The sequence below is a fragment of the Pan paniscus genome, chromosome 19 (assembly GCF_029289425.2).
Source record: "Pan paniscus chromosome 19, NHGRI_mPanPan1-v2.0_pri, whole genome shotgun sequence".
Classification (NCBI taxonomy): Eukaryota; Metazoa; Chordata; class Mammalia; order Primates; family Hominidae; genus Pan; species Pan paniscus.
This window is the reverse complement of record NC_073268.2, coordinates 91,618,250-91,823,803: the sequence shown is the minus strand read 5'-3', so window position 1 is coordinate 91,823,803 and position 205,554 is coordinate 91,618,250. Positions and strand designations below refer to the sequence as shown.

General features: G+C 53.7%; 8 protein-coding genes across 27 annotated transcripts in view; 3 read left to right on the top strand and 5 right to left on the bottom strand.

Annotated features, from left to right (window-relative positions):
- Window positions 1–2,246, top strand: part of LOC100988671 (histone H3.3A) — a 2,481-nt gene extending 235 nt beyond the window's left edge. The window contains exons 1-4 of the mRNA XM_003813276.5: window positions 1–46; window positions 519–656; window positions 740–893; window positions 980–2,246. The exon at window positions 1–46 is cut by the window's left edge and continues 235 nt beyond it. Coding sequence (XP_003813324.1) covers window positions 529–656; window positions 740–893; window positions 980–1,108 — 411 coding nt within the window. The 5' untranslated portion in view covers window positions 1–46; window positions 519–528 and the 3' untranslated portion in view covers window positions 1,109–2,246. The remainder of the gene's footprint in view (window positions 47–518; window positions 657–739; window positions 894–979) is intronic.
- Window positions 2,247–14,446: 12,200 nt separating this feature from the next.
- GALK1 (galactokinase 1) lies at window positions 14,447–21,763 on the top strand. Its single transcript, XM_003813271.5, has 8 exons — window positions 14,447–14,728; window positions 15,617–15,806; window positions 16,264–16,383; window positions 16,554–16,689; window positions 16,817–16,998; window positions 21,103–21,253; window positions 21,331–21,493; window positions 21,576–21,763. Exons 1-8 carry the CDS (start codon window positions 14,474–14,476, stop codon window positions 21,645–21,647), a joined length of 1,269 nt encoding a protein of 422 aa, XP_003813319.4. The 5' UTR covers window positions 14,447–14,473; the 3' UTR covers window positions 21,648–21,763.
- A 121-nt stretch (window positions 21,764–21,884) lies between these two features.
- ITGB4 (integrin subunit beta 4) lies at window positions 21,885–59,316 on the bottom strand. Of its 6 annotated transcripts, none has more exons than XM_034942898.3 (41): window positions 58,051–59,315; window positions 54,866–54,954; window positions 52,372–52,454; window positions 52,144–52,245; window positions 51,794–51,998; window positions 51,175–51,271; window positions 50,221–50,392; window positions 49,153–49,416; window positions 48,701–48,790; window positions 48,297–48,419; window positions 47,692–47,853; window positions 47,426–47,502; window positions 45,974–46,176; window positions 43,512–43,615; window positions 43,280–43,378; window positions 42,972–43,101; window positions 42,222–42,344; window positions 42,022–42,128; window positions 39,973–40,006; window positions 39,607–39,798; window positions 39,217–39,320; window positions 38,827–38,885; window positions 38,673–38,696; window positions 37,188–37,336; window positions 36,916–37,095; window positions 35,816–35,964; window positions 30,628–30,832; window positions 29,408–29,565; window positions 28,806–28,986; window positions 28,555–28,692; window positions 27,313–27,495; window positions 27,092–27,223; window positions 25,695–25,904; window positions 24,854–25,093; window positions 24,490–24,648; window positions 23,853–24,002; window positions 23,086–23,274; window positions 22,844–22,999; window positions 22,596–22,760; window positions 22,393–22,503; window positions 21,885–22,287 (listed from the first exon to the last, which is right to left on the bottom strand). In XM_034942898.3, the coding sequence occupies exons 1-41, from the start codon at window positions 58,671–58,673 to the stop codon at window positions 22,148–22,150; spliced, it is 6,261 nt and encodes a 2,086-aa protein (XP_034798789.3). In that variant the 5' UTR covers window positions 58,674–59,315; the 3' UTR covers window positions 21,885–22,147. The 6 variants fall into 6 exon arrangements, with proteins under 6 accessions (XP_034798789.3, XP_034798793.3, XP_034798792.3 ...); XM_034942902.3 differs by having other exon boundaries at window positions 59,009–59,315; XM_034942901.3 differs by having other exon boundaries at window positions 58,100–58,228.
- A 12,399-nt stretch (window positions 59,317–71,715) lies between these two features.
- On the bottom strand, window positions 71,716–112,190 carry SAP30BP (SAP30 binding protein). Of its 10 annotated transcripts, XM_055101531.2 has the most exons (14): window positions 111,901–112,058; window positions 110,755–110,864; window positions 109,695–109,787; window positions 107,505–107,552; window positions 88,796–88,897; window positions 86,086–86,128; window positions 79,861–79,949; window positions 77,156–77,247; window positions 76,356–76,416; window positions 75,868–75,919; window positions 74,913–74,971; window positions 74,036–74,116; window positions 73,635–73,719; window positions 71,716–73,387 (listed from the first exon to the last, which is right to left on the bottom strand). In XM_055101531.2, the coding sequence occupies exons 1-14, from the start codon at window positions 112,004–112,006 to the stop codon at window positions 73,206–73,208; spliced, it is 1,203 nt and encodes a 400-aa protein (XP_054957506.1). In that variant the 5' UTR covers window positions 112,007–112,058; the 3' UTR covers window positions 71,716–73,205. The 10 variants fall into 10 exon arrangements, with proteins under 10 accessions (XP_054957506.1, XP_034798783.1, XP_054957507.1 ...); XM_034942892.3 differs by lacking the exon at window positions 109,695–109,787 and having other exon boundaries at window positions 111,901–112,123; XM_055101532.2 differs by lacking the exon at window positions 74,036–74,116.
- Window positions 112,130–152,472, top strand: RECQL5 (RecQ like helicase 5). Of its 6 annotated transcripts, none has more exons than XM_003813279.6 (20): window positions 112,130–112,330; window positions 112,801–112,944; window positions 114,204–114,325; window positions 116,373–116,891; window positions 117,667–117,769; window positions 118,309–118,420; window positions 120,914–121,076; window positions 128,114–128,193; window positions 147,667–147,885; window positions 148,087–148,186; window positions 148,326–148,362; window positions 148,496–148,554; window positions 148,641–148,714; window positions 149,056–149,149; window positions 149,491–149,625; window positions 149,862–150,403; window positions 150,575–150,665; window positions 150,895–151,119; window positions 151,645–151,714; window positions 151,815–152,472. In XM_003813279.6, the coding sequence occupies exons 2-20, from the start codon at window positions 112,815–112,817 to the stop codon at window positions 151,913–151,915; spliced, it is 2,976 nt and encodes a 991-aa protein (XP_003813327.3). In that variant the 5' UTR covers window positions 112,130–112,330; window positions 112,801–112,814; the 3' UTR covers window positions 151,916–152,472. The 6 variants fall into 6 exon arrangements, with proteins under 6 accessions (XP_003813327.3, XP_008964091.3, XP_024782035.3 ...); XM_008965843.4 differs by having other exon boundaries at window positions 112,198–112,330; window positions 150,512–150,665; XM_024926267.4 differs by having other exon boundaries at window positions 112,198–112,944; window positions 151,815–151,896; window positions 152,133–152,472.
- SMIM6 (small integral membrane protein 6) lies at window positions 131,405–133,138 on the bottom strand. Its single transcript, XM_063599407.1, has 3 exons — window positions 133,001–133,138; window positions 132,586–132,717; window positions 131,405–132,001 (listed from the first exon to the last, which is right to left on the bottom strand). The coding sequence occupies exon 3, from the start codon at window positions 131,993–131,995 to the stop codon at window positions 131,807–131,809; it is 189 nt and encodes a 62-aa protein (XP_063455477.1). The 5' UTR covers window positions 131,996–132,001; window positions 132,586–132,717; window positions 133,001–133,138; the 3' UTR covers window positions 131,405–131,806.
- On the bottom strand, window positions 137,915–145,523 carry SMIM5 (small integral membrane protein 5). The gene is made up of 4 exons (XM_063599406.1): window positions 145,401–145,523; window positions 145,137–145,305; window positions 138,993–139,155; window positions 137,915–138,530 (listed from the first exon to the last, which is right to left on the bottom strand). The coding sequence occupies exons 3-4, from the start codon at window positions 139,117–139,119 to the stop codon at window positions 138,424–138,426; spliced, it is 234 nt and encodes a 77-aa protein (XP_063455476.1). The 5' UTR covers window positions 139,120–139,155; window positions 145,137–145,305; window positions 145,401–145,523; the 3' UTR covers window positions 137,915–138,423.
- Window positions 152,473–152,476: 4 nt separating the features above from the next.
- On the bottom strand, window positions 152,477–192,121 carry MYO15B (myosin XVB). Its single transcript, XM_063599408.1, has 64 exons — window positions 189,503–192,121; window positions 189,057–189,120; window positions 188,730–188,839; window positions 188,500–188,574; window positions 188,034–188,145; window positions 187,666–187,769; window positions 187,445–187,508; window positions 187,205–187,318; window positions 186,903–187,064; window positions 185,158–185,271; window positions 184,987–185,045; window positions 184,774–184,906; window positions 183,191–183,286; window positions 182,847–182,978; window positions 177,850–177,975; window positions 176,821–176,895; window positions 176,468–176,586; window positions 176,336–176,381; window positions 176,101–176,225; window positions 173,783–173,900; window positions 173,383–173,540; window positions 169,068–169,161; window positions 168,377–168,436; window positions 167,678–167,735; window positions 167,320–167,450; window positions 166,446–166,541; window positions 166,130–166,365; window positions 165,868–166,046; window positions 165,564–165,636; window positions 164,980–165,141; window positions 164,657–164,757; window positions 164,491–164,567; window positions 164,298–164,379; window positions 164,002–164,100; window positions 163,740–163,837; window positions 163,456–163,647; window positions 163,193–163,271; window positions 162,903–163,028; window positions 162,564–162,825; window positions 162,388–162,475; window positions 162,045–162,264; window positions 161,427–161,539; window positions 161,164–161,223; window positions 160,127–160,202; window positions 159,869–159,987; window positions 159,523–159,641; window positions 159,302–159,443; window positions 158,965–159,076; window positions 158,686–158,855; window positions 158,146–158,291; window positions 157,914–157,977; window positions 157,752–157,821; window positions 157,242–157,318; window positions 155,465–155,538; window positions 155,258–155,373; window positions 155,053–155,147; window positions 154,876–154,953; window positions 154,684–154,780; window positions 154,407–154,552; window positions 154,085–154,200; window positions 153,663–153,796; window positions 153,346–153,479; window positions 153,095–153,235; window positions 152,477–152,916 (listed from the first exon to the last, which is right to left on the bottom strand). The coding sequence occupies exons 1-64, from the start codon at window positions 191,686–191,688 to the stop codon at window positions 152,839–152,841; spliced, it is 9,282 nt and encodes a 3,093-aa protein (XP_063455478.1). The 5' UTR covers window positions 191,689–192,121; the 3' UTR covers window positions 152,477–152,838.
- Between the last annotated feature and the right edge of the window lie 13,433 nt (window positions 192,122–205,554).

Below are 205,554 nucleotides of genomic sequence, written 5' to 3'. Positions count from 1 at the left end.
GAAGCGGCGCGGCAGTCGGAGAAGTGGCCTAAAACTTCGGCGTTGGGTAGGCGTTCGTGGGTTTACCCGCGGCTTCAGGTTCTGCCAACCGTTGGCGCCGCGCGCCGCGGCCGTTGGGAGCCGAGCGGCGGGGGCTGCTCGGGCCGCTGGCGTCGGGTCGGGTATGGGGCCGGGAGGTTTCCCCTCGGGGCTTTGTTCCGGAACCGTGTCCCCGCCTTTTCCCGGCGGTGATTCAGAGGTCCCGACGCCGGGTTCCGGGCAGTCGGGCCTCCGCCCGTCGAGGAAGGGAAGTGACTCCTCCCCGCGCTCCCCCTCCCGGGGGAGGCTGCCGCTCCTCGCAGCCTGAGTCATTAGGGGAGGGGGAGGAGGTTGGCGGCCCTCGGCCATCTGCTGCCGCGAGGTGGGGCGCGGGGAGGCGGGAGGCCCGGCGGTGGGGCCAGGGTCTGTTCCTCCCCCCGCAGCCCCGGGGGGCGGCCCGGGTGAGCGCGGCGGCCTTATCTTCGGGGCGTCTTTCTTAGGTGAAAGAAAATGGCCCGAACTAAGCAGACTGCTCGTAAATCCACCGGTGGGAAAGCCCCCCGCAAACAGCTGGCCACGAAAGCCGCCAGGAAAAGCGCTCCCTCTACCGGCGGGGTGAAGAAGCCTCATCGCTACAGGTAGGTCGGGCGGGGGAACAATGGCCCGGCGGTGGCCGGCTTTGTGCGGCAGCGTCCGCTCACCCCTCCCCTGCTCGCTGTAGGCCCGGGACCGTGGCGCTTCGAGAGATTCGTCGTTATCAGAAGTCGACCGAGCTGCTCATCCGGAAGCTGCCCTTCCAGAGATTGGTGAGGGAGATCGCGCAGGATTTCAAAACCGACCTGAGGTTTCAGAGCGCAGCCATCGGTGCGCTGCAGGTAAGACAAAGGCCTGGAGCTGGGGGAGGGCTGGGCGGTTTCCGCTCCCCGAGTGGGATTAATAGTGCGGCTCTTGTCCTCAACAGGAGGCTAGCGAAGCGTACCTGGTGGGTCTGTTCGAAGATACCAACCTGTGTGCCATCCACGCTAAGAGAGTCACCATCATGCCCAAAGACATCCAGTTGGCTCGCCGGATACGGGGGGAGAGAGCTTAAGTGAAGGCAGTTTTTATGGCGTTTTGTAGTAAATTCTGTAAAATACTTTGGTTTAATTTGTGACTTTTTTTTGTAAGAAATTGTTTATAATATGTTGCATTTGTACTTAAGTCATTCCATCTTTCACTCAGGATGAATGCGAAAAGTGACTGTTCACAGACCTCAGTGATGTGAGCACTGTTGCTCAGGAGTGACAAGTTGCTAATATGCAGAAGGGATGGGTGATATTTCTTGCTTCTCATGATGCATGTTTCTGTATGTTAATGACTTGTTGGGTAGCTATTAAGGTACTAGAGTTGATAAATGTGTACAGGGTCCTTTTGCAATAAAACTGGTTATGACTTGATCCAAGTGTTTAACAATTGGGGCTGTTAAGTCTGACCATACATCACTGTGATAGAATGTGGGCTTTTTCAAGGGTGAAGATACAAGTCTTAACCACAGTGTAACTTACAGTTTCCTTTTAAAAAAAAAAAAAGTAAACCTGGCAGCTATAGAATACACTATGTGCATTTATAATAGCTATTTTATATATTGTAGTGTCAACATTTTTAAATTAAATGTTTTACATTCACAAGTGGTGGGGAGTCTTGTCATTAAGGTGTGTGTAATTTAGAGTCCAGTTGGTTTTCTTCTGACTGCACTTGTTCTCATAGTAGTAAAAGGCTATGCGCATTTATACCTTGCATAAGTCCTCATTCTACCACATGTTAACCCTCTAGCTGATAATGCAAACACTAACTGGGGGATTTTATTTATAAGGGCTCTAGAAAAAACGAGTTATTCACACCAGCATCATCTTAACTAACATTCTGAACTAGTTAGTGCAGCTTTTCATTGTGTTGTGTGGTTGGTCTCATAACTAGGTTGAGTTTTTCTCCTCTGCTGAGGAAACGGTACCGAAGTTCTTTTTCTTGTGGCATTTGTATTATAAAAACTTGGTGTGGGGGAGGAGCACAAAACTCCAGCCCACTGAACCTCTGCCAATTAAGATGGTGTTGGGTTAGGTTACATCTGGTTACTGTCCTGGGAAAATCATTTTTATAGAGATGGCCTTCCAAGTGGTTTTAAAATTTACTGAAGTTTTTAGGTCAATTATGTATGTTGACTAAATTTACAAATAAACTTGTTTATCCAACTAAGTGTCCAAAACCTAAATTGAATGTACTAAGTTTTCACATGTTCCATTATCTAGGTCCTTGTATTGAACTTACGTTTTGAACTTAGATCATTTCAGGTGTTGCTTGGTGGACAAAGGAACCTTTTATTTATAAAGATACTGTAGAAAGCATGTGAACAGCTCTCTGCTTGATTAAGATGCCATAATACTGCTGTATTTGCAGTGTGGGCTAAGACAAAGTATATTAATAAGCTTTTCCCCCTACTCCCGTTCCGTAGTGTAGAAGTCCACAGATGTAGAACTCAGTCTTAAACTTCAGTATGAAACCAGTTTCCTTGTGCGATGATGGCCACTAAAGCGTAGTACGTGGATGTCAGACAGCATGAGAGCCAGCAGTCATCAAAGCATTCCACGTTTGAAGTTAGCAACTGCTTAAAGTTATGCCCCATTAAAATTGCTTTCTCAAAAGTTTGGGTTAGTTTCGAATGTGAGATTTTGGAGGGAAGGTAAAATAGGTATCTTTCAGGTCGTGATAATGAGCTCCTATGAAAGAATGCAATATAATGACCCGCTTTTCTAGAAAGTTCATAATCAGCTCTGGAACAAGCACACTTAATGATTCCTCACTGTGCTTCAGAATGAGATTAAGATCAGATGTTGGAATGTGCTATGCTCTAGCGTGTCTGGAAACAAGTACAGAAACCTGGCTACGGTGATGAGTTAGCTTCTGTTTACTACCTGTGACAACCCAAGTGAGTGACACTAGTGAACCTTCTCCAGTCTGCAGGCTGGCATAGAAGGCTCTTAGATTATATTGGGCAGCTTGCAATCTGCCGAAGCAGTGACTTGCATTTCCACACTTGGCTTGATCACTCATCCCAGAAGGCGAAGATAGCTTTTGGTTGTAGGCAGCTTCCTGTATGGGATATCCCTCGGTAAGGGTAAAGGAGCAGAGGCAAAGGAGAAAAGCAGAAGTTGCAGCTGATGCACGTATCCTATGCCCTTGATGGATGAGACTAAAATAAAATTTTTGAAGTTAAGATTTTCTCATTTCTCAATGGTTTTCATTCAAATGATAATGTCTTTCAAAAAGTTTGGGGCAATGTCCAAAAAGCACTGACTTCTGATTCATCTGGGGCTGGGACGTGCGCATTCAATAATAAGGACGCTCCCTATTGAGGTGATCTCAGTGACAGTTGGCCCAGGACAGTGCCAGTCTGTGCCTGTTGAAGTGGTGTATTTATTTATTTTGAGACGGAGTCTTGCTCTGTCACCAGGCTGGAGTACAGTGGCGCGATCTTGGCTCACTGCAACCCCGCCTCTCAGGTTCAAGTGATTCTCCTGCCTCAGCCTCCCGAGTTGCTGGGACTACAGGCAAACACCACCATGCCCAGCTAATTTTTGTATTTTTAGTAGAGACGGGGTTTCACCATGTTGGCCAGGATGGTCTCCATCTCTTGACCTCGTGATCTGCCCACCTCGGCCTCCCAAAGTGCTGGGATTACAGGTGTGAGCCACTGCGCCCAGCTGGTGTATTTACTTTTTAGAGACGGGGTCTCCCTATGTTGCCCAGGTTGGTCTCAAACTCGAGCTCCCAAAGTGCTAGGATTACAGGCGTGAAGTGTATTTAATAGTGCCTGTGTTTACTGTCCTCTGTCCCAATTTGGCAAATTATGCGGTCGTTCTACCTACCCATACCATGGTGATGTGAGGTGGGGACCCAGTGACTTATTTGTATAGGGACATGTCTCAGGAAAATAAGGTCAAATTGCTTACCCACCAATATTCTAATTATACCACCTTCAATCTGAAAACGGGACATAATTTGTCCCTTAAACTTCAATCATCTGATCCACATAGCAGTCAGTTTTGAGATGAAGCAGGGCTGTTTTACCCAGAACCAGGGGTCCACAGTGTAACTGCAGAATAGGGAAAAGGAGGGGTGAAGAGGAAGACGGGAGAAATGAAGGGCAACGGGTGTTCCCTCACTAAGAGTGGACCCAGCTCCTGACCTGCAACTTCATCATGAACAAGTGGTCTTCCAGCCACCTTCTTGAGGACACAGGCTAAGGGCTTTAGGACAAGTGGAGTGGCTTGGGTTTCAGAATTTCTGGGAGCCAGAGTCCTGTCAGGACCTTGGATACTTTTAGCACCTGGCCCACTGGTCCTGGCCTAGGGACCATCAGCCAAAGGGAAGGAGAAGAGGCCCTGAGCTGACTGCCTGGACTGGAAATTAACAGTTTCCAACTCATCGATTCACTGGATGATTCCCCAACAGTGGTATCTGCTGCTCAGCTCCCCCTGCCTGGCTCCTTGCAAGCACTGTCTGGTGTCAGGTGTCAGGGTGGGGTCTTGCAGCCCTGGGAAAGCAGTCCCTTTCTCCTGAATCACCTTCAGGTAGGTCAGTAGAGGGAGGAACACTGCGGAACACGGTCAGCTGTCTGCAATTCAATCAGCAGGAAACAAGGGCTTGCCCTATGGTTTCTGCAAGATGGCCCCAGCCTGTGTTCAGATTCAGAGACTGAGGCCTATGGCCAGTCTTGCCCACCATAGAGAAGTGCCAGGTGGGTAGTTTTCACCCCTTCTGCAGTTGTCTTACAGGGGGTGCTGTGGTCCACTGGGCACGAGTTCTTTGAGCCCCTATCCTGGACATTCTCTCCTCATCCCTTGGAGCAGGAGCATTTTAATCATCTTGCCAAAGGAATCGCAGTCCACTTCTCTCAGCCCCACCCCAGGCACTGATCAGTCCCATTGAGGCTAAGCTGGCTGCACCTTGCCCGGGCCCTCACAGCCTCTTCCTTCCCTCACCCCTATGGTGCTCCTGCCTGCCCCTGTGGGCATTTCTCAGGGAGATGCCCTGATCACAAGGATGTCACCAGCCTGGACCACTCTATCAAGCTGGGCCTGCTTCTGACCAGCAACTGCTGCATGAAAGCTGGCCTTCCAGCATCCTCCTCCAAGGTAAGGCTAGAAGAAGGGGAGAAGGGGTAGGCCCCTGTTGGGTTGCCAACCCAAATTCTACAGTACCCTCAGAAGACTAAGGATGCCCTCTTCTTGGGCCGGGTGGCTGGCCTTTTCCCTCCCTGATCCCTTTGTCAGCAGGTCTGGGGAATGAGGGAGGCTGCAGGCCGAGGTGGGTGCAGCTGAGACAGCCCTGTGTTTACGCACAGAGGAGTTTGCACAAGGCCTCTATTGCGAGGGGCTGTGGTGTGAGAAGGGGCTGGAGAATATTATCCTCCCCTTGGGGACTCCTACTCCCTGTGGTCCTGCTGACGGCCCAGCAATCCCTGGCTATCAGTGATCCCACCAGACACTGTCTCCCTCCAAGCAGAGTCACAGGATTTCTCTGGGATGCGCCCCAGCATGTTCTGGTGTCTTCACCTGAGCACTATGCCCGGTGGCCAGCAGGGGCCAATCTTGCAGGTCAAGCACACCTGGGAGCAGCGCTTCTTAGCCGTCTCCCGAGCAGAGGTCTCTCCACTCGAGCCCAGCCCACCTCCTACCTCATGACCCCTCCCCCATGGAGAAAGCTAAGAGGCCCTACAGTCACCCCCTACTGGGAAAGCAAGAAGTGGGGGCTTCAGTGAGGCTGTAGCTCCTGGAGGGGCGGTAAGGCCATCCATGATCTGGAAAAGGGTGCGGAGAGAGGGACGTGGTGAGGCAGCCAGGGTCTGGGGCCTTCTTGCTGGCAGCTGCTAGCTCTCATCAGGAAGCTGCAGTTCTGGGGATACACACAGTGGGATGGAGGGTGGGCAGAAAGGGAGAAGTTCATCTCAGACATCACCAGTACCAAGGACAAGAGGGCTCCAGGGAAGGAGAGGGAGATGGGCTGCAGGCTTAGGGCAGGTGGCCTTTGCTGAGGGGTGTGTGAGGGATTGTGCCTGTCCTCATGGAGGTGGAACCTGGGCTCTGTTAAATCCCTATTCACGTACCACCTCCTACGTTGGCCACATTTTTCCCCCATAAGCTCCTCTCTGCCAGGCACTGAGCCAGGGGGCCAAGCAGAGGGGTCAGGAGGGGCTTGGGTCCACAGCCCAGGCATCACGGCCCTCACAGGGCTCTCCCTCCCCAGCTCCGCACCTGCAGCTAGTCTCAATCCATCTGCCCACCACCAGCGGTCTGAGGCCTGGGCAGCTGCAGTGCCAGCAGCTTTCCAGCCAGTGTGAGGCGCAAGATGAGACAGCCTCGGCCCTGAGCTGTCAGCTGCATCTTGTAGGTCTGGACATGCTCCTTGGCCAGCAGCAGGGTGGTTGTCAACCTAGAGGGCAGGAACTTCAGGGACAGAGTAGGGGCAGCAAATAAAGTCAAGACTTGCAGCTGGGTTATCTGAGCAGGGGCATCTGAGACCGCAGGGAGATGAGAAGCTCCTGGCGCTCCGAAGGCAGGGAATGAGTGTGTCTGCCCCTGGAATCACACCTGACACATAGCAGAAGTTCCAGGAGTGACTGCTGACCAAACCAAATGGCCCCAGCAGCCCCCAAGCACAGCTGGCTGGATCTGCTCCCAGCATGGGTGGCAAAGAATCAGTCTGGTTCCCAAAAGCTTTGGTTACTGGCCTGGCTTCCAAACTGAGAGTGTTTCACATAGGAACTGAGTCTGAGAGAGCAGCTGCCCCTCCTGTCCATCACCAAGAGGCTGAGCTTTAACTCTTGACACTTTCGTAAGCAGAGGCCAGTAGAGCAGAAGCTGCAGCAGTCCAGGAAACAGTAGTGGCTGAGAAAATGGGCTCAGGGGCCAGGAGAGGTGGCGCATGCCTGTAATCCCAACATTTTGGGAGGCTGAGGCGGGTGGATCACTTGAGGCCAGGAGTTTGAGACCAGGCTGGCCAGCATGGCAAAACCCCATCTCTACTAAAAACACAAAAATTAGCCAGGTGTGGTGGTGCATGCCTGTTATCCCAGCTACTCGGGAGGCTGAGAGAGGAGAATCGCTTGAACCCGGGAGGCGGAGGTTGAAGTGAGCCGAGATCACGCCACTGCACTCCAGCCTGGGCAACAGAGTGAGACTCCATTTCAAAAAAAAAAAAAAAAAAAGACGCTGGTAGTAAACAAGCCGTGCTGCCCCGCAGGTGCATCTTGGTGAGATATCAGCCCTGAGGTCTGGGCTGACCATGGGCTCAATATTATTATCAATATTCCAGACACTGTTATCATGAATATTATAGAAGGGCAAAGGGAGCCCAGATCAGGAAATAGGTTAACCCTCTAGAAGAAACAATAAAAGGAATCTCCCAGAATGGGTAAGGTAGTGAGCCATCTGCTGGGAGCAAGATGTCAGTCTCTGAAAACACTGGGAGCCACGGACCTAAGTCCATCAGGGAATCAGGCTGTGACTGCAACACAGAAGCCAGGGCTGCGTCAAGTGTATCGTCCCGTGAAACATAAACAAAGGCCAAGTTGAGCAAGGAGGGCCCAAGGATTTGGCTTTTGTGTAGAAGACAGACACGGACTCCCGTGGAGAAGAGGCATTTTGGAGTGCCTGTCCTCAGTGGTAGGTCACGTCTTTCCGCGGCCTAGACAAACATTGTTAGAGCCAGGTGCAGTGGCTTTCCCGTGTAATCTCAGCAACTTGGGAGGCTGAGATGGGAGGATTGCTTCGGCTCAGGAGTTGAAGGCTTCAGTGGGTTGTGATGGTGACACTGCACGCCAGCCTGGGTGACACAGCAAGACCCTGACTGAAAAAAAACAAAAAACAAAAAAACCCACCTCTAAGCCTGTCTAGGTCACCAGACACCTGGCTGGCACGCATGGTATTCCCACCACTGGCTAGTATGTCCCAGTGGTGGATATAACCCAGAATTCTATCTAGACGCCTCAGCCCTACGTGATAATCAGCAAGATACAAGCAAGTTTCTCAGCCAGCATAGCAGAGGACAAAGCTCAGGGTGAAGTGTTTCCATTACCATGCCACCTCCTCGCTAATCCTGAGACATCTGGCCAGGAAATGGGGGGAGGGTCAAAGGTCAAAGGAGACTTCACTCTGAACAAATTTCAGTAACACACTAGATGGGATTCAAAAAAGACAGTAAACACATTTCCCAAATAAAATCAATGTTTCAGAGTCCATCTTGAACAAACGGACATGCTTCGCCTTATGCCAAATTTTTTTTTTTTTGAGACGAAGTTTCACTCTGCAGCCTAGGCTGGAGTGCAGTGGTGCCATCTCGGTTCACTGCAACCTCTGCCTCCCAGATTCAAGTGATTGTTCTGCCTCATTCTCCTGAGTAGCTGAGATTACAGGCGCACGCCACCATGCCTGGCCTATTTTTTGTATTTTTAGTAGAGATGGAGTTTCACCATGTTGGTCAGGCTGGTCTCGAACTCCTGACCTCAGGTGATCCACCTGCCTTGGCCTCCCAAAGTGCTGGCATTACAAGTGTGAGCCACTGCGCCCAGACTAATTTTGTATTTTTATTTATTTATTTATTTTGAGGTGGAGTCTCCCTGTTGCCCAGGTTGGAGTGCAGCGGCACAATCTCAGCTCACTGCAACCTCTGCCTCCTGGGTTCAAGCGATTCTCCTGCCTCAGCCTCCCGAGTAGCTGGGATTACAGGCGTGTGCCACCACACCAGGCTAATTTTGTACTTTTAGTAGAGATGGGGTTTCACCATGTTAACCAGGCTGGTCTCAATTTCCTGACCTCAGGTGATCTGCCCATCTCAGCCTCTGAAAGTGCTGGGATTACAGGCATGAGCCACCTCGCCCAGCCTAAATCGAGGTTCTCCAAGAAAAACTAAAACAGGCTGGGTGTGGTAGCTCACGCCTGTAAGCCCAGCACTTTGGGAGGCCGAGGTGGGCGGATCACTTGATGTCAGGAGTTTGAGACCTGCCTGGCCAACAGAGCAAAACCCGTCTCTACTAAAAATACAAAAAAAATTAGCTGGGCGTGGTGGCTCATACCTGTAGTCCTAGCTACTTGGGAGGCTGAGGCAGGAGATTCGCTTAAGCCCAGAAGGTGGAGGTTGCAGTGAGCTGAGATCACACCATTGCACTCCAGCCTGGGTGACTGAGAGAGACTCTGTCTCGCAAAAAAAAAAAAAGAAAAAAAAAGAAAAACTAAAAAAACACAAAGGATGAAGATGGGTCAAATGGTCATGTTGGCCAGCTGAGGTGGCTCACGCCTATAATCCTAGCACTTTGGGAGGCCAAGGCAGACGGATCACCTGAGGTCAGGAGTGTGAGACCAGCCTGGCCAACACGGCGAAACCCTGTCCCTACTAAAAATTCAAAAAATTAGCTGGGCATAGTGGCACGTGCCTGTAATCCCAGCTACTTGGGAGGCTGAAGCAGGAGAATTGCTTGAACCCGGTAGGCAGAGGTTGCAGTGAGCTGAGATTGTGCCACTACACTCCAGCCTGGTGACAGAGTGAAACTCCATCTCAAAAAAAAAAAAAAAAAAAAAAAGTCATGTTGTCAATTAAAATGAATCAATGGAAATAAAGATAAGGGTGTGGACTTCTAACCGGTCAGAATCCCTGCTCTCTCTTCTTCTATTCAGAAAGCTGTACTCAACATTTATCGCAGACAGAGGGGGTCAGATTTGTGACTGTCTGCCTCCCAATCAGACCGTGAGAGCCTGAGGCATTTATCTTTCTGGCCAATTGCATACAGGAGAGTACCATAATGCCTGTTGAATTAATGGACAACTGATAAGAATAGCAAACATTTATTCTGTGCGTACCAAGTGCCAGCTGCTGGGCTGGGCACTTTATGAAGATGATCTCATTCAGTTCCTTTTACAACAGCATGTCTGGGAGCAATCTCTAGCCCCATTTTACACATAAGAAACTGAGGCCCAGAAAGGTCACTTCATTTACCTGAGATCATATAATAGGAAGAGTGGAGATGAGGGCTCAGCACTGTTGGATGTCAGAGGTGAGGTGAGTAAAAGGCATGCAGAGAAGGGGCTGCTTCGCTCACCTCTGCCCTGATAGAATGGGCCCTTGTAGGGAGGTATGGTTTGTGAGTTTCATTCCATTTCAACCAGCCCAAGGGCCACTCATGGTATGATTTGTTTGGTGTTGGCTGTGCCAAAAAATGCTTTACTGAAGTGTGCTCAAAAGGAGCAGGTCATCCGATGACATCTGGAATTGCTTGGGCTGGAGTGCAGTGGCGTGATCTCGGCTCACTGCACCTTCAACCTCTGGGCTCAGGTGATCCTCCTGCCTCAGCCTCCCAAGTAGCCGGGACCACAGGCACACACCACCAAGCCTGACTAATTTTTGATTTTTTTTTTTTTTTTTTTGAGACGGAGTCTCAGTCTGTTGTCCAGGCTGGAATGCAGTGGTGTGATCTCGGCTCACCGCAACCTCCGCCCCCTGGGTTCAAGCGATTCTCCTGCCTCAGTCTCCTGAGTAGCTGGGATTACAGGCTTGTACCACCACACCGGGCTAATTTTTCTATTTTTTAGTAAAGATGGGGTTTCACTATGTTGGCAGGGCTGGTCTTAAACTCCTGACCTCAAGTGATCCACCCGCCTTGGCCTCCCAAAGTGCTGGGATTACATGCATGAGCCACCGTGCCCGGCTAATTTTTGATTTTTTTGGAGAGATGAGGTCTCCCTTTGTTGCCCAGGCTGGTCTTGAACTCCTGGGCTCAAGCGATTTGCCCACCTCAGCCTCCCAGTGTTGGGATTACAGGCGTGAGCCACCACACCTGGGCCCCATTGTTTTCTTAACAGCTTTATTGAGATATAATACATATACCATATAATTCACCCATTTAAAACATAAAATACAACAGTTTAGGATATTCACAGGCATGTGCAACCATCACCACAGTCCATTTTAGAACATTTTCCTTACCACAGAGAAACCTGCCATCCTTTGGCTCTGACCCTGCAATTCCCTCAGGCCTAAGCAACGGCTAATTAACTTTCCATCTGTAGAGATTTGCTGATTCTGGATATACAACAGGTGGTCTTGTGTGACCGGCTTCCTTCACTCACCATAATATTTTCAAAGTTCATTCTTTTTTTTTTTTTGAGACAGAGTTTTGCGCTGTCACCTGGGCTGGAGTGCAGTGGCACGATCTCTGCTCACTGCAAGCTCCGCCTCCCAGGTTCACGCCATTCTCCTGCCTCAGCCTCCCGAGTAGCTGGGACTACAGGTGCCCACCACCACGCCCAGCTAATTTTTTTCTTGAAGGCTTCATCCATGTTGTTACACGTATCAGTACTTCATTTCTTTTTATGGATTAATATTTCTATTGTATAGATACATCACTTGTTTTTTTTTCCCGAGACCAAGTCTCGCTCTGTCACCTAGGCTGGAGTGCAGTGACGAGATCTCGGTTCACTGCAAACTCCACCCCCCGGGTTCAAGTGATTCTTGTGTCTCAGCCTCCCGAGTAGCTGGCATTACACATGTGCGCCACCATGCCTGGCTGATTTTTGTGTTTTTAGTAGAGATGGGGTTTCACCATGTTGGCCAGGCTGGTCTGGTCTTGAACTCCTGCCCTCAAGTGATCCACCTACCTCGGTCTCCCAAAGTCTGGGATCACAGGCATGAACCACCACATCTGACCTTTGAGCATCTTTTCATGTGCTTATTGGCCATTTGTATTTATATTATTTGGAAAAATGTCTCTTGAAATCTTTTGCTTTTTTTTTTTCTTTGACACAGGGTCTCTCACCTTCTGAGTAGCTGGGACCACAGGTGTGTGCCACCCAACCTGGCTAATTTTTTTTTTTTTTGTAGCAGTGAGGTCTTCCCACGTTGCCCAAGTTGGTCTCAAACTCCAAGCCCCTGAGATATACATGATTTGCAAGTACTTTCTTCCATTCTGTGAGTTGTCTTTTCACTTTCTTGACAGTGTTCTTGTCAGGCCTCTGAGCCCAGGCTAAGCCATCATATCCCCTGTGACCTGCACGTATACATCCAGATGGCCTGAAGCAACTGAATATCCACAAAAGAAGTGAAAATAGCCTTAACTGATGACATTCCACCACTGTGATTTGTTCCTGCCCCAACCTAACTGATCAATGTACTTTGTAATCTCCCCCACCCTTAAGAAGGTTCTTTGTAATTCTCCCCACCCTTGAGAATGTACTTTGTGAGATCCACCCCTTGCCCGGAAAACATTGCTCCTAACTCCATCACCTATCCCAAAACCTATAAGAACTAATGATAATCCCACCACCCTTTGCTGACTCTTTTCAGACTCAGCCCGCCTGCACCCAGGTGAAATAAACAGCCTTGTTGCTCACACAAAGCCTGTTTGGTAGTCTCTTCACACGGACACATGTGACAGTTCTTTGTTGCAGAAAAATATTTCACTCTGATGAAGTACAGTTTATTTTTCTGTTGTCACTTGTGCTTTTGATGTCATATCTAAAAAACCATTGCCTGGCCGCATTGGCTCACACCTGTATCCCAGCACTTTGGGAGACTGAGGCAGGCAAATCACCTGAGGTCAGGAGTTCAAGAGCAGCCTGGCCAACATGGTGAAACCCTGCCTTTACAAAAATTATCCAGGCATGGTGGAGGGTGCCTGTAATCCCAGTTACTGGAGAGGCTGAGGCAGGAGAATCGCTTGAACCTGGGAGGCGGAGGTTGCAGTGAGCCAAGATCGCGCCACTGCACTCCAGCCTGGGCAACAGAGCAAGATCTGTCTAAAATAAATAAATACGTAAATAAATAAAAATAAAAAAACATGACTGGGTGTGGTGGCTAACGCCTGTAATCCCAGCACTTTGGGAGGCCAAGGTGGGTGGATCACCTGATGTCAGGAGTTTGAGACCAGCCTGGCTAACCTGGTGAAACCCCAGTCTCTACTAAAAATACAAAAAATTAGCCGGGCATGGTGGCACGTGCCTGTAATCCCAGCTACTCGGGAGGCTGAGGCAGGAGAATCGCTTGAACCCGGGAGGCAGAGGTTGCAGTAAGCTGAGATCGCGCCATTGCACTGCAGCTTGGACAACGAGAGCGAAACTCCGTCTCAAAAACAGAAACCAAACAAACAAAAACATTGCCTAACCAATGTCACAAAACTGTACCCCTATGTTTTCTTCTAAGAGTTTTCAGAATTGCCCTTGGAATGCAGTTCCCCACTCTTTGGGCACACCCCTGAGCAGGCCCCAAGCTACATCCCTGGCCATAACTCCCCACACAACTCCCACCCTAACCCCAAGCAAGCTGCTTACATTTCAGTCTTTCAGTTTCAAGGTTCCATGTAGGGTGGGCAGCTGTGGGCAGGTATCAAGGCAGCAGTTGGGGCCGGCCTGCAGGTTTAGGATGCAGGCTAGCAAGAGAAGAGTGCCTGACTGGGAACAAGGCCATGCCTCTGAGACAAGGGCTTCTGGGCTGAAGAAGTGCCTGCTGGGGCCAACAGCACAACCTACCTGGACAGCTGTGGCAGGTCCTTAAGGGAGGGGCTGGGCCCACTGCTGGCCACCGCCACCCTAGTCCAGTTCTCCATTGCTAGGAGCTGTTGCGTATTACCTAGAAAAGGAGCTTGTAAAATTGGCTCTCTGGTCACCACCAAACTTGTCTTTTTTTTTTGAGACAGAGTTTTGCTCTTGTTGCCCAGGCTGGAGTGCAATGGTGTGATCTCAGCTCACCGAAACCTCCGCCTCCCAGGTTCAAGTGATTCTCCTGCCTCAGCCTCCCGAGTAGCTGGGATTACAGGCATGAGCCACCATGCCCAGCTAATTTTTTATTTTTTAGTAGAGATGGGGTTTCTCCATGTTGGTCAGGCTGGTCTCCAACTCCCGACCTCAGGTGATCTGCACACCTCGGCCTCCCAAAGTGCTGGGATTACAGGCGTGAGCCACTGCGCCCGGCCCAAACTTGTCTGTCTTTATCTCTACTTACAGTGAGTGTCAGGTCACCCTCTTGGAGACTGGTGATCAGAGGCTGATGACCTCTCACAGCTGCTGGCCCTGGGGACCTAGGAGATCCCTTTGGGAATCCCAGGTCACCCGGGTGCCAGCTCCATTGCTCTGGCTGTGTGGGTGGTGGTGGGTGGTGAGGCACATAGAAAGTCACCAGCGCCAGGGAAGGGCAGCTCAGAAATCCTGGTCATGCCAAGTGCCACTCAGGGCTATTCTCACTCTAGTGAGTGGCCACTGGTTCTTCCCGAAGTCCAGAGGGAAGGACACCATCGGGGGCGCTGTATCCCACCCGGCACCATTAGCCCCTGCCACCCACCACCCAGCAGCTGGATTCCCACCGGAGTTGCGGGTGGGGGCGGAACCGGCTGAGGTCTGGGGGCGGGGCGTCCGGGCGCGGGGCGGGGCTGGCGGGAATGTGCGCACCCCCGCGCGGGGCCCCGCCCGAGCATCCCGCGCCGACGGGGCTGTGCCGGAGCGGCTGTGCAGAGCTGCAGGCGCGCGTCATGGCTGCTTTGAGACAGCCCCAGGTCGCGGAGCTGCTGGCCGAGGCCCGGCGAGCCTTCCGGGAGGAGTTCGGGGCCGAGCCCGAGCTGGCCGTGTCAGCGCCGGGCCGCGTCAACCTCATCGGGGAACACACGGACTACAACCAGGGCCTGGTGCTGCCTATGGTGAGGGGCTGCGCGGGGAGCCCCTAGCCCGCCGCCGCCTGTCCCGGCCGCCGAGGAGGGCGGGCCTCGGGGGCGCTGGGGGCGAGTTCTTCCCGCGGGAGATGTGGGGCGGGCAGCTGCGCCTGGAGCACCGGCGCACGGAAGAGTCCCCGGGACGGGCTGTTCCCCACGTTGGAAGGGAGGAAGCGAGGAAGTGGCCGGGAGAGGGTGCGCGGCCGCCTCTTGGCTCAAGCCCGCCCTCTGGGGGCTGGGGCTCCTCGCCTTCAACCTGGGAGCATGTTCCCCTTAAACTGTGAGGCCCTGTGTGCCACGCAGAAGGGGACACTCCGCGCCTCCGGCCACCGTGGGGCCCCAACCGCAGACCTGGGCGAACGTAGCCTTCTGGCCCAGCCCGTTCAATTTACAGAGGAGGAAACTGAGGCCTAGAGAGGCCCAGTGAACTGCTGGAGGTCACACAGCAGGTTCTTGGCGGGGCTGCGACTTGGGAGTGAGGACTCCCAGCTTTCAGCGGGGGGCGCTTTCCGCCCCATCTGCAGCTTGGGGAGTGCACAGGTACAGGATGTCCAGAGCCACCCCAAAATGTAAAGGCTTTGGAGCTCCGGTGATCTGTTTTCCCTTTGGGCTAGCTCTCCCCCTTGCCCCACAGCTCAGGGCAGAGTCCAGGTCTGTGCTCCAGCTGCAGCCGCCCCGCCCCTGAAGACCTAAAGGGGGAGGGCTCAAGCCCCCAAGGTCAGCTGGCCCTCAGGATCTTCCCTGCGACGCTGAACCTGGAGGTTCAGAACCTGATGACTGTGGAGGCATCAGAACCTCGGCTGGAGGCAGTGTCATTGGAGAGGCTTACTCCACCAGCTGGTGGAAGCCTCACGTACTGCTTGTCTCTCCTGCCAGGCTCTGGAGCTCATGACGGTGCTGGTGGGCAGCCCCCGCAAGGATGGGCTGGTGTCTCTCCTCACCACCTCTGAGGGTGCCGATGAGCCCCAGCGGCTGCAGTTTCCACTGCCCACAGCCCAGCGCTCGCTGGAGCCTGGGACTCCTCGGTGGGCCAACTATGTCAAGGGAGTGATTCAGTACTACCCAGGTATGGGGCCCAGGCCTGAGCCAAGTCCTCACTGATACTAGGAGTGCCACCTCACAGCCACAGGGCCCATTCATTTGTCTGATACACTGTGGGGAAGGCTTGCAGAGTGGAGCATCCCATTGTACAGATGAGGAAACTGATGCCCCCAGAAGGTCGGGAACTTGCCCTGGGTTTCCCGTGACCTGATTGGAGGAGCCAGGATTTGAACCCCAGCCTTTTTTCCCTCCAGAGCCCTAAACCAGGAGGACAATTAGAAGTGTCCCAGCAACCTCAGAGGGTGGGAAAATGGAGGGCAGTGGGTCCCTTGGCCCAGCAGGTTGGTGGCTTCTGACAATTGAGACACACACCCTAGAAACAGCTGCTAGGCCGTTGCTGCCCTTCCCGCCAGGACACGTGCCCTTCCTGTGCCATCCTCCCAGGCAGCCCCTCTTACCATCACCTGTTCTTTCCCCTGCAGCTGCCCCCCTCCCTGGCTTCAGTGCAGTGGTGGTCAGCTCAGTGCCCCTGGGGGGTGGCCTGTCCAGCTCAGCATCCTTGGAAGTGGCCACGTACACCTTCCTCCAGCAGCTCTGTCCAGGTACCAGCTAGGCCCCAGCCCTGACCCAGCCCTCCTTCCCTGAGGTCTCCAGGTGGTCCCAGCTTCTACTATGCCTTATGGAGGGGGTGGCAGGGAATCTCCCTGGAGTGTCATTGGAGCCACTGCTGCTCCCACCAGCCCTAGCCTCCCCACCTCACCCTGTACTGCAGACTCGGGCACAATAGCTGCCCGCGCCCAGGTGTGTCAGCAGGCCGAGCACAGCTTCGCAGGGATGCCCTGTGGCATCATGGACCAGTTCATCTCACTTATGGGACAGAAAGGCCACGCGCTGCTCATTGACTGCAGGTTGGGCTCGCTCCCCTCATCCCCTCCCGCCCTGCACTCAGCAGCTCCTGGGTGGAGTGTGCCCACTGCCTGGCGCAGCAAGCACACACTTGGCCTCGTCATCTCCCCCATTGTAACTCCACCCCAGGTCCTTGGAGACCAGCCTGGTGCCACTCTCGGACCCCAAGCTGGCCGTGCTCATCACCAACTCTAATGTCCGCCACTCCCTGGCCTCCAGCGAGTACCCTGTGCGGCGGCGCCAATGTGAAGAAGTGGCCCGGGCGCTGGGCAAGGAAAGCCTCCGGGAGGTACAACTGGAAGAGCTAGAGGGTGAGAACTGCCAGGGTGCTCTGTCCTGGAGGCGGCTGTGCTCCCTGCTGGCACCTCAGTGTGGCCTTGACCCTGCCTGGGACCCCAATCTCCAGGGCCTTCTGCCATGCTCTCCCCAGTCCCTTCAAACACTGCACACCCAGGGTTCCAATCTCAGCAGGGCTGCTTGAAATCCTAAAATGGTCTTATCTAATCAGAAAAATCATGTTTCCATTGTGGAAAATGTAGAAAAGTACAAAGTAGAAAATAATAAGCTATAAGGCCACTACCCAGAGATAGCCACTGCTGACATTTTCACGTTTCCTTTCAGTATTTTTCCACATCTGTCTTCAAAGCTGAGTATATGTAATATATCATCACTTTCCCCCCCACCCCCTTTTTTTTAAGAGGAAGGGTCTCATTCTGTTGCCCAAGCTGGAGTGTAGTGGTGTGATCATAGCTTACTGCAAACTTGAACTCTTGAGCTCAAGGGATCCTCCCAGCTCAGCCTTCCCAGTAGCTGAGATTACAGGTGTGCCACCATGCCCGGCTAATTTTTATCTTTGTAAAGACGGTCTTGCAGTGTTGCCCAGGCTGATCTTGAACTCTGGCCTCAAGTGGTCCTCCTGCCTTGGCCTCCCAAAGTGTTGGGATTATAGGCATGAGCCACTGCGCCCAGCCCATTTGCCGTGTTTTTTTTTTGGACACAGAGTTTCGGTCTTGTCACCCATGCTGGAGTGCAATGGCGCGATCTCAGCTCACTGTAACCTCTGCCTCCCGGGTTCAAGTGATTCTCCTGCCTCAGCCTCCCGAGTAGCTGGGACTACAGGCGCCCGCCACTACGCCTGGCACATTTTTTATAGTTCTAGTAGAGACTGGGGTTTCACCATGTTGGCCAGGCTGGTCTCAAACGCCTGACCTCAGGTGATCCTCCCGCCTCAGCCTTCCAAAGTGCTGGGATTACAGGCGTGAGCCATGGTGCCGGTCTTTTTTTTTTTTTTTTTTTTAAACTAAACATAATCTCAGAACCCAGAACCCTATCTTATCTTATGCCATGAAAGGCATATCTCGGTGTGGCTCTTTTTTTTTTTTTTTTTCTGGTGAGACGGAGGCTTGCCCTGTTGCCCAGGCTGGAGTGCAGTGGCACAATCTCGGCTCACTGCATCCTCCACCTCCTGGGTTCAAATGATTCTCCTGCCTTAGCTTCCTGAGTAGCTGGGATTACTGGCACCCACCACCACGCCCAGCCAATTTTTATATTTTTAGTAGAGACGGGGTTTCATGTTGGCCAGGCTGGTCTCGAACTCCTGACCTCGTGATCCGCCCGCCTCAGCCTCCCAACGTGCTGGGATTACATGTGTGAGCCACTGCACCTGGCCTCCGTGTGGCTCTTTAAAGCTCCACAATATTTTAGCATTCAGGTGCTCTGTCATTTACTTAACTATTTTCTGATACACCTCACACTGTGATTAACTTTTTTTATTTATCTTTTTTATTATTTATTTATTTATTTATTTATTTGAGACAGAGTCTTGCTCTGTCACCCAGGCTGGAGTGCAGTGGCACGATCTCGGCTCACTGCAACCTCTGCCTCCCAGGTTCAAGTGATTCTCCCGCCTCAGCCTCCTGAGTAGCTAGGATTAGAGGCATGTGCCACCACACCTGGCTAATTTTTGTATTTTTAGTAGAGATGAGGTTTTACCATGTTGGTCGGGCTGGTCGTGAACTCCTGACCTGGTGATCTGCCCACCTCAGCCTCCCAAAGTACTGGGATGACAGGCATGAACCACTGTGCCTGGCCATCTTTTTTATTTTTTAAAGAGATGGGTTCTGCTAAGTTGCCCAGGCTGGACCTGAACTCTTGGGCTCAAGTAATCTTCTCACCTAGTCTCCTGGGTAGCTGCAACCAAAGGCACCCGGTTTATCTGCATTCTCTTTTTTTTCTTTGAGACTGAGTCTTGCTCTGTAGCCCAGGCTGGAGCGCAGTGGCGTGATCTCGGCTCACTGCAACCTCCGTCTTCAAGGTTCAAGCAATTCTCCTGCCTCAGCCTCTGGAGTGGCTGGGACTACAGGCGTGTGCCACCACAGCGAGTTAATTTTTTTTTTTTTTTTTTTTGTATTTTTAGTGGACACTGGGTTTCACTATATTGGCCAGGCTGGTCTTGGACTCCTGACCTCAAGTGAGCCGCCTGCCTTGGCCTCCCAAAGTGCTGGGATTACAGGCACAGGCGTGAGCCACTACACCCGGCCTATCTGCATTCTCTTAATAGTTTCTTAGAAATGGATTCTTAGGAGTAGGATTACAGAGTCAAGAGACACAAGTATTGTAGGCTGGGTGCGGTGGCTCAGGTCTGTGCCTGTAATCCCAGCACTTTAGGAGGCCAAGGTGGGCAGATTCATTGAGCTCAGGAATTCGAGACCAGCCAGGGCAACATGGCAAAACCCCATCTCTAAAGAAATACAAAAATTAGCCAGGTGTGGTGGTGTGTACCTGTAGTCCTAGCTACTTAGGAGGCTGGGGTGGGAGGATCAATTGAGCCCAGGAGGTTGAGACTGCAGTGAGCTGTGATTGCACCACGGCACTCCAGCCTGGGCCTCAGAGTGAGATCCTGTCTCCAAAACAAAAAAGATACAAGTATCCTTAAGGCTCCTGCTACACATGGCCAGGAAGGTAGTCTATTGGACAGTTTTAAGGTCATTATCAATATTAGCTCATTTAATTCCCTCCAAAACTCTGTAAAGCACATTCTGCTACCACAGTTGTCATATTTTTGATGGGGGAAGCTACAGTGAGAGGCAGTGCTGGGATCTGAACCCCATCTGGACAGATTAGCTCCAGGGCCCATGCTCTTGACTGGCTGGCCGTGCTGCCCACACTGAGTTGTTCCTTCCTGGCAGTGCAAGTGTGCCTATCTCAGGGACACTAGACAGCTCCGAGGGACCTCCCTGTCCTTTTCCTTTGTGAACTGTGTCACGTTCTCCAGAGCAGTGCTCAGACCTGCCCTGCCTGCTCTGTGCAGATGTCCTTGGCCAAGGTTTTCACACTGGAACAAGTTGGTCCCTCCTCCCCACCCCAGCCTGTCCTTGCCCCTCCTCCAGGTCTCCTTCTGCATAGGAGCAGCTCACCCTGCCTCCTCCAGAGTCCTGCCCTAGAAGCCGCAATCCCTCTCCTTCCATACCCTGCCTGGCTGCCTGGCTCCTTCCCTCAGCCTCCAAGACATGCTCAGTTTTCTTCCCTCCTAAAACACCGCCCACTGTCTCATTTCCATTCATTTCTTTCTTTCTTTCTTTCTTTTTTTTTTTGAGAGGGAGCCTCACTCTGTCACCCAGGCTGAAGTGCAGTGGCATGATCTCCACTCACTGCAACCTCCGCCTCCCAGGTTCAAGCAATTCTCCTGCCTCAGCCTCCTGAGTAGCTGGGATTACAGGCGCCTGCCACGATGCCCGGCTAACTTTTGTATTTTTAGTAGAGACGGGGTTTTGCCATGTTGGCTAGGCTGGTCTCGAGCTCCTGACCTCAGGCAGTCTGCCTGCCTCAGCTTCCCAAAGTGCTGGAATTACAGGTGTGAGCCACCGCGCCCACCCATTCATTTCTCAGTCCTTTGAATCTACTTGCCCCTCCATCCCGCCATGCCACCTACCCTAACAACCTTCCCCCTTAAACCTGCGGGTTTGGCCGGGCTCAGTACACTGAGTCAGTACTGGTACTGACCCAGGTACTTCTCCAGCCTCAGCTCCAGTCAGATGGGACAGCCTGCTGGTCCCTAGCTGCTCCTGCCCCCTCTTCTGGAGCCCCAGCCCTGGAGGCTCCATGTGGCTCAACAGAACTTCTCCTGCTCTGTGGTGGCCTCTTGAGGGCAGCACTCACCTTGGAAAGCATGGAGTGTTTCAACCCTCACTGCTCCCTGAAGGACCAAGGTGTCCCATTTTACAGTCGGGGGAGGAGGCACTGTGATAAAGGGGCTCTTCAGACCCACGTCTGAGAGAGCCAGGCTGCCCCGCCCCCGCGGCCTTCCACCCTTCACCGTCCAGCCAGGGCCACTGCCATCACCGCCTGCTGGTCCTCACAGGCGTCGGGGCCCCAGGCAGTGAGAAGGCGGCTGCTGACTCCTCTTTCGTCCCCAGCTGCCAGGGACCTGGTGAGCAAAGAGGGCTTCCGGCGGGCCCGGCACGTGGTGGGGGAGATTCGGCGCACGGCCCAGGCAGCGGCCGCCCTGAGACGTGGCGACTACAGAGCCTTTGGCCGCCTCATGGTGGAGAGCCACCGCTCACTCAGGTGAGGCCCTCTGGGTGCCCCGCTCCTGCCGGGCACAGGCCGGCCCCAGGCCCACTCCTTCGATATCCTCTCTGCAGAGACGACTATGAGGTGAGCTGCCCGGAGCTGGACCAGCTGGTGGAGGCTGCGCTTGCTGTGCCTGGGGTTTATGGCAGCCGCATGACGGGCGGTGGCTTCGGTGGCTGCACGGTGACACTGCTGGAGGCCTCCGCTGCTCCCCACGCCATGCGGCACATCCAGGTGGGCGGGCACCAGGGCCTGGGTGGGCAGGAGCGGCAGCTTCCCGGGGCCCTGCCACTCACCCCTAGCCCGCCTCTTACAGGAGCACTACGGCGGGACTGCCACCTTCTACCTCTCTCAAGCAGCCGATGGAGCCAAGGTGCTGTGCTTGTGAGGTGCCCCCAGGACAGCACACGGTGAGGGTGCGGGGCCTGCAGGCCAGTCCCACGGCTCTGTGCCCGGTGCCATCTTCCATATCCGGGTGCTCAATAAACTTATGCCTCCAATGTGGTACCTGCCTCCTCTAGAGGTGGGTGTATGCTTGGGTGTCAGAGAATGGGGGATGTCAGAACCGCTCCTCTACCCTAGGGGAGCACCTCTCAGGCCCCAGAAGAACGGGCAAGGCAGGGCCTAGCAGTAGCAAAACCATTTATTAAGTGCAGAACAAAGGCTGGGTCCTTGTGCTGCTCCCAGCTCTTTGGTTACAAATAGGTTTGGACCCACAGAGGAGGGACCTTGCCCCCTTCATGCCTCCCAGGAGACACCTAGCCCCTGCTCTGTGCATGCGGGTGGGCTGGGCCCCCAGGGGTACAAGGATGGAGTAGCTGAGGAGGCTCCGGGAGAGGAGTCGGGAGGACGCCTAGTGGGACATGGCGGGGGTGGGGCAGAGTGCGGTCAGGTTTGGAAGAACTGTTGGTCCACCTGGGTGCTGAGGGTTCCGCTGGTGGTCAGTGTCCGGCTCACAAACTCCTGGGTCACATGCCGGGTGAGGGAGCCGCCTGCCTCCAGGTGCTGGGCCCCCAGGGTCAGCCCATCTGTGGAGGAGGAGGCATTAGATGACCTGGCTTGGGGTCTGCTCTTCTCCCTCTGCTAGCTCCCTGTCCCGGGAGAGCCGGGATCCCCTAGCCCTCAGTGCTCACCCACTAGGAAGGGCTCGGTGGCGCTGGTGTGGGTGGTGGTGATGCTGCTGTACTCGCTTTGCAGCGGGTGCTGGAAGAGCCCGGCATGGCTGCCCAGCTGCGGGAAGGGTCCTGGGGTGGGCAGATAGGCCAGTCAGAGGGTGGTGCCAGAAGAAGGCACGGCCCGAGGAGGGGTGGGGGTGAAGAAAAGGACAGGTGCCTACCTCCATCCTGGGACTCTATGGTGATGATGCCCTCGCGCTCTGGCCCGAAGCCCTCAGTGGTCCTGGCCTGCACCTTGAACTTGTAGGGCACGTTCTCGCTGAGGCCCGGCACGGTCAGCCGGCTCTCGGGGCTGTCTCCATCCACCCGGAATGTGGTGGCTGGCCCTGAGCAGGGAAGATGCCTTCAGCCTCTGCGGCCCCCTCTCTACCCCTCCCCTGGCCACTCCTGCCCCCGGGGTGGGCAGCACCTCCTCCTTGGGCCATCTCACAGGTCACCAGGTAGCCGACGATATCCCCATTGGGCCTCCGTGGCCGCTCCCAGCTCAGCTGCAGCGAGTCTGGGCTCAGGGCAGTGAACACCAGCGGGCCTGGGGCACTGGGAGTGCTCAAAGTGAAGGCGGAGCCTGGGGGCAGTAGAGGAAGAGCATCAGCGTGTGGGTGGGTGGTGGGCATGATGGGGGCAGCTGTGGGGCTGGGGGAGGCAACTCACCTGGCAGGGGACACAGTGGGCTCTGCGGGTGCACCTGGGATTCGATGGTGATGACACCCTCACGCTCTCGGCCCCAGCCTTCCTGGCTCTGGGCCCGCACGCGGAACACGTAGGAGTGGTTGGGCAGGAGGTCTTCCACCACCACCGAGGTCTGGGCAGGGTTGGGGATGTTGAGCCGATGCAGCTCGCCTGGGGGGGTCAGGTGGGGGCAGACAGTAGTGCAGTGTTACTCCCACCCCTGGCCTGATCCCCCTCGTCCCTAAGCTGCCATTGAGACCTGGTTATCACCCACCCAGGACTAGCTGTGGTTTGGGTACAGGTTGGGTACAGTATGGTATGGCTGGTTGTTCAGATTGTGTACTATACAAGAGTGGAGCCTGTAATCCCACTCATGTTTAGGCAACATCCTGCATCCTGGTCATGCTGCTTTGAATGTGCCTGCCCAGGGAAGTGCCACTTCCTTGTTTCCCCAAAGGCATCTCAGGCCAGCAGAGGCCCTAGGATCCCAGCCCAAAGGGGCCTTGTTAGGCAAAACCTAGCAGAGAATGACCAGCAGAGAGGCCCAGGGAGGTGGGTGAGACCTCAGAAGAGGGGAGGCAAAGAAGTGGGGTGGAGAATGGGGTGGGAGACCCTCTCAGGCTGGATGGGGGCTTTAGCGCTCAAGGGACTTGGGTGGGTTCCTGACACAGCTGAGGTACCCTATGTGTCACACTGGGGCCAGGCCTTGCAGGGCTGCACCCCGCAGCCTGGCAGCCACCATGCCTCACCGCCATTCAGCAGCTGGTACTCCACGCTGTAGCCCTGCAGCGGCCGCTCGCACCGCGGCTCCTGCCAGCTCACTCTGAGAGATGTGGGCCCCAGGGCAGAGAACACCAGGCGGGTGGGCGTGTCGGGCACACCAGCAGTCAGGCGAGAGTCTGGGGACAGGAGGCCGCAGTCAGCCAGAGATGCAGGGGCTAGGGTCTCAGTGGGAGTCACAGTGCTGCCCCCTGACCTCCCTCCCTCAGCTGGCATGTCTACACTGACCGCTGGCTGGACAACTCACTCACCCTGCAATACACTGTCCAGGCTGCCCAGCACCTACCGCATATCCTCCAGCAGGGTGTGGGCCCTGCTTGTGCCAAGAGAGGGTGAGCCCCATGAGTCTGCCAGCCCCACACCCTCAACTGCTCAGCTGGCCTGGCCCCTCTCCTGCCCCAGCCCCAGCCCCGCCCCCTGGAAGGGCAGAGGCAGAGTTAGGCGTCAGCACTGATGGTAGGGCAGGTGGTTAGCGCCTGTGGGCAGGCGGGGGTCCTGTGGATGGAATGGAGGGGAAGCAGTGGGCACAGCTGGCGGCTGCTATGGTGGCTGGATGACAGATGGAGCAGGACAGCTATGGAGACAGGATGGCCACCCCTGTACTACCTGGGCCCCAGGAGGGCGCTGCTGGCCTCCCAGCCAGGATTATAGAGTCTCGTGGGCCCCTGGAAGGGGGGAACCCTTTCATCTGAGCCCGACTCCGGGACCCCAGGGCCCAGGACAGCGGAAGCCTGCTCCTCCCGTGTTCCCAGATGGGAGGGAGGCCTAGGGCAGGACAAAACAAGAGTGAGAGGAGCAGGGAGTGTGCATGCATGTGTGTATGTGTGCATGCATGTGTGTGCACGTGTGTGCATGCATGTGTGTATGTTGGAGAATGGGCGGTGGGGACAGCAGACAGAAGCCCGAGGCTCCAGGAGCTGGAAGAGAGGAAGGGTTAGTGGGAGAGGCAGGGTTGGCTGAGGTCACTCACCGTGGGAGGAGATGGAGGTGAGGGTGGAGTAGTCCCTGGGCAGTGTGGTTGAGTGTGAGTGTTCCGAGCGGGTCAGTGAGTTGTAGTCCCGTGTGAGGGTGGAGGATGTGCTTAGCATGCGGTGGGGCACGTGTGGGCTCAGGTGGGTGCCATAGGCAGCAGCACTGGTCGTGGTCATCCTGTGCAGGGAGTTGGTGCTGCCCGGGAAGGCAAAGTCCATCCGGCCATTCACCAGGTGCTCTGCAGGGGGAGAGCAGGGTCCCTTGGTCAGGCCTGCCCCAGACCCGGGCCCCGTGGGGCAGGCTGGGCCCTGCACATTCCTGGTCACCCACCCTCTGGGTGGCTTTTGCTTAAATACAACCAGTTTCCCTCAAACCACTAGGGACAGAGGCCCTCTGTCCCTGCAGGAACCCAAGGGCCACCCAGGCTTCCACAGCCCATATCCTCTGGCCGGCCACTATATCGGTGTGAGCACTGCTGACCCTGGCAGTGGCGGGGGCTTGCTGCCCCTGCAGTCAGCCCTGCCCTGGGGAGATCCCCAAGCCTTCCCTCCTGTCCTTTGAGGCCCCTGAGGGGTCTACTTGGGTGCCAGGGTCCGCTTCCTGGGCACACTTCTGAATTTGCACCCCCTGGCCAGGCAGGCACCATAAGGGCCCAAGCGCCTGCCTCACGCGTCCCCTGGCACTGGGCCCTGCCTCTGAGCAGCTGTGCTCCCAGCCGCCAAGGCCCGGGCCTGGCTGAAACTGGGGCCCCCGAGGCAGCGCAGACGCCCACCCCAGGCCCCCAGGCGCGAGTGAGGCTGGGTGGGCGCGGATCGGGGGGCGGCGGGTGAGCCTGTCACCTCCGGGGGGCCCGGGTGTCGCACTGCGGGGCAGGCTGCCGCCCTTCCCGCCCGCGCCGCCGTCGTCCGGGGGCCCGTGGGGCGCCTCGGCGTCGGAGGAGCGCCCGCTGCTGGCCGACAGGCGCGGGATGAGCTCCGGGGGCAGCCGCCACGTGACGCGCCGCAGGTCCAGCTCCTCCCCCAGCAGGGGCTCGAACTTCCAGCCGCAGCCTTGGGAACAACGAAGGGCCGCGTTGGCACCGCCGGGGGGCGCCGGGCCGAGCAGGGCCAGGCGGGGGAAGGCCGTAGGCTCTGCGAGGGGAGCCCGTCTCCAGCTCCCGGGATCCCGGGGTGTGTGTTGGGGGCGGGGGTAGATGCGCACGGCCGGAGCGGGAAGGCCGCGGCAGGTGAAACCCTTGCGCGGCTGAAGCCTTTCCAGATGAGCGAGTGCAGCCTCGGCACAGCTGGGGAGGAGAGACCCCCGGACCCGCCAGGAGACCTGGGGGAAGTCTGGGCTCTGTCACCAGCTGTGAGGTCTCCCTTGCTTTACTTAACCTCTCCGAGACTCAGTTTCCCGTTTGTACAATGGAGAGAGGAATCTTGCCCCGCCTGCCTCCCAGGGACCGTTCCGCAAGCCACCGAGCGCTTCGCAGGTAGTGTTAGAAGCAGCTGAGCTGGGGTTCCAGAGTCACACCAGCTGCGCTCCACCTGAACCCCTCAAAATGGCTCCTTAAGCCCAAGCTGAGCCCCGTGGGGGCCAGTATGTGTTCACCGGGGGCAGCTTGAGGCATCGGCAGGGACAGAAGAAAATACAAATGATATACGTGCCCCAGAGGTTTTTCCACTCATGGTACTGTGTGATTGGTATCCCATTATACAGAGCAGAAAAGTGAGGCATGGAAAGGATGAGTGATTCATCTGATGTCCCACAGGTGGAGCCACAGCTGACAATGAGCACTCAGGAGGCCCAGCTAAGGGCTCCGCAGCACTTTGTGCTGGGAATCAAGGAGGAAGGACAGAGCTGTTGGGGGTGTTCTTGTCTCCTTGGCTCCCCTACCCCTGCCAGGTGGCCGCCTGGTGGCTGCCCAGGGCTCCTGGGCCAGGCCTGCCCCTGGGGGGTGGCCTGAGTGTCCTGTGTGCATGGCACAGCTGGTGAACCTTCAACTTGTGAAGCTGTGTTTCTTCGTGGTCCCGTGGGCATGAACTCATGTGCGCTTGCACAAGGCTGTGTGTGTCTGTCCCCCAGGCACTGGTTCCTGTGCCCCGTGCACAGATGTGCACTCCATTGCATTTGTCCAAGGCTGCCTTAACCTCCATGTCCTCTAGGTGCTGGCCCCTTTGCCCTCTCTGGACCCAGTGGACTCACTCTGTACCCAAGACCCCCACTGTCCTCTTGTGGGTCCCAGGTCTCCACTCACCAGTGTCATCGGAGACGCTGGGCCTCTGGCTGCCCGATGGAGAGCGTAGAACGTCATCGCTGTACATAAGGAAGCTGTCGTAGTCCTCCCCGCTCTGGGCGTCCACGATAGGGATGTCAGGGATGATGGGGACTGCAGGGCAGGGGAGTGAGCCAGGGCCCTGGCTGCTGCCCCCTGCCCCCCTGCCCGGTCTGCCCCTCACCTCCCTGCCCACCACTCACTGGACATGGGCCTCTTGGGCTGGGTGGCCAGGTTGATGATGGCCTCCCGCTCGGGCCCCCAGCCGGCCCCGTTGCGCGCCTTCACCGTGTAGCGGTAGGGCTGGGACTCCCGAAGGTTCTCAATAAGCAGCATCCGGTTCTTAGGGTTGTCAACCAGCACTTTCTTCATGGGCCCAATAGGTCCTGGGGCAGAGAGAGTGCTTCAGAGGGTCACCCAGGTCCCAGCCTGGTCCCAACACCACCCCTGACACAGCAGGACAGCCGTGCATCCCCTGGATGGCACCCAGGGGCTGGGGAAGCAAGGCAAAGCCAGCCACTGCTGAATTGCTACCTGTGGAGCCCTGAGCGTCAGCATGACTGGCGTGGACATGTGTCACCAGTCCTCCAAGGGACTCTGCTGAGTAAGTGGCAGAGCCAGGGCTGGACTCAAGTTGGCCTCGATGTCACCTCTACCCATATATCCATGGTGCCTCCACACAAGGCAAGGGCACGCATAGGGGTTGCCCACCCCGCCTCCCTTCCAGGACTGGAGAAATAACTGTTCTGCTAGGCACCTCTGATCTCGGGCTGCTAGATAAAATACTGTATAAAATCCTTTTTATTTATTTATTTTTAGACGGAGTCTGGCTCTGTCACCCAGTCTGGAGTGCGGTAACACGATCTTGGTTCACTGCAACCTGCGCCTTCTGGGTTCAAGTGATTCTCCTGCCTCAGCCTCCTGACTAGCTGGGACTACAGGCATGAGCCACCATGCCTGGCTAATTTTTAGTAGAAACGGTTTCACCATGTTAGCCAGGCTGGTCTTGAACTCCTGACCTCAAGCAGTCCACCTGCCTTGGCCTCTCAATGTACAAAATAATCTTTTAAAGTGCTATCTGAAATTCAGAACCTCCTGTATTTCTGTTTGCTAAATCCGGTAACTTTCCTCTCACCCTAAGAAAACCATGCACGTGTGAGCTCCCTGGTTACCTGCATGGGGAGGGGTACCCCTGGGCCTGTGACCTCACTCCAAATAGGTAACCACCTACCCTGCAACCTTCTGGGTTTGGTCTTAGAATGCAACCCAGCCCAAATCTGGCCAAAACCCTAAAGATGCCTCAGGCTTATCCGCTGACCAGGATGAAGGCCTCGAGTGCCCTGCACAGCAAGTCCAGGGAGTGACCAAGAGCTCCCTCCAGCTTTGTCCCCTCCCCTTCCATGGCTGTTCTCCCTGTGGGCAGGAAGGAAGGATCTGGTTCTTACGGTTGTCATCGTTGACCAGGCCATAGCAGACCTCGTAGGCTGTGATCTCACCGTTGGTCTCAGCCGGCTCAGCCCAGCTCAGCTGGGTCACCGTGGAGGAGACGACATTGAAGGCCAGACGCCCTGGCTCGCTGGGCACTAGGGAGCGGGGGATACAGGAAGAGTGCTGTCAGTGGCAGAGGGAGGGAGGTCTGGGCACGCTGGCATCAGGGCACCCAGGGAACAAATGGACAGACATGGCGAGGCCTCACCTTCCTGGTGGGTGCGGCAGGACACCAGGGAGCTGTAGGGTCCCTCGCCCTGAGCCCCGTAGGCGCACACCTTCATCTCATAGTCGCAATACGGGTACAGGTTGGTGAGCTCCACTGAGGGCACCTTGCTGTCGAGCAGGTGGGCTTCGGACTCAGAGTCACCCTGAATCCAGTACTTTACCTACCCCCAGGGACAGGGGTCCTGGTCAGTGGGGAGCAGCAGGCACCCAAGCTGCCTGTCCCTCCTCTGACCTCTGCCCTTACTGTCCTCTTTGCACAGATGACAGACACTGAGGCCCGAGGGAGGGGCTGAGAGATCTGCCATGTGCACACGTCAGGGCTAGGGCAGAGCAGGTGGGGGTATCTCCCATGCGGGGGTGGGAGGGGGCCCCATTCTAGGAAGGAGGGCAAATGTCTGATAAACTCAGGAATGGGTCTTCCCTCTTCCCCAGCACAGACCGGGTTTCCCTCTGACCACCTGTGCTAGGTTCCACTGTCTGCTCTCTCTCAGGGGGCCCTGGCCTCGGACGGCCCACCTCTTCTGTGAGTGCTGGTGCCAGACCGCCCATCCACCTGTCGTGGCCCTCAGCCCCCCGCCTTACCCTGTACCCCATTGGCTTGCCAGAAGGGGGCAGCCAGTTGAAATGGATCTTCCTGGACCCAGCGGCCTTAGCATTGGGGTTCTGCGGGGCGCCCAGGTCGCCGTGAGGGGGTGGCTGTGATGACAACATCTGACTCGTGAAGCTCCGGTCCAGTTCATCTAATGGGTCAGGTCGGGGCCGGGCAACCACTCAGATCCCCCTTCGCCACCAGGGGGCGCCAGAGACCCACTTCAACACCCAGGGTGCTCTACCCAGCGCATTCAACTCAGACCTGCCCACCCGCGTCTCTGGAGACCTGGTGGTGCCCCGTTGCTGCCACATAGAGCATCCTGCCAAGCTTGGCGGAGGACCCAGGAGGGTCTCTGGAGGAACAGAAGGGGGAGGGAGTTGGTCTGCCCCTTTCTCCTTTGGCAGCTCAGGGAACATTCCACATGAGAACATTTGCTCCCCGCCCCATCTCCACACTGTACCCTGAGTATCTCCCTCCTCTCCCATCTTCCTGGCAGGCCTTCTCCCAGTTGGGAGGCTGAGGGCTGATAGGAACTAACTGGCCCACTCCTTCCACAAGCACCTGCGTGTTAGTTGGAACTGAGGCTGAAGCCAAAGGGCCAGGGTCTGATGGGAGAATTCCTATTGTGTGGTGACAACAGCCTCTCTAGCTGTAGGGTTGCCAGATAAAATGCAGGATGCCTAGTTACATTTGAATTTCAGATAAACAACAAGATTATTTTTTGTTGGGGGACAGGATCTCATTCCATGGCCCAGGTGCTGTGCAGTTGTGCGATCACAGCTTGCTGCAGCCCAGATCCCCTGGGCTCAAGTGATCCTCCCACCTCAGTCTCCGGAATAGCTGGGACTGCAGGTGCACACCACTATGCCAAGCTAATTTGTTTATTTTTTGTAGAGATGAGGTCTCACTATGTTGCCCAGGCTGGTCTAGAACTCCTGGGCTCAAGTGATCCTCCCACCTTGGCCTCCCAAAATGCTGGGATTACAGGCGTGAGCCAGTATACCCAGCCCATTTTGCAAAAAAAAAGGATAAGTATGTTCCAAATATTGCATGGGACATACTTATCCTACCAACGTGTATGTTGTTTATCTGAAATTCAGATTTACCTGGGCGTCCTGTGTTCGGATTTGCTAAGTCTGGCAGACCTAGTTGAGAGACCCCCCAGTCTTCCCTCTCCTCCTGCTTAAGCCGACACCCAGGCTCTGCCTACCTGGGTCCCTGATGATGATGGTGGTGGAGTGGGGCTGGCCCAGGTGGGCCCCAAACTTAGGGTTGCTGAGCTGGACGTGGAAACGGCGGACCTGGCGGCCCCGCAGGAGGGAGTCAACCTCTTGCAGCTCCAGGAGCTTCACCTGCAGCTCTTTCCAGGCCTCCCCAGGCTGGAACAGCAGCTCGCCCTCCACGGGGATGTAGTCCTGGGAGTAGAGGGGGTCAGGGTCAGGGTCATGGCTGGGGGCTGAGGCAAGAGTCACGGCCACACGCTCCCTCCCAACCTCATGGACACTGCAGAGACCATCCCTGCTTGCTGGGTGGAGTACTTACACGAGGTTCAGGTTTTTGTGGGTTTTTATTTTTATTTTTTTTGAGGCGTAATCTCACTCTGTCGCTTAGGCTGGAGTGCAGTGGTGTGATCTCGGCTTACTGCAACCTCCACCTTCCAGGTTCAAATGATTCTCACGCCTCATCTTCCTGAGTAGCTGGGATTACAGGCACCTGCCACCACGCCTAGCTAATTTTTGTATTTTTAGTAGAGATGGGGTTTCACTATGTTGGCCAGGCTGGTCTCGAACTCCTGACTTCAAGTGATCCTCCCACCTTGGCCTCCCAAAGTGCTGGGATTACAGACATGAGCCACCATGCCAAGCCACGTTTCTGTTTGTTTGTTTGTTTTTGAGACAGGGTCTCACTCTGTCACCCAGGCTGGAGTGTAGGGGCACAATCACAGCTCACTGAAGCCTTGACCCCCTGGGCTCAGGCCATCCTTCCCCTCAGCCGCCTGAGTAGCTGGGACTACAGGCGTGCACCACACCTGGCTAATTTTTTTTTTTTTTTGTAGAGGCACGGTTACCCTATGTTGCCTAGGCTGGTCTTGAACTCCCGGCCTCAAGCGATCGGCCCACCTTGGCCTCCCAAAGTGCTGGGATTACAGGCGTGAGCCACCCATCTTCCTTTCAGTGCCGTAGAGCATGCCGGAGCTTTCCAGGATAAGAACTGGGAGGAAAAAGAAAATCCTTCACATAGAAGACCACTAGGTGGCACTTCAGGGCAAGATTTCAATTCCAGGCGCGGCAGCCAGGGCCATGGCTGGGGAGGCAACCTGATGCCACCCAACTCAGAAAGTGAGACCCATAGTTGTAAAACAAACAAACAAAAAACAAAACAACAACAAAAAACAAACCAGGGAGCTGCCTGCAAGCAACCTACATGGATACTTCAAAAACGTCAGTGTCATTAGCCCGGCATGGTGGCCAGTGCCTGTAATCCCAGCTACTCGGGAGGCTAAGGCAGGAGAATTGCTTGAACCCGGGAGGCAGAGGTTGCAGTGAGGCACTGTACTCCAGCCTGGGTGACAGAGCGAGACCTTGTCTTAGCAAAAGTCAGTGTCACGGAAGACAAAGCCAGGAAACTTTTCTAGATTAAAGGAGTCAAGACACTTGACAAAAGTCAATGCCAAATCCTTGATTAGTTGCTGCATTGGGAAAAACGCTATAAAGGACATTATTGGGACATCCGAACAAGGGGACATTGGAATATGGACCTATTTTATTTTATTTTATATATTTTTTGGGATGGAGTTTTGCTGTTTTGCCCAGACTGGAGTGAAGTGGCGTGATCTTGGCTCACTGCAACCTCCACCCACTGGGTTCAAATGATTCTCCTGCCTCAGCCTCCCTAGTAGCTGGGATTACAGGCATGTGCCACCATGCCTGGCTAATTTTTGTATTTTTAGTAGAGATGGGGTTTCTCCATGTTGGTCAGGCTGGTGTCAAACTCCTGACCTCAGGTGATCGACCTGCCTCGGCCTCCCAAAGTGCTGGGATTACAGGTGTGAGCCACCACGCCTGGCTGGAATATGGACTAATTTTAGGTACTAGTATAATCAATGTGAAGATACAGATGTCCACATCTCTATCTATATTTCTATGTTGCTATCTATATAGAAAGAAAGAGAAAGCAAATATTAGCAATCGGTGAATCTATGTAAAGGGTAAATGGGTGCTAGTTTTATTGTTCCTTCCATTTTTCTGTAAGTTGAAGTTTTTAAAAATAAAAAGGTGAGAAATTAAAATGTTTTAAAAAACAAATATCAAAGCTTTTTTTTTTTTTTTTTTTTGAGACAGGGGTTTCACTCTGTCACCCAGGCTGGAGTGCAGTGGCACTATCTCGGCTAAATGCAACCTCCATCTACTGGGCTCTACCTCAGCCTCCCGAGTAGCTGGGACCACAGGTGCACACCACAACACCCAGATAATTTTCTGTATTTTTGGTACAGACAGGGTTTCGCCATGTTGGCCAGGCTGGTCTTGAACTCCTGATCTCAAGCGATCCGCCCGCCCTGGCCACCCAAAGTGCTGGGATTACAGGCATGAGCCACTGCACCCAGCCTCAAAGCATCTTTATACAAGTGTAACAGGATAGCCAGAAGGCAAGGCAAAAGGATCATGTTATCCTAGGAGTTCGAGACCAGCCTGGGCAACATGGCGAAACCCTATCTCTACTAAAAATACAAAATGGCCGGGCGTGGTGGCTGACGCCTGTAATCCCAGCACTTTGGGAGGCTGAGGTGGGCGGATCACGAGGTCAGGAGTTCGAGACCAGCCTGACCAACATGGTGAAACCCCGTCTCTACTAAAAATACAAAATTTAGCTGGGTGTGGTGGTGCGCACCTGTAGTCCCAGTTACTTGGGAGGCTGAGGCAGGAGAATCGCTTGAACCCTGGAGGCGGAGGTTGCAGTAAGCTGAGATCGCGCCAGCCTGGGCAACAGAGTGAGACTCCGTCTCAAAGAAAAAAAAAATACAAAATTAGCCGTGCGGTGGTGGACATCTGTAGTCCCAGCTACTTGGGAGGTTGAGGTTGAAGGACTGCTTGAGCCCAGGAGTTCAAGATTGCAGAGAGCTAGGACTGTGCCACTGTACTCCACCCTGGACTAGAGGGAGACCTTGTCTCTTAAAAAAAAAAATTATTCTTTGGAATTTTTATGGGGGGACATTGGAAAAATAATGAGAACAGTTCCTGTCAATAAAAAGAAGTAAATAAAAATAGGATGTGGCCAGGCAGCCCGGGCCTGCTGACTACGCGCTCCCCTATGTTTGCTGAATGGGCCTGTGGGCCCAGGGAGGCGAGACTTTATTACTTTTGAGATAATTTTTTTTTCTTTTTTCGAGACGGAGTCTCACTCTGTCGCTTAAGCTGTAGTGCAGTGGCATGATCTCGGTTCACTGCAGCCTCCACCTCCTGGTTTCCAGCAATTCTCCTGCCTCGGCCTCCCAGGTAGCTGGGATTAGAGGCACGTGTCACCATGCCCAGCTAATTTTTGTATTTTTAGTAGAGACAGGGTTTCACCATGTTGGCCAGGCTGGTCTCGAACTCGTGACCTCAGGCGATCCGCCTGCCTTGGCCTCCCACAGTGCTAGGATTACAGGCATACGCCACCTCGCCTGGCCTTTATTATTATTATTATTATTTTAAAATAGAGACAGGGTCTCACTATGTTGCCCAAGCTGGCCTGCAACTCCTGGGCTCAAGTGATCCTCCCACTGTGCCCTCCCACAGTGTTGGGATTACATGCATGAGCTACTGCACTGAGCCAGGTTTTGTTTCTTTGTTTTTTTGTTTGATTTTTAAAAAATTAATTATTAGTATTTTTTTAGACAGGGTCTTACTCTGTTGCCCAGGCTGAAGTACAGTGGCATGAACATGGCTCACTGTAGCCTCAACCTCCTGGCCTCAAGTGATCTTCCTGCCTCAGCCTTCCAAGTAGCTGGGTCCACAAGTATGCACTACCATGCCCAGCTAATGTTTAAATTATATGTATAGACATGGTCTCGCCACGTTGCCTAAGCTGGTCTTGAACTCCTGAGTTCAAGTGATTCTCCCACCTTAGCCTCCCAAAGTGCTGGGATTACAGGTGTGAGCCACCATGCCCCGCCTTTGTTTTTAATTATGGATTTGTTGCCAACATTTAAAAACTAGAAAGGCCAGGTGCACTGGCTTACACCCGTAATCTCTGCACTTTGGGAAGCCGAGGTGGGCGGATCACTTGAGATCAGGAGTTTAAGACCAGCCTGGCCAACATGGCAAAACCCCGTCTCTACTAAAAATACAAAAACTAGGCCAGGCGTGGTGGCTCACTCCTGTAATCCCAGCACTTTGGGAGGCCGAGGTGGGTGGATCACTTGAGGTCAGGAGTTCAAGACCAGCCTGGGCAACATAGCAAGACCCTGTCTCCCCCAAAAATTACGAAGCAAAAAATCCCCACACAAAACAAAAGAAACAAAACTATGAAGCCTGTAAACCCAGTCCAGCCTGTGTGCCACCTGATTTGGCTGTACCCCAGCACTGGGGCTCAGCAGTGAAGGTGATGCTGGTCCAGCCATGGCACTCTCTGCCTTGAAGGGTTGCTCCTGCTGCTTGGCAAATTGTGACAGCCCTTGGGGAGTCTGGCCTGGGGACATGGGGTCTTCGATCCCAGCTCAAGAAGCCCAAAGCCCCCCGGACTGGGGCATATAGGGGGAGTTTATCTCCAAGAGGTTTGCCTACCCTGTGGATCCTGAGTTGTAGGAGGGGACAGGAATGGTCTGGGCAGGTCCCTGGCCCATGAAGGAAGAAAGAGCCCTCTTGGGCTGGGCGCGGTGGCTCACGCCTGTAATCCCAGCACTTTGGGAGGCCGAGGTGGGCAGATCACCTGAGGTCGGGAGTTCCAGACCAGCCTGACCAACATGGAGAAACCCCGTCTCTACTAAAAACACAAAATTAGCCATGCGTGGTGGCACATGCCTGTAATCCCAGCTACTAGGGAGGCTGAGGCAGCAGAATCGCTTGAACCCGGGAGATGGAGGTTGCGGTGAGCTGAGATAGTGCCATTGCACTCCAGCCTGGGCAACAAGAGCGAAACTCTGTCTCAAAAAAAAAAAAAAAAAAAAGAGCGAGCCCTCTTGGCCTGAGTAGCTGGCAGCAATGGAGCCTCACCCAGCGTGTCACTGGCACCTTGGGCAGGTGAGACTCCCCTGCCACAGGGTGGCAGGAGCAGGTGGACGTGTCCTTGGGAGGCCAGCCAGGGGCACGGCCAGCATCCAGGGACTCAAGCAGCTGCCATGTGCTGCTTTGTCTTGGGAACCCAATGTGGTGCCCATGCAGCCCCCGGGCTGCACCCTCGACCCTGTGGCGGAGCCTCACCCGGTTGCCCTGCGCGGTGCCATCCTGTGTGCGGTAGGAGACCTGGGACTTCCCGCCGTCCAGGACATGCCGGATGACAGGGATGCGGGCCACCTGGTCCCCGCGGCTGACCGAGAACTCAGGCTGCTCAAAGGACACCACGTCTCTGGCTGCAAGGAGCCCGGGCATTTGTCAGAGTGTGCTGGGCCCAGTCCCTTCCCACCTCCTGCTCTCCTGTGGCCCTGCCCAGCCCAGCCCAGAATCCAGGAGTCCGCTTGGTTCCCTCTATGCATTGCCCTCTGGGAAGGGCACAGGAGCAAAATGGAAAATCCTTCCAGAAAAAGGTGAGGGGCCGGGCGCAGTGGCTCGTGCCTGTAATCCCAGCACTTTGGGAGGCTGAGGCAGGTGGATCACCTGAGGTCAGGAGTTTGAGACCAGCCTGGCCAACATGGCGAAACCCCATCTCTACTAAAGATAGAAAAATTAGCTGGGCGTGGTGGCGAGTGCCTGTAATCCCAGCTACTCGGGAGGCTGAGGCAGGAGAATCACTTCAACCTGGGAGGCAGCGGTTACAGTGAGCCAAGATGGCGCCATTGCACTCCAGCCTGGGTGGCAGAGCAAGACTCCGTCCCAAGAAAAAAAAAAGTGGGTCTGGAACAAAGTGTCCAGCAGACATCCTGGAAGGGCCAGGCAGAGGAGGGAGGCCAGGCACGGGCAGGACCAGAGATGGAGCCCTCAGCCCCAGGGCTGGAGGAGAGCAGGAACAGGCCTGAGGCCTGTGGCTTCCGGCACAGGTGGGAGGAGGGGTCAGATGTCCACGGTGTGATGCCTTGGCCAACCCCTTTTCTAGATAGAGAGGACAAAGGGGCTGGCCCTTATGAGGATGCAACAGAAGCTTCCATTTACTGAGCGCTCACCACCAGGCAGGCACTGTGGCGAGGTGAACAGCCACGCATTCCGTAAAAGAGCCCTTACCCATTTTACAGATGGAGAAACCAAGGCTTGCAGAGGTTAAGTGACTAGCCCAGGCCACGTGGCCAGGTCGCAATTCCACTTAAGCAGGAGGAACCAGTGCCCCCGAGCCCCCGTCTGCCTTCCCCACTCTCCCCACCCAGACCCACCTTGCTCCTTGATGATGGTGATGTTTACCAGGCGGCGGCCGAGGGTGGCAGTGCCTGCGGGCACGTCGATGGCCTCCACCAGCAGCTGCTTCTCGTCGTCATCCTCAGGCCGGATAAAGAGGGGCACCCGTACGTCCACCAGCTCCACGCCCTCCTGGAACTCCACCATGCCCCGGGCGTCTGGGTGGGGGTTCGGAGGTGGTCAGAGGTGGGTCGCAGGGCCACACGGGCGGGAGGTGCGAGGCAGTGGCACAGCGGACCCACCCTCCTACCCTGGTCTGCAGTGAGGGTGTAGTAGCCAGGGGCCACCTTGAGGTCGTGGAAGGCCCTCTGTTCCACCTGCTTCTCTGTAAGCTTCAGCAGGGCCGGCTTGGCCGAGCGGGGCGCCATCAGCACTGTGTCCACAATGGTGTGGTCTTGCCTGGTTCGAGGGTGGAAGGTTCAGGCAGCGGAGGGGTCAGGCTGGCACCTGCTGCCCTGTCCCTCCTGCCTGTCCTCTCCCCTTCAGGGGCCAGGATGTAAGACAGCAAGAAGTGCAGGGTCTTCAGAGGCAGGCAGTGCTCCAGGCCTATGCCAGCCCCATACCCTTTACCCTGCAGCCTCAGCCCAGCCATGGCGCCTCCCTGTCCTCAGCGTCCTCCTCTGTGAAATGGGCTTCTCTGCCCACCTCATCAAGGGCTGGACAGCAAAGATGCTAAGGGTGTGAGTGCTCAAGCCAGGCTGCCGCGGCCCTAACCCTGGTTCTAGTTCTCGATAGCTGGGTAACCTTGGGCAAGTCACTTAACCCTTTTGAGCCTCAGCTTCCTCATCTGCAAAATGGGAACAGCAGTGATCTCTACCTCACAGGCTTGACGAGAGGGTTGGATAAGATGACCACACACGGAAAGCCCTTAGGACAATGCTTGGCCCGTAGCAGGATAAGAAATGCTGGTCAGCCATTCTTTTTTTTTTTTTTCCAAGACGGATTCTCACTCAGTCGCCCAGGCTGGAGTGCAGTGGCGCAATCTCGGCTCACTGCAACCTCTGCCTCCCAGGTTCAAGGGATTCTCCTGCCTCAGCCTCCCAAGTAGCTGGGATTACAGGTGCCCACCACCACACCTGGCTAATTTTTGTATTTTTAGTAGAGGTGGGGTTTCACCATGTTGGCCTGGCTAGTCTTAAACTCCTGACCTGAGGTGATCCACCCGCCTCAGCCTCCCAAAGTGCTGGGATTACAGGTGTGAGCCACCACGCACAGCCAACGGTTCTTACTGATGGTCATGTGCTGAGATTCTAGCTCTTCTGTCCCTGCATCAAGACCCCCTCCTCACTCCCTCTCTCTCCCCCTGAAGGGCCAGGACTCGATGTAGGACCTGGGAAAAAAGGTGTGTGACCTGCTGGCCCATCCTCTCGGTAACCTGCCTGTTCCCCAGAGGTGCACCCAAGATCAGGGTCTTGGACACTGGAGCGGATGGAGATGGGTACCTGCTATCGCTGGTACCGGGTTGGGGGCTGGACAGTCACCTATATGAGGGCAGGGACTGGGTTGATTTGCTTTTGCCTGCTCTAGTCCAGGGGCCACTTCATAGCAAGCACTTCACATTAGCATTTGTTGAAGAAATGGTCAAAGGAACGAATGAAGGTCCGAACCCGACGGACACATCCGACCCTCCCTTCCTATGGTATAGAGATGGAGTAGGGACGGACGAGGCAGTGGCTGGGCTGGGGACAGGCGGGCAGGAAGTGGGGGCCCTCTCACCCACGAGTCTTCTACTCACTTTTTCCCGGCATTGGGCTGCTGCCTGTGGGGACAAAGAGGGCGCTGTGAGCTAGATAGCCCTGAAGTGGAGGCCTGATCTGCCTGGGGGCTTCGGCTCCTGGAGTCCCGGTAGGAGCGGCTCCCCCACCCAACCCGGGCACCCTGGGACTCACCGGAACTTGGTCTGCTGGAGCTTGTGTACACCGGAGATCTGCCTGTAGACCTCGTTCAGCTGCCAGGCAAGGGAGGGGTGTGAGGCTGGGCCTAGGCCACCCCGTGGCAAGCCCTCAGGCTGGGGACCCAGGGAGCCAGGCAGCCTCTGTACCCAGAGATCCTCAGGGTTGGCTGGGGCATGCCCCGTGGGGCAGCATCCTGGGCCCAGGCTCTGGCCTTCTGCCCTCTGGAAACAGATCCCAGGATGCCCCCTGCCAGGCACAGGTCCAGAGAGGCCCCTCTCCCCTAGTTAATGAATCTCGGTGCCACGACCGCATTCGCTCTGCCCTGCCCACCTCACCCGCCCTCATACCCACATCTCCGGCCAGGCCTAGTTCCTGGGTCCTTACATTCTCCTCCACCTCCTGGCGCAGCTGGGCGCACTCCCGAGTGTCAGGCTTCAGCAGGTTCTCGGTGCAAAGGCGGGCCAGGCGCAAGGACAGCCCGTAGGGCACTAGGGAAAGGCGGTGGGAGGGGGTGAGATGGAGGTGGTCAGCCTCCTGCATGACAGGCACCACAGAGCATCCCTCCAGCAACCATGCTAGGATCAGGGGACGCCTGGCCAGCAGGCCACGCACACCGAGGCATGAGGTTCATAGCATCATCAGGACAGGGCAAAAGGTGGCTGAGCCCTGTGCCTGCACCCCACACCCAGAGAAGAGGCATGCCGTGATCCCAGATCTGGAACAGAGGGCCCGAAGGGTACTGCCCAGAGCTGTGGTGCCCAGCCCCGCCCTCACCCAGCTCTGTGGGGTTGATGCTGGCGGCATGAGTGGCAAAGCCAGGCCGCTGCATGTTGTTGGTGACCTTCCAGCGGACCACGTCACGGCCCTTGAGGTTCCCGCTGCGCAGCATGGGCGTGTCCAAGTGGTCAGAGGCCATCAGGTTCTCCCGCAGCATGTAGTGGTCTTCCTTAAAGCCCACCATGTGACCTGCAGGATGGGGTCCTCAGCACGGCACCCCTCCCTAGACCCGCACAGCCCAACCTCTTCAGGTGGGACCCCAGAGCCTCCAGCCTCTGCTGTTCCAGGTTCGGCTTCCCTCCACCCCAGCTCAGAGAAGGAGCAGTCAGAGCCCCTGCTGCCCCTGCGATGCCAGGCCCATACCTCGGTTGCAGCACGGGAGAAGTGCCAGGCAGGCCTAGGAGACAAGGTGGGTGAGGGTGAGGCCTGAGACAGCTGCCCTGGCCCAGGTAAGCCCTTCCAGCCACCCCGCCCCATGCCAATGGTCCAGAGGGGTGACAGTGCCTCCCCAGACACCAGAATATCCAGGTGGTGGCAGGGTGTAAGCATGGCACCCAAGGGCATAGAGGGGGATGGGGGCAGAGGGTTCCCAAAGTTTGCGCCGTGGAACTCTCATCCTGCCGGGTGCTCTGTAAAGGTTCTGTGGTCAGATTCACTTGGGAAGCACTGAATTCATTCCCCATGCCCCTCTTGCAGGTTAGGCACAGGACTTTATCAAAGCCTCTGAGAAGTCCTGCAGAGAAGAAACTTGTTTCTTTTCTTTTCTTTTTTTTTTTTTTGAGACAGGGTCTCGCTCTGTTGCCCAGGCTGGAATGCAGTGGCACGATCTCGGCTCACTGCAACATCTACCTCCCAGGTTCAAGCAATTCTCCTGCCTCAGCCCCCCTAGTAACTGGGATTATAGGCATCCACCTCCATGCCCAGCTAATTTTGTATTTCTAGTAGAGATGGGGTGTCACCATATTGGCCGGGCTTGTCTCGAACTCCTGACCTCAAGTGATCCACCCGCCTTGGCCTCCCAAAGTGCTGGGATTACAAGTGTGAGCCACTGTAACTTAAATTTAAGAAACTTGTTTCTTAAACCTTCTTTTTTTTTTTCTTTTTGAGTCTCACTCTGTCACCCAGGCTGGAGTGCAGTGGCATAATCATAGCTCACTGTAGCCTCAAACTCCCAGACTCATGATCCTCCTGCCTCAGCTTTCTGAGTAGCTGGGACTACAGGCACGCGCAGCCGTGCCTAGCTCAAACCTATTTGATCACATAACTCCTTGCCTATGTAATGCACATTAATATCCCACAACACTGGGGGTTACTACGGAGTGTGGTCTGCCACCTACAATCCCCACTCTGAGCCATGCCATCCTCCACGCTTTCTCTTGTCTGTTCTCCCCAGTGACCGCCAGCTGCGGGCGGGCAGGGCCCTTTCTTCCCTGTTGTGGCTCCCAGGCCTTTTGCACGTGGCTGACCCCAGAGCAGGTGCTCTCAGGGATCTGGCCACTGATGGCTGATGGAGTGGGGGTCCTGGGCGGGCACTACAGCTGGGGAAGATGTGGGCTCAGCTTTCCTCAGCCCCTTCTGAGGACTGTGCATTTATCACCTGCCTCTCAGCCCCAATTTCTCCATCTGTCATAGGGCATAGTGACCTTGCCCCACTGACCTCATGGGGTGATGGGGGGCGGGGAAATGGAGTCACGTGGACATGCTGTGGCGACAGCACAAAGAGGAACACTGAGCTAAGCAGAGAACGGATGCTGGCAAGGGCTGAGCTGGGGGCTGGGGCTCCAGGATGACTCGGGCTAAGAGCTCATGGGTGTCATCATCATTACTGTCACTCCGGAAGCTGGATGGGGTTGGTGTGGGTCTTGCCAAGGTGGGGGCGGGGGCGACGGTGCATGCTATGGGTCAGTCCCTTCTGAACTTCACTAATTTAAGCTTCAGCTCCACTTTCTGAGGTCAATTCTATGATCTTCATTTTACAGATGAGGGAACTGAGGCATGGAGAGATTAAGTAATTTGCCCAAGGTCACAGAGCTGGGACCAGAATCCAGACAGCTGGACTCTACGGGCTGAAGCCTCTGGCTAGAAAGCTGCGGGAGTGGGGATGGTGGGTGGGCTGCTGGGGAAACCATGGGGAGGCTGGGGACCCTGGTGGGGGTTGGGGACCCTGAGGAGGACCCTGATGGAGGGTGGAGACCCTGTCAGAGAGGGGACCCTGGTGAGGTGGGGACCCAGGAGGGGGTTGAGGACACTGGGGAGGTGGGGACCGTGGTGGAGGATGGGGGCCCTGTTGGGATGGGGACCCTGGGGAGATGAGAACCCAGGTGGGGACTGGGGACCCTGGTGGAGGGTGGGGGCCCTGTTGGGGTGGGGACCCTGGGATGTGGGGCCTTGAGAGGCACCCTGGGTGCTCACCTTGCAGCAGGCACAGTACTTCCAGCATAGCAGCAGTAGCAGGGCCAGGAGCGGCAGGAGGAGGAGGAGCAGGGGGATGAGCCACCAGAAGGAGCCCGGAGGGCAGTCTGGAGAGGAGGAGGCAGGGGGAGGTGGTGCCTGTCCTCCCCACTGAGCTCTGGCCACACGCCCCCTCCCTGCGCCCGGCCCCACCAGCTCACCCTTCTTCTTGTGCACCAGGACAGTGCTGTTGGGCCCAGGGGCGCCGTCACCTTCCATGGTGTAGCTGTAGGTGCAGTCGTCATCCTCGTCCCGGAAGGAGCAGCGCACCACCACCTCCTCGGCTGTACCCACAGCCAGTCAGCAGGGCACCCCAGCCACACCCCTCCGCCCCAGAGGACCCAGGGTCTGGTGAGGGGGCCCCTACTCTGGGATCTGCCTCACCCACGGCAGGGCCTCCTGGGGAAAAGTGGAAGTCCTTGCAAAGCCGTGCTCTCACCAGGCACAGGAACGGGTGTGGTGGGGGCTCCCCTGCTCAGGAGCATCAGAGCCTAGAAACCTACCTCCCCCACTTCCCTGACCTGGACATCACCCAGGAACTCAGGGTCCAGAAAACGTATCTGATCTCGAGGAGGGGAGGCTACGTGTCTCCGCAGCGTGACCATGTACCCCTGCTGTGTGCATGCCCCTGCCCAAGTCAGGTGCCTCCCACCAAGACTCTTGGTCCCTTCCTGGGCCAGACTGTGTCCCATCGCCTGGGCTCTGTGCCTCCTGCTCAGGCTTTTACCCTTTTCTGGGACTCGGTGTCCTCTATCTGGGTTCTGTGGTCACTCCCAGCTCTGGAGTTCCTGTCCGGACTGTGTGACCTTAGCCCAGACTGCAAGCCCCCGTCCAGGTGATGACACCCTTGCCCCGTTGGATGCCCGCTGCCTAGGCTCTCAGCAACCCCAACCCTCAGCCCCTGCCCCTACCTCTCTTAAGCTCGTCCACCATCTTGACCTTGAAGTTGCATTCCTCACACATGCGCCCCTTCTTCTCCCCAGTGCCCCACGCCTGGCACTGCACACAGGAGCGTAGGTCCTCGCAGAGGCCCGGGTGGATCTTGGCGGGGAAAGGCGGGGCAGACAGGCACTGTGTTGGGTGGGCCTCTGCCAGACCCCCACTCCCCAAACCTCTTGCCCTTGGCCAGCTCCTGTGGCATCAGGCTTAGCCCCTCCTGCCCACCCTGCCCTGTGCCTGCCCTGTTCCCACGCCCACACCTCGTAGGTCCTAGCCTCACCGCCGAGTAGTTGATCTCGCAGATGGTGTCCGTGTAGAGCGACTGCTGGTGGCAGTGGCAGCGGCCACACTCACAGTGGCCACGTCCATTACAGATGCCCTGGGGTAGGAGGGGGCACCAGTGAGCCAGCTGTGCCCCATCCCTGCCTGCTCCCTCTCCTCTCTCCATAGGGTTCTCTCTGGAGAGGGTGGGTGGTGCTGACAGACACTGTCTGTCTTATGCCCAGGCCTACCCCATTGCTGTCGATGCAGGTGGCATTGCTGAGGGGACAGTCACAGCTTGGGCCTGTCCAACCAGGCTCACACACACACTGGCCCATGGAGCAGCGTCCTCGGTCTGCAGAGAGGGACAAGGAAGGGAGATGAGAGCTACATCTGTGCCTGTAGTCCAGGCTGCCCACCTGGCAGGGAGGGCCTGTGGGAGCAGAGCTGTGGGAGCCAGGATGCCGCTAGCCTGGGGTAGAAGTCATCTCTTCCTCACTTTCCTGGAATCTCCTTCCCTCCATCTCTGCCTCCATCCTACCTACCTTCCACTCTGCAGCCTGAGTAATTATCTCAAAACAAATCCAATCATGTGGCTCCTGCTCCCCTGGCTAAGAACCTCTAATGGGTCCCGGCCAATGCAATAAGGTCAGAAAAAGAAATAAGATGTATAAGCATTAGAAGGTAAGAAATAAGTCCAGGCAAGGTGGCTCACGCCTGTAATCCCAGCACTTTGGGAGGCTGAGGCGGGCAGATCACAAGGTCAAGAGACCGAGACCATCCTGGCCAACATGGAGAAACCTCGTCTCTACTAAAAATATAAAAATTAGCTGGTCATGGTGGCGCATGCCTGTAGTCCCAGCTACTCAGGAGGCTGAGGCAGGAGAATCACTTGAACCTGGGAGGTAGAGGTTGCAGTGAGCCGAGATCACGCCACTGCACTCCAGCCTGGTGACAGAGCAAGACTCCGTCTCAAAGAAAAAGAAAAAAGAAATAAAACTGTCAGCCGGGCGTGGTGGCTCACACCTGTAATCCCAGCACTTTGGGAGGCCGAGGCGGGAGGATCACTTGAGCTCAGGAGTTCAAGACCAGCCTGGCCAACATGGTGAAACTCTATTTCCACTAAAAATACAAAAATTAGCTGGGCGTGGTGGCGGGCCCCTGTAATCCCAGCTTCTTGGGAGGCAGAGGCAGGAGAATTGCTTGAACCTGGGAGGCAGAGGTTGTAGTGAGCTGAGATCATGCCACTGCACTCTAGCCTGGGTGACAGAGCAAGACTCCATCTCAAAAATCAATCAATCAATCAATCAGTCAATCAATAAAATTGTCTTTATTTGCAAGTGTGAGGAACATGTCACAAAGTATCCAGAAGAATCTACAGATAAATTATTAGATTTTATAAGTGCGTTTAGCAAGGTGACTGGATACAAGGTTAATATGCAAATAGTTAGAAAATGAAAGTAAAACCTCCAGTGACCCCCTTTTGTCCAAAGGATGAAGTCCTGCTCTGGACTAGAACCAAAGCCCTTTGTACTCTGGCCCTGCCTCCTTCTCCAGAGGCACCTTCCTCCCTTCCTCTCTCATACCTCCCTCTGTGCCACTTGTCTGCCTTTCTCCAGTGGTGCCCAGTTCTCTCTTCTGTTTCTCTGAGCACACTCAGGGACAGACAGTCGAAGAGAAGAAATGGTGAACAAAAGCAAGAACAGAAGAAAGAGTAGAAAAGCAGGGGCTTGGAAAGTATACAGTGAGGGCTTCATAAGTATTTGATGAGTAGATTTTCATTCATCCTCCTCCATTCAACTACCAATCCTTCCCTATGTCCCCTTGTCTGAGTTCTGTGATCCTGCCCAGCTCTGATGTTCCTGGCCAGACTGTATGCCTATGGCCTGGACCCATGGGAATACAGAGGAAGCTCCAGGCCTTCCAGGTAGAAATTTAGCATCTTTGGGCCGGGCTCAGTGGCTCACACCTGTAATCCCAGGTGTGATTACAGATGTGTACTTTGGGAGGCTGAGGCGGGCAGATCACCTGAGGTCAGGAGTTCGAGACCAGCCTGGCCAACATGGTGAAATCCTGTCTCTACTAAAAATACAAAATTAGCTGGGCATGGTGGTGCATGCCTATAGTCCCACCTACTAGGGAGGCTGAGGCAGGAGAATCGCCTGAACCCAGGAGGCAGAGGTTGCAGTGAGCCAAGATTGTGCTATTGCACTCCAGCCTGGGCGATAAGAGTGAAACTCTGTCTCAAAAAAAAAAAAAAACAAAACAAAAACAGCAGCAACAACAACAACAACAAAAAACCCACAGAAATTTAGCATCTTTGGAGAGAGGAAAGATCATAATGCCATATACCTGCCAGCCATTGGAGGGCTGAGCTGGGTGGCACCCACTCTAATGAGATAAGGGTGTGGAGAAGGGGGGTGGGCATAGAACTGAACTTCCAGAGAGAACCTCAGGGGAGTTGGAATCTTAAAACCAGGGGAAAGTCCTGCCAACAGTGGCCTTGGGCATGGACGTTACAGATGAGGGAAGTCAGGCCCAGGTTGGGGCAGGACTCAGGGGCGGCCCTCAGGGCATCCAGAGTGGGCTGGGCCTGAACTTGGGGATTCTGATTCCAAGTCTGGCTCTCCCAAGCTGGGTCCTGACGGGAAAGTCATGCTTGCTGTCCACTCCCTACCCCGCCGTCAGCATTGGCCGCAGTTGTTGTGCTCACCATTGCAGAGGAACCCGGAAGTGCGGGGACACTGGAAGTTGTCATACTCGCAGAACTGACCCTCGTAGCGGCCTTCGCCGTAGCACACACAGTGCCCGCACTGGCACTCCCCACGGCCGGAGCACGGCTTGTCCTCGCCCTCCCGCAGGCAGGGCTGAATGTCACTCAGAGAGCCGGTGGAGCAGTTGCAGGTCTGGCCACTCCTGAAGGAGGAACTGGTCATTCCCCGAAACAGCCCAGGAGGAAAGCTGGGGCTTTTGCTGTCCCATTTAATTTAATTTAATTTAATTATTTCTTTTTTTTTTTGAGACGGAGTCTCGCCTTGTCGCCCAGGCTGGAGTGCAGTGGCGCGATCTTGGCTCACTGCAAGCTCTGCCTCTTGGGTTCACGCCATTCTCCTGCCTCAGCCTCCTGAGTAGCTGGGACTACAGGCACCCGCCACTACGCCCGGCTAATTTTTTGTATTTTTAGTAGACGGGGTTTCACCATGTTAGCCAGGATGGTCTCGATCTCCTGACCTTGTGATCCGCCCACCTCGGCCTCCCAAAGTGCTGAAATTACAGGCGTAAGCCACCGCGCCTGGCCTATTTTATTTTATTTTTTTTCAAGACAGAGTTTCGCTCTTCTTGCCCAGGCTGGAGTGCAGTGGCGCGATCTCAGCTCACGGCAACCTCCGCCTTCTAGGTACAAGCAATTCTGCCTCAGCCTCCCGAGTAGCTGGGATTACAGGCATGCACCACCACACCCAGCTAATTTTTTGTATTTTTAGTAGAGATGGGATTTCACCATGTTGGTCAGGCTGGTCTTGAACTCCTGACCTCAGGTGATCCACCCACCTCGGCCTCCCAAAGTGCTGGGATTACAGGTGTGAGCCACCTCGCCTGGCCTGCTGTCCCATTTTACAGATGAGGAAACTGAGGCTCTGAGAGGGCCGAGGCAGCTCCCAGTCATGTAGACAGAAGTGGCTGAGCTGAGACCTAAACCCCAGTGCCCTGTCATGTCACCCCTTACAGTGTCCTTTCCCCACTGCTCTGCCTCAAGTTGTGGCAAGCTCGCCCAGTGTCCTGAAGCTAAAGCCCTTACTGACGTGCATTTACGAGCTCTCTTCTGATCAGGCAATATGACACAGGACTCAGAATACCAAAGGCATGGAGCAAAAAGGAAGCCTCCTGTGCCTGTCCCCCAAGATCCAGACCCCAGCCCCAACAGCCAACCCCGTCTCAATCCTCACACCTCTTTCTAGAGACAGCCCATATATCTCTGTATTTCAAAGTGCTTTGACCTGGGTTTGACCAACAACTGGGTGTGCCCCGCCCTTAGCCGTTTCTTTGATTGCCGCCCCACCCCCAGCCAGGTGTACAAGGTGCACCCAGGGCCAGGCCCTTGCAGGAGCCCAGCTTTCCCATCAGGGGCCACTGGTGTCCTGGGTGCCCAACTCCCTTCCCCACTCACCAGCCCTCGCTGCACACACAGTGTCCGCACATGAAGTCTCCGTTGAAGCTGCAGCGAGCTGACCGCACCTCTTTTTGCTGGAATGAGAGAGACCATGGTGGGGTGCGTTGGGGGAGCAGGACCGGGGCCACTGGACACTTCCGCTCTCCTGTGTGCCTCGGGAAACCCCACAAGGGATATGGGGCACAGGAGTCCTGCTTCATTCCTCAGGGTCCCTGGGTGCTTGGCTCAGCTCTCCCCTCCCGCCCAGCGGGGCTGCGTTGTACCAGCTCGCAGGTGCACACATCACAGATGATGCCCGCGTCCATCTTGAGGCCGTCGGAGAAGGAAGGTTTCAGATGGATGTTGCCCTTCTGGTCCTCCGGCAGCTGGCACACGTGCGTCCCATCCACGTGCTCAAGGGCCCGCAGCTGCACCTGGTATATACCCTGCAGAGGCCCCGTGGTCAGCCAAGGCAGGCCCAGTCCCAAGGACCAGGGGGCCATCGATGCCTGAAGGCCCTCGGCCCCCAAGTTCCTAGGAGATGTCTGGATCCCTGAAACGAGCTCCTGCTCACCTCCCTCAGGGCTGGAAACTCCCTCCTTCCCAGCGCAGTCACAATCATAGCGACAATGACAGTGGCCAGGGCCTCTGGGCTTCGTGACACTAACCCATTTACTGCCCCAGCAAGCCTCCGGGCTGGACGCTTGCATGCCGAGGAAACCAACAAGCAGAGGAGCAACCTAGGCTCATCCGAGCGGCTAGGCCCAGGGATCTGCACCCAGGCCTGCCTGACTCCAGGGGCCACGCTCTTGACTGCTGTTTTAAACGATTCCACTCCGTGCGGGGCGCTGTGCCTGTCCCCCACCCCGCTGCCCCCACAGAGGCGTACCACTTCCCCCCGCCGGATGTGAAAGGACCCAGTCTTCGTCTTCTGGAACATCTTGGAGGTGACCTCTGTCCGAAGGCCTCGGGGGCTGTCTAGGGCCCGGATGTCCAGGTTGGAGCGGATTCGCTAAAGGAGGAAGGAGGTTGATCAGTGCTCTGTGGGGGGCCTCTGTGCTCCACCCCAACCTCCAAGTGTGGCTGGCATCATGCGGGGTATCACAGAGCCTGCAGGAGCCAGGGCCAGGCCCAGGTGGCCCCTCGGGGCCTCAGGGATAGCTAGAGACCCTTCCTCACTGGTCTGTCCCAGACCCATTTCTCCACCGTGATCCAAGACACCTCTTGCCCACCCTGCCCACTTCCTGCCCTGCCCCAGAAGGGCTCAGACTCTGGAGCCTGAGCTGCCCTCACATTGAAGGCCTCCTCCAGCAGCTCCACGATGTTGGACGAGTCCTCCTGCAGCACCCCCAGTGAGGAGACAGGGAAATAGGTGTGAAGCTTCTGCGGGAGAGAAGGCCAGGTCTCAGGCTAAGCATCTCCATGAATCTGAACAGCTCTAGGATTCTTCCCACTTTGAGGATGGGGAAACTGAGGCCTGGAACCTGCTGTGGTGTCGCAGAGCCTGCCCTCTTAGCCCCCACCTGCTTGGGAGTTGGGGTGGAAGATGGGCACATGACCTCCCCTTCCCACTAGGGCCCACATTTGGGGGTGTCTAAAGGCTTTGGGAAGGGAGGAAGGAAAGGGAGGAAAGGAGGGAGGGAGGAAGGGAGGAAGGGAGGGAGGGAGGGAGGGAGAGGTGTCTGAGAAGCTCCATGGACCCCCTACCTTGACCACCTCCCACCCGTGGGACCCGGGCCCCGCACCTCGTAGTAGCTATAGGAGTAGTTGGTGACAGCAAAGATGGGGATGATGTTGTGCTTGGCGAGCAGGCGCACCAGGGTGGGCACCGACGGGTAGTCCTGTGTCCTGTACTGGGTGTAGGTGCCCGTGGTGTCCAGGTGGCACCGTTCATCGTTGCGGCTCATGATGCCAGCCAGCACGTTGGCGCCATCAGCCTCATAGTGGAAGGCTGACTCGGTGGAGAAGACCAGCAGGTGGGTGCTGTCCGGGCGCCAGCCAATGTCCCTCTGGGGAAGGCAAGGCGGGGCGTGCCCACTGAGCAGGCTGCCTGCTGACACGCATCACGGCGTCGTGTAGGACGGGGAATGCGGGTCCCAACATGGGGCTGGGCTTAAGCCACTGGATTCACAGCAAGTGCCCTCATGAAAGATGCATCTGACGGCACATGACTGAGTGACAACGCTGAGAAACAGGAGCTGGAGATGCGGCCCCCGCAAGGAGCTGGGGCCACAGGCGTGCATCACACCCAGCTAATTTTTGTGTTTTCTGTAGAGACAGGGTCTTGCCATGTTTCCCAGGCTGGTCTCAAATCCTGAATTCAAGCAATCCCCCCGCCTCGGCCTCCCAAAGTGCTGGGATTACAGGTGTGAGCCACCACGCCTTGGCTCGCTCTTTGTTTTCTAACCTAGTAATATGGGTACGTCATTTTCAGAATGAACAAATGGATGTACATATCAAAGGAAATGGCTTATTTGGATGCCCAGAACAGGTGGAGTCTGGGCAGCTGGTGGGTTCAGGGTACTAAAGATTCCAGAACCCTAAAGCCCAGGTCTGCCTTGGTAGCTGATACGAAACCAGGCTGTGACTGCTCAGGCCAGGGGACCGTGGCTCCAGGCACATCTGAACTCAGATTGTAACTGAGACCTACTCACAGAGTCTGAGCTTGTCTCAGGGCGAAGGGGTTGCAGGCTCCCAGGCTTTCCCTCAGGGCCTGTGAGCCTGGCACCAGAGCAGGCCAGGGGGCAGCTCAGGCCCTTGCCCAGAAGTCCTCACCCCTGGCCTAGGCTGGCAGCACCCTTCCCAGTGCCCACCGTGCACACAGCTGTCTGCAGGATGGCATCGAAGCCGCCCTCAGGAGCATCCAGGTTGCCTGAGATCCGCTCTCCCTGCAGTTTATTCCGGAACTCATCCACATCTTCTGTCAGGCTGATGACGTTCTTGAAGGAGAAGGGGGGGTCACTGTTGGGCCAGGGCTCCTTCAGCCTGGGCAGAGGTGGGAGGGAGAGAGAGTGTCATGGGGGGAAGACACCGCAGACCCCAGTGCCCCCGGCTCGTTTCAACTAGAAGGAGAATTTTTTTTTTTTTTTGAGACCAAGTCTCGCTTTATCACCCAGGCTGGTGTGCAGTATGCACGATCTTGGCTCACTGCAACCTCTGCCTCCTGGGTTCAAGCGATTCTCCTGCCTCAGCCTCCCAAGTAGCTAGGATTACAGGCGCCCACCACCACACCTGGCTAATTTTTTTTTTTTTTTTTTGAGACAGAGTCTCATTCTGTCGCCCAGGCTGGAGTGCAGTGGCGCAATCCTGGCTCATTGCAAGCTCCGCCTCCCGAGTTCATGCCATTCTCCTGCCTCAGCCTCCCAAGTAGCTGGGACTACCGGTGCCCACCATCACGCCTGGCTAATCTTTTGTATTTTTAGTAGAGACGGGGTTTCACTATGTTAGCCAGGATGGTCTCGATCTCCTGACCTCGTGATCCACCCGCCTTGTCCTCCCAAAGTGCTAGGATTACAGGCGTGAACCACCGCACCCAGCCAATTTTTGTATTTTTTAGTAGAGATGGGGTTTTGCCATGTTGCCCAGGCTGGTCTTGAACTTCTGACCTCAGGTGATCTGCCCGCCCTGGTCTCCCAAAGTGCTGGGATTACAGGCATGAGCCACTGTGCCCGGCCGTAGAAGGAGAATTTTAAGTTGTGGGTGAAAGAGGAGTGGGGGTCACATGGCCTGGACCCTTGCCCACCTGCGGGACCCACACAGTCACTTACTTCTCAGGCCTCATGTCCGTCTGCGGGACGCTGACTTTGTCCACAAACTTGCCAAATCCAATAGTGTAGTCGCTGGTGAGCTGGCTCAGGACCCGAGCTGGATGTCAATAGGATAGAGAGGGGATGGCTGAGCCCTGATGCCTGGCATAAACACGGGCCCCCCTACCAAGGGCTGGCTCAGAAGGGAGGAAGAGGGAGGTTAACGCTTTGCATGCTGGACAAAGGTTCATGCTCACAACATTGTCTGTTCCTATTTATGGATGAGGGAAATGGGACTGGGGGTCTGGAGTTATGCGTACAGCAAGGGCAGGGTGGCTGGGAATGCAGCCCAGCTCTGAGGAGCAGAAGCTTCCCCACAGCCTCGTGGCAGGGGGTGCCCTCCTTGTCAGGGCCAGATGGCTCCACTGCCCGCATGCCCTGGGCCTTCTCAGAAGTCCCCAGTGGTGAGTAGGGTCTGACCGAGATTCTTCCCTTGAGAATGGAAGGGAAGGTTTTTGTGGGCTCAAATGTCCGGTGTTTCCTTCTGGGTGGGTGCAGCTGTCCTGAGTCCTGGCCTCCCAAGCAGACGCCCACCCATCCCCCTCCTGCCCTGCTGTCCTCCAGTCTGGCCCTGCCGTACCCAGGTTCTGCCCCATCTTCTTGAGGTTGTCCAGATCATCGGACATGGAGTTGGAGAAGTCCATGAGGATGTACAGGTCCACGGGGCTCTCCAGTGGCTCAAACACCTCCAGCTCAAAGTGCCGCTCCTCACCGGGCCGCAGACGGACCCGCAGGCCCTGGGGGGACATCTGGCTGCGCCGCAGGGTGGTGTCAATCTGGGTGTCCTGCAGCCAGTGGAAGGGGACAGCTGGCTAGAGGGTCACTCCGGAGGCCCGATGGGGGCCCAGCCCGGCCAAGGGGCACTATACACCCCCATAAATAGCCAGGCTGAGCATGGGGAGCCCCCACCCCAGTCCCCACACCAGGCACCTCTGTGATCTGGAAGCTGCTCTCCATGACCACGATGCTCTCCCGCTGGCAGCCCGCGGCCAGCAGCTCCGCCTGAGTGTTGCAGCGCCGGTCCCTGAATATCTGGCCAGAAGGACAGGGTGTCAGTGGGGGCAGCACCCATTCCCTGGCTGCCCCAACCCCAGATTCATTTCCACCAGCTATTCCCGACCCTTGCCTGTTCCACACCAACCCGGGCCAGGTCCTCACCTCGTCTGTGCAGTAGGCACAGTCCTTATCCACACGGACACACTCTGTGCAGCTCTTCACTGGGGCCTTCTTGCAGCGGTTTGCTGGGGGGACAGATGTGGGCACATGAATGGGGAGGCGCTCAGCAAAGGCAAGCACTTTCCCATCTGCACCTTCACCTGGAGAGATGGGGATTCCCTCCTTATGTTATTTATTTATTTATTTTGAGACGGAGTCTCGCTCTGTTGCCCAGGCTGGAGTGCAGTGGCGTGATCCTGGCTCACTGCAAGCTCCGCCACCCGGATTCACGCCATTCTCCCACCTCAGCCTCTGGAGTAGCTGAGACTACAGGCGCCTGCCACCACGCCCGGCTAATTTTTTGTATTTTTAGTAGAGACAGGGTTTCACCGTGTTAGCCAGGATGGTCTCGATCTCCTGACCTTGTGATCCACCCGCCTTGGCCTCCCAAAGTGCTGGGATTACAGGTGGGAGCCACCGGGCCTGGCCTTATGTATTTATTTTGGTTTGTTGTTGTTGTTGTATTTTTATTTTGTTTTACTTTATTTTTCAGACGAGTCTTGCTCTGTTGCCCAGGCTGGAGTGCAGTGGTGCGATCTCAGCTCACTTCAACCTCCGCCTCCCAGGTTCAAGTGATTCTCCTGCCTCAGCCTCCCGAGTAGCTGGGATAATAGGTGGGCACCACCATGCCTGGCTAATTTTTGTATTTTTAGTAGAGATGGGGTTTCACCATGTTGGCTAGGCTGGTCTCGAACTCCTGACCTCAAATGATCTGCCCGCCTCAGCCTCCCAAAGTGCTGGGATTACAGGCGTGAGCTACTGTGCCCAACCTGCATTTCAATTTTATTTAGTTTTGAGATACGGTCTTGCTGTGTCGCCCAGGCTGGAGTGCAGTGGCATGATCACAGCTCACTGCAGTCTCGACATCCTGGGCTTAGGCAATCCTCCCACCTCAGCCTCCCAAGTAGCCCAGCTAATTTTTTATTTTTTGTAGAGACAGGGGCTCCCTATGTTGCTCAGGATGGTCTCAAATTCCTGGGTTCAGGCGATCCTCCCACCTTGGCCTCCCAAAGTGCTGGGAATTATAGGCGTGAGCCACTGCACCCAGCCGTACCCTATTTTACAGAAGCCAGGGGTATGTGATCTGCCCCAGGTAGCACAGCTAGAAACAAGCTGTGGTTTCAAACCTGGGACTTCCCACTCAAGCCAGAAGGACAGAAGGTGGTGACTGAGACAGTGGCACTGGCACACTCGGTGCTGGCACACCCTGGCCACCCCCTGGCCTGCTGCCTCCTCAGGTCCAGCAGACAGTCCTCAGCCTTCCCCGTTACCTTTGATGAGCTGCACCTAGCACCCTTTTCAGGTACCTCCTCCATCACAGCTTGTGCCTCATGGCGAGACCACTGCCACATGGCCTGTCTGTCCTCTGAGCCCCCTCTAGGGTGAAGGGAATGGTGTCTTTTTTATCATGGTAGCCCTTGCACCCGGCACACCTGGCACACAGCGGGTCCTCGGTAACGAATGAAGTAAAACTCTAGATTTCCCTTTGGCTCTGCTCAGTTAAAAACCACAGTGAGGACCTACTGTGTGCACCTGGTGTACACAGTAAGAGGTCTCCTGGGCTTCAGGCAATGGTGTGCTGGTCAGTGTTTAACAATGGCTTTGGTGGCCAGTGCGATGGCTCACACCTGTAATCCCAGCACTTTGGGAGGCCGAGGTAGGAAGATTGCTTAAGCTCAGGAGTTTGAGACCAGCCTGGGTAACATAGTGAGACTGTCTCTACAAAAAAATTGTTTTTAATTAGCCAGACATGGTGGTGCATGCCTGTGGTCCTAGCTACACGGGAGGCTGAGGTGGGAGGATTGCTTGAGCCTGGGAAGTTGAGGCTGCAGTGAGCCACGATGGCATCACTGCATTTCACCGGGACGACAGAGTGAGAGCATGTTTCTACATATACATTGAATTAAATAAATAAATAACAACGGCTCTGGTCTCTGGTGCTTGACTTGTAGCGTTTGCCAATTTCTGTGGTGTAAACACTTCTGTCGTGGTCTATTTCAAGCCACCAGCAGGACCCCCTCTAACAGACAAAATTCAAGTGGTAGGAGCTGGCTCCAGTGATTTGTCCACTAGTGACACTCAGAGAGCAAGTGACACGTCAGCAGTGCCTCTCTTCTCCAAATTCCTATAACCCTCTTGACTACACCTCTGGGGCCTCAGTGCATCCTCTGGGTGCCTCAGTCCTGGGTGGGTGTCTCCTCTTTCCTCTAGACACAGCCTCCTTCGCTCCTATTCTCAGGCCCCGTGGTCAGGGCTCAAGATTCTCTAGGCTGAAGAGCTTGGAGCCTCAAGTTTTCCAGCCCTGAAGGTGGGCAGTGGTCAGTTGCTGAATGGCCAAGAGTGTTTAGGTGAGACCCCGTGAGATCCCCGTGCAAGGGCAATGCCTGCCCAAGGGATGACCCTGCCAGGAGGGGGCTGCAGGGCAACGTGGACTCACCCAAGGTCCCAGAGAGGCTGACGCTGATCAAGGCTGCCAGGAGCAGCCTGGCCCATGGGCTGGGGCGTGGCCCTGCCATCCTCTTCCTCCTGCAGAACAGCAACAATTGACACATGAGGCCTCCACAGCCATGGTTGGTGCTGTCAGCTTCCTCTCGCTGCACAGCTGTGGGAACTGAGGCTCTGAGCACCAGCAATGTGACCAAGGGCACCCAGCCGCCAGAGGCAGGGCCCTGGGCCTCGGACTCCTGCCTTTTCCGCTGCCCTGTTCCGTGCCATCCCTGCAGTGGCCTGTGCCCTGCCCCGGGAGGCCCCCTCCAGCCCTCAAGGACTCTGGTTTGCGAGTTTGTCCCAGTGCCAGGCCTCTCAGCACTGGGCTCCCTGAGGGCAGACGTGGGTTTATTCTTCTTTGCCTTTTAGCTCCCAGTGAGCCTGGGTCAGGCTTGGCCATGACATGGTCATCCAATGAGGGTGCCTCCCTGAGAGGGGGCCACGGCTCTGCCTCCTGCTCCTTCTGTCCTGGCCCACTTACCCTTTGGTGAGGGTGGCGCAGCCGGGAGGAGAGGGGCCCCTCCCAATATCTGGGGCCTGGGGCTGGGCCACAGCTGCACGCAGTGGCTTACTGCACCGGGTTGGGTTCTGCAGTGACTGCCCGGCCCATCAGGGTGGGGTCTGAATCATCTGCCCTCCCCTGTACCTCTGCCTGCCCCAGAGTTAAGTTTTCTGGGCCCCTGAGCTGTTCACCCTTTCACAAGTTAGCCCAGAGTGAGACATGCACACACACTGTGGCTCCCCTCAAGGCGTCCCCAGCGGCTGTGAGTTCAGTATTAAACCATCCTAAGTCCTCAGCGGCCTTCAGGGCAGGCCTGGACATCCCTGAGGCCCTCTAAGAGATGCTCAGCCTGAAGCCTGGACCAGAAAAGAGGCTGGCGGCAGAGCCATCCAGGCCTGCAGGGCCGGGGCAAAGGTGAGCACCGCGCCTCTTTCTCTAGGGCCAGGTCTCCCAGGGGCCCAAGCCTCTGCCCTGCCCACGGGCCCTCCCCATTGAATCCTTTCTCAGCCCGGCTTCTGGGGCAGCGGCCGCCCCAGGGTCTGGGGGCTGGGGTCCCCGAGGTGCTGGAAAAGCCCTTCTCAGGCCAAGGGCAGGAAGGCGTAGCCTGCTTCTAAGGCGTGCAGCCTGGAGGAGGCCACAGCAGCGCCAACACATGCAGGGCAGACCTGTTGTGGCACAGGGACTGGGAGGCAGCCCTGAGCCAGCAGGGAAAGGGTGGGGACAGCAGGGTTCCTAGAGGGAAATGACTTCCTTGCAGCCTCGGGGTGTAGCCGCCACACCCACATGCTACACAATACAGGCTGCAGGCTCAGGCCTCCCAGGCATCATTACACAGGCAGGTACAGGCCCGGAGAGCTGAGCCCAGCTCTTCCTCCCACTGTCCCTGGCCACAGCCCCTCAGGCAGTGCTGATTCCCACACTGTGACTGCCATATGAGCCCAGGGCTTCACGGAGGAGATTGCTCAGCACAGGAGCCCTGCGGGGAGATGATTGCATTCTGCCCGTTTCCCAGATGACAGACCAGGCACAGAAGGCTGTGGAGCTTCCCGATCCAGCGGCCAGCACTGGGAGGGCCAGGACAGGGCCCTGCTCTGCAGGCCCTGCCTTTAACCTCCATGGCAGCCTCCACGCAGAGGCTACAAAATGGCAGTTAGAGGGTTGGCGAGGCACCCGAGTGTTTGGCTTGACTTAACTTGTTTAGAAAGTTTTAAAAGTAGGAGCCAATGTTAGAAACAACGAGATTTCCCATAAAAGTTAGGAATTTGTGTTTATCATTAGATGTATCACGATGGGCTGGGCCCAGCGCTCAGGACACCCACTCTCCAGGTGGCCCGGACCCCACCAGGCTGCCCCGACTTTATGTACCAGCAGGTCCCTGGAGTGTGTGACTGCCACCCTGAATGCCATCACACTGCAGCACAGGCAGTTTCCCCCCCACAGGGACACACACACACACACACACACACACACACACACACACACACAGGCCATGCCCACCCACCCACAGGCTCAGAGCTCCCCTGGCCCCCATCCCAACCCCTGGGGACCCCTCTGGGCACACCTGCTCCTGTCCACTATCCTCTCCCACTGTCACATCTCCTCCCCTCAGGGACCCAGGCCCTTCCCTCGCCCCAGAGAGGCAGCTGGCCAGAAGTCTGGGGACCCCAGGCCCTTGGATGTTCTGTCTCCCTGAGAAATCAGGGTCGAGTAGACAGACATACCTCCCCTCCTGTCCCTCCCGCTGTCCTTCCCTCAGCCCCCAGGATGTAGACTCCAAGCCTTCACTGCCAGCTCTGTTGGGGGACAGCAACAACCATGCCACCTGTGCCTGGTCCTTGTCCTCAGGGTGTGGCAAGGCCATGGGGGCGGAGGAGAAGCCCTGTCCCTGCTCCTGGGAGTCACCAGGAGCCCCAGAGCCCCAGTCCCAGCCAGAGGGCCACCCCAGAGGCTGAGCCGTGGGAAAGAGGGCGGATGCTGCAGGAGGTGGCAGTGTTGGGCACAGCCCTGGGGCTGGTGGGTGAGGCCTGTAGAGCTTCCTGAAGGAAGGCGCCTGGGGCTGACTTTGGGAGGAAGGCAGGCCTGTGCTTGGCCAAGAGAAAAGGAAAATCAGGGACTCCCCAGCCCCAGATGGACTGTGGCACCACATAGAGCAAGCCCTGCCTGGAGCCGGGATGGCGTCTGCCTCTCAGGGTGGCTTTTAAAAGTAGGAGCCAATGTTAGAAACAACGAAATTTCACATAAAAGTCAGGAATGTCGGTTTATCATTAGATGCGCCATGATGTGCTGGGCCCAGCCCCCAGGCTGGTGTCTACTCCACCTTCTTTGCAAACCCTGGAGGGGCCCAGCCCCAGAGGGCTACCAGCCACTGGCCTCTGCCCACTTCTCCCGCAGGCGCACCCAAGGCGCTCCTCTGGCCTGGAGGTCTGATGGGCACCACCCTTCTCTAGCTGCCCTGCCCATTGGCTGCCAGCTGCCCCCGGCGCACCCCGGGGAGGCTGGGCACCTGTCCCGGGCAGCGTGGACAGAGGGACCGGGGGCCTGTCAGCCTTCAGGGAGGGGAAGGGGAGACAAAAGCCACCGGCCCTGCCCGACCAGCTCCCCTGCGCGGCTGCCCAGCTGGGGCGGGCACTCACCCTCTCCCGGCCAGCCTCGGCTGCTGCTGTGCGCCCGTCCTGGACCTACCTCGGGGCGGACTCGCTCCCTCCGCGCCTGGGCTGCCGCTAGGAGATGGGGCTGCAGCGCGCGGGCGAGCAGGGACTGTCCGAGGGCGGGCGCGGGGGTTGGGGGGGTGGGGACGAGGCGGGCAGCGCTTTATGGGGCGGGCGCGCAGGTAGGAAGGAGGCGCTGGTGAGTCAGACCGGCTGCATTCCTTCGCGCGGCGCGCACCTGTCGGGGCAGGAGCTGGGTGCCGCCGCCGGAGCCGGGTCCGCCCCCCGGAAAGGGCTGCGGCTCCCGCGGCGCCCGCCCAGCGCCCCGATCGGCTAGCGGCGGGGGCCGGGGGAGGAGCCACCGCTCTCCCTCTCCCTCCGGTCCGGCCCTGGGCGCGGGGCCTCCCCACCCCTCCAGGCTCCGGGCTCCAGGCTCGGGTGCGCGGACTGCCCCGGGCTGGAGGAGGCCTCTTAGCCCCCGTCCGCACGGGAACTCTCCCTGCCCCGACTCTGGGCCGCGAGCCAACGCCGGGCTGTGCTGCTGCTGCTGCCCCGACGGTAGTCAGCTGCGTACCCCTCTCCCTGCTCTCCGTGCCAGCGCGAGGCATGGGCCCAGGGAGTGCCCCCGGCCCGGTCGGGAGGCCTGACTCCCCGTCCCAGCTCTGCTCTGCAGTTCACGGGGTCCTCTCAGCCTCCTACCCCCTAACCTCACGTTGTATCCAGAGGGAGAGCCGAGGAAGGGTCGGGTCCTCGGTGCACCCTTCAACAAGCTACTTAAATCTCCTTACAGTGTGAACAGTGATACCCTGGAGAGGCCAGTGCCGACCTGGCATGGATTAGCACTCGATGCCTTGTTACAGTTGTTCTTGACAAGCTGGTTACAGAGCTGGCCCCTCCCTCCCGTCAGTCCTCTGAGAGCAGTCTCTCCATTGCCACTGCTTACCACGGGTGTTCAGGTCAGAGAAGGGCTTCATTTTTCTTTTTCTTTTTGTTTTCTCTCTCTCTCTCTCTCTCTCTCTTTTTTTTTAGACGGAGTCTCACTGTCGCCAAGGCTGGAGTGCAGTGGTGCAATCTTGGCTCACTGCAACCTCTGCCTCCCGGGTTCAAGCGCTTCTCCTGCCTGTTTCCCGAGTAGCTGGGATTACAGGTGCCCGCCACCACGCCCGGCTAATTTTTGTATTTTTAGTACATCATGTTGGCCAGGCTGGTCTCGAACTCCTGACCTCAGGTGATCCACCCGTCTTGGCCTCCCAAAGTGCTGGGATTACAGGCGTGAACCACCATGCCCAGCCAGGGCTCCATTTTTCTCTAGGCTCACTGGCCAGCAATGCCAAACAACACCAGACTGCTGGCAGAGCACTGTCCAAAACATGCGGTTTCAAGCCACCGTGCTTTTGCAACAGGCTGGTCCCTTCCCATGACATTGAGCCCAGTTTATCCTTCTTGTCCTTGAAGACGTTGCACCAACCACGTGCTAGAGAGCCTTCCTTGACCTCTCCACACCCCAAGTTGGTTTATGTGTCCCCATAACCCTTGGGCCATGGCTTTTTCATGGCATTTGCCACATTGGTTTGAAATGATGTTTAGGAATCTCGCCACACTGTTGGACTGTGACTCCAAGGGCAGCTACTCTCTAGCACCTAGCACCATGCCTGGTGCATAGCAGGTGCTCAATAAAAGGGTGGTTGAGCGAATGGGATCATCACACAGCCTCCCTGAGCCTCCATGCTGTCATCTGTAAACAGATTCCTCCACTGCTACCTCTCAGAGTGATTGTGGGGGTGCTGGTTGCAAATGTGTGAGTCGCCAGCTTTCCTGGTCATCTGAGAGCTGTTCCGCACAGAGAAAGTGCTCAGAGAGGCTTGCTCCTGGATTTGGGAACAATGTGGAAGGAGTCCCAGTTTGGTTGAAGCACTCAGATCTGTGTGTGTCAGGCCAGCACAAGTGCCCTGTGGACCTGAGCCACTCCAGCAGGTACCTATCCACCCCAAAAAACAGGAACATGGAGCAGGAGCTCAGAGAACGGCCAAAAACAGCCTGCCTGAGGGGCCTGGGTCTGCCAGCAGCACCCATTAGAGAACTAGGGGGTCATATACACCCCACTGTGGGTGGGGGCTGAGGCTCCTTCCTAGAGAAGACCCAGGTCCAGAGCTGGCGATGCCCCAGACCACTGGGCTCAGCAGCCCCTTCCTCTCTTCATTGCAAACCCTTCTGAAAATGACTAGGGGGCCTGGAGCCCTGTAGCAGCTGAGAGGTGAGATGTCCACCCAGGGAGGTCTCAGTAAGATAAGCCATGAGCTTCCTTGGCTTCTCGGAGTCCTGGGGTTCATTACCTGGAGCCTGCATGTGGACTTGGCAGTGGGGAGTCCCTGAACCATCTCAGATCTTGTGCAGACTTTGAGGAGTATCTGATTTCAGAATGTGGGTTTGCTGGGAGGGGAGCCTTAGCTTACACTGGATTCCCAAATAGGTTACTGGCCCCAGAAGGTTAAATATTGCATGTGATTTTTTTTGTTGTTGTCGTTGAGATGGAGTCTTACTCTATTGCCCAGGCTAGAGTGCAGTGGTGCGATCCTGGCTCACTGCAACCCCTGCCTCCTGGGTTCAAGCGATTCTCCTGCCTCAGCCTCCCGAGTAGCTGGGATCACAGGTGCACACCACCACGCCTAGCTAATTTTGTATTATTAGCAGAGTTGGGGTTTCCCCATGTTGGCCACGCTGGTCTCAAATTCTTGATGTCAGGTGATCCACCCACCTCAGCCTCCCAAAGTGCTGGGATTACAGGCGTGAGCCACTGCTCCCAGCCTGCATGTGAATTTTATAAAACGAAAATAAACCCCACTATCTCTGCAGCCTTAGGGCCAGAGTGAGGTTGGCTCATAGGGGGCTTCCTAGGCTCTGCAAGAGAGGTGAGGCCCCTGGAACAGGACCGAGCCCAAGGACCTTGGATTGTTGCTCCTCCACTCCCCTGCACTCCTCATGTGGCCTCCAGTAGGTCAGACTTGTTCATTCATTAGTTCAATTATTTATTCATTTTATGAGCAGTTAATGAGCTCCTATGCCAAATGCTGGGGATACGAAGATGAATGAGAACTACGGCCTGCTTCCTTCACTCCCAGTTCAAACCAGGGGTCTCCAAAGTAGGCTGCGTATTCTCGAGGTAGGTGCTAGCTGAGACCCTATTTTTTTTTTTTTCTTTTGAGATGGAGTCTCACTCTGTCGTCCAGGCTGGAGTGCAGTGGTGCAATCTCGGCTCACTGCAACTCTGCCTCCTGGGTTCAAGCGATTCTCCTGCCTCAGCCTCCTGAGTAGCTGGAATTACAGGCACGCACCACCATGCCCAGCTAATTTTTGTATTTTTAGTAGAGATGGGGTTTCACCATGTTGACCAGGCTGGTCTTGAACTCCTGACTTCAGGTGATCCGTCTGCCTTGTCCTCCCAAAGTGTTGGGATTACAGGCGTGAGTCATTGCGCTCAGCCCTGAGCCCCTATTCTTATACTTGAGAATGTACATTACTTATTGGTAGATTGGCACCTGTTTTATAAAAGAACAAGTTAAAGAATAAATAGACAGGGGATGTGTGGTGGAAAGAGTCCAGTGACCTGTCTGGAGAGCCCGCATCAACCACATGTTCAGACTGGGGGCAGAGGCCTCTCCGGTGCAGAATCCTGGGGTTTGTTTTCTCCTCAGAGCCAAGGGGTTGCTCAATAGGCCCCCTCTTTTTTGAGACAGGGTCTTACTCTGCTGCCCAGGCTGGAGGGCAGTGCCACGATCGAGGCTCCCTGCAGCCTCAACCTCCTGGGCTCCAGTGATCCTCCCACCTCAGCTTCCTGAGTAGCTGAGACTACAGGTGTGTACCACAAATCCTGGATAAGTTTTTAATTTTTATTTTGTAGAGACAGAGTTTCACCATGTTGCTCAGGTTGGTCTTGAACTCCTGGGCTCAAGCAATCCTCCCGTTTCAGCCTCCCAAAGTGCAAGGATTGCAGGCGTGAGCCACCATGCCCCAAAAAGTTGAAAGAATACAAAAATCACCCGTATTTTTACCAACTAGACTCAAGAATAATATTTTGCTGTATTTATTTATATATTTGTTAAACATTTGTATATTTTTAAATTTGAAGTTGCACTTATCCTGCCATTTCATCCTCAACACTCCAGCATGTATCTCTCAAGAACAGTACCCCACATAACCTCAATACCCCCCTTTATTTTTTTGAGACAGAATTTTGCTCTTGTTGCCCAGGCTGGAGTACAATGGTGCAATCTCGGCTCACTGCAGCCTCTGTCTTCTGGGTTCAAGCAATTCTACCTCAGCCTCCCGAGTAGCTGGGACTACAGGTGCATGCCACCACGCCCAGCTAAATTTTTGTATTTTTTGTAGAGACGGGGTTTCGCCGTGTTGGCCAGGCTGGTCTTGAACTCCTGACCTCTGGTGATCTGCCCGCCTTGGCCTCCCAAAATGCTGGGATTACAGGTGTGAGCCACTGAGCCCGGCCCCTTTTCACACCTAAGGAAATAATGTCTCCATTAAATGATGTGTGATTCAGTCCATATTCAAATTTTCTTAGTTGACTCCAAAATGTCTATTATAAAGATTTCCTTTTGAATTTGAGTCCAATCCATGCCACCTATTGCATTTGATTGTTTTGTCTGTCATTCTAAAATAGAATCCTCACCATCCCATCCCCTGCCCTACATTCCTTTTTTTTTTTTTTTTTTTTTTTTTTTTTTTTGAGACAGATTCTCGCTCTGTTGCCCAAGCTGTAGTGCAGTGGCGCGATCTCAGCTCACTGCAAGCTCCGCCTCCCAGGTTCACGCCATTCTCCTGCCTCAGCCTCCGGAGTAGCTGGGACTACAGGCAACCGCCACCACCCCTGGCTAATTTTTTTTTTTTTTTTTTGTATTTTTAGTAGAGATGGGGTTTCACCATGTTAGCCAGGATGGTCTCGATCTCCTGACCTCGTGATCCGCCCACCTCGTCCTCCCAAAGTGCTGGGATTACAGGCGTGAGCCACCACGCCCAGCCCACATTCACGTTTTTTTTTAGCCAGTCTCACTCTGTTACCCAGGCTGGAGCGCAGTGGCGAGATCTTGGCTCACTGCAACCTCTGCCTCCTGGGCTCAAGTGATTCTCCTGCCTCAGTCCCCCGAGTAGCTGGGACCACAGGTGTGTGCCACTGCACCCAGCTAATTTTTAGTATTTTCTTTTTGGTAGAGATGGGGGTTTCGCCATATTGGCCAGGTGGGTCTCGAACTCCTGGCCTCAAGTGATCCACCCACCTCGGCATCCCAAAGTGCTGGGATTAAAAGCATGAGCCACTGTGCCCGGCCCCCATGTTGACCTTTTAAGGAGTTGGGCCAGCTGTCCTGCAGAATGCTCCCCTTTCTTGACTTGTCTTCCTCATGGGAAGCTTCCTTCTGGAATGCCTCCTCATGGTGTCGCTGGGCCTTTCTTTCAGCCCCTTGTAAACTGAGGTATAGGGCTAAAGGTCAGATTAGAGTTAAGTTAAATATTTTTGGCAAGGATGGTCACAGGTGGTGCTGTGTGGTTTGCAGGTGGCAATTGATGCCAGGTGCCTAGTAGTGATGCTTAAGCCAATCACTTGGTTAAGGAAGTGACTGCCATCTCTCCCAATGTAAAAATACCAATTTTCACTTTGTGATTAAGAAGTAATCTACCTGTAGCCGGGTGCGGTGGCTTATGCCCGTAATCCTAGCACTTTGGGAGGCTGAGGTGGGCGGAACATGAGGTCAGGAGATCGAGACCATCCTGGCCAACATGGTGAAACCCCGTCTCTACTAAAAATACAAAAAATTAGCCGGGCGTGGTGGCGGGCGCCTGTAGTCCCAGCTACTCGGGAGGCTGAGGCAGGAGAATGGCGTGAACCTGGGAGGCGGAGCTTGCAGTGAGCCGAGATCGCGCCACTGCACACCAACATGGGCGACAGAGCGAGACACTGTCTCAAAAAAAAAAACAAAAAAAAGTAATCTACCTGTAATCCCAGCACTTTGGGAGGCCGAGGTGAGCAGATCACGAGGTCAGGAGATCAAGACCATCCTGGCTAACACAGTGAAACCCCGTCTCTACTAAAAATACAAAAAATAAGCCAGGTGTGGCGGCGGGCACCTGTAGTCCCAGCTACTCCGGAGGCTGAGGCAGGAGAATGGTGTGAACCTGGGAGGCGGGGCTTTCAGTGAGCCGAGATCGCGACACTGCACTCCAGCCTGGGCGACAGAGCGAGACTCCATCTCAAAAAAAAATAAAATAAAATAAAATAAGAAGTAATGTACCTGTAATCCAAGCACTTTGGGAAGCTGAGGCTAGAGGATCGCTTGAGGACAGCAGTGCAAAGCTAGTCTGGGCAGCACAGGGAGGCCCCGGCTCTGCAAAAAATAAAAATAAAATTGGCTGGGTGTGGTGCCGTGCACCTGTGAGGTAAGGCAAAAGGATCCCTTGAGCCCAGGAGTTTGAGGCTGCAGTGAGCTATCAAGCCACGGCACTCTAGCCTGGGAGACAGAGTGATATCTTGTCTCTCTAAAAGAAAAAAAAATTAAATTAAACAATAAGCCGGGCACAGTGGCTCACGTCTGTAATCCCAGCACTTTGGGAGGCCAAGACAGGTGGATCACTTGAAGCCAGGAGTTCAAGACCATCCTGGTCAACATGAGGAAATCTCGTCTCTACTAAAAAAAAAAAAAGTCTCGGCGTTGTGGCTCATGACTATAATCCCAGCACTTTGGGAGGCCAAGACGGGTGGATCATGAGGTCAGGAGTTTGAGACCAGCCTGGCCAATATAGTGAAACCCCATCTCTACTAAAAATACAAAAATTAGCCAGGCATGGCGGCATGTGCCTGTAGTCCCAGCTACTCGGGAGGCTGAGGCAGAAGAACTGCTTGAACCCGGCAGGTGGAGGTCGTGGTGAGCAGAGATCACACCACTACACTACAGCCCGGGCAACAGAGAAAGGCTCCATCTCAGAAAAAAAAAAAAAAAAGACCTGGGTGTGGTGGCGCGTACCTGTAATCCCAGTTACTTGGGAAGCTGAGGCATGAGAATTGCTTGAACCCAGGAGGCAGAGGTTGCAGTGAGCCAAGATCGCACCACTGCACTCCATCCTGGGCGACAGAGCAAGACTCTGTCTCAAAAAAAAATTAATTAAACAATAAAAAGAAAAAAAGGAGGTTATCTAGGGGAGGAGGATGATGCTTTGTCTCCCTGTCCGTTTCCCAACAAGCTTTCACTGAATCGTTTTAGCACTCATTGGTGACCCTGGCTTGAATCAATTAGACTGTCCCCAACCTAGATGGTTTGATTTAGAATTTTTTAACTTTAAGATGGGGTTTATTGGGATGTAACATTATCATAAGTTGAGCATTTGGACTTACAATGATTTGACTTAAGATTTTTTTTACTTTACTATGGATTTATCAGGGTATTAAATGCATCTTCCACTTACATTTTTGACTTACAATGGGTTTATCTGGACATAACCCTATTATAAGTCTAAGGGCACCTGTATCATTTTTGGGGCTGAAAAATTGCAATTTTCTGTTTCTACCTTCCTTTCTACATTTTAATTTTTTAAATATTTATTTATTTATTTATTTATTTATTTATTTATTTATTTATTTGAGATGGAGTCTTGTTCTGTCGCCCAGGCTGGAGTGCAGTGGCACGATCTCAGCTCATTGCAAGCTCTGCCTCCCGGGTTCATGCCATTCTCCTGCTTCAGCCTCCCGAGTAACTGGGACTACAGGCACGTGCCACCACGCCTGGCTAATTTTTTGTATTTTAGTAGAGACGGGGTTTCATCGTACTAACCAGGACGGTCTCGATCTCCTGACCTCGTGATCTGCCCACCTTGGCCTCCCAAAATGCTGCGATTACAGGCGTGAGCCACTGTGCCCAGCCCTATTTTTTTTAATTTTAAATTTTTTATTTTTTTATTTTTATTTTTTTTTGAGACAGAGTCTCGCTCTGTTGCCCAGGCTGGAGTGCAGTGGCGTGATCTCAGCTCATTGCAAACTCCACCTCTTGGGTTCAAGTGATTCTCCTGCCTCAGCCCCCCGAGTACCTGGGAGTACAGGTGCATGCCACCACACCTGGCTAAATTTTTTTTTTTTTTTTTTAGTAGAGTCGGTGTTTCGACATTTGGCCAGGCTGGTCTTGAGCTCCTGACCTCAGGTGATCTTCCCACCTCAGCCTCCCAAAGTGCTGGGATTACAGGTGTGAGCCATTGTGCCCAGCTCCTTTCTACATTTAATAAGTGTCTTTCTGATTAAAAAAAAAAAAGGAGCTTCCTTTAATCAACTAGGAATGAACTATGTTCCCCTAAAAATGCAGGGTAAATGCTTTTTTAAATAAAGTTTTGAGTTATAGAAACTTTAAAAAATTACTATTACACAGCAACCCAAAATATTTTTTTTAAAAAAGATGGGCCGGGTATGGTGGCTCATGCCTATAATCCCAGCACTTTGGGGGGCCGAGACAGGTGGATCACGAGATCAGGAGATGGAGATCATCCTGGCTAACACGGTGAAACCCCGTCTCTACAAAAAATACAAAAAAAATTAGCTAGGAGTGGTGGCAGGTGCCTGAAGTCCCAGTTACTCGGGAGGCTGAGGCAGGAGAATGGCGTGAACCCAGAAGGCTGAGCTTGCAGTGAGCGGAGATCGCGCCACTGCACTCCAGCCTAGGCGACAGAGCGAGACTCCATCTTAAAATAAATAAATAAATAAAATAAAATATAAAAAGATCCTGAAAACACGCTAAAGTTCACCATCTTTACCATTTTTTAAGTGTACAGTTCAATATATTTATTGTTGTGTAACAGATCACCAGAACTTTTCATTTGGCAAAACTAAAATCCTGTACCCATTAAGCAACTCTCCATTTCACCCTTCTGCATCCCCAGTTCCTAGCAACCACCATTCTACTTCCTGTCTGTTATGAATTTGTCTACACTGGATGTCTCATATAAATGGAATTATTCAGTATTTCTTATTGTGACTGGCTTATTGCACTTAGCATAACGTCCTTGAGGTTCATTCATGTGTTGAATGTGACAGGATTTCCTTCCTTTTTAAGGCTGAATATTTAAGTATGAGTGTATGTATATTGTATGTATATATCATTATTTGTTTATTCACTCATCTGTCAATGGACATTTGGGCACTTCCACCTCTTGGCTACTGTGAATGATGCTGCTATGAACATGAGTGTGTAACTATCTCTTTGAGACCCTGCCTTCAATTATTTTGGATATATATCCAGAAGTGGGACCACTGGGTCATATGATAGTTCTATTTTTAACTTTTGAAGGACTGGCTGGGCATGGTGGCTCATGCCTATAATCCCAGCACTTTGGGAGGCTGAGGGAGGTGGATCACCTGAGGTCAGGAGTTCGAGACCACTCTGGCCAACATAGTGAAACCCTGTCTCTACCAAAAAGACAACAGTTAGTTGGGTATGGTGCCACGTGCCGTAGTCCCAGCTACTTGGGAGGCTGAAGCAGGAGAATTGCTTGAACCCAGGAGACAGAGGTTGCAGTGAGCCAAGATCGCACCACTGCATTCCAGCCTGGGTGACAGAGTGAGACTGTCTCAAAAAACCAACCAACCAACCAAAAATTAGCCGAGCATGGTGGCTCATGCCTATAGTCCCGGATACTTTGGGGGCTGAGGCAGGAGGATTGCTTGAGCCTAGGAGTAGGTTGCAGTGAACCAAGATGGCACCCCTGCACTCCAGCCTGGGCAACAGAGTGAGACTGTCTTAAAAAAAAAAAGAAACTTTTGAAGAACTGCCATACTGTTTCCACAGCAGTTGCACTTCAAAATCCCATCAATGGTGCACAATGGTTAATTCTTCTCACCTAATTATCAATTTCAGAGTAAGGAGTAGATATATTCAAGTCTAATGGTGGCAAATACATTTTTTTTTCAAATTATCACTGTGAATGAAAGAATTTTTATTTGCTCAATAGTTTACAATTCATTGTAGGCCAGGTGCAGTGGCTCACGCCTGTAATCCCAGCACTTTGGAAAACCAAGGAGGGTGGATCACCTGAGGTCAGGAGTTTTGAGGCCAGCCTGGCCAACATGGTGACACCCCGTCTCTACTAAAAATACAAAAATTAGCTGGGCGTGGTGGTGGGCATCTGTAATCCCAGCTACTCGGGAGGCTGAGGCAGGAGAACCGCTTGAACTCAGGAGGCAGAAGTTGCAGTGAACCGAGACCGTGCCACTGCACTCCAGCCTGGGCAACAGAGTGAGACGCTGTCTCAAAAACAAAAAACAAAGAACACACAATTCATTGTAATCATTCTTCCTTCATGTTCAAATGTAACCAAATTTGGCCAGTAGCAGACCCCTTCACCCTAGCTTTTTTGACATTTTGATCTGACTTCCGTGTCTTCCCTGCTTTCTAGAACTGCCCCAGTCCTACTTAGATTTCAGGATCTGCTGTTTCTCCAAGGGGCCCCGGCTTGGTTCCTTTCAGTGGGGAATGGTATTAGAGACCACGATGTGAATACTGTGTGCTGGATGCTACCAGGGTGTCTGTCATTGCTTCCAGGTTTTTTTTTTTTTTTTTTTTTTAACTCACCATATACAAAGCAGGAGGTCCTAGCTCCTTGCAATGGACAGATAGGAAATGTATCTTTTTCTTAAATCCTGAGTTCATATTGATATCTTCATTCAAATCATTCAAATTTAATATTAGAGATTTTTCTTAATTTATTTGGTTTTATTTTTGTAGCTCCTTCTTCTATTATTTTTTTTTAGAGATGGAGTCTTGCTGTGGTTCAGGCTGGAATGCAGTGGCGAAATCTTGGCTCACAGCAGCCTCCAACTCCTGGGCTCAAGGGATCTTCCCATCTCAGCTACCTGAGCAGCTGGAACTACAGGTGCATGCCCCCACACCTGGCAATTATTATTATTATTATTATTTAAGATAAGAGTCTCGCCCTGTTGCCCAGGGTGGAGTGCAGTGGCATGATCTTGGCTCACTGTAACCTCTGCCTCCCAGGTTCAAGTGATTCTCTTGCCTCAACCTCCCAACTAGCTGGGACTACAGGTGCCCACCATCATTATCGGCTGATTTTTGTATTTTTAGTAGAGATGGGGTTTCACCACGTTGGCCAGGCTGGTCTCGAACTCCTGGCCTCAAGTGATCTGCCTGCCTCCTCCCAAAGTGTTGGGATTACAGACATGAGCCACCACGCCCAGCCAATTATTTTTTATTTGTATAGTATTTTCTCCCTTCTTATACAAGATAATTTATTACATGTACTGTTTGATACCTTTTTTCATTTAATCTCTCCTAAAGATCACTCCAAATAATCTATCCATGAAGATCTTTTTTTCAATTTTTTTTTTTTTTGAGACAGAGTCTCACTGTATTGCCCAGGCTGGAGTGCAGTGGCGCAATCTCGGCTCACTGCAATCTCTGCTGCCCGGCTTCAAGCAATTCTCCTGCCTCGGCCTCCTGAGTAGCTGGGATTATAAGCACCTGCCATCACACCAGGCTAATTTTTGTATTTTTAGTAGACATGGGGTTTCACCATGTTGGCCAGGCTGGTCTTGAATTCCTGTCCTTGTGATCTGCCCGCCTTGGCCTCCCAAAGTCCTGGGATTAAAAGGCATGAGCCACCGCGCCCGGCTCCCTTTTTTTTTTTTTTTTTTTGAGACGGAGTTTTTGCTCTTGTTGCCCAGGCTGAAGAGCATTGGCGCAATCTCAGCTCACTGCAACCTCTGCCTCCCGGGTTCAAGCTATTCTCCTGCCTCAGTCTCCCAACTAGCTGGGACTACAGGTATGCGCCACCACGACCAGCTAGTTTTTTTGTGTGTTTTTTTTTTTTTAGTAGAGACGGGGGTTCACTATGTTGGTCAGGCTGGTCTCGAACTCCTGGCCTCATGTGATCCAGTCCCTTGGCCTCCCAAAGTGCTGGGATTACAGACGTGAACCACTGCGCCCGGCCCCTTGTTCTTTTTTGTGTGGCTTAATAGCCTTCCAACCCCCTCCACCCCTGAGAGGGAGTTTTGCTCTTGTCGCTCAGGCTGGAGTGCAATGGCGCAATCTAGGCTCACTGCAACCTTCGCCTCCTGGGTTCAAGCGATTCTCCTGCCTCAGCCTCCCAAGTAGCTAGGATTACAGGCACCTGCCACCACGCCCGGCTTTTTTTTTTTTTTTTTTTTGAGACGGAGCCTTACTCTATCGCCCAGGCTGGAGTGCAGTGGGGCGATCTCGGTTCACTGCAAGCTCCGCCTCCTGGGTTCACGCCATTCTCCTGCCTCAGCCTCCTGAGTAGCTGGGACTACAGGCGCCCACCACCACACCCAGCTATTTTTTTTTGTATTTTTAGTAGAGACGGGGTTTCACTGTGTTAGCCAGGATGGTCTCAATCTCCTGACCTTGTGATCTGCCCGTCTTGGCCTCCCAAAGTGCTGGGATTACAGGCGTGAGCCACTGCACCAGGCTCAATAGCCCTTAAAAAAATCCCTTATTATAGAGATTTCCAAATAGATACAAAATTAAAGAGAATATTGAACACTCCTGTACCTATCACTGAACCTCAATAATTGTCAATGCATCACCAATCGACAGCAGCCCTTTGGAAATCGAGCCCCAGGCGGCTTGAGTGATGCTGTGAGCACAGGGCTTGGGGGCTGGAAACTTTCATTTCAGTGACCATAGGAGCAGAGACCACCCCTTTGGAAGATGAGCAAACTCACCTCTCCTTTCATCCCTCCATTCCGCCAATCACCTGTGTACTTATCTCATGCCAGGCACTGGAGCAGAGTGTTATTTATGCCTGCTTTGTTTCTGCTTACAAGAACTAGGAGACATGAGCTGTCTCATCCCGCTTGTGGGCAGAGGTTACAAGGCAGTTCAGTGTGATCCTAAAAGCAAGGGGGTGCTGTGAGTGTTGAGAAAGGAGCACCCACCTGTCCAGCAGAGTCAGGAGGGGATTATACAAACCTGAGACACATCCTGGGGTACTACATGTGCAAGGTGGGAAGCTAAATGAATCCCGATGCCCACCCAAGATCAGAGCCCTCGGGAGAGGTAGCAGGTGTGTGGGTGGGGGACAGTAGGAGCCGTGGACAGAGTTCAGTTTGGACACTGTTCTCTGGTGAGCACACACACTGGTTAGAAACAACTTTGGCCCCTAGTGCCTGGGCCATCCACCCACAACAGGAACTGTTCACACACCTCTGGGCCATCCTTGATGTGACTAAGGTGGGCAAGCACCATTTTATAGAAGAGTGAATGAAAGTCTAGAAGGATTAAAAACCTTGACCCAACTCACGAGGCTGGTAAGTGGGGCAGCAGTTTTGGCGTGGGGTTGCCCAACTTCTAAGCCTATGTTCATTCTCCAGGCCCCCTACCTCTGCGGCCCCACAGGAGACAGTCATTACTGCTTTAACTGGACAGATGAATGGCAGGGCCAGGGCTGCCCAGAGGAAAGCGGGGAGGGGAAAGACCTGCCAAACCCCACCCCGCCGACAGAGCACGAGACGGGGGACAGGCCAGGAGTTTGCTTCTCTCCTTGGTCTACAACAAAAAAAAATTGGATTTAGCCAACAAAAAACACTGGCAGGAACTTTACAGTTTATAAAGCTTTTGCATAAGTCACCTCTGGTTCCTCCCAACCATCTTACGACGCTTTATTACTGTGATTTCAGAGAAGAAACAGACTTACAGAGGTTAAGGGCTTGAGACCACTCAACTGGTTTTAAGCGGAATCCAGACCAGAGGTGCCGGCTCCACGTCTACTGCCCTTTCCACGGTGCCATGCTGCCTCCCACAAAACATAAACAGTGCCCTTGGCTAATGAGGGGCCGCCGCCGGAGGTCACAGGAAGCCTTTTCACAGTCCCTCTGGGGCATGAGTGGGGAGCAGCTCTTCTCCCCAGAGCTTTAAAGCCCCATCGAGGAAGGGGTGAGAACTGACCTCCTGAAGTGCCCGAGTGTGTGTGTACGGGGAGAGTGGACTCAATTTTTATTTTTGAAACCTCATGCACAGAGTTCCTTATATTCCCCAGGTCCCACAAGAGTACCAGGTGCAATTTCAGAACCACCTTTCTAAACCTCTGCCCACCCACTGAAAGCAACACGGCCCTTCACAGCCTGGCTTCCTTCTTTTGACACACAGCCCTTCCGCTCCAGTGGAGAATCGCCAAAGATCATGAAGGGTAAATAGTCTCCTCTGAACCCCTGGTCTGGGAAACCCGTTTCAACCCCGGGGGGAGCCCAGTGGCCACTGGTGCTGCCCAGGGGCTGCTGTGGGGCAGAGATAACACACAGAGGAAGGGTGGGGTGGCAGGAGCCCTCCCAGGAGCAGGGCTTGCCCGTAAACAATGAGCCGCCGCCTGGCCAAGGCAGGAGGTGATTCATCTCCCCCGCTGCTCAGCTCCTGCTGGCTGCGCTCACCGGGCACCAAAGGACTGGGGCAGCCCTGGCCAGGCGCTGACGCCTCCCCACTCTCTGCACAGGTCAGTATCTCCCCCCAGCCCTTCTGGAAACTGGCTTGACTTCAAAAGCCTTCCTGGGTGTGTCCAAAAAGTGATCTGGTCTGGGGAGTGCTCAAGTGCACTCAAGGGAGCACAGCTCCACCATCACCCGAGAACTGGCTGGGTTTTGGGATCAAGGCGGCAGATGGGGCATATGTGGGGCTCGGGGACTCCCGCCTGTCCATGCCCAGAGGCACACACGGATAACAACGGTGACTTCTTGGGTCACCCCTCTGAACAGCGTCCCAGGCCTCCATCACCCTGTTGTCAACCCTGAGGCAATAATCCCAACCAAGACTATTGAGTCTTGGGGGACATGTGAGCTGAAGCATTTGCCTGCAAACAGAATGCAGGAGAGGCCAGTGCATCTGAGATGCCAAGAGGTAAGAATACGGCACTTTTAATAGGCGGCAGACCCCAGGTGGTGCGTGGACAGACCCTGTCCACAGCGCCTGGCTCCCGTGCTGCCTGTCCTTCCATCTGGAATGCCAAACAGAAGCTCCTCTCAGGTGGCATCTGGGGAGCAGGTCCCAGTCCTGAAATATACAAAGTGGCGCCTCCCACTGGGCAGTGGTCACTGGGCTGCACGGTCCTTTCAAGTCCTAGGGTGGCCCCTGAGGTCACTGCTTGGCCTTCTTCACAATGGTGCCCACAGCAGAGATGACGGTGGTCTTGGAGCCGCTGGCGCTGGTGGTGACCGTGACAACAGCTGGCAGGGTGGCTGTGGTGGTGAGGATGGTGGGCTGGGCTATCGTTGTCACTGGGATAGCCGAGTCCCACTTGCTCTTTCTCTTCTGAGCATCTGGAGATAAAGCAGAAGTCAGGATCACGATCCACCAATGAGCGGTGCCCTCTTTCCCTTCCCCCTGCAGGCCAGCGGGAGCCTAGGGAGCAGACCCCGAAGCGGCCCACCCCAGACTCCAAAGGTGCTTCTCAAAGTAGCAAGGCTGAGCCCAGGCCCAGATCCACGTGCTGTCTGTCGCCCAAACAAGCCAGGGAGACCCTGGCTCCATGTGTGTGGCAGGAGGCAGGGCAGCTCTGCAATCTACCTGCAACAGCTGTGCTGGCAGTGGTAGTGGTGGTGGACGTGGCGTTGGTCGTGGTGCCTTTCTTGGTGCCCGTCACAAACTCAATCTGGAGAGGGAGAGGGAAGAGAATAAGACCAGGCAAAGCTGGGTGTCCACAGCTTTTTGCCATCCGTCAGCTCCTGGGGGACAGGAGCTTGGCACTACACAAAAGAGGCATTGGAAATGAACTCTGCTCTGCCCATCTGGGGGAGGGCGAGGTGTCTAAGAAGAACCCAAAGGGGCTTTTCACTCTTAAAAGAACTTTCCAAACAGTACTGTATCCCTCCCGGCATCACCAGGTCTCTGCACATGCCCGGCACCCCCCACCCACCGCCCCACCTCACATGCCCAGAACCGTTTGGCCAGGCCCCTCCTCCTCACACCCAGGAGGAGGCGGTGCCCGCCCGCACAGGGGAAGGACAGCTCCGGTCCCCAGGCGCTGCAGACACGTCCCTGCAACAAGCCTGGGGTTTGGAAGGGAGAGGGAAAGAGAGAGAAGGGAGATTCAATCAAGGGTTAAGAATGAGAAACCCCAACTATCCCCTTGCACCAGCTCCCACGTTCCTGGCCCAGCAGCCAGCACCTCCAGAGGGCCACCAGCATGCCCAGGCCCCACAGCCCCTCTGCTTGGGGTGAGGGAAGCGGTCTGGAGGCCGCAGCTGCTTGAGGATGGTCAGGCCGAGCCAGAAGTGGGAGGAGCTGGTGTCCTGATGCCCGGCTCTGAGACTGGTCACAAAGGGAACAAGGCCCAGAGATAACAGTTTGGTCTCCCAGCCAAACTGATGCTCCCTGAAGAACCCAGACCACACTGCCAGGGAACAAGTGGTGCTCAGGGCCCTAACGTGGGACCTAATAGGTAGCATCCAGGCGAGCCACTGAGGGCAGCTCTGGAGGCCAAGACACTCACCGAGCAGCGCAAGCTGGGCCTGGCACTCTCTTAGGGAACTATTTCCCTCCCTTCAGGCTACAAAGGGCCCCCATGACCCAAAACGGACAAAGCCCCCCAAGGCTCTGCAATTGGCGGGGAGGAAAGGGGGGCACAATGTAGCAAACAAGCCTCCGAGGGCAAAAGCAGCAGACGAGCGCCGTGAACCCAGCAGGTCTGCTCAGCGCACAGGCCCTGCTGAGAGGCTCAGAGCGTCGCCGGGTGATGACACGGGGCCAGGGTTGGGGGCAGGCTGGACACCTTCTGGGCTCAGCCAGCAGGACCCATGCACTCCACATGTGCCTTTTTCATCTAGGAGGTCTGCCATCACTTACTTTTGTTCGCTCCTTTTTGGCCTTTTCCAATTTGTCCATCTCAATTTTCTGGGCCTTGGCTATGAAGACAAGAGAAGCTGTTACAAAGGTGGCCCCCGAGCAGCTCTGGGCTGAGGGAGCCTACTCTGATCCCTGCGTTCTTTTCAGCGGGCTAAAGGCCTTCATGGGCTCAGTGTTCTTTGTGCTTGGCAAAATGAAGCCAGCCCTTGGTCGGCATAGGGCAGGGGCCTTCAGCTCCAGACTGGCGGGCTGCATGCCCTGTGTGTGTCTGGAAGGGTCAGCTACTCCTGAGCTCCTGTGGACTGCCACACACGGGAATACAGGCCCAATGGGGACTACCCTCCTACTGATGGAGAGAAGCTGGAATCAGAGATTATATAAAATGTTGGCAATGAATTCAAATTAAAAGATGACAAAATTCATGAAGGCCAAACAAAGCACCTCTACAGGCCAAGATCTGGGCCATGGGCTGCAGGCTTAAGACCTATGGTCTAGGGGTTTGGGCCCTTTGACATTGCTCCCAGTGCTCCCAAACTGGTATCTTAAGAAAAAGCCATCCTCTCACTGGCCTCAGAACATTCTGCCTACACCTGCCTGGCCCCTCTGCCTCTTCAAACCTCAGCTTGAACACAGTTTTGTCAGTGAGGCCTTCCCATCCCTTTGGCCAGATTAGATGACCCTGCTTGCCAAAGCTCCCCTGTACCCAGCAACTCCGTCATCACCAACACTCATCGATGCTGGCGTTACTGGCGTGACGTTCCATCTTCTTGGCTGTGGCATAAGCCTCTTAAGGCAGGGGTGGGTCTGTCTCATTCAGGCCTGTACTCAGCCCCCTTGAACATGGCCTGACATAGAGGAGACCCTGAAATATGTGTCACCTGGATAACCAACTGACTGGATAAAGGGACAGTCGGGTGGGCGGACGAGGTATATGGGAGGAGGGACGAAAGGCTACCTAATGCCTCATAGTAGGAGTCCTCAGACCAGCCATGGGGATCAAACATATCCTGCAAAGGAAAAGGCGAATGACTCAGATGACAAATGACTCAGAAACCCAAGTTCCTTGCCCGAGTCTTCCCATAGAGCTTCTTGGTCTGGGGTCCCCTTACCCGGGGCTCGGCTGTCATCTTTGGTCTTTAGCCAAGGGGCGGCTGGCAAGTGCTGAAGAACATGAGAGCATGAAGCCCCCATCCAGCGAACCCCAGGAGCAGCAGGTCCACACATGTCCCCACCAGTCAGGGGCCAGGCACCAGGCCGGCCACCGGAATCTCTTTATTGGACTATTTCAGAACAATAGGGACTCAAACAAAAGAGACGGGGACTGTGCTTTCAACGAGCCGTGCCACCACATGGACCTTTCTGTGGCTGCAGGTCAAATCCCATGGAACAAGCAAAGGACCCTGGGTGTCCCCATCACCCTCCAGCCCCGTGTGCCAGACGCACCTTTGGGTAGTTGGTGCCAAGCTCGTCAATGGCACAGAACTGGATCAGCTTCTCGTAGATGCTGAAAGAACAGCGCCGGCGCTGAGCAGGCACAAGTCCACGTCCCTGCATGGGACCTGAACCATCCAGCTCCTGGGGCTGACACAAAACCTTCACAACTTTTAAATCCAGCTCAGCTGCTCTAAGCAAGCTTCCTGATGGCCCTCCACCCTCCCAGGGAGATGGACCTGTTAGCTAGGGGCCGGGAGGAGCACAGGGTCAAGGTGATGGCTGAGTTTTGTCTCATTGACCTTCAGTCTGCATAGCTGGATTGGGCTTACCACACTCAGACCCACACAAGGGCCATGCTCTTTTCCCTGTATGTCACTAGCTTGAACATTCAATGGAGTAAGACCAGACATCGCTCTGGTCCTAAGACCTCTCACCTATATGCAAAAATCAGCTTTTTAGAGTTGGAAGATGAACCTACAGTAATTGTCTAGTCCAATTCCTTCCATGAGGACAGGGGCCTTGAGAGGTCATGTGCTTTAGGCTCAGAGCAGGGGCGAGAACTCAGCCAGGTCTCCCTCATCCCCGTCTAGGTCTCGGTATGAATTGCTTTGTGTTTTGTCTGGATCTTAAATGGCAAGCCTCTGGCTGGGTTAGCACAGTCTGCCATGTCCAGCAGGCACTCAGTGTAATGACAAGTCTGGGTGATGGTTTGGGCTCTGGGCTTTTCCTCACCACCTCCTTGGGGACGTCTTAGTCCTTAGTCCAACATTAATAACTCAATAAACTCTGCAGGTTCAAAGGAAACTTACCTAGGGTTCCGAAATTCTTTCTTCCTTTGGATAATGTAGTTCATATCCATTCCCTCCTTTATCTTTCGTTCATAAAGCTTCTGGATCTTGTCCTATGAAGAGGAGCAGAGGGGGTGGGGGTGGGGGTGTATGACAGAAGCCCACCCCTCCACCGTCCCAGCCCCTGGTCACCAGCTACATGTGCAGCATGAACATGAGGCTCCAGTCAGGCGAAGCCCAACTTAACCTCATGTTAAAATTTAACCTATTCTCAGCCAGGCACGGTGGCTCACGCCTGTAATCCCAGAACTTTGGGAGGCTGAGGCGGGTGGATCACGAGGTCCAAAGATTGAGACCATCCTGGCCCACATGTTGAAACCCCATCTCTACTAAAAATACAAACAAAATTAGCTGGGTGTGGTGGGGCAAGCCTGTAGTCCCAGCTACTTGGGAGGCTGAGGCAGAAGAATAGCTTGAACCTGGGAGGTGGAGGTTGCAGTGAGCTGAGATCATGCCACTGCACTCCAGCCTGGTGACGCAGTGAGACTGTCTCGACAAAACAAAACAAAAAAATTAATCTATTCTCTTTCTCCACCCTGCCTTTGCCCAGAACTGCACGCAAGTAAGATAAACCGAGACCAGGCTGCTTTCACTGCTGAGGTTTCCTGACGCTCTCTGGATGACAGTATAGTGAGCAGTGAAAAGATCACACAGCAGAGGAGCCATGGAGAAAATAATGAACAAAGCCCCAACTGGTTAATCAGTTCCAGAATCATCCGAAGTAGGGTTTAGGGGTTGGTGTTGATACGCAGGGACTAAATCCTGGTTTTCAATTTTAACATGAGATCAAGTCCTCAGCAGAACTGTGAGCCACAGGAGACTTCGGAAGGGCTATGTCCTTTCAACGGGAAGCAGGAATAGAGTTTTTTGGATTCGGTCTTGCAAACTTTTTAGAATGTGTCTTTTATGGGGAGGCTCACAGGTGGCTGGTCCGCGCTGGTTTATCGAGGGCATCAAGGGTTAACTGCTTATCTCTCACCCAAACTCCCCCACAGGTCACTGCCCTGGCTTTCGATGGGAGAGTGGAGAACCACCTCGGGGCATCCAGGCTTACCTACTGTGGCCAGTGCCACAGGCGTCCTCAGGAAGGGGGTCCTGCCCAGCCCATGGACATGATGTCCAAAGTAGACGGCATCAGCATGACCCAGTGCCAATGAAGAGGGCCAAGACACCAGAGTGTCATGGCAGAGCCACCTCTAGAAAGAGCAGTCTTAGCAAGGAAGGCGGGCACTGGCCCAGGGCAAGATCTACCTGCAGCCTCCCCCTGCAGTGGGGGTTAAATATAGATTCTCCAGAAGGGAAACATCTGAGGCACTGTGCCGGCAAAAGCAGGTGGGCAGGCCTGGAGGGCCCACGTGACAACATTTAGGACACGTCAGGAGGGGTGATCCACTCCCCTTGTTAGAGGCCAAATCTTTCTACCAAGACTGGCCAGAGCAGAGCTGAACTGCAGAGAGAGGTCTGTGACTTCAGCCGAGACTGAAGAACCTCTGTCCTCCAAGCTGTCTCCTCCAGGGTCATGGAGGGAGCCATATACAGAAGGCTTGGCAACTTGAGGAGAACCCATGTCATACAGATGACTTGGCTGTGTCTCCTGGGCCATAAGATCAGTTCTACTACCCAAGATGAACTAAAATGTTTGCTCAAATGTCATGGTTTCCACCATCAGGAGGGTCTAAAGAGGAGGCACAATTGGCACTGTATGCTGTGCGCCGTTTGTCTCTGCCTGGCGGGTTGCTGGAGTCGTCCTTACAGGCTGGAGCTTGTTGTCTGGTTGTCTGGCACGGAGGGTGACGTGATTCTGGAGGGCGGTGGTGGGGAGATGACCCAGCAATGGGAGGAGACTTCCGGGAAGGGAAGGGAATCTGTGCTGCACCCCCAGTCCTGCTCTGGCCCTCCCCTAGCTTGCTGCATTCCTTAGCCTCAGGTCCCATTAGTCATCCATCCGTTAGGGCGGTGTCACGGGCTTGCTGTGTAGCCAGAGGCACCCAGTGGGAGCTCCAGGATCGAAGGTGAAGCAGGTGGTCCAGGAGCCATGATTGTGCAGCCTTAGGTGCCTGTTCTATTGTTCATCACAAGGGAACCCACAGAGGGACAAGGAGAGCCACGGGCTTAACCCTAGCTGTCCCCCCAGGGTGTGTAACTGCACAAAAGCCTCGACTCCTTGGGATTTCAAAACCTCCAGTCAGGGCTGCACATTCTGTCAAGGAAGAAGCTACTGAATCAGCATTTTAGAAATAGATTAGGATAGAAAATGTATACATATAATGCCTGTGATTTTTTCATTTCTGTAATTTATTTTACATTCTGAGGGTTCCTCAGTTTCTTAGCAAAGCTCTTTCTGAGAAGCTCCCACTGCCCCAGTAGGGCTGCACAGAAAAGGTTACGTTCTTTTCTCTGTCTCTGCTTAGGACCTCACTGAGGGCAAGCCAGGGCCGCCCTGCTGGAGCAGCACCACGGGACATGGCGGTGGGTGTAGGAGCCAACTCCTGAGATGAGGCTAACAGGAGGTAAAGTGGACTGTGGGATCCTTCCCACCTGTCAGTTTCTTTTATAGAAGCCTCAGTCCCTTTCCCTGCCATGGTCTCTTAAGATTAAGACCAAACCAAACACGTAACCCAGGCTATCTAATCTATCCGACCTCAGTAGCCGAGTCTCATGCTTACTTGCAAGTGATTTGAACATCTGCCAGGGGGTTCTGGCGGGATCTTGATTTCATCAGGCGACATGTTCCGAACTCTTTCAGAAAAGGAGGCTGTTGAGAGAAGAAGGAAAAATTCTGTAGGTGGGGATTAGAACAAGGGACAGACATGGACAAAAAAACATAAGCACATAAAATGTTATCAGGTAGGGATAAACACTATGAAAACAGTACAACTGAGTGTTCGGATGTGGCCTCTCTGAGGTGTCATCTGAGCTGAGACTGAATGACCGGAAGGGGTGGGCCATGTGCCAGCTTGGGAGAAGAAAAGTTCAGGCAGAGGGAATAAATGTATACAGCAGTTAACTTTTCCGTTTTTTTTTTTTTTTAAAGAGACGGGGTCAGCTGGGTGCGGTGGCTCACGCCTATACTCCCAACATTTTGGGAAGCCAAGGTAGGCAGATCATTTGAGGTCAGGAGTTCTAGACCAGCTTGGCCAACATGGCGAAACCCCGTCTCTACTAAAAATACAAAAGCAACTGGCATGGTGACGCATGCCTGTAAACCCAGCTACTGAGGAACTAGAATTGCTTGAACCCGAAGGTGGTAGCTGCAGTGAGCCAAGATCGCGCCACTATACTCCAGCCTGGGTGACAAAGTAAGACTCCTGTCTCAAAAAGGAAAATAAAATACATAAAATGAAATAAAAAAATAAAATAAAGAGATGGGGGTTTTACTCTGTAACCCAGGCTAGAGCGTAGTGGTACAATCATAGCTCACTGCAACCTCGAACTCCTGTCTCAGCCTCCTGAGTAGCTAGGACTACAGGTGCATGCCACCATGCCTGACTAATCTTAAAAGTTTTTGTAAAGATGGGGTCTCGTTATGTTGCCCAGGCTGGTCTTGAACTGTTGGATCAAGCCATCCTCCAGCCTCGGCCTCCTAAAGTGCTGGGATTATGGGTATGAGCCACTGTGCCTGGCCCACAATGGTTAACTTTTAAGGAAAGAGTCAGCAGTGTGCTGGTAAATGTTTAATGACCAGCTGGGCGTGGGGATGGGGAAGGGGGGAGGCGCCATATCTGTGGCATTTGCCATTTCTTGTGGTGTAAATTCTCCTGCCATGGCCAATTTCAAGCGACCAAGGTGAAGTCACTGAACTCAAGGCTGGGAAGAGATGTACACAATAGGCTCACAACATGAGCCAGCTCCAGCCACCACTGCATATGTCTCTAAAATACTTGCAAGACTTTGGAAACTCAGAGGTGCTTGGGGCCACCCGTCTCGTCTAAGGCTGACCTGCCTAGGCTACAGGAGAAACAGAATTCAGGGTTCCCTAAGTTTTGGGTCCCAAAGTAAACAAAATGGCCTTGTGTATAAATGATACTTTTTACCATTATCAGCTGAGGATCTTTTAAAAATAAACCAATCAACTCTCTCTTAGCCCACCTCATTCCTGAGAACAAAAGGCCTGATTCTGATGGGAAGAACCACAACCCCCAGGGGACAATTTCCTTAGAGATCTGCCACCGTCCGGCAGGCCTTGCTCTCTCCAGCCTCTTCCCCGCAGCCTTGGGCCACCCCGGCACTGCAGTCCTGCTTTGGATGGCTGGGACAATGCGCTATTTGTTAAGATTCTGTCTGCGCTCTTCAAAACACTCTCTCATGAAAAGGATCATACAACGAGCAAAGAGCAGGCAGGGCAGGGTGGGGCAGGATGAAGAGAAAGAATGAACAAAACACCAGTAACACTCAGCAAGCACTTACTGAGCACCTACTGTGTGCAGGCCCCGGCTAACCCACTGCTGAGCTGCCTGGCTGGCTTCGCACAGCCAGCCCCTTCTCCTCTCCCCATGCTGGGTTAATGTTTGCTTAGTAGACAAGGTGCTTTGATCTCTGCCTGGAGTTTCAGTTACTGTAAAGAACACAGTGCCAAGGAGGGCTGGGGACAAGGCTCCCAGACTCTGCCAGTCCAGCTGCTGCAGGATAAGCCTATGCCCACTGCAAATACACTGAGACAGGAGTCGAGCCTGGGGCCATCCTAAAAACATGACTTCATGTGCTGATTTTCACTGTTGTCAGTGGATTCTCACTGGAAGCGCCCCAAGAACAGAGCACTAATCTGCCATTTTAGGTGACGGCAAGAGGACAGAGACTGGGTGATACATTGATCAGAGGTCCTGCTGTGGACCCCAGATGCCAGTGCAGCCCAAGAGCAGGAGACGAGGTGCTTCTCTTTGCCCAGCACCTTCCTTTGGTCTCCTGACTCCTCAAGCAAAGGTGAAACCCAGATATGGCTGGAATTCAAGTCTCCTCTAACTTCCTCCTTCTTCCTAGCCCTGGAATAGGTGAAAGTGCCAAGGCTGAGGTTGCAGAAGCTGGTGGAGAGTGGAATCAGCTGGGGGGAGCTGGTCCTATCTCACAAGCAGCAACAACAAAAGCAAGGAGGGCCTTGGCAGGTGCTAGGCACATAAACAAGCAGGGTTAACTTCTTCCCTGGGCTGGAGAGAACCTATCTGTGCTTGTGACAGAGAGACAAAGAGTGCCCTTTGGCATTTGCCAGGAAAGCCTTTTGGAAAAACAGGGTGTGACCCTGTTGCCACAGCAACCCAGCCACACTATGAGGCTCACATGGTGTACAGTGTAAGAGGAGGGGCCAGGCGCGGTGGCTCACACCTGTAATCCCAGCACTTTGGGAGGCCGAGGCGGGCGGATCACAAGGTCAGGAGATCGAGATCATCCTGGCTAAAACAGTGAAACCCCATCCCTACTAAAAATACAAAAATTTAGCCAAGCGTGGTGGTGGGCGCCTGTAGTCCCAGCTACTCGGGAGGCTGAGGCAGGAGAATGGTGTGAACCCAGGAGGCGGAGCTTACAGTGAGCCGAGATCGCACCACTGCACTCCAGCCCCTCCAGCCTGGGTGACAAAGCCAGACCCCGTCTCCAAAAAAAAAAAAAAAAAGAGGAGGGGAGCCCCTCCTTAGCCCGGGGCTTGAAACAAGATAATTCCTAGGAAGTAACTGGCAAATAAAGGAACACATTTGGGAAAACTAGATACAAGTGTACAACACAGAGTTTGGAAGCAATCTTTCAGTGGTCCTCTCCTTTCTGAGTCCTGGAATGAATCTAATGTGGAAGACTTGAACCCCACATTTCTGTTTCTTTTTTTTTTTTTTTTTTTTTTAATTGAGATGGAGTCTCGCTATCTCGCCCAGACTGGAGTGCAATGGTGTTATCTCGGCTCACTGCAACCTCCGTCTGCCGGGTTCAAGCAGTTCTCTTGCCTCAGCCTCCTGGGTAGCTTGGACTATAGGCACGTACCACCATGCCTGGCTAATTTTTTTTTTTTTTTTGTATTTTTAGTAGAAATGGGGTTTCACCACGCTGGCCAGGCTGCTTTTGAACTCCCAACCTCGTGATCTGCCCGCCTCAGCCTCCCAAAGTGCTGGGATGACAGGCATGAGCCACTGCGACCAGCTGAGCCCCACATTTCTTGTAAGCAGACAGAGCCTCAAGCCAGTAAAGCGATGTGTCCACAGTCTCTTGGAAGCAGCGCTGGGTCTGTGGCTGCTGCCTGGGTCTGATGGGTGTGTTCTCAGAGGCAGCCGCACTTAGGACTTGAGAAGCCAGCTGTCAGCGTGACTTGCCCTGGTGCGTGCCCAAGTCAGAAAACACCCAGAGTACCCACAGCTGCCAGGGAGGGATCTGTGCAGGAACAGCTAGTTGGACGGGCTTATGGGATGGCAGGGAGTGAGCGAGCTGGGGGGCCCCAGGGGACGGTGGAGTATCTCCAGCTCCTGAGTGACAGAGAGAACGCACGTGCACTGCCACACCAGCACCACTGCTCCAGGCTCAGCCGTGGGCATCTGCGAGGCCCTGGAGGGCACAGACAGGGTGTGCATGCTCGGCTCTGTCAAGGGGCTGCAGTGCTGCAGATGCCTGTGGTTTGGCTTCTCTGCTCTCCTGCTTGTTCTCTAAAAGCTGGGGCTGTCTACATGCATGGACACACTTCCCATACCTGGTAAGCAACCTGAGTCCTGACACCAGAGTGGACAAAAGCTTAGGTAGAGGGGCTGACAGGCACTGCATCATGAATGGAAGCCACTGTCCTTCAGCTAATTACGTCTTCAGTAAGAGGAACTAAACTAGCTACTCGTCAATGAGGAATGGTGAGTAATCAAAACGATGCCACTTAAAGATCCATTTGTATCCTCATGGGTGAATGAGTAAACAAACTGTGGTGTATCCCTACAGTGAAATATTACTTGGCTACAAAAAGAAACTCTGGACATGCCCAACTACATGGATGAGTCTCGCAAGCACCGTGCTGAGTGGAAGAAGCCAGACAAAAACACTAGTTCCCTTTCTATCCCTGGTTCTCAACTAGGGGTGATTCTGCCCCAAGGGGACATTTGGCAATGTCTGGAGACATTGATCACTGTCACATCTGGGGAAGGGAGAGTGCCTCTGGCACGTAGTGGGTAGAGACCAAGGACACTGCTAAACACCGTGCAAAGCACAGGACAGCCCCACAACAAAGACTCATCCAGCCCTAAGTGTCAGTAGGGCCAGGGTGGGGAGATCCTGATTTATAGGAAATTCTAAAAAAAGGCAAAGCTATAGTGAGGAGAGTGTAGATCACAGCTTGCCTGAGGCTGAGGGAGGGAATCACCTGTAACACGGTCGGGGCACAAGGGAACATTTCGGAGTGATGGGTGCGTTCTGTATCACAATTGTGGTGGGGCTAACACAACTATACACATTTGTCAAAATTCATAAAATGGCACACGTAAAATTGGCAAGTCTTACTCTATGTAAATTATACCTCAATAAAGCTATTTCCAAAAAGTGGCACAGGGAGAAAAAGTGACAAGTTGGCTCTGGAAGCGACTGGGGGCTGAGATGGCTGATGCCCACACACATTCCACTGCCTGCCCAGCACTACTAGCAAGAGCAAGGGCATCTCTGCATTGGCACGTGACAGGCTGCTCTCTGATCCCCAGCCGTGTAGTTTCTCACAGTAAACAGCAGGGTCGGCTCGGGTGATGGCGGGGATAAGAGGCCAAGGCTCCCGTCCACGCCCGACCCGTGGATCGCCCCCTTAGGGCAGGCCATCGGCTTCCCAGCAGATGCGCACTCTGCTTCCTCTGCCCTCAAAGCCAAATGTTGCACCCCTAAGGCGTCACTTTCTAAAGAACAAACTCTAGGTTTTAGGAAAATCCTGGGTTTTATAGGATTTGAAAGACTGAAACTCCATCAGAGAGGCCAGGGATTAAGGCCCTCCTGCTGAGGGTCTGGGCTGCTCAGCGTTACCGTGTTCCCACCCAATCCTTCTTCAAAAGACAAATAGAATGAACGATTCCTAGCTCCTTTAGTTCTGGAAAAGGAGAACAGGCTCTGTAGCAGAACTCCCAGCAGAAAGGCCCTACTGGGAGGAAGCCTGGGTGGGAAGGACTGACTACTGGGGCAGCGCTTTCAGGCGGTCCCTGGGCTCAGAACCCCCAGGGCTGGAGTCAGTGAGCCACCGAGGCAAGACCGCAGGAGGCAGGAGCCTGTTTGTGAAGATCAGCAGGACGGACAGGAGAGCCGGTAATGGCTGCCACAGAGAGGGAGGGCCAACCCCACCAAGAGCTCTGACTCAGATGCCGGGAACTGCCCCCCGGTCGGGCTTTGGGAGCCACGTGAAAGGAGCTGGGGGGCTTTCTAAAAGGATTAAAAGGCTGGGGCTAGCACAGGACTTGGATGATGTGTGCTGTTTTCCAGAAACATAGTGTCCCTGCTCCTCCCAAATCACAAAGAGCCCCAGACTCCAGGGCTGTGAGGCATGTTCCTGCCTGGGGACAGAGCAAAGTGCCAGCAGAGGCCACATGCTGACTCCCTGAGCAGCATGCATATGCCAGCGGAGAGGGGGAGGAGGGGTCGCAAAGACAGAGGACAAGCCCAGGGCACTAGGGGAAGCAGAGACCAAGACACGCTCCCAGCTGAGGGGCCCTGAATTCCCTCTTGACAGCACTGGCAACCGACCAAAGCCCATTAAAACACACCACAAATATGATTTCCAAAGAAGAACTGTTCCCTGGATGTCTCACCCGGGCATCCTAGGAAATGCCAAAGCCCTGAGAGGGAGCCAAAGGGACAACAGTGCTCACAGCAGACAGAAGCCCTGTGGGGCGGCAGGCCTGGCATGGCTGGAAGCCAGGCTGCTAGGAGCAAGGCTGAGAAACGCGCCCCCAGGATCCCCCAATACTCACCCACGAGTTCCTGGGGGTCTCGCTTTTCTGCTTCTGTATTATCCTGCAAAAGAGAAACAAATACGAGGAGGTAAGACTGGGGCTCCTGAACCAGCTACTCTCCACTGAGACCACTCAGGATTTTTAAGGAAGGAGAAAAAGTAAAAGCACTGCCAGGAACACTAAGGGTAAGCTGATGCTTCAGGGGCCTCTGGCACCCCCGAGCCTCCGAACCCTCTTCTTCCCGCATCGCAGCAGCCGGATGCTCCCGAGCCCCACGCCGGTCTCTGCTCCATGCCTTTTCAGTGACCAAACCCACCATCGCTGAGGAGAACACAAGCCAGCAAGCCTGCTGCAGCCAACTGGGCAACGTATACCCTGCCTGTTGCTCTCCCCTGGGTCTGAGGAAGCTTGCCTGAATGGAGTGCAGAGCTCAAGGGCCCGGCCAGCCCAGACATCACCACCTTTACCGCTGGTACCAAGGAAGCAAGAGGTGACTGCTTTGTAACAGCAGACTCCCGAGATGAAAATGCAGACTAGCTGCTCCCAAGATACTCTTCTTATTTTTAGTTCAAAGAAGGGAGGCTTCATCATGAGGATAAAGAGGCAGCTCATGGAACCTCAGAGCAAGCATGCAGCGAACCTTTAATAAGCGGCAGAATGGGGATCCCAGAGAGGCCCCAGGCTCAAGGAAGCCTCTCTCTGGCTCTCAGCTCCCTTTACACTGGCTTTATACTCCCTCCAAAGAAAAGCTTCCTCCAATCCCTAATGCAAACAGTGTCCCATGACAGCTACATCCACATGTCCTGCAGAAACCTGAGAGCAAAGGCTTCTTAGACGTTTTCTGGATTTCACTGTTCTGTAGTAAATGTTTCATCTAAACCAAAATCAACGCTGAGAAAGCCACGGTCCAAGCCCTCCGTCACAAGTCTTCCCTTGCCTCCATTGTCTCAAGTGTAAAATGGCAAGAACACACCTGTTTCCCCCATTTCTGGGTTGTTGACACCCAGCCCCTCAAAGCCAGTTAGATCAACAATCTCAAGGGCCACACGTGCTAATCATCAAAACAGCAGAGGCAGAGTTCACAGAAAGTTGTTGGACGCCATGTCTTTTCCTGCTGATGAGTGAGGGAGGAGATGAGACAGGAAGACCCTGCAACAAGACCTTTTCGAGGACAGGTGCAGAGCTCCGCAGGCTCCACTTACACAGACATGGCACACCACGCCACGGCTCCAAAAGGAAGGTGCCAGGAAGGCCACCCAGTTCCCCACACTGAACCTAGACTCAGTCTTAGCCCCCTTTCCAGAAAGTCCCTCCTGATGCTGGGACAGGCCAAATTCCCCATTCCTCAGAACACTGCAGCTATTCATTCAACCTGGCAGGGCACCACGTCCAGGCCAGGCTGCTTAGCAACCCATCTCTTCGAGCCACTGCCCCCTGCCAATCAGGTGGGCAAAGAGGAGGCTGGGAGCAGGCAGGGAGGCGCGCCTGGAGGACTGCCACACCAACTTCAGGTTGCAGTCATAAATCAGCGGCTCTATAGAAACTGCCGCAGTCATAAATCAGCAGCCCTATAGAGACTGCCAGTCTCTCAGGGGACCAACAATCCCTTTGTAGCAGTGACTCTCAGGAAACCAGTGTTCAAGAGTGTTAGTAACAATACATGGGACTGTAAAATGCCCTCACATTTTCCCTCTAGAGAACAGCTTTCTGGGTGCTGATTGTAGGAAAACATCAGCTCCTCCCTCACCCGCCAGCTGGCTGATCATACAGGGACTGACCATTCGTTAACTCTCCCTCCAGCCCCCACTCACCCTTCCCCAAGGCTCCGCACCATACCACACCCACCCCTTCTCATGGACTCAACTGCAGAGGCCCAATCCCCACACGAGGAGTCTACCATGTCTACCCCAAAGCCACAGGAAGTTAGTCACCAAACATGCAATGGCTCTTCAAAGGGAAACACACTTGCCACTTCAGGGGCTCCTTAGGTAAAGTAAGAGGCCAGGAGCCTCCCCGTGGCTTCTTGTGGCTTTTGTGACCCTGGAGATGGAAAGGAGTGTGGGGTGTGTGTGCTGCCAGGCTCAGCTGAGGTTGTTGAGTCACGTCTCTGGAAGAAAAGAGATGATGGGGCAAAATCACAGGAAGTATTTTATCCCTTTATTTTATTTTTTTCCTTTAGGTTGGCTCTTCAGTTCCCCCTAAATTATTCCTTCTACGCCTAAGAAATAAATAAACTGGGTAGTTGGGTTCCAATTTGCCAACTAGTCTGGTCTTTGCTTTTCTACCCTCTTAGTACAAAAAAAGGGCATGGCATGCCCAGAGTACACCCTCAACTCGCAACAAGAGGACTCTCATTCAGTCCTGAACCTGAGGCCCACAAACAAGGCCCACCCAACTTCCCAGCAGCAGAATCCAGCTCCATGGGCCTTCCCACCCTCAGTGCCTCTGAACAAAGTACTGACCGATGGACAACAGACCCAACTCCAAGTTCAAGAAGATTCTCCTGCCTTACGAGGACCCATTAAACCAAATGCATGAAGTAGCCTGGCCAGCTCAGAAGCCATATAAGCGTGCACGCTCAGGAGGAGGCCAGCGCTGCTGCACTAGGGTCTCCTAAGAAGACTGTGGAGTCTGTGTTGGTTCAGATTCCCATTGGTGTCACAGGCACCCTTGGGACCTACAAGGCTCTGGAGAATCAAGCTGGGAATCTGCCTCCTGCTGGCTATACCTTATCATGTTTAGAATGCGATTCTTCTGCCCTCTGAGTCCAACAAGCTGGGCCATGAGCTTGCTGAGCCCTGGGTGCCTCTGTCACTGTGCCGAGCTTCTCCTGAAGAAGAAAGACAACAACCTAAGTTCTCTGGATCCTAAAGTGCTCGCTTGGTCAGGCGCAGTGGCTCACGCCTGTAATCCTAGCACTTTGAGAAGCTGAGGTGGGCCTGACTGCTTGAGTCCAGGAGTTTGAGACCAGCCTGTAGTCCTAGCTACTTGGGAGGCTGAGGAGAGATCACCTGAGTCTGGGAGGTCAAAGCTGCAGTGAGCTATGATCATGCCACTGCACTCCAGCCTGGGTGACACAGGGAGACCCTGAAATACCCCAGAGCTGCTTTTTAGTACCATTTACACACAACCATCCACTGAATCAAGTTTCATCCAATAAAAGTGACCTCTATTCAAACAGTAATGATATGCCTCTATAACGACCTCCACCACAGGGAGGACAGGCCTAAAGAGATGCCCTCTTACCAGTCATGTCTCAGATAGGAGGTATTTAGTATGAAAAATGGACCAAGCACCCATGACAGTTATCATGGAAGCCAGCCATGTGTCAGAAAAAACATGTGATGAACGATTTATTTTATAATTTAAAAAAAAGTATTTTATTTTAGATTTGGTGGTATATGTGCAGGTCTGTTACATGGATATATTGTGTAATGATAAGTAAGGTTTGGGCTCCCAGTGTACCCATCACCCAGAAAGTGAACACTGTACCCAGTAGGTAATTTTTCATTCCTCACCTCCCTCCCATTGAAATCTTTTAATTGATAGAAGTCACCTCTCACCCACTGAAATATTTTAAATGACAGAATTAAGGAGACGGAAGAAAGGCTCGATTATTAAACTGCCAGTCGTTCAAGGCACTGGTGTTATACCACCTGCTCTGGGGGAGATTCTCACTATGCCCTTAAAGAGGCAGGAAGCGGAAAGAAGGGCTGTGAGGATACAAGCAAAAAGCAACAAGAAAGCACTGTTCATCTCTTCCCCGCCAGCAGCGTTTTGAAATGCACAGGAAACACCTGTCTTGACTCGTATGAATCCACCCACTGGCCTTCAGGTAGAAATTCTCAGTTGGTTAAAGTAATGAGCTCATCCTGGATGTCTAGTCACCAGGCATCTGTCTACATTAGCCAGAGGGCATGGAACCCACAGCCCAGAGACATGAGCAACAACACACAGCCAGAACAGGCTGAGGGCTTTTCACCCAGTTCCTAAGGAAGGTGAAAACAAAGCGCCTCACCTAGGAAAGGAAGGCTGCTCCTGGGAGAAAAGACTAGGCCCACCTCTTCAGCCCCCTCATTCAATTCCAATCAAGACACAAGGAAAAACAGGCTGGGCGCATTGGGAGGCTGAGGTGCGCAGATCACTTGAGGCCAGGAGTTTGGGACCAGCCTGGACAACATGGTAAAACCTCCTCTCCACTAAAAATACAAAAATTAGCTGGGCATGGTGGTGCATGCCTGTAATCCCAGCTACTTGAGAGGTGGAGGTTGCAGTGAGCCGAGATTGCGCCACTGCACTCCAGCCTGAGAGAGCAAGATTGTCTCCAAAAAAAAAAAAAAAAAAAAAAAGATACAAGGAAAAACGAAAAGACAAAAACAAAAGCCAAGTTAGAAAACAGAAAGGAGGAAAGAGGAAGTATGGTTTAAACGCTGAGCTGGTGGAGGACACCAATCTGAGCCGAGGTCTCCTCCTCTGCCTGCACCCCTCATCCACCCAGACCCCACCGGAGACTAAAGGCCCAACAACCAGAGCAGGAGGCGGCTGCGGCACACTGGGGGCTGTCCCTGGAGAAGAATAGTGATCTCAACCTGCCAATTTGGTTTCTTAACCAACTGTGACTGAGACTTGGAAGATGCAACTGTAGGTCAGTGGCAGGGGCCCGGTTCTCAAGAATTACAGAACCTGGAATATGGTTCCCCCTGCAGAGAATACAAAAGTCCAGCCATTGATGAAGCTGACTGGAGCGCAGGAAGGAAGTAACAACAATATAGACCCACGAAACTGGACAAGCTGCCATTTGAGCTGGGAGGATTTACTCAGCAAAGAAGTACCAAGTCCTGAGTAAGAGAATGGAGGTTTATTTACAGCCAACAATGCTTCCTCAATCCTTCCTGGAACCGGCCCCACAAAGCTCCAGTGTCAAACTTGAGTTCCACAAAGGCAGCCACCAGCATCTAGATCCCACCAAATCTAAACGTCATGTTTTCTTTCCAGCTTCGGGAGCAGCGGGCACAGAGAAAGCACTCTGAACAGGGGCACAGGGCAGCCAGCCCCGAGGCCACGGGCAAGAATGCTACAGACTGGGGGTTTCCTGTTGGGCAATGTAATCTTGCATCTTACAAGTACGTGGCAGCTAGGGAGGCAGATTAGTAAAATGACTCCTTTCAAACCTTTATTCTCTCAGACCTGGGACAGCCCATGGCCTGATGAGATCTCACTTCACGAGCACAATAGCTCCTTAAAAACAGATCCTCACTGTGACCCACGAGCCTTGAGGATTCCCTGCTGCCCATTTCAGCCTCTTCCTCCCCTTTCTGCACCCAGGATCTCTGCAATGCCTGCTCCCTGAAATCGCCTTCTCCCCACTCCTGCCTAGAAAGCCCCGTGTAGGCCTCAGCCCAGCCCAGGGAAGCCTTCCTCTACCCTCATGCTCACCTGGCCGATGAAGACAAACTACTCTACTCTGTGTACTCACAAAAATCACCACGTCTAATAGTCAGCCCGGTCCACAGAAGGTGCTCAAGCACTGACCTCTCTCTGTCACACACACACACACCAAACACTGTCAGTTTGTCTTCTGTCAAGTTTAGGTTCCACACCTACCTTCAGCTGTTATGTTTTAACTTCAGACTCCCAGCCTGGTCAACTCCACAGTGAGTTTCATGTGTAGATTCACTAGAAATGTCAGACGGACAGGCAGCAGAAGAGCAGCTAACAAAAGGGCTAGGCTTGCAATAAAAGTCTGCCAAGGGGCAGGAGAAGGTGGGGAGGGGACACCAACGCTGAATTACAAAAAAATTTCAAACCCAATTCTTTGTGCATCTTTCTGCATCATCTTTTTTTTTTTTTTTTTTTTTCCTGAGACGGGGTCTCACTCTGTCACACAGGCTGGAGTACACTGGCGCAATCATAGCTCATTGCAGCCTTGACCTCCTGGGCTCAAGCAATTCTCTTGCCTCAGCCTCCCAAGTAGCTGGGATTACAGGCATGCACCACCATGGCTGGCTAATTTTTAAATTTTTTGTAGAGATGGAGTCTCACTATGTTGCCCAGGCTGCTCTTGAACTCGTAGGCTCAAGCAATCCTCCTGCCACAGCCTCCCAAAATGCTGGGATTACAGGTGTGAGCCACCACATCTGGCCCTGCATCCTCTTTCTGAACACTGGGCCTAATGCTCCTAAATCCTAAGACAAAAAGAATTACTGTATAGTTAATTCATTTATTTTTTCCACAGATAATTTATTGAGCATGATTTATACACCAAGCAATGGGCCAAGCATTGAGGATAAAATATGAAAACTCAATCTAGGGGAATAAGTTTAGGTATTATGCTAAGCTCTTCAATTAAGAATCTCATTTTTCACAACAGTCCCACGAAACTGTGCTCTTAACCATCAGGCAATACGGCTGCTTCAGAACAACTGCTATGCCATCCTCCAGAAACCCTCTTGTGGGGGCATCAAAGTAATAGTCAAAACAAGGTTTTCTGAGATCAATGTGAGTCACTTCAGGTTGCCAAGAAAGCAACAATGCTGGATTACCTTTATAAAATACCTCCAAGTTCTAGAATAAAATGATGTTGGTTTGACAGAGACATGGTTGGGGGCTAGGAGTGAGAGCTGTCAACAGCTCAGCGAAGCCTCCAAACCCAATGCTGCATGGGAACATCCCACCCCAGAGGCCAGATGCCAGCCACCCCCACCGGAGAGCCCTGGAGAAAGCCCATTGCTAGCACATTTCCTTTAGTTGTATCCTGTCGGCCAGGACTGAGCCACTGCCGTGGGCACACTGCCTGCCTGGGAATGGAAACACTCAATTTATCAGAAAAATGGGCGGAAGTTGGTGGGGCTCTCTGGGGCACACTGGGGTTGCCTTTGCTTAGACCACTTGCTGACGGGAAGGCTCTGCTCCCAACCACAGAAGGTTTCTTTTTTTCTTTCTTTTTTTTTTTTTTTTTTCCTGAGATGGAGTCCCGCTCTGTCGCCCAGGCTGGAGTGCAGTGGTGCGATCTCGGCTCACTGCAAGCTCCGCCTCCAGGGTTCACGCCATTCTCCTTCCTCAACCTCCAGAGTAGCTGGGACTACAGGCGCCCGCCACCACGCCTGGCTAATTTTTGTATTTTTAGTAGAGACGGAGTTTCACCTTGTTAGCCAGGATGGTCTCGATCTCCTGATCTCGTGATCTGCCTGCCTCAGCCTCCCAAAGTGCTGAGATTACAGACGTGAGCCACTGCGCCCGGCCCCAACCACAGAAGGTTTCTACAGGAATGGGTGAAACAGGAGTTTGCCAAGACTTATTAAGCCGGCTATAGAACTGGCCTTGTAGACTGAAGACAAGGTAGGGAGGAGGAAGGGAAACAGTTTCTCTATTTGAAAAATCTGGCTACATTTACAAAGCCCACGTGGCTCAGCACGGCTCCTGATGTTGTTACATGGAACATGTTACAACCAACTAGACTTCAATGTAAATGCAGGGAGCTATTTCCAAGGGGGACTTTTGTTATCCGATTATTCCAAGTACAATCTACATTTGATTCAAGACACTTCAAGATTTTTGGTTTCTTGAAAGTTACAGAAGATGGTCAGAGAGGGCCATTCCCTTTTTGTCTTATCCCCAGAGTGTCAGGAACGGGTGTATCTAGGTCCAGAGTTTGCCTCACACCAAGGATCTGAGTCAAGCTCTTGGTGGTGAGGTCAGGACAGGCTTTTTCCCTTCAAGGCTTCCCACAAGAACAGTATCTCTGTGCTTTAGGTTGATATATTTGGGGGGTTGGGGGGAGCCTGGAGACAGACAAGGACAAAAGAGACAGCTTTGTGAGGTTGAGAATGCAAGTCTGGAAGGCACACAACTCTACATGGCTACCAAATTACAAAAGCATTCCATCTGAGAGGCTGGCCGACAAGCTGAGGAGTTAGTTACATCAACATCTCAGGCAAATATACTCACAGTCCCTGAAAGTCAGGGTGGCAGAAATGCAAACTGGTCATCATCGACACCGGTAGGAAGGGGACTGAGTTACTTAGAGGGCCAAAAAGAAGGCAAGCATCTTTAAAGCACAGCCCAGAAAATATTTACCTAACTCCAAAGTTAGGAATAGAAATGAGCAAAATCCTATCGAACCCAGAAATCACACAGCAGCATTTCAGGAGACATGGATGAAAATACAGAACGAAGGTCGGAAGTGCTGGATCCCTAAGGACAGGCAGTCCTCTGCATCATATAATTTCAAAAAAATGAGTCCCAGATGGGGAAGGAGGGGCCCAGCCACACCTCAGTTAGCAATCCATGGCATCTGGCCCGAAGGGAAGGAGGTATGTTGGGGCTTGCACGGCTGATGGGAGGGTGTACCAGACACGCGGTGGCTCCCTGTGGGCTGTGGAACCACAGGAGTGAGGTGGGGCTTCTGAGAGTCTCGGCTTCAGGTTACTTGGATCAACTGCCATCAAGAAGGCCCCTCTGGCAGTGCAATGGAGCCAAGGAGGGGTCAGAGGGAGAATAATGGTCATTGTTCCCCTTTGCATGAGATCACAACTTCCAACAACTACCAGCGCTTCTACCAGCAGTGTTCAGCTTATGATGTAGTGAGGCCTTCCTTGGAAGGTGGCAGGACAAAGCCAAAGCAGGCTTGGATTTCCTTCCCTTGCGACACTTGAAGAGTGACTTTCATGGCCTGCCTGCCTTTCTGACTCCTGCTCAGATCCGGTTACCACCCAGCAGGCCCCTAGAACCCCTAGAACCCTAGACCTCAGGCTGGGGTAGGTTCTCCCCAGCACAGCCACTCCACGAGCTTCTGGAAATTCCATGTCTCCCAGCTGTGCAAGGCAACCCTAGTGTTGTTGAGGAAAAGCCTAAAGAAGACCATCCATCGTGCTGAGCGCAGGGAAGTGCCAAATGCTACGTAGGCTTGGGCATTCTCAATAGTTCAAGGCCCACATTACAACTTCCAAGAGAAGGGTGGTGGATGGCTCACAAACCAGCAATGGTCAAGGGCCATTTCCTTCTCTGGTCCTGGGTGAGTCATACTGTAATTTTGTTCCCTTCTAATCAGCACTCAAAAGATTACAGGGTATGGGAGATAGAACACAGGGGCAGGTGGACTAATAAAACATGATGGAAGGATGAAGCATATACTCTCCCACTCACATAGCACCCCACATGACACCCTAAACATAGAACCCACTACAAGCTAACCTACACTATTCAAGTCTCACAATAACCCTATGAGGTAGACATTATTATTTCCATTTTGCACACGAGTAAACTGACGTAAAACATAATGAAGCAGCTCACCCAATAAATGGCAATGTTGAAATTCAAGGCCAAATCTGTTTGGCTCAAAAGCCCAGTTATCCAGTTATTCCCAACTTCCCACCTTCTCCCTCTAGACTAAGAGGCTGCAAAGGGTAGCGGTTTCTAGGAAGCTGTTGGTTCAACCACTGGGTAAGCCAACAGTGAAGACCAAGAAGGAAAAGCACCCCTCCAGGAATGATTCTCTAGCAGGTCAGAGTGAAGCAGGTATTAAAACCCTGGACTTAAGGGAAGACAGCCAGAATTATTATCTTTCAGCTATGACGATCAGGGGAAACAGCTCTAGAGTCCATGGGGCCCCAGTGAGTCACATCTGAGTTAACTTGTTTGAAAGGGTTGGTCCTGCAGGCTTAATCACACAAACCGTGGGTGCTACCTCCCTGTCCTTAGCCTAGAGATTTCCTGGGGACTCACAGAAAAAATGCTACCAAATCCTGAACTCTACCCAGCTCTTCTCCCTTCCTGGGGGAACAACCATGTGGACTTCCAATAAGAACACGAGCTTAAAGAACGAGTTATTCCTTCTGACCCAAGTAAAGCACATGGCCCATTTCCTGTTCACCAGAGAACTTCATTAGAGGGAAACTGCAGACATAGCATTCAATTATAAAAACCCATTCAGATTTTGCTAGTGTAACGTGCTTATTTCTGGATTTAACTTATATAGCTGAAGAAAATATGAGAATGAGGGAAATGATGTGAAAATCCGTGGGGCTAATGACTGGTGTCACTACTAGAACAAAAGTTGGTAGATCTCAATGGGTTTTTTAAAAAATCTCCATTTGGAATATTTTAAAAATTATTATTATTATTATTATTATTATTTTTTACCAAGCACCATGGTTCATGCTTGTAATCCCAGCACTTTGGGAGGCTGAGGCAGGCAGATCATTTGAGGTCAGGAGTCCGAGACCAGCTTGGCCAACATGGTGAAATCCCAGCTCTACTAAAAAAAATACAAAAATTGGCCAGGCGTGGTGGTGTGCACCTGTAGTCCCAGCTATTGGGGAGGCTGAGGCAGAAGAATTGCTTGAACCCCAGGAGGGAGGTTGCAGTGAGCTGAGATCGCACCACTGCACTCCAGCCTGGGTGACAGAGTGAGACTCTGTCTCAAAAAAAAAAAAAAAAAAAATTTTCTTACAGCAGCTTTATTGAGATATAACTCATATACCATACAATTCTTTTTTTTTTTTGAGACGAAGTCTCACTGTGTCACCAGGCTAGAGTGCAGTGGCGTGATCTCGGCTCACCGCAACCTCCGACTCCCTGGTTCAAGTGATTCTCCTGCCTCAGCCTCCTGAGTAGCTGGGATTACAGGCACGTGCCACCATGTCCGGCTAATTTTTGTATTTTTAGTAGAGATGGGGGTTTCACTATGTTGGCCAGGATGGTCTTGATCTCCTGACCTCGTGATTCGCCCGCCTTGGCCTCCCAAAGTGCTGGGATTACAGGCATGAGCCACTGCGCCCAGCCTCATATGCCATACAATTCTTCAGTGTTTGTTTTTAACTGTTCATTTGTGTCATATTGCTATTATAATTATACAGTACAGCAACATTGAAAATGTTTATATATAGATAGAAACAAAGCTGGATGCAAAACATATGTTATTATAGGCAAACATAAAAGAAGAATAAAAATGGCTGTATGAGGCCGGGTGCAGTGGCTTGCACCCGTAATCCCAGCTCACGCTTGTAATCCCAGCACTTTGGGAGGCCGAGGCAGGTGTATCACCAGAGGTCAGGAGTTCAAGACCAGCCTGACCAACATGGAGAAGCCCATAGAGATGGGCTCTACTGAAAAATACAAAATTAGCCAGGTGTGGTGGTGCACACCTGTAATCCCAGCTACTCGAGAGGCTGAGGCAGGAGAATCGCTTGAACCAAGGAGGTGGAGACTGCAGTGAGCTGAGATCATGCCACTGCACTCCAGCCTGGGCAACAAGAGTGAAACTCCGTCTCAAAAAAAAAAAAAAAATGGTCGTATGGTTAGCATCATGGGATTAGGTGATTTTTTTTCCTTTTGCAAAATACTCAATCTTGCTACAATAATTTGCCAAAAATAAACACAAAATAAAAACATTTCATATTTTTATAAAAAAATAACTCTGTCCATTAAAAAAAAAAAGTCCAAGCTTAAGCTCTGAGAGCTCAAGTTTGCTCTTTCGTTCTGCAGAGTAATTCTCAGTTGTCAGGGCTCGCCAGCAGCGCATCAACAAAGGCACACAAACAACCTGTTTGCAATGCTGCAAAAGGACTCGGGGCTCCTATCTCATACCACATCACATACCCTCCTAAATATCCTTCAATATCAGGAGGAATGCAACCCTTTGCTGCTTGTTTATGAAAAGCAACAGCATCTTCCTTTCAGATCCCAGAGTCTTGGAAGGGCAGCAAATATACCAGGAGCCCAGATGGGAAACACTTGTGCTCTGCAGCAATCCTGCAGAAGCTGCCCGTGTTCTGGGTCTGTGTTCAATAAAAAGAATATAAGATTTCAACCTGCAGTGCTGCCCGCATGCAATTGCTGGCAGGCTCCTCAAAGTTCTTCCTATAATCAGCAGTCAACAACAAATTCCTGGGAGATTAGCCCCTTAGGCAGTTTTCAGATATTTGATTCTGGTACTTCAAAAGATCAGGAGTAATGCAAGGACAGTGGGAAGGAGTTGAGAGGAGAGTGGGTGAGGGAATTACCGAGTCAGCTCTGCCCAATACAAATCCTCGTCTAGACTGTGAGTCAGTAACTCCCGTCAACTGGGAGACCCGGTCTTCTTCAGGATGGGTATGAATAGCCACTAAGGCAGAGAACTACTCACCTGGCTGGGCCTCCAGAGGAGGCTAAGTGAGGACTTGTCAAGGTCCCCACTCTGGAACTCTTAAGACAATCTACTGCCACAGTTCCCAGACTACTACCTGGGGTAACCCAGCAAACTCACAAAGGTGCCACAGGATATTTAACAAAACTGTTACAGGAAACACAGCCTTACTCCACATGTCACATACCACACACACACATATTATTTTTTTAAGCAGCTACTGAATTGTGAGGACAGTAATACTTAGTGTCTGAAGCTAATGACATAAGAAACAGAACCATTCGTTAGGCATTTTTTCTTCTTTTTTTCAGACAGGGTCTTGGTTTGCTGCCCAGGCTGGAGTGCAGTGGTACAGATCTCGGCTCACAGCAACCTCTGCCTCCCAGGATCAAATGATCCTCCCATCTCAGCCTCCCAAGTAGCTGAGACTACAGGCACACACTACCATGCCTGGCTAACTTTTGTAGTTTCTGTAGAGACAGGTTTCACCATGTTGCCCAGGCTGGTCTCAAACTCCTGTGCTCAAGCAATTCTCCTGCCTCGGGCATCCCCAAGTGCTGGGATTACAGGCGTGAGCTACCACACTCAGCCATTAGGCATTTCTTTTTGTTCCAGAGGTCTGTGAAAAACTATGGAGACATGAAGGGCAGTGAGCCGAGAAATCGTGGCGCCTTCTAACCTACAGGATAAGGGCGTATAATCAGACTTAATTACACTGAAAAGGCCAAGCACTGCTAACAAGTGCATTGTATACTGCGAAAAGCACCTTCACGTACATTCTCTCACGCAGCAGTCACAACCACCTTGCAAAGGGGGTCTCATGGCCCTGACTGCCCAAATGGAGCCAAGTGAAGCTTAAGTTACAGGCCTGTGGTTCCACAGCCAGAGGGAAGCCAGGCCAGGGCACAACCCAGGTCTTCGGACCACAAGTCCACCAGACCAGCTCTAAATTGTTTGTGAGCTCCACATTTTAGTACTACTTTAGGGATCTAAGAATTTTAAAAATGTCTTCTCTTAACTGGGGTTATACACGCCTTTTTAAAAAATGCCAGAACAATTCCCCCCAACCCCCACCTGATGCCACCTCCTTGACCCAGAAGACAGAATTTTGTTTTCACAGATGTACACTCCTGGGCTGGGAGGATTCTTTTCCTAGATCAGAGCGTGAGATCTAGATCTTTTCCTAGATCAGCACCTCAGGGAGGCCGGCGATCCCAGTCCCTCCCAGTTAGCTGGCAATAGGCTGCTCCATCTTTCTTGCTCCAGGCTCTCAACCCCCATGTTTGTTTTCAAAGGAAGGGTGTGTCAGGGACAGTGAGTGAATGGAAACAGCTTCATCCACAGGAACTGTAGGAGTGGAGAAAAAAATAAACAAGGGAAACCGTCCAGAGCAAACGAGGTAAAAATGGACAAAGGAGAGTGGCGAAAGGGATGCTCGGGTGCCAAAGGTAAACAGGGGGAGGAAGCACTTCAGCCACCAGGCACTCCTTTCCCGGAGTGAGGTGCTGGCCCCAGGACTGTCACGTCTGCTCTTTTTCCGGAACAGCAGTGCCACCTCCTGTTAATTTGCTGCTTACCGAAGAGACAAGATCAGAAACTTGAAGTTAGAGACAAAAAAATAATGGAACACAGGAAACAAAGCTTGTTTCCTATGCAACGCCCAGCCTCCTTCTCCAATCTCCTGTTCGCTAGTTTGGGGCAAACTCAGCACCCGCAGAGCCCAATCCCTGCTGCCCCAACCTAAAGGACAGGACCAAGGCTCTCTGCCCAGGTGGGCCAGAGTTAGTTCTTACTCACGCTCCCAAACATGGGACTCTGTGCTCACAGGTAACCCCAAACATCAGAGCAATAAAAACCAGGGCAATTCCAGTCTGTGCGTATTTTAAAGTCATCAGATAATAAAGTTAGAGAATACTCAACTTTGCTTATGTATAATGCCCAAGTCCTTTCCTAGGGGGTTCCCAGGGAACTCCTTGGAGTTTAATCCAACCTCTACCAACAGATTTTATGATGTTGATGACAAGTCGTTTCTTACAACTTGCCTGAAGGCCGGGCATGGTGGCTCACACCTGTAATCCCAGCACTTTGGGAGGCCGAGGCAGGCAGATCACGAGGTCAGGAGATCGAGACCATCCTGGCTAATATGGTGAAATCCCGTCTCTACTAAAAATACAAAAAATTAGCCAGGTGTGGTGGCGGGCGCCTGTAGTCCCAGGTACTACTCGGGAGGCTGAGGCAGGAGAATGGCGTGAACCCGGGAGGTGGAGCTTGCAGTGAGCCGAGATCGAGCCACTGCACTCCAGCCTGGGCGACAGAGCGAGACTCCGTCTCAAAAAAAAAAAAAAAAACTTGCCTGAAAAACCTCTAGAAACAGGGAGCTCACTACCTTATGAAACAGCTCAACCCACTTGTGGCCGGAGATCACAAAAGGTCCTTCGTTATGTGAAGGTAAACTTCTGTGGAATTCTGCGCGCGGCTTCAGGTCTGCCTCAGGCTGCCTTAGCCTTTCCCTCAGCAGACCTTCAAACACCAGAGCGCAACCCCGGCTCTTCCCGAGTCTTCTGTCTTCCAGCTCTACCTTTCCCTCAGGTGATGTGCTTTTGAGTCCCCTCACCTTTATGACTGCTCTTCTGAGAGCACTCCAGTTTAAAACATGGAATCTGCTCTTCCAAAACAGGCCGACAACATGGTATGACCAGCCTGGGAAGTGTGCACAGGTGGAACTGGAAGTGATGGTCAGTTCAGCCAATGCTACTGAACACACACACACCAGACATACTGAGTCAAGTACAGCCGGCCCTCTGGATCTGTGGTTCTGAATCCATGGCCAGAACTCACCTCCAATTGTGTATATGTGTGTGTGTGTGTGTGTGTGTGTTTTAAATTGTGTCTGTGTTGAACGTGTCAGACTTTTTTGCTTGTCATTATTCCCTAAACAACACAGTGTAACAACTAGTTACACAGCCATTTACATTGTATCAAGTATCATAAGATGATTTAAAGTATCCAGAAGGATTCCCAAGGCTAAATGCAAATGCTACACCATTTTATATCAGAACCTTGAGCATCTGAGGAGGGGGTCCTGGGATCCCCACAGATAGTGAGGGACAACTGCATTTTATTTTTACTTAGTTGAACCTTAAAATAAATGAGGCAGATTTTATTATGATGATTATTTTCGCGATGAGAAAAACTGAGGTTAAAGGACTTCCCCAAGAAAACCCCAGTCTCATTCCAGAGCTTGAACTCCTCGCCACCATGCCAGGGCTGAATCATCTTACTCTGAATACTAACCCACCCTCAACATGGCTCAAGACCCCATAAGGCTAACAACTTAAAGGACATTTTGAGAGCAATAAAAACAGTTCTCAAACAACTACTGAATCACTGACCCATGATTTCTGTTTTAGAATAATAGTAGTTTTTCTAAGGGGTCTGCAAAGTCAAAACTGTTTTAAGTCATTATTTGTCTTTTTCATCGTGTTGACCTTTGCACAAGCAATGGTGGGTAAACTGCTAGCCTTTAGAACAAATTGAGGCGGCAGCACCAAACTGTAGCCGTTTGATTTAAAAAAAAAAAAAAAAAAAAGGGCTGGGTGTAATCCCATAGGATTCCCATGCCTGTAATCCCAGCACTATGGGAGGCTGAGGTGGGTGGATCACTTGAGGTCAGGAATTTGAGACCTGCCTCACGAACATGGTGAAACCCCAACTCTACCAAAAAAATAAAAAATAAAATACAAAAATTAGTCAGGCATGGTGGTGCACATCTGTAATCCCAGCTACTCGGGAGGCTGAGGCAGGAGAATCGCTTGAACTCGGAGGTGAAGGCTGCAGTGAGCTGAGATTGCGCCACTGCACTCCAGCCTGGGTGACAGAGCGAGACTTCGTTTCCAAAAAAAAAAAAAAAAAGCCAGTTTCACTTAAGAATGGTCAGCCATAGGCCGGGCGTGGTGGCTCACATCTGTAATCCCAGCACTTTGGGAGGCTGAGGCAGGCAGATCACAAGGTCAGGAGTCCGAGACCAGCCTGGCCAATATGGTGAAACCCTGTCTCTACTAAAAATACAAAAACTAGCCGGCCATGGTGGCGCGTGCCTGTATCCCAGCTACTCAGGAAGCTGAGGCAGGAGAATTACTTGAACCTGGAAGGCAGAGGTTGCAGTGAGCCGAGATTGTGCCACTGCACTCCAGCTTGGGCAACAGAGTGAGTGTCTCAAAAAAAAAAAAAAAAAAAAGTTTTCTGCCAGGACAGTAAAAATGATTAGTTTTATGACATCTTGACATTTGAATATACATCTCTTTAATATTCTGGGCAATGACATGAGAGGCATGCATAAATACTTCTGCTGCATAACAAAGTCAGATAAATGTCTCAGGGAAAAGCACACATAGCAATGCCCCCTTATCCCTGGGGTATACGTTCCAAGATTCCCAGTAGATGCCTTGAACCTCTGATAGTACTGAGACCTATACATACTATGTTTTTTTCCTATACATACATACCTATGATAAAGTTTAATTTATAAACTAGTAAGAGATTAACAACAATTAGAATGGTATACTGTAATATAAGCTATGCGAATGTGAACTCTCTCTCAAAATAGCTTCCTGCATGTAATATATTCAGACTGCAGCTGACCTCAGGTTACTGAAGCCACGGAAAAGGATGGACTACCGTTTGTGATTATTTGAGTCACCAGTTGAACTGACAGTTTTCTTCAGGAAACACCATTTTTATTTCAAAGAATGACAAACTAGTTATCTGGACTTGGGTATTTGGCAGACATTTTCTCAAGAACAAAGCCTGTTACTTCAAGGAAAGCTCTGATAGCACATATTGAAAATGATAAATTCATGCTTTCAAACAAAAATTATTAGAAACACATTATCTTAAAAAATGTATTGCTCCTTATTGTGGGCTTGCTAAAAGGTTTCTAACATTTAATGATTTTCTGATGAGATTAGTGATGTCACTAATAAATACTACTTTTTTGATATGACAGAACAAAATGTGTCAACATTTAGATCTGTGTAACTCAGTACATCAGCAATTTTCAAATCACCAGAGCCTGATGATATCAAATCATGTATGGGTAAAAGATCCATTCAAAGGGCAAGAGAGACCAGTGGATTTTAGGGAAGCAGAATGCAGAGTTCACTGGTAAGGCTTTGCATTCCATGATGTAACTAACCTTTCAAGGAAACTATCACCTGTTGAGTTTTGATGAAGTATCAAAGAAGAATACCTATAATTACCTGAATGCAAAAGCAGTTATATGTACCCAGCCATATTCTATTAAGCCAGACATTAAAGAGATTTGTAAAGTGGCGACACAGTGCCACTCTTTGCATTAACATTTTTTTGGAAATACTTATTTTTTCTAAAAATGTTATTTATGTTAATATGTAATAGGTTTGTTTGTTTGAGACAAGGTTTCAGTCTGTCACCCAGGCTGGAGTGCAGTGACAAGATCACAGCTCACTGCAACCTCTACCTCCCAGGCTCAAGTGATTCTCCCACCTCAGCCTCTCGAGTAGCTGGGACTAGAGGCATGCACCGCCACACCTGGCTAATTTTTGTATTTTTTTTATAGAAATGGGGTTTTATCACGTTGCCCAGGTTGGTCTCAAACTCCTGGGCTCAACCAATCTGCCCACCTCGGCCTCCCAAAGTGCTGGGATTACAGGCACAAGTCACTGTGGCCGGCCCAGGTTTGTTATTTTAAAATAAGTAATTTAAAATTTTCTCAGTTTTAACTTATAAAATAGTAAACATCAATAGATAAAACCAAAATGAACAAAAACTCTGAGATCCTCAATTTTTAATTGTGTAAAGAAACCAAAATGTTTTGAGAACTACTGAAAAAAATTAAAAGATCTTAAAAAACCAAAGTAGAGGCCGGGCAAGGTGGCTCACGCCTGTAATCCCAGCACTTTGGGAGGCTGAAGTGGGCAGATAACGAGGTCAGGAGATCAAGACCATCCTGGCCAACATGGTGAAACCCCGTCTCTACTAAAAATACAAAAATTAGCTGGGCGACATGGCATGTGCCTGTAATCCCAGCTACTCGGGAGGCTGAGGCAGGAGAATATCTTGAATGCGGGAGGCAGAGGTTTCAGTGAGCTGAGATTGCGCCATTGCACTCCAGCTTGGGCAACAAGAGCGAAACTCCTACTCAAAAACAAAACAAAACAAAAAAACAACAAAAAACCAAAGTAGAAAGGAGAATGCCATCTAGTGGAGATGACAATTATGACAGTAATCTAATTGTTAAACAACACTTCTAACAAAGATCCACACTTGTAACATATTCTATTGTTAGAAACTTCCTATGTTCATGTGCACTGGGCCTGGTGGCTCACACCTCTAATCCCAGCCCTTTGGGAAGCCAATGTGGGCAGATTACTTGAGCCCAGGAGTTCAAGACCAGCCGGGGCAATATGGCAAAACCTTTTCTCTACAAAAAAATAAAAAAAAATTGCTAGGTGTGATGCACACACCTGTAGTCCCAGCTGTTTGGGAGGCTGAGGTGGGAGGATTAATTGAGCCAGGGAGATTGTGGCTGCAGTAAGTTATGATGGCACCACTGCACTCCAGGTGACAGAGGAGACTCCACCTCAAAAAAAAAAAACAAAAAACAAAAAACAAACAAAAAAACTTCATATGCTTAAAGCAGAATGTCCAAAATTAAGGGTTTTGAATATAAAAAATATTGTTAAACATCAATTTAAAAAAATGTGGGCTGGGCACAGTGGCTTATGCCTGTAATCCCAGCACTTTGGGAGGCAGAGGCGGGCCTATCACTTGAGGCCATGAGTTCAAGACCAGCCTGGCCAACATGGTGAAACCCTGTCTCTATTAAAAATACAAAAAATTAGCTGGGCATGGTGGCTCACACCTGTAATCCCAGCTACTCGGGAAACTGAGACAGGACAATCACTTGAACCCAGGAGGCGGAGGTTGCAGTGAGCCGAGATCACAGCACTGCACTCCAGCCTGAGCGACAGAGCAAGACTCTGTCTCAAAAAAAAAAATAAAATAAATAAATAAAAATAAAATGTAAATGTGCCAGAAAGTTCTGGATTTGAGGTACATGTTGCTATGTGGAAGAGAGTCTGAGGCCAGCTCAAGCAGAAGGATGACAGGGCCAGGACTAAGATAAGAGTATCACAGAAGACTCATGCTGGGGATCATTTGTAGTCCTTGGAGATGCCACGAGGACTCCTAAAGGCCTGGCAGCCACTGGGGATTGCAGAACATTGAAGCTGGCAAGCTTTATCTAAACTCTTCTCCATCACCCTCCAAAAGAACTAAATGAAGTGACTTTGAGGGTTGGATTTTGTGTTCTGATTTCTGAGGGCTCCTCAAGAGGAACAGAAATTATTCCATGAAAACTTTTCATTCCACAGTAAAACTTGAAATGCACATGAGTGAATGAGGAACAGCGAAGCACATCAGTCAAGGAGCAGGCAGGAATGACGAGGCTGTCAGCCGTGATGTGGGGCTGAGAAGGGGAGCCTGAGCACAAAAGGCATTTCCACAATCTTCCCAGCTTCACCTTTTTTGGGTCCCTCCCACCCCGTTCTTTAGTGACTGCTACCAGACAGTAGTAAAGTCTGTTTTGTTTTTCATGTGGCCCTTACCCTGACTCACAAAGCCCTGTCATCTCCCCAAGGATTTGTTGCCTGGATTACAGTATTTTAGAAGGGGTGACCGTTAAGTGTTATGTACCCTCCTCTCCAGTCAACTTCCCCAGGAGGCCTTCCAGCCCTAAGAAAAGGCTGCAACTGTACCCAGAAAGACTCTAGGACCCAGATCCTCCCTTCCCTCCACAACTGAAACCCAAACACTTAACGGCTCCCTGGGCTTGTTTTACATGCAGGCTCCAAGTCCTATATACCCTAAATACTAGGCAGAGAAGATTATCACTACTGAGTGTTTTTGTTCGGCAAGCCCGAGCAGAGCTGTGACTGACTTTGAACTATGGGGCCATGGGTCTGCCCATACCATCTTGCCAGTTCTCAGGCAGCGCGAGTTCTTAGGCCTGGGTTCCAGGTTTTTCACTCAGCATAGAAAGCAGGTTGCATTTACAGTTTTCAGGGGTTCTTTTTTTTCCCTCCTGCATGCTGGTGCCAAAACTTTCTTTCCTGGTAAAACACACTCTTATCTTTCTCACTCACAACCTCTCAAGATTTTAGTGGCTACATACAGTTCTATCCAATCACAGAATCAGCTCAAATATGGAACAGCTCACACTATATTTTCAAGAATATTACTGTTTTAGATTATAATTGGGCATAAATTTCCTAAATTTTACTAGGTCATCTTGAAAGTTACAGCTGGTTTCCAAGCAGTTTTTTTTTTTTTTTTTTTGAGACAGATTCTCATTCTGTTGCCCAGGTTAGAGTGCACTGGCAGATCGTGGCTCACTGCAACCTCTGCCTCCCAGGTTCAAGTAATTCCCCTGCCTCAGCTTCCCCAGTAGCTGGGATCACAGGTGTGCACCACCCACCAGTCTCACCAGTTAATTTTTGTATTTTTAGTAGAGACGGGGTTTCACCATACTGGCCAGGCTGGTCTTGAACTCCTGACCTCAAGTGATCCTCCCGCCTCGGCCTCCCAAAGTGCTGGGATTACAGGCGTGAGCTACTGTGCCTGGCCTCAAATCAGTTTTTAACTGCAAAACGGGTCCTTATTCCCCGGGTCTAGAGTGATATAATTAAGTCTTTTTCTTTGGGGGTACAGGGGGGAAGTTTTTCCTCATAAAAAATGACTCTTCAGCAAGTACACATTTCTAATGGCCAATGCACAGCACAGCAGCTTAACCACAGGAAAATAAGAATTAGACCCACCATCCCTGAGAGCTGGGGAGAGGCCTCATTTTGGTCTGACCTTCTTATAGACTCTTGTTCACTTCTAGATGACTAAAGAGAACCCAAAGCACGCGAGGCGGCCCTTACACCTTCCTGGGTCTAGAAACAGACTAATCCACCTGCAGGGCAGTGACACTTACAGCCCCATCTGGGATGCAGAATGCAAGTGGGTTGTTGGCCTCAGCCAGGCCTCTCGCCTTTCTAGTCAGGAGATATGGCACAATCTGAAAGGCTGGAAATCCAATGTGTCTCAGGATTTGTTCATTCCTGAGTCGTCTCCAGGTTCTTTCTTTATAAAGCTTATTTTATCCCAGAAAATGTCCACACAGTTGCACAGTTTGTCAGTGGGACAGATCTTGACCAAACATACGAACTGAGCCACAATGTTCAAACACCTTGTTTGCATCCAGCCACCCACCACAGCCAACACCAAATACCTTTGGGTCATCAGCCTCAGGTTTTTCAGTCTCTGAATCGTCATCTTCCTACAAGACAAAGAATTTAGAGGATTAAGCTTAAAGGAGCGGGCCTGAGGAGTCTCACATGCATAACTAGGGGCCGGAGCAAACAGCCCATTTACCCAGCTGGGGTCATCCCACCAAGAATCCCTCCCCTACCATATAACTCAGAACCAGAGAAAAATAAGGGGAAAAAGAGATATTCTGGAGGGGAAAACAACAAAAAACAAAAAAGCATCAGCAGCTCAAAGTCAAGTTACTTTAGTGGTGAGACAGTCCACATCAATGAAGATGCCCGAGTTAAAAGTCACATACATAAAAATGGAGAAAGCTTGCAATATGTTTTAGGAAAGAGTAAGATCAGGCCACACAATAAAACAGGCATCGTGTTTCCACTGAAGTATCAGTTATTTCAAATCAGGATTATGAGCCTTCTTTCCTTTTCATATACACATGTATATCAGACTCGGACCTACTCTAACAGTGTTCAACACCAAGTGCCAAGGCTTACACACAGCTGTATCGCAGCACCTCAACCAGCATTTGCACGAACATCAACACAGGAAGGTAGGCATCAAACAACCTGAGCAAGTGACCTGGGAAAGGCAGGACTAAAGGGCAATGCCCAACCTTTCAGGAGTCCCAGTTGAGTGGGCTCTGCCTCCACCTAAGTGCTCACAGAACTGCCAGTGATCCATTCTACCCAGTCCTGTTCCTTATCCAGATGAGGTCAGCCTGACACAAAGGATCACACACGGTAAGGCATTCTCCAAAGCGAGCCCGCCATTCCACTGAACACTAACGCTGATGCTATGAAGGTCAAAGATCAGGAGCAGATGCTGGACCAGCTACCTTATTAGCTGGCTAAATCCACATCACCTCCACTACCCAGAACACTCCCAATGCACAGAAGCCTTTAACTAAATACCCAGGAAAAAATGGTTTCATTTGAAACTACTATTTTCAACAAAGCTACATTTCAGCCCAAACATTACACAGCACTCCATATATTAATATAAATACCACTCGAGAGACTTGAACTAGACTCATGATTTGGAGACTTAACTGTCCTGTAAGGTACCAGTGAGTCCAAGGCTTTAAATGCAATCTCCATAATCTCCTTAAAATGAAATCAGTCATGCCAAATAAACAGAGATGGAGCTCAGACAAATACAATCACATTTCAGAATCTCTACAATAAGATCTGATGAGAGGATTTTACTCAAATATGAAATGAAGCTTAAACATGATGAAAATTCTAAGCAAAGCAAATATGAAACAACACTTCAAAAACACATTATGCAAACGTACTAAAGAAAAGAGTTATGAATATTAAGCCAGAATGTGCGTACTTCAGAAAAGTCAGAAAACAACTTGCAAAACTTTTCTGAATAATTTCAGTCAACTCTGAATTATCAGTATTAATGGATGGGGCTAAAGGCATGAAAGTATCTCCCAAAATGCATCATGTACAAAACGCATTTCTGTTTGTTGTGGAAATAATTTTTTTTTTTTTAAGATGGAGTCTGGCTCTGTTGCCCAGGCTGGAGTGCAGTGGCGTGATCTCGGCTCACTGCAACCTCCGCCTCCCGGGTTCAAGCAATTCTCCTGCCTCAGCCTCCCGAGTAGGTGGAACTACAGGTGCGTACCACCATGCCCTGCTAATTATTGTATTTTTAGTAGAGATGGGGTTTCACCATGTTGGCCAAGATGGTCTTGATCTCCTGACCTTGTGATCCGCCCACCTCAGCCTCCCAAAGTGCTGCGATTACAGGCATGAGCCACCGTGCTTGGCTGGAAAGAATTTTAATGCTAACATTTACATACCAACATGTAACAAAAATTTCAAACAAATAATATATTTTAAGTGATTTAATTAAAACTTGCTAAGCAGTCAGATTTGACATCTAGACTCAACTCTGCCTGTCTTACGCTAAGCACCAACCTCAATTTCCTTGCGTTTTCTGCAAACTTAAATTCTGGCTCATGTTGCTCAGGTGATTATGTGTCTAAAGACTTTCTTGTTAATAATAGCACAGGTTCTCCTTTCTCCAGCACCTACTGAACTTCAGGCAAGATTTGTGATCAAGAACTAAGGGCACCATTATAAAAAGTGCCAAATAAAATTTCAAGAAAGAAGTTAAGAAGGCCAGGGATGGTGGCTCATACCTGTAATCCCAGCACTTTGGGAGGGTGAGGCAGGGGAATTGCTTCAGGCCAGAAGTTTGAAACCAGACTGGGAAACATAGTGAAACGCCGTCTCTACAAAAAAATTTTTAAAAAATTTTAAAAATCGGCCAGGAGCAGTGGCTCACGCCTGTAATCCCAGCACTTTGGAAGGATGAGGCGGGTGGATCACCTGAGGTCAGGAGTTAGAGACCAGACTGGCCAACATGGTGAAGCCGTCTCTGTGAAAAATACAAAAATTAGCCAGGCGTGATGGCAGGTGTCTGTAATCCCAGCTACTCAGAAGGCTGAGGGCAGGAGAATTGCTTGAACCTGGGAGGTGGAGGTTGCAGTGAGCAGAGATCGCACCACTGCACTCCAGCATGGGCGACAGAGCAAGATTCCGACAAAAAAAAATAATAATAGGTTAGCTAGGCATGGTGGTGCCCACCTGTAGTCAGCCTGGGTACCCAGCTACTGGGTAGGCTGAGGTGGGAGGATCACTTGCGCCCAGGAGTTCAAGACTGTAGTGAACTATCTATGATCTATGTGATCTATGATCACACCACTGCACTCCAATCTGGACAGCAGAGTGAGACCCTATCTCAAAAAAAGAAAAAGCAGGTGAAAACGAATTTTCCTTTCTTATCTTGTTAATAAACTGAGAAGACTTAAATGAGCCCCAACCAAGATTAAAAATAATGCAGAGTTGACTGTAGATATAAATGATACACCAGTTAGGATGAATGCCTGCTATAAATGGAGTAAATCATTTAAACAGGGAAAAATCAACATAAAACACCCATTGATATCTGGGTTAAATAAAATAATCCACTATCTTTTCCCCCAAATTTCAATTCAAAGATTAATAAAAAATGATCCATGTGAAAATACATTTTCAAACAGATCTGATATCCAATCCAGTTTCTTCCACTAATACTAAAACAAAACGGGAGAGCAAGGGATGGAGCTAACCATGAAATGGAACACTGTTGGCACAGTTCCAAAATCTGACAAATGAAATTGTGCTTTCAGTAGCTCTGGATCTGGGAGATTTACCTACCGACTGTCTACTGTTCTCATCTTCTTCTTCTTCATAACCATCTTCATCACCCCCTAGACGAGAAAAGTCATCCTCCCCATAGGCATCAGATACCAATCCGCCTTTCTCCTCTGAAAGGTTAAAAAACAAACAAACAAACAAACAAAAAGCAAGAAAAAAAAACAAGAGTTACAATGTAAGAAAAAATGTCCAGAGATTTGAGTGGCCAAGACTATCTCTGAAGATACAAAGGGAACCTAAATCTCATGTTAAGTTACAATAGGCCCAGATTCGGCTCTCTGAGAAGGCCAGCATTTACTGAATAAAATCATTAAAAGGTCAGGGAACAAAACCGAGTACTAAATTCTGTTTCTAATGCTATAAACACTAGATAAACACTAAAGTGTTCATAGGAAACCATCAGAGAACTTTCTGACTGGAAGAGACCACACAAAATCACAAAACATGGAAGTACCTAACCTAATCCAATCCCCTTCACTTTCCAGATGAGGAAGCTAAGGTCCTGATATGTTGTTAGGTAACTTGTTCTTTATTCTCCCAAAGAAATCTGTTTCCATTATCTAACATTGTGCTTCTCAACCTGAGGAGGAGAACATCACCGTTAGGCTTTAAAAACTCACAAAATAAGAAAAATCACCTGGGATCCTTAAAAAGTTCACAAATGCCCACATCCTACCCCAGTTCTACCGAATTAGGTTCTCTCACTTTGGGCATCAGATACGTTTGTTTTTAAAAGCTCCAAGATGTGTTTAGGGCACATTCCTAACTAAAAGTTATAAAGTTAACGAACACAATCTTTACCATCTTCCACGTATGTTTTACTTATCGCTCTCCCTCATCAAACAACGAGCCCAGGGGAAACAGGCAGTGGCTGAGCAGCCGCTCCCTCTTCGTCCATCCCTCTACCACTATAACCGGCACGGAGTCTTTCAGTAAGTTTAGGCAAATTAATCGAAATAACGGGAAGGAGATTCTTCATTCTTAGTCCACAGTCTCTAATGCTCTATCTCACCCCGGACCCTGGACCATTCTCCGGGGTCCGGTGCTTGGAGCACAATGACCATCTTGTTCCCTCCCGCCCAGCGAGGGTACAGCATTCCGGGCAGACACCCGATTCCCCCTTCCAGCTTCGCACTTGGGCCTTACCAGCCGCGCTGCCCACCGCCTCGATTCCAGCCTCGCCATCAGACTCGGGCTCTGAATCTTCCGCGTAAACTGCGAGGGACGACAGAACATTCTTCTTCCCCGCCATCTTATTCCCACAGCTCGGGCGTGGCTCACTCCTATGACTCAAGACGCCGACTTCCGGGCGGAAAGGCAGGTTCTTTCGGATCCCAGGAGACCCCGCGCCACACTGGAAACCAATCAAAACGGCAGTTTCCTGAGCCTGGCTCCGCCCTCATGCCAGCGTTCTACGTCATCACTGCGCGACGGATATAAGATTGCGTGGGTTCTGCCTAAAGCTCAATTCCCAGCGCTTTGGCTTCTCTGAGTTGGGGTTGTGTATAGGGGTCTTCGAACAGTGCTGGAACCAGCCAGCAGCCTTTAATTCTTGGGCGGACCACGGCCGGTTCTGATATCTTAGGGTGAAGAGAGGGAGGTGTCGGCCAGCCAAGAGAGAAAATTGCGGATCTTGGGCTCAGGAAGACGGGAGAAGGGGTTCGGGGTCCCGGGGTGGAAGCACGGTCGTCGTGGTTGCGCTTATAGAAGTAGGAGCAGGTGGTGGATCTTAGGAAAACGGTTCCCCGTTCTCCAAGCTGTTCTGAAGACATTTATGTTTCTTCTCTTGATCTGATTTCTAGCTCTGCTATACCGTGGCCTGGAATAGTTCAATGTTTTTATTTTCATTGAGCGTAAAAGTGGAGATGTTAATTACTCAGGAATGTATTGCTTGAGGCAGTTCACCTTCAGCTTTATTACTTAAAAATAATACATTATTTAAGTGTAATATAGCAAATTGTTACAGAAAAATAATCTGTATTTTTAATGCAAAACAGAGGGTTCTCGTGGCAACCTTTTACTACCTTTGCCTTAACCTTTGGCCACTGTTCTTGGCTAAGATGAGCAGCCACCATACCACCTTTCCTTTTGACCCTGAGCGGCGAGTCCGGAGTACGCTGAAGAAGGTCTTTGGGTTTGACTCTTTTAAGACGCCTTTACAGGAGAGTGCGACCATGGCTGTAGTAAAAGGTAACATTACCAAGCTACCTTCCTTTAAATTTATGCTGGCTATACCATAACGCTGCGGCAGAACACCCTCCTCCTCACCCTTCGTACTGCCTCACCTTTGGTCCATAACTGGATTTGGAAATCTTTAGAGTTGTCAAAGCTTGTAGTTTCGTTTATTTGTTTTAATTAGAGATGGGGTCTTGGCATGTTGCTCAGGCTGGTCTCCAAATCCTGGGCTCAGGCAATCATCCCACCTCGGCCTCCCAAGGTGCTGGGATTACAAGCATGAGCCACCACGCCCGGCCCAAAGCTTGTAGTTTTAGTGGCAGAACCACCCGGCTGGTCTATATTTCATAGCTAGATTTACACATGGTCTTTGAAAACACTTCAGATTCTCATTATTGTTCGTTTGTACACACAAACGAACAGCAACAGTGAGGGTGGCAGGAGTAACTTAACTCGGTCACTGGCCTCCTAGGTAATTCCCTTGTTGAAGGTTGAGTGGCCTTGGTCCCAGATAGAGAAGGAAAGAGTAATAATGTTATAAACCTGAGATACGGTGACAAATGGAAGTTGCCAAGAGGCGAGCAGCAATGTAATATTAATGATACATGTCTAAACAAAAGCCCTCTAAGTAATGTCCTCTCATGTCTACACAGATGTACCCACTCATCTAGCAGTACTCTGCTTTCATGGCTATTTAGTTCAATCATCCATATCACAGCAGACTCAGACTTCTTTTTTTTTTTTTTTTTTTTTTTTTGAGACAGAGTCTTGCTCTGTCGCCCACACTGGAGTGCAGTGGCGCGATCTCGGCTCACTGCAACCTCCGCCTCCTGGGTTCAAGCAATTCTCCTGCTTCAGCCTCCCGAGTAGCTGGGATTACAGGCACGTGCCACCATGCCTGGGTAATTTTTGTATTCTTAGTAGAGACAGAGTTTCACCATGTTGGCCAGGCTGGTCTCAAACTCTTGCCCTCGTGATCTGCCTGCCTCAGCCTCCCAAAGTGCTGTGATTACAGGCGTGAGCCACTGCGCTTGACCCAGACTTTTTAAATCTTGTTTTTAACCATTACTAGAAATGGTTTGGGCATGTATCCAAGTTTCCCAGGATCCTTGCCTTTTTCATAGAAAGGACAGGAGGGGAATTAGGATTACATCGAGACCCTCCCATGTGCCAGACACTCTGCTAGGTGCTTTTCCTACATTCTCATTTAATTTTCAACAACTTCAATGAAAAGGCAGGAAGCACTGAGATATTGTTGTCTTGTATTTTTGCAGGTAACAAGGACGTCTTTGTGTGCATGCCCACAGGGGCAGGAAAATCCCTATGCTATCAGCTCCCTGCTCTGTTGGCCAAAGGCATCACCATTGTAGTCTCTCCTCTCATTGCTTTGATTCAGGTGAGGCTTAGGGCAATGAAGATGGTAGCCCAAAAAGATTCGGGGAAGGTTTTTTGAGGCTGGAAATTTCACTTCTCTATTGGTCTTTTGCCTCTTATTTTCTTTTCTTTTTCTTTTTTCTTTTTTTTTTTTGAGACAGAGTCTTACTCTGTCGCCTAGGCTGAAGTGCGGTGGTGCGATCTTGGCTCACTGCAGCCTCCGCCTCCCGGCTTCAAGCAATTCTTGTGCCTCAGCCCCCCATATAGCTGGGATTACAGGTGTACGCCACCATACCCAGCTAATTTTTGTATTTTTAGTAGAGATGAGGTTTCACCATGTTGGCCAGGCTGGTCTCAAACTCCTGACCTCAAATGATCCGCCCGCCTCGGCCTCCCAAAGTGCTGGGATTACAGGCGTGAGCCACCACACCCGCCCCTGCCTCTTATTTTCTATGATTTGCCTATCTCATTCGCTATATTGGGTTTCTGTATTTCCCCAATGTAGTGTTCTCCACTGGTGCATATCACTCTGGGAGGTTATGAATGACTCCTCTGAGGTCCCTCACCCTCCTTTGTTATTTTTTTGTTCAGAGGAGTATGAAACTGTATTTGTACACACATATACACTCAGTCTCATGTATACACACACGTGCACTCGTGATGTTGAGACAGAAGTTGCAGATGGATAGATAGCTAAGTTGATATGGGGAATCCCTGGTGTCCTGCTTATTTTGGTAAGGGCACAGTATGTGAAACAGAAAAAAAGATGAGAAACTGGCTGGGACCTTATTAACATCTGCTCTACAGGTGTTCTGACTATTTAAGGCCTGCAGATGGGCTGATAGAATCAGAATTGAGGAAGTGTGGCTGTGTGGGTAGGAGCCATCCACCATGAAGGAAGGTAGAGAGACAGGGAACTACAGTAATAACTTGGTGAATGTTCACCAGGTCCCAGGCTTTGTGCTAAGTGCTTTACATACATTAATTTCTTTCTTTTTTTTTTTTTTTTTTTTGAGATGGAGTTTCGCTCTTGTTGCCCGGGCTTGAGTGCAATGGCGTGTTCTCGGCTCACCGCAACCTCCGCCTCCCGGGTTCAAGCAATTCTCCTGCCTCAGTCCCCCGAGTAGCTGGGATTACAGGCATGCGCCACCATGCCTGGCTAATTTTGTATTTTTAGTAGAGACAGGGTTTCACCATATTGGTCAGTCTGATCTCGAACTCCTGACCTCAGGTGATCGGCCCGCCTCAGCCTCTCAAAGCGCTGGAATTACAGGTGTGAGCCACCGCGCCCGGCTTACATACGTTAATTTCACCTCTCAGATGTAAATTTTAAGTTATACAACAATGCTATTAGATAGAATTGTATAAATCGTTCAGAGGGTAAGAAACAGCCAGCGAGCATGTGGCGATTAAGTGAGCCAGGATGAAATCTAAATCTGAAGTCTGTCTGACTTCAGAGCCTGTGCTCTAAACCACTTCACCTTCCATAGAGATTGAGCATCCCTAAAGCAAAAATCTGAAATCTGAAATGCTCCAAAATCCAAAAAATTTTAGTGCTGACGTGATTCCACAAGTGGAAAGTTCCACACCTTTCTGACCTCATGTGATGGGTTGCGGTCAAAACTCAGCCAAAACTGTTTTTTCATGCACAAAATTATTATTATTTTTTTAATATATATTTTTTATTATACTTTAAGTTCTAGGTACATGTGCACAACGTCATGTCAAAATTATTAAAAATATATAAAATTACATCTAGGCTATATGTATAAGGTATACGTGAAAGAAAAAATGAATTTCATGTTCAGACTTGGGTCTCATCTTTAAGAGATCTCATTATGTATATGCAATCTGCAAATATTCCTAAATCCAGGAATATCTGAAATCTAGAACACTTTTGGTCCCAAGCATTTGATAAAGGATATTCAACCTCTACTACTTCTATGCAAAGAGAAGATATATTGGAGGGTGGGAGGAGGACAGTTTATGACTGGGAAATCCTCCAGGGACTTGCAGTGATGTTTACCTGAGTCCTGAGGGCCAGTTACAGCCTCTTTCTCTTCTCTTAGGACCAAGTGGACCACTTGCTAACCCTAAAGGTACGAGTAAGTTCCCTGAACTCGAAGCTGTCTGCACGGGAAAGGAAGGAGCTGCTTGCTGACCTGGAGCGAGAAAAGCCCCAGACCAAGATTCTGTACATCACCCCAGAGATGGCAGCTTCATCCTCCTTCCAGCCCACCCTGAACTCCCTGGTGTCCCGCCACCTGCTGTCTTACTTGGTGGTGGATGAAGCTCATTGTGTTTCCCAATGGGGGCATGACTTTCGTCCTGACTACTTGCGTCTGGGTGCCCTGCGCTCCCGCCTGGGACATGCCCCTTGTGTGGCTCTGACCGCCACAGCCACCCCACAGGTCCAAGAGGACGTGTTTGCTGCCCTGCACCTGAAGAAACCAGTTGCCATCTTCAAGACTCCCTGCTTCCGGGCCAACCTCTTCTATGATGTGCAATTCAAGGAACTGATTTCTGATCCCTATGGGAACCTGAAGGACTTCTGCCTTAAGGCTCTTGGACAGGAGGCTGATAAAGGGGTGAGGCACTGAGGTGGAGGACAAGCAGCTGTTAGAGCAGTGGGGTGCGATGTGATGGAGATGGAGATTGGTCTTCTAAGACCTTTGGTTTTTCTAGCTTTCTCAGCCAGGCTTCCTAAAACTTGTGCACAAAAAGAGTTGTCTCTTTGGCTTCCTGGCATTGTCCTCCTTACCAGGGTTTCCTTGTTCTGGATCCTGTGGAAGGCAAGCAGCCAGCCAGTCTGTGTGATGCCTCTGCAGGCCCATGCAAAGCTCATGAAGAGGAGGCAGAGAAGTTAAACAGGTTGAGTTTTGAGCAGCTTTTGGCCTGTTTTTTTTTTTTGAGATGGAGTTTTGCTCTTGTTGCCCAGGCTGGAGTGCAATGGCGCAATCTCGGCTCACCACAACCTCCGCCTCCTGGGTTCAAGCGATTCTCCTGCCTCAGCCTCCCAAGTAGCTGAGATTACAGGCATGCGCCACCACTCCCGGTTAATTTTGTATTTTTAGCAGAGACGGGGTTTCTCCGTGTTGCCCAGGCTGGTCTCTAACTCCTGGCCTCAAGTGATTCCCCCCACCTTGGCCTCCCAAAGTGCTGGGATTGCAGGCATGAACCATTGCATCCAGCCTGGTCCTGCTTTTTATAAAGTGACAGAGCCTCACTGGGTGTCCTGCCTCAGAAGAGACTGAAGCCAACGAGAGAAGGAACACAGAGCTTCTTTTAGAGCAGGGTGCATTACACTGGGCCTATTGTTCTGTTCTTGCTATGCTTATTTTCTTCCTGCATCTCCCCATTCAGTTATCTGGCTGCGGCATTGTGTACTGCAGGACTAGAGAGGCTTGTGAACAGTTGGCCATAGAGCTCAGCTGCAGGGGTGTGAACGCCAAGGCTTACCATGCAGGTAAGGGGCACCCAGGCCACTTGAGTCTCTTCACCCTCAGAGGCTTCTTAGCCGGTCTCTTGTTCTTTACAGATCCTGGTTATCAGGTGACCCACCATCTTATTGCAGATACTCAGGCAGAGCTAAAGTGATTCACTTAAATCCCCTAAAAGGAGTCTAGACATGAATGAGGTCTAAAATGAGAATTGTGACTCCTGAGTTCCTCCCACTGTATGCCTACCCAGCAGCAGGTGATACGTTTTTACAAGCCAAGGTAATGGTGTTGTAGGAAGAGCACAGGCTTTGGAGGCCAACGGGCTTGGGCTTGAATCATGGCCCTAACCTTTGCCAAATGCTCTGTGCCACACATGGGCTAGGGTCTTTGTGCCTGTCAGCTGAGGCTCAGTAAAGTTAAGCGCCTGATGTTAAGGTCAGACAGCTGGGAAGTGAAAGATTCAGGGTTTGTGAAGTGCCTAGCACACAGTGTCAAACCCAAAATAGACCCCGGGTAAACCCAAGGGAAATGTGAGTTCCCTTCTCCATTTTCCCCTCCTTTACAGGGCTGAAGGCCTCTGAAAGAACGCTGGTGCAGAACGACTGGATGGAGGAGAAGGTCCCTGTAATTGTTGCAACCATTAGTTTTGGGATGGGAGTGGATAAAGCCAATGTCAGGTGAGCTTTGGTTCTTGCCCTGCCTTCCTGGTCTGGGCCTGGCTCAGGGTGGATTGCCTAGTGCTATGCCCAAAGGACCAGGTGCATGTGCTCCTTCGAGGGCTAGAGGGGAAGGAAGCTCCAGGAGAGAGTCCTTAGAATACAGCCTGAATGCTGACAGCTCCTGTGCGGCCTGCTCCCAGGTGACTGCACGGCATGGTTCTGGCACCCCCCAGGATAGGGCAGCATGCAGTCCGTCAGGCTTGTCCTTTAACATAGTCCCGTTCACTCACATCTCAGTAGGTGGATCCTATGAGGAGGTGGGAATAAAGGAACTATAGTCATGCACCTCATGTTGATGTTTCGGTCAATGACAGACTGCATAGACTGAGATCCTGTAAGATTGTAATGGAGTTGAAAAATTCTTATCGCCTAGTGATTTGCATTACAGTTGCCTACAATATTCAGTGCAGTTAACACTCCATACATGTTTACAGCCTAGCTGTGCAGGCTGCAGTACCATCTAGATTTATGTAAAGACTATCCACCGTAATGTTTGCACAATGATGAAATCGCCTAACAAGTCATTTCTCAGAACGTATCCCTGGCCGGGCACAGTGGTCCACACCTGTAATCCCAGCACTTTGGGAAGCCAAGGCAGGTGGATCGCTTGAGTTCACGAGTTTGAGACCAGCTTGGGCAACGTGGCCAAACCTCCATCTCTACAAAAAATACATAAAAATTAGCCAGGTGTGGTGGTGCGTGCCTGTAGTCCCAGCTACTTGGGGGGCTGAGGTGGGAGGATTGCTTGAGCCCGGGAGGCGGAGGTTGCAGTGAGCTGAGATCATGCCACTGCACTTCAGGCTGGGCAACAGACCAGGACCCTGTCTTAAAAAACAAACAAAAACACCAAAAACCAAAACACAATATGTATTCCCATCATTAAGTAATGTGTGACTGTATTTTAAGCTACTCCCTGTGGAAGGTCAAAGGCAAGGCTCTTAGAGCCATCATTCCTTTTTATTGCTTACTAATAGTCTAGAAGAGTCGGGGTGCATCCCAGCCTCCTAGCCCCACACTGGCAACTAATAGGAAGTCTTTTATATCTGGCCATGACCTTCAAGAGGCATTTTGGGCTACAGCCTGAAGCCCTTTGGTCTGATTAACGACAAATAATAATACCTTGTATGATTTACGGAGCATGTTTGCATACATGGTCTTCGTGAACCTCACAGTGACCCTGAGTTAGGGACGAAATTTTATAGTGCACTACATTTGAAAGAACACCGACTTTAGAATCAGAGTTCGAACCCTGGTATGCTGCCAGGTGTAGTGGTTCACACCTATAATTCCAGCACTTTGGGAGGACCAGATGGGAGGATTGCTTGAGCCCAGGAGTTCGAGACCAGCCTGGGCAACATAGCAAGACTCCATCTCTATAAAATTAAAAATTAGCCAGGTATAGTGGCATGTGCCTGTAGTCCTGGATACTTGGGAAGCCGAGGTGGAAGGATTGCTTGAGGCTGGGGATTGAGGCTGCAATGAGCTGTGATTGTGCCACTGTACTCTAGCGTGTGCAACAGAGCAAGACCCTGTCTTGAAAAATAAAAAACAAGACCGGGCACAGTGGCTTATGCCTGTAATCCTAGCACTTTGGGAGGCTGAGGCAGGCGGATCATGAGGTCAACAGATTGAGACCATCCTGGCCAACATGGTGAAACCCCGTCTCTACTAAAAATACAAAAATTAGCTGGGCATGGTGACGCCCACCTGTAGTCCCAGCTACTCAGGAGGCTGAGGCAGGAGAATCGCTTGAACCCGGGAGGTGGAGGTTGCAGTGAGCTGAGATCGCTCCACTGCACTCCAGCCTGGTGACAGAGCAAGACTCCATGTAAAAATAAAATAAAATAAAAAACAAGCAAAATAAATAAAATGAATCCTGGGTCTGTGGTATCTTTTTAAGAGCCAGTTTTGAAGGCAGACACCCCTAGGCCCAAATTCTAGCTCTGCTGACCCTTTACTGTGTAACCTTGTACAAATTTACCTTTCTGAATCTCATATTCTGGAGAATGGGCTACCTCACATGATGGTGACTAACAATTAAATGAGACATATAAAAACTGGCTCATAGGAGGTATTTAATAAATATTATTCCTTTCCCTCTCCAAAGAAGTTATAAATAACTTATTCAAATTTGCATAGCTCATAAGTGGCAGAGCCTCATTTTGTTTCTTTAGGTCCAGTATTTTTTCCACTGGGCCCTGGCTGAGTTTTTTGGCCCCTCATATGTGCTGGATTTGCCCCCCCTTAACTCCTGCTGTGGCCTCTAAGCTGGGCTGCTTCTAGAAGGGAGACGTGCTGATGGGCTACAGGTGTCTTAACTATTCTAACTCTGAGACTATCCCTCTCCCTCCCTATCTGCTGGCCTCCCTGCTCTCCTAGTCATGATTACTCCTCCAAAGGACACTCAGCTTCTCCACCATCTCATGCTGCTTGTCCCTTTGGATCCTACAGGTTTGTCGCCCATTGGAATATTGCCAAGTCTATGGCTGGGTACTACCAGGAGTCTGGCCGGGCTGGCAGGGATGGGAAGCCTTCCTGGTGCCGTCTCTATTACTCCAGGAATGACCGGGACCAAGTCAGCTTCCTGATCAGGAAGGAAGTAGCAAAACTCCAGGTAAGGCTTGGGCAGTAGAAGGTCTTTCAGTCTGACCCACCACTCTCCAGTTTTGTGAAGCTGATTTCTGAACTCTGATGATGCTTGTGTAAGCTAGAGGAGGCTGCTCCCAACCTGTAAGTATAGCAAAGGGAAATGGCGTATTGGTTAGGTAGGCAGCTTACAACAAGCTAGGTTAGACTTTTTCTTTCTAAATATTTAAATATTTAAATTATCTTAATACTAGCTTTTTTTTTTTCTTTCTTTTTTTTGAGACAGAGTCTCACTCCGTCGCTCAGGCTGGAGTGCAATGGCATGATCTCGGCTCACTGCAACCTCCGCCTCCCGGGTTCAAGCGATTCTTCTGCCTCAGCCTCCTGAGTAACTGGGATTGCAGGTGCATGCCACCGTGCCCAGCTAATGCTTGTATTTTTAGTAGAAACAAGGTTTCACCATGTTGGCCAGGATGGTCTCAATCTCATGACCTCGTGATCCTCCTGCGTCGGCCTCCCAAAGTGTTGGGGTTACAAGCATGAGCCACTGTGCCCACCTTTTTTTTTTTTTTTTTTTTTTTTAAAGAGACAAGGTCTCTCACTGTCACCCAGGCTAAAGTGCAGTAGCATAGTCATGGTTCACAGCAGCCTCTATCTAACTCCTGGCCATAAATAATCTTCCCACCTTGAGTAGCTGGGACCACAGGTGTGTGCCACCACGCCCAGCTAATTTTTTTTTCAGTTTTTGGCAGAGATGGGGTTTCACTATGGTGCCCAGACTGGTCTCATGACTCCTGGGCTCAAGTAATCCTCCTGCCTCAAACTCCCAAACTACTGAGATTACAGGTGTGAGCTACTGCTCCCGGCCTTAATATTATCTTTTGTGTACATGTTATTTTATGTGGTCAAGATCAGTACTGCCTTGTTTCTTTTGTTAAAGAGATGGGGTCTCACTATGTTGCTCAGGCTCAAGTGCAGTGGTGATTCACAGGCGTAATCATAGCACAGTATACCCTCGAACTCCTGGGCTCGAGTGATCCTCCTGCCTCTGCCTCTCAAGTCGCTGGGACCAGAGGCATGTGCCACTGCACCTGGCTTAATCTTCCCTTGTTTTTTGTTTGTTTGTTTTATAGAGACGAGGTCTTGTTATGTTACCCAGGCTGGTCTCAAACTCCTGAGCTCAAGTGAGCCTCCCACCTTAGGCTCCCAGAGTGCTGGGATTACAGGCGTGAGCCACCATGTCCAGCCTATAAGTACTTATTTCTAATCTCTGCCAAAATGACAATAAAGGGGCCAGGCGCGATGGCTTACGCCTGTAATCCCAGCACTTTGGGAGGCCGAGGCGGGTGGATCACGAGGTCAGGAGATCAAGACCATCCTGACTAACATGGTGAAACCCCGTCTCTACTAAAAATACAAAAAATTAGCCGGGCGTGGTGGCGGGCGCCTGTAGTCCCAGCTACTTGGGAGGTTGGGGCAGGAGAAGGGCGTGAACCCAGGAGGTGGAGCTTGCAGTGAGCCGAGATCACGCCTCTGGACTCCAGCCTGGGGGACAGAGCGAGACTCTGTCTCAAAAAAAAAAAAAAAAAAAAGACAATAGAAGGATAAATATACATAAATTCGCAAGGATAATGAAAGTAGGAGAGAAGACAACAGCAGGTAGAAATGACAACACATTGTGCCTAGAAACACAAAAACCCTACTAGAAATCTACTCAAATTCATAAGAAAACCTGGCAAACTGGTTGAATATAAGAGAAATAGTTTAAAGATCAGTAGCTTTTCTCTAGTCAGATGAGAGCCAAGGAAAAAAAAAATCAGTAGCTTTTCTCCACATTACCATAAATACCTAGAAATAGAAACAAAAAAAAACTTAATTTGCAACAATAAAACTTATAAAATACTTAGGAATAAGTGTTACAAGCTGTTAACACGAGTTTTTTTCAAAAAGCTCCCCAGTAGGCTGGGTGCGGTGGCTCACGCCTGTAATCCCAGCACTTTGGGAGGCTGAGGCGGGCAGATCACCTGAGGTCGGGAGTTTGAGACCAGCCTGACCAACATGGAGAAACCCCGTCTCTACTAAAAAAATCCAAAATTAGCCAGGTGTGGTGGCGCATGCCTGTAATCCCAGCTACTCGGAAGAGGCTGAAGCAGGAGAATGACTTGAACCCACGAGGTGGAGGTTGTGGTGAGCCGAGATCGCGCCATTGCATTCCAGCCTGGGCAACAAGAGTGAAACTCGGTCTCAAAATAAACCAAAAAAAGCTCCCCAGTTGCTTTGAATATATGGCCAGGGTTGACAACCACTGATTTAGATGAAGAAAACTAAAATCTCATCAAGAGAAAACAAACTCTGGGGCCAGGAGCAGTGGCTCTTGCCTGTAATCCCAGCACTTTGGGAGGCCAAGGCAGGCAGATCACCTGAGGTTAGGAGTTCAGGACCATCCGGCCCAACATAGTGAAGCCCGTCTCTAACAAAAAAAATACAAAAATTAGCCAAGCATGGTGGCGCACACCTGTAGTCCCAGCTACTGGGGAGGCTGAGGTGGGAGAATCACTTGAACCTAGCAGGTTGAGGTTGCGGGAAGCTGAGATCATGCCTCCGCACTCCAGCCTGGGCGACAAAGTGAGACCCTGTCTCAAAATAAAAATAAAATTTAAAAAGGCCAGGTGCGGTGGCTCACGCCTGTAATCCCAGCACTTTGGGAGGACGAGGTGGGCGGATCACGAGGTCAGGAGATCAAGACCATCCTGGCTAACATGGTGAAACCTCATCTCTACTAAAAATACAAAAATATTAGCTGGGCGTCATGGCGGGCGCCTGTAGTCCCAGCTACTCGGGAGGCTGAGGCAGGAGAATGGCATGAACCCGGAAGGCGGAGCTTGTAGTGAGCCCAGATTGCACCACTGCACTCCAGCCTGGGTGATAGAGCGAGACTCTGTCTCAAAAAAAAAAAAAAAAAAAAAATGCCGGGCGCAGGGGCTCATGCTTGTAATCCCAGCACTTTGGGAGGCCAAGGTGAGCGGATCACTTGAGGCCAGTAGTTCGAGACCAGCCGGCCAACATGGTGAAACCCCGTCTCTACTAAAAATACAAAAATTAGCCGCGCGTGGTGGCGGGCTCCTGTAATCCCAGTTACTCGGGAGGCTGAAGTAGGAAAATCGCTTGAACAAAGGATATGAAAAGCAAATAATATGAAAAGAAAGTTCCCAGAAAAATTTATCAAATGACATGTTTAAAAATGTTAGGCTGGGTGAGGTGGCTCATGCTTGTAATCCCAACACTTCGGGAGAATGACATGGGAGGATCTCTTGAGGCCAGGAGTTTGAGTAGTTTGGGCAATGTAACAAGACTTTATCTCTACAAAATATTTAAAAATTAGCTGGGTGTGGTGGTATGCACCTGTAGTTCCAGCTACGCAAGAGGCTGAGGTGGGAGGATCACTTGAGTCCAGGAGGTCAAGGCTGCAGTGAGCTGAGATCATACCATTGCACTCCAACCTGGGTAACAGAGTGAGACCCTGTTTCAAAAACTAATAATAAAAAAAATTAGCTGAGCATGGTGATGTGCGCCTGTAGTTCTAGCTACTCAGGATGCTGAGCTGGGAGGATTGCTTGAGCCTAGGAATTCAAGGCTGCAGTGAGTTATGATCATGCCACTGCACTCCAGACTGGGTGACAGAGCAAGACTCTGTCTCCAAAAAAATAAATAAATAAACAAATAAAAATTCAATGCTGTATGTGGAAACTTGAAGGAAAAAAAAAGACATCTTCAGATAACAAAGGTTTCCAAAACTTTCCCCTGGTATGTCATGTCTCAGAAGCTATTAAAGGATGTTCTCCATTGTAGAGAGGCAGTAAACCTAGAAAGCAAAGATGGAAACTTACCCAGGAGTAAGTCTTGGCACAGGACAATATTGGAGAGTAGTCCGGAAAGACAGCTGTGTCCCAGGCCTAGGGAAAACTGGTCCAGATTGCACTAGGGGGCAGAAGACTCCAGGAAGGAAGGTTCTAAACATCAAAGTGGAAGCTGGCATCTCTGGCTCCTATCGAAATGAATTGTTCATTATGTTAGGACAGTTAGGGGTGAATTAATAACATACTGAAATCTAAGTAAATGGAGAAAAACAAAGCTATTTCAGGGGAAACACAGTTACACAAGAAAGGAAATGTGATCACGGGAAATATAAAAATGCAATCACTTCGGTTTAGCTGTGAACTCTGTTGACATAGTCATAATAAGGAAAATATGGATTTAATAAGAAATTGTGTTGTAAACATATTGGGAAGTTGGGGGTACAGAATCTGTGTGTATTTGTGTGTATTGGTGGGGATGAGTTACCTGCCCAAAGCAGAAACTCAATAGATGATGTCTCAGATATCAGTGTCTGGTTTTTGTTTTTTTGGGGTTTTTTTTTTGTTTTGTTTTGTTTTGTTTTTCAGACAGTCTTTGTCATCCAGGCTGGAGTGCAGTGGCGCAATCTCAGCTCACTGCATTCTCCACCTCCCAGGTTCAAGCAATTTTCATGCCTCAGCCCCCCAAGTAACTGGGATTACAGGCGCCCACCACCACGCCTGGCTAATTTTTGTATTTTTAGTAGAGACAGGTTTCACCACATTGGCAAGGCTGGTCTCGAACTCCTGACCTCAAGTGATCCACCTACCTCAGCCTCCCAAAGTTCTGGGATTACAGGCATGAGCCACCATGCCCGGGCTCTTTTTTTCCTTTTCTGTATTAAATAATTCACAGTATTTTAAAAGGATATGTTGGCAAATAGACATGTACACAAAAAAGGCCGCTGATGAATAATCACATCATTCACAAATGCTCAGTATTCTGCTAGTTGATTCAGCCACAAGTCCATAGACAGGCTTATAACAGAGTGAAGCCAGTAACGGTCTCTGAGCAGAGCTGCACCAGAGCTTCGGTCACTAAGAGGGAAATTACCTCCAGGAATGGGCAAGGAAGGAAGTTGGCTGCCATCTTTAGAGTTCCACTGCCCTGACCAGGTGTCCACATTTGAAATGTATAGTGCCCATTCCTTACCTAATAGTGGTTCCTGGCCCAAGGTGAGCCTCTACTTTGAATTGGATAAGGGTGCAGAGGTCTTCCTGGTGGGAAGGCCTGGAGCTGTTGTTGCTCAGCTGTGGGGACCACCTGCTATTGCCCTACTCCCCTCTAGTGGGAGCCAAAGGGAAGGCTGGCTGATGAGTGTCTGCGGATTGAGGATGTGGCAGGGACTGGTGCCCCCACCTCCCTCCGCCCCACCACCAAAGATGGGGCTCTGCCTGCTGTGTGCCTGTCACCAGCAACCGGCAGTCATGCCTTGGGTTTCCCAGGTGGAGAGGTGGCAGGCAACATTTTAAAAAGAAAACAGGAAACTATATTGTGTGGGGGAGGCAGGAGTGGAGATGAGAAAACAGTTTGGATTTTGTGAGAGGGGCTTTGGGGGAGTTTGGTAGTTGTTGGTAACTTAAGTGCTTTTTCTTCCTTTTAAGTTAGTTGCAGGCTTTGGTTTGGAAAGCCCCAGGGAAGTGGGGTGGGGGACAGAAACCTGAGGCTCTTGCCCCTTTATCTGCCTTCACAGTACCATCTCCTTCCCCCAGCTTTACCCTGCGCTCAGGAGCCAGGCCTCAGCGCTTCCTGCTATCCACTTCCCATAAGCCACTCCTCTGATATTAGTCCATAGCCAAAGGAGCTGTGGGTCCAGGCCTGGTGACCAGCCCAGCTCAGCCCACTCATTCAGGGTGCTCCCTACCTGCAGGCAGGAGGCAACACCCTGTCTGCTACCATTAGCACCTTCCAGAGCCCACCTCCCCTGCCCAGCCGTACCCTGCTCTGCCCCATCTGGGATGCTGTGCTCAGGCATGAGCTGGCAGGGCCGCACACAGCCTCCCTGGTAAGTAGAGACTCAGGAAACCTTTGGGGTCCTCCTGTTTTCTGGTTGTGTGATCCAAGCGGTGCACACTGGCCCCTTGGGTGCCAACTGAAGGGCTTGGGAATCTTGCTCTCCTGGTGTAGCTGGCAGCTGCCCACCCCCACCCCACATGGGTTTCTGAGTCGGCAGGTCAAGCATTATTTTATTTTATTTTATTATTTTATTTGAGATGGAGTCTTGCTCTGTTGCCCAGGCTGGAGTGCAGTGCCACGATCTCAGCTCACTGCAGCCTCTGCCTCCCGGGTTCAAGTGATTCTCCTGCCTCAGCCTCCTGAGTACCTGGGATCACAGACATGCACCACCATGCCTGGCTAATTTTTGTATTTTTAGTAGAGATGGAGTTTCACCATGTTGGCAAGGCCGGTCTCGAACTCTTGACCCCAGGTGATCCGCCCACCTCAGTCTCCCAAAGTGCTGGGATTACAGGTTTTAAATTGTATTTTAAATTCATGTTTTAAGCTTATCAAGAAGAGTCACTTAACCTTTTAATATATCTCCCTCCAATATACACAGAAGTATATGTGTTCATATTTGTTAAGTTCACAACATTTGTGCGTGTATTTACTATTATTAAAATAGGTGCTATTATATAGCGCTTCCTAAACGCCAGTCTGTGGGCCCTTTGCATGAGAACCTCCTGAGAAGCTTTTCGGAAACTCTCAAAAGCTCATCCCAGAAAATTCAGTTCAGTAGTCTGGGGGTTATGATACATAGTCAGGTTTGGGGACACTTTTGTAAATGGCTTTATTACTGTCATTTAATATTTTTCTCCCTTGTTACTTTTTTTTGTTTTTGAGACGGAGTGCAGTGGCATGATCTCAACTCGCTGAAACCTCCACCTCCTGGGTTCAAGTGATTCTTCTGCCTCAGTCTCCCAAGTAGCTGGGACTACAGGCATGCGCTGCCACACCTGGCTAATTTTTTTGTATTTTTAGTAGAGACAGGGTTTCACCATGTAGGTCAGGCTGGTCTCGAACTCCTGACCTCAAATGATCCTCTTGCCTCAGCCTCCCAAAGTGCTGGGATTACAGCCGTGAGCCACCGCACTCGGCCTCCTCATTACTTTTTGTGGCTCTAAGGTAGTCCAATTCTATAAGACTTGCTAAGTGGTCATTTTTTGTCCCCAGGTAAAGAGAGGAAACAAAGCATCTGATAAAGCCACTATCATGGCCTTTGATGCCCTGGTGACCTTCTGTGAAGAACTGGGGTAAGTGACTTATTTTATATGTGGAGCAAAGTGTCAGTGAGATCATTTACTTCCCCGGCACGCCCTAGTTAAGCAGCTGACATAAGACAGCCCGTAGGCTACCAAGGGATACCTGCCTGCAAAGGCCATTGTGTTGGGCAGCGTGGAAGTCAGGACCTTGCTCTTCTCTATTGGAGGCCCCGGGATCTCTCGCAGTGTGGGGATTTGCTCAGTATTCTGAGTGGTGTCCTTCCCTCCACTCCACCCTCTTCTGGGATGGCTGGCCCCACAAGCCACTCAGTTCCAAGGGATGTGACCAGCTCTGAGCCGTCGGCTTTGTGGTCATCATGTGCCACCGAGCTGGGACTTCTGGCATCACTTGAGTAGTCCTCACCCTTATCCAGGACCCACACAGAAACCTGTGGCCCCGCTTACCTCGGGGAGTCATGTGCTTTGAACTCACGCATCTGTTTTACCTGCATCTGCAGGCGATGGGGCAGGGGCCACGGAAAGAGTCTGAGGGCTGCTTGGTGTAGTCAGGTTGTGTCCAGGCATGCGGAGCTGTGAGTGCCTGCATGAGAGACACCCAGAAGGAGTTTTTACATTTTGGTCTAAAAAGCTCTTGGATTCATCTCATCTCATGGAATGATCCTGTCGGATGACGCTGACGTGATTGCTTCAGACTTAGAGGTGAATAAATTGAGGTCCAGAGAGGTCACAGTCACGAAGCTCATGGTAGACTGAGGCCACTAAACACCCGTCTCCTGATTTTCAGTGGCGTGCTCATTTGCGTACACCTGGGCCATCTTGGTTTTTGCAAGAAAAAAGCGAGGAAATCAGAGAGACTCTTTGGGCTGTGTGTTTTTATTTCCACCTCCTCCTGTTGACCAGTGAGTCGGTGGCTTCTGGACTGAAGCTATTTTCTTCTCCAAACTGCCGTCTCTAATTTGGCCTCTGTGGCAAGACCACGCCCAGCAAAAGTGGTCGGCTGCAGTGCCAGGACCACCCTTGCCTGCAGCCTTTGCGACCAGAGCCCTTTTCAAGCACAATTAATATGGGAGTTGCTAAATTTGGCCTTCTTAGGCTTCTTGAGCAGAGCTCTTATTTCTGGTGAGGAATGAAAGGGCCAAGTGTTCCTGTTCATTGTGAGTCCTCTTTGCTGAAAAAAGCTCTGGGGCTGTCTGAGGCTCTGGAATGCTCTCTGGAGGGTTAACTCTGCCTGTCCCCAGGGTCTGCTCAGCCTGCCAGGCAAGGGAACAGGTCCTCCCAAGGGCCTCTGCCTTCATTTCTCCTGTCACCTTCCGGGGAGCTGGGACTTCTTAGTGCATCAGTGGCCTGGTTGCCAGGGGCTGGGGTCCAGGCATCTGTGGACTCAAGGAGTACAGGTGACGGTGTTGCGCTGCCTCTTGAGCAGCCTCGTGCCTGTCTCCTTTGCTACATGTGATGATTCTGAAATCCAGGCAGCAGGCTGGAATAAACGCTGCTGGTATGTCTGTATTGGCTACTGTTCTTTGAATAAGTGAATGTTTCTTTATTGCATAACTGGCGTGTAGCACAAAGAAAAAGCCCCTTCTCCACCAGATATTTGCTTCCTAAGAATAGTTCTCATTGGAGGCTGAGGTCGAAGCAGCCTCCCACCAGCGATCCCTTGGGGTGGGCACCTGGCAGTGAGGGACAGAGCTAGTGGGGTGGGCTCAGCAGAAGTGGGTGCATTTCTGCAAAGGAAGCTGTAGGTTTCTTGTCAGTTTGTTGTGGGGTCTGAGGCACATGGGAGTGGGACCAGCAGAAAAGATACTCAGGTCAGTTAACTAATGAGGCGGGGCTGTGGCAGCCAGCGGTTTTCCTCTCTTCTCTATCTGTAGCTACTTTCTCTGGGCTGCAGCCTTGAAAAAGCAGGGTTTGATTATTCATAACAATGAGTGTCTTTTAGTGTCACAGGGAACAGTTATTAGGTTTGAAGCAACCTCCAGCTTGAGGCCTCGGCATCTTGAGATGGAAGAGCAGCCTTGTGTTTAGACCTGGATTGAATTGGGCCCTGTTGTTTCCTGGGATCTTGGGGCTGGGGGTGCCCAACAGCCTGGCATCTTCTTGTTTCTCTGTGTGTTTACTCATTCATTCATTTATTCAGCTGATAAATATTGACTGATGCCAGCTCTGTGCCAGGCACACTGGACATGGGGGATACACTAGTGGGCAGAAACAGCCCCGTCCCAGAGCCGGCCATGGTGGCTCATACCTGTTATACCAGCACTTTGGGAGGCTGAAGTGGGAGGATCGCTTGAGCCTGGGAGTTCAAGACCAGCCTGGGCAACATGGCAAGACCCTGTCTCTACTAAAAATACAAAAAAACCAAAAACCACAATTAGCCAGGCATGGTGGCACATGCCTGTAGTCCCAGCTGCTCAGGAGGCTGAGATGGGAGGATCATGTGAACTCAGAAGTTGAATCTGCAGTGAGCCGAGATGGTGCCACTGCACTGCAGCCTGGGTGATGGGAGTGAGACCCCATCTAAAAAAAAAAAAAAAAAAGGCCGGGCGCCGTGGCTCATGCGTGTAATCCTAGCACTTTGGAGGCTGAGGCGGGTGGATCACAAGGTGAGGAGATGGAGACCATCCTGGCTAACACGGTGAAACCCCATCTCTACTAAAAATACAAAAAAATTAGCCGGTCACGGTGGTGGGAGCCTGTAGTCCCAGCTACTCAGGAGGCTGAGGCAGGAGAATGGCGTGACCCGGGAGGTGGAGTTTGCAGTGAGCTCAGATAGCGTCACCGCACTCTAGCCTGGGTGACAGAGCAAGACTGCGTCTCAAAAACAAAGAAACAACAACAACAAAGACATATAAGTCCTGTAAATGGTGTTTCGAGAGTATAAAACAAGTGGCCTTACCCTAATCCTCGAGGGTTAGGGAAGATTTACCTGAGGGAGTCAGGTTCAAACAGAGATACAAAGGATGAGGAAGGACTAACTAGGCCATAGAGTAAAGTGTGGTGTGAGGGAGAGCATCCCAGTCAATGAGAATAGCATGTGCAAATGCCCTGTGGTGGGAGAGAACACAGCATATTCAAGAATTGAAAGACACGCTGAGAACCCAGGGGCAGGGCGGGATGGGGTGGGCGAGATGGCTGGAGACAGGCAGGCTACAGCGTGCAGGCCCCGGTGCGGCTTTGTTCGGGAAGCTTGCTCTGGTGGCTCTATCTGGATTAAAAATGAGCTCTCACAAGTTAGCAGATTTGAAAAGGAATTTTTATTTCATTTGGTTGTGTCTTTCTCTGTCAAGGATTTGTGAAATTGCTGGCTGGGCCTGTGAGCCTGTTAGAGAACCTTGTTAGCCATAGCTCCTTCCACCTGAGGCAGTGGAGCCGTCCCCTCCATGTGCTTTTAGGGTTCTGGTCGGGGAACCCTAAAAACAATAGGGTCAAGGAGCCAGAATTGGTCTCAGACCAGCCTCCCCATCTTACTAGTCTGACCAACCCTAAGCCAGATACAGTATTTTACTAGACTTTTTCCTGGTGGGAAAGGAAGACACCAGGGCTTGGCCCCTGAGCCAGAGGGAACTGCAAAGGGGCCCACCACTGGAATGGGGGCAGGTCAGCTCGCCTCCCCTGCTGCCATCTCAGTCCCCAGGAAGTCAGGTCACTCCTCTTCACCCGCTTCACACTGAGTGTTTTCTGTGGAAGTGAGTAAACCAAACACGATGGCAAATAAGATGAGAAGCAGGACAGCGGTGATGAATAAGATAATCACTGCCAGGCCCCCCTGGTCCCAGGGGTTCTGCCAGAACGCATCATTCCAGATTGTCTCTTTGAATACCAGTTGGTCCATGAGAATCTGGAAAAGAGGGACAGAGGACCTGAGTGCAGGCAGCCCTCCCGGGCCCTGTCCCAGGTGCTATGCTCTGCCCGCCGACTCCAGCCTCTGTAGCAGCCTCTGTGAGCAGCCGGCCCGCCCGGCAGCCAGGGGACATGAAAGGGCTAGAGTCTTTGTGCTGGATGCCTGCAGCCAGCAGCAAATGGCATTTCCCCCGCTCTAGATACAGGAGCCAGGACTGGCGCAAGAAGTGGGGCCCTGGATTCTTCCTGGGGGATGCCCCTGGATTCTCCAGTCCTTCTTTCCTGAGTAGCAAGTGTGAGCAAGGACTCTCTCTCATCCCTGAGACCTACTTGGCTAGAATCTAAAAAGCATCATGATAGAGTCTCCCTGTTTTTCCTGCCCCAACTGCCAAACATTTGGGAGGCATTTGAGAGAGCGTATAGGAGCCGAGGAGGGGCCAACTCCAGCTGAGGCCTCGGTAGCCTCCTTGGAGCAGCTGAGAATAGAACTTAGGAGTCCTCTAGAAGCGGAGCTCCTTATCACAGACTGCAAGCCCATAGCCAGGTGAGGGCAGCCCAGGTGGAGAAGGAGGGAGCCATTACCTGATTCTGCTGGTAGCTGTTCTGGGTCCTACAAGGGCAATTCAGGGTGGTCCTTCAGGCTCACACTTTGTGGAGGGCTGAGCTGAAGAGGCCGCCAGGTGACCAGAGCTGCACCCTGACTCAAAGAAGCAACTGTTGAGAGGAAAAGGCATGAGCGTGGCCAAGCGGCCCTGACCAGACCTTAGTTGCTGTCACCAAACAAACAAAGGTGGGCTAGGGCTGGTTGCCTGGCAACCACGGCTCCCTTTCTGCCTTTCACGTTCCCCCTTCAGCTCCTTTCTGCCCTTGTGTGATGTCATTTTGGGGGTGCTCAGGGCACGTGTTCATGAGTCCCTCCTGAGAGAAGTCTGACTTGGGGTGGACGGGGAAGAGACTGGACCGAGGGCCTTTGCCCCAGGCCATCAGGCCGCCTCACCTGTGGCTGGGCTGGGCTGTCCTCTGTCTGGGTGATGTGTGGACTGCGGACCTGCCCCGAGCTCAGGAAGCCCTGGGGCTGGGACTGGCGTAGGGCTCACTTCCTGTGTTGTGGGGTGAATGATTAACTGCAGCCCTGGCCGGCGCCTGGTGCCTCCTGGAACTGTTTCTGGGGGAAGTGTTGCTCCCCCCTGAGGCTTCCCATTGGTGCCTTTGTCTGCTCCTTGGGCACGGCCTCAGCAACATTGTGTGGTTGGTTTCTGCCCACTGGCACAATAGGGAAGCTGGGAAGAGGGGATCAAGCCTGTGCCCTGGTGCTTGAAACCTAGTGGCCACCATATACTCCTTTAAAAGCTAGGATGTGAGGGCCCGCTGTGGCCAGGAACCATGCCAGGCACTGTGTGTCCAGTTGTGAGATCAGAGAGGCAGGCCCTGCCCTCCAAGGGCTTCCCTTCTAGCCCTCGGGTGCTTATCCCAGCTGGTAAAGATCTAGGAGCTTTGAGAAATGCCCAGGCCCCACCTGGTACCACTTATATCAGTCTCTGGGGTTGCCAGGATGTCGTATTGTTTACACATCCCCAGGTGATTCTCCCCAGGTGTGGCCAGGGTTGGATGACAGATGGAGGCAGATTTAGAACAGTCGTTCTTAACTATCATGGGCGTCACTGACCCGGGTTACCTGATGTTTTCTGTTTCCTTGTGTGAAACTTACTGACTAAGGCCCTTGGCATGCTGAACACTCACAGCAGTGGGCCAGTCTCTAGCTCACCCTTTGTGTGCAGCTCCGTCAGTTAAGTCAGATGCTTATCAAGAGTCAAGTGTTGGTTCCCAAACCTGTTCATGGCAGTTGTACTTGTAATTACATAATTGAATTTAACATCCCGGGAACCAATGAAGCAACAATAATAGCTGAAACCCCAATTTTACATGTGGGGAACGGGCACAGAGAGGTTAAATAACTTAGCCAAGGTCATCAGCTAGTAAGTAACTGAGTTGGAGTTTGAATCCAGCAGCACACAGTCTGAGCGCTGAAGCACCTGTGCTGCACCTCAGAGCGAGTGGAGAAAGAAATTCTTTCTAGAAATACCTATTGACTACTTTGGGATGACTTTGGAATCACTCAGATAATGTTCCTGTTGAAAAAGATGCAGACATGATAACTAAACATCAGGGACATTTGGTAAAAACCCAGAAGGTTTTCATACCCAGCTTCCTTTGCCTTTAAGTTCCAATGACTTTAAGTTTTTGTTCTGCTTTAAAGAAACCAAAACTAGAAAATAACAATCCAGGAGCTGTGGCTGGCAAGCCCACACTCAGAGAAAAGGCCAGGAAGGCCGGCCAAGGAATAGGTGTATGTTTCCATTTAATGTGAGATATGTAAAAAAGTAATAGATGTGTAGAGAACTTAGGTGTTCTTTAACAAAAGTTGCTTTGACCAGCTCTTTCAATTAACTGCCGGCCCCAATTGGATAATTTTTTTTTTTTTTTTTTTTTTTTTTGAGGCAGAGTCTCACTCTGTAGCCCAGGCTGGAGTGCAGTGGTGTGATCTTGGCTCACTGCAACCTCTGTCTCCCGGGTTCAAGCGATTCTCCTGCCTCAGCCTCCTGAGTAGCTGGGATCACAGGCGTGTGCCACCATGCCCGGTTGGGAGGAAACTTTTATATACTCTGCCAAGTTTTTCTAATGAGATTCTTGTATCCGTGGCTTTATTGTCATTTTTTATTTTTATTTTATTTTTTTTGAGACAGGGTCTTGCTCTGTCACTCAGGCTGGAGTGCAGTGGCACTGTCATGCCCCAGGCAGTCCTCCTGCCTCAACCTCCACAGGAGTAGCTGGGACCACAGGTGTATGCTACCATACCTGGCTAATTTTTTTTTATATTTGTAGGGACAGGGTCTCCCCATGTTGCCCAGGCTGGTCTCAAACTCCCGAGCTCAAGGATCCTTGGCCTTCCAAAGTGCTGGGATTACATGCATGTGATATACTATGCTGGTCTGTTGTTGTTTTTTGTTTGTTTGCTTGAGACGGAATCTCACTCTGTCGCTCAGGCTGGAGTGCGGTGGCGTGATCTCAGCTCACTGCAACCTCTGCCTCCTGGGTTCAAGCAATTCTCCTGCTTCAGCCTCCCGAGTAGCTGGGACTACAGGCGTGCGCCACCACACCCGGCTAATTTTTTTGTATTTTTAGTAGAGACAGGTTTCATCATGTTGGTCAGGCTGGTCTTGAACTCCTGACTTCAAATGATCTGCCTGCCTCAGCCTCCCAAAGTGCTGGGATTACAGGCAGGAGTCACCACGCCCATCCCTATTGTAGCTTTTAATCAGGCATGATGTACAGACAGTGTGGCACGCAGGTCTTCAGAGTAGAGTGCAGCCCTTTTGAGGAGCCGAGAGCAGCCTGCCCTGTGGCGGAAGCAGAGGGCACAGCTTGGGGTGGGCATGAAGAGGCTGACGAGATGATTGTGGGGACCACTTAGGATGCTGCTGCAGTGACCACAGGTAAGCATTGATGGTGGCATGGTCCAGGATGGCACAGTGGCGGGAACAGAGAGGTGGTGACCAAGTCAGACGTCCTCTAAACCTGAAACCAGCCTGATGGCTGCCCCTTCCATGGCCCCCACCTGTCTTCAGGCCGCCCAGGTCTGCAGCATCTTTCTGTTTATTCTTTCCCACAGTGGGGCAACTGCTGCCACCTTTCCATGCCCATCTTCCCCAGGGAAGACCGGCACAAGAAGCTGCCTCTTAAAGGAGCGGGCCAGGCTGCTGTCGGAGAGCAGGTCTGGTTTGTTAATCTCAGTGGGTTTGAAGCCTGTGAAGGAGTTGGCCCGACAGCCGGGCCTGGTGTGTGCCAGTTGGCCAAGGAGCAGGGAGGAGTGAGTCCTGTGAGGGCAGGGACCGAATCCTGTGCGGACTCAGCAGTTGTTCACCGCCTGCCCTAGAGTGGCCATTCGGCCTGTCTGTGCCCAGGGCTGTCTGTGGTTCCCACCTCTCCGCAGCTGGGCTGGGGAAGCAGAATATTTTCTAACAAAGGGCCTCAGCCTCAGCCGCCCTGGAGCAGGGCTATTCTTATGCTGATGAAAACTGGCTTATGGAAAAGTCACCCAGGAATTGGGCTGCTTCCCTGTTGGCCATCTCCCAAACAGAAGGCTTCCAGGGACCCTCCAGCCATTGGTGCTGGGAATGAAAAATGCGGGGTTTCCTGTCCGTCCACTCCCCTGTGTTTTTCTTCCGGGAGGGGTGCCTCATTGGGCACCACCCCACCTCTTACCTGTTGGGTCCCACCCACTCCTGTGAAGGTTATTTTGAGACAGAGTTTGGGGTGTGGGTGTTTTGGGTGTAGGGTTGGTCGATGGAGGATAATGGATTAGAGCCTTATCTGTACTGCAGCCAGGAGGCCAAGTTCTGGGTCTCAGAGCCCTGGGTGTGGTAAGCAGAGGCTCTGGAGCCAGATAGGCTGGACTCAAGCAGGCCCTGCTCCTTTTCAGCTGGTTGAACGTAGACAAGTTACCTAACATCGCTGAGGCCCAGCTTCCTCATCTCTAAAATGGGGGTAATAGTGGTATCTTCAACATGGAGGTACTGTGATGAGTAATTGAGTTTATCTGCACCAAAATGCTGAAGACAATGCTGAGTGTGTGTAATTCCTCAGTAAATTTTAGCCATCTTCATCATCATCTTCATCCTCCTCATCATCATCGTCATCATTCTGAATCCTATTCTTTGGAGGGGGCTGAGAATGGACAAATTTTTGAATTTCTTTTCTTTTGTATGAAAACACTTACTCTCTGGGTCTTTAACCTAAACCTGTCAGACAAGTCCGTGGATACTAGAAAGTGAAACCAGAGGGTGAGAGCTTCCCCTCCCTGCCTGCTATTGCCAGTGTGGCCTGGACTGCCAGCTGGAAATGGCGGGGGTGTGGCAGAGGCTGGGATCCCCTCTCCATGACATGTTTCCCAGGTAGACAGGGCTCTGCTCCCAGGTAGCCAGAGCACGGGCCACACAGGCCAAGATGATGGAAGCATGTGAAAAACACAGACTTCTCGAGGCTCTGGGGAAGCCCCGGGGAGGCACCTCGGGATGCTCTGTCTGGACCCATTGGCATTTCTGGAGCCGTGTGCCTCCCCTCCCCTCACTCCTGGGTTCGTAGCTCTACCTGGAAAGTTCTCTGGAAGAAAAACTCAGCTGAAAGGAGGGGGTAAGGAAGGAAAGGTGCTGCTTCTCAGCAAGACCAGTCTTTAAAATGGGTCCCCGTTGCCCTGGTTGGTCCCATGTTTAGAGGGGCAAATAATAACGGGTCATGGTGATGGGGCTCTAAGGATATGCCCAGCACCGAGCTGAGTGCTAGACATAGGTCATCTTAGTTTATCCTCACAGCAAACCCCAGGGAGCAGTACCAGGATTGGCTCCATTTCACCAAGGGGGAGTTCGGCTTAGGGAAGTTGAGTCACGCAGCTGACAGGGTGAGGGTGTGAGCCCAGACAGCACACAAATGGGGGAGGGCCACAGGGTCAGGAGGCAGGTTACAGGCGACATTAGGGCCTTCCTCTGGCAGTTTGTGAAGACCCACTGGTCTGAGTCTGCTAGTGTGGGATGTGCAGGCCAAAGGTGCAGGCAGTTGACAGAGTAAAGTGCCGTTCCTGAGCTTAGCTCCTGCCTTTGGGCAAACACAGTCTCTGCCACTCTGCAGAGTAGTGCCTCAGCCTGGCAGAGCTCATTAGCAGGTAATGCATGACAGGAATTTCATGGCACCGTCCACTGGTCCCGTGGTGTTACCGCCTGTGTGGCATGCTTCTCTGCGTGGTTTTCCAGCTTTCGTGGGCACAGGGAGAGCAGAGGCCTGGGAAGGACGGGCACCAGCCATACCCCTTCCCAATGTACAGAGCCCAGCCCAACCTCAGGGAGTCCGGCACCGCAGAAACACATAACACAAAAGCTTTTACTTGGAAACTGGCAAATACTGGACTAGAATACTGACATGCTCATGCTCTGGCGGGAGCTCGGATGCAGAAGCTATTGCACAAAGCCCCTCTGATTGCCTTGCTCCTCTTTGGCATGTATCAGCAGAGCCCCAAGGGCCAATTGCCCACAGGTGGGGACTGTTCTCCATCAAGGTATGGGGACCCCTACTTCCTTGTTTTGTTAAAAAGTGCAGGTAGGCGAAGAAGCCCAGGCAGTTGACCCAATCTTTGAAACAGCTGACTCCCCAGCACCCAGTGTCCACTGGCAGATGAGAGGTTTGCACCTATACCAGCCCTTGTTTCCTTGGTAGGGCTCAAGTTGTCAGTGTCCAGGTGCCTGGGCTGGGCCAGAGCTGGGGCCAGGGGAGCCTGGTCTTGAGGGGTAAGGGCTGCAGGACCAGGCTGATGGCCTGTGTCATGGCATTGGCCATCTCCTCTCCAGCTTCTCCTCAGCCATCGCCCGTCCGTCATGGTGGTGTCGGCTGCACCTGGACCTTCCTGCCTCTCCGCTCAGGGCAGCAGCTGTGAGTGCAGCAGCAGCTGCAGGCTATCAGCAGCAACAGCAGAACAGTGGCTGGAGGGCCGGGAGAGAGCACGGGACTCAGGTTGGGGGAGAGAAAGGATGCCCACCCTCCTCCCAGAGAAACCCACTGCCTGCCAGGGTCTTTCCCCCACAGGTCTGGTGGAGGTCAGAAAGATCCGAGAGGCTGGTGAGAGGTGCGGACGGTCCCCATGCCAGCCACCAGGGCCAACCTCCTCCATGTTGTGTCTTCTCTTTCACTGCCCAAGCCTGGCTCCCGTCATCCCCGCGTTTGGGATCCCGGGGTACTGCTGGGCCCAGTCCCCAGCACCGCCCATCACCCAAGCAGCATATCAGAGGATGAGGGAAGTCCCTTGGCTTCCCCCAAGGGACAACTGGTTTTCCTCCTTGATCCGGCAGACACCCGCCACCTCTGCCAGCCCTCTGGCTGGCACCATGGTGTGATCTCTCCCAGATGCCAGGGAGAGCCATGGGGTGCTGAGTGCCCCAACTAACCTGTGAAAAGGATGATGACTGAGAAGGCCACGATCTCCACGGGCTCAGCCTGGGGCAGTCTCTGCAGCTTGAGCAGCAGCCTCTCGCCCACGGCGCGCATCTCCTGCACGAAGTCGGTGGCAGCCATGCCGCGCCGGCTTCCTGTTGGGGCTCCTGCCGGGCTCTGCTGGGGCAGAGAGAACACCTGGAGCCTCCACGGCTGGCCCCACACTCGCCGCAGCACCGAGATTCCACCCTCGCACCCATCCGCAGCCCGCAGAACAAGTTTGTCAGGTCTCACACATTGCACCCCTGGTGACTTCCACCTAGTGGTGGCCCTCAGTCCCCACCCAGCTGACACAGCTCAGGGTGGAGGAAGCCGGTGAGGACAGTGAGACCAAGGGCTTGCTTCGGGGGCTGCCGGCCAAGGCGGCGGCTGGTGGTGGTTTCTGGCTTTGCTGTTCCATTCCCTTGTCTTGAGGTACCACTACTGGGTTTTGCCTGGGTGCTTGGGACTGGCACAGCTCCCTCGGGGTGCGGAGACTGGGATAGGATGCCAAGCTGGTACTCTTGCCTTCCATCAATGTGGGGACAGAAGGAGCAGGTTCTCCCGAGAGCAGGTTCATGGGGCTTCTGGCCAGGGTCAGTCAGAGGTGAAAACTGCCCCCCTGTCCCCCAGGCCGCCCAACCTCTCCCACCAGCCCAGTTTCTACACTCATGCCTGTTCTGCCAGAGGGGGAGGCCGTACCGTGTCCCTCCAGGTTTTGCCAGGGTTTCTGTCCTGTCTGTTGGGAGGGGGTCAGGAGGCCCAGGTTGCTCAAGCCAGCCCCTCCCCTGCTGGCGTCATCTGTTTCTCTAGCCTGACCAGGAAAGTCCTCTCCACTCCCACCCCTGCCCTAGGAGAGCCTCTTCCTGTCTCAGGGTGCCCAAGAGGCCCAAGGTGCCACTCCAGGCTGAGGCTGTCGGGCTGTTGTATCTTTGAGCCGCTTTCCCCTTCTGCCTCTCCTGTGGGCATGAGGGAGCTGGTGCCTCTTTAGAGAGGAGCCAGAGACAACCTTGTCCCAACCCAGCCTGATCCAGTTCACCAAGGCAGTTGCTCTAATCCAGGGGTGGTGGTGGGGACAGGTGGCCAGGGGCTGGTGCCAGACCTTTGGCTGTAATTATCGTTGCCTTGTCCCAGGTCTCAGCCGGTTCTCGCTGAGATGGCTACGTCAGTGAGGCCAGTCACTCCCGGTGCCACTGCCTTGGCAGAGCTGGTTTAGAACCACCGTGAAGGTCATCGAATGGAGCCCTCCACCCTGCAATTGGCCTGCGGCCATCCTTGAGGCCATGTGGTCTTTGCATGAGCACCCAGGATGGTGAGGAACCTCCGCCTGCTGAGGCAGCCCACCCACTGCAGAAGGTCGGACTCCCTGCTGGCCCCCAGTTAGTCCCACTTGTGGTCACTTAGACCTCGCCCCCTCTTCCGCCTCGTAGCCCTTCAGGAGCAAGATGGCAGCCGGCATGTACCTTCTGGATTTCCTTCTCTGCCAGGGGCCTGCTCTAGTGTTTTCAGCTGCTCCTCCTTGAATGCCACCTCCACTTCTTCCTTTTGTGACATGAACAGGTTGCTTCATGTCTCTGATATGGAATGAGATGCCCGTGTTTTGAGGCTATTGGGAGGACTGACCATCTAGCAGCACATTGTAGACGGCCATAGGGGGGTGCCCGGCACACGAGAATGCCCCCCTGGGACGGGTCTCACTGGCTTTGGGGGCTGTCACCCCCGTGCACCGTCACTAGCACCCCCAACACCTTTTGGGTGTCTGTCCTAGGGTGTCTGCGGTGTGTGCCCTGAAGGAAGGTAGGCAAGCTGGAGGTGGGGAGCTATGTTTTTGTTGTTGGTTTTGGTTTTCTTTGAGATGGAGTTTCTCTCTTGTTGCCCAAGCTAGAGTGCAATGGCATGATCTCAGCTCACTGCAACCTCTGCCTCCCAGATTCAAGTGATTCTCCTGCCTCAGCCTCCCGAGTAGCTGGGATCACGAGCGTGCACCACCATGCCCGGCTAATTTTTGTATTTTTAGTAGAAACAGGATTTCACCATGTTAGCCAGACTGGTCTCGAACTCCTGACATCAGGTGATCCGCCCTCCTTGGCCTCCCAAAGTGTTGGGATTACAGGTGTGAGCCACTGCGCCCGGCCTGGGGAGATGTTTTTTTAAGTGATGATGAGGGTAGCAGGCAGAAGATGGCTCCGTGGAAAATTAGATGAGTTCTTGTCAAAAGCCGTGGGTTCCCTGAGTTAGATCCACCCAGCTTCTCATACCTCACCTGGAGTGAGTGCGTTTCTGTGGAGGTGAGGATCTCAGTTTTCAAATGTACTGAGAGGCGTAGGGTCCTAGAATGCTATAGATCATCCGCTCCCGCCTCCTTCCTTCTATACGTGGGGAAGCTGAGACCCGAGAGAGCAAGCAACTTCTCTGAGGTTACACAGCAGGACAGGGCCCCAGCCAGCACCCCCACTGGTGCCCCACGCTGTCTCTCCATGGAGGCCTGTCTCCAGCTTAGACCAGCAAGATAGCCAGGAGCAGCCCCCCTGAGGGTACTGCCCGTGCAGTGGGCTCAGTACAGGAGCCAGGGCCTGAGAGTCCCCTGGAAGCCAGCTGGCTGTGCTCGGCCAGCCCCAGCCCACATTTGTGGATCTGAAGCTGCTTTTATCAGCATATCACCACCAGGCCGGGGCCACACCAGGTTCTTTGAGACTACCTGGAGTCCTTGTCACCACAGGTACAGGTCTTGTGAGTCTAGCCAGCCTGAGTGTAGGACTGAACCCTCTGGTCAGACTGAATGGGACATTCTCTCTGGCCAGGTGGAGCAGGCTTGCACAAGGACAGTGGTCCCCTCTTGGTTCCGGGACCTCCGTGCCATCCTCACGCCCCAGCTTTCCAGGTTCCCTCATTCTTAGAGGGATGACAATGCCGACAGTGTCCCTTACGGGACAGTTTGCGCGTGGTTCAGGAGCTGGGCTGCCTTTCTCCCCTCCCTCTCTGTCTACACTTGGTCTGGCGTTTTCAGCCTGACTGGCACTGTGCCCACACGGCCTAATGTAGCCCAGCAGAGACACTCCTTCAAAGAGGAAGCGGGCAGGGAGAGCTTTTTCGCTTGTGTGCCACACCCAGAGACCCAGGGAGAGATTGCAGGGGGGCACTTTTCCTTGTGAGCGAGAGACCTGGGGTTGTGCTCACCAGAACAGGGAGGAAGAAGGTTGGACTGAGGCTAAATTTACTGGTGCAGGAAAAGTGGGGTTTGTTGCTGAGAAGCTCTGGCCAGCCTCCTCCAGGGGCTGCAAAGTGGGAGAGCTGCAGACTCATGCCGGGTGGACCCCGGCCTCCAGCGGGGAAAAGTGTCAGTTCCCAGCAGCAGCAGGCTGCAGCTGTGGACAGTGTCATAGCTTTGCGCCCAGGGCTTCCCTAGGGGGCTGACTGGAAGCTGAATTTGCCAGCCAGGCATGGCCAGCCTCACCCAGCCCCAGGGTCTGACCCAGGGGTACTCACGGTATCCTGTCACACAGTGAGCAGAAGTAGGACCGTTGGACGTGGCTGTTCTGCCCCCAGAGAGCTGGAGAGGAACCCCGGGACCCCCTTTGTTTTGCAGTTGATATCTTGTCATTTGGAGCGTAAGCCCGCGACTGAACCTTCATGGCGCAGGTGGGGGAGCTGAGGGGTCCTCTTCTCTAAAGAGGAGGAGGTGCATTCCAGCCGGTCCCCAGGCGGTCTTCCCAGCGGGCTATTTAAAGCCAGGCCAAGGAGTGCCTGACACTTGGTGCCCAATATAACCAGCAGCCGTCAGGTGACTGTGTGGCATGTGCCCCAGCCGCTGCTCCTAAGGGAACCTTAGTGTTCCCAGCTGTGGCGAGGGGAACATGGGAGCTCTGAGGCTGGCCACCTCTCCTCCCCTTTCCCTTCCTAGGTTTGGCAGGAGGAAGGCAGGGAAGCCCAGGAGGGCTACTGGTGATCCCATATTTTTCCCGTCTTTCTATCTCAGGTTCACCCAACTCCTTCCAAAACCACACTTCCCACCTGCGAACCAGGGCAACCAGTCCCTCCCAACCCCACGCTCGGTAGTGCCCACCTGCGAACCAGGGCAACCAGAGTCCCTCCCAACCCGACGCTCAGTAGTGCCTTGGTTGGAGGTTTCTCAGGGTCCTCAGGGGTTCCTGAGTGGCTGCCAGAGCAAGTGGTGGCTCCCTCTGGCCTTAAGAGGGAGTGTAGCCCAGCTGCCACCAGGCCCTCCTGCTGCCCAGGCTGCCCAGCCAGCCCTGCTTGGAGCCTTCAGAGGGTGCGCCCTGGCTGCAGTAGCGGTCAGCACAGGGGAAACACTCAGGGCAGAGAAGGCTGGCAGAGCCGGAGGGATGGGAAGCATTCCTTTATGTGGCATCTCCTGGCACACGGAGCCTTGCAACAGGCAGGCATCCCGCAGGCCAGACAGCTGCCACTTGGTCCCGAAGCTTCCCTGTTTCCTCCTCACAGAGCTGATACTCCAACCCCAGGCGCCTCACGAGGAAGGGCTGGCAGCAGGCGGCGTGTTTGAGACTGATAAGCGAGGTGTGCTGGCAGCGTGGGGCCCCAGAGGGCTGCTTGCTCTGCCCTGTTGTTTCATCATGGTGGGTTTTAGTCACCCTTGCCCTGTTGGGCATTATCTCGTTTGAGGTCCACCTAGAAGGAGGCATAACTGACACTTGTGGGAGATTTGCAGGGTCCTGTGCCTGAGCAGCCGGGAGGGATGCCCCTATTTGTGGCACTGAGCCTTTGGGTGACTCCCCTTTTTGCCCTGGCTCCAACTGGAAGTAGAAAGTGGTGCTTGAACCCCTGGCAGGCCCTGCTCCTGTAGCCACCCAGGGCAGGAAACAGGGTTAGAAACAGTAGGCGCTCTTTCTGCAGCTACAGAAGCTGGCTGTTCATTCGCCCTCCGTCCTGGTTCAGGGACTGTGTTGGAGAGACCCTGTCCACTCGTGTCCTGTGGATGCAGGACAGGGATCCCCACCTGCCTGCCTGGGGCGTCTTGTGAGTGACAGCCACTGGGGTCTCCAGGCTCACCGCTGTGCCCCGACCCCCACCTGGCCTGACTCTTCCCTACTGTGCGCCTCCCAACACCGCAGGAGCTTGTCTCCCCAGACACCAGCCCCAGCCGAAGCCCCCAGCCTCTGCCGAGCTGAGAACACTTGGGCTAGTCCTTGGTTTCCACATTTCCCTGGGTCATTGTTTTTCTTTCTCACTAGATGCCAGCTTGTTTGCTTTGAGGAAAACATATGGGGGGTGGTGGCTTTAACGCTGGCTTGAGGACGGGGAGGCAGGAGGAGTAGGCAGCCTCGGCTCACGGGCCCTGCCCAGGAGGGCTGCTCTCAGTGTTCCCCAAAGAACCAAACAGCCGGGTCCTGCTTCCTTAGGGGTGGTGTCATGTCAGCCTGTGCATCACGGTGGCACAGCAGAGGTCCCGGTTGCCAGCGTGGTCCCTCCCAGCCTCGCTTCTGTGACCTTCTGCCCACCTGAGCCTGAGTTGAAAGTCAGTCCTCCAGGTTCCTGGTTTGGTGTTCAAGGCTCATCACCAGAGGGAGATCTAGGAGTTTATGGGGTTCTAGATGGGCCCAGGGAGGAGGACCCAGGCTGAGCCATGAGCTGAGAACACCAGCAGTGGGTGGGCCAAGCCCCTGAAAGGACACAGATGGGCAGAGTCCTGCTGCATCCTGGGGGCGCCGCATGCTGGCTGGGCAGACCCTGCGCTGACCTCGACAGGGCTCTGCCCTAATCCTGGGAAAAAGGGAGGCTCAGCAGGCGGGCAGCCATTCTTTCCCAAGCTGGACAGCCAAATCCCTCTTTTAAGCCCCCTGAATAAAAGAGCTGAAATGAACTTGCAGAATAAGCAGGCCCTCGGGGCCCCTCTGCTGCACAGCAGGCGGAGCAGGAGGCGCTCTGAGCAGAGCCCCCAGCCCTCCCCTAGTGCAGGGTCCCAGCAGCAGGGAGAGTGCAGGTGTGTGCAGGAGGCTGGCTGACTTCGCTGCAGGGAAGCGACCCAGCATGTCCCCCAAGACCTCTCCGTGTTTATGGTAGACTGGCCCTTCACCCTGGGGGCAGGGGACCCTTGCTGCTCCCTCCCTGTCCCCCCTTCTTCTGTGGCCATTGCCACTCACCTGGGAGCTCAGGTGTTGGGGGCTGAGCAGCAGTGCCCCAGCGCGGAGCCTCCACGTGCTGTCCTCGTACTTCCTTCGTGGGCGCCGCTGCTCCCCTGGGCGCCTCAGCCCAGCTCCTCTGCTGACAGCCCGCTGCTGTCTCTGCCTGGCTTTTTTGTTGTTGGTCGTCCTGGAGATCCAAGTGTCAAATTACCGTCGCGAGGGGGAGCCCGAGGAAGCCCTGCTTGGGAACTTGTCCTCCAACTTCATGTCCCGGTGCCTCACCTCTGCCCTGAGAGGGCTGCTCAGGGACAAGAGAAGCTCCCTCTCTCCTCCTCCTTCCTCCTCCTCCCCCTCTCCCCCACTCCCACGCCGTGGGCTGGGCCTGGGTTGGGAGCTGAAGAAAGAAGTCGGCTCTCTGCCTCCCTGGCCAGGAGGACCCTGGGGAGGCTCCACCTGAGCCTGTGGAGGGGAGTCCTGCAGCGCTCTCAGGTCTGGGGCACCCACCCTGCCCTCAGGAAGGCCACCCCTTCTGTCCCTCTGGCCACTCCCTGGCTGGTCCCTCCCTCTGGCCTCTCTCAGGAACAACAGTAAACAGTGGGGAGCTGGTGGCCCTCCCAAGCTGAGCAGGAGGCTTTGCAACCAGTCCCTGGGGAGGCCCTTGTGCCGCTCAGCATCTGAAGGCGTCTTGGGGGAGAACTTGGAATCCTGAGTGACCCGGGAGTGGCCTGCGCGCCCGGCAAGGCGCCTCATGTTCCTTGTGAGGTGAGGGCCTTCTGCTGGGGCTGTGACCGCACTCCTGGCCCAGCTGTCAGGGCAGGGCTCCAGAGTCCAGGGGCCGGGCCCTGTGACATTTGCCTGGTTGTGCCTCCCAGCAGGCCAGGCTGTGTGGAGAGAAACCGACCCCAGCCCCGCTGTCAATGGAGCTCTTTGAGTCCGAGCACAAAACCCCAGTGAGTCAGGGCCTGAGGAGGGCAGGGGGAGGAAGCCAGCCATGTGGTCACACCACTCGGATGCCAGAGCCTCCCAGAGGCTGGACAGGCGGCCGCTGTGCGGGCGCACGGACTCCTGGGGATGAACCATTTGTTGCATTTACTCATTGGAGCAGAGTGGGGGCAGGAGCGCCCTCTGGTGACCTGTCCCAGCCCAGGTCAGGCTTCAGAGCTGCGTTCACTCAGCTAAAAGAAAGTCAGCCAGGCCTTGCTTCCTTACCGGGGTGTTGCAATCAGCCTTGCATCCTTGAGCCTGCGCCTTGGGGTCGCAGCCCCTCAAAGGGCTTCTTGCAGCCGCAGCAGTGCTCACACTGGGAGGAGTTCTAGTTAGAGCAGTTAACGCCAGCTATTCTTGTCCCTGGGATGTGGCACCCCAGACAGCCCTGCCTGTGTTCCAGCATCTCCTCTTGGGCTTCCCTACCCTGTGCCACGTTCCTGGTGGCAGGAATGGCTGTTTATAAGGAGCCTGAGAGAGCTATGGCCCCTCTTGCGGCCTCTGCAGCTGCCCCAAGGGTCGACAGCCACCCCCATGCAGAGGGAACAGAGACGCGACAGAGCCTCGTGGGCCAGCCAGAGGCTGCTCCCTGCTCCCAGCATGGGCAGAGGCCGCTCACCCCAGGAGGGCTGCAGCAGGGTTGGGACAGAGGAAGACGAGAGGAGGACTCCAGGCGAGGCTGCGTCTCCCTGGCTAAAGGCCCCACCTGTGACACCCTCAAGGGTTGATGATGGGACATATTACTACACAGCCATGCCTGCCTTAGCAATGCAAATACGTTTTGAGAAATTTAACTTGTCATTGTGCGGTCACAGAGTATACTTAGGGAAATCAAACAGCAATTCCAGGGAAGAGAAGGAAAAAAAAATCAAGCGGCACAGCCTCCTACACACCCAGGCCATGCGCTACAGCTTGTTGCTCCTAGACCACAAACCTGTACATCACGTTACTGTCCTGAGTACCGTATGCAGTTGTAACACAGTGGTATTCACATATCTAAGCACACATAAGCATAGAAAAAGTACAGTAGAAATACAGTGTTAGAATCGTAGGGGACCACCGTTGGCTGTGCAGTCATTCCATGGGGCATGAATGTACTGTAATGCACTTCAGACATCACCTCAGCCATCTTCGCTCAGTCTGTGAGGGCTGTGCCTTTCTGCACCATCTTACTGATGGGAGGGAATGCATGGGCTTTAGGAGGTGAAGTGTGTCACCCAAAAGACAGCCTTCATGGCAGAGCCAGCATCTACATCCCATTGCCAGAGGACAGAGGGGAGGAGCAGAGGAGTAACTGGACAGAGTGGGGTTCACATCCTGCTTCCCGGGAGACCCCCATGTGTTACGTGACCTTGGGAAAGTTTGTTCACCTCATCGTCCTCATCTGTGTAGTGGGGAGAGCCAAACGATGCCTGGTGCAGCTTGGATGAGATGAGGGGTGTGGGGCTCCCGGCATGGTGCCGGACACGGCAGTGCTCGCTCAGCTAGCGATTCGGGCTCGGGTGAACAGATGCTGGCTGACTGGGCTCTCCGCCCCTCACCTCTGCGGTGCTGCCTGCTCCAGGTGCCGCCATGCTGCCATTGCCAAGTACTTCGGGGATGCGCTGCCTGCCTGCGCCAAAGGCTGCGACCACTGCCAGAACCCCACGGCTGTGCGGAGGCAGCTGGAGGCCTTGGAGCGCAGCAGCAGCTGGAGCAAGACCTGCATCGGGCCCTCCCAGGGGAATGGCTTTGACCCCGAGCTGTACGAGGGAGGCCGCAAGGGCTACGGGGGCTTCAGCAGGTAAGGGGCCAAGAAGCCAGGGACTCCAACCCACTGGAATTGTCTGGCATTCCCTTGGCGCCAAGGCCAGACCAGAGGTGGCACGATGCTGCAATCCCCCCTTGAGCTGATAGGACATCAGGGACATTGCCGTTCTAGCAGCAGCACACATGGGGAGGGCAGAGCCCAGGCCAGGGCCACTCACGCCTGGCCTGTCCCTAGGTATGACGAAGGTTCTGGAGGCAGCGGATATGAAGGCAGAGATGAGGCCCACAAGCGGGAGTGGAACCTCTTCTATCAGAAGCAGATGCAGCTGCGCAAGGTGAGGGGAGGCACTCAGTGGCCTGTGTAGGGCCCCTGGTGGCCCCCTGCTCGCACCTCTCAGCCCCTTCTCTGGTGCTGGATGGGACCGTCCTGCGGCAGGGCAGGACGCCTCATGGGCCCTTCGTGTTGTCCTCCAGGGCAAAGACCCCAAGATAGAAGAATTTGTACCCCCAGGTCAGTACAGAAATGTTCCTGGAGGCTTGTGGGCTCTTCCCGGGGCATGGAGGGAGGATTCTCATCTGGGGTGTGGGGGACCTCAGAGCGCAGAAGGTGGAGTGAAGGGACCAAGGACCCCCCCCCCCCACAGATGAGAACTGTCCCCTGAAAGAGGCTTCTAGCAGGAGGATCCCTAGGCTGACTGTGAAGGTAAGAGACGGGCAGCTCCTCAGCCACTCCCCGGGGCCCTCCCCCAGCCGCGAGGCCATGTGACCAGTCTCACTGTCCTGTGCCAGGCACGGGAGCACTGCCTGCGGCTTCTGGAGGAGGCGCTGAGCAGCAACCACCAGTCAACACGTACCACTGATGAGTGAGTTCCACGATCGCTGGGCTGAGGAGCACTCCAAGCTCTCATTCCCTTGGAGACTGCAGGACCCTGTCAACCCTGGCCTGTTTGGGCCACCTCTCCCCAGATTGTACCTCTCCTACTCCAGGGGACTGCCCCTACAACCCCACCAGGGCCAGGCATGGCTACAACTTAGGTGCTACCAGCAGCTGCTGAGGGACAGTAAGCCACAGGGTGCTCAGAGAGTCCTAATCAGAATCCCTGTGCCCAAGGCCTACCCCACCAGGCCTGGAGTCCCGCAGGAGCTCAGCAGGGAGAAGCCCAGGCCCACCTGATACCTTGTGCCTGTTACCTTGCACCCACAGAGCTGACCTCCGGGCCAAGGCCATGGAGCTGGAACATGAGACATTCCGGAACGCCAAGGTGGCCAACCTCTACAAGGCCAGCGTGCTGAAGAAGGTGGGCCTGGTGCAGGCGGACCCAGGGTCATTGCAGGGGCCCCTCCATACTCTGAGGCAGAAGCTGTCTGCCAGCTCTCTGGGCTCAGGCAGCCCAGAACTCACCCTCCCCAGCCCACCCCAGAGACAGTTTATGGGGGTAGAGCTCCATTCTCCACTGGCTGGACATGTTTCTAGCCAACCCTGTGAGGATGGGAGGCCTAAAACTTGCCCAGTGGTCAGTTGCCTGTGGCCACTGGCCACAGAAACCCACTTCTAGTGCCTAGTAGAAAAGGAGGGCTAGGTGGGGCATGTCAGGAGGAGCTGGCGGGTGCCACAGCCTCCCTGCCTATCCCTGCCCAGGTGGCCGATATCCACAGAGCCTCCAAGGACGGGCAGCCCTATGACATGGGAGGCAGTGCCAAGAGCTGCAATGCCCAAGCTGAGCCCCCGGAGCCCAATGAGTATGACATTCCACCAGCCTCCCATGTGTACTCGGTGAGCTGTGGCCCAGTGGCCTCCAGACCTGTGACCAGGAAAGGCTTCACTTCCCCTCTGCCCTCAGGGGTGCACCTCTTGCCAAGCAAGGCCTGGCTCCCCACCAGGGTCCTGCCTGCCTCTTCCCTCCCACACTCCTGAGAGCCCCGTCCCAATTTGAGTGACTGCTCCAGCCAGCGGTGCCCTCAAGGGGGCCTAGTGGGCTGAACCTCCTCTCCTCCTGCTCACATTTACAGCTCAAACCCAAGCGGGTGGGAGCTGGTTTCCCCAAAGGCTCCTGCCCATTCCAGACGGCCACGGAACTGATGGAGACGACTCGGATCGGGGAGCAAGCCCCCCAGCCCGAGCGGGGAGGCGAGCACGAGCCCCCGAGCCGGCCCTGTGGCCTCCTGGATGAGGACGGGAGTGAGCCCCTCCCTGGGCCCAGAGGGGAGGTCCCTGGAGGCAGCGCTCACTATGGGGGGCCCTCCCCTGAGAAGAAGGCAAAAAGTTCCTCTGGGGGCAGCTCCCTTGCCAAGGGCCGGGCTAGCAAGAAACAGCAGCTCCTAGCCACAGCGGCCCACAAGGATTCTCAGAGCATCGCCCGCTTCTTCTGCCGAAGGGTGGAAAGCCTAGCTCTGCTGGCATCAGCCCCAGAGGCAGAAGGTGCCTGCCCCTCCTGTGAGGGGGTTCAGGGACCCCCGATGGCCCCAGAGAAGTACACAGAGGAGGAAGATGGAGCCGGGGGACATTCGCCTGCCCCTCCCCAGACTGAGGAGTGCCTCAGGGAGAGGCCAAGGTAAGGGTACAGGTAGTCATAGTATCTTCTGGAACCCACACGGCAGCATCCCCTTTGCTCACTGGGCGTCTGAAGCTCAGAGCTCACCCCTGAGATGGGCTCTCCTAGGCCTCCTGGGATGAGGGAGCCACCAGGACCCAGTGCTGTGATGCCTGCTCTTCCCTCCACCAGCACCTGCCCGCCCAGAGACCAGGGCACCCCTGAAGTCCAGCCCACCCCTGCAAAGGACACATGGAAGGGCAAGCGGCCTCGATCCCAGCAGGTGCCGGCAGGGATGAGTCTGTTGGGGAGGAGAGAAGGGCTGTGGGCGAGGCCAGGAGCTGTTGTGCCCTGCTCAAGGGGTCAGGGAAAATCAGCTTTCTTTCCACACCTGGCAGCAGATGGGCTGGGCTGGAGGGAGGCAGCTGGTGTGGGGACCCAGTCTTCTGGAGGAGGGGAGCAGGCCAGTGGAAGGGAGCTCAGGAGTGACCCTCTGCTGTGGCCCTTCTCAGGAGAACCCAGAGAGCCAGCCTCAGAAGAGGCCACGCCCCTCAGCCAAGCCCTCCGTCGTAGCTGAGGTCAAGGGCAGCATCTCGGCCAGCGAACAGGGCACCTTGAATCCCACGGCTCAAGACCCCTTCCAGCTCTCCGCTCCTGGCGTCTCCTTGAAGGAGGCTGCAAATGTTGTGGTCAAGTGCCTCACCCCTTTCTACAAGGAGGGCAAGTTTGCTTCCAAGGTAGGGGGAGTGGGTGGGCTCTGCCTTCTCCCAGGCCTGGGGTATGTGGGTGTAGTGGGGGTGGGAGACAGGGAGTTTGAGCCCCAGAACACAGTGGGCCTAGGGCCAGCCCCACGCCCGTCCTCCCTGGGGCCTGCCTTGCCGTTGGGTCATGGCCGTGGGTTGCTCTGGGGGTCAGGGCAGGGTCCTGCTCTCTTTTTTTTTTTTTTTGATCTCTGTCGCTCAGGCTGGAGTGCAGTGGCGCGATTTCAGCTCACTGCAACCTCCGCCTCCTGGGTTCACGCCATTCTCCTGCCTCAGCCTCCCGAGTAGCTGGGACTACAGGCACCCGCCACCACGCCCGGCTAATTTTTGGTATTTTTAGTAGAGTCAGGGTTTCACCGTGTTAGCCAGGATGGTCTCGATCTCCTGACCTCATGATCCGCCCGCCTCGGCCTCCCAAAGTGCTGGGATTACAGGCGTGAGCCACCGCGCCCGGCCACCAAGGGTCCTGCTCTCTGCTTCTCTTCTCCCTCTCCCTTCCAGGAGTTGTTTAAAGGCTTTGCCCGCCACCTCTCACACTTGCTGACTCAGAAGACCTCTCCTGGAAGGAGCGGTGAGCGCTGGCATTGCCAGGGCCAGGAGGCACTTGGGAGGGTGGTCTACAGGGAGGAGGCTAACGCTCACCTCCTCATGCCCCTACCCTGAATCTGTAGTGAAAGAAGAGGCCCAGAACCTCATCAGGCACTTCTTCCATGGCCGGGCCCGGTGCGAGAGCGAAGCTGACTGGCACGGCCTGTGTGGCCCCCAGAGATGACCAACTGCTGGCTGGGCAGGGCCCGCGTCCTCCCCCAGATTCTAGCATGGGTCATCCTGGGCCTCACCTGCTGATGCCAGGGCCATCGTCTTTTCTCAGTCCTTCTCCTTTCCAACCATACTTGGCTTTGGGGATGACCCCAGACACCCCCTGAATCCAGGTCAGAGGTCAGCCCACCTTTCTTTCTGCTTGCAAAGCCTATAGACCCTTCTCAGAGCGGCCCTCATGGCTGGGTTTTCTGGGACACATGTCGAGGACAGAAGGTGGAGGGTGGTGGAGCTGCTGCTGGAAGAAGGGGAAGGAAGAGTGGCCCCTCCCCGAGTTCTAAGTCAGGATGAGGCCCACCTGTCCAAGGTATCGGAACCTACTCAGGGGACCCTCAGATCCTCCACCCACTCCCCTATCCATTACGATGCCAGCTTCCAGCCTTGCCCAGGTCAGAGCTGTGGCAGAGGAGAGGCAGCCAGGCCCTGTTCCTGCTCAGGAAGGCCAGGCCTGACAGATGTTTGGGAGAGGAATAAAGTTGTGTTGTGGTGGGGCATGCACACGTGCACACAGCCCTTTTCTCCAGGGAGTTTTATTTCCTCAGCAGCTGTTTCTCCCATGCCTGGGCTTGTGCTAATGTGGGGCCTGGGCGGAGCCTGGGGTCGGGTGGGCATCTCCCTCAGACTGGGCAACCTCAGGTGCCCCAGCCGAGTTCCTGCAGCCCCCTTTGGCCCCAGGCCGTCCTGGAGAGGGTCTGGCTGTTTTCTTTGCCTGCTGGTGACGTGATAGCAGCCCCTGCCTCATGGCCTGCATGTGGGCCGGCTGGGCCGTGCTGAGGCAGGTTCTAGAACAGTGATCTGATAGCATCCAAGGCAGACCATCTGGGTGAGACTTGGGCCGGGGGAGGCCTCCTCCTCTCTCCCCGGCCTGCACTCCTCTCAGTTGATGCTGGGCCACTCAGTGCAAGAGGCACTGCTGTCTATCAGGAAGACAGTGGTGTATAGCAGCTCCTGGGCCTGCCCAGAGAAAGGCCTGTTACAAGAGGGCTCCCCAGCCAGCCCCTCGCCTCTGCCCCGGCCCACAGCACTCCGGAGCAGTGGGCATCGGCCTGGGCCTGGGCTCCCACTGCACGCCATGCTGGGGCAAGGCCCTCACATCCACCTTCGCAAGGTGGCCAGAGGCCTGGCCACTCACCTGTGGCAGCTCAAACCAGATGGTCTGGGGGTTGTCAGCTGAGCCATAGTTGACTTCCAGGCCAGGGGGCCCCTTCTCCTCCAGAGGGCTTAGCAGGTGGAGCCGCTGCAGGCTCTTCAGGGCAATGCGGCAGTACAGGCTCTGGGGGCAGCAGAGAGCAGGGCTGGTCTCCTCTCCGGGGAGGGGTCATTGTGGGTGATGGAACAGCCCGAGGGTCCCTAGGCCAGTGCTGAGGCAAGAGCTGTGCCCACCTGGGAGCTGGGGTCCATGAGGATGAGATGCTGGCGGTTGAGCCCCAGGAGAGTGGGTCCGGACAGGGCCTGCATGCTCACTCGCAGCACCCCATAGACGGTGTAGCCGAAGAGGGGCAGCTGGCTCATGGCCTCTGCGGGTGGAGAGGGTGCAGGCAGGAAATCTGACTGCTGGGGCCCTGGAACCTGCTCTGCTTGGTCCCCCAGGTCAGCTGAGAGGGACAGGGCAGGCGCAGACCCCTCCTTGCCCCTCTACCTGCATTCCTTCCCTCTTGGCCTCCAGCCCCCACCCAGCGGTCCCCTAGTCCCAGACCCACCAATGAAGCTGATCTGTGCTTCCTGGGGGCTGTGTCCTTCCAGCCGTCTCAGCTCCTGACCCATCAGGTTCTTGATGGAGGCCGTGTTCACCTGCCGTTGCAGCTGCTTTGGCACGTAAGCTAGCAGGTCCTGCCTAGGATGTGTGACCAGGGTCAGTTTGGCCCCTGACCACCTGGTACAGGGCTGGGCATACAGCACGTGCCAAATAACCAGTGCCTATTGTGGGCAAGACTAGACATCCATACACATGAATGAGGTGAGGGTCCCGCACCAGAGGAGCTCGGGGTGGGGTGGAGAGGACAGATGTCCACAGGCCCCGCTGCTCCTGGCCAGTCCAGTTAGGGCCAGGAAGGGTACCAGTCAAATGGCCTTGACCTTAGAGAAGGGGAGGGGCTTAGGGGCGGGAGGTGCCTCCACTCACTCTGAGGGGGGATTCCTGTTGGCCTTGCTGAGGTGCTGCAGGGCGGCCAGCCTGGCGAGCTGCGCGTCTGCCTTGGCGCTGACTGGCAGCTTCCCCTGAAGGTAGTCCCACAGCACCTGTGCGGGGAGCACGGTGAGGAGGGCAGCGGTGGTCCAAAGCCCCCCATCAGTTGGTGGCTCTAGAGGCTCAAGCCTCCTTTTGCCACTGTCACCCCCCAGCCACCACAGACCCACACCCTTGTGGGGAGAGGGGCTTGGAGGTTGCCCAGGCAGGAAGCCGCACCCTCAAACTGCAGCAGCAGCTCGGAGGCAGGCAGGCTGACCTGGCTGTAGTGGGTGCTGATGTAGGTGGAGTTATCGAAGTGCAGTGGGGTCTCCCAGTGGAGCCGCCGGCTGTGCAGGCTCACGTCCTGGTCCACTACCACGCTGTTGAGGTATTCGGCAGGCTGCAGGGGCCGCACCAGCTGGCCTGCATGGGGAGCCTAGGTCCACTGCTGCTCAGACCACACACACCCTGCCCTGCCACCCCAGCAGAAACCAAACCACCTCGCCCCTGGGCAGGGGAGTGGCCCCACCGTGAGGCTCCATCCCCAAGCTTACTCTTCTCTTTGATGAGGAAGAGGGCGAATTCCTGCGCTTCCTGAGGCTCCGTGATACCCATTTGCCGGCACAGCTCCTCCTGCACTTCTGCTGCTACCTGGGCATGTGGACAGACTGTGATGAGGGGGAGGGAGGCTGGGGGACCCAGAACTGATGCCCAAGGCCTCCTCCCTTGGTGGCCCCCAAGCTCACTGTGAAAGTCTGGATATTCGTCCTATAATCCACACCCCCCGGCAGGTGAATAAGAAGCAGGCGAATGGCTTGTCCTTTCTGCCAAGGCAGGTTGCAGGATCAGTCGGCCAGTGGTCTCCTGTAGGAGACACTCCCCACCCAGGGTGTCCCACAATGCCCATCCGCCACCCCCAGTACCAGGAAAGCCTTCATTTCACCCGGTGGGGGCATCCGCCGGCGCCCCCCATATTTGACTGTGCGCTGGAGGTGCTCCTGGCTGCTCCGGGCCAGCTCTGCAGAGAAGCCAGCCTGGGGTTATGAGATGGCCAGGTCTCCCCAAGCCCACCAAGTTCCCAGTCCTAGCAACCCCTGCCTCTCCTCCATCTCCCCTTCCCACGGGCACCTTGGCTGGGGCCTGAATCCTGCAGGAACTTGGTCAGGTAGGGCATCAGCCTGGTCGACGGGGGGAAGAAGCCTGTGAGAAGGCTGAGGAAGCTCCAGCCTCGAGTGCAGTGTTCCCTGCAGGGCAGAGCGCTCGGGCTTCAGGCTGGCCAGGCCACAGTGCCCAGCTGCCCCCAGAAGCCACCCCACCCCACCGGTCCCCACTCACGGCCGGGGGTGTCCCGTGACCTGCTTGATAACCTGGCAGTAAATCTCATCCCTCAGCTTCTCCTGCTGGCACAGCTGTGGGGACAGGAAGGGCAGGTGGGGTGAGGGATGGCAGCGGTGAGCCTGGGGTCTGAAGCCCTGGAGAAACCCTGCTAGGCCATGGGCTGGGGCTGGCTCAAGATGTCTCTCTCAGCTTAAGACATCACTGCACTGGCTACTCAGTTACTTTCTTCGCTGCTCCCGTCTCCCTCTGTCACACAGGCTGGAATGCAATGGCATGATCTCAGCTCACTGCAATCTGTTTCCCAGGTTCAAGCAATTCTCCTGCCTCAGCCTCCCAAGTATTAATAGGCGCGTGCCACCAGCGTGCCCAGCTGATTTTTGTATTTTTAGCAGAGATGGGGTTTCACTACGTTGGCCAGGTTTAATCTCGAACTCCTGACCTCAGGTGATCCACCCGCCTTGGCCTCCCAAAGTGCTGGGATTACAGATGTGGGCCTCCGTGCCCGGCCTTTTCATTTATTTTTTATTTTTTTGAGACAGTCTTGCCCTGTCGCCCAGGCTGGAGTGCAGTGGTGCCATCTTGGCTCACTGCAACCTCCACCCTCCTGGGTTCAAGCGATTCTCCTGCCTCAACCTTCCGAGTACTACAGGTGTGCTCCACCATGCCCAGGTAATTTTTGTGTTTTTAGTAGAGACGGGGTTTCACCATGGTGGCCGGGCTGGTCTGCAACTCCTACCTCAGGTGATCCACCTGCCTCGGCCTCCCAAAGTGCTGGGATTACAGGCGTGAGCCACCGCGCCTGGCCCCTGCTTATCTGATCTCTTAGTCATCTCTGCTGGCTCCACCTTAACTCCTTGACCTCTGAGCGGTGCTGTGCCCTTGAACCTCTCTCTGTCTGCCCTTCTCCCTGTGTCCTCAGCTGGTCCCATTTGATGACTCCTGGTGCCTGCCTCCAGCCTTCTCCCTTGAACCCCAGACTCCTCCACTGGGAAGTCTGGGATTTCAGACCTCATGTGTCCAAAACAGATTTCCTCCACCAGCCAAGACCTGCTCCTTGAAGACAGTAGTTGTCCTCCTTCCCGTAGCCCACATGCAATTGGTCAGCACACTCTGCTGGCTCAATCTTCTGCTTCTCCCTTGCTGCCAGCACCATCCCTCACCTGGGACCACTGCAATAACTTCCTTTTGCTTTTAAACTTAGACACCCAGAATCTCAAACAACAGCCGAGTGACCCTGTGAAATGTAAGCCGAGTCTCTCTCCAGAATCCTCTGGTGGTTTCCCATCTCTCCAAAAATCAGAGGCCAATGATGGCTACAAGGCCTGTGGTGGCCTGGACCCACCATCCGCTCCCCATCCTCATCCTCCGTTCTCCCTGCAGCTCACTAGGCTCAGCCACACTGGTCCCGGTGCGTGATGGTGCCGAGGCTTCCCCCCACATCTGAACTGTTGCCTGCCCTTCTCTGTCACCCCGTGCTCACTCCTTCCCTCCCTGTAGGAAGGCTTCTGCCACAAAGCCTTCTCCACTGCAGCAGCCCCTTCCCTGCATTCTTACTCTCCAGTGACCTCTCACTCCCAGACACATAAGTTATCTCATTGTAAGCACTGCAGAGACTTAGCCTGTTGGCTTCACAGCCACACCCCCCTGCACGCAATGGGTGCTCAGTAAATACTTTGGAATGATTTGAAGGACAGTGACCAAGAGAAGGGGATCTCCTTCAGGCCAAGACAGGAGGACAGGCACAGGCGCTGGGGGTCACACAGCCCAGGCTTACCTTCAGCAGTTCATAGAGCAGATCCATCTCATCCTTGCCCCGGGGCTTGGACTGGTCACCCATAAACCGCATCAGGGCTGCAGGCAGGATAAGAAACAGGGCACATAGCTGGGGCTGTGCTGGGGCTGGCCCCGGCTCATGCTGTTGCTGTGCAGGGCCTTCACCTGCCATCTGATGCCTCACTCTCAAAATGCATAGATGCCAGCCAGGGCAGCTGGTTGCAGCTCGACTCATGGGGAAACTGAGGCTCCTGGGTATCCAAGGCCCCACACAGCACATAGCTTCCTCTGGACCCATGGACTGCCTTCCAACCCCAGACTCCACACAACCCACAACCCTTGAGTGGGAGTAGAAGCGGGTGAGGGCCCTGGGGTCCAGGAACCACCAGTGAGCTTCCCGGAGTTGGCAGACTGGGACAGAGCCAGGCAGAGCTCAAGGAGATAAGGGGACCAGACACCCAGGTTCATGGCACTGCAGACATGGGGACCCAGGATGCCTGTGGCCACTCACCCAGGAAGCTGGCTACAGCCAGTTTGCTCACATCATCACTGAGGCTGAGGAGCGACTCCTGGATGGGAGCCTGTGGTCAAACGGAGGAGGCCATGGGTCTGGGGGGCCGTGGGGGTCAGAGGGCAGATCTACGGGCCAGACCCCTCCCTGCCTCTCTCCCACCTTGGTGTACTGCACCAGGCTGTCCGTGTCCTTTCCTGTGGCACCTCCATCAGTCTGGCCCAGCCTGTGGGGGGCAGAGGGAGACAGCCCAGCTTGTTTGGCCCTCCTGCCCTCATCCCAGCCAGCCAGGCAGGGAGAGTGCCAAGAGCACAGCCCAGTGGCTCTGAGCAGGGTGCTCTCTCTCAGGAAGACTGAGGACAGACAGGCACAGGGGTTGGCCCAGTGCACTCACAAGGCTTGGGACCTCCGGAAGTAACGCAGGGCGAATTCCCGCATGGTGTAGCTGTGGGAGTCGGGCAGAAAGGCATAGGCCACAGAGGACAGGCTGGTGGCCTCCGAGTCGTCACTGTGTGCCTGGCTCCAAGGGTGGGCAGGGCGCTGGGAGCACAAGAAACCTGGTGCCACCTGAGTGTCCAGTGCCCTGTCCCAGGGGTCCTGCCCCAGCCCCATCCCTCCCCAGCCAGACACCAAAGGAGCAAGACCAGAAGCCAGGAAAGTGAAGAGCTGTTTATTAAGCATCTGCCGGGGCAGCCTTGAACTAAGTACCACGTGGGACACAAGAGCAGCACCCAGCCCAGCCCCTGCCTGCAAGGAGTGCACAGTCTTGCTGGAGAGACAAGGCGAGCCATCAGGAGGGGGCAGAGGGGCAGCCACAGGAGACGGACAGCAGGGTGGTCCCACCGCATGGCAGCCTCGGGAGTGGTCAAACCCCTTTCCTTCCTCAGTCTCAGGCAGGCCTTGCCTCTGCTTGTCCCTCTCCCATCTTCCTCACCTCTGAGGCCCTGTCCCACCGAGCCAGCCCTGGTTCCCCGTTGGACAGCTGACCCTTGTGCCAGCCACTCCTCTGCTCCTTGGAGAAGGAAAAGTCAGGAGCGGCAGCCGGCTGCACTATGTCGGCAGGAAAGAGTCCGGAACGGCCCCCGGCAGAGCCAAACTGCCAGCCTGGAAGGCACCCAGGGATGTGGCTCACCCACTGGACCCTCTGCCCCCGGGCAGCCTCTGCCAAGTGGATGCCCTCCCTGTGTGAGCCCCTGCCGGCCTCTGGCGATACCTGGCTCCAAGGTGGCCACCGGCAGCACCTTGATGAGGTCCCCACGGTGGAAGCTGAGGAGGCTGCAGTTGTCAGTGATGTAGCTGCGCAGGGCGATGACATAGCCGGAGTCCTGTGGGCAAGCAGGCAAGGGCCTGGAGCAGCGAGTCTGCCTGTGCCTCCCTGTCCTGCCTGCCCACCTGCTCCCCCTGCTGGCCTCCCCCTCCACCTAGCACCCCAGACTTCCAGGGATTTGGCCCAAACTCCCAGCCCCTGCCCCCACAGGGAAGACGGACAGGGAGATGCAGCATCTGTGAGGGCTGTCTGCCCAGCCTCTCAACCCGTGCCCCACACTTACCTTCTTAAGCTCATTCAGGAATAGCTCAACCAGCGCCTCGATGGCCCTTGCCCGGGCTGTGTGCAGCACCAGCTGCTCGCTCTTCAGTGACAGCTCCAGGGTGGAGCTGCCCCGGCACTCCACACCCAGCACCTCCGCGAAGCTGCGCAGGGATCGGGCATGAACTGGGGTCACCTTGCCACCTGCCCCCACCTCCAGCCCAGGGTCATGGGCCAGCGCACCTGTATGAGCAGAGAATCTTCAGCTGGTCGGGGCGGAGGCCGGGGCCTTGGGTCACCTTGAGCAGTCGCAGCCCACGGTGGGACACGGCTAACAGCTGCACGTCGCTGCCACTCTCGCCCTACAGGAAGGTGGTGGGTCTCGGGCAGTCTCCTGGGTCCTGCTACTGCCCAAGATGCCCTGGAGCTGCCCAGGGCCAGTGGCTGGAGCTGCCCAGGGCCAGTGGCTGGGCTTTGTCCTTCCCCTGGTGTCTGCTCCCCAGCTCTCCTGCTTGTGGTCTGTGCCCATGCACCCCAGGATCCAGGCTGGGGGCCTGGCATCCCTACTCCCTACCCCAGCGCCACTGACCGAGACAGGAAAGAAGCGGGAGAAGTAATTGGCCCAGTTGTCCCGAGCGGCCACCACGATGCGCTTCTTGACGCTGTCTTCAGTGGTGGTGAGAGAATCCAGGTCCACCTCCAAGCCTCCTGTGGGCAGGAAGGACCCAGGCTGCCCTCTGCTCACACAGAGGGGGCTCTAGAGTTTGCTCCCATGCTGCTCCCTCCTTCAGGGCAGGCGCAGCCCCCAGCACTCAAGCTCCCAACTCCATGGTCCCTGGACCCATACCCAGCAGGTCTTTCATTTTCCGCCGCTCATTCTGGGAAATCCGGATACAGGACTCAGAGAAGGTGTCCCGTAGGATCTGGGGGCAGAGCGAGGTGGTCACCACCAGGTCCTGAGACAGAGCCCACCCCCAGAGCAGCCATCCACATGCATGAAGGAAAACCTGAGGAGGCCGATGGAGGGCGCCCTGGCCCCCATGGCCTGTGTGCTCAGCAGAGGGCCTAGGTGGGGCAGGGAGGGATGGAGGGCTTGGGCCACCTCCATTCACACGTCTCACCTGTCCCCTCCCTTTTCTGCAACTGCCAGCCCTCCCTTTTCACTCACTGCCCAGAGACCCCGTGGTAACTGCCCTTGGATCAGCCCAGATACAAGATTGTTCAGGGCAGGGGGCGGGTGCTACTGCAGAATTAGGGGGAACAGAGGCTCACTCCTGGGAGCGTTCAGAGGTGGCAAAGTGACAACCATTTATTAAGTACCTACTGTGTGCTAGAGCCTGTGTTGTGCACTGTACACACTTTGCTTTTAAACTTTATCTATAAAACTAGATGAATAATGGTCCCTACTTCTTGTTGTTGTTGAGACACAGTCTCGCTCTGTCACCCAGGCGGGAGTGCAGTGGCACAATCTCGGCTCACTACAACCTCTGCCTCCCGGGTACAAGCAATTCTCCTGCCTCAGCCTCCCAAGTAGCTGGGGTTACAGGTGCGTGCCATCACGCCTGATTTTTGTATTTTTAATAGAGATGGAGTTTCACCATGTTGGCCAGACTGGTCTCGAACTCCTGACCTCATGATCCACCTGCCTTGGCCTCCCAAAGTGCTGGGATTACAGGCATGAGCCACCGCACCTGGCCATGGTCCCTACTTCTTAGGAATGTTGTGAAGGTTCATTGAAGGCAGGTCTGGGCACACAGAAGTGCCCCCTAGTGCTGGCTGCCAACATGCCCTACGTGGTGTTAACCTGGCCCAGCCATTAGACAAAGGGCACGAGGGATGCTGTCTCTGCAGATGTCTCAGGCTGGCAGGTGGGCCAGCTCTCACCTGCTCACAGAGGAGCCGCAGGTAGTAGGGATGGCTGAACTTCTCCCGTGGGTAGAACACCTGGAGGAGGGCACAGAAAGGCAAAGATCGGTGGGTCTGGTGCCTCTTCCCAGCAAGCCTCTGCCCTCCCAGGCCTGGAAAATCAGCCTTGAGATGGTGGGCTGTGGGGAGGGGATGCTGGGGTCCCAGGCTGGGATGCACAAAGCCTGCCGCCTCCCTGCCAGCCCAAAGAGGCCAGGCCAAGGCCCCACCCTCATGCCCACCTCCTTGCGTAGGAACAACTTCCAGGGCGTGCCGGTGTAGGAGAAGCACACGCTGCCAGAGGGCGCAAGTAGCTGGGTGGAGACCCCCTGGTCCTCCACGGGCTGTGACAAGCCTGGCAGAGAGGAGGGGGTGAGGAGCCTCAGTGAGGGGCTGCAGAGCCAGAGTGATGGGGGCACGGGAGGGAAGACCTTCGTCCCCAAGAGCCTTCCAAGGGCCCGGCTCTCCCAACCTCCAGCTGCCTTACTCCTTCCATGGCACCATCTCCTGCCTCCATTTTGGGCCCTAAACTTTCCCTGGCATCCCTGAGGCTCGTGGGTCTTCTATGACCATGTCAGCCAGGGCCACTAACTTCCTCACAGAGCTGTCGGGTATGTGTCAGGGACAACACCCTGTGTGTGACAGCCTCTCGATGACAGCCCCAAAGATGCCCAGGCCCTGCCCTGGGTGGGAACGCGGAAGCTGGGACTCCCCAGCTACGTATGGCTCCAAAGTCCAGAAGCCCGAACAGCTGGCCTCAGCCACGCAGAAATGCCTTCAGCCCTGGGCACCGAGAGTCTGTGTGAACCCTGCCTCTGCCCCAGTGAAGCCCACGGCGCAGGAGAAATGTGGTTCCTTACAACGACGCTCTGCTGAAAGGGTCCCTGGGTCCTCGGGCAGAGGCAGTGGTGGCGCTGGTGGAGGTGGGGGTGTCTGGGCAATAGGCAGCTTCTGGCCAAACAGGTCCAGAAGGGGCCCCTGCTTTTCCTTGATGGAGCTAGAGGGCCCAAGCTGTAGCGGGGCCTTGGGTCGAGGAGCCACAGCTGGCGGGGGGCCCTTTCCTGGGCTGGGGGACAGCATCTGGGGGGATACGGAGAAAGTACACGGGCTGAGTCACAGCACAAGGCCAAGTTCGCCCCAAAGAGCCTTGGGCTCCCCAGTGCAGCAGCACACACTCTGGGGGAGACAGGCTGGGGTGCTCACCGGCGGGGACGAGTGGGCACCGTTGATACCCAGCTTGGCCAGAGCCTCGTCCTTGGGGTCGATTTTCTTCAGGAAAGCTTTGGGAGGCCTCGTGGGAGAAGCAAGAGGTCACTAAGTTCATAGGGTGATTCCCCGAGGAGCGGGACAGCCCTGGCCACCTCCCCGTGGGGGCCCACCTGGATGGCTGCACGGGCACAGGCACGGGGCCCGGGCGGCTCTGGTACATGCGGATGATGTTGCCAATTTCCCTGCTGGGTTGTGGCCGCTTGGGCTTGGAGTCTGAGCTGCGCACCACAGTCCCCCTGCCTTGGGCTGGCCCTTGGCCATGGCCCTTGGCCGCTGTCTCCTTGGCTGGCTCAGCCTCAGCCTCTTTTGGAGCTTTGGCCCCACCTTGCTTCAATGGCTTCTTCACGATGGGGGGAGGAGGAGGGGACGGCACTGACCAGGAAACAGGAAAGACTGTTAACCGCGTGCAGAGCCACCGGAGCCCCAGGCCCTGCCCAGCTCCCCACAACCTGCTCTTGTTTCCACTTCTTGCTCCTCCTGCTCCTCCTCCTCCTCCTCCGCCTCCTGCGCCTCCCCCTGGGGGATGTGGACCTTGGCCGGGGGCTTCATCGTCCTCACTGTGATCTGTGGCTGCCCTGCAAGTGTCCAGATGGCCTTCAAAGTTACCCATACTGGCCCAGCTGGGCTCCTGAATGGGCCGCACCAACTCCGGGGAGCAGAGCACACCCCACCCTCCCTGGCCCAGGCCAGGGGCACTGGCCATGTTTCTGCACGGTCCTGCCACCCCAAGTGCCCTCACCCATCCTCTGGAAATAGTTCCGTTTCTGCTGGAAGCTCTTGGGCCGATAGGGCCTGTCTTCAGCCTCCTCGGAGGTCTCCTGGCAGAAGCAGAAATGAGTGGCAGCTCAGCCAGCCTGGGTGCCACACTCGCCACGCCCCTCGGGTCCCCAGTCCTGGGCCAGCAGCCTCTTCCCTGCGTCTGCCTACTCACCCTGCCCATGTCCCCTGCCCCTGCAGTCCCCACCCTCACATCCCTTCCTGAGAACATGGTCACCTCCTCACCCTCAGGCAGCCACCCTCTGATCCCAGGTCACGCTGTGGCTTCTCCGGGGGTGTGGGGGGCTTCCTGGGCTTGGAGGTGATGGCTGAGGGTGAGGCCTGGGACGCAGCCTCGGAGGCCCGAGCCTGCCGCTGCTGCTGCTGCGTCTGCTGCTCCAGGGACAGGGACATGGCCTGGGCTGTCATCTGCTGGGCCTGAAGCAGGAGGAGCAGCCAGTTCAGACCGTCATCCCCGAGCCACAGACCTCTCCTCCACCAGGTGGCCCCAGGGCCCTGCCAGCGCTCACCAGGATTAGCGCCTGCTGCTGGATAAAGTTCTGCTGCTGGATGGCCAGCTGCCCTGCATCCAGGCTGGGAAGCGGTGGCTGCGGCGGCACCACCATGGCTGTGAGGGCGGCAGGCGGCCAGAGTGGTGGGCACCATGGCCAGCCTTGAAGCTCGCTGCCCACTGTGCACTCGGGACTCCTAGCAGGACCCTCCCTCCTCCAGTCCCAGAGCTGGTGGCTGCTCTCCTGAGAAGGGACTCTGGTGCCCCCAGCCCAGACTTACCTGGCATGGCAGGGACTGTGCCCATTGCTGGCATCATGGGCATGGGTGCAGGGACCATGCCTGGCTGGTATGCAGGCATCTGAATCATTCCTGGGTACACTGAGGGAACACGCCCTCCCTGTCAGTCCCTGCCTGGGCCCACATGCCACCTCCCTCCAACCCCAGGCACAGAGAAGAGCATCGGGCACCGGGGTGCTGGCCAGGGCATCAATCGCCACTGCCAGAGGGGTCCCAGGCCATGCCTGCCATGCTGCCGGGCCCGGAGGCCCTGGGTGAGGAATCAGCCCCTCACTCACCCATGGGGTAGCCCTGCTGTGTGGGCCCAATGGCGCCCCCTCCCTTCATGCGGCTGCTCAGAGCCCAGCTTTGTTCCAGATCCTGAAGGGACAATGGTCACAGGTCAGAGTGAGAGCCCTGAGAAAAATGGAAGGGGCAGCAGAGGCCCCGGGGGGTTGGGGCAGGGGCATTCGGGGGCTGTGCCCGACTCACGCTGAGGCCGGAGGATATCACTGGCTGGAAGATCTGGTCCAGGAAGCCGTCCAGGCTCCCTGACCTCTGGACCTCCCCTGTGGGGCAGGGAGAGGGTTGGAGCCACGGCCCGGGGCGTGGGGCTTCCCATGCTCTGCCAACCTCCATGTGCCCACTCCAGCCTTACCTGTGTGGTCCCTGCTGGGCAGCGTTGGGGCTGGACCTGGAGGGGGTCCTGGGGGCAGTGAGGGGGGCTGAATGCCAGGGGCAAGGGGAATGGCCTCGGCTCTGCAGGAAACGGGATCCAGCTAAGGGGGTGGCCAAGGCTGAGGGTCACCCAGGCTGGGGCAAGAGGTAGAAGCTGCTGCGGGGGTCACCCCATGGTTGGGAGGAGGCTGGGTGGGAGGGCTGGGCCTGTGGCAGCTCCTATAAACCCCTGAGTGTGGCAGGGTGGCTGTGGGGTTCCCCGGCAGGAGCAGGCCAGGGAGAGGGGTGCTGGGTGGCACCTACGAGCCAAAAGGAGTGATGGGGTAGCTGCGGGGACAAGCTGGGTCCCCCAGGTCCTCAGTCTGGCTGATCAGGTCCAGCACAAAGTCGCAGCCAGCCAAGTCCTGCCATGCGTCCCTGGAGTGCAGTGACACAGACCAGCCCCGGGGAGGCGCCTCCAGGCCTCTGGGTGGGAGGGGACCAGTCAGTGAGGCAGGCGGCCATCCAGAAGGGGCAAGGACCACAGGGTGGGCCAAGGGGGCAGGGGGCTGAGGAAGGGAGGGTGGCCCTGGATCCGCCTGGTCCGGGACCCAGGTTTGCTCAGCAGCGGGGGCTGCTCCCCTCCTCACCTCACGGCCCTCCACTTCCACAAGGGCTCCAGCATGGGCATTTCTTTTCTGACCTGCTGAGTTAGAATCTGGGCCGTGGGAGCTCCCAAGCCCCTCATTCCTAATCTGCCCCCAGCTCCCCATCGCCATCTGCAGTCTGGCCCCTGCCCACCCCGGGGCACCTCCCCTCCCGGCCCCTGAGACTGGGCTTGGAGAAGGAGGAGGGTATAGGACAAGGGTCACTTTGGCCACACTGTCCCCCATCCCCGGTCCCCATACCTGCTCTGCAGGATCCACCCAGCCAGCTGCTCCCCGGTGGTCCAAGACTCCACCTCGGCCGAGTAGCACTCCTCTGCAGGGGCGTGGGGGGCGGGGGCAAGAGTGAGGGACAGCAGAGTCCACCCTGACAGGAAGGGGCTGCTGTCCCCATGAGAGTTTCAAAAGCAGGACAGAGGGGAGGGAGATCAGGGTCACTGAGGACAGGGCAGCAGGAAGACTGGGGCAGGAAGGGGTTCCAGGGAGGGCAAAGGGGTAGGGGGCCCCACTTCAGGCCTGGGAGGCCTCAGCCAGAGGCAGTCCTCACCGCTGAAGGTGAACACATCCAGCACCATGCGGCCCCGCCGCCATCCGGCCAGCCACTCCAGCTGGGTCGGGGGGTGGGCCCGAGTGGCCCCCGAGGCCAGCTGCGACTGCTCCAAGGCCCCCAGCAGCTTGTGCTGGCACAGCGCTGCCATGCCCCTGGGGGCCTGGTCAGACACGAACCTGCAGGGTGGGCACAGGCTGCAGTGGAGGCAGGGTGATCCAGCGACCGCACCTGCCAGGTCCCCACCTCCCAGGCCCCTTACTTGAGCAGCGGCTTCTGTAGGACAGGCAGTGGGGGAAAGGCGCTGAGCAAAACAGCCATGAGGGCCCAGCCACGCTGGCTCTGCTGTTCATCTGGGTTCTGCCATAGCTGGGCCACCAGCTGGCTAAAGAGCTCATTCCGCAGCCCTGGCCGGCACTGCCCCTGCCGCACCAGGTATGTGCCCATGGTCTGCCTCTGCCAGGACTCCAGGGATCCGTCCCCCAGGAGCCGCAGCATCTGCCGACACAGCCGGGTAAGGACAGGACGTGCGGGGCTCCCAGGCGCCTATCCTGTCCCTTCTCCAATGTGTCACTCACCACTTTGTTGATGTCCAGGGCACGCTGAGGGTTGTCTCCATCCAGCTGGGTTAGGGGCTTCGCCAGTGGCTGCCCTGGCCTGGGCAGGGACGGTTCCTGCAAGGAAGGAGAGGGCTCAGTCCATGCTCGCCAGCTATCAGACAGCCCAGGGGAGCCCCACCGGAGCAGGCACCTCGGGAGAGGCAGAGGGGCTGGACAGAAATGCATCTTAATGCTTTTTTTTTTTTTGAGGCAGAGTCTTGTCTGTCGCCCAGGCTGGAGTGCAGTGGCACAATCTCAGCTCACTGCAGCCTCCACCTCCCAGGTTCAAGTGATTCTCCTGTCTCAGCCTCCTGAGTAGCTGGGACTACAGGCGCATGTCTGGCTAATTTTTGTATTTTTAGTAGAGACGGGGTTTCACCATGTTGGCCAGGCCGGTCTCAAACTCCTGACCTCAGGTGATCCACCCACCTCGGCCTCCCAAAAGTGCTGGGATTACAAGCATGAGCCACCATGTCCAACCTGTATGTGCAGTTTTGAACCTGCATTTGTATTTACTGCTGAAGTCTGGACAATTTCCCTTGTCAATAAACATTCTTTAAGGTCATGACTTCAAAAGCAGGGCACACCGCAGGTACAACAAAGGTGTGGCATCGTGGATCTAAATAACGTCTCCCATTCAATAACACCAACTGTTATCTCCAGTAACACTCTATGGTGAGACAATTACATTCAATGGTTATTTTCAGAGCAATTCAGTGCTATTCACAGCCCCAAAGGCTGGGGAGGGAGGAGGGCAAGAGCTGACAGCGGGGAAAAAAACGCAGCATCTGTCAGGCAGGTGCTAACTCAGAGCGGTGAGGCCAGTGGGAAGAGCTTAGGCCTGGGCGCCCACCTGAAAGCCGATGGCGACGAAGCTGGAGAAAGGGAACAGGTCAATGTCTGCTGGGAGAGTCAGGCTGGGCCGGGCAGGAACCTCAGGCGGCAGGCACTCAGTGATGCTCCCAGCCAGGGCGTCCCGATGGCCTGGGAACAAGCACCGGCAGGCAGCCCAGGAGCATCCAGGTGTGGTACCTGGCCCTGGGACCACCTCCACCCCTCACCACGAGCCATCAGCCCCTGTCCACAGGGACCCAAGTGATGAGCTCAGGGGAGTCTGGAGCATCAGAGGGAGGAACCACAAGGGACAGACACACCCCACAGTAAAGGGACTGGAGAGGGAGTCCTAACAAGAGGACACCAACAAGACTCACTTTCCGCCGTCTTCAGCATGATGGCCAGCTCAGCCGGGATCTCCAAGCGCCCCAGCTCCTGGCAGAGGGGACTCATTTACCCAGGATCCACAGGAGGGGCCTAGGGACCAGTGTCCCTCCCCACACCCTCAACCCCAAGATTATAAACATCCCTTCCAAAGACCACGGATTTTTTTTTTTTTTTTTTTTTGAGGCAGGGTCTCACTCTGTCACCCAGGCTAGAGTGCAGTGGTACCATCATGGCTCACTGCAGCCTTGACTTCCGAGGCTCTAGCTCAAGCGATCCTCCCACCTCAAACCTCCTGAGTAGCTGAGACTATAGGCATGTGCTGCTGTGTCCAGCTAATTTTTATTGTTTTTGTAGAGATGGGGTCTTGTCATGTTGCCCAGGCTGGTCTCAAATTCCTGGGCTCAAGCAATCCTCACACCTCGACCTCAAAGTGCTGGGATTACAGGTGTGTGCCACCACATCCAGCCAAAGACCAAGGATTCTGACCCTGGACACTCGAACAAACAGAGCCCCAAAGACCCTCTGAGGGAAACCAAGAGCCAAGGGCACCCCGGCCCTCTTCTCGGGAGGTGCAATGCATGGCCCTGAGGGACAAGACCCATAGTAGCACCCTGGCAGCCCTCTAAGCTGTCCCAGTCTCAGCAGCTTCATAGCCCCATGTAAAACCCCCCACTTCCCAGGCCACCTACCATGCTTGGCACTCTCTCCAAGGCCCTTTCGCTGCTATGCCAGCCCTGCCAATGCCCAAGCTGTTGGAAGAGATGTGGGAAGAGCTGATGCCTCCCATGTGAGTCACCTGGGGGCACCTCCCCAGCTCTGAAGTTCAGCTGTCCCCTCCTGCCCCTGGGAGGTTCTCAGCAAAGGAGTGAGAACAGATCAGGAGGGGCCAGCCACCCCTGGCCCTCCAGGGCCCTCACCAGCCTTAGCACTGTGGGCGTCTGTGCCCATCTGCCAGGGCACCGGGAAGAAGGCAGGAAGAAGGGAAGAAATGGTTCCAGGGGACAAAGTCCAGCCAGGGAGGGGCCAGAGAGGGGGTAGCACGTGGGCATTGACCTTTGAGTCGCTTTATAGACCTTAGATTTGAGTCATCATGCAAAAGAGGGGAGCGGAAGGGGCCCAGGGGAGGCCTGGAGGGGATGGGAACCCCAGGCAAGAGGGAAGAGCCAGGCCCTGGGGAGAGTGGGCAGGGATGGAGGAAGACAGCACCTCCCAAGGGCCCCGGCCTACCCCGGCCGGAGGGAAAAGGGATGAGTTCAAGGAGCACTGTGTCTGAAGCCACAGCCCTTGCGAGACTGGGCTGAGAGGGTCAACGCTGCTGGGATTTGGCCAGCTCAGGCAGCCTGGCTTCTACCCTGAACCGCCCCACCCAAGCCCCTGCACCTGCAGTCTCTGCCGCCTCTGGAGCAGGGGCTGGGCCACCAGCAGGATGGTGTTCAGCTGTCCCAGAGCTGCCCGCCACCGGAGGTACCGCTTCCTGGAGGCCGGGAAAGGGCGGGGGCGAAATGAAGAGTCCAAACTTATGCTTCCTGCCTGGTACTAGAATCCCTTAAGCCTGACATTCATGTAAAAACTGACTTTGGACCAGAGAAGCCCTGGATGCTTCACAGAAACAACAGGAAAAGAATAGGATACTTCAAAAGAAAAGCAAGGGTCGGGTGCGGTGGCTGATGCCTGTAATCCCAGCACTTTGGGAGGCCAAGGCAGGTGGATCACTTGAGGTCAGGAGTTCAAGACCAGCCTGGCCAACATGGTGAAACCCCGTCTCTACTAAAAATACAAAAATTACAGCACACCTGTAATCCCAGCTCCTCAGGAGGCTGAGGCACCAGAATCACTTGAACCTGGGAGGTGGAGATTCAAGTGAGCCGAGATCGCGCCATTGCACTCCAGCCTGGGTGACAGACCAAGACTCTGTCAGGAAGGGAGGAAGGGAGGAAGGAAGGGAGAAAGAAAGAGAAGAAAGAGAGAGAGAGGGAGGGAAGGAGGGAGGGAGGGAGGGAGGGAGGGAGGAAGGAAGGAAGGAAGGGAAGGAAGGAAAGAGAGAGAGAGAGAGAGGAGGAGGGAGGAGGGAGGAGGGAGGAGGGAGGAAGGGAGGAAGGGAGGAAGGAGAACGAGTAAATTGAGAGACTGTTTAGCCTGAGGGATTAAGATCTGACTCTCTGACTCTGGGCCTAGAATACCTGGGTTCAGATCAGTTCCCTATATGCACACTGACCAAAAAAAAAAAAAAAAAAAAAAATCATTTCCCTTAGCTTGGTACGGTAGCTCATGCCTGTAATCCCAGCACTCTAAGAGGCTGAGGAAGGAGAATTGCTTGAGACCAGGAGTTCAAGACCAGCCTGGGCAACATAGCAAGACCTCATCTCTACAAAAAAGATTTTTTAAATTAGCCAGGCATGACGGCGTGTCCTTGTAGTTCTAGCTACTTGTGAGGCTGAGGTAGGAGCTATGACTGGGTCACTGCTCTTTAGCCTGGGTGACAAAGTCAGACCCTATCTTGCAAAAAAAAAAAGAGCAGCAGAACTTATTAAAAAGTAACACCATTGGTCGGATGCAATGGCTCATACCCGTATGACACCTGTAATCCCTGTACCTTGGGAGGCTGAAGTGGGAGGATCACTAGAGACCAGGAGCTTGAGACCAGCCTGGCCAACACGGTGAAACCCCGTCTCTACTAAAAATACAAAAAAGGCCAGGCGTGGTGGCTCACGCCTATAATCCCAGCACTTTGGGAGACCGAGGCGGGCAGATCACGAGGTCAGGAGTTCAAGACCAGCCTGGCCAACATAGTTAAACTCTGTCTCTACTAAAAATACAAAAATTAGCTGAGCATGGTGGCAGGTGCCTGTAGTCCCAGCTACTTCATAGGCTGAGGCAGGAGAATCACTTGAACCCAGGAGGCGGAGGTTGTATTGAGCTGAGACCAAGCCATTGCACTCCAGCCTGGGCAACAGAGCGAGACTCCATCTCAAAAGAAAAACAACAACAACAACAACAAAATTAGCCGGGCTTGGTGGCCTATGCCTGCAATCCCAGCTACTCCAGAGGCTGAGGCACGAAATCACTTGAACCCAGTAGCTGGAGGTTGCAGTGAGCTGAGATCATGCTGCTGCTGGAGTGCAATGGCGTGATCTCGGCTCACTTGAATCTCCGCCTCCCAGGTTCAAGTGATTCTCGTGCCTCAGCCTCCTGAGGAGCTGGGATTACAGGTGTGACCCAGCTGCACTCCAACTTGGATGATATAGCAAGACTCTGTCTCAAAAAAATTTTTTTAATAAAAAATAATAATTATAAAAAATAAAGGCCGGGTGCAGTGGCTCATGCCTGTAATCCCAGCACTTTGGGAGGCTGATCACCTGAGGTGGATCACCTGAGGTCAGGAGTTCGAGACCAGCCTGGCCAACACAGTAAAACCCCATCTCCACTAAAAACACAAAAATTAACTGGGCATGGTGGCAGGTGCCTGTAATCCCAGCTACTCGGGAGGCTGAGGCAGGAGAATGGCTTGAATCCAGGGGGCAGAGGTTGCAGTGAGCTGAGATGGCGCCACTGCACTCCAGCCTGGGTGACAGAGCGAGATTCTGTCTCAAAAATTAATTAATTAATTAAAAAATAAAAACGGGCAGAGGAGAAACAGACATTTCTCCAAAGGAGTGGCACTAATGTCTGAGATGCTCAACGTCATTAGTCCTAGAGAAATGCACATCAAAGCCATAATGAGATGCCACTTCACACCCACTAGCAGGGCTATGCTTTTAAAAATGGAAAAGAGTAAGTACTGGCAAGGATGTAGAGAAACTGGAACCCTTGTACATTGCTGGTAGAAACATAAAATGATGCAGCCACTATGGAAAGCAATTTGGCAGCTCCTCAGAAAGTTAAACATAGAATTACCATATGATAGAATTACCAGCACTTTCACTCCTAGGCCTATACCCCAAAGATTTGTAAACAGACTAGAACAGGCTGGGTGCAGTGACTCACGCCTGTAATCCCAGCACTTTGAGAGGCTGAGGCGGGTGGATCGACTCAGAAGACAGGAGTTCAAGACCAGCCTGGCCAACATGGTGAAACCCCGTCTCTACTGAAAATATGAAAAATTAGCCGGGCGTGGTGGCGGGTGGTGGGTGCCTGTAATCCCAGTTACTCAGGAGACTGAGGCAGGAGAATTGCTTGAACCTGGGAGGCAGAGGTTGCCGTGAGCCGAGATCGAGCCACTGCATTCCAGCCTGGGCAACAGAGCAAGACTCCATCTCAAATAATAATAATAATAATAATAATAATAATAAATTATTAACCCTCAAGCCTGGAACTGAATGAATTTCTGACACATGCTACAACATGGATGAACTTTGAAACATTATGTTAAGTGAAAGAAGCCAGTCGTAAAAGGAAATATTGTATGAGTCAACTTACAGGAAATATCTAGAATGGGCAACTTCATAGAGACTCAAGTAGACTGAAAGTTACCAGGGGCTGGGGGTCTTGCGGGGAATAGTTACTGCTTAATGGGTCCAGAGTTTCTGTTTGCGGGATGAAAACATGTTGGAAATAGATAGTGGAGATGCCTGGCTCCCCCGATGTTCTGCACTGTCTTCACTTTATTCTCAGCCCTCGAGTTACTCTCTGGGAAGATCACTGGCTGCTTTACCATCTGAATCTGACTCCCCAACCAGCCTGGGAGGCCCCGTCTCTGGCATCCCCAGCTCTGTCGCCAGCATCTGGCCCAGGGGTAGATGAGGCAGACGGTCAGCCAACAGCTGTTGGAGGAATGCGTGAAGACAGGCTGTGAGGGCGAAAAAGAGATGATTAGGTGAGAAGTGGGAGGGTGGTGTTATAGGAAAGAGAAGTCTAAAGTCACTGCAGGGTAAAAGTCTGGCCTAAATTGGGCTGGGGAGGTAGTCAGGTCCTTAACAACATGATTCATGCTTTGAAAAGATGACTGTAGCTAGGCACGGTGGCTTACACCTGTAATCCCAGCATTTTGGGAGGCTGAGGCGGGCGGATCACCTGAGGTCGGGAGTTCGAGACCAGCCTGACCAACATGGAGAAACCCCGTCTCTACTAAAAATACAAAATTAGCCAGGCATGGTGGCACATGCCTGTAATCCCAGCTACTCAGGAGGCTGAGGCGGGAGAATCGCTTGAACCTGTTAGGTGGAGGTTGCAGTGCCTGAGATCGCACCATTACACTCCAGCCTGGGCAACAAGAGTGAAACTCCATCTCAAAAAAAAATTAGCTGAGTGTGGTGGCACAAGCCTGTAATCCCAGCTACTCGGGAGGCTGAGGCAGGCGAATCACTTGAACCCAGGGGGCAGAGGTTGCAGTGAGCTGAGATCGCGCCACTGCACTCCAGCCTGGGCAACAAGAGCAAAACTCCATCTCAAAAAAAAAACAAAGATTGTTCCCACAGTGTGGAAAACAGACCAGAAAAGAGAATGATAAAGGAGTCAGGACCACAGGTTCAGGTGGCCTCAGTAGGTAATGAGTTTCTTGTGGCCGGGGTATTCAAGCAGAGGCTGCACGGGTATGGGGGGGAATGCCGTCAAGGAGAGTCACATGCCGATGAGATGGCACTGGGTCAGGATGACTTGCCTTGAGGCCCTATGTTTCCCCAACCCTGCCCCACCACCTGGAGGACGAACCCACGGCCTCACCCCACCCACTTCAGCCCTGGCTCCAACGCCTGCAGACCTGGCCTGGAACCCACGCATGCGAGCCTGCATCCGGGGCAGGACGCGCTGGCGGGAGATGCAGGTGTGGAAGCTGCGGTGCAGGTCGACCAGGGCCTGGGAGCGCTGCTGGTCCTGGAGCTCCTCCAGCCGCTGCCAGCCCTGCTCCTGCAGCAGGACCTGTGGGTAGAGGGGTGGGCTGTAGGCAGGAGCCAGGAGCCAGCCCCTCCTGCTCTCCTCCTCTGGTCTCAGCCTTCTCCCTTCCAGCCAAACCATTTGTTCTTCTGGCCCTGCCGTCCAGCCCTTCTGTCTCCCACCACGTGAATGGATCCCCAAATCCTGGGTTTGTCCCTTTGGGCCCAGAATGCATCTCTCCTTTCCCATTCATGCTGCCCTCTGCACACAGGGATACACACACCCACCTTGGTGGCTCCAAGGTGATAGAGAGGTGATTCGGCCCCCAACACCTGGCTCAGGACGGCACCACACTTCTCCCGGTCAGAGAGGTCTTCCTGCCCTTCTGACCCCAGGGCCCGGAAACTGCTCCAAGGATGGAGCTGAGATCAGAATAGCCAGAACCTCCTTTTACACTTTTTTTTTTTTTTAAGACGGAGTCTCGCTCTTTCGCCCAGGCGGGAGTGCAGTGGCGCGATCTCGGCTCACTGCAAGCTCCGCCTCCCGGGTTCAGGCCATTCTCCTGCCTCAGCCTCCCTATAGCTGGGACTACAGGTGCCCGCCACCGCACCCAGCTAATTTTTTGTATTTTTAGTAGAGACGGGGTTTCACCGTGTTAGCCAGGACAGTCTCGATCTCCTGACCTCGTGATCCGCCCGTCTTGGCCTCCCAAAGTGCTGGGATTACAGGTGTGAGCCACCGCACCCGGCCTTTTTGGTTTTTTTTTTTGAGACAGAGTTTCACTCTCATTGCCCAGGCTGGAGTGCAATGGTGCGATCTCAGCTCACCACAACCTCCACCTCCCAGGTTCAAGTGATCCTCTTGCCTCAGCCTCCTGAGTAGCTGGGATTACTGGCATGCAACACCACGCCCAGCTGATTTTGTATTTTTAATAGAGACGGGGTTTCTCCATATTGGTCAGGCTGGTCTCGATCTCCTGACCTCAGGTCATCTGCCTGCCTCGGCCTCCCAAAGTGCTGGGATTACAGGCGTGAGCCACCGCGCCCAGCCCTTTCACACTTGCTGTGCGACACCCTGAGCCCCTCGGTATTTATTCCATTTCTAGATCATTAAAAAATTTGGAAGGTGCCTGCTCTATGCCAGGCGCTCAGCTGGGGGCTGAGACACTGCAGTGAACTTGGACAGGGAGGGTCTCTGCGCTGGAGCTCAGGGGGAGAACAGGTGAACATGGTGTGCGCAGGAGGCATGAGGGCTGGTTCTGGGCCACGGGAGCAACAGGAATGTGGTTCCCAAGGCCTTCGTCTCCTCGCCACCCAACACAGTGGGTCTCAAGACAAGTTTGTGGGAGGGAGGGAGGGAGGGGTGTGGAAGGGAGGGGCATGGAAGGGAGGGAGGGGCGTGGGAGGGAGGGACGTGGAAGGGAGGAAGGGGCGTGGCAGGAAGGGGTGGGTGGGGGAGTGTTGAAGGACATTTCACAGGTCCAGATCGTGGTACCAGTTTGGCGCAATGGACACTCAGTAGTTAGTCTGTACCAAGCAAGCACCGTGCAGGTTCTGGGGATGTGGGTGACAGTCTGTGGTCACGGGATGCCACAGTGCATCAGGGAATGGCACAGATCAGCAGACCTGGTCTGTGCTGGGTGGAGAGTTGTACCTGGAGGTTCCTCTCACCCAGCTTCCGGGCTCAGGGGTTCTTGTTGGAGGTGACAATTGCTGTAGCTGGTAGGTTTCCAGATGGCAGAGACAGAACGTGCCCCGCCCTGGAGCTTCTCAGGATCTGACTCAAGGCTGGGCACACCCATCCCTACTGCCTGCCTTTTGCTCAGTCCCCCAACCAGGCCATCCCCATTGCCAAGGCCATCACAGGCTAAGGAGGTCCACAGAGCCCTGGGGTGAGGCTGGTGCTCCTAGCAGCTGCCCCCTCCCTTCTGAGGCAGCCACCAGCCCAGCTCAGCTGGACATCAACGAGAAGTGACTCCACCTGCTCCTTCTGTCCCTGTGCTTGGGGTAAACTCCAGCCCTTCAGAGGATTCCCAAGATGCCATCCAGTCAATAGCCAAAGGCCAGATAGGCAAACAACAAAACGGACAATGCCAGCAGCTTTTCTTGGAGGTTTCTGAACTCTGGGAACAGAGCTGCCTCTAGGGTTCCTGGCAGCTCCATGTGCCACCCCGCCCCTCCCCGCCCCTCCCCGCCCCTCCTGCCCTTCTGAGAGGCTCTTTTCTCACTCTGTCCCCCCTCCCATCTCACTGCTTCAGCCTGCACTCCCTGGACAGCTGCTGTGGGCACTAGACCGTGAGCCCCGCCCAGGGCAGGTACTGCTCCCACCTCATCTCTGGTGCCCAGGCATCAGCACAGGAGAGGTTTGCAGAGAGGAGAAGAAATGACGAATGTGTGGAGGGATGGTGAATGGTAGAAGAGAGCGAGATGGAGAGAGAAAGAGAGAGAGAGAGAGAGGATGAGAGGACGAGGAGAGAGAGGGAGGGTTGGGTGCTAGGCCCCGTCCTGGGCAGAGTGAGTCCATCTCCAATCAGAAGGACCCCCGGGGCTGCCAGTCACTCCCGGTGGCCTCCTTGTCAGTCCTGCCCCGAGGTGCTGGGCCCCACCTGGCCAGGAAGGCCTCAAAGGGCACACGCACAGGGAAGTTGGCACTGCGGGTGCCCACGGCCTCCAGTATGGCTGCCTGGTGCAGTTGCTCTGTCACATGTCCCACGTCAAAGAGGCCTGGAAGCTGTGGCCACAAGACAGAGCCAAAGACAGCTGGAGTCAAGGGGCCTGGAGCTGTGGGGAGGGAGGTGCAGGGAGGGGGAGGGCCCTGAGGCCAGTTGCTGGGGAGCTCACCTTTCCAGGGTTAGGGGTGAGGCACTGGATGAAATAGACATGGCTCCTGATGAGGGAAAGAGGGGTCACTCGGGCACAGACCAGCGCCCCATACAACTCCCTGGGGTCTGGTGTGGCGGGCGCTGTTCTTACCTGCCCAGCCGGGCTATGAGGTCCTCCAGGGCCTGCTGGAAGCGAGAGGCCAGCGTGGGTCTGCCTCGCCCTCCCCTGGACTGGGGCTCTGCCTCCTGGAACAGGCTGCCCACCAGCTGTGGGGGTGAAGGGCTGAGTCAGCTGGCCGCTGGGGCATGCCCATCCACCCTGCAGCCCGGGAGAGCCAGAATGGACCAGCCCTCGGCATCCAGACCCTGGCAAGCTCAGCCCATGGCCCAAGGTGCCAGGGGCTTGAGGGCCAACCCTTGGGCAAGAGCGCCCAGGGGGAAAAGGACAGAATTGGGGGACAGAGTATGGAGCGGGTGGGGGCCTGGAAGGGCAGATGGGCCCTGCAGCTGGCTCTGGCCAAGCATCTCCACCACAGCAGGGTCCAGCTGATCCCGGTTTCTGTTTAAAAACTTGTGAACCTGCAAGAGACCATGCAGGTGGGGAGGGAAGTGGAGAAAGGGAGGAGAACAGGAACCAAGGAGGGGAGGCTGGATATGGAGGAGAAGAATCTACCCTCTCCCCAGGTGACCTGAAAGGCTGCCTTGGTGTTTCCAGTCCTTTACCTAGCCTTGGGTCTGCCACTGGACTTTCCATTCCACCCCATGGACAGGTCCAGTCCCCAGCAAGACCACACTCTCCCCACTGGGGCTTTAACCTATGCTAGTCAATAGGTTGACTAGACAAGAATGTTGTCTGTCTCTCCATATTAAATCTATTTTGATTTACATTTTCCTAGCTTTCTTGAACTCCTTGTATTTCTTTTTTGGGGGGCAACTCCTGGGTAGTTTGTAGTTTTTCTTCTCCAAGCAAAGTGTGCCATCTCCTCCAGGGAGAACTGATTCTCCCTACTGCCCTTCCCTTTATTCCAGCCCCCACTCCCCCACCCCCAGTTCCTCTCCTCCTGGGGTAGGCACGCGTGCAGCTTCTTTGTAGGCATAGAACTCGGAAGGGGGAAGGGAAGTCCATTCAGTGAGCACCTACTATGTGCCAGGCACCTGCCAGGCCATCTCCACGTTACTACATCTCACCCTCACAGCAACGCCAGAGCTTAGGTCTCCATACCCATTTTACAGGTGAGGAAACGGAGGCTCAGAAGGCGAAGTAAACTGCCAAGGTCATCAGGTCCCATGCTTGTGCTCTGCCCACTTGTCTGGAGGGTCCCAAGGCTTCCACTCCCTGACCCCATAATTGTCACCTAGAACTCAGTAAACCGTGCTCAGAACTGGGCAGGTCCCATGGCTCAGGTAGGGACAGGTGTCCAAGCCTTGCAAGGGGCCTCCCCACACCCACTCCTCTCTGCTGTCGGGTGACTCAGCTTGGGAGGGGACACTGCCCTCGCTGATTCACCCTGGTCTGTCCCTGAGGCCAGGTACCTGGTAGGTGACAGTCCCTGCATAATGTCGCACGGTGAACACGGGCAGGGGCAGCCGGGGCTTGGCATAGCTGGGGTGGTCACCATGGTGATAGTGGCTCTTCTGGAGGAAGGTGTGGTCCGTGGCCTAGGAGAGGAGCCATGAGCTCCCTTCACGCCTCTGCACAGGCTGTCCTTCTGGATGGCGCCCTCTCCCGGTGAGCACAAGTACTGCCTACACTGACTATAAGGGTAGGTTTGGCTTTGTTCCCCAAAACAAGCGCTTTGGGAGGCCGAGGTGGTCGGATCGTTTGAGGATAGGAGTTCGAGATCAGCCTGGGCAACCTAGTGAGATCCCATCTCTACAAAAAATTTAAAAATTGGGCTGGGCGCGGTGGCTCACGCATGTAATCTCAGCACTTTGGGAGGCCGAGACAGGCAGATCACAAGGTCAGGAGTTCGAGACCAGCCTGGCCAACATAGTGAAATCCCATCTCTACTAAAAATACAAAAAATTAGCCGGGCGTGGTGGCAGGTGCCTGTAATCTCAGCTACTCAGGAGGCTGAGGCAGGAGAATCACTTGAACCCAGGAGGTGGAGGTTGCAGTGAGCCACGATGGCACCATTGCACTACAGCCTGGGTGACAGTGCGAGACTCCATATCAAAAAAAAAAAAATTAAAAATTAGCTGGGTGGGGCTAGGCGCGGTGGCTCATGCCTGTAACCCCAGTGCTTTGAGAGGCCAAGGCAGGTGGATCACCTGAGGTCAGGAGTTCAAGACCAGCCTGGCCAACATAGTGAAACCCTGTCTCTACTAAAAATACAAAAAAATTAGCTGGGCATGGTGACTCATGCCTGTAATCCCAGCTACTCAGGAGGCTGAGGCAGGAGAATCATTTGAACCTGGGAGGTGGAGGTTGCAGTGAGCCGAGACCGCACCATTGCACTCCAGCCTGGGCAACAAGAACCAAACTCCGTCTCAAAAAAAAAAAAAAAGAAAAAGAAAAAAGTAGCATTAGCTGGGTGGAAGGACCGATTGAGACTGGGAGCTTGAGGCTGCAGTAAGCTATGATGGTGTCACTGCACTCCAGCCTGCATGAGAGAGTGAGACCCCATTTCTAAAATAAATAAGTACTTAAACAAAAAAAAAAGAAATGGGGATGGGGTGCTTTAGTACAGATTTAGCAATCATTCCTGGGAGAATAGTCCCACAATCACATGTGCTTTTAAACAAGTCTTTCAAAAATCACTTTTAGGCCAGACGCGGTGGCTCACGCCTGTAATCCCAGCACTTTGGGAGGCCGAAGCAGGTGGATCACGAGGTCAGGAGATCGAGACCATCCTGGCTAACATGGTGAAACCCCGTCTCTACTAAAAAAATACAAAAAATTAGCCGGGCGTGGTGGCGGGCACCTGCGGTCCCAGCTACTCGGGAGGCTGAGGCAGGAGAATGGCGTGAACCCGAGAGGCGGAGTTTGCAGCAGTGAGCTGAGATCGCGCCACTGCACTCCGCCTGGGCGACAGAGCAAGGCTCTGTCTCAAAAAAAAAAAAAAAAAAAAGGAAATAGAGATGAGGGGCTTTAGTACAGATTTAGCAACCATTCCTGGGAGAATAGTCCCAGAATCACATGTGCTTGTATTTATTTATTTCATTATTATTATTATTATTATTATTATTATTATTTTGAGACGAGTCTTGCCCTGTCGCCCAGGCTGGAGTGCAGTGGCACGATCTCGGCTCACTGCAACCTCCACCTCCCAGGTTCATGCCACTCTCCTGCCTCAGCCTCCCAAGTAGCTGGGACTACAGGTGCCCACCACCACGCTCGGCTTATTTTTTGTATTTTTAGTAGAGACAGGGTTTACACTGTGGTCTCGATCTCCTGACCTCATGATCCGCCCGCCTCAGCCTCCCAAAGTTCTGGGATTACAGAGATGAGCCACCACGCCCGGCCTACATGTGCTTTTAAACAAGTCTTTCAAAGATCACTTTCAGGCCGGGCGTGGTGGCTTGTGCCTGTAATCCCAGCACTTTGGGAGGCTGAGACAGGTGGCTCACAAGATCAGGAGATCAACCATCCTGGCTAACATGGTGAAACCCCGTCTCTACTAAAAATACAAAAAAAAGAAAAAAAAAATTAGCCAAGCATGGTGGCGGGTGCCTGTAGTCCCAGCTACTCAGGAGGCTGAGGCAGTAGAATGGCGTGAACCCGCGAGGCGGAGCTTGCAGTGGGCCAAGATCACGCCACTGCACTCCAACCTGGGCAACAGCGAGACTCCGTCTCAAAAAAAAAAAAAATCACTTTCAAAAAGTAACTCAGTTGGGAATGATAGTAGGAGTCAGTTAAAACACACATACACAAACACACACAGTAACTCAAGGACAGGTGCAGTAGCTCACACCTGTAATCCCAGCACTTTGAGAGGCAACGGTGGGAGGATTGCTTGAGCCCAGGAGGTTGAGACCAGCCTGGGCAACATAGGGAGAACCCTTCTCTATTTTTTAAAATATAAAAATAAAACTAAAAAGTAATTTGGTTGGACGTTATTTTACTGAGCTAATGAACATAAAATAGCAAGTGCATGGGGGAACTTGCCTAATATTATGTAAATGAGAACTTGGGTTTGGGGTAACAATTCCAGGCTCAGCACCCACCTCGAACTCAGAAAATGGCACATGTCACCTAACATAGACCTAAGTGATATTGCTGAGCCCTGGAAATCCATGCTGGGGGATTCCAAAAGTGATCTTGGGACCTCAAAGACACTCGTGACAAGTTTTTTTTTTTTTTTTTTTTTTTTTTTTTTGAGACGGAGTCTCGCTCTGTCGCCCAGGCTGGAGTGCAGTGGCGCGATCTCGGCTCACTGCAAGCTCCGCCTCCCGGGTTCACGCCATTCTCCTGCCTCAGCCTCCCGAGTAGCTGGGACTACAGGCGCCCGCTACCACGCCCGGCTAATTTTTTGTATTTTTAGTAGAGACGGGGTTTCACTGTGTTAGCCGGGATGGTCTCGATCTCCTGACCTCGTGATCCGCCCGCCTCGGCCTCCCAAAGTGCTGGGATTACAGGCGTGAGCCACCGCGCCCGGCCTCGTGACAAGTTTTAACAAAACATTATGAAATGTGAACTGGGAGAAACAATCGTTTAGAAATTAACACACTCTCTTAATTATCTAGTACAAGACTTTACATACGTATAAGTATTAATAAATGAACATTATATATCATATATTAATGTGACTTGTTACATATCAATATATAGTACATGAAGACACGTATTGCATTAATATGACAGTGATCAATGAACTATTACAATAACATTTGACGATTTTACCATTATTTTTCACCTTTCATTTTCTTTTTTCTTTTCTTTTTTTTTTTTTTTTTTTTGAGATGGAGTCTCGCTCTGTCGCCCAGGCTCACACCATTCTCCTGCCTCAGCCTCCCCAGTAGCTGGGACTACAGGCGCCCACTATCACGCCCGGCTAATTTTTTGTATTTTTAGTAGAGACCGGGTTTCACCATGTTAGCCAGGATGGTCTCGATCTCCTGACCTCGAGATCTGCCCACATTGGCCTCCCAAAGTGCTGGGATTAAGGCGTGAGCCACCGCGCCTGGCCCATTTTCTTTCCTTTCTTTTTTTTTGTTTTGAGACGGAGTCTTGCTCTGTCCCCAGGCTGGAGTGTAGTGGCGCGATCTCGGCTCACTGCAACCTCCGCCTCCCGGGTTCAAGCGATTCTCCTGCCTCAGCCTCCCATGCCCGGCTCACCTTTCATTTTCAACCACTAATTGGGAAAATGGGGGAGGGTCGCCCCATATTCAGGATCACGTTATATTGAGCTTCCACAGAAACTCCTGCTCCACATTCCAGCCTCAGCTCCTAGAGGCTCATGACGCCCCCCAACTCTCCCTGCCCCACACGCCCACCCACGGAGCCGCACAGGGGTGATTTTGTATTTGGCTCTGCGTTTTTGGTTTTTTTTTTTATAATTAATTAATTTGTTTGAAACAAGTTCTCACTCTGTCACCCAGGCTGGAGTGCAGTGGCATGATCATGGCTCACTGCATCCTTGACGTCCTGGGCTCAAGCAATCCATCCACCTCAGCCTCCCAAGTAGCTCTAACTACAGGCTCACACCACCACACCAGGCTAATTGTTGTATTTTCTGTAGAGACGGGGTTTTTTCATGTTGGTCTCGAGCTCCTGGGCTCAAGGGATCCACCCACCTTGGCCTCCCAAAGTTCTGGGATTACAGGCGTGAGCCACTGAGCTTGGCCAAGGCCTGTTTTTTTAAATGAACATTTCTCTCCTGCTGCACTGCGGGCTGTAAGAGGGGAGAGACTGGGTCTAATTTTGTTCACCTTTTATCCTTAGCACAGTTCCTGGCACAGTTATTCATTCATTCATTATTTCCTTAACACATGCTACAGATAGAGCTCAAACCCTTCACACGGGAACCCGCCCTTCTGGAGCCCAGTCTGGCGCGGTAAGGAGTCAGTGAATGAATGGACGCTGTGACTGCATGTGGACGCGCGCTGAAACGGGAAACAGGGACGAGGCTGCTATTTAAGTCCGACCAGGCAGGAGGCAGTCAGAAAGCATTTGTGGAATGGGGGACATGGTACCCTGGGGTTTGTCCCCAACCAGTCAGAGGCCTCAGTGGCCACCTGGCCACAATTGTGAGGGACCTGCAGAAGCCCTTCATGAGCCCCGTGCAGTCCCCGCCACCTTGCCCATCGGGCACTACTGTCCCCCTTCTGTGGCAGGTACGTGAGGAACCTCAGAGGCCAGATGTCATGCTCAAGATCACCCCGAGACAAGATGTGAACCCAGCTCTGCGGGAGCCCAGGGTTCTTCCCCTTCGCTGCTGCTGTCCCAGGCTGTGCTGAGGAACTGTGAGCAGGGTCTCTGGATCCCATAACCTTGTCCCCTCTGGGAGGCTCTGCCAGCTACAGCCTGGACACCCAGGGCCTCCACTCCTTCCCGACACTGGGTGGGGGGTCACCATCCTGGCCCTTACCTGGGACAGCCATGTCTGGGCGTCCAGGATACTCAGGAGGCTGTGGGGCTGATCTCCCAGGAGGTCTAGGCAGGACTCCCTCAGAGGCTGAGGGACAGGCACCCAGGACAGCAACTCCCGCTGACACTCCTCCTGGGAACAGCCAGCATTTGGCCATTTTGCAGGAGCAGGGATAACCCTCCCATCTTATAGAATAGTACATTGAGGCTCAGAAGACTGAGACACCTCATGGAAAGGGGCCTTCCAGGCAGAGCTCTCAGTTCCCAACTTTCCTTCACCAAGGATGGCCTCTGCCTGGGCAATGCCTGAGCGGCCCCTGCCACGTCCACGCCCAATCCTCTTACCTCCTCCTGGGCCAGCAGCATCTGGCTGGAGAAGAGCTGTAGGCGCTCGCTGGCGAGGTTGTTGCACAGTTGCTCCAGGCCATTCACCCGCAGGGCCTGGGGGCATGTGGCAGTGAGGTGGGCACATGGGGCTGTGCCCTCCCCCCACCCCAGAGGCTTCCTTCATTCTGGCCAGGGCGCAGGGATGAGTAATATCCAGGGCTGATGCTGTGTAGCCAACAGGGTCAAGTCTAAAGGATCCGGCACAGCACACGGGCTACCTCAGCCCTGCCCAGCCACAGGTCCCTCTAGCTGCCCACACCCCTGCCCTCTGCTGCAGCACTCCTGTGAGCCTTTGGGCCTCTTGTCACGGCCATCCTGTGGCTTGGAAGGCGACTTTCCCTACTAAATAGCAGGTTGGCTATCAGAGTCCCGCATCCTCATGCACAGGGCTCCAGGCTGCCGCCTCCAGGAAGCCTTCCAGCCTTCCTCCTATAGGAAGTGCTCCCTCAGCACTCTCTTAGGAAGCTTCATGCAGCTTTGTGCCCCTTGAAACACACACACAGGAGCTTGGATGCACACACAGGCCACCATCACCACCAGCCTCAGGGAGGGCACGGTCACAAGGACACACTGGAGTGTGGGACAGAACAGGGGGCCGTGAATAGTGCCCGTCCAGGGACTGAGGGCAGGGGCCACCTCCTCTCCCTCCAGCCCCCTCCTGGCTGTCCTGAGGCGGCAGGATCCTCTGTAAAGGGGTGCAGAGCCTCTGCCAACTCAGAGAGACTGGGGGACTCTCCCTCTTCCCTTTCCTCCTGACGTGGGGGAAGTGGGGCTACAGGCGGGCCCACCCTGGGGCCTCTGTCTTCCACTGCCTTTGAGACTCCTGTGTCTCTACAAGGCCACGGAGGACAGGCCATGCCAAAGGCAGGACCGGCCAGAGTGGGACAGAACGGCTGCCCTGGAGCACACAGCTCTCTCATGGACTATCTCCGTTAAGCCTCTGAAACTCACAAGGTAGGTCCTGCTGGGAATTCTGTTTTACAGACGGGAACGCTGGACCTCAGAAAGGTTCATCCACTTGCCCAAGGCCACACAGCTAGTGAGTGGCAGGACCAATCAGAGCCTCTGCTCTGTCTGCTGCACTAAGCAACTCCTCCCAGCAGGAGGACAGCACGGGCCAGGGCTGGGGCTTGTGGTGGGCTCCAGCCATCCCAGAGAAGCCAGGAGCACTCCCGGCCCAGGCTGCCCAGCCCAGGACCAGAAAAGGGAGCAGAGACCACGCTTGGATGAACGTGGGTGTGGGGTGAGGGGCATCGTCCTCTGGAGGTGAGTGGAAGCGAGAACTCCAAGGCGCGCAGACAGCCCTAGCCCTTGAGAGATTCTAAATCCCCAGAGGCAGCCCCACTCCTTTTCCTCTCCATCCCTGCACCCCACCCCAGCAGGCTCAGCCCAGCAGATGCAGAAGGAGCCCTGAAGGCGCCCTGCCAGACAGGCAAGCACCTTGCGAGTGCCCCCAGGGAGAGCTGGAGCTGTGGGGGTCCCAGCAATCCATCAGAATTATATGGGCACCCCCTTTCCTGGGCCCCACCCCAAGGGGTGACCTCAAAGCCGTAGGCATCCACGACAGTGATGGTGCCAATGCTGCCTCCCTCCCCTGGTGGTGCCAGCCGTGCATTGGTCCTCCTCAGAAGCCGGTGGAAGAGGCGGGAATACAGTGCCTTGGCCAGGGCGTCCCTGTAGGCATGGCGGATGGGTGAGCCACATAGAGCCGTGCCTCGGGCCCTGCTCTGACTCTCACCCGTCTCTAGGGCCACCTGGCATCAACGGCGCTTTCCACGGGCAGGGATCGCGAGACCTGGCCATAGGGCGTCTCCTGGAGGGCAGAGGAGGCACAGCTGGTGTGTCAGGCCTGCAGCCCTCATGGTGCTTACTCAGCCTGTGGGTCAGCCAGGCAAGGCCCCTCTCCCCAGGACCCTCGGGCTCACCGTGACCCTCCTGGTGACAGCCTCCTCCAGGCACTCTGGTGGTACCCGCAGCAGTCGGGCTGCTGTGTGGATCTCAGCCCAGCTAGACACAGCAGCCACCTCCTGGGACTCTCGCTACACAGAGAGGGAGGGACAGGGAGATCTCTGCTTCAGGAATGGACACACTCCCCAGGCAGGGCAGGCTGGGCTTTGCCTGGCAAGTGGCCCTGTCACCAAAGGGGAGATATGTCACATGAGGAGATCTGGGCCATTAGGAGCGAGGCTATGGTTTTCAGGGCCCTGAGTTCGAGTCCTACTTTCCCTCTTTGCTGGCGGACAGTTCTGGCCAGGCTCCTTCCTTCCTGCGCCCCATGGCCTCACTGCTAAAGGGGAAGCAGTAACCCTTCCTAGGGGGTTGTCTTGCAAACTAAATTAGAAAACAAATGCAAAGTGATTTACACAGTGCTGGGTACATAACAGCTGCTCGTTTGATTTTTTTTTTTCTTTTTTTTTTTTTTTGAGACAGGGTCTCACTCTGTTACCCAGGCCTGAATGCAGTGGCACGATCAAGGCTCACTGCAGCCTCCACCTCCCAGGATCAGGTAATTCTTCCACCTCAGCCTCCCCAGTAGCTGGGATTACAGGCGCATGCCACCATGCCCAGCTAATCTTTTTTTTTTTTTTCTTCTTCTGAGACTGAGTCTCGCTCTTGTTGCTCAGGCTGGAGTGCAATGGCATAATCTTGGCTCACTGCAACCTCCACCTCCCAGGTTCAAGCAATTCTCCTGTCTCAGCCTCCTAAGTAGCTGGGATTATAGGCATGTGCCACCACACCCGGCTAATTTTGTATTTTTAGTAGAGACGGGGTTTCACCATATTGGTCAGGCTGGTCTCGAACTCCTGACCTCAGGTGATCCGCCCATCTAGGCCTCCCAGTGTGCTGGGATTACAGGCATGAGCCACCACGCCCAGTCTGTTTTGTTTTCTTTTTTTTTGAGGCGGAGTCTCGCTCTGTCACCTAGGCTGGAGTACAGTGGCGCAATCTCGGGTCACTGCCACCTCCACCTCCCGGGTTCAAGCAATTCTCCTGCCTTAGCTTCTCTAAGTAGCTGGGATGTGCCACCACACCCAGGCACGTGTCACCACACCCAGCTAATTTTTGTATTTTTAGTAGAGACAGGGTTTCAGCATGTTGGCCAGGCTGGTCTCAAACTCCTGACTTCAAGTGATCTGCTCGCCTTGGCCTAATCTGTTCATATTTTTTGTAGAGACAAGATTTTGCCATGTTGCCCAGGCTGCTCTAGAATTCCTGGGCTCAAGTGATCCACCCACCTCGGCCTCCCAAAGTGCTAGGATTACAGGTGTGACCCACCACCGCCAACCCTTTTTTTTTTTTTTTTTTTTTTTTTAATAGAGACGGGGTTTCTCTATGTTGCCTAGGCTGGTCTCAAACTCCTGGCTTCACACGATCCTCCTGCCTCAGCCTCCCAAAGTGCTGGGATCACAGGTGTGACCCACCATGCCTGACCATAGCTGCTCATCTAATGCCAGATGTTCTTAGGGGTGGCAGCTTAGAGGCACAGACATTGGGAGAGTGGAGAAGCTCTATTTCTCAGCTTTCTCATCTACACAGTGGGGATCTACCCACTTTTCAGGGCAGCCCAGCACTCTGTAGTCTCCTACACACCAGCATTTGGCGTCATTACCACTGCCCTGATTCTACAGACCCAGCACCCCAGATGGCCCCTGCCCACGGGGAAGCCCACCTCTGAGGAGGAGAAGCAGATGTTGCCCAGCTGCAGGATGGCGGCCAGCACAGCCCAGACGGCATTCAACTCCTCTGGGCACAAGCCGAGCCCCTGCAGTGCCTTCAGCAGCCCCTCAAAGTCCTGGGCATCCTCCTTGCCTTGCAGCCTGCAGGCCTGGCCCTGCAGAGCACAGCAGGGGTGAGGGAGCGGGTCCTGCCACCCCATAGCCTCCCTCTACTCCAGCTACTTCTCAGACCTCTGGGCCGAGATCCTCCTCTGGGCAGGCCTGCTCCCCGCCGCACCACAAGGGCTCCCCCTACCTGGTTGAGGTAGTAGTAAGTCTCCGGTCCCTGCAGGGAGAGCTGCTCCCGCTCTATGGAGTCCAGTCCTGCCAGCAGCTCGTAAAAAACATGGAAGCTCCGCTCAGCCTGGGCCTTGGGGACAGGACTGGCTTAGGGGCTCAGTGCCCTAGGGGCTTAGAGGCCATACCCCAACAGTGACACCCTCTGCCCTTCCTACTCTGGGAACTGGGGAGGGGTGGATAGAAGGGCTGCCTTTACCTGAAACACCACCCTGGAGGTCTCAAGTAGATAATGAGACACAGAGGCTCCCACGATGACCCCTCTGTGGGCACAGAAGATGGGTGTGAGTGCCCAGGATGCAGAACACCCAGGGGCCCCGTACAGAAGAAGCCCTACCAGGGTCTGGACCCCAGGGAAGCAGCCCAAGGACCCAGGAAGGGTAAGTGATTGTAGGTGCCCCCTGCAACCCTGCCACTCACTGCTGTAGGTAGAGGCAGAAGACCTGGCCGAAGCGGCTGGCATTGGCATTGAGGATGGTCTTGGCATGGCCAAAGCTGCTGAGTATAGGCAGCACATCCTCCACCTGTACAGGGAGGGGTGTTCAAGCATCCCTGGGCAGCAGTAGCCCCCACCAACAGGCATCCCAGCTAGGGGCAGGTCCAGGGAGGCGTCAGTCCCATTAGAAAGGGCAGTGCCTGCAGCTGACCCCAGGAGACGCCAGAGGCCTGGAGACCACCCCTCTCCTGGCTGAAAGGAGAAAGATAGTCCCTTGGACATGGTCAGCTGTCCCCTGGAGGAAGACAAACAGCAAGCTCAACCCATGAGGTACCTCCAGCCTGGCCCTCACCTGACACTCTCGGTTCCCCGTCTGATCCTGCTCCAGACTGCTTAGGAACTGCATGATCTTTTTGGCGGCTTCCGTCTTCCCTGAGCCACTGTGCCCACTGCAGTGGGAGGAGCTAAGGATGTGTTGGTTGGTAGGGTCTCCAGGGAGGGGCACGTAGGACAACCCCAGTGAACCCAGGAAGTGGGATGTGCCACCCAGAAGTGACAGCTAGCCTGGAGAGACCCCCATAAATGAGGAAAGCTAGTCCCAGGGCATGGAGAGACCCGACAGAAAAGAAAAAGTCCCCAAGATGCCACATTCCAGGGGCTCATGCGATGATTTCAGCCGGGAGCTCGGTCCTGAGGAGTCCAGAACTGTAGCCCAGCAGTGGAGCATACCAGTGGCTTCCAGTGAAGACCTCAGGCCCCGCCCCATCAACCCTCAGTGTGGCCCATGGGTTCAGCCACTCAGGAAGGCCACCACTCACCGCAGGAGGATGCATGGGTCCTGCCCAGTATTCTGAGCCAGGTCATAGGCTGATGCCACGATGGCAAAGATGTGTCTGAGGGAGATGAGAAGGTTGCCAGACACGGGGACCTGGGACCCTCCGAGGTGTAGCAGAGGTGCTCACAGGCCCCGGGACCTCAGTCAAGGGGACATGCAGAGACTGGGCTGCCTGGGAGGTGAGCAGAGGGTCAGTGGGGCAGAGTCACATACGGAGTGGTGCTGAGGGCCTTCCTGGGGTGGTAGCTTGCCTGGACCTCAGGTGAAAAAAGAGGCAAGGACCGGTGGGGGTTCAGAACAAGCAAGACGGGCCCCCCAAAGGTCTGGGGAGGAAAACAAGCTCTCATCAGAGTGTGGAGGGAGCAGGGGGAATGCAAACAGAGCCCAGCCCCTCAGTCCCACTCTGCAGGGCTCCAGAGAGGGTTCACCGCCTAGCCCGGGGAGGAAGAGGAAGGAGAATGTCCAGGGGTGCCAGGGAGCCCTCTGTCCCCAGAGAAAAGGGGATCCCCGCCCACTGTCCGTCCCCGTGGCTCCCCATACATAGATGCGGCCCAGGTGAAATCTCTTCTTGAGGCACAGCAGCACAGAGCTGTCACACACCAGCCTGTAGGGACAACGGGGTGGAGGCATGACAAGTTGTGGCTGCAGGAGGTTGTGGGTTAGTTCTGCCACCCACTGCAGGGACCCTGGCAAGTCATTCAACTTCCCAGAGCCTGATCCATAAAATGAGGGCTGAGCTGTCAAGTAATGGGGAGGCTACAAGGAGGGCTGGCGCTGACCCAGAAAGAAGCTTTGTACTAATTAGAAAGGCGGTCCTGGGGACGTAGCACCTGTTGCCCCTTACCTGCCCCTTCCTGCCAGGAGGGTTCAAGCTCATCCTTCTAAGGATTCAATAAGGGTCTACACGCAATTCATAAAGATGAGGGCAGGGTGGATATGAGGAGCTGTGAGCCGGGGATGGCAGCTTTGGCACCGCGCCCGCTCACCGCAACCGAGCCAGGTCCTCCATGTCTTCCAGGCCGTCTCCGAGGCTCCTGCCCTTAGCACCGGGGAAGGGTGGCGCCTCCAGGCCCGGCCCGAGGCTCAGCTCCAGGTCCCTCTCCAGCACCGCCTCGTCCTCATCCTCGGGTTCCCACAGCTCCCTCAGGGACCCACGGAGGCCCGGGTCTCCCTCCTGCTGCAGGCGGGTCTCCAAGGCGAGTCGGGGTAGCAGCACGGCGGCGCCAAGCCTAGGACCCTCGTGGGGGCCTGAGCCCTGCGCCCAGTGCACCGGGGGCTCGTCGTTGAGGGTCTCCAACTCCGCCTCACGGCTGGAGCCGCTCTCGTCGAGCGAAGGCCCGTCGGGTGCAGTAGGGGCAAGGAGGGAGCCGCGACGAAGCCCGGACACCCCTTCCCCACTCGTCCTGCACCCCTCACTGTGCCCCCCCGCCCCTGCACGAGGCCAACCTCGGCCTTCCCCCGTGGGGGCATCTGCGGACGCTTCTTCAGAGCTGCGGCTGCTCGACGCCCGCCCTGCCCTGTGGATCCTGGGGAACACGACCGCGAACTTGGGATCTGGAGTCTTGTCCTCCTGATCAAAAGGGTCGCCGGGGACTGGGCTTGTCGGGACCTGCGGGGAGCGGCCGCCAGGGGGAGCCCTCGGCATACCCCCCAGCCCTGCTAAGCCAGCCAGGCGCAACGCCAGACGGTGCCGCAGCCCGGGCTCACGGCCCCACCCCTCATACCCTCTCTGGTGGACCCGGCCCTCGTCACCTCTCTCGTGACCCCGCCCCTCGTCCGCTTTCCCGCAGCCCCGCCCCTCGTACCCTCGCTCGTGGCCCCGCCCTTCGTCCGCTTTCCCGCGGCCCCGACCCTCGTCCCCTCGCTCGTGGCCCCGCCCTTCATCCGCTTTCCCGCGGCCCCGCCCCTCGCTTCCTCTCCCATGACCCCGCCCCTCGTCCGCTTTCCGGCGGCCCCACCCCTCGCTCGCCCGTGGCCCGGTCCTCTGCCCCTCGCCCTCTGGTGGCCGCCGCCGCAGCCGCAGCCGCCGCCGCAGCCAGCGCAGGAGGCCCAGGGCTCGCGCTACACTCAGGAGCCGCTCCTTGAGGCCAGCGCGGCGGGGGCCCACGGCCTGGGAAGCGGCGCCTGGCGGGGGCCTCGCGAGGAGCCTGCGGACCACCAGGAGGGCCGCCAGCGGGGCTGGGTCCTCCGGCCCCGCTCCTGCTGCGGCTCCCGCTTCGCCCTCGCCTGCCGCCGATGGCACCCGCCCCACCGCCTTTCCGACCTGGTGGCGCGGAGCCCGGGCCGTCGAGGCCTGCATTGTTTCTGGCTCGGCGCCCCGCTGCGCCCGGTTGTCGCTCGCGTCCTTGGCCGGCCCAGTGTCCCGAGGAGCCCGCGAGCTGTCCTCGAAGGTCCTGGAGGCCATAGCTGCCCGAGAGCCCCGTCCAGGTCCGGTCCCCAGCGGACTCGAGTCGGAGTTCCCGCCGGAATGCTCGCTGGCTCCCAGGGGCCCCGTCCCCGACGACCCTTCCCGGCCCCGGGTATCTGCGTGGGGCCAGTCGCTGACCAGGCCGTCGCTGCTTGGCTCCGGCGCTGACTCCGGCCCGGTTTTTGTCCCTTCCGAGCCCATGTCCGTAGGCTCCGGCGTGGGCCGCAGCTCCCGGGCTCTGCCGCGCTGGCTGCCGCTCTCCTGGGCCTCGCGGGTTTCGCTGTCCGGACAGGAGCTGCCTCCGTCCCCACCCGACGTGTCCCCATTGAGGCTCCTGGGCGTCCGGCGGCCCCGCCGAGCCGAGGGCCCCTTATCTTTCCGCTTCCTCCTACGGCGGCCGCCCAGCTCTTCTCCTCCGGAGAGGCTTCCCTCCTCCAGGCGCCCCCCGCGGCCGCCCCTGGGCCCGCGTCCCTGACGCTGCGCGTTGCTTTGCCTCTCCTGGGCTTTCGGGGACAGCCCAGCCCCTGGACGTCTGCAGCCGCCGTTCCCCTCTGCAGTGGGCTTCCTGCGGCCACCAGGGGTTCCCTGGCCCCCGGCGGTGGCAGGCTCGGCCGCCGGTCTCGCCTTGTCCGCCTGCCCGCGGTCGGAACGGCGTTCCCGGCTGGGCGCGCCATCCGCGCTGGCCGACCCCGACTCCTGCTCCCCTGAGGCCGGCCTCCCGGGCCTCTCCAGGCGCTGGGGCGCTTTGCGCTGGTTCCTGCCCATGGCTGGCCCAGAGGAGACGGGCTTCCCGACGCCCAGGTCCTCTCCCCTCCCCGGGGATTTGGCCTCCCGCGGTGACCTTCTGTGCAGTGCACCACCCGGCTGTGCTCTCGCAGGGGCTACAGGCTCCTACTCCCCGAGGTGCCCGCCTTACAGGACCATCAATAATGCAGAAGGCGGCGGGTCCTGACCCCCTCGGCCAACAATGGAGTAGAGGCGCCCAGGAAACAGGAGACGCTACAGCTGCGGACAGGGCAACCGTGCCGCCGGGAGGCGCTGCCAGCCAGGCCAGCCTCGCACCGCGCCAGACTGAGGGGGTCCATGCTCCACTCCCACCTCAGTGCTTGCCCAGCAAGGAAGGGCCCAGAGAACCTGTCTGGACTTCTTCCTTCTGAGGGTTCCAAGGGACTGGGGCCAGGCCCACCCTGGCACACGGCAGCACTCCATGAGTCGCTAGGGTTTTTGTTCTTTTCAATTGTGGAATAAATACAATTTACCGAAAAGTGCATAAAACATAAATGTACATCTCGAACTGGTGTAAAACATGCCTGTCTACCTCCTTGGAGTTGTGGAACAGAACCACACCCCATACATTCCTGATTGCCCCAATGTGTGTGTTTTTAAAATATCTATTTTTAAAACAGGTAATACATTCACATAATTCAAACATCCAAACATTACAAGATAAAAGTCTCCCATTCCTGACCCTCAGCCTATGTACTCAGTGTTCCCCTGAGGTTACCCATTTCTGTATTTCCTTGCAAAATTTTCCAGGTTGGCCGGGCGCGGTGGCTCACGCCTGTAATCCCAGCACTCTGGGAGGCCAAGGAGGGCGGATCACGAGGTCAGGAGATGGAGACCATCCTGGCTAACATGGTGAAACCCCCGTCTCTACTAAAAAATACAAAAAATTAGCCGATCGTGGTGGGGGGTGCCTGTAGTCCCAGCTACTCGGGAAGCTGAGGCAAGAGAATGGCATGAACCCAGGAGGCAGGAGAGAATAGCATGAACCCAGGAGGCAGAGCTTGCAGTGAGCTGAGATCACACCACTGCACTCCAGCCTGGGTGACAGAGCATTTTGTTTGTCTCAAAAACAAAGAAACAACAACAAAAACTTTCCATGCAGAGAAAAGCAAATATTATATTTTTCCCCTTTAGCACAAGTGGCAGCTTATGTAGCTCAGGGGTCTCCACTTTGCCTTTTTCACTTAACAATGTAATCTGGTGATTTCATAATAATACCATAAAAAGCCAGCCTGCCTTCCTCCCTTCTCTCCTCCCTCTCTTCCTTGCAAATAAATGCACCATGGTTGAACCAATTCCTTATTGATGGGTTTCTGCATTCAAAGTGGATCCTGGCCAAGTGAGGTGGCTCATGCCTGTAATCCCAGCATTTTGGGAGGCCGAGGTGGGTGGATCACCTGATGTCAGGAATTTGAGATCTGCCTGGCCAACATGGTGAAACCCCATCTCTACTAAAAATACAAAAATTACCTAGGTGTGGTGGCACATGCCTGTAACCCCAGCTACTCAGGAGGCTGAGGCAAGAGAATCGCTTGAACCCAGGAGGCGGAGATTGCAGTGAGCTGAGATTGTTCCGCCCTACTCCAGCCTAGGTGACAGAGCAAGACTCACTCTCTTAAAAAAAAAAAAAAAAAAAAAAAAAAGGTGGATCCTTCCTTCATCTCATCTTTTGCTTAAGTTACAGCCAATACTGGAATACAATTTCACCAGCATCTGCATAGAATCAACTATAAGTAGAATCGCTGCACCATAGGGCACTTGCATTTGTAATTTTGAGATTTCCAAATTTTTCTCCACAAAGGTTGTGCCGATTTATATTCCCACCAATAATGGGAGACCACCATTATTTTCCAACACTCTGAAACATGACAAAATTTCAGTGCCACTTTGAAGAAATAAGATCTAGTGTTCAATAGATCAGTGGGATGACTATAGATAACATTAATTGATTGTACATTTCCAAATAGCTAGAAGAGAATTGTTGGGAGAAAAGCTGAGTGTTGGGAGAGAAGCTGAGGCAGGGCTTGCATGTCTGCTAGACTTGCTGGCTCCTTGCTTCTAGCACTCCCATTATCTCAAGCAGCCGTATGTTTCTCGTTCACTTGATACACTATTTCCTTTCAACCTCCACATCCTCACCGCCTCTTTGAGCACCAATAAATAGCCTGGGCTCCCAGTGCCCAGGGGCCTTCACAGCCTCCACACTCGCGATGGTCCCCTGGTCCCACTTTCTCTCTCAAACTGTCTTTTTCTCATTCCTTTGACTCTGCCGGACTTCATCACCCCCACGACCTGGTGTTGGGTCTGATTACCACAACAGAGAATGATTCAAATGTTCCTAGTATTAGAAAAAGAAAAGGTGACAGATACCCCAATTACCCTGATTTGATTATATCAAATTATCACATGTACCCCCAAAATAAGTACATCTAATATGTATCAAAAAAATTTTTTTTAAATAAAATAAAAAAAAAACTCGGTGCCTCTTTAAGTTCATTTATCTGTGAAAATAAGCAGCTCTCCTGCTCTTAGAGCCACTTTACTTCCTTTTCTGAGACCACTCTCTTCTCATCCTTCCCCATCTCTCTATTGGGTGTGAGAAGGTCTGTTTCTTTTTTGAGACGGAGTCTCGCTCTGTTGCCCAGGCTGGAGTGCAGTGGCACGATCTCGGCTCACTGCAACCTCTGCCTCCTGGATTCAAGGGATCCTCCCACCTCAGCCTGTAGCTGGGATTACAGGCGTGCACCACCATGCCCTACTAGTTTTGTATGTTTAGTAGAGATGGGGTTTCACCATGTTGCCCAGGCTGGTCTTGAACGCCTGGCCTCAAGTGATCGGCCGGCCTTGGCCTCCCAAAGTGGTGGGATTACAGGTGTGAGCCACCTCACCCGGTCAGGAGTTTCTTGATGATTAGACTGTTAAACCCAGGCAGGATTTGTGAGGCTACTTGAGGGCCCTGGGGCAAGGCAGCTGTGCCGGGGCAGGCTCAGAGGACCCACGATGGAGTCAGATGGGTCGTCCAGGTGGGGCCTGTGACGTGCCCCACAGGGACTCCCATGCCCCCACTGACCGGTTTGCTGTGGCCTTTCCTCACCAGGAGCAGCACCCAGCACAGAGCAGGGGAGGTGACATTCCAGACTGCAGCACTTTCCTTCGGAATGCCCTTGTCAGCCCACGCCTGCCTTGTGCCCATCTCTCTGCACACCTCCTAGAACCAGCCTTAGACATGGTTGCAGCTGTTGCCAGCAACCACGTTGCCCGAGAGGGCTGTTCACAGCCCAGAGGCCTGGTTTGAGCAACAAGTTGACAGTGATTTGGCCTTTGCAGCCTGCATTCTCAAGGAGGCAGCCTTCTGGAGAGGGAGGCAGCTGTTCGAAGGACTACGAGCTCACAGGTAACCGCAGCCTGTAGATGTCTGCAAGCTGTACTCCGCTATCGCCAGTTGTGCTGGGGCAAAGGATGATTATAGTCTGAGCACTCGTTTCTCCTGCAAGAAGCAGAACGTGGGTGAGGTATTCACCCAGTGGATTAGTACACAGCATTGAGAACTGTCTACAGCTGTCAGCAACAACGTGGATAATCTTGCAAGCATAATGGTGAGTGAAGGAAGCCAGGCATGAAAGAGCATCCACTGCATTCTATTTATATAAAGTACAAAAACAGGCAAAGTGATCTACAGAGTGGTCCCTCCAGGGTCAGTAGTGACTCAAAGGAGACACAAGGGAGGCTCTGAGATATGGGTGATGCTGTTTGTTCAGTTTGTGGGGATTTACTGAGTCGTTCTCCTATGACTTGTGCACTGTTGGTTTGTATCTTTTTTTTTTTTTTGAGACAGAGTCTTGCTCTGTTGCCTAGGCTGGAGTGCAGTGGTGCGATCTCGGCTCACTGCAACCTCCACCTCCTGGGTTCAAGTGATTCTCCTACCTCAGCCTCCTGAGCAGCTGGGACTACAGGTGCACACCACCACTCCCGGCTAATTTTTGCATTTTTAGTAGAGACGGAGTTTCACCATATAGGCCAGGCTGGTCTCAAACTCCTGACCTCGTGATCCACCCACCTCGGCCTCCCAAAGTGCTGGGACTACAGGCATGAGCTACCGCACCCAGCCTGGTTTTTATCTTATAGAACAGTGGGCTGGGCATGGTGGCTCACAAATGTAATCTCAGCACTTTGAGAGGCTGAGGATTGCTTGATCCCGGAGTTCCAGACCATCCAGAGCAACACAGCAAGACCCCATCTCTACAAAAAATTTTCAAAAATTAGCTGGAGGCCAGGCGCAGTGGCTCATGTCTGTAATCCCAGCTCTTGGGAGACCGAGGTGGGCGGATCACTTGGGGTTGGGAGTTCGAGACCAGCCTGGCCAACATGGTGAAACCCCATCTCTACTAAAAATACAAAAATTAGCTGGGTGTGGTGGCACATGCCTGTAATCTCAGCTAGTCAGGAGGCTGAGGCAGGAGAATCGCTTAAACCGGGGAGGCAGAGGTTGCAGTGAGCAGAGATTGCGCCACTGCACTCCAGCCTGAGTGACAGAATGAGACTCCGTCTCAAAAAAAAAAATATTAGCTGAGCATGGTGGCACACGCCTGTAGTCCCAACTACTTGGGAGGCTGAGGTGGGAGGCTGAGGTGGGAGTATCGCTTGAGTCTGGGAGATGGAGGCTGCAGAGAGCAGTGATTGTGCTACTGCACTCCAGCCTGGGCAACAGAGCAAGACCCTGTCTCAAAAACCAAAACCACAAAAAAAATTAAAACAGCATAGAGAAAGAGCTCAGTTTTTTTTTTTTTTTTAGACGGAGTCTCATTCTGTCACTCAGCTACTCCCGAGTAACTGGGACTACAAGCGCATGCCACCGTGCCCAGCTAATTTTTTGTATTTTTAGTAGAGACGGGGTTTCACCACGTTAGCCAGGATGGTCTTGCCCTCCTGACCTCAAGATCCGCCCATCTCAGCCTCCCAAAGTGCTGGGATTACAGGTGTGAGCCCCAATACCCGGCCAGAGAGCTCAGTTTTGCCCTGGACAAACAATAACGATAATAGTAGCAGATAGCTAGCACCTCAGGGCTTCTTATGCTCAAGGCATGCCGTAAGCACTTTTTTTTTTTTTTTCTGAGACGGAATCTCGTTCTGTCGCACAGGCCGGAGTCCAGTGGCGCGATCTCAGCTCACTGCAAGCTCCGCCTTTTGGGTTCACGCCATTCTCCTGCCTCAGCCTCCTGAGTAGCGGGGACTACAGGCACCCGCCAATACACCCTGCTAATTTTTTGTATTTTTAGTAGAGATGGGGTTTCACCGTGTTAGCCAGGATCTAAGCACTTTTCTGTGAATTTATTTAATCCTGAGAGCACTGTAAGAGGAAGGTGCTATCAGGATGTTCATTCTAGGGATGATACCACGGAGGCACACACCTAGGGACTGTCAGAGCTGGGATGCCAGCTCAAGCAGTCTGGCTCCAAAGGCCCAGATGGAGAATGGGTGTCGGAGAAGTATCAAAAAAAATTACAACACATTTAGTTAAAAGATCTTCAATGGCAGGCTAGGCGCGGTGGCTCACACCTGTAATCTCAACACTTTGGGAGGCTGAGGCAGGGGGATCACCTGAGGTCGGGCAAGACCAGCCTGATAAGATGGTGAAACCCCGTCTACTAAAAATACAAAAATGAGCCGGTTGTGGTGGTGTGCGCCTGTACTCCCCGCTACTCAGGAGACTGAGGCTGAAGAATCACTTGAACCCGGGAGGAGGTTGCAGTGAACTGATATCACACCAGTGCACTGCAGCCTGGGCGACAGAGCGAGACTCCGTCTAAAAAAAAAAAAAAAACGTAACTGGCTTTTACTTGTGATTCTAGAATCAGGCAACACCTCATTCTATAAAATAGGATTATATAAAATTGAATGTTCTTATGAGCTGAGCAGAGGAGCCTACCTTTATAGACAGAAAAGGAGTGAGGGAAACAGACACAGAACAGAAAGCATATGGGTGTTTTTGTTTTGTTGAGACAGAGTCACGCTGTGTCGCCAGACTGCAGTGCAGTGGCAAGATCTTGGCTCACTGCAATCTCTGCCTCCCAGGTTCAAGCCATTCTCTTGCCTCAGCCCCCGGAGTAGCTGGGATTACAGGCACACACCACCACAGCCAGCTAATTTTTGTATTTTTGTAGAGACAGGGTTTCACCATGTTGACCAGGCTGGTCTCCGTCTCCTGACCTCATAATCCGCCCTCCTACGCCTCCCAAAGTGCTGGGATTACAAGTGTGAACCACTGCACCCAGCCCAGATGGGTGGTTTTCCTTGTAAATGTTAACACAGGGAACTTCTGTGCCCACAATTCGTGGGTTCTTGGTCTCACTGACTTGAATGAAGCCACAGACCCTCACGGTGAGTGTTATCAGTTCTTAAAGACAGCATGTCCGGAGTTTCTTCCTTCTGGTGGGTTCGTGGTCTCGCTGGCTCAGGAGTGAAGCTGCAGACCTTCACGGTGTTACAGCTCTTAAGGCGGCACGTCTTGAGTTGTTCATTCTTCCTGGTGGGTGTGTGGTCTCACTGGCTTCAGCAGTGAAGCTGCAATCTTCGCAATGGGTGTTACAACTCACAAAGGCAGTGCAGACCCAAAGACTGAACAGCAGCAAGATTTACTGCAAAGAGCAAAAACAATACAGCTCCCACAGAGCCTAAGAGATTGCCACCGTTGGCTCCGGCAGCCTGCTTTTATTCTTATCTGGCCCCGCCCACATCCTGCTGATTGGTCCATTTTACAGAGAGTTGATTGGTCCGTTTTGACAGGGTGCTGATTGGTGCGTTTACAATCCCTGAGCTAGACACTGAAAGTTCTCTACCTCCCCACTAGATTAGCTAGATACAGAGTGTCCACACAAACGTTCTCCAAGTCCCCACCAGAGTAGCTAGATAGAGAGTGTCGATTGGTGCATTCACAAACCCTGAGCTAGACACAGGGTGCTGATTGGTGTTTTTACAAACCTTGAGCTAGATACAGAGTGCCAATTGGTGTATTTACAATCCCTTAGCTAGACATAAAGGTTCTCCAAGTCCCCAACAGAGTAGCTAGATATAGAGTGTCGATTGGTGTATTCACAAACCCTGAGCTAGACACAGGGTGCTGATTGGTGTATTTACGAACCTTGAGCTAGATACAGAGTGCCAATTGGTGTACTTACAATCCCTTAGCTAGACATAAATGTTCTCCAAGTCCCCACCAGACTCAAGAGCCCAGTTGGCTTCACCCAGTGGATCCAGTACCGGGGCCGCAGGTGGAGCTGCCTGCCAGTCCCATGCCGTGCACCCACACTCCTCAGCCCTTGGGTGGCCGTGGAGCACGGGGTGGCCCTTGTCGGGGAGGCTCCCGCTGCGCAGGAACCCATGGTGGGGAGGGGAGGCTCAGGCATGGCGGGCTGCAGGTCCCGAGCCCTGCCCCTCAGGGAGGCAGCTAAGGCCCGGCGAGAAGTCCAGCACAGCAGCTGCTGGCCCAGGTGCTAAGCCCCTCACTGCCCGGGGCCAGCTGGGCCGGCTGCCTGCTCCGAATGCGGGGCCCGCCGAGCCCACGAGCAGCCCCGGTTCCCGGTTCCCGCCCGCACCTCTCCTTTCCCACCTCCCCTCAAGCTGAAGGAGCCGGCTCCGGTCTGGGCCAACCCAGGAAGGGGCTCCCACAGTGCAGCGGCGGGCTGAAGGGCTCCTCAAGTACCACCAAAGTGGGAGCCCAGGCAGAAGAGGCGCCGAGAGCGAGCGAGGACTGCCAGCAGGCTGTCACCTCTCACTTCCTTATCACGCTGGCTAGAACTGGCCGGTTTGGGGATTTGGCTGTTATCTCTCTCTCCTGATTTCGTGGCAGGTCAGATAAACAACTTAGTTTCAGCTTGGTGGTGTGGAACTTGAGCAAGAGTGACTCCATTTTGGTTTGGTTTACTGGGTCTAGTGCAGGAACTCAGTCCAAACCAATGGCTGAAAGTTTTATTTAAAAGGAGCGGGACTGGCCACGGTGGCTCACGCCTGTAATCCCGGCACTTTGGGAGTCCGAGGCAGGCAGATAACCGTAAGTCATGAGTTCAAGACCAGCCTGGCCAACATGGTGAAACCACGCCTCTACTACAAATACAAAAATTAGCCAGGCGTGGTGGTGGGCGCCTGTAGTCCCAGCTACTCTGGAGGCTGAGGCAGGAGAATTGCTTGAACCCAGGAGGTGGAGGTTGCAGTGAGCCGAGATTGTGCCACCGCACTGCAGCCTAGAAGACAGAGCGAGACCCTTGTCTCAAAAAAAAAAAAAAAAGTAGCTAACGTCACTCCAAACAGAGCTCAAGTTCCTCGGTGGCTGCACTATCATGCATTCTGCAAGCTCTTGGGAACAGCTCTTCAGCTCTGTGCCCCTGTCCAATCTCCTGTCCCTTTGGGTGCCTTCCTCTTCTTCTTCTTCCTTTTTTTTTTTTTTTTTTTTGTTTTTTGTTTTTTGAGTCTTGCTCTGTTGTTGCCCAAGCTGGAGTGCAGTGGCACAATCTTCTCCTGCCTCAGCCTCCCAAGTAGCTGGGACTACAGGTGCGCACCACCATGCCTGGCTAATTATTGTTTTGTTTTGTTTTTGAGATGGAGTCTCACTCTGTCAACCTAGGCTGGAGTGCAATGGCGTGATCTTGGGTCACTGCAACTTCCACCTCCCGGTTCAAGCAGTTCTCCTACCTCAGCCTCCCAAGTAGCTGGGATTATAGGTGGGCGCCACCACGTCTGGCTAATCTTTGTATTTGTAGTAGAGTCAAGGTTTTGCCATGATGACCAGGCTGGTCTTGAACTCCTGACCTCAAGTGATCCACCTGCTTCGGCCTCCCAAAGTGCTGGGATTACAGGACAGGTGTGAGCCACTGTGCCTGGCCTGGGTGCCTCTTCTTTCTGCTGACCCAGGCTGGGGCTTGTATCTCGCTCAGCTCAGTGGGTGTGGCAGGCTTACCCTCTGAGCTTCAGTTTCCTAACCAAGTACCATTTTATTTAAACCTCCTCTAACCCTAGGAATGAAATAGGATCCCATTTTACAGATGATAAAATGGCTCAGAGAGGTTAAGTAGTTTAAGGAGCCAGGTGTGTGCCTGTAATCCTAGCGCTTTAGGAGGCCAAGGCGGGAGGATCGTGAGAGGCCAGAAGTTTAAGGCTGCAGTGACCCATGATTGTGCCACTGTACTCCAGCCTGGGTAACACAGCGAGACCTTGTTTCTTTTTTTTTTTTTTTTTTATTGATCATTCTTGGGTGCTTCTCGCAGAGGGGGATTTGGCAGGGTCATAGGACCCTGTTTCTTAAAATAAAAATAAAAACAAAATTAAGAAGTAGTTTAAGGCTGGACGCGGTGGCTCACGCCTGTAATCCCACCACTTTGGGAGGCTGAGGTGGGTGGATCATGGGGTCAGGAGATTGAGACCATCCTGGCTAACACCGTAAAACCCCATCTCTACTAAAAAATACAAAAAAAAAAATTAGCCGGGCTTGGTGGCGGGCACCTGTAGTCCCAGCTGCTTGGGAGGCTGAGGCAGGAGAATGGCGTGAATCTGGGAGATGGAGCTTGCAGTGAGCTGAGATTGCGCCACTGCACTCCAGTCTGGGTGACAGAGCGAGACTCTGTCTCCAAAAAAAAAAAAAAAAAAAAAATAGTAATTTAAGCGCCAGGCGCGGTGGCTCACGACTGTAATCCTAGCACTTTGGGAGGCTGAGGCGGGTGGATCACAAGGTCAGGAGTTCGAGACCAGCCTGGCCAACATGGTAAAACCCCATCTCTACTAAAAATACAAAAATTAGCTAGGCATGGTGGCATGCGCCTGTAGTCCCAGCTACTCAGAAGGCTGAGGCAGGAGAATCGCTTGAACCCGGGAGACGTAGGTGGCAGGGAGCCAAAATCACTGCCACTGCACTCCAGCCTGGGCGACAGAGCGAGACTCTGTCTAAAAAAAAAAAAAACCCAGTAGCTTAAGGACACATAACCACTAAATATGGACTTGAGGACCAAGCCCAGGCCCTCTGGCCTTTAATACCCACTTTTCTGCTGAACCCACACTGTGGAGCTCCGCAGCGCTTCTGCTGGAATCAGCTTTGGAACCAGACAGCCTTGGTCCCCCATCCCAGCTGCTGTGCTCCACCCTCCTGGCTCTATGACCTTGAACAACCTTCAGGGAACAGCTTGGCTAATCTTGACACGCGGGGAGACAGGCCACACCCCCGAGCCTGGCTCTCCCCTCTGCTTCCCACTTTCCCATTGACTTCCTTTGCCTGCTTCGCTCACCAGTGTATAGTGAGCTCCTCCCTGGGGCTGTGTGCCGCACCCTCTCTGGACTTCCTTCCACACTCCCTCCCTCTGGAGCCATCTCCTTCTCTCCTGGCCTCACCCACCATCCACAGTAACTTTCACCTCCTAGGGTTGGGTGTTTACTAGGAGTCAGGTGCTGTGTGATTTTACAGGCTCTCATTTAATCCTTTACAACCCTCTGAGGTAAGTCCTATTATTATCCTTCACTTTACAGATAAGTAAACCAAGGTATGGGAGTGAGGTCATGCACCCAAGGTCACACAGCCAGTCACGTGAAAGCCAGTGTACAGGGTTGGATCTGCCTGGCCTCAAAGGCTAAATGAACACCAGGTCTCCACCACTTTGAATGCCCAAGACCCTCACATCTCAATCTGCAGACTGGCAGGGTGCGGCAGCTCATGCCTATGATCCCAGCACTTTGGGAGGCTGAGGCAGGAGTATCCTTTGAGACCAGGAGTTTGAGACCAGCCTGGGGCAATATAGGGAGTCCCTGTCTCTACAAAAAATTTAAAAATAAAAAATTAGGACAGGCGCAGTGGCTCACGCCTGTAATCCCAGCACTTTGGGAGGCCGAGGCAGGCGGATCACAAGGTCAGGAGTTTGAGACCAGCTTGGCCAACATGGTGAAACCCTGTCTCTACTAAAAATACAAAAATGAGCTGGGCATGGTGGCTAACGCCTGTAATCCCAGCTACTCGGGAGGCTGAGGCAGGAGAATTGCTTGAACCTAGGAGGCGGTGATTGCAGTGTGCCGAGATCATGCCACTGCACTCTGGCCTGGGCGACAGAGTGAGGCTGTCTTGAAAAAAATAATAATTAGCTGGGCATGGTGGCGCCCACCTGTGGTCCCAGCTACAAGTTTGCTCCAACCCAAGAGTTCAGGCTACAGTGAGCTATGATCACACCACTGCACTCCAGCCTGGGCAACAGAGCAAGACTCTGTCTCTAAAATAAATCAATTTCCATGGCCAGGCTCAGTGGCTTATGACTGTAATCCTAGCACTTTGGATGACTGAGGCTGGAGGATTGCTTGAGCCTCGGAGGTCAAGGTTGCAGTGAGCCATGATCTCATGCCACTGTACTCCAGTCTAGGTGACAGAGTGACACCCTGTCTCTAAAAAACAAATAAAATAAATCTCCTGACCACAAATCCAGTTGCCTACCTCCCTGGCCCTTGGAGGCAACAGGTAGCCCTCACGCTCACTCATCTCCTCCCATCTGGCAGCCATCCTTGTCAACCCAACCCCTCAATGCCTCTATTTCCCTACCACCGTCACCTTGCCCCTGGATGGCTGTGGGGATCTCAGCTTCCTCCAGTTCATTTTTTTTTTTTTTTTTTTGAGACGGAGTCTTGCTCTGTCCCCAGGCTGGTGTGGAGTGGCATGATCTTGGCTCACTGCAGCCTCCGCCTCCCGGATTCAAGAGATTCTCCTGCCTCAGCCTCCCGAGTGGCTGGAATTACAGGCACACGCCACCACACCTAGCTAATTTTTGTATTTTTAGTAGAGATGGGGTTTCACCATGTTGACCAGGCTAGTCTTGATCTCCTGACCTTGTGATCCGCCTGTCTCAGCCTCCCAAAGTGCTGGGATTACAGGCATGAGCCACCGCTCCCGGCCCCTCCAGTTCACTTTCTAGAGAGGAGGATGCCACGTCCTTCCATCTTGCACACCCATCATACAAATTGTTCATCTCACACTCCCAGTGAGAATATTTTTCTTTTTTTTTTTTTTGAGACGGAGTCTCACTCTGTCGCCCAGGCTGGAGTGGAGTGGCATGATCTCGGCTCACTGCAAGCTCTGCCTCCTGGGTTCACCCCACTGTCCTGCCTCAGCCTCCTGAGTAGCTGGGACTACAGGTGCCCGCCACTATGCCTGGCTAATTTTTTGTATTTTTAGTAGAGATGGGGTTTCACCGTGTTAGCCAGGATGGTCTTGATCTCCTGACCTTGTGATCCGCCCGCCTCGGCCTCCGAAAGTGCTGGGATTACAGGCGTGAGCCACCGTGCCCGGCCGAGAATGTTTCCTTAAACTGAAATATGCAAACTGACATTAGCTAATACTTCAAAGCACAGCATACTTACAGCAAAGCTCAAAGCTCAGCACTAATCAGCAAGGAAATAAGTCCATGTTCAGAGTCTTCCTGATATTTTCAGGGCTGTGTGTTTTCGACTTCTTGTTCAATTTCATCAGCAAGACCTGTGCTGTGGCCACCAGGCTCCTCTGTGCCACAGAAGTGCAGGTTCTGCCGTTTTTTTCTGATTCACTGGTACTTGCATTATCACCATTATCTTTTTTTTTGAGATGGAGTCCCGTTCTGTTGCCCAGTCTGGAGTGCAGTGGTGCGATCTTGGCTCACTGCAACCTCTGCCTCCCAGGTTTGTGATTCTCCCACCTCAGCCTCCTGAGTAGCTGGGGTTACAGGTGCCTGCCACCACGCCCGGCTAATTTTTGTATTTTTAGAAGAAACAGGGTTTGACCATGTTGGCCAGGCTAGTCTCGAACTCCTGACCTCCAGTGATCTGTCTGCCTTGGCCTCCCAAAGTGCTGGGACTACAGGCATGCGCCACCACGCCCGGCTAATTTTTGCATTTTTAGTAGAGACAGGGTTTCACCATGTTGACCAGGCTGGTTTTGAACTCCTGACTTCAAGTAATCTGCCCCACCTCAGCCTCCCAAAGTGTTGGGATTACAGGCGTGAGCCACTGCGCCCAGCCACCTCTTGTTCTTTATGGCAGTATGGGAAGGGACTGATACAGGTGTCTCACCAGGTGTCCCCCACCCCTGTGGCTGGTCTCTGCCAGGCATCGTCCCTTCCCTGCTTCTTCTAGCACAGTGTTCCTCTCCCTTTGGGGAACTGCTCCCCTACATTCCTCATAGTTCTCGAGTTGCTCATCTCAGAAGTCTTTCTGCACCCTCCCCTGGGGAAACAAGGGACGGTCAAGTGGCCATCTCGAGGTGGACGTGGCCAGAGGGAACGCCTGTACCCAGCTCCTCTGGATGGGCCTTTCCTCGCTCACGCAGAGCAGGCGCCTGTCACACCTGGCCCTCACTGGGCCTCCCTAGTCTGGCCTCACTTTCAGCCCTGCCTGCCAGCCACCTTCAGCTCTCCACTGCCTCCCACGGCAAGCGAGTTCCTGGAGTGGCGCTGAGCCCTCTTGTCCTCTGTCTGGAACAATCTGCCTGCTTACCACACTCTCTGGCAATTCCTGGTTCTCTCTCAGGTCACCCCCCAGGTGCATTTCTCACCAGTGTCAACTGTGGCAGGAACCACAGTTGTCTCAGACACCAGAGAACCCCACGCACTGGCCATACAGTAGGTGCTCAACGAAGACAAGTCAATAAAGATCCAGCCCATGTCCAATCTAAATAACCCAGCCCCTCCCCTGGGGAAGGCCTTTCTCCTTGGGTACCACCCCCCCTTCAGCAGCACTCCACAGTCCTCCCTGGTGTCTGGAGGAAGCCATCAGGTCTGAGATATTGTGGGTGTCCTTCTTCTGACAGTAGGGAAAGGCCAGCCAGGGGCGGCCAGGACCCAGGGAAAAAGTCAGGCA

What these genes read in the sequence shown, in the direction of transcription:
- GALK1 (XM_003813271.5), top strand. Translation starts at nt 14,474, where the DNA reads ATGTGCGCACCCCCGCGCGGGGCCCCGCCCGAGCATCCCGCGCCGACG. An exon ending in AGGGCCTGGTGCTGCCTATG is followed by an intron (nt 14,729 to 15,616) that starts GTGAGGGGCTGC and finishes CTCTCCTGCCAG; the next exon opens with GCTCTGGAGCTCATGACGGT. An exon ending in ACAACTGGAAGAGCTAGAGG is followed by an intron (nt 16,999 to 21,102) that starts GTGAGAACTGCC and finishes TTTCGTCCCCAG; the next exon opens with CTGCCAGGGACCTGGTGAGC.
- ITGB4 (XM_034942898.3), bottom strand. Translation starts at nt 58,673, where the DNA reads ATGCCTCGCGCTGGCACGGAGAGCAGGGAGAGGGGTACGCAGCTGACT. An exon ending in CAGCCTCTCTGGGACCTTGG is followed by an intron (nt 52,455 to 54,865) that starts GTGAGTCCACGT and finishes CTGTCCCCCCAG; the next exon opens with CAAACCGCTGCAAGAAGGCC. An exon ending in ACGGACATGAGGCCTGAGAA is followed by an intron (nt 50,393 to 51,174) that starts GTAAGTGACTGT and finishes ACCTCTGCCCAG; the next exon opens with GCTGAAGGAGCCCTGGCCCA.
- SAP30BP (XM_055101531.2), bottom strand. Translation starts at nt 112,006, where the DNA reads ATGGCGGGGAAGAAGAATGTTCTGTCGTCCCTCGCAGTTTACGCGGAA. An exon ending in GATGTTCAAATCACTTGCAA is followed by an intron (nt 77,248 to 79,860) that starts GTAAGCATGAGA and finishes TCCTCTTCATAG; the next exon opens with GACAAGATCCAGAAGCTTTA. An exon ending in TGCCAGCACAGCTGTTGCAG is followed by an intron (nt 73,388 to 73,634) that starts GTAGATTGCAGA and finishes CTTTATCTCCAG; the next exon opens with ATGCTCAGAAGAGAAAGAGC.
- RECQL5 (XM_063599404.1), top strand. Translation starts at nt 112,815, where the DNA reads ATGAGCAGCCACCATACCACCTTTCCTTTTGACCCTGAGCGGCGAGTC. An exon ending in GTGGATAAAGCCAATGTCAG is followed by an intron (nt 118,421 to 120,913) that starts GTGAGCTTTGGT and finishes TGGATCCTACAG; the next exon opens with GTTTGTCGCCCATTGGAATA. An exon ending in AGCGGCCTCGATCCCAGCAG is followed by an intron (nt 150,666 to 150,894) that starts GTGCCGGCAGGG and finishes GGCCCTTCTCAG; the next exon opens with GAGAACCCAGAGAGCCAGCC.
- SMIM6 (XM_063599407.1), bottom strand. Translation starts at nt 131,995, where the DNA reads ATGGACCAACTGGTATTCAAAGAGACAATCTGGAATGATGCGTTCTGG.
- SMIM5 (XM_063599406.1), bottom strand. Translation starts at nt 139,119, where the DNA reads ATGGCTGCCACCGACTTCGTGCAGGAGATGCGCGCCGTGGGCGAGAGG. An exon ending in AGTCATCATCCTTTTCACAG is followed by an intron (nt 138,531 to 138,992) that starts GTTAGTTGGGGC and finishes CCGGCCCTCCAG; the next exon opens with CCACTGTTCTGCTGTTGCTG.
- MYO15B (XM_063599408.1), bottom strand. Translation starts at nt 191,688, where the DNA reads ATGGGCAGGAACCAGCGCAAAGCGCCCCAGCGCCTGGAGAGGCCCGGG. An exon ending in TGGAGAGAGTGCCAAGCATG is followed by an intron (nt 167,736 to 168,376) that starts GTAGGTGGCCTG and finishes CCCCTCTGCCAG; the next exon opens with GAGCTGGGGCGCTTGGAGAT. An exon ending in CCCATCACTCCTTTTGGCTC is followed by an intron (nt 164,758 to 164,979) that starts GTAGGTGCCACC and finishes CGTTTCCTGCAG; the next exon opens with AGCCGAGGCCATTCCCCTTG.